We start from the raw sequence: 288358 nt of genomic DNA, 5'->3' as shown, positions 1-288358 counted from the left end.
ACCAACAGTGACAGCAGATGGCATAAATGTTAGGGAGAGCTAAATAGTGCAGAAGACAATTACTGAGAAAGGGAGTGACCACAATCATTTTGTGCACCTGTTCATACAAACAAGTGCAATTTTACAAGGCCAAATCCATAGTTATAGACTTAAAAACTCATTCCATGCCTACAGATGGGGACAGATCAGAGGATGACTGTGGAGCTGAAGTTTTCAACAACTGCAGTACATAAATGTTTCAGTGTTTGTGTCTGAATCCCATGAAGTGACTTCTGAAATACTATGCCTAGCTTTGGACAGGATCAGAGATGAGTTAATGGTGTGATCAAAGGCAGGAGGAGCATGGTTTGGAAAAATATCTCCGGGGTTGTAATCTATTTACTGGACTAATAAGAAGATTAAGGATAGATATGCTATGAAATCTCTGATTTCCCACGTGAAGAGTGGACACTTGATGTGTTTGGTCTGTTGGAGAAAGGCATATGTGTCAATGCCTGGAAGTGAGAAGTGGCCAAGGCAACTTTAAAAATTAAAAGCAAAACTAGACTACTGTATTGTGGTATGTAGTAGTATGTAGTGTATGTAATTGATAGCATTAAAAGAATATGTGAAATGCTGTTGTAGATTCTTGATTGCTGATAAATTGAAGTAGCACTGAGATTAATTTTTAGAAGTTACACAGTATTTCAAGCAAGATCTGATATGAGGTAGTGCTCTGATCTACATAACACAGATAATAATAATTAAAGATTACAGTTCTGGCTACCTGAAGCTTGTGTAACCAAATCTATTGAATGTTGTCCTATAACAAAAAAAAAAAAAAAAAAAAAAAAAAAAAAAAAAAAAAAAAAGACCAACCAAAAAGAAATTTCTCTAAATAGTAACTTGGATTGTGAACTGGACTGGCATCTATACATGTAAGGCAAAATCTAATAAACAACTTCTATCTCATGACACCTGAGAGATTCCAGATCCTCTCTGTATCCCAAAGATTGCATATAAGGTACAGTAGATCCCATCAGGGATAGGAACTGGAGGCCAAAAGCATTCTCACAGGCATCCCAGATGGCATTCAGTGAATATTTTTAGGCACCTAAATGCCTCTTAAAAGGTTAAACTTGAGGCCTTCCTCCCAGATATAGGGCTTTGGAGCAGAGGAAACAGAGAAGTAGAGTTGCTTGGGAGACATTGCATCTACTTCCTCCTCTTTTTGCATGTATGGTATGTATGCACCTGGTATGTAGTTGAGGCACACATTGTTAAGTCCTTTCCATTTCCTGTGAAAAACGAATGTATGGGATACATTTAGATCACTCAGGTTTGCTAACTACGATTCCCACTTTTTTTAACAGAGTAGATGTATTATACTGAGTTGAGAATTTCCACATTTCAAAGAATATTTCAGATGGCATATAAATAGTTAGTTAGTTATTTTAGCCTAGAAAACATTCCAAGGATTTTCCAGATTTGTATCTGTTTGTCTTTGTGTCTTCTGAAGATGGTTTTGTGTGATGTAAGAGAATACTTTTCATTTCAATTGCTTTCAGTACAGCACCTCTTATACCACATCTGTCAGTAGACATTCTTACTATTTTATGCATATATATTTATTCACGCTTATATTTAGTCTTATATAAGTCTGTGTGTGTGTACATACAATGTTTCCATGTTACATATTTTATATACATTTATAGAAACACAAACATACACACATACATATATGTAATCCACTGAAATAGATGATGAGTTTCTGACAATTCTTAAACCGGTGAAAATGTATTCCCTTTTATCTCCCCACATAGATTAACAATTTAAAAACAAATTTTCTACAAGAAATTTCCAGAAAAACAAATGGACTTCATGTTATAACCTGAACATAAAAGTAAATGTTGATGTTCTAAGGATGCCCTGATGCTGTGACATACCTGATCTCAGTCACAATGAGCATGGCAAAATAACATTTGTCTCTCTTACTGTAATATTAAATAAATGTTCTATAATGTGCATGGGATGAAGGTTACCTCTCTAAAAAGGTGAACAAGTACTCAGCAAATAAGGTTCCTAAATAAAACAAGGACATTGTGCAAAAGACCTTACTACTTTAGTTGAAGATTACTCCATGTAGTTGCAGGAAGGAGTGCATTATGTCTTCAAAATATTGGTTGTTTCAAACAAGTTGATGGGACAGAATGGAAATATATAATACAAATTAATTTCAGTCTTGATTTTATCTGCTCTAGTCACCTGTATACCTAAGATTTGAAGCACATAGCATTTTGAAGCGGGAAAGGAACCCATCTGTGTTTTCTTCCAAAATACAGTTATTAACTGGAGCTTGAAAATAGATTTCAAAAAGATCACCTGAGTATTACAGGATTTTCTTGAAGTTGGCAGCTTTCTTGTCCTGACATGAGACCTGTATTTTAGAAAGGTTTAGCACAGAACTTTCTTAGCACAATGCTTCCTTCAGCTGCCTGACAAAAAATATTCTTTTAGTGGACCAAGGCATTACACAGAGTTATGAGCCCACCTGTGGTAAGTTATCAGTGACTTCAGTGAGTTTACTCAAGTTCAAAGTCTGACCAGGGATTGACTACATTTGTTGCCTCAAGAGTTGTTGCCTCATATCTTCTAAAAGGGGATGCTTAGAAGATCTGAAGCTATGGAAAATGTGATTTTTATGTTTTCTGGTAAAAGGACAAAGATATACCAAGATCAGAGAAAATGCCTATCATAAAGGACAGTCTGAATGACTATTTTTTGGTTGTTCTTGAGTTACACAAGGGGCTAATATCTGAAAAGTCATCCTTGCACCAAGAAAGAAGATAATACCTATAAGCCATTTCACTTTTACTTCCCTGCATAGATATGATATACATAGAGTATCCAGGCCTTTCCTATACACATAAGGGGGGGAGGGAGGAAGGCAAAGGAATATACAGGGATGAGATTTGAAGGAAAGGACAAAAGAATTACAGAAAAATGCATTGACAACTTTGTGATTTAGTGTAAAAAAATTATGTTGCTTCTGTTCTAATTAAAACCACAACTTTTCAATGAGTATATATGCTCATATACGAGCATGTGCATGTTCTGAAAATGCTGGCAAAAACTGGCATATCACTCAATGAAAGCAACAAGTAGATCAGCTTCATATATCATCAGTCCATCCAGCATAAAAACTCATTGCTTAGAAACAAATCAGCTGACTTCACAGAGTTAAATAAAGTTTTTGTTAGTTCTAACTAGAAGGGATGAGTAGGCTAGATATGAGAGAAATCTAAGTGTGTCTAACTGTTTGACACCCTAGCCAACTGCAATGGTTTTAGACAACTGCTGCCAAGGACGTGTCACAGTCACAATGATCTTGAAGGGGACAAAGCAATGCACTTCAGAAGATACAATGGCCCATCCTTTCTGAAATTAGTTTTTACACCCACAACCACTGTGAAACAGCGATAGAAAAAAGAAGTAATGAGTACTTCCTGAAAGAAATTTAGGTTAAACATTACAAAGCAATTTTTTTACTGTGAGGATGGTGGGACACTGGAAGAGATTGTCCAGGGAGGTTGTGGATGTCCAAACCCTGCAAGTGTTCAAGGCCAGGTAGGATAAGACCTTGACAAACCTGCTCTAGGGGGAGGAATTTTTACCCATGGCAGGAGAGTTTGGAACTAAATTATCTTCAAGGTGTGTTCCAACACCTTAACATTCTGTGATTCTATGATCCTGATTTGGATTTTTTTTCTTGAAAGGACTCAAGCAGATACATTAGAATTTGTGGGATCTATGCTGTACCTACTTCCTATCATGTGCACACAGGGAAGTGGTTGGTTTGTGCTGTGGAGGCATCCTGAGGAAATTAACAGTGTTGTGAACAGGTGTGGAAGGTTCCTGCTGCCCACACCAGCATCAGACCTGCCAGTTATCTGCTGTGTCCAAAGATATTGACAGGGAATCAGCTGTTTGAGACTCTTTCACAGTGAGTTTTGCTCCTCCTCAGAGAAACACAAGTATGCTTGGTTAAGGAAAGCAATCAAGGCTGAGAACTTTTACTTACAGCAGTTTTCACTGAGCCATATTTAGAACAAGGGAGCTCCACCCTCATAGTGCTGACAACAACTATTTAATCTAATTGTTGAAGACATAAAGCAATTTCCTGCCTGAGTACTTAACTGACATTCAAATTACATTACCATGCATTCTTTCACTCATAGTATGAGGAAAACAAGAAGAAAAAGAAAATTTCGGTTTGTCTGTAGACATCAGATAAGCTGACCCCAAAATTTGAGGGGAACTCAGAATAGCTTACAGAGAGTAAACTTGAATATTGCTGCACTTACACTGCTGATTCTGGTTGAAATATTAGGGTTGGAATTAGGTCTGCCAAGAAGTAAAGGTTTGGAATGCTAAAACAAATCTTGAATTTGTATCTAGTTTGTTAAGTAGCTCAAGTTGAAGGCAAAGAGTTCTTTCTGAAACACAGTTTAAACATTTTCAAAGTGAGTTGTTTCCATTTTTCACTCTAGAATAATATTTTGTTTCAAAACTTAGCTAGCAGTGATATCTAAATAACATTGGAGTACTCAGATTTGATCTAAACATTTTGTTTAAGATCAAGCAAAACTTTGCTCAATTCATGATCCTTTTCCTTAAAATATCTGGTATTTTATTTTTCATCCTGCAGTCAGTTAGTTGCTTGCATGCCACTTGACAATTACAGAAGTATGAGCTCAGGAAATTGCCTTAACAAAATGCTGGAAGAAAACCTGGAGAGTTTTTGTAATAGTAGCACAAGGGGAGGCAAAGGCAGGAGGAGAGAACTGCAGGAAGTTCTATGCCGAATTCCTGATGTTACAATTTTACACAGGGATGATCCAATGCCTCTCAATAAAAAGAGTGATGATGCTTTCAAATAAGACCTTTTGCAAATCTGATCTAAGAAAAACACAAGTATCTGCAGACAGGATTTTTTAGCCTCATTTCTTCTGTGAGCACATTTATACTCACAAAGGAAAAAATAACCCAAATTTTACTTTTTAGGTGTCATATATTGTTAGTGTTATGTCACCATAAACTGAACTACTTAAATGTATATGAATTAGCTACAATGAAGCAAAAGAAAATAATTTTTATATAAAGCTTGAGCTCTTCAGATTACATATGTAGGTTTAAATGAACCTTTCACCTCAACTGCCTGTTCTTGATTGATCTCTTTTTAAAGCGGGCCAGTTTCTTAAGTTCAACTTCTTAACATGTTGCATGATGGTTACCAAAACATTAAACACACTATAAGACAACAGAAGTGCAAAATACCTCCTGTTTAACAAAATCAAGGACTTTCAAAAAAACAATTAGGTTATATATCCTGTGCCTTACATTCAAGGGAAATATAGGATATATTTTTTAGATTAAAATTTAATACATTGTATTTTAAAGGTTCACTTACTCTGTGACTGTAGTCTGTCATTTATGCCTATTTCATAATTGTGTTAATTTATTTTTAGAAAGAACACATTTAAAAGAGTGGTTTCTATTAACAAACATCACTGCTTTGCTATCTGGCCACATTTAAAGAAATGTGATGACACTGTTACTCTAAATATTGGTTGTGTTATGTGGGATTATTTTTCCTGTTATGAAACATTATTGATTGAAAATTTAAGTTCATCTTTGCTGCTTGAAAGAGTTAGGGACTGACAAAACTGGTGAGATAAGACCAGATGCTGGGCATTTTTTACTGCCCAGTTTCTCTGAACCTTTCAGATTTTGTCAATCTTCTTTCCTTTGAGCTTCCAGGATTAAAGACTGCACTAATTTCAAGAATTGCTTTTTGGATATGGCTGCTTCTTTGCTAAAACTGAGCTAAAGTCCCAGATTTGTTTCACTTATAAGCCCTGACTGTGTTTATTTGGTTGCCCTCATAGGATTTCATCTTCTTGCCCTCATGAATACCACAGTCTTATAGAAAATTACACTACCTACACTCACATTGAATCACACCATGTAAGAAAAATAGAAATATTAGAACTGCACGTGGAGCAAACTAACTCTCTAGTGCTGGAAAATGAGCCAGCCAGCCAGCCAGCCAAATCTACTTTCAAAGCAAATAACAGAAAAATGCCAATGGCTTCCTTGAGTGCTTTTTCTTGACAACCCTGGTCTTACTCCCACATGAGGTACAAAATGTGACCCTGAATCCAGGAGCTGTGTGGCAATTACAAAGATTGTTCTTCCGTCTGGAAAAGGCCTCTGCCTTCACCAAGGATCTGATATAGGCACAAGAAAATGATGAGGTAAAATTTGACATGAATAATAGACCTTCCTTTCATTGCAGACTGGTTAGCCCAGTGATAAGTTTATATGAGAATTTCGTTCACACCCGCTTTGTATTTACAACCTGTAGGATGGGATCTTGCTGTGCCAAGAACTTTGCGAAGCTGTGGGAAACAAATGCTGTCACAGGAGGGAGGGAAGGTTGCAATCCACTGTGTGCAGACATTTTCTGCTTATTGGTATATGTGCAAAATCTTCAGTTTTGCAAACTGCCTGGAGTCTCCTTCCCTCACTGGTGGGTGAGGAGAGCAGTGAAGGAGGTGAGCTCCCTCGTGATGGTGAGTGACATCCTCCATGTCAGAATACTGCTGGATTGTGTTTCTGGAGCAGACAGTGCTCACAGCTCTTCAGGTGACAAAGTAGGGATGCCAGGTCTGGGAAAGAAAAGGATTTGGGCAGGGACAAAACTTCACAGCATAAAAGGGCAGAGTTATGAAGGCCTTTGGAAAGGAGGAAACCTGCTGGGAAGGATGTTGATCTTGTTCTAATTTCCTGCATTATCAGTAAAGGGTGTATGATGCCATCAATAATATTTTTAATCCTCCTTGAGTTAAATTGAAGTTTTGCCCTTCTGATTGTGCAATTCACATTTGAAGTACTTACTGCTGTCTCAGGTAATTCCAAAAACAAAGCAGAGATCTGACCTAGAATAATCCATACTTTATGCAAAAAATTAGGAGATCTGCAAGGGATTGAAAAAGTTCACCAGGAAAGCAGAAGTGAAAAACATGTAAGAATGGAGCCATCAGATCCTTTTTTTTTTTTTGATGATGGGCTAAACCTATAATATAACAAGTTTATTTGAAAGAAAAAGCACATAAACACCCCCCAGTCCCCCACTAACAAAAACCAGCAAAATAAAAAATCCAAACCAAACCATATTTCAGATACATACTGAAGGTATATATATAAAATTTTGTTCCAGTGATATTGAAGTCTTCCTGTGGAGCAAAACAGAAGTGTCCTGCTGCTTCAGATAACCTGTGTTTGCTACATAGGAAAAGATGTATCTCTAAGGAAAATGGCACATTTCTGGGTGAAACATTGACATAACAGAAATCTACTCACATCCTTTATTCCAGGAAGATCGGATAAAAAACCCTGGCTGTCCCTGAGGGAACTGACTGTTACAAATCTGAGGTGAAGCCATCCCAATGAGTATTTGAAAGCATTTCATTGATAATCCATAGCATCTCTTTCTCTGTGTATAGATGGTATGTAACAGCTATTAATGGTGCATTATAGCACATGTTGTACTTAATTGTGGTATGTTATTGTTTTAGGCAATATTTCATTGTCAGAGGTACCTTAGTAAAGGTCTGAGCTGCTTTTCATGTCACTTCCTGACTTTATTCAAGGAATAAACTTTTCCTAAAATTATCAAAATGTTTACATAATACGTAAGAATCAGCACCTCTCCCAATTTATTTATCTATGTATATAGATGAAGATCTTTCTTTCAAACTGAAATCTGAACTACACAGTCCAAGACCTTGAGTTAGCAGAAACTGATGACCTTATATTTTCATAAAGAATAGTGTTATCAAAACAGGAAGAATCTGACAGAAAGAACACTGTGTCTTTTATATTTCTTAGCCTCTCAGTTCTCATTGAACTGATAAAGTGTTCCAGGAACTCCATCTCTCTGGGTGGGTATGAAAATACTGGCAAGATTTCTTTAAAGAACATTATAAGGTGCCTTAAGAGCAACAATTTGATTTTGTTTTAGAAAGAGGACAAGTGTGAGAAAAATTCCTGTGAGTATGAATTCTCTCCCTCTTTCTCTTCTTTCAAGAGATGATCGATAAAGGGTTGGGTTAAAAAAAAATCAAATATAATTGTGTTTGTTTATATGAGCTACAGTATTCTAAGAAAATGAGACTTTCTCGGAACTGGGGAAAATATTACCCCATAGGTGATGTCTATTCATTAATTACAACAAATACTAATAAATTAGATGGGGATGGTGAAGCTCAGATTCATTAAGGTGGAACAGCAGAGCAGATTACCCAATATACAGCATGCAGAAGCATTGCCTGATTCATTCAAAATCTGAACTAAAATAATTTCAGAGTTTTTTTCAGCAAAATTTTGTGAACACTCACACAGAAGAACTTGTCATTCACTGGTAAGAAAATATGTCAATGCCACATTTAGAAACAATCTGTGATATCTACTTATCATAAAAGACAGACAGTAAGTATATTCTATTCTCACTTATTTGAACTTTTTTGAAAAAAAATAACCTCATTACCTCCTAGTATAACCTCAATGCCTGTAAAATAAGAAGATTACTTTAAGAATAATACAATCATCAGACACAGTCAACAAATTTGTAGAATCACAAATGGAAAGTCCTTTTTAAGTAATTTGATATTTTTCAGTGTAAGGTTACATGTTTAGTGTGTGAATAGGAGTTGGTGGACATTCATTTTCTTGGTATTAATAAGGCTTTTGATGCTGTTCTTTACAGCATCCTTCTGGATAAGCTGCCCAGCAAACGGTACACAGTGTGCTGAGTCAAGGACCTGCCAAAAGGCAGAGTTCAAAAGTTCTGTTGTGTGTGACGCAGCACTTGTCTGCTGACCAGCCACCAGTGGTGTTCCCTAAGGTTCAGTTGTAGGGCAGTTTCCATTCAACGTGTCCATCAATGGTCAGGATGCAGGAGTTTAATGCAGCATTGGCAAATTTGCTGATGATGCCAAATTGGTAGGTACCTTTGACTCTCTTAAGGGACAAGAGCCTTAGAGAGGCATCTGAAATATGCCAGAGCACTGGGCAATTATTGTCAGTGGCATGGTCCAGAGGAGGACAGCAGAGCTGGTGGAAGGGCTGGAAGGCACATCCTGTGAGGAGCAGCTGAGGGCTCTGGGTTTGTGTGGTTGGGAGAGGAGGAGGCTCAGGAGTGACCTCATTGCTCTGTAGAGCTGCCTGAGGAGGGGACCTGGAGAGGGAATGCTGATCTGCTCCTGGGACCAGTGACTAGAACACATGAGAATGGTTCAAACCGTGGCAGAAGAGATTCTGACAGGATGTTGGGGAACATGTCTTTACCCATACAGTGGCTAAACCCTGGAACAGATTTCTTTAAGTGGTGGTCAATGCCTCAAGCCTGTGAGTGTTTAACAGGCACTTGGACAGCGTAAATATTAATGTGCTTTAACTTTTGTTTGGCCCTTAATTGGTCAGGCAGTTGGACTAGATCACTCTTGTAGGTCTCTTCTAACTGAAATTCTTGTGTTTTGTTCTATTCTACAAGAAAAAGGGGGGGGATGAGATTCTAAGAAATACTTGCTTAACACACTAATTCTTATCCTCATTTGATCCCATACTTTGACAACTCCTGAATTTCAGCCCAAAATACTTAGACTGTCTTGGAAAATTACCCTATTTCAACTGTACCATATGGTTTAGTGAAATCAATTTTCCCTGGCTTGCTTATATTTCATTCAGAGCCAGTCAAAAGAATTAAGTGGCTTTTCTGTTTCTGGCATGAAAAAGAAAATTCCAGTTAAAACTGAAGTAGAAAACAAGTATCTATAAATATTCTAAATCAGATAGTTCACATTTTGTCTATGTTGCGATTTTTAAAATATATGCTGATTTATATTATAAAAGCAATTATGAATTCATGCAGTTTTTTCATTAACAGAGTGCATAAAACAAATACTCAATCACCAAAACCTGCTGCACATTGAGGAGCAGATTAAAAGAAATTGAACCATATTTAGAATAAAATAAACAAGTATTTAAGTAACTATTAGTTATTCTGGTGCAGATCAAAGTAAGTTTTTCTGAAGTAGTCATTAATATATAACGCATATATACAATATATGGAAAATACATGGAAAATATGGTAAGAGCTTCCACTTTCTAAAATGAGTAATCCCTCAGCAGTGATTGAAGGAGAGACTCAGCAGTCTCTGTAAGATTCAGTTGTCTTAACTTGTGTCATGCATCCACAGCTCAAGAAGCAAAGGATTATTTACCTTATTATTTCATTCCTCTGCTCTGAGATACCTATTTAAATTGTGCTGTGGTCATAAGGCAATGTGCATAATAATAATAAAATTGTTACACAAGGTGAGTCCACTGGACTCTTAATGTGCACTGTGCAGGTGTAAGTCATTGCTCACCTCTGTCTTATCCCAAAGCACCACACTGACAGCACCACTGAATTGCAGTCTCACCCAAAGCCTTAGTCCAGATCATGCATGCCTTTTCCACACACAGAGAAATGCGTGATTCCTGTTCATATATATGTGCCTACACTCTCTTTGTCAAAAAGACAATGTTTATCTTGACAATGGACAAATCTTCCTGAGGAAATGAGTTGCTCCCGTAGGTCATCTGCTGTCATATTCACACTTTCTTTTCTAGACCACAAAGATTTCCCTCCCTATTTTCAAGGCATGTGTTTCTCTCTTCACATCTCCTCCTGAGGCTGCCTAGAGATCAGGCAAATACTGAAAAAATAGCTAGGAAATGTTGGCAAAAGCTGTAAGTTCACTAGTATTGGACAGTTTTAATTAAATGTTTATTTAAGGTGTTACTAGAGGAAATTACTGTATGTAAAGCATCTGTGGGGATAATTAGATTATAACATCTTGCCTTTAGTATTCTGATCTGATTATACATTTAACTTCCATGCCAAGATAACTGCAGACTTTATTTCTGCTATAGCTTTAGGGATTTTTTTTTTCTCCCCTGTAACCACTGCTACATGTACACAAGGTGTGGAAGGCTGTGGGCCTGAGGTGGTTATGATGGATCTTTGTACTGAAAGAATCTCAAACTGTAAAACCCAGATCTGTTTCTCCTCCAAAAGGTATGAGCAGGGAGAGTGGAAATTACCTTTCCTGTAATTATGAAATATTCATGAGGTGACAACCAATAAGTATGACAGCATTTTGCCTGGTATTTTCTCAGAGCATATCTTTGGAAAACTCAGTGGGGGCAATTTCAGATGCTGTGCTCCATGTGCTGACAGTTACCAAACTACAGCTAGGCAAGCAAAGATAGCAGTAACCACAGGTTTCTCAGTGCTGATGTTCACAGCCTGTTGTATTAATTTCAGGTGTCCTGTGTCCTGTTTTCCATATGTGACTCCAGATGGGTGCATTGAGAGGCCAGCCCATGTGCTTTCAGGAAGTTTAATGCAACCAAGTGAAAAGCAGATAGGAAACACAGAGCCCATCTCAATCTACTCCTACTGGTAAACTGATTTGCCTCTTGGAAATACTTGGACACCTTTTATTCCACTTTTTGTATTACTATTATGTATCTCATTATACAACAAACACACTCTCTTTTATTTTTGAACTTTAACTTTGAGCTGCATTCTTTGCCAGCAGGGCAGTCAGTGGTAATTGCTTTCAGTGTAATTACATTTTGATGGGATAATATTTCCTTTTATCAGTCTTGAATTTACCACTTTTTGATTTCTTTAAATACTTTATTGCCACCCATGTTATGAGACAGGAAGGATAGAGGTTTCTGCTCTGCTTTTTCTTTAACAATAAATTATTTTGTATTCTCTTGTCATGTCTCCTCTTACTCACAGCCTTTGACAAATAAACAATCCCAGCCTTTTAAATCTATTTCCCTAACCAGATTTCTCATATGCTTAAATATTTTCAGTGCCCTACTCTGACCCCTGTCTAATTCTGCAATATCCTTTGTGGGAGGGGATGCTGGGTGAAGTAGTTGAATACTAAATAAGACTATTATTCCATCTATGCAGGGAATACCGTAACACAAAGAGCAGAAGATGTTATGTTACAGAAATCTCATAAAAGGCGTAATGTCTCATAATAGCTTATGCAGGAATAATATAGGTCTTATGGTCTATTTATTAAAGAAATCTCCAATATGACTTTATTTTGTGCAGCGTCTGTATCTGGAAATGCTTTCTGGAATAAATATCAGAACAAAAGGTTTCTGTGGTAAATAATGGTAGCGAGATACAGCAGCTAAGAATAGACCTGAAAAGAGTATTTAGACCCACAAATATATATAATCCAAGAAAAATATTGTTGCCATTACAATTTGCTATGCAGCAGTCGGCTTTCACTATTATGCATTTGGTTTTGCAAATTATTATAAACTGTAACCACTACTGTTGATATTGTGCAAATTGTAATTGCTTTTGTGGACAGTATAACTAAAATTGTGCATGAAGCAAGGCTATCACAAGATGTAAGTGTGCTTGAAAAAGATGTATCACAAGATATGACTGCTCTTGCAAAATGTATAACCAAGATAGCACAGGCAGAGAACAAGATACCGTAAAAAGAAAATGCCAAGTTTAAAGTGGCATCAGAAGACGGCCCCAGACTGCCTCCCTGATAGACCCCCGAGGCAGAGTTGTGGTAAACGAGTCCTGAGAGATGTGCGAGGTCTTTTGGAGAAACAATGCAACTGCAACAGGATAAAGGACTGCTAACTAAAGAATTGGGCGTGCCTCTGACTGTTGCCAAGCACCCAGAGCTGTTACTTTTGCTTTATTGATCTATCCCTTATTATTCCTTATTAAACTCTTAAAATTTTGAGGTTTGGACTTCGTTTCTCACATTGCCATAGTTAGCTAAATTAGTCTATAATCTCAAAATATTTCAGCTGGGATGTGTGTTTGAAGCAAATTTCCTGTCTGGCCTTGTTTACTGCAGTTTGGTTCTCATAGCAGGGCACTGTCATCAAGCAGATGAGCACAAAGAGGAGTCAGTAATAGGTGTCCAGCCTAGAGGCTGAGCCCAGGCAATACAAAATAAAGCTCCTGCAATGGGCATAATGCAGGCTTCAGGTCTTCTGCACCCCATGCATTGCTCTGCACACACAGACCTTTTCATGTTCTACAGCATCAGCTGTCCAATGCATTTAAGTAGCTGAGCCAAAGGCCTAAAACATCTTACAATTATGGCCAAAGTTTCTTACATAGTTCTCCCAGCACTGCCTCTACTAACAGGTGAAGAAATGTGTTGCTGTTGAGACAGTCCCTATCAGGAAACTTTTCAGTGCTTAGTGTCTGTATGCTTAGGGAGAAAAGATACCTGGAATGTGGTTTAATCTGAGCTGCTTAGGAAAAAACTGGATTTCTGACAAAAAGTCTTTACAGTATACAAGCAGAATAATGGTAATGGCTTTGTGGAGCGCAAAAAGGAACCGAGACTTTTGGATACAGAGAGCACTGAACCTCCAAACACTGCCTGCAGGGAGAGCAAAGCCATATTATGACTGCATGTGCATCCTCAAGAAGTTGTCTTTGTATTCACCTCCAAAAACTGTGTCAGGCTCTCCCCCCACACCCACATGCAGACAGATCTGCCTATGCCCATATGACAGCTGTGGTTTATCCTCAAGGATATCCTTGAGAATCCTCAAGGATCCTCAATGCTGTCCAGACCCTTCCCGCAGCAGCATGCATTGATAGGAGGCAGTGACAAAAAATGGGGGCAAAAAATCAATGAAGTGGGATCATGCCTTTCGTGAACTTTTGCAAGTTCTTGTTACTTCATCAGACTTAGAAGCTGAAAGGAAATCCCACAGGAAATTAAGATTAGAGCAACAGAGAGGAGACAAAATCAAAGGTCAAGGGAACATACCTGGAATAATAGTAATGGAGACAATGTAGGAAAGGGATCAGCCCACTTGCCTACAAACCCCATTGATTAGCAGCACAGAAAAACTCCTTAGTGCTGTATCTTTTTCTACAGACACAGAGGGCAATGGAAATACAATCATCTGTTTGCAAAGCAGAAGCATCAGAGGATAAAGATAGGGCACATATGGGAACATCTGCTCTTCCTGAAAGATAAGCATGTAATAGAATGGGACCTAAGACAGAATCACAGGCATCAGTTTATCAGTTGTGCACTAGAGAAGAGCTAGAATTAAAGGCAGAAAAATGAAAATGAATGAAACGAAAATGAATGAAAAGAGAATGAAGTTGAAAATAACAATGAAATTGAGGGTGCTGTTTGTTTGAATTATTCAGAGGAAACATTTCTACTTCTTCCTTTCTTGTACCAAATATTAGAGCCAAATAGTTTTTAAAATTTCAGCAATTTGCATTACCAGTGGTGAAAACTGGGAACTATACTACATGTTTACAATGTGAGCAAATCTAATTGGATGAGATGAAAGAAAAACCTCATATGTAAATACAAATGTATTTAGGAAAAAAACCCCATAAAGTAGAAATAGACATAAACATATAGAATAAATGCATATTGGATAAACAGAAATAGTTATAGCATGTAAATGTATAGTTGGAGTGTGCCACAGACTAGTTCCAACCTGTTAGATTCCCTTGCCTCTATTGAGAAAAGGAGGGTCCCTGGTCAGTTCTTTTCTGTAAGTCTTCTACAGCTGCGTCCCTTGGAGGGTCTGCTCTGAGTCATTCTCTGTGGAGAATAAGTGTTGAATAGAGTAGAGAAAAAGCTGGAAAAGTAGGCAAGACTGTAAAAATAGGCAAGCAACTACATATCAAGGTAGAAATCTAGCTACCACAGGGGAAGTAGGTAGTTATACCAAGATGGCAGGAAAGAAAATATTTGTTTCTGTCACAGCAAACAGAGGCATATTCCAAAACAAAGCAGGCTGTTTGAGAGAATTATTAATATGGTCTAATTTTCATACTCAGCAAGTTCTTGAGGCACTCCTCCTCTGACTGTCCTTTATATGTCACAGCTATGTACATAAATCCCCACGCAAAACAGACACTGGTTTATTATATTTGAAAAGTTATTTTGACCCTCTGAATGAAAAGGCATAGGCTTGCACAAAGCAGTATTACTAGTGGGGGAGCCCTTTTTGTTTAGATTTGGGCTATTTTTTGTTTTGCACCAGTAAACATTGTGCAGCATCATTTGCTTTCTAAATCTCATAGCACTGGGCAGACGTCTCCCAGCTTAGATCTGATGGATGCATGCAAAAATGAGCACAAATCAACATGCACACAGACACAGAGAGACACACGTACTCTACACATAAACACAGCAGTTTGCAGGACTAGACCCAGACAATTGAGTGTAAGTGTTGATGCAAAGAGCAGCTGAAGGATGCTGTTTGCCATGCACAATCTGCTAGGTCTCACAAAATCCCAGTGTGATGTCAACTTCCATTAAGTGACATTTCTTGGTGACTTCCTTATTTGCATACATGTAAATAGGGCACTTGCTTTTAATGGTTCACTTGCACAATTGAGATATAAAAGACATTGGCAAAGGGTTTTCAAAATGTTTTTCTTGTTCTTATACTATTACTATTTTGAGATGATTCTGTACCAATTGACAGCTCTGGCTTCAAAATGACTGAAGTTTGGTTGTACTAAAATGACACTCACATCCTTATTTAATGAACTACAATATTTTTGCAATTTAAAATTTCCCTTTTGATCAGGAAAATGGTCTCAAAATTGCTCCCCTGATGATAATGTAAACACGAGAAATCTATACTGATGACATTAGAACACAGTTATCAGCGTCTTGTTCATCCCCAAAAGTAATCAAACCTTTTGCAGTGATCTATCCTCAAATATTCTTTCTTGGTCAGAAATTCTTATCTCTGTACAGAATATAATGAGAAGACTTCTTATATATATATATATTTGTCATTCAAAGACTTCACACAACCAAGTGGGATGAAATTAAACTTACATAATTGCATCCTCTAGGCTGGAGAAGTCTTTCAGTCATGATCTTGCTTAAGAGTAATCATCTGCCTGGGTTCTACTGCAGGCATGGTTTGACTGCTTTAATTGCATTCTCCCTTAAGAGAACTGGACACAGGCAGTTTGTAGGAATCATTGTTTATTTGGGCTTTTTCCCCCTAAAATTCTCTGAAAGTAAAAAGATATTAAAATGAAAAGATTTGCTCAGTCATGTGCACTCAGGCAGAACACAGTGTCTGCTGCATGGCACTGACTGGGGAGTCAGTCCAAGAGATGAGAAGCATCAGATTTCATAATGAAATTATAGGAAGGCTTGGGCTGGAAAGAACCTAGAACATCACCCAGTTCCAACCCCTCTGTCACGGGCAGGGAAACCTGCCACTAGACCACATTGCTCAGGGCCAAATCCAGCCAAGCCTTGAATACTTCCAGGGATGGGGCATCTGCAACTTCTCTGGTCAACCCGTTCCTGTGAGTCACCATCCTCACATTAAGTAATTTATTTCTATTTTCTAATCTACATCTCTCCTCTTTTAAAGTTTACCCTTGTCCTATTGCCTGCCCATGCCCTCATTTTAGGAGTTCCCTTTGAGTGCTGGCAGGCTGCTGAGGGCTCTCCAGAGCCTTCTCCTCTCCAGGGTGAACAATCCCACCTCTCTCATCCTGTAGTCACAAAAGTGGTGTTCCAGCTCTCTGATCATCTTCATGACCCTTCTTTGTACCACTCCAATATGCCTATGTCCTTCTCATGCTGCAGGCTCCAGATCTGGATATGTGGGATCTCACAACACTAAATTATTTACATTACTGGTTTCCAGGATTCATTTTTATATATCACTTTTTTAGATTTTACTTTGAAGAGATGGAGTAGGGTATAAAGAATTCCACATTTAAGCTGTCATTGTCATGTCGTCATGATTTTCATAAAAATTCAAAAACAACCTCTGAAATTGCTCAGAAACAGGCTATCATTATTCTCACATGGTTGTTGATTTTTTCTGCAGTGTTATTAAATTATATTTATATTCATGTGGTTGAACCAAAGGTGTTCCTGTTGAACTTTCTAATACATTAACACTTTGCCTTAATGATCTCAAAAAAGCAAAGCTTTCTATTAAGCCATGTGACAGTGTTAAAGATCGATAAAGTTCTACCCAGAAGAGTGAAAGCTTTCAAAAGTATTGAACCAATTATCTCTACTCCTTCCAACTACTAGGTGAGCAGCTAGTAGTATAATTTAAAGCCAAAAAAAACTAGTTTTCTCTCTGTCTCTTACCCCTTGCTCCACAATTTTAATTGCAAAGTGGTAAACAGTGTTACAAAATCCTGAAAATCCTGAAATGGTAGGCTTCAAATCTAAATCATATTATCTCCTATGTATTCTAAACATATATTCAGGATGTTGGTTTGATTACAGAGGTTTCTAGGAGTCTCCTTCAAGGTTTGGGACCTTTCCAATATACATGGATGCATTTCAGTCTGTGGTTTGCATTTGAGATGTGATTAGCTTTTCTTCATAAATGGCTCTATGAAATGTTTACATGTGGAGCACAAATTCCCCTATGCATGTTTTATGAGGGTTTCAGCATTAATGATTGAGTATAATGGGGAAAAAATCTTCTAATGTATTAACTTGAGATGAGCGAGTAGGGGAAACTCACCCAAATCCTTAGGAAGAACAGACTTGTTATAGAAATGATGACAAAAGGTAGAATTATTGTTTATACTTATTTGTTTATTGTTTATATTTATAAACTTTATTGTTTAGATGTGTTTATACTTACTTCTGTATAACCACGTCTCTGATTCACCTTGGTAGGAAATAAACTGAGGCCCATACTTCCCAATACATCTCCAAATCTGAATTTCAAATTTTCAAGAATAAGGATAAAAAAATTAAATATCTTAGATCTCCTATTATCCTGGTCTGTCTGGCCTAATAGCAGGCTTCAAGATGAGTTTGACAAGCTGTTCCCAGCTGTGCAGACACCTTATGGGGCTGCCTAGAAGATGCCATGTGATTTCCAGAATCAGTGGCACAGTGTCTGAAGCTGTGAGCATGGTCAGATTGACATGCAGCCCGTGACATTATTTTCACAGATACACTGGGCGACTGAATTCCCACAGAGGCACTTTCTTGCCTGTTTGTTATCTTTGCATCTGACAAAGATTGTGTCTGTTCTAAAACCAAATTGCTCTGGTTATCTCCCCATTTCTTTGTTTCCCTTTTGGCTCAGTAGGATATTTAATCCACTCAGACTCAGCACAACAGACGGAGAGAGGAGTCTGCTTTGATGTCTGAGGCATTTCATCTAAGTTGCCTCAAAATGCTTTAACAAGCATGATCTACATGTGTACCTAAAAGTCCAAAATACATTCCCTCTTATTTGGAATCCAAGCCACATAGTGATTTTGTCTCATCACTGTCCAGTGGATGGGCTACAGCTCTGAAAAAGCTGCCCAAGGAGCCAGACCTCTCAGGAGGATTTTGAGCACTCTGACTATGCTAGGCAGTTGGCTCAGATGAGCTAAGAGTGAAATATGAGACTAAAGTAGTATTCCTTGCATGTTCTTATTTCTGTATAGATCCATGTCATGCAAGTCTAAAATTCAGTTTTAGCACTGAGGTTTCAAAGTAATTAAGAGTGCACACATATGTGTAGTACAGCAAATTGAGTCTGTCCTTTTTGGTGAATCACATCATCTGGATTTACATAAAACTTGAAAAGAAATAAATGAGGGCTTGTCTAATGTTTCACACAAGATGAATTTCATTTCACTCACGTAAGTCCTAAATAGTAGGCTTTTATGGGATGGAGTGTGTCAAAGTGTGAAGCTGTAGTGCTGTCCTGTCTAGTGCAGGTGCTTCCTGCCCAACACTTGACACGCAGGAGCAGGGGACAGAGTCCTGTTCATAAGCATCCAGATCCTTCTCTAGGACTCCTGCTCAGGGCTTCAGCTGGAATGGGCAGTATGGCTTCCATCTGGCCTCAAAGATGCTCTGAAGGTGGTTTGTCTTGCCTTGCCCTAAGAGCTGACAGACTGAACACAAAATTGTTTGCTCTCCCTTTTAAAGTAGAAGTGACTGATATAAAACTTCACACGCTTGCATCTTTGTTTAGGATTTTGGGCAGTCTGCAGACAACTGCACCCTACAGTGGTTTATTCCAAAAGGGCTAGCTGTGTTACTGTCTGTGCTCTGGCCTTTTCTTGTTTTGCATTTTCTGACCAGAAGAGAACATTGAGCCCATAGGTTATATTATCATATACTGCATAATTCATACATTTCCTGACCTTAGAAAAGACTAAAGTAAAACCCAACCTACTTAACTTTTTGGGGTAGAGCTGTCCATACAATTGCTGGTCCTCAATATATTGCAGAGCTAAAGCCAAACTGAACTTAAATCTGAGTTGTGACACAGCAGAGTAGTGTGTATGTTCTCTTACCCATGTACTTAGTCTCTGAAAGAAGCAATTTTTACACAAACTTCACACAATCCTTCTCCCTTTCCATCTTTCTCTGCTTTTTCTACGTACATGTAGATCCACATAGAAATGAAAGAACACATTATGCATGCATAAAAATTCCTTAATTAAGCTGCAGTCTCATCTAGGGAGGTCACACAAAAAATTTAGTGTTGGAAACAACCACTCCAGAACTAAGTTATGAAAAGTCTTTGAGAGCTAAGGCAGTTGGAGTCTGCCCACAGCAGTCCCAAGAGCACTCTTCGAATGGCAGTATTAATTCCTGTTGTTACCAAGCACTGACAATGAAGGAAAAGAATGGAAATCAATGCCCTGCCTCTGAGAATGTAGCAGCAGTTGCAGGTGCTGCCTCAGTTAGCACTTACCCGTGCATGCAGGCTGTGGTGAATAGATGTCGTGAGGGCTCGCAGGGAGCAAAATCTCTTTATAAGCACAGAGCAGGGAAAAACACAGGTGAAAAACATGTCCCCTCTGGACAGATGATGAATCAGAGAAAGGAAATCTGTAAGAATGGGGATCTTTCCAGAGTTCTAGGTGTTTGGGCATGTGCTTGAGGGAGGGAATGGTCAGTTAATTCCTCACATAGCAAAGGCAGAATTATTGTGGTTTTGGAGGGGAGCCCTGCTCCACACCACTGTGGAGAACAAGCTGATGAGCTGCTTCCTGATTATCACACATTCCCGTTGTAGCCTTAGGATACATTTGCCCTGTGATTCAGGAGCAGCTTTGCAGCCCTCATAGACATACATGGGAAAATCTACCAGCTACTCTGAAGCTACATTTTGGGATTGTTTATTAACAAGACAAGGACCCTAATACGATGGTTGAATTTGTTTGGCACCTTCACAGGAAAAGCTGAAAAGGTCTGGAATGCAGGTAAATGAGGAATCCCATAGAAGCTGCTAATGAGCTTTATTTGGAGACAGGAAATCAGGAATGAGGATCAGCAGGAATCAGATGAGAAGGTTACATGGCATAGGACTTTGCGGTGAAATTTATTAAGAGATACAGTTTCAGCTGACAGAGACTTGCATTCACGTGAGATTGATCACATTTAGCCCAAAGAATCACACAGTTCAGCACAGTTTGTAGACTTTGATGGCTCTCCCTGCTCACACATGAGAGATTTCTTCCTGTGGTTTGGAATGCACCTTGTACATCCCCTCTGGGTTGACAGCCTCACCAAACACTGAAGTACAGAGACAGCACTGAACACTGAGTTTCTTTACTGACACCTTAATGTTTTCAGTGCAGTGAGTCCAGTGCAAAACTCATGATTTGTATGCAGTAGAAACATTGATTCAGAAATTATTGACAACAGCAATGAAAGATAATGAAGACTGGCCACAACTTATGCTAGTGGAAACATACATATACCCCAAATTACTACATGCATTTCCAACCTAATGCTAGGAAGAACAATATTAATAGAAGTGGAGACACAATGAATGGGATCCCAATATTCATCCTTCATTTGGAAATTATAATGGCATGTATTCTTACATTTACAAGGGAGAAAATATAAATACCATTGATTTGCTTGTGATTTTCTCTGAGAGACTAGTTATTTAAAGCTCTTGTCATAGAAATGAAAGCAAATATGTCTGTAAAGTTTTACTAAGGATATTGTTCACATCTTGCCTTCAACCTGAAATTGCATGAAAAAAACATCTTTTGCATAACACTTCCTTGGCCTCACTGAGCTAACTTGAGTAGATAATCTGAAAAAAATATCTCATTTTAATTAATTCCCACAGTTTTAACAAAAATATATCCAAGACACACAAAATGGTCTGGGTATATAATTCTAGGAAGCAGAGGTTTCATTCAAAAGCCCCAAATTAATGTTAAAATGTTATGCAAACAGAAGTCTGTCTTGTCATACCTTGCTTCAGATATTACTATACCTTAATACAGGTATTATTCTGGAGATGTTCTTACATGCCATGAGCTTTGGCTTCATCAATAGCTCATTTAAGAGGGAAATGAACCCTGAAAATGTACCAAGGGAAAAGAATGGGGCAGGATGCACATGGCAAGAAAATTTAGCTTTACTATGTGGCTCTGGGATTTGAGAGCTGTCTTTTCCCTTTTGGTGTCCTTACAACCCTAAAGAGGTTAGCAGAAACACAAAGAAGCTGTTTCATCCCTGTACTGTGGTCATTTTATGACACCAAGCTCCTGAAAATTCTCTGACCTGCAGAGAAACAAACCATAGATGTGGTAGGCTCTGGAAAGAGGAAGAACTGGAACATTTTTTAGCCTCCACTCTTTGCTACTTTTAGCATGATTTGCCAAGCTCATGTGCCTAAAGGGAATACTAAGGTGCCTTGGGCATGAAAAGAGGAAGCAAGAAAAATGACAGGTGAAGGACAGGGCTTACCAAAGTGGCATGGTACACATCTATCTACTATCTCTAAATAAAACACAGAGTTACATCTCAGAATAAAACGCTCCTCTCTCTAAATAAAACACAGAACTGTATCTCTCAGAATCATGGGACAGGAGTTTACAGTCAATGCACACATCCTAGTCATTGTAGCTTGCCTTAGTAAATCTGTATCTATATTCATGCTTTTCATCTGTAACTGTTTACACAGAAAGAGCAACCTGTATTGCAAAATACTCCTCCATTTATAAAAGTCCTAACAATTATTTTCCTCTCGTCTTTTAGTCCTTTATTTTGTAGGATCACTGTTTTTTAATCTAGAAATTCTAAGAACACTCAGCAGAAGCTTAATCTGCACTCACACTATATTGCTCCAAATTCATATGCTGGTAATTTAAAATCATTCTCTTTTATAGAAGATTGAAAATCTTCTATGACCTACACTGTATTTTCCCCATATTTCAGTCTGATCAGTTTTAGTGAGGATATAAAAATAGCTTTTTTTCATGCCTAACAGTAACTCAGATCACCAAAACAGGGAGGCTGGGATGTGCAAAGAATCCAAAAGAACTGTACATCCAGCTCCCAAGTGCTAAGAAGAAAAATGCATAGCTTCTCTCCCTTTCCATGAGATCACAGCTTCATATTCCAAACTGTCTGTGTGTGTTAAAAAATAGACCTGAAGAAACTCTCAAGAAGACATGTTGTATATGCTCCTGACCTAAAGCAGGATCAGCGCTGATTTTATCTAATCTTAAAACCTTATGGCTGGACAAAGACCATGTAATCTTTTCAAAGAGTTAATGCCACTCTGTCACCGTCCTCAGAGAGATAAATAGGAAGCTTTGCAGGACCATTTAGCAATTTTTAAGGTTTGTCATAGCTCTGCATTCACCCTATCTCTTTTGAAGCTAAAAAAACTCAATTTCTACCAAGTTCTCACATTTCATTTTTTTTTGAAAGATCTTAACATTTTTGTTTTGCTCTTATTGCCTCATTTTAATTAGTCCATAGCTGTGTGAAATTGAAGAGTTACTTCATGTGTTTTGTCTTCGGTCCACAAAAACTCTTTTTATGGTGTCTGCTTTGCTCACAACAGCTCAGCATTGCAGACTCACATTTGTCTTCCCATCCACCCAAGCACCTATATAATTTCTGCTATACTATCTAGCTATTCCATCTCTCTCCTGCATCTGTGAGGCTGCCTTGCACTCTTCTATACTCCAGCCTCTCTTTTTATAGAACTAATTTCTTCAAATTATCCAGGTTGGGTTTTTTTGAGGTTTTTTTTATCATCTTGTTTTTATTTTCGTCTTATTCCCACCCTGTATTTGGTAGCAGTGCCTCCTAGTTGCACATTGCAAGTTTGTTGATATGTTTTCTCTTCCAGCATGTCAATCATTAATTGCAAATCTGCAATCTAAGGCAAATTCTCTGTGGTACCTCGCACAATACAACCTGGTCTGGTAATAAAACATTGGTAACAGCTTTCTGTCTCTCAATACACAGCTTAGGCTCATCATAGAGAAATGTTATTGTTTACTTATTTGAATGAGTGGTAAGTTTGGAATTTAAAAAAGAAAAAGAACTAGGGAAATATGCAACGATAACTCAGACATTAAGATCCAAAGAAATCAAAACAAGAGACTGTTTTTTTTGTCTTGTCAGTACTTACAATAACTTATGTCTTCAAGGCCCCTCAATATTTGCCTCCTTCAAGTAGACAAAGTGACACTTCTTCATCCAAATGTTTTTAGACTATGAAAGTGAAAACTCACTTAGAATTTCCATAGCTCTCTAAGGAGTTGTTTTCTCTGTAATACAGGTGCAAATGCTAATGTTCATCATCTGCTATTGGCTACCACCAATTTAAAATATCTGCCAGGGGACACAGAAAACCCCCTGATCTGTCTCAAGTCTTTGACTTAGCAATGAGTGCAATATTCAGTTCCTGGTTTCCTGAGGCAGCAAATGAGCTTTGTCCCCACACAAGGGAAATAGAATGGGAATGTGAAGTTCAGTCTAGTTCCCAGGGCTCTAGGGCCCACAGTGGCCAGTCTTCACTTGTATATGGGCTCCTCAGTCATGTTTCCTTGAGTTTTGTTCTCCTTGCTGCTGATAATGTCATTATTTAGGTACATTTTTTCTATGAAGCTCTAAGTGGCAGTTTCAGACTCATAAAGCTAAGCCCAAAAGGTATAATTTAAGAAGTAACTGCATATTCTTGCTCCAGTTCAGTCAAGATGAGCCATGATTAATTTATTATTTTAACTTTCATTGTATTTGTGACTCTTTCAAGAAATGTACGTAAGTGCATGGGCTAAACACACACAGCTGGCATAATAGCACAGATGCAGGCTCATGCTGCACTTTTCTGTCAATTCTTTGTAGGTGCTGAACATGCAAATTATAGTCTCAGCAATCTTCTCCACAAGGGAGTCAGCAATGCTGCATTCAGAGACACAGAACCATAGCAAAGACCTGTTTCAAAAGGCTCCTTTCTGCCAGTTCACTCTCTGAATGTGGCTGTCAGTCAATGGGGCAACCTCTATTCATTTGTCTGGAGCCCCATTTTCATCCACTTTCAAATTATGTCCCTGGTGCATGTCCCATAGGGAAGGTGCAGGTATCTATTTAATTGCTCACATTTTTCTTCTGTGAAGAGAGGAAGAATGGGGTTAAAATACTTGTGAAACTGCCAGTATTTTTCCTATTTTCTGGCGGACAGCATCATTGTCATTGAGACATAACCACTAGATAAACCATTTCTGAAATATTGACATCAAATTAAAACTGAGGAAAGGCTCTGCTATGGAAATATTTTATTACTGCTCCCTGAAAACAGAAAACAGAAAGTTCTCTTTTGATGGTCTGTTATGTAATATTCTTTCAAAATCTTTGAAGTAGAATAAGTAGTTTTCATTTTTAAGTCTGCATACTCTCTAAAGAGTACACAGGAAGCACCATGCTACAAAAAAATCTGTGCATTTCCTAATAAAACTTTTCAGAAACTACACATTGGAGGCTCACACTGTCTCATGTCAGCCTGGCAGGAAATTAGAAAGAAATCTGCAATCATTCCAAACCATGCCAACATTCAAGATTGATTTCATTAGGTAATCCCCTGTGACTCTTGACTAACAATTTTGTCCCTCTTGTAATTTAGTCTGTCACCAGAGAGGTCTATCCTGCTGTGGTCAGCATTCTAGAAAAAACTGGAACACATCTCAACCACAGTCATTTCCACTGCATTGAATTTTTTTACTCCCAGGTATTTTACCTGTATTTTGTCCTAACACAAACATGGCAGATGCTACATGCTCTGTTTAGGCTCTTCTCCATTTTGTGCCCATCTTACCCACTTGAAAATACAAATGTGAAAGGACAGTTTCTTGCTTCTAGGCAAGAAAACTGTGCATTATAAGACAACCCAGAGTCTGGATAGTGAAATTTATTTTGGCTCTTCAAACTCGCCTCTCAGGCATCTTGAAGGATATAAAATGGCTCTGTGCTCTTCAGTCCTTCCAGTCTCTGGAGGCCACAGACTCTTCAATGAGCCACACCAACAGAAAAGAAAGGTGTTTACTGCCTGATTTGTGTGTTGTCCAGAAATGACCCTTCCATGGAAAGCTGAAACACAAAACAATCACAAATCTTTCCTGTCTGCTGCCAGGAAAGATGACTGCATAAGCTGCTTTTTTATGACAGGTTTTTGCACCACTGGCTGCTATTGTGTAGTGCAGAATTATGGAAGGGCAGCCAAGGATGTGCCCTTGCTTTTAAGAAAAGAGCCAACTAGTTAAAAAAAAAGAAAAAAAAAAAAAAAAGAAGCTGCTGTCACATATTGTATTTCAGTCCCATTCCACTGAACTGAATAGTTGCAACACTATTTGTATTGAAGACTTGATTACAAGTGATAGCATTGTCAAAAGCATGTCATTGCCACCTATAGACAGGAAAGAAAAGCCAGTCTTAGACTGAACAGGTTCTCAGAACTTTAAGATTATTTTGAGGAGATATTAGAGATCCCAGAGAGAAAAGAGATTCAAAGGGTCTAGCACACCATCCTGTACTGAAAATCATGTTTTGTCCCTTAGGTAAACAGGTCTGGGTCTTTCCAAGGAATATTTGCTGAAATATAATTTTTAAAAATAAAAACATTGTCCTTTCCACAACACCCTTTACACCACATCAGCCAGAACAGATTGCACGCCAATTTGGAAACGCGTTAGCTGTTCACATGTTTTAAAAATTACAGCAATAATTTGCAGACAAGCTAGCATCTGAAAGCTGAGGATAGAAAAATGCAGGGATATAGCTAGGACATACCTAATTTAACTTTATAAGAAATCATCTTTCAGATGGACAGAGGAGAAGTTGGAGATATTTTGGACCCAGCTGCTACAAAAAGTCTATTCCAATCCAGTCTTTCTGATCAGTCACAGCATTTAGCATTTCTATCCCTGCCTGCTTAGCACTTCAGGATTACCTGTATAACAAAGATAAATAACCTGGTCCTATCACTTCAATAAAGCATGGCCAACCCTATCTGAAATAGCTGCAAATATGGTTTGAAAATGCAGCACATCATCAAGAACATATCAAGAAATGCAAAATCAAGATTCTGAGGTTCCAAGCTGTGGTTTTTTATGCACTGCTCCTCAGAGGGCAAAACTCACTGTGCTCTCTTTCACCCTGTTCAAAAAGGATCAAGTTTGCAGAGGTGGCTGCTGATTTTAAAGCATGCCTATCTACATTTAAGCATCTCTTTGAAAGCAATCTGGTGACATTTAAGCTGGGAAGTCTCTCAGATTTGAAGTTGCAAGTGTGTAGCATGGCTGACAAAATGGCCGACAATTAAAAACCTTCTTTGGTTTACATGGATATCCATAGTTAATTTCATAACTTTTATCCCCTATGTAGAAATGTGGGTTTAACTTCCTCATACAACATAACTTTTGTCTGTTAGCTGAAGTCCCACTAAAAGATCTATAAGGCATGGCAGGTTCTTGGGGACATTTTCAAAATAGAGAAAGATGCCCTCTTTTTGACAGCATGACATAATTCACACTCTAATTTTATTTAGGTTTGAGAATCTCTTAAATAACCAACAGTGGGTAAAGTCTGTGAAACCAAGTTTGAAAGCAATGTAATTTTGTTTTCTTGCATTTCTGCCAATAAAAATCAATAAAACAAATCATTTAAAAAGTTTAACTGTTCTGTAGTGTTCACCAGATAGAAGTTACTTCTTTAATGTGCTTTTAATACAGACTCACTACAATCAGGGAGCACTCTGCAGCATAGAGGATGATGGCTTTGACCTTCATACATTTAATGTATAACATGCTCCTTAAGCCCTCTCATTTCACTCTCTACATGAAAACACATTATCATGAGGGTAAACCACTCACTTAGGCAAATTGCCTAAGTAATTCAAGTACTTCCAGACAGAAAACTGTCTGGGTCTGCTCTGTTGCTCATTGAAGTCAGGGTCCTTCAATGAGAAGAGAGAAGAGGGGGAGATCAGACAGAGCAAGAAGATTGTCTGAGAACTTATTTGATCTTTGGAGTGTTGTCTAGAAGACTTTATGAGACCCAGGTAATCTCCAAAGCTTTCAGAAGCACTGAGCTGAACAATTTAACAGGTCTTGAAAAAACAAATTCTTGCTGACTATGTAAATTTTTTTAACTTTTCATGTTGTAACAATTCACTTAGTACAGTATAAATGTAGGAAGGGAAAAGCCCCCCCAAATTACATTTCATGTCACCCACAATAAAGAGGTATTGTAAAGCATGTTTTTATAATAGGCATGTTTTGTAGTGCAACATATGATATATTATTTGGGGTCATTATAACTGAGATATAAAATATTAGATAGTGCACTGATTTCAAGAGGATTTGCCTCTTTACACACAAGGTGTTGTGGTTTTTGTTAAATTTATGTAGAGATTATGTATCCCAAGTGATAAAGTATAGGGAGGAACAGGACTCTCTAGCCAATACAAACATCTTGCACATGGAAGAGTGTTTCTTAAGAAGCAAGAAAACAAACAAGCAAACTCCTATTTGATTTATTAGGATATTTTGCATTGGAAGATGTTCTCATATGGAATTTTAGCCTTTGAACTGTCTGAATGATGGGAGTCTCTGCTCAAAGGTCCTGGACTGGGCTGTGAATTCTTGTACTTGATCTGAGCACCAGTCACACCTGAGCATGTGGGACCAATATTATTGGTTGTCTTGGACTACACAGAAGGGGTATCCCAGTTCTCTTAACTATGAACAAAGATCATTCTAAATCGTTTGGCCTGCATCTGCAGGACCAAGTTCTACAGACTATTAAATTCATGTGCATTTTGATGGGTTCAGCAGAAAATGCTTGGAGTACTGCTGGCTGGCCAGGCTCTCTGCCCAGAATGCCAACCATGTGTATATGTAGATGGTGTCTACCCACTGGCTTCACACAGCAGGGCTCTCTGAAATCCCAGCCTGGAGACTCCCACATTGATACACTCCTTGGGCAGTACATCACCTCACCTGCACTTAGCATATTGGTAGAGGCAAGCTGGGGAGTTTCAGAAGGACAAAAAGGTTTGCTGTGAATCTGCTTTTAATTAAATGGATTCATTTAAGTTGTGCTCCCCTAGCTGACTGCAGTCATGGAAATTCCAATGGAAAGTAAATAATATTTGCCAGCCTTTAGCTCAGGATACAAATGTCAAGGATTTTTAACTGACTTGTTAACAGCCAACTGCACATTTCACCATAAACTATATGCTTCTCAGACTTATGTGTCCCACAAGGGCTATCCCTTAACTGATAAGAGCACAGTGTGCATGCTGAGCTATTGCAGTACCTGTCTCGAAAATTAAAATAAGTTCACCAGCAGCAAGTATGGATTTTCCATTATAGCTTCTTAACACAGAGTCACAAATGGGTCAGATTGGAAGGGGCTGCAGTTGGCCATCTGCTCAAACCCCCCTTCTCAGGCAGGACCATCCCAGAGCACAGTGGCACAGTGTTGTGTCCATTCAATCCTTAAATATGTCCAGAGAGAAAGACTTCATAAACTCTCTGGACAATCTGTTCCAGCATTCATTCATTCACACAGTGAAGTTCTTCCTCATATTCAGCTGGAACTTCCTGTGCATCAGTTTTTGACCATTTCCTCTTGTCCTATTGCTCAGCACCACCAAGCAAAGCCTGGCTTCATCTTCTGACACCCTCCCTTCAGACACTCACAAACATCAATGAGGTCTCATCTCAGTCATCCCTCCTTGAGGTTGAACAGGCCCAGCTCCCTTTCCTTACAAGAGAAATGCTCCAGTCCCTTAATCACCTTCATTGTCCTCCACTGGACCCACTCCAGGAACTTAATTTCTCTCTTGCCTGAGGAGCCCAGAACTGGACACAGCACTCCAGATGTGCCTCATCTGGGCTGAGTAGAGGATATGATCAGAGCGTAAGTCAGCTGTGGATTGACTTCAATTATAAATTAAAAGGGACAGTAACCAAACTAGAATGAAGAAATAAAATGTAGAAGCACAGACATCCAAATTAATAAAATGAAGAAGTCCAGCAACTCAAATTAATAATAAGGAAGATCCAAAATTCTCTAAATATTAAGAGATCTGTTTAACATCTGTGAGACTTTACAAATAAAGATTGGGTCTTTCTGTATGCCTTGGCTGGATCTCATAAGGATTTGTGAAGCAGAGACCCTGTTGTTGCCATAATTTCCCAGAACTCAGTACCAAGAAGCAAGATATTAAGTAATTCACAGTAAAACAAGAAGAACTGGCAGAACTAAAAAATTGCCTGTGAGAAAAATTATGGCATGTGTGTTCCTCTGAACAAGTAACTTGCATCCATCCACAGCCACCATTTCAAGTGTCACAGGACTAGATTACTGTATTTGGAAATATGTATGTGTAGGACTCTGGTAGCTAGTAGCCACCATTAAAACCTGCATTTCCGTCTCAGTCATGAGCAAATTACAAGAACTGCTACAGCTATCCAGATTTGTATCAGATATTTTCCTCTTAGGTTGTATTCTTACCTGTGAAAAAGGAAACAAATGTTGCTGTCCCTTGAGCTGCTATTCATAGATTCAATTGTTTATTTATTTTTACTGGTAGGCCAAACTATCTTTGAAATCCTGAGCACTTCCTAAAGTTAGCAAATTATATTACTGGACAGTAATGTGTTACAGACAAATACAGTCTGACAATAAGCACATTTGAAGAGTCTCAAATTTGACTAGGATGCTTCAAAACACCTGTATTTAGAACATTGTGGCACTAGAAAGATTTTTATAGGTCCATTGTCAGTCTTTACAGTGAAGGTTGTATGAATTGTTGGCAGGATTTCCATGACAACATTTTACCTGTTATTGGTGAAGTTAGATTAATTTAGTGTAGAGGAAGGCAGAGAAAGGAAATAGGCCTTACATGTCTTCTGTCAGGAGCATAAACTTTTAAATTTGTACTTGTGATGCAGACTCTTTTAAACACACTGCTCCAAACTAACTTAATAAAGGTCAGCAGCAGTTTCAGAGTGGGGGTGGCCCCTGAAGCCATGAGTGGTAAAGCTCCTGTGGGGAAGAGTGGGAAGGACATGGGAACAAATCCTTTCAGGCAGCCCCAAGGGCAGTTTTGGGTAACAACTGAGTGACAGTGCCAAAAAAAAAAAAAAAAAAGCAGGAATAAAACAAGATACAAGTGAAGAAGAAAGAAGGAAAGTAAATGCCTAGAGAGGAACAATTTACTTCTCTGCAGATCCATTTCAAACCCTTTTTTTGGATGAAAAGTGTTACTGTGAACTCTTCACTTATTTATGGCACCAATTTAAACAACCTTAACAGAAGGTCAAGAGTACATCAGATTCCTGTGGGCCTTTTGTTTCCAGTCTGGTATCTCATTTCCCTCAAAGATCACTCACCTAAAGCCTACACAGCAACAAAGCTGAAAGGAGGAGGAGGCAAAAGGAGAAACAGAAAGATTGGTAAAGAATCGGGATTTGTTTTTGTGATCCTGCAAAAATTCACTCACTGTTTAACAGAGATCTCTGCTGTGGATTAAAATCTATAGGAGCAACAGGTCTTTTACAAACCATTCCCTATTGCATTTACTCTGCGTTTACTCTTTTTTTCACAACTGCACCAGTGCCTGGCTGGCCATTAATGAAGTAGAGTTGACCTCTGACATTAGCTCTATACTCTACTGGCTGCTTTTCCTTTATCCTCCCAGGGCAGGACTCATGATTTACAGTATGAGACAGCTATTGGCAAGTTTGTTTCAAGAGTTCACTACTCTACAAGGCAAACATTTAAAGCGATATTTTGAATAGTTTTTGACATGTTTTTGAAAAGATAAGAAAATAGTTGCTTACTGAGCACTCATGTCAGCAAAAGTAATTCAATCTGACATCTGTTTGAATAGCTCGAAGTAATTTTCTAATAGTACAAGTTATTTAAATGGAATAACAAAATAACTTACAATGTATCCAGGAAGAATTTATTTGAAAATGGCTTCTAAGTGTCCTGAGACTTGCACCTTAAATGGCTGCAGCTTTAAAAAGTAATTGTTCAGCAGCTGAAGTCTTTCTGACTCCAGACTTAAGATTGTCTACTTTTCAGCTCATGGTCTAGCTCACTCTGGCTTTGGTGGCATTGTTGTGCTCACTCTAAGGCATGTCCTGAACTGCTGCAGTAAATCAGGCCACAAAGAGGAACTCACTTCACTCTGCACTTGCTAAAGAAGAAGGCCTTTCACAATCTAACTTCTTTGCCATGCTTTTATTAAACGTTCATTGGCATTGGCAAAAATCTTCATATAAAAATATAGCAGTCATTTACAAAAGTGTCCCCCGAACTTTGTGTTTTAATATCACAAGCCTACTTTCAAATGTCTTATTATAGCTCGGTGACACTTTCAACAAGGATTATTCAATTCTAATGTGTAAAAGTGTATATAGCCATTTACATAAGATTTTCAAATTAACAGAGAAACAAGAATTTCTCTTACAGAAAACACAAACACAATTCTGAAAATAATGTTCCTGCTTGTCTCAGGTATAGATTTCATTTTGTATTTGATTTAAACACATTTACTCTGAAGTCTCCTTTAGCTGAATTTAAGTTTTCTAAGATGTCACATTAGCTGAACAAGTGTGTTACCTCCTAATATCAATAACCTTTTCTGAATATTGCCTAGCTCACTACAGCTTCTCAAACAACAGTGCAGCGGAACAATTTAAACATGCAGTTAAAACAAGGAAGATTTCATATTGCACAGTGTTTTCTTAGTGTTATAAGTCAATGAAACTTCTACTGTGTGGTTAATCACATAATACCTAGAACTATTTGCATGTTTCATGTGGCTGTAGTACACAATCGAGTGACACGAATCTCTTTCTCTTTTGACTTAGACATATTTACATAAAATACCTCTTTTAGCTGAAATCCTTCTTAATGTTTCTATTCTGAGTCATGAAAAAAGAACTTCAGGTTTTCAGATTTTTGAAAGGTTTTTTAATTCTATAGCTTTCTCCACCTTTCTTGTCTGATACAGAATTTCAGCTGGGGACTTTAGAAAATGTGCAATATTTTGCCCCATTGTAGCAATTTAGCCAGAGTTATTACCACAAATGTGTCCACAAAAAATTTGTTTACAGTAGACTATAAGAATGTGGTAACTGGGCACTGAAAATGCCCTGTGTTGATTAATTTCAATCTATTATTTGTTTTTGTTTTGTAACAGATATAAGCAGCATTGAAAACAGATGTCTGTTTTACTTCAGAATAGAAAGGGAAGACAACAGGTCTGCTAATACAATTCACCCAACAGATGTGGGACACTCATTTGTTTTCTCTAGCTACTACTAAGATCACCCTAAGATCAAACCTGAATGACAAGGCAACACAAAATATGCCTGTGGAAGAGCTGAAAGGTTAAAAGTTGCAAAACATACAAGATGCCTTAGGAGATTGCAGGGGATACCAACGCCTTCTCAGCACTGCTCACAGAAACAGCAAGGCTGTGTTCACTCAGGATGTGCAGCTGGAAGTCTGTGCATATGGAAAATTAGACTGGTACAAATCCTTTTGTGTATAAATATTACATATATAATTATATATATATATATATATATATATATGAGTGTATTTGTCAGTCAGAGAGGTGAGGGGTAACAACAGTGACAGCAGTGACAGCAGCAAAAACAGAGCTGGCTACAGAAATTTCTGGGGGCTGCACACTAGAATGAGCTGAGCAGGGGGTTCCCGGAGTCAGGAAAACATGAGCAAGAGCTGAGAGACACTCCAGGAACTGTCAGCTCTTGCAAGCTGCATTTCATTAAAGGCAATTTATTTCTATTTAAGCTTACTTCTTCTTGAAAAGTGTTGAAATTAAATGAACTGGTTTTGAGTTGAAATCACAGAACCAAAGAACCACAAAATGGTTTGGATTGAAAGGGGCCTAAAAGATCATCCAGCTCTAATTTCTGCCTCCATGGGCAGGAACATGTCCCAGTAGCTCAGTCTGCTCAGAGTCCCATCCAACCTGGCATTGAATTGCTCCAGGCATGGGGCATCCACGACTTCTCTAGGCAACCTGAGGCCAGGGCCTCAGTAAGGGCCTCACAGTAAAGGATTCCATTTTAGTTTATTTCTTACTTAGATTAAGAATTAGGTTTAAATTTCTTCTAATCTAAACCTACCTTCTTTCAGTTTAAGGCCATTCCCCCTAGTTCTATCACTACATGCCCTTGTCAAAGTCCCTCTCCAGCTTTCTTGCATTTCCCTTTATGTAATGGAAGGCTTCTCTAAGGTTACATCAGAGCCTTCTGTTTTCCAGGCTTTTTCCAATCCAAACTGTCTCAGTGTGCCCTCACAAGAGAATTGCTCCAGTCCTGTGATCATCATTGTGAGCCTCCTCTGAACTCACTTCAGCAGGTCCCCAGCCTTATGTTGGGGGATTTAGAGCTGGGCATAGCACTCCAGTGAGTTATCATAAGAGCAGAGTAGAAAAAGGGAAAAAAAAACCAAAACAACTAAAAAGTAAAATAAATAAATTGTCCTAACTGGCATATCATAGTCCTTGTAATTTGATAGTCAAGGTTTAATGATTTACATGTGTTCTGGTGATTGAGTAAGTAGGTTAATTCATGCAACAGGGCCATAATAGAGGTCATTGCAGCAGTTCTTCCACACACTGGTTGTTAGACTGATTAAAATGACAAGTTAACAAGTTCAGAAGGTCCTGCAGTAAAAAGTGTGACTTTACCTGAACTCTTCACTGCATTATTATAGCGAGAAAAAATGACAAGTGGGGGCTCCTGACCTAGCCACCAATATAAAGATGATGAGCTAAGCTGAAGGCACCATGACCCAGGGAATCAGTGGTTAAACTTGTCAGGTCCTAAACTGAAACAGTTTCTGCATAGTTTGTTTTTTGCTTCTGCTGTTGAACAAGGTCTATGTCTTGATAGGAGACCACATTTTCTCTGCACAGGGTCAGAGACAGAAACTGTGGGTGTGGCAAGAAGTGGGGGATCTTCATTGTGAGCTGCTCCTCCACGCCCTGCCTTCTCTGCTGCATCCTTGAGAGAGCATTTCTGACTGGGGACTGAAAATTTAATTTAGAAAAGCAATAGTCAGAGGCAAAATGGAACAGATGGGCCTGGACACCTGATTTGGGTTCTCATTTGCATTTTCTAGGACAAGAGTTTAGAGACAAGGGGAACACATCTGCCTCCTGCATAAGCAGAGAGCCAGATTTAGTACTGCCTGAGGATTCTGGCTGAAATGTAAGCTCCCACACAGATTTTGTTAATTTGGTCATGTTCATTTAAGGTAAAGAAAGAAGGAAAAAAGAAAGGGTTTATGTGAAACACAATTACTTTTGCTCCAAAGCCATATTGTACTCCTGCCCTGATCTTCCTTGGTTGAGAATAATAAAGTGTAGACAACATCTGTATTTTTCATTGTGTGTCCTACCTTTCTCAAGACTGGTGCTGACACAAACCACTTCATTGGCACTAAAACACAGACATATCTCCCAGAAAGTGTTTTACAGGGACTACCAGAATATAACACATTCATACAAATGTGAAAATCACATCTGCCTAAAGTCTTAGTGGGAGTCAGATATGTAGTTCTACTCCAGATACATAGGAGTTTGTCTGCCTTTAGGTCAACACCTTCCTAAAAGTAGCATAAGACTTTACTGATGAACACAAGTGCTGCTTAGAAAATGGTATGCCCAGAAAAGCAGCCTTCCCCTCCGTGGTGGGTTGTTGGACTTAGAAGATGGAGGAAGTAATATTATATGTTTTCTGAAATAATGAACAATTTTTTAAGTAATGTGGCAAGATTGATTCAGGGTGCTGATCTGTTGATCCTTCCAGGGTCAGTTTGCTTTCTAAATAAATCAATGTATTTTCTAAATGGAATGTATCCCTTTTTGCCAAGGTTTCCCACCCACAGGCAATTCATCAACTTTATTTGACAGATACTTTTTTCAAAGGAATGGTTTTTATTTCAAAATAACCAGGTAGTTATATCTCCCTCAAAATAGTGTAGTGTTTCCTGTTGGTTTCCCCATGAGATTTCTCAAGAAGATATTAGTCTAAAAAAATCAGTCTTCCTGGAGAGAGATGGAGAACTGGGACTGTCCTTTCATTTGGTATTACAAAATGATATGCAATAGCACTAAAATCAAGATCATTGAAGAGTTTGGGCAGACAGGCAGAGAGAGAGGAGGAACTGACCTTCCAGCAAAATCTACTGGGGTAACTGTGAAAATAATGTAGGATCTTTTCACCCGAATTTCACACACATGGCTTATTTTTTCCTCATTATTGATGTTCCCTCTATGCATCTACAGGTTTTTTTAATATAAAAAGTATTTACTTCTACATACCTTAACTTTGTGTATGTCTTTAACTTCATGTCCATGTACACAAAGTACATACATAAGACACAACCTGTATATATAGAGTCATCTGGATCATCTGATCCTCTCATTACTTAAGAGAAAATTCCTCTATTGGTGCCAAGTGGCATATATTACTTATTGTCTACCATTATCCAGATCCAAATATATTTTAAAATGAATGGTACAAATTAAGGTAATGGAAGCAAACTAATTTACTGCATTTTCTGAAAGGGAAGGTGAAGTTACATGAAACTTGCTGGTCAAATGCCATATATATTGACACATACAACATGCTACTTATGTATATGTTATATTCATGTATGATAAATCTTATAGGAGAAAATTGAGTTTTGCTATTTGGAAGACAGTAAGTATGATTTCAAAATTTATTTAAACACTGTAGGACTGCAGTAAATCTCAAACGATTTTAGTCCTTGCTTTTAATAAAAAAATTTAGGCCTTATAAAGTAAATAAATGAGAAGAATCACTGGCAAAAATATTTATTTTGTTGGAGTCAGTAGCAAAACTTCCAATTTCAGACTTTAGTAAATTATTTTATACAGCTATACAAAAGAAATTTAAATAACTTACATATCTCTTATAAAGTGTTCTGCTTCACAGAAAAATGTATATAGAAATTTCCAGTCACAGCTAATATATCTTGAAGCCAGATTAACTTCAGGTAGAAGCCATGCACATTTTTTATATCCAAATAAATGGAATTTCCGCTAAAACAGATAAAGAATTAGAATGGTGCCTTCAGAAAAATTCTTTTTTTTTTGTTTCTCTCAGACCAAGAAATACTGGCTGAAATTCCACTGCCTATTTTGGGCAGAAAATATTAAGGGTTTAATTCTGATTTTTAAAAATTTAAGTTGTATTAAGGTGTGTATTTACAATTACACCTGTATATGTAAACATATAGATTGAACCCATACACAAATTTTCACACCAAAAGAATTAACACTCACTAGTGATTTTCAAGTTGCCTTCCCTTGACTTCCTTTCTGTTTTCCTTCTCTTCCAGTCTGCTTTTGCACATAAGCTGGTGCACTATATATAGCTCAGAAATCGAGTGATGTCTTTAAAAACTCCTCTCCTCCCTCGTTTTGCTGCAAGCAGCTCCAAGGGAGCACTTGGTGCAGTCAAGGGCCCACGGGGGCTGTGAGGGCAGGTGGGGACCAAGGCTCAGGTGAGGGTGGGGGAAGGAGTCACGGAGCCATAGCGTGGTTTGGTTGGATGGCAGCACAAAGATCACATTGTTCCAGCCCCCTGCCATGGACAGGGACATGTCCCACTAGACCAGGTGACTCAGAGCCCCTGTCCAGACCAGTCTTGAACATTTCCAGTGATGGGAAGTCTCCAGCCTCTCTGGGCAATCTGTTCCAGTGCCTTTCCCCCCTCACAGTACAGAATTATTCCCAATATCTAATCCAAACATTCCTTCCTTCAGGTTAAAGCTGTTACCCCTTGCCATATCACTACACCCCATGTAAGAAGTCTCTCCTCAACCTTCTTGCAAGTCTTCCTTATGTACTGGAAGGTCACTCTAAGGTGTCCCCAGAGCCTTCTCTTCTCCAGGTGGAACAGCCCCAACTCTCTCAGCCTATCTTCATAGAAAAGGTGCTCCAGCTCTCTGATAAAGCCTCCTCTGGACTAGTTCCAACAGTTCTGTGTATTAGTTATGTTGGGGACCCCAGGGCTGGGTGCAGGGTTCCAGCTGGGGTCTCACAGAGCAGAGCAGAGGGGCAGAATCCCCTCCCTCCCCTGCTGCCCACACTGCTCTGGATGCAGCCCAGGACACGTTTGGTTTCTGGGCTGGGTTATATTGAGCTTTTCATCCACAAACAGCCTTAAGTTCTCTTCAGGGCTAGTCTTGGCCCATTCTCTCCCCAGCCTGGCTTGGGATTGGCCTGACCATGCAGGATCCTGCACTTGGCCTTGTTGAACTTCATGAGGGTTGCTCAGACCCAACTCTCAAGTCTGTCAAGGTCCCTCAGGATGGTATCCATGTGTGTAAACCACGCCACACATCAAACTTGCTGAGGGCACACTCAATCCCACTGTCTGTGTTTCTGACAAAGATATAAAGAAGTGATGGTTTCTGGCATGGTTTTCTCCCTTCCCACCTTAATAGTCTTCAGCATGAATATCTGGATATTGATGGGCCTTTATGCTACTAGTTTAGTTTCATCTGATACACAAATGGGGAGACATAATAATTTCTTCTTTTTTTCCCCCCAGAACTTTGCCAGGATAATTTCATTGGTGTGCCTAAATAAATGGACACAAGCCCCACTGACCCTTAGACTGCCAGGGACCATCCCTGGCCTGAATTTCATCACCTACCTGGCATCAGTGGAAGGTGAAAACCATGTATGGAAACCTTGTAGGAGGAGACCATCTCAGAGCCTGAGGGGTTCATTCTGCAGACCTCCCACACCACAGGTATTTGAATCTGTTCCACATGTATGAAGGAAAACAGAGGCACATCCCAGAAGCTGAGTCTAATAAAAAAGCAACTTTTCCATCTGCCCTAAATTATCTAATTCTCAGCTCTCCTGGTACAAGAACTGAAATTTTTCAACCTTCACCTTTCTGGAGGATATGTGAATTTCAGCCAGAAATTAATGAAATAGGTTTCAACTGTATCACTGAGGCTTGAGTCTCTTCATAGTGATCTGGTTCAATTTTATCTCTAGTCCCTATTAATATATTTTATCTGAATTCATTTTCCCCTTCCCATGTTTCCTCAGGTATTATTATGCCTTATTGCAGTTACATAAATCCACTGCTCTAATCCTATCTTCTTGGTTATTAGGTAATGTGGTATGCTGAAAAGTGGCTGGGTGGTGAAATTGCATTATTTGTTTCATTTAATATCCTGAAATAGATCTTAACATTTCAGCTGTTGTTGAATATAAAAGAAACATAAAAAGCCAAACAAAGTCAGCATGGAGACATTTTTATTCTTGCTATGATCACTCCAGTTTCCCACAGGCAATAAGGAGAACAGCAGAGGTGACACCCCTTTCCCCCCCACTGCAGTACAGAGAGTCAGCCATTAGAATGGTTGTGAATTATTGCCTTAAATTAGTTCCAAACAGTGCATGAGCCCACAACTGACATAGAAAACAAAACCCCAAATATCATGTCACACTTCTTTGCCTCTCAAAAGAACTATTTTTTTCAATGCTCTTCCATTAAAGGAGGGAACCTTTAGACTTGTAATTTCACTTTAAAAAGTATCCAGTTTAAATCCTTAAAGTTGCTCAAAACCTTTGCTCGTCAGTCCCAGCATGACAGTCCACGAGCCCTTCCATGGACGAGACAGGCCATCCTCCAGACTCAAGGAACATCCTGAGTGTGGAGGTGCCAGAGAAGACTCCACTGGTAGGAGTCCTCCTCAGACTGCAGTCCTGCACAGACCTCAAAACCTGTGTGTGCCTGAGCCCAGTGTGTGCTGATGGCTCAAAGTAGCACAGGGAACTTGTAAAAACTTGTAAAAAAAGCATCCTGAGAGATACAAATCATGGCACAGAGTAGGAGGTGCTGCCACTTTTATGCTCCCAGGGCCAGATTTGAACCATAGTAATTCCCTTTAAGGGCAGGATGTTTGGTCTTTCACAGGTATGTGGTGGCAGTTGCTCTGGATTCTGCTTGGTTCATATTTTAAAGTCAAACTTTATTGCAGTTCTCCAATCACCTGGGACAAAACAAAGAGCCCTTAGCATTTATTTTCCTTCTGCTTTCTGGGGTCTTACCAAGATGCACTGAACCACAGCATGTCTCGTGGCATAGTTGGAAAAATAAGTACAGCAGTAGAAATTTTCTGTTCCTCTACTAAAATCTGGAACTTTTTTTACGGAGCTAATAATGCCAATAACCCTGTTGTGGACTGCTAGGTATAATTACCTTGGCTAGTGTATCATATCTTTGGGATTTGTGTCCTCTACTGAGCTAAGGGGTCGTTCCTTAGTTTTGTATTTTTAGAAATTCAGACTCAGTGTGAAATAGATCAGTATTTATCAACCATTTTTATCAGTTCAAGGTACAGAAAGTGAAAATCACTTGACAAAATAGTTCAAAGCCAGGCTGCAATCTCCCTACAAATGGCAGAATACAGCAGATACTTGATCATCCATAAAGGATCATTACTGGTTTAATTTGTGTGAAATGAAAGAAGTTGTGAATACAATCTCTTAAACAGCACTCAGCTAAATGGATTATTTTTCCATTGGTAGCATTATTAGCATGTATCTTTACTTTACTCCAGGAGGAAATGGCAAAAATTATCACAATCATCTTCATTTTAATGCTGAAGAAACATGATGAGTGATGAATGATTCTTAATATCATAACTGTCTATACAAAAGGAGATGAAACTGTAACTGGAGAGCATTGTTCATTTTCATTTGTTCTGAGATACATCATTCTACCATGCTCTTTTCTCTTGCCTTCTTAATATCTTCACATCTGATATGTGAAACACAGAGAAACAAATCTTCAAATGTTTCCCTCACACAGATAGCTATTCCTTCAAATGTCTTGAAAAATCAAAGAAAATATTGTGGGCAATTTTAATAAAACAACTTATTAAGTGAAAATGAATCTAAATGTATTTTGTATTTCCTCTCCTGTATGGTATACGCAGGTGTGCAATTAACTGAAGAAGTGCACCATGCAAGTGTAAAGAGAAAAGTATCTTGTGGGTGGAATGCACATCTAACCATGCAATCACCTAGTATTGAAAAACTGCCACATTTTCTGAACACACAAGCCTCTTCCATCATTCAGCATTCAGCTGGAAAAGCTGCAGCTGCAGCTAAATTGCTCAGTAAAATCTCCATTCTCAGCACTGTGAGGGGCATACCTTCCCTATACCACACTATACCATGCTGTATAGCATCAGAGTGACTCCTGCTTCTTCTGATTTGGCTGTTGATACGACAGATGACAAAACAGAAGCTGAATAAAAATATCAAAGTGCTATCTATCCTATTTTATAATTCTTCTTTACTGATCTGTGGTAAAAGGATCAGTAGGATGGGCACGGCAAGGAGAGGCTGTGCAAGCAATGAATGTGATGGATGCCAGCTCTTGCTCTGCTCAATTTGCCCACTGTCTGTGGCTGCTCACCATACTCCTAGGGAGCTCTCTGACCCCTCAAGCATTGGCTTGTGGCAGTAGAAGTGAGTGTAGGCTCCTCAGATGCAATGTGAAATGGAATTTGTTCAGTTGTTCCTTTTCAAAAATAGAATGCCCATAGCAAACCTTGGGGAATAAATGACTTACTTCTTGAAGTCCATTTTCCCTGGGCTAATGGCCTGGACAATCATAGACAACAGCCACTTAGTATCTTTCACTAAAGCAACTCAGTCTGCTAAGATGCTCTATGTTTCCCTCTACCTCTTACAGTTTGAAGTGTTTCTCAGAAACAATTCTTCAAAGAGGAAAATCTTCTTTGTTTCAAGTAAAACCAATGGGTAGGGAACAAATATTTTTAGCAAAAATTCATAATGTGGAACACTTCTATCAGGTTCACTTCTTCAGTTACACTTTGTCAGCCTAAGAAAATAACAGTTGCTTTGAGTTTTATACGGTGTTAATATCTTGCAGACCTCCTCATCTTCTCATTTGTCTCCTCTGATATCACTTAAATCCTTCTTATAAATTTCCAGAAGATAATGCCTTAAATGAAATGTATTTACCTAGCTAAGATCTACCAGATGATGCATAGGAAGCAGTAGTTCCATCCAACATCCCACACATGACCTTCTACCAGTATATTGCAAGACGTGACTTGCCCTCTTCTCCCAGCAACATCAAAGCACTGACTCAGGTTGAGTTTGACATCAGCTGTAACTCATAATCCTTTTCTGTGGTATTGCAGCTTGCTACCTAATCTCTTCATTTCTCTTCCTCATCAAAATGATGAGGAACACTTTTTTCCTTTGGTTTGCATCTTTAATTTCAAACCATTGATTCAGTATATTAATAATTTTTGTCATTGATCTTTCACTATCATTAATCCTGGCTCAGTGTCATCCATGAATTCTAGGTACATTGTTTAATCCAAGCTACTAATGAAAACAGTGAAGGAAGCAAGCTCTGCAAAGAGGTATAAAGTTCCCTAAAGCAAGCTGGAAAATGGCTAATATTAATTTATCATCATTATTATTATTATTATTATTATTATTATTATTATTATTATGTCTTTGTGTTACAGAACAGCCAGCTGTGCCCAATGTGGTGATATCTTCTTTACTGTAGTCTACTTACTAAAAAGAACATCAGGCCCAACACTATGTAAAAGTCTTAATAAAGGCCATATATAAAACTTCTGCTATTCTTTATTTGCTTGCTAGTCACCTCCTCAAAGATCAGTCTGACGCGATATGCTCTTGACAAATCATTGTTGGAAGTATTTTATCTCATTGTTCTCCTCTAGGTGCTAGTGAATTGACTACACAACCACGTTTTAATATCTTTTATATGTTAAAGTGATTCTCAGGAGCCTATACTTCCCCAGGTCATACTGTTGTACTTAATAGTAGGTACTGCATTTGACTTTCTCTTGTCCTTAGAGATTTTATCTGTCCTTCACAAATTCTTGAAGTTGATAACTAATGGTTCAGAAACTCATTTGGCTTCACCTGAAGTTCTCTGGGTTGAATTTCAGAGGCCTTTTTAACTTGAGTTTTTTAAACTTGCCAGATTTTCTAGCCTTTCTTAGTCTGCCCTATATTTATCACTGCATTAAAATTACTTGCGCTGGATAAACACCACCAGGCACATCACTCTTCCACTGGTAAAATGAAAAAAGAATTAACTTCCCAACATCCAATTTAATACCCTGCATCTAACCTGGGTTGTTTCTCATCCCCTGATATTTATTTTTATTCCAGGGACAGTGTGCAGTTAACAGAAAAGTCTTTGGCACTCCTGTGTTTTCTCCAGCTGTTGTAGTTCCAGTTTCTTTGAATTGCCTCCTGTGCTACAGATTTGTTTTAAGTGATTGTTTGTAGAATATTTGTAGTTAGAATTTGATGTAATTGTTATTAATGAGTTGCAGTTTGTGAACTATATTCATCATTATTTAATTAATCATTTTCTTTGGTATTTTGTTTGGCCTTCTAGTAAAACATCTGCCTATCTCTAATGTTTTGGGAACAAGAAATCTTCAGAAAAAAATGGACTCTGGGACTTTTAATGGTTGTTGTGTTTATTCCCTTTATATGTCAACATGCACAAAACAACATGTCCCAGTGAGAAACTGTGCAGCATATTTTTTCAGAACAATGAGGGTTTTTGATTTTGTGAAGTTTTTTGTCTAGTATCTATTTGTTTGGTTGGTTTTAAGTGGAGACTGGAACAGAAAGCAAGATCCAGCTGAAAATTTTCCTGAATTTAGATGTGTATCTCCTACTGCATCAGTACAGAAGAAGACTGAGAGTAGTTTCTGCACCTTGAAGAGAGGTTCCGGGATGTTTCAGCTGCATATGTAGTTTACAGCGTTGGAGAAATGCAACAGTGAGCAACCTGTAAAACATCCTTCCTGGAGGCTGATAAGGGCAGGCAAATAAAAAAGTGGGAATAATTTGACCAGAAAGTTTGTGGGTCTCTATGCTTGAAAAAATTCTAATTGAACTAGAGGTGATTCTGATCTGCCTACTGTAGATGATTCTGCTTAAGTTATTATTTGGACCCTACAGTCTTCAGAAATCCTTCCCTATCTCTGTGTGTCAGTGGTCCTGTGATGTGGCACTTGAGGTTAAGCCTGGCCTTCTATTCATGTGACTGAGGCAGCAGCCCTTCATTTCAGAAATGAAGAGGCCAAAAGAGTTTCTAGAAACATAACCTTTTTCCACTCAGATATAGTTTCCCCAAATTTTTGCAAGTTCCAGATGAAGTCCACCATTTTGGGCTTCTGGTTCAGAGATGATTCTCTAATTTAATAATTATTATTCTGTGTTTTACTTTAGAATGGAGTAAGTAATGATTATCAATATGTTCTCATAACATAGTCAAAGGCATAGAGTTTGTCCTGGTTGCAATAAATTCACTTCACTGAGTACACAGCTCAGTATTTTAATTTGTTTTGTTGCCCTGTTATGAAATTCTCCTTTGACTGGTTATTTCAACAAAACAGCAATTACTGGAAAATTGCTTTTATCCCCAAACTCTTTCCTTTCAACATTAAAACATCTTTCCTTAATTTTCTGTTGTATAATACTTATCACAAAGTCCAACTAACTTTTCTTTCCTCTGTTCTTTTGGTCTAGGTCCACATCAAGCCATGTGGAGGAAATAATGAACCTATTGATCAATTAGTTGGGTCGATAGCTCTGTTTTGACATTCTACATTAAGCAGTAACTAATTGCCCAATCCCAAATGCTTTTAAAAACATATCTAGAAAATCAATAACACAGTAACTGCATTTTAAACAGAAGACTGTACACAGCTACATGCAAGGAAATGGGCAGTAATAACTGAAGCATGTCCCACATCTGTAGTATTTTCTGCTGTTTTCCTTTTTGTTTCTGTGTGTCTTTATTTACATTCTCTTCCTGATAGCCTCTTGGATTTGTGTACAGGAAATCAATAGCTCACCCAAAGTGTTAGTAAAAGGTGACCATAGACTAAGGGCTTTTTTGGCATCCACCAAGTCACAAACATCATTGTTGCTGAGTCACAGAACTGGAGATGTAACCAGGCAAGATAGCACTTGCTGACCAAACTGACTGTCTTTTCCTCTGTTCAAACTTCCTACTTTCTCTCATTCTTCATATTTTTCCACCCTCTGATCAGTAATTTTTCCTGCTTCATTTGATCTGTGTTATTGTGAGGTCCAACACACTGTTCTAGCTACCAGTTCTTTTGAATGTTTCCCTTCTAGTACATTCTTATCTTTAATTTTTTGTTATGCTCTTTTTAAAAAGTTATTTAATGTGTGTCCAGTCATTGAATGGCAACAGTAAAAAAATCAAGATTTTTAAAAATATTTTCATGAGCAATTTTAACATTTGAAACACAAAATATTTAAGGATCTATTACAGTAAATGCTCCTTTCTCTTCTAATCAACTCAGATTTTGTTATCGCTAGTTTAATATCAAAATGCTGGGAATATCTTAGGGCAGAAACAGCCAAAACAGATACACCCAGAAGTGATTTTGTAGGCACTAATACTCTCTCCAATGAATTAAAATCCCTCCTTTGAAATCCTGGCCTCTTCAAGGTTTATGAGAATTTTGCCATTGATGTGAATTATTCCAGGATATACTCCTTCCATCATCTCAGGCACGACATCTGGTGAGGGTTATTTTATAAGAGGTAGTTTAGCAAGAAGCCTGAGAACTAATCTCCCAACTGTGACTCCAAGCACACTTGACTCTTCATAGAGGTCTGTGATACCATATTTTTGGTGAGTGGCTGAGGTATGACATGCATTACCACAGATGGTATCATGCTATATTTTCCTCTTTCCCCGCACAGGACTCACCACAAGAGGTGGTTCCCATGGCTCTGTGTGTGTGTATGTGCATTTTCTTGTTTGTGATAGATACCTTCAATGAGTGAGCAATCCAAGGCAATTCCACATAATATGTATCATCTTCATTTAATGAGCAGATCAAGATGATTTAGTATGATGTACTGTAATAGAAGGCAAATGATCCTTTTCAAAATTTTACACATTAGACAAAATACGTCAGAGGTGGAAATCGTCTATGTAACAGATTTGGACTTGATTGAAGTAATTTAGGAATATTATACATTGGATTAGTTATTGAGCTGTTTGATCCATGAATATGTATTCATGAAGTGATTTAATTCAATAACTGGATTGTCAGGGAATGTGACCAGAAAGAGTGAGAATTGAAACACTCCCTAGCAGACACTTCAGACACAGCACAAGAGCTCTTCAATTTGGTGCTTTTATTACAACTCCCTGCTGTGCTCAACAAGTTTAGCTACAAATCCAAGTATATAAAGAAGAAGAAATTTCAGTTAGTTTTAAAAGAAGTCCCATAAAGAGAAAAGGGAGGCTAGCAGTACAATAAGATGACCCCAGACTTGAAAGAGCACTTGAAAATTTAGCCCCTAATCAAGCATTCAGCAAAGTGACACCTGTTGTAATTTTAAAAATCTTTTTTTAGAATTTCTCCCCCTGTTTAAAATTGAATATCTATTTTAAGATGGCTTCTTGGGCAGCTGTATTACCCTTGATCACAGCTTTCTGAAGGGAGGAATAAATTACCATGCCACATCACACTGGAGGGTAAAATGCAGTTGGGATTTTAGGACTGGGTCATGTGGCCCTTAACAGATTATTTAAGTGGAAGTAATTCCAATCATCTGCTCTAAAAAGAACAAGGCAGAGGTCTGAGATAAAGAACAAAGTCTGGAGATGCTATCCCAAATACAACTTTTCCAGGAAAATCAACGGTCATGAGAAATGATGGATAAAATGAAGAAATTATGAGTATTGTGCTGGTAATTTTGCTGAATTTGAGCTAAGCAATTTGAGAATTTGAGATAATGGAAATGGAATGCAGGAAACAGAAAAATATAAACATGCCACTAGTGTTTTGCAAACAGGCCATGGCAGATGAACCTCCAAAAACACTCTACTCATTCCCACAGGTGTATTTAATCACCAGGCAATCAAAATATCTTTGAATCCACAAAAATTCTCAGATGTAATTTTCAGAAACGATTTTCAAACCATATTTTACTAGACCTAGAGATATTTTCCATTTTTGTTTAGTCAGTTGCAACCTCAAGTATAGGTGAATAAACTTGTATAAACCTTTGATTTTTGCTGAACATTTCAGTATCTCTGATGTGTCTTTCACAATGTGATGAGTGTTCACAATGTGAAAAAGAATCCTTAGGAGAACCATATAGCAATATGTAGGGGTCTTCACCTGTAGTGTTGGAGGAAATCTCATTGACTGCAGCTGTCAGGCCAAGTGACCTCTGCTGATATTTGAGTGCTCTCTGAATGCGATGGGATGCTGAATGTTGGAACTGCACGGGGACTATTTCTCACAATTCCTTTTTCTCCTAGACAACACAGCGTACCCTTCTATGTGCATTGCCCATGTTATTTATCAGTTCTTTTGGAAAGAACAGAAGTGTCTTGAGCTAGAAACATGGATGTGGAAGGTGCTATATTCACTTTGATCAGATTTGTTTCTACTGTGTCTGTCATCCTTTCATTAATTACTTCAGCCTTCTCTGTCCTGCTGCCTCTTCAAGGCCCTTCATTGTTTTAAAGAAGGCTTGACCTATGTAGTTGGCATTGCCAGCATTAAATTATGGAATTTGTTTTTGCAGAATAAGATGGTACGCAGCATTGAACCTGGATCCCAGATAAAGAAGGATGTGCTGTTTATCACCCTTACTCCCAGTCTGAGAGAGAGATATGGCTATCTATTGGCTTGGAAGACAGGACATGAATTTTGAGATAGGCATCAGAAGAAACAGTTCAAGGGTCATCTTCCACTCAGAGGCTTGCCCATCTTCTATAATTAGCTAATGAAAATATTTTATTTTTTTCACTCCTAAGGCAAAATGGTAGAGGGAAAGCCTTTATACAAGCCAGATACACTATTAAAATTGTTAGGTAATGGATTGAATAAGAACATTTCACCTTCAATTTCAGGGATGTCAATATAGTAACTGTATTTCTAATTGACCATTCTACTTCGTAATTCATAAAGTTCCTTAAGTGCCCTAAATGTTTCTTTTTGTAATAGTCACCATTCCTATCATCCATTCCCCTCAGCTTAAGAATGTTCCTCTCAAACAAAGCTTGTCGTCAAAAGATTTCTTTACCATGAGAAGTGCATTTAAAATTACATCAGTGGGAGCTGTATAAATATACTGTGATATATTTCAGCTTGAAACCATCTGTAGTGGGAGATGTTTTACAGTAAATTGCTTTTTCTCCAGGGTTCCTCTGTGCATTTCAAGTCCACATTTTTCAGCAAGGCAAGTATACAAAATATGTCCTACAGAAATGTAATTATTTCCGAACAATGCCAGTCTCTTCAGCTAGTAGGACTAGTATAGTGGAGTCTCAAAATCTCCATTTAATACCATTGACACCAGTACCAAATCCTTTAAAAGTAATCAGATTTGTGTTTCTTTTAAAATGCACTTTTTTGCTGTCTTCCTCTCATGAATGCCATGAAAAGAGATTCTATGTTTTATAGTCTTCAAGGCCTGGAAAATAAAATTGTAATTCAAGATGATAATGGAGCAAATAGGTGATTCCAATAAACTTGGAACACATCTGATTAATAAAGACAACCAGATAACTTCCTCTCATGAAGCCAGGCATTCCTCAAAATTCTACCCTACGCAAACACAATGCATCAGTGCAGCATCTCTTTAATGAATGAGTCACAATTCACAATAAATCTGAGATCTGCCAGTAAAGGACCTTGGAAAGAATTTTCTTCCTTTTTTGCGTAGTCTGAAAGGCATCTATCCGTGGAGATGGGGGAAGAATGAAGATGCTGTAGATAAAGTTCATAATGGCTCAGAGTCTGGAGAAATTATAAATAACAGGAAATATATTACTGAAAGATACAACTGGGAAAGACGTCCACCACACAAAGACAAATGAAGGATTTGTATCCAACTGTTAAAAATGTGGATTTGTATTAATGACCAAAGCCTGTATACTGGGAAACTTAGAATATGTTTTAGATAACCTCACAGCAACCTCTTTTTTTCAAGATTTGGTATCTCTATAAAAAGGTTTATTTCACCTCTACCCAATAGTGATTGGGCATAATGAATGAATAACTGAATGGAATTTTAGGATAATTAGAGAAGGTCTGATCAGGGAATGATTAGTCCCTTCTAACTGTAAAAATCAATGATATTACACAAATGAAATACTCTGCATAAAAATTTTGATTGTTTCAAAACAGTATATTTACTTAAGAAAGTCTGCCACGGGACTCACAAAATAAATATAATTGCATCTTCTTGGAGCGTCCAGCTGTGAGGCAAACAAAATTACTGAAAGTAGATTGAAACATTCTCCTACAAAAGCAAAGAAAAACACCAAACTCAGGCCCATAGTGAGAGAGAGGTAATGAAGACTGTTTCACCAAAAAAGCTCAGTAAACATACTTTAAAAACCATGTTGACTGCAGAGATTATTTTATTCTACAGAAGCAAAACAACCAAAAATTAAGCCTTATTCTGCAAGCTTGAATCACTCGATTTGCTTTCAAATGCCATTTAACCTTTTAGTAAGTATTAAACATGTTCAAGTTTAGCATGAAGAAATCACAGTATTTCAACATTTTATAAGATTCTGCTCTCCCCCAGTTATCTTCAAATGAAAGACTGTAGCCAAATACTATAGAAAAAGCCACTGCTTTCCTGTAGTCAAATCAAATTGTGTTTTGTGACAACGGAAAATAAGCAAGTTGCCATTTATTTACTGCAGATCCTATTTGAAATTGATTGGCTAACTAAGTTATCACTTTTTTAAAATTCAAAGTAACACTTTGAATCATCTGTTTTGCCTTAATGGCAAAGCTGAAGCTTTTGAAGTAGCTGAGTAGAGCTGAAAAGATGTCATCCATTGCTTGCTAAGTGTTTTCAGACCTTTAATCACCAAGAGGCAATGCATTCAAGATGAGGGTCACCTACATGTCCCAAGTGCACTTTCCCAAAATTTCCCCTTTGTCTGCTGCAGGGCTAGAGGCAGCAGAGTCCATTCCTTCAGGCAGTGCAGGCAGCATCATTGCTTTATACAGAGCATACCATGTCTCTTCTTGACAAATCAGTACATTCCTACATGCACACCCTAAGGATCTGTTTCTGAGAGCTCCCAAAAAGTGACTGAGATAATTGTGAGGATGACAAAGCATTACACAAAAGTACAAAATACTTTTTTTCAATGTATTTTTCTAAGAGAGAGGTCTATCTTTTGCAAAAAATCTATAAACAAATTATTAAAAAAATCTAACAACAATAAAAACAGCCCAACAGAGCAGCCAAGCTGTCTGCCTGTAAAGAGGTTTGGGGAGAGAAAGGAGTTTGTTTTTGTCTTCTTCCATTAAAGTTCTTGGTTATGAGATGAAGATTCTTAATTTTATCCTTTCATCAAAGCATTGTCTTGCAGCAAGGCTATAGAAAAAGCAGACATTGTTGCTTGTAGTTAACCCGAAGTCAGGAAAATCATCATTGCAGCTTGGAGGATGGTAAATGGGTGGCAGTAATTTGCATTGGAATACAATTTTATAGTTCCTATCAACTGCTGGAGTGAAATAAGGTCTTTGATCTTGGTTCCTCTTCTAATTGAGATAGTTGACTAGGAAATCAGTCCTGTTGTGCTCCCTGAAAATCAGAGAAACCAGGGCTTAAAAAACATGCTCTTGATAATTCAGACAAAGATGTAACAGGCATACTACTCTACTGGACTTCACTGAACATGCAGATAACTTCTGGCAATAACAACTCCTGATTTGGGCTCCTAATTTGGTGCCTAACACCAGCTATAAGTAATCTTGACCTTACACCCTGAATCATGCATATTCTGTACCTAGTTTTGTTCAGGTATGTGTTCCCTATGTACTTCCTGAGACTCAATTAACTCTTGCCTTACTTTCAAAAGCCAAAAAATGTTGTTATATGCAAGTTCAGAAAATACAGAGAAAAGAGAGTTACAGGTAGATATGCTAAATTATTACAGGTACTAAATTACTGTTTAGTTTTTAATTAATTATTGCATTTCTTATTTTGCAAAGTCTGTTTCTGTTTAAATCACACTGTTGCTTCTTTTCTTACACCAAGCTCACTTAAATTAGAAATAGTTTGTTGCCATAGCAATGTTTTTCCCTTTGTAGTTCTGTTATTTCAGGTTCATTGCAAACTACACTGCATAGCATAAATTCAGACATGGAAAAATGTTTCAAATCATCTCCTCCATCCTTTGGACACCATGCAGCTGGTGTTTAAACTATGTATTAGAGTTCATCCTTCATTCAGGATGTTATCTAGTGTCATCAGAAGTGATATGAATTACAATAATTTTAATAAAGAGTTAAATAATACAGTTGAATATTTTTGTCACTACCCAAGCTGATTTTCAACTTTCCAGTTTTCCCTTTCAGCACAGACAGTCTGCCCTAAAGAACTCCTACCCCACTTCAGTGTGTCTATAGAGAACCAGTAGGCTAAAAATGAACATATAACTCTCCATCAGATTACAGGATTTCTGTGACTGCTCTCAGATATTATTCTTTGTTATCACCTCTGGTCTCCTTACTTGACTCACTTGCCACTGAGTGAAGATCTGGGCAAAACTTTTACATCTGGTTTAAATAAGTAGGTTTTTTCATGTTTGGAGTCAGGCAACTAGCATATAAATAACAAGGCCAGAACTGGCTTAAACTCCCATCATGGAGAACAAAAAGGTGGAAATCAAATGAACTAATATATAAACAATAACAGGTGAGAGTAGCAACGACTGTAGTTATATTGCTTGCAATCATTGTCCATTTTACAATTTATTGTGGGAGTTGTTTCTAATTGAATGCATTTTCTCCATTTTTTCCACTGTATTCCTACCCAAAGACACTTTGGGTGTTATGTAAATAACATAATGCTATCTACAGTGCAGTAAGAAGCTTGAAACATAGCACCACTGTCATCACAGGAGCTGAAATCCACTAGGAGCTTTCTCCTCAGGGGAACAGGAGAGTGCCTGATTTGTTTTTCAGTCCTCAGAAGCACAACTACCCTCTTCTTGATTCCACTTTCTGTTCAATAAGTACCTTTTGAAACACGATGTCACCAGCGAGGCTATTTCTACCAGAACAGGATGTCTGCATCTGAATCATAAATCACAAACAAAAACACAGTCTGAGGGCCTCACAGCATTTACCTCAGTTACTATTTTTCTCCCTTGGCCTCAGAAAGTGAGAAATCTCTAATAATAACCTTACAAACAACTTGGGCTTTAAGAATGTCAGGGAGCTTGGCTGGCATAACACTGAGAAGACATTGGCTTTGTGAGGAGTGTGCCTCTCAGCTCATCGAGGGCACTTAAATCTCCCTGTTCTTTCTGTCACACCGTGTTTTGAGCTGCTTTGTTTAAAATAGCAGTTTACTGTAGCTCTAAAATACCGTAATTCACATACATCGAAACACTCTTTTTCCTGTCACCATTGTCTCGATATTTAACACAAAATCTGTAGGTAGGAAAGGAATTACAGATGCCTGACACAGTGGGCTCATGGCTGCTGAGTATGAGGAGAAGGACACAGCTCCAGGACTTAACTCTTTGAAGCAATCAGAAGACGACACTGGATAATTTGTGAGAATCCACCTGGTGCAGTCAAAACACGGTCTTCTGCTTGTTTAGTGCTCCAATGTTAAAATACTGTCTCTTCTCCTTACAAAGAAGAAATCTTTGAATAAAATCTGCAAAACAAGTGCAGTGGCTGTGCTCTGGAAAAACATTACCATCGCAGCTGAGCAGCAGCCCCCAGTTCTGTGCCAACACTGAAATCAAAGGATTCCATGCTAGCACAAACATCAGGTACTGTAACTCCAGCTGAGACTTTGCAGGCAACAATTGTAAAGACCTCATTTTTCCTTGAATTTGGCTTTGAAGAAGAACTGAGACCCACACTTAAGTGTGGGTGCTTTGCAGGACCTTCATATCTTCCACTCATGGTTAACTGGTTACCTTGGAGGGTTCATCTTAACCTACTATTTTCTCCCGCCACCATCATGTCCACTACTTAAACATACCCATTTCTCCTAAAACTTAAGTCTAGAACTCCTGTTTTCCTGTGAAGATATTGAAAGATGATGACTTCATGTGAATAAAACAGGCAGTTTTGGAAATCCTTCAAATTCGAGCACATGCTTGAACTGCACCTGTCCTCCTTGTATGCAGGCTGCCTGACTGAAAGTCACAGGTCCTTGAAGAAGCTCATTTCCTAAGGGAAAAAAGGCATTACAAACCAAATATTCCCACTGACCACACACAAATATTTAATTCCTGCTTGAAGAGTGATTTGCAGAAAAAGATTAATTGTGCAGATTATTACCATCCTTTTAGTGAAAACATTGAATCACAAAAATCAATGGTGTATGTGTAATATACTCCCACTCCGTGTTGAGATAAATTTCTTTTGCAACACAAACTTATTTTCTCTCATGTTGGCTCATGGTGAAAGACCTTGATGGTTCAAGTTCTACCCTCATAAATATACATTCAATGCCTACAGAAATCATACACAAGCATGTAAGAATACAATTTCACTTACAGGTCAAAAATTGTGAAATTTAAAGTTCTTCTGAACTGTGGCAGGAGGAGAGACAAAATTGTTTTTTGTTTATCAGAACAAGGAATAAAGAAGAATTGCTTTGCAGGTAGTTGAAAAATGCAAAAACATCTGGTGTTCAAATATGGTGTATGTATAGGAAGACATGCAAGAGCAGGTATAAACTTGCATTGTACCAAGGAAACAAAAGTGGAAAAGTTGATAAAAGTTTACATTGTGAACCAGCCTCCTAAACATATATTGTGGCAGGAGAAAATTTTCATTTTTTCTAATGCAAAAAGACTTCTGTGGATCTCCTTTATTGATTTTTCTGACATCCAAGAGAATGAGGGCAAATTGCTACCCTTATGCTCTTAGGAACAGAACTTATGGAAAAGCAGCAAAAACTACAACTGAAAGAATTTTCAAATGCCACTAAGACACATGTGTGGCAAACTTCTACTGACTAGTGTGGGTATCCTTGACAAGTCCTGCTGAGCTACATGCTTTCCAGGCATCTTGGGGCACACAGCAACACCTAGGAGCATCTCATCCCTCACTGCATATGGAAAAAGGCTTTCTCTTGTGTTGCTCCCAGAGCCATACAAATGACAGCACCTTAAATACCTTGGAGGAACCTCAAAATCTGTGCTCATCTGAGCTACCTGGCTTCACCTTTGCTCAGTGGCTATTACTCCCTGGCAATAAGATATATGTTCCAAATAGTTTTGGGGACTCAGCTAGAGAAAAAAGGCCTATAACTTCCTTTCTCACTTTGATTCTCCAGTTCTCTGATATATTGATTGCTATCATTTGGCTGTCCTGCAGCACTGTCCAAGGATACTGTCCAGCTAGAAATTGTACTAATACACAACAAATTGATCTTCATCCTTCCACACACATCCATTCAAGGTCTGATTTAAGTCATAACACAATAGCTAGCAGGTGGATGTAATGAGTGGATGAGAAGAACAGAACATCCTGGCAAGACAACACAGATAAGCACAATAAACAGTGGTTACCCCACACCAATTGCTTGCTTAGTCCTGTCGTGTCTTTGATAGGGGTCACAATGGAGAGGAGTTTTAAGGAGGGGCCTGGCTGAAGGTAGCCTGGAGTGGGGTGGTCTTTCAAGGACCTTGCTCCATGCATGGAGTGCTTGGAGTAAAGCCTAGGGTGGTGTTTGCTAATGGGTATGCTAGTGCTCTGCTACTTGCTTGCTTAGTGTGATCTAGTGTTTACTTTTTTAACATCTAGAAAAATTCATATTTTTATCTTTAACAGTCTTTATCAAAGACTGTTTTTCTTTGGTTTCCTCTGCAGAGAGTACCTGTGTAGTGAAATGCACACAGACACATACATACACAAATGTGCAGATGTACACGCCCTTCAAACAGTAGCAAAGACAACACTGTGCAGAGTTAAAGCACAGAAGTCAACATCTGTCTCAGTGAAGTGCATGTAGTGCATGAAGTGCATGCTCCCTTGAAAACACATACTTAGCTAGCCACAAGCAGCTGTTGAAAAACAAGGATTTCCAAAAAGTCAAATTATTGTCACGCATGTTGCACATTTATTCAACTATCTAACCTTTCCAAGGTTCTTCAGCCTCACTAGAAACTTGCCCTTGGTGTTCTTCTTCACAGGACATACTTATTTCACTTCTAGTGGGAGATGACTGAGATTTTAAGTGCCTGCTTGTAGTCTGAACAAAAAAAAAAAAAATTGCCTGAGGTCTAATGATTTAATATTAAGCATTAGTTTCAAGATGAATGGTGGAAACTGGAGAAATCCCTCTTTGGCATTTATGTGGTTTAAAGATTAAGTGAACTGCATATTTCTGTTTAGTAAATCTGTGGTTGCTTTAATATGGCAGCTAAGGTGGTTGGAGGAGGAAGCGGTGTATTGAAAAACCATCAGCCTAAATATGTATCAAACCACAGAAAGTCCCCACAGACCACTTCCAAACTCTCCTCAAACCACTTTCATTTTTTCCTAGCCATGGAGGTCTTTTTTGGGTTGTTGTTTCTTTTTTTTTTTTTTTGTAAGTAGTCTAGCTTAAATGATAAATAATAAGTGATAATAATAGCCAGCTGGTTCCCATAGAAAAGAGACTGACTGACAGAGCAGCTGCCATCCTGTTTTCTCTCACTGCCCTTGTCAGAGTTTCAAAGTGCCTCTTTAATGTGGTCTATTAACAGCACTGTTATGATTACAAATGTTAAGCCCCAAATCCTCACAAGCCACTCTGCTGAGCAGAGATTTGAATGTGCTTTTTCAATGGAGTCATCAGCCAGTTTGCATCAGAGCCACAGGGAATGTTCCCATCAGAAGCTCATGATGTGACCTGTGAGGCATGCTTTCCTGCTTCTGACATGAACTTCCCAAAGTCTTAGCTGTCACAGCTGAGAGTGTTTTCAGACCTCCCTGCACCCCTGAATGAGGCATTGCCAGAAACCTCTGTGCTGTACAAAAAAAATCTGGTCCAAGTTTTGTAGAAAAGTTCTTCTGGAAGCAGGAAAAAGCCAGTATAGGTTGATGTAGCTTTCTCTGACATTGCATATGGGAATTGCTTTCTCAATAAAATGTTATCAACTTGAATGTGCAGGATTTGGGCACATAGTTTGCACTGGCTTTCCTGGAAATTCCGTGCTGAAAATCCATATATGGCTGAAAATACGGGAATTAATGATTTTGTTCGGGCTACTTCTCCATGACTGACATAAATAGAATCCTTACCATTAGCTGGGATGAGGTGCTAAAGTAGGAACTTCCATTTTCTGAGTACAAATTCATGTGATTTTCCCCATACCGTGTTCTTATAGATGTTGTTTATTTGGGTTTTCCCCCTGAGCTTTCTGACTTCTCCAAGAAAATCATCATTACACTTTTGGTCACTGCAGCCTTTCAAGATGAAGGATTCCATGGAAGCAAAGAGACCTAGGAGAAGAGGCACAGAAGATTTATGCAATCCCTAAAGCTGTCTCTGCTGGCACTGAGAGTTGGTGCAAGAGGCAAGTATGTATGTATGTAAAATTTCCTTATGGATACACAAGGAGTGGCAGCTTGGCTTCATTTCTGAATTCACTCCGTAAATGTAACTCACAAGTGGGACTGAAGTTCAGAAAGGGCTGCTTTGTGGAGGATTAGGATTTCCCCTGAGACTTCCACTAAGAAGAGTGCCAAGAGCCTTCCTTACGTAACAATAATAACTTACTGATACTTACCTCCCCAGAGCGTTGTGAGGCTTAATTAGTTAATGTTTGTAAAGTGCTTTGCAGATGCAAAGGGTGATGTGCACACTAAGTATTATTAACTGGCAGAAGACTACACGTGAGAAGTTCTTGCAGCCTATTAGAACTAAATTATTCAGCAAGTTTCCAAAATTATGAAAACAGGGACATAGAACTCTCCCTCAAAACCTCTAGAAGCCAACTTCCACTGCCTCCCTTTGTTTCACACCCCAGGACCATGGAATAAATACTGCCTTTGTTTCTTTATCACCACTCCCCAAGACAAGTCAGCAGGACAAGGTCTGTGAGAGCCCTAGTCCAAAGTCAGCTGAACAGAGGTCTCTGCCCCACTTTTGAAGAAAAAATTTTCATTTGTGTCATGGTTAGAGATTGAATTGTAGCCACACACCTTTCATGACCATCTTCTCCTGAGTGAGATGCATGGGACATCTGCTTCCAAGAGAGCCTGGAGCCTGATTGTCCTAGCAAGGCCAGAGTTTTCTGCCCCACAATTGCCACACAACTGGAATTGCCAAAATGGAGCAATGAACTGCAGTATGAATTACAGAGTGTTTGCTGTGCCTTCATACTAATACGTAGGTAGAATACTGTGCATATGACTGACAAGCTGAAAATCTTCACCCAACAAAGAAAACCAAATAAAGCAACAAAAGTGTCTCAGATATGCTTCTTCAGACACAATAGCGATAAGACATCATGTTATATATCACTGTTTAGCTGTTTAATTTCCAGCACAATGAGAATTGCTTGTACAATTCTTGTCTATGATTTTTTTTTTCTTTTTATTCCTGCATTTTCCACTTTTTCTTTCCTCCACATGCATACCAACTTTCCTCTTAAATTTTCAAACTGACTATGCTCAGTACGATCTGGTACTTTACACTAAAACACAGGTATATTTTCTGTCATCAGAAAAGTAAAGTTATATAAAGATAGTTCAGTATTTTTTCCCCATCTTGGAGTCATCACGAACAAAGTGTGTGTTGTTCAATACTCCTGTTCAGCTCACTCCTGAAGTTATACTCAGAGGTACTCAAACTTCCCTGGTTCTCACTTGTGCAGAAACACCCTAGTTGATTTAGGACTCTCTCCTTCCTCTGACCCTTGGTGGCTATGGACTAAAGACTAGGAAAGAGATGTCTTGATCTTACCACAGGATCTGCATTAGCAATACAGTCAGAGGTACTTACTAGAGAAAACAGCATGTGTGAGGTATTTACTAGGTGGATTTTCTTCCCCAAACAGCTGTACACACTTCTTTCAAAAACCTGTTTGTTTGAAAACCACAAGCTGAAAAGCTGCCACATTTCCTTTTATGCACAAAATTTTTTCTTTGTGGTTTTCTCCATTTCATCTCCCCACAGATCAACTGATGAAGGCTTAGCTTGTAACCAAAATGAATACAACCAACATAAACACATTTTCCATGATACACTAAGATCATCTGTTATTACCAGGCCTTGTCGTAACAAACCCTTTTATGTTGCATTTATTCAAGGTTTGTCTCTCCCAAACTGTGGGGAATACTTAATTTGTTTTCTAAGCCGTACTTTGTGTAACTAAATAATTAATCGCATTGATATTCTATCAATACATCTTTCTTTAATGGTTAAACATATGTTAATAATTCAAATATCTATGGGTGACCTCTTTGCACTCCTGTGATTTTCAAAAACCCCAGTGCTCTTTGAAGGCACTCTATCATTATCATGTACAGCACAAGTTAAAAGCCTTTTGTTCTTTCTTCTCTTTTTTTTCCCCTCTTTCACTAGTAGGTACCTTACTAAGAGGGATCCTTTGGACCATCAACAACCTGGGGTTGGTTTTAGGTCAAGCAGGAAAGTTCAAGTGTTTCAAACTGCTGATTCAGGTACAATAGTTGAGCACATAGTAAATATACTGAGTGGGCAGAAGAGTGTTACACTGCACAGTCCTTTTTGTACTCATCTGACAAAGCTTTTAAATTGTGATTAAATTCATCAGCAGAGTCTGAAAACCTCTGGATGTTTCCCTAATTCACAGGTTATGTAATTATAAGTTATTAGAGTCTAGTAGTCTAATGCTGTCAAATCTCAAAAGAACCTGACTGTTCTAAAATACAGCCTCTCCTAAAAAACTTTAACATGTGATGCCTACAGTGACAGCAGTGATGTTTCCAGGCAAACCAGAAATCTCTGTAAAGGGGCTCAGAAACAGCAAATACAGAAGTCTTCTCCTGTGTCCTGAAACGCATTTATGGGCAAATCTTTCTCTATATACCCTATATGGGAAAAAGGTGTCTTACTAACAAGTTTTCTACATTTTAAGGTGAAGAGTTAACTTCCCAAAAGTTACAGTAGAATCTTGTAGCAGAGACCATGAACTGCAAAAGATCATCTCTCATTCCTGTCTACTGTTTTAGTATGAAAATGCAGTTCCGTGATAAAGCTAAGCTGATACACAATAAGATTTTTTAATCACCCAGTGAATCTTCACATGTGCCTTTGGAGTGGTTTTCTCCCAAAGGGTATGTAAAAAATTTTGCTGATTCAGTGTACTGATTTTGGTCCAGATCAGCTGTCAGGGAGCAGAGCCTGGAGCTGTCTGGGTGTGGCTATGATATCCCACAGCATTTTACATTATTGCTAGGAGCTGGGGAAAGGGACTCTCTCTCACATCTGAGAACAAAGGCTGTTTCTTTCCCAGTGGAGCAAGCCTGGCAGAAGGAGTGGTGAGATGACATTGGTCAGAACCAGAGGGATCAGTTTGGGTGATATAGTTGCTGTTGGGTTGAGCTCTCCCCCTTTTTTTGCCTTTATTACTGATGCTGTTGTTACTGTTTGTTTTCTTATCTCATTGCAGTTTCCTGGAAATTGTTCTTCTCTCTGCCCCTGCCTTTTGCTTTTATGTCTGCAATTCTCCTCTCGGGCCACCTGCAGGTGGAAGTGGGGGAAGGGGAAGTCAGTGAGCAGAGTATGGCTTTGGAGCCCCAGCATGGTGGGAAAAGGCACCAAATTTGGGAATAGCATTTCTAAGCCACAACACTTGTGGCTTCTGATTCACACAGTTTGGAAAATAAAGCAGGTTTCTTACTTAAAAAAAGTTTGGAGACTAATTATGGGAATTATGGGAGTGTTTTCTTGGACAGCAGAATTGTGAATGGTATTCCTACCTTTTTCTCTCTTGTAAACTTGTGTGTAAAACAGATTCAGAGACTAGCTTAGAGTGGACGCAGCATGTGGAGTGGGTACTATAACTGACTTAGTTCTCTTGTGTGTGAGGAATTATAGTAAATAAATAAATAAAAGCTTACAGAGGTGAATGGCAAGTGTATTTTTAAGTAACACCTCTCATGGTCTTGAAATCAGCCCTATCAAACATACCATAAGAAAGCAGGTTTTTTCCCTCTGGAATCACCTCTTCTTAAAAGTATGGGGAGTGGAATAATCTATAATATGACATAAGAACCTTTTTTGTTAATTTCTTTTGCCTTCAGATCTGGAGAAAAAAAAAAATGCAACTGTTTATAAAGAGCTTATACAAATTTACCCCATCTTAGTTATTATGTAGTATCTACATATTGGTACACACTGTACTACCTTCAATTTAATGATAAAACTGAGAAATATAGGTAGTTCTTCCAAGTCCAAATTCCTGTTTAGGAAAGCTATAAAACCTGACATTTTACTGTTGTGTTGCAGTAAACTGGTTTTATAACCAAGCATTTTCCCCCAGAATCGCTGAGCCTTAAGCCATGCTTGAACACCAAGGGTCCTGTTGCAGGTCACAGCAAAAAAAAAACTTCACAGGCATTCCATCTGAAGGGGCTCTGACAAGTAGCACAATGGTTACCTGTGAGAACTTCCCCTGTGCAAACCAAGAAAAGGTTTCCAAATAGCAGCTCAGTGTCAGGATGACAATATTTGCTTGACAGAGAGCATCAATTCAGGACAAAAAAATACGCAAATGCAGGCAAAGCTCAAGTGCTTTCCTGGCATTTCCTCAAAGTGGGACACACCTGCAAGTGTGTGCTCAGTCAGCCCATCACTTCTTTGCAACAGAAATAATTCCAAGAGCTTAGTGTGGGCATGAATCTCAGCAGCATACACTGTGCCATGTGGTCAGATAACTGTGGAAATCCTCCTGGTTTTCAGTCCCAAGGGAAAGTCATATATCTCTGAATCCACACATGCTGGAAGGATGTATTCCAAAACAAAGAATAATTCAAAGTTCAGCTAAGAATGTTTGTTGTTTTATCTGTGCCTGTTCTTAATATTTATGCCTATCTCTATAGCAAAACAAAGCCATTCTTTTTTAAGGTAATTTTTCGCATTGTGGGAAATGTTATGCAAGGAAACAAAGCCATGTACAGCAGCCTTGGAAAAACAAGCCAGATCCCTTGGCCTAATGAAACTAGCTATCCAAAGTATTGTTGAGATTAGACAAGATTTATGTCTATGAGGACAGCAGGGGTCTTTTTTCAGGAGTAAGAGATAATGCTCACAACCCTTCAATGAACTTTCACATAGCACTGATCATGAATAGCATCTCTTTAAACTGCAATTTAAAGTTGTTTATGGCTTTGTAAAGCCCCTCAGAATAGCTGACCGCAGACTTGGAGTGATATCCCCACGGACAGAACAAACTCTATCCTTTTTGTTGTACATTACAGTCAACCCACTCCTTAAATACAATTTAATACAGGCATCAAACACAAGTAATTTACTATAATCTTCAAATATACAAATACATTCCCAGATGACTATCACCAACATCTGTCAACTTAAAACTAATTTAAAACCTTACTTCATAAAGTCACTAGGAGCTATATTTCTTAGCTAGCTGAGATCACAATCCTTTATATAGTTACTACATTATGGAAATAAGCATATTTTTCTCCTTTGTGTTTACTCTTTTTCATTGTCAAGAACCTGCATGTTTAGGAACATTGTTTTATTCCCTGATCACTACTTCTACGGGGACACTGTTGTCGCTCTGACTTGCTGATGAACCATCTGAGGCACTGAAATGTGAATCAGCCAGCTGGAAACTGCACAAGGTAGTGAAAGAGCCAAAATTTTAACTAAGCGTTTCCAGACCCCAAGGCCTTAGTTCTTTAGACACCCCAAACTCTTTGTGCAGGAATCTTGTTAGAAGAACCTGGCTGGATGAATCAACAAAGTTAAAATAGGAGCAATCTGATCCTTAACTTAATGTGGGAGTGGATTTTTGTTTGTTTGTGGGTTTGTTTGTTGTGGGTTTGTGGGTTGTTGTGGGTTTTTTCAGTTTCTGTGTGATCTCTTACTTGCCCAGTACTAACACACTGTGCCAGAGCTTGTGGTAGCAACCTTCCTCCAGAGGCTGAGGTGGCTTTCTGCCTTGGCTCAGAATGTTTTGGGCCCTAGCAGTGTCCCTTCCCCTCCTACTGTGGCTGCAGTGACAGAGGCCATCCAGAGCATCTTTGGTGCCTGCTCCTGACCTTGTGTAGGTGAATGGGAATTTTGCAAAATAAGAAGACTGAGAACCTCCATTCCTTGAAGTGCTGAGGAAACTCCCACTGCCTATCAAACAACCTACAGTGTTGGGTTCTGCAAAAGAAAACATCAATTAGCTCTGGCTTTGTCCTCTGACAACATAATAAATATTTGATAGTCATAAGCTGCCTAATGCCAGAAAAGTTTCTAGGGAGGAGACATGATCAAATCAGCTGTGTGCACACCTCATATCTTAGCAGTGGCATGGAGTCAGGAGCAACCACTTGGGCCTGTTTGAGAAATGAATTTGGCAGCTTTGGATTAGCTCATGGCCAACCCGCAGCTGAACTGAAAAAAATCAGTGCTGGGGTTGGCACCAATCTGAAATTTCTGTGTGATATATTCATCCCACATGCAAAAGGTCAGCCTTCCCCATTAGATTCCAGAACCTCAGCAGATTCTGGATGTTTATCCATTTTTAATTTTCTCTGTATAGAACTGAAGCAAGAACCGTGGTGTCTCTACTCCATTATGAAAAATAATATACGTAATGTAGAAAAACTTCCTCTCCTGGAAAGTAATAAAGAGTTAAAGACAAAACGAAGGAATTTTTAATGAATGCTGACAATAGCTAATACTTTCCATTGGAGCAGTTTACTAGAGATAATGCAATCACACAAACATTTTGTATTTTGGGGTACAGTGCTGGTATTTTCTGAGGTTACTGATGTTCTGATTTTAGTGACAGTAGATGAAAAGCTTAAGGAAATATTGCGTTGAATCATATGGAAGTAAACCTTGTGTTTCAAAGTGTTATTTCAGCATTTCAGTATGATAAAATATAACAATGCTGTTACTTCAAAGCATGTCTTTTCAGTGCAATTTCCACATAGGCTTTTCTAAAACCATTTATTCTGAAACTTCCTACTCCATAAAAGAGGAGAAAAACAGCTAAACAAATGCATTTGGACATGTTTTTATTAAAATAACTGTTGAAATAGTGCAGTCTTTGTCACAAGAAAATCCTTCCTCCGAAGAACTACAAAGCATTATATTTCATAACAAATAACACTCATCAGGGATTTTAGTTCTTGCCCTGCCCATGTTCTAGGAAATTTTTCTTCACAATGCATAGAAAAAGTAATTTCTTCCATGAAGACTCACTTTCCTGGTCAACATTCAAATAATCAGAGTGACTTATCAAAGAAAAATCTGCTTATTTTAGAGCACATGATACATTTGGGATTGTGGTGTCACTTTACAAGCCTGCTTTGTGCTTTACTGCTTTGGTCTGATAGAATGTTTCCATCTGAAACATAGTTCAAAGTTAGTTAAGCAGTTGTTCCAATAAATATATTTGCAAAATGTGGGGGTTTTTTTGAAATGCAAAGATGGTGGTCCTGTTAATATTTAAGAATAAGCAGTTATCAGACACTCCTAGCACAGCTGATTTTTATTAGTAGTACAAAATCTACTACACTGCCTGTTCGTCTTGCACAAGAAAAGGGAATACACTCCAGATATTTTTAAGACATTTTGGAAGCTCACAAGTCTTGGCCCTCCACAATTATACTCTTCCTGATCAGGATTACTCCAGCACCACAAAACAAACAGACCTCCAGTCAAGTATGACACATCACAGGGTTGGGTGGGACAGCGGAAATTTATTGCTACTGAGGATGTTGTTCAACTTGAGAAGCTAGAGATCTACAGAAGGGCTTCTTGAGGATGTCATATGTACCAGACCAGCAGTACAAATCCCAGATTACCTTTTTTTTTTTTTTTTTAAATGCACTTAAAAAGGACCAAGGTGGCACTGCAACAATTTTCAAAGTAGATCTAGCTCAAACCCAGTCTCATTTAGAAAGCGTCTGGAAGGTTTCTGCAAATTCATCTGGCTGGTAACAAAGGTTAAGGAGCTCTTGTGGCACTGAATGCTGCCTTTTATCTTGAATCTACCAGTTTGCACTACAGCACAGATGAGAATAAAGCAAAAGTCCTGGAAAAGAGAAAACTACTTTTCTTTTGCAAAAAATGTCCATCTTGCCGTGACAGTTGCTCTTTTTCTTTCTGACACCGAGCTTTGTTGATTTTACTGTAAACCTGGGACTTGCTGAGAAACAATTCTCATGGTTTTCTTGAAGCTCAGGATTCCTGCAGAGCCCAATGCAACAAAAGTTATGGTCCTACCTGCGGGGGGACAGTGTTTGGCTTTCTGCACAATAAAATGCAACATATTTGTTTAGCTTTTCAGACAGAGATATTAACTGGTATACTTGCACATGCTATATGTATTTCCAGTAATAAGGATGATTCCTGCTTATTGTACAGAGACCTTTCTTCATGACAGGTATACCAGTAGTTTGGTATATTTTCATTCATGCTGGCTTGCTCTTAGAGGGATATCCACAGTGAAAAGTAAGCACACAAGTAAATAATACTTTTGCTTGTTTATGCTTCCTATTAAAATCCTGGAGAGGGGGACTTCTTCACAGTCCTGCCTGGTGAATCTTAGGCTTGCTGAGACTTTTCTGCTACCAGGCTTGTCATCCAGTACTTGCTGAATGTCACAGATTGGATTTTCTGTTGGAGAAAGAAGCAGATGAGAATGGGAAATATCTGGGAGTCCTTGCAGAGGAATGATGAACCCTTCCTTTGTCCTTGCTGAAATGCATATGCAGTTCATGCCAGCTAAGGCCTATATAAATCATTTAAATAATGGAGATAGACTGACTTCTACCCACTGAAGATTCCAGTCTGTATCCTACTGGTACATTTTGGCATGGCCATAGCCTCATTACTTTTTTGTGCAAATGGAGGCACTTGAAAGAGAAAGACTGAGTTACAGATAGGTATATTCCAATCCATATAATGCAAAGATCCGACCCACAGTCATTAACAGTAAACTCTTGTGTCATCTGTGAGAAGTTCTTGCAAGCAAACGGTTTTGCCATTAGAGTCATTAGAGATAGGCCTTCTTCCTTTTTCTTTCTTTTCAGCAAATTCTCTGGAAAAGTCATGTTTTGAATGCCCAGACTTCTCAGCAGATTGAGGTGGAACTTGCAGAGGACTTCCAGCTGAAGAAATGATACAACAGTTTGTGAATACTTAAACTACCTCTTAGAGGGAAAAAAAAAAACCAAAAAAAAAAACCAACAACAAAAAAACCAACCAAACAACAACACCAAAAGATGCATTCTCAAATGCATTTTTAGGCATAGAAACAAAACACAAAGGAACTGTTCCACTTTCACCTGCCAGGACAGCCAAAGTTCTCTGTGAAGCCCAGGTCTGAACCCTTTTCTAACCTGTGTTCTTTTGCTTCCAACACAGCTCTGTTCACCTTTGATCAATTATTTTCCCTTTAGCATGGACAAAACCTTTCAGCCAAGGAGGAAGAAAACATACTGAGGATTTGTACAAAGACACCTATACACCCTGGGTGCTGGACATTGAACATCACACTACCCTTCTGACATAATAATACTGAGATGTATTATTAATTCTGATGAGTATTGCTAGAGCAATCGCACAACTTAAATGCGTCCAGGAACTCTCAAACAATAGTGTCATTTCATTAGCTCACTGAGCCAGTGGCACTGAAAGAGACCTTAAGCAGCTTCCCTCTTCATCTTCTGCCTACATCCCTGTTAATGACATGGTCCTGAAGAGCTGTCTGTTCCAAAGTTATGTTAGATAGAAAGTGCATTCTCACATTTTTCTAGCACCTTAGAGAGGGATACTCAACAATCAGGATACCTATTCCTTTGCTGTCCTAACCCTTAGAAAGTTTTGTCTCTGACTTTGTTCTTCTTATGGACTGAGGTTCTTTTCTCTTTCCTGAAAACTTTCATCAGTCTAGGGACTATTTTCTTTTAGTTTGTATGGGACAATTTTCACTGCAGCTGCTCCAGGATTCATTACTATGACATGGCACTGGGTTGATGCTGGCTAGATGCCAGGCACCCACCAAAGTCACTCACTTACTTCCCTCCAGGGCTGGACTGGTGATTAAAAAAAAGATAACTAAGATACGGGTTGAGATAAGGACCTGGAGAGATCACACATCAGAGGTCATCATGAGCAAAACAGGCTCAATATAGAGATACGAAGTGAATTTATTACTGACAAAATCAGAGCAGGACGAAGTAAATTAGAAGTAAAATTAGCTCTTAAAAACAGCTTCTCCCTTCTCCCCACTTCTTCCAGCTCTGCCTCCTACCCCAGCAGTGCAGAAAGACAGGGAATGGGGGTTATAGTCAGTTCATCACCTGAGGCTTCTCCTGCTGCTCAGGGAGAGGAGTCATTCCCCAGCTGCACCATGGGGTCCCCTCACAGTTGTCCATCAATTTCTCCAATGTGAGTCCATCTCATGAGCAACAGCTCTCAGTGACTGCTTCAATGTGAGTCCATCCTACAGGCAGCAGTCCTCCCAAACCTGCTGTAGCCTGGGTCACTCTTCCAGGGGTTGCAGTCCTCCAAGGACAGGCTGCTCCCAAGGTCTTCCATGGGCTCACAACCTTCTCTAGGCATTCACCTGCTCCAGCATGCAAGTGATCTCTGCATCCCTGTGATTCTCTGTGGCTGCAGGGGCACAGCTGCTTCACCCTGGGCTGTCTGCACCAGGGGCTGCAGGGGAATCTCAGATCCAGTGCCTGGAGCACTCCTGCCCCCACCTGCACTGACTTGGTGTCTCCAAGGTTGCTTCTCTCACATATTCTCACCCTGCTCTTTTAAGCCACAATTACATCTGCACAATAACTTTTTTTTTCTTTCTTATTCTATGTGTTATCACAGAGAAATTACCACCATGTCTAATTGTCCCAGCCTTGGTCAGCAGAACATCTGTCTTTGGAGCTACCAGGGACTGGCCCAGCTGGACTTGAAGAAAGCTTCCAGCAGCTTCTCACAAAAGCTCTGTAGTCACACTGCTACCAAAACCAGGCCATGCATACCCAGTACAAACATTTTGATGGATAAGACACCATCTTTGGAGATGTGATTTTGATATGTTGGTTACACATGCACTGGTTCTAGTCACATGGCTTTAGGCAGTTGTGAAGAGAAAGTACAGGAGTCTTGTTATAATATACAAAAGACCTGTTATGAAATACATTGTACTATTTCACTTTGGTGGAAAAATTAATTTGGAAAAATCTGCATTTAAAATTCGAGTATATAAGACCTGTATCCCACTCCACTCTAAGCACTGGTCTGTTGTTTCCTAAGAAGAAAATCATAAGTGCTACTTTGCTAAACCAGATTCTATGGTCAAGCTCAAAGAAGTGTTTGCACTCTTGTTCTAGGACAAAACCCAATATCCTGTAATTACTCTGATCATTGCAGGTTTGTGACATTATTGTTCAGCACCTCAATTAAAAAAACATAGGGCCCTACTCATCATATTCAGACATATTAACACCTCTGAAAACTCTTTAGGTCTTAAAAAGTCCAGGAACATGTAATTTCAATTATTAAAACTCAAATAATTTTAGTCCTTATTTACAAATTTCTAAAATGTTATTCAAGAAAAAAAAAAAACAAACTCAACTTAACCTGTTTTTCCAGAGAAAGATTCACAATGGTGGGCTACATTTTTATTTTATACCGAGTCATGGCATATTATTCTTAAATTTAGAGGACAACCACTCTGAATGACACCTGAAAGAGAGATCAATATATTTTAAACAGATTTTCTATACACAAGCAATAGCGAAATACTATTTATCCCTCCATAAAGATTTGGCTTCATTACACCTAATGCTAAAGACTGTCTCACTAGGCAATCTTACACTTTGTGTTCATTTCCAAAAATGTGTTTTGACTTCCTAGTAGTGTAGCAGGCACTAGAGAAAGATATGAACTGCATTTTTCCTGTGTTTATTATTTTCTCTTCCTACTGGAGCTTTCTTTTTGCCTCATTACATTTTTCCCATCGCAAGTTTTGGTCAGAGTCCAGGGGATTGCGGTCGGGTTCTGCAGGGATTTTTTTCCTGGTTCTTTCTCTCCATGCATATTTCATGTGCCCATTACTTTAGGTGCCATAAACACAAATTAAAACCAGCATCATTTCTGTCAGAAAGGGCCATATATCTCTACTCATTCATTATTTATATTGCTTCCTTAAGTGGTGTTCTTGCTTGTCTCTAATAGAGCATACAAATTATTTCACAGCCTTTGTTCGTTACCAAGGTTGGGCTGATCAGGAGCTCCACTGAACTTTAAAAGCAATGAGACTCATGTCTGCTGATAGATAAATCCATGAACAATGTTTGCTGCTGAACAACCTGTCCCAGGCAGCCACAGAAACCACATTAGCCTCACCTTTCACTGCGTGTCAGGGTAGAAATGATTTCTGCACTTTGGGCCCATTTGAGCATCGAGTATTTAACCTCTGCACCCAGAATGGACTTTGAACTCACATAGCACATAACCAACCTCCAAATTTGAGTAAATAAAGAGGTCTCCTGTGTCACTGTGTCTGGTCTGGTGAACTTCACCTTCTTTTCAGACACAAGTCCATTTAAAAATCCATTAGATTTCCCTCCCGTGCTGCTTCAATAAGGATATCTCCAGATTCTCTCTAATTTTTACAAAGCTTCCTATTTCATCCTGCATTTACCTTTGGTCCGATTTGACCCCCCATTTTCTTTTTTGATGCCCGTATTATAGTCCTTTTCACCACATTGCCTTACCAACCAATGTGCCTTGAGGGAACAGCTGCAGAGTTTCAGACCTTTCATTTTGTTATGCAAAAAATGGGTCTGTAAAGCTGAAGCTGAGGCCACTCCACTAATTTTGACTCCTGGTCATCTGAGGCCTGCAAAAATCATGGCACTAAAGTGCCTTGCATTTTCCTGGGCAAACGGGGGAAATTTGTTTCCTACAATCAATGCCTCTGCTTTTCACATTTTCAATCTGTTCCACACAAAGACGAAAACCACACATTCCCTTTAAAAGAAGAGAAATTAGCTTCTCTGAATGTCATGTGAATGAAGACTGAAGCACTGAGGAGAACATCTAATGCTATAAAATTCATAATAAATTGTGAGACTTGACCACATCACATTAATTCTACTTTATTTGAGTAGATCAGAGTGACCAGTAGGTCTGTGTTATCACGCACTGCAAGATCATCAGTGAGCCCACTCTAAAGAGGTTCTAGAGGACTCTCATCTGTTACCAGAGGTCAGATTCCCATTATACACAGCACAAGGCATTTGAAGAACATTTTATTCCCCCCTCAACACCTGTGGTGCTGTGGATGTCTTGTTGAAGGAGAGGAAACAGCTCAGGTCTAGTACACACAATCCTCATAATTTTGTGAATCCCAGAAGAACCAGAGCTTCATTTGTGAGCAATCTGTGGTTTCTGATGCTCTTACTGACAGCTAACCTTGCAATGAACCTGACTTTCAGGACCAGTTCTGCTGTCCACTTGGAGAGCTGAAGGACAGTCAATAAATATCTTGGCAATGGGTGTTTGCTGTAGGCTGTTGTGTTTCCTTACTTTCAATATGTCCCAGCTAGGAGTGAGGGAGGTACAGCATTTCCCTAATAGGAGTACAGCCTCCTGGGGAAGTAGGAAAGAGAAAGGAAGGGAAAGAACAAAAAAGGAAGGAGAAAGGAGAGGAAGGACTGCAAAAAATAGGCCCAATCCATGAAAGTCAGTGCTTTCCCAGGCAAAAATTAAATAACAAGTATGGCCTAAGACGTACCAACTCTTTTCCTTCTGCTGTCAATACTTACTTTCAAGGGACTCTTGATAACAAAGATAACTGTTCCTACAATATTTACAAACATTTTCACCAAGTTCCAGAAATTTCTTTCCTCCCTTTCTCTTTAGAGATTCCTTTAAGCAGCAATGAAAGTTCTAAAGCTTTTCTAAAGCAGAACTCTATCAGAGTAAAAGAATAGCATTTTAAATTAATTAAGAAAACTGTATTAGGCAGGTTATGAGCCCTGGGCTGTGCAGAGACATCACTCTGCGTGTCTCCTGCAGGCAGCAGCACAGCACGGGCAGCAGGGCTGCTGACAGGGCAGGAGAGCACTGCCACCAAGTGCAAACCCAGGTCCTCCGCATCCTCCTGACAGAAAAACAGTTTTTTGAACCCCCTATTCACACCCTCTCTTCAGTCCCTTGCCTTAATAAAACTATCACAAGTCCCACAGCTGGTCATACTGGGGTTTTTTTTGATTTTGCAAGCTGCAATTACTCCATCATTTCATAATTTTTACTCTGTGAACTATTATCTCAGCCTGTTCTTTCACATCTTCTTTTTAATCACCAGGTTTTTTTAAGTAACTCTGTATTGACAAAAACTGTTAATATCATTGACCTTTTTAAGAGTTGGTTATATTAACTGCATGATGGCAGGGCAGGGAGAAATCTGCAAAGAACAGAAATAAGAAATATCTCAGCTGCACTGAGAAGAGATGCCTTCAAGACTTAGAAGACAAGATCAGGTCCTTCCTACATGGGGAATACGGCTTCAAGACAACAAAATCAGGTTCTGGCTATGTGGGGATGCTGAGATGCTGAGGAAAGGTAAACTGAGCTAATTTAAGATGTAGATTTAAATCAGCAAACATATTATATTGCAAAAGGAATTAAAATAAATAGAATTAGGGCCTTTTTTTTTTTTTTTTAAGTCACCTGAGTGATATAATGCAATTTTACCAATACATTTAAAATAAAATTTTATTAACTTTCCTGCAGGTCCTGTCCAGGCACAGACTAGCCCCAGATCATAATGCATGTGTAAACATAAACATTGTTCTGCTCCACATCTGTGTCAGAGAGAGCAGCCTGGCTCCTGCTTCCATTGTCTGGATGCTAGGCAAATATGCAATGACTCTGTCTCTGGTTCAGCCACCTGCAGAATGGGGAGGCTATTTTTCTTTAGAGAGGGTAAATGATGAAGAAAATGTTTATGAAATACTCTTGTCTGTTCAGCACAAAAAGATATAAGAATAAACAGAAAAAACCCCATACTCTGTTGTCTAAATAGGGACAGACAGATGAGGATTTTTATCCTCCTTTCCTCATTATACAATTAATAACAGTATAAATGTTTGTGCTTAGCATTTAAATACTTATACGATCAGTGAAATTGAGCAAAATTTCCTATAAATGTAAACAGTGAAAAATTTGAGCATCAGACACTTATTTTCAGAATCAGGCAATATTTAGGAACTTCAGCTTGACTCTGCTCCATCACAGCCTTCAAAACCAGCCTGTGCCTTGTTCCATCCTCTGGATGCCAGCAAAATTGTTCACAATTGCCATGAACAATGCACTTAGTAAGGCTAATAAGCAGTTCCTTCCTGGCTCAGTTTCATATCACAGTTAAAGGTTAAGGAAATAAAAGAAAGGAAATGTTAAAGGCTGTTACTAAATATTGCATTTTATTCCCAGCTTCATAACAGTAGAGTGGACTCTACAGTGATGCCCTGTCATCTCTTTCTTAATGATTGGTTGTATTAAGCCATACTGCTACTTGCTTTTAATAACTATATTCCCACTAGCGTTCTTCACAATTTACATATCACACATCAATGAAAATAAAAGTTCTGAAAAAACTTTCTCTGCTTCTTCCTTCTATTTTCTTGCCCAACCTTGGGGAAAATTGAATGTAGGCTTGAAAAATAATGGAGAACACAGAGAGCTGCTGACAAATCCCCTGCTTATTGAGAAACAAGTGGTTACACACCAAAATAGGCAAGGCAGGAAGTTTTGCATAGTCTCACTCTGACATGGTCACATGTGACTCTGCCATGCACAAACTTTGCTGAGCACCTGTGCCTCACTCAGAGCCTGTAAACCACAGCACCAGCCTGCTGTGGACACCCTGCCACCATTAATCACAATCAATTCTTTCTTAGGTACCTCATGGGAAGAACTGAGGTCAGGCAGGGACAATGCTGCTGGGGCTGAGGAGGCATGGTGGAGAAAGTCGGTTTGGGTCTTTCCCAGGGATAGATTGGAAAGATAAAATAGCCTGAATGTTATTTTCAGAGAAAAACATGTGCACACAAGGCATATGTTTTCAGGTCAAGTCATCCAAAGGGTTTTCAAATCCAGCCAGGATCTTCAAGGTGGAAGCTGCAAATGAGAACAGGAAGAGATGGACAGTGACTGACCTTAAACCACTTTCATAACAAATTTTGGCTGAATTTTGGCACTAAGCCTTTCAGTACTGTGAAGTGAAGGAACCCAGCCAGGCCGACAAACTGAAGACACCCAACCAGGTGGCAAAGCACAACAACCTTGCAAAGGGAACGTAGGGGTAAAGGACCCCTCCCAAATGTGAGGTCAAGGCCGGGCAGTCCTCCCAGGACAATACTTCCAGATGCCAGCTTTTGGAGAGGAAAATACAATGAAGAACATTGTACAGCTGCAGGGAAATACCAGGCACTTCTTTTAGTACAAAATTAATGAAGTCAGGGAAAAGATCCTGATTAAATCTATTTTTTAATATATTCCAAGGCTGAAAAAAACAAAAAAAAAAAAAAAAGCAGTAGTAAAGAAAGATAAAGAGCAAGCCAGCTCATACAGGACATTTACATTAGGAGGGATAAGCCCTTGCAAATGTGCAGTAGGGATTAATTGCACTATGGCAGAGATGGACCAGATGACTTACTGTAACAGTGTGGAGGTAGCTAACAGCCAGAATAAGTCATCTTGAAAATGCGGCAAGGAAGCTTAGTGCCGCAAAGATTCACAGCAGAAACGGCACAGTTCTGCTGCATGATAATGAGGAAAAGCACAAAGGGGTGAATTAAGGACAGAGGGTTGGTTTTGCATTTTAATTTCATTATTTTTGTCAGGTTATATTATAACTTAAACATTCCTAAGAGGTATGGCAATTCTGTTTTACTGTGAAATTTGTATCTGTTTTATTTTTGCTTTTCTTTTTTTCCTAAGTAGGAGGGGGAAATATCTTATGACAGATTATTAAGTGGCTGATGCAGCTTGGCAAGAAGCCTTTTTACAGGGACAGATATTGAAAATAAGTCTGTTTAGTGTGTGCACTGCATGGTTACATCACAAATTCTTTTCTTCCAGATAATCACCTTTTAAACAAAACTTCCATCTTTATATAAGAATTATTTTCTTTACCCTAGAGACTAAAAAAGCTCTTGGGGAAATGTATATTTAGACATCTCAAAAAAGTGATTTATTTACCCTGTTTAATACATTAAATCTGGAGATTAGATGATTCACCTGACAGACATCAGGGTCTCCCCAGGAACTGTTTCGTTCTGATAAGCAAATGTGCATTTCATGCCTGCTTAGCAGGGAAAAATAACTGTATTTGCACAATATCTTGTAATGACTCTAAAGAGGTGTTTAAACATCACTAGCATTTTCAGCCCCCTACACAAAAAGCAAACAAACAAAACGACAGTCAATACTGTCCCTATACAGTGGGATATTCATCTATGCTGGGGCTTTGATTCAGGGCTGGTGAACATTTACATCTCTGAGACAACTGCTGTTATCAGACAGGCAGTCATTTTGTCTTCAGACTGAAGCAGGCAGTGGAGAGTCTACAAAGAAAATGTGCTTCTTAAAAATGTAATTGAGTCCTCTCTCACTTAGGGTATTCTAACTGAGAGCACATGCCTGCTACTCATGCAAAGGAAGGCAACACTTCTACTAAAAACAGAGTTGTTTATATAGGAAGAATGCTATTCCAGGCTGTCTTTTCAAGGTGGCTTGAAAAAATGATGTGAAGTGCAGTAACTAAAAAGAAAGGAAAAGTCAATGTCTTTGTATATTATGGCAAGCTAGATCAACCCTGCAGCAAGAGCTCATATTTTCCCAGATGGTTATGTTTCCCCAAAGACAAACTCAGAATTGATTTTTTTTCCAAGCCCTTTACAATTAAGGGAAAGGAAAAGGAAAAGGAAAAGGAAAAGGAAAAGGAAAAGGAAAAGGAAAAGGAAAAGGAAAAGGAAAAGGAAAAGGAAAAGGAAAAGGAAAAGGAAAAGGAAAAGGAAAAGGAAAAGGAAAAGGAAAAGGAAAAGGAAAAGGAAAAGGAAAAGGAAAAGGAAAAGGAAAAGGAAAAGGACAATACAAGAATTCAGACAAGGCACCTAGATTCTCTTTCTCTCTCATCATGTGCAAAGGGAGAGTATCAAGAACTGTTTCCCAGCTGATGACTGCTCATACCACTTAAGTTATCAAGACCTACTCTAGTCAGCAGCAAGGTGACTGCAAGTGGTTTGGGCATCTCCAGAAGAAAGATCAAGAGTTGCAGAGAATCTGAGTGGATTAATGTGGAGCCTGGTTTCAGAGAAATATGAGATATTTTGGTGAGCAGCAACAGGGTGGCAATTTGCATAAGAGACTGACGATAATATTGATACTGTCACTTTCTGGAAATGGCAAACCATTTTTAGAATTCTAAGTGAAAGCCATTCAATTTTTATTGAGCACGTTATGAGATACTCAGTGGAGAGGCTGGAAACTAAAAGCTACAGGACAATCAGATGAGTATAAAGAGACAGGATCAAACCCAAAAAGCTATGTAAAGATGCAAAGGATACATTGCTATCAGATTTTCAACTCAACAAGGCTTCTCCTTTGGGATTGCAGAAGGGAGAATTTCACACATTGGGTAAACAGAGGCAGTAGTATGGGAAAAGCCAGATTTTCAAACTATATTGAAACACAGTGGAAAGGGGATAAAATAGAAAGCTATGTTTCCCTTGGCTTTATGGCTACAATAGGCACAAGCTTTTCTCTGCAAGAGGTATTCTGAATTACTCTGCTCATACAGGCTTAAATGTCCTTCCACTTCAGCCCACCTTCTCTTGTCCTCTTCTTCCTCTGCCTCAATCTCAGTACAGACCACCAGCTTGTGACAGTGTGGATGTCCTCTTTGAAACTTCTCAGTGCTGGGGGTTCCAGTTTTGCCAACATAGTTATAATGGATGTCCAAACACCAAATGTGGAGAAGAAAAATCTCTACATTAAATTATGTTTTTAAGTCACGTAATCATAGTAATCATAGTAATCATGTAATCATTTTGCTCTTATAAAACATAATGTTTTCCATTCAAAGACCTCTGAGCTTCTAATTGATTATTTAATTAAGTCACAAAATGTTCCAGTGATCTAGCAAAGTATTGAAATGGGTGAGTAAACTAGTATAGATGAGTAAAGTCATTAGTCAAGATGACTAAGAGATGAGAAATGTACTAATAAAGGGTAATTGCTGTAAAAGAAAATGAGCTAGAAACAGGTTGTAAGAGCGATTTTTAGAGATTAGTTCTAAACACCTACACTCTTTCATATCCAGTGGAAGCTGTGATAGTTCAGAAGTGTCTAAAAACCAGACTAGGTCTGATTTACCTAGGTACACTGACATGGGCAGAATAGACACTTTTGAATCAAAAGTGCTTATGTGGCATAGGAACACAGTGCTGAATGTACCCCTGGAACAACAGGCTGAACTGAGTCCACTCACTCTCCTACATGGACAACCACAGAAAATGGGTTTAGCCTAGGACTTCCTGCAGACCACACACTACTCACCACCCATCTCCAATGTCAGTTGCCATTTTAGATGATACTGGCCCAGAAGTCTGTCCTGAGTGGATCTCACTGTTGCTTGCTTCCAGTGGTTGATATGTGATCCCCTTCCTGCACAGATACCTTTACTGAAACTGCATGACCAGGACAACCATGGCTCTATTCGGTAATGCTACATCCAGTTTCACTGCACTCTATGGCTCACCAGCATCTTCTCCAGAAGCAACAGGAGAGAGGAGCAGAGAGAGACGGTATCATTTATTTCCCCTGTTGAGTAGTGAGGGTACCAAAGGGCTGATGGATGTGGAGTAATGCTTAGGTAAGATTGACAACTATTTCCTCCTGCTTCATACACATAACCAGCACCCACCTGTTTTCCTCCCACCCAGAGATATTTTTGAAAGCTTCTTCTAGCAAATTTCTGCACCAAAATTAAACCCATATAGCAGTCAGCCTTATTGCCGTGTTCCCACGTCAGCTGTGTGTCATGACAACAGATGATAGAAATGCTGCTATTCAGGCTTCAGGGTACATGTTTCCTTTTTTTCCCCCCCTTCTTTTTCTTTTTTTTTTTTTTTCTTTTCTTTTTTTTTTTTTTTTTAATTTTAATAGCTTTAAAAAGAGCTCTGAACAAAAGTGCTTGCTCCATGATGCTGCACTGAGCTAAAGCACACAGGGCAGGTATACCTGCCCACGTGCCAACAGGCAAAAATAAGTAGAGTGGGTGAGGTTTCCTGTGGCACTGTGGGGGCTGAGGGAGAAACACTTTGAGAAGAAAAGGAGAGAGCAAGATAAGGGAAAATGGAGACGCAGAACCAGAAGTGCTTATCTTCCCTGCACCCCTCCCCTGTGGGCCTTCAGCAGTGGGGCAGCTCCATGCACCACACGTGGATTTCCCTGTACTGCCCCACGTCCTAAAACTGGTCAAACCTCCCAGCTTTGGGGTGCTCCTTGGCAGACCCCAAGGAAAGGGCACTGTTTATCTCACCCTGGTCTGCAGTGAAGGAAGAGAGTTTTGAATTTCCAGGCAGGAAAATCTTGATCTGCAAACATCATCTAAGTTATTCCATGGGAGTAAAGCACTAACAAATAAAAGCTTCCTTACATGAAGCGGTGAGATTCCCGTAAGACATAATTTCTCCCAAGTCAGACATGTAGATATTCCTTTCTACTCAAGTACTCAAAATTTGTATATATGGCCTTGGTTTTGGTTGTGAGTCTTTTGTTTGGCTTTGGTTTCATTTGGGTTTTTTGGATGTACTGCTAGATTCTCAAGGAAGAAAAAGGAATTAACCTATAAAAGCATGGTCCCAGTTACTTTAGGATCAGGCTATGCAAGGGCAGTCAGAAGCCTGAAGAGGAAGACTCTCCAGCTGGAACTGCTGCAGTTCACAGCTCATACTTCAGTAATCGTCACATTTGTTTCTGTTTCACAGCATCATAAAAGACAGCAAGCAACTCCTGAGCCAAGCAAGAATTTAAATATGTCTTTGAGGCCTTCCCCATTTAGAAAATCGCTTGTGTCTGTGTTTGATACTAAGGGCTGCTTCTGAATATAAATGCTTCCCTGAATCAGGGCTACACAAGTATCAGAAGCTTAGATCAAGGAGCTGATCTGTCCAAATCAGACATTAGAGGCATGATGAAATGCTGCAGATCTTCCCTTTAATGAAACTTAGTTTATGAAAACCCTTTAATAAAGCTGCAGTGAGTATATTTACATTCCCAAAAGAGAAGAGCTCTCTCTCAAAATGAAAAAAATTACCACAATTAATAATATACTGATATTCTTCATAATGCCAGTAGATTGCAAGTTTTTGTTGAGCTGTTCATCATTTTGAATTTCCATGCATCTCTTTATTCCACAATCACATCTATACCCACTGGGGCACTTTAGGGACTAAAATTCATTGCTGCATGTTAAAAATAGCAAATGAATCTCATTATTTCTCTTGTACCTCCCCAGTTTATTCAGCATACAAAAGACAAAATCAATAGCATCCTGCCTGAGGAATAGGGTTATTTTTGTATTTTTTTAATACTGCTGCAGATTTTTGGCTTTACTCTTGAAACTGTGATGCGCTGCACCAATACATTTTCACTCTATGAGTTTTCAGATTGCCTGCATTTTGCTGTGCTAATCCCGGATGTTTAATATCAAGGAAAATAGTATTTATATCCCATTCATCTCTTTCTCCAACATCTCCTGTGTATCTGCATGTTCATTTTCCACTGTCAAAAGTATGAATATTCAGAAATATTCAGAAATTTTCTTCTCAGTGGTGCAGATCCAAGTAAGCACTTACCCCTAAGCTTGTGTATAATTTAAGATAAAATTGGACTTGAGGAGCTGAGGTGCACCCTTGAGCTGAGAGCGGCATAATAGGATAAAGGAGGGTGGGGTGTCCCTATGTGCTCTACCTTTTGGGGAAGCTGGGACTTGTAGATCTGGGTAAAATTATGGAATTGTTCTGCTTCTTGTTTTAGAAAAACAAGATATTTCCTTTCCTTCCATCTTTCAGCACTTCCACAGTGACCCACTGTTTTCAAATAGTTGTAAGTGGAAGAAAATTATTCAGGAAACAGTATCTTTAACACCTAAGGATGCGTGTCATCCAGGTGACCTGTATATGTCTAATTTTTTTTTTCAGTTTATTCCCTTTTGTATCTACTGCTTTTTTTTCCACCCACTTTGTATATATTTTTTTAAGATGAAAGCAAAGGAAATTCAGTGTTTCAATCATGTTAAGACTTTTAAAATATAATCTCCCTCCCGATTTATTAATAGTTAGACTTCCTACCAATAGTGCTCTTTCCCTAACATACTGATAAAATGCTTTCTATTTGTTCTTATGTATCTGAGAGAGGCAATTCACTTTGCTCTGTCCTCTTTTCTCTGTAATCATCATCTGCATAATTACTCTACACACATGGATTCCAGTATTGCCCCAAACCATTCACTGGTTCAGGTTATTTGATTTTATTATTCTTGATCCTGAAACACAAGACTGGAGACTTTCCATTATATGACAAAATTCTTTCTAGTGTAAATTCTGGATATGTTTTACTATTCTCTTTAGTTTTAAGACAGTATACAGAACACAAAAAAATTACACTTTTTCCTTCTTTCACCATTTCTTCTGCGACTTTTCCCTGAAATGTGAACAGATTTTCCAGTAAAGCAAAGCAGATGTTTTGCAATAGTTTTCACAACTCTAAGTCCCTGACAAGCTATGTATTGTGATGTGTCCTGTGCAGCAACCATTGTGTGAATATCTTTACATATAACAAGTCACAATAAAATTAATATGAATATGTATCCCAGTAAGCTAATCTTTCTGTTCAGGAAAAAAATATGGGTTTTTTGTATTTACATATTTGTCCCCTTGGTAAACTGATTACAAGGAAACCATATACATATTTACAGTGATGTGACTTTGTGATAGAATTTGCAAATGTTTTAGTTTTATTTTTTTGACTTCTTCCTAATTTATGACTCAGGTAGCTACATGATGTGTCTAAACTCTGACTAAACGCTTACAAATTCGGAGAAAAATTGAGGTCTGATATGAACTTATATTAAATTTATCTTGAGTGCTCTTCAGATGCACTAACTGATTGCATCTCAACCAATGTACCCAAAGAAGAGTCATCCTTGAAAGACATCTTGACTTTTTTCCTTTAGAAAGTTCAATCATTATCAGTTTGCTTCTGTTTCTTTTTTTCTTTCACTGAGGCAATGTTTGTTCTCTCTAAAAAATGGAACCAAACAATGCTATTATGTGAGTCATCAGAAAAGAGCAGCAGCAGTCGTACATGGTTGTTGATGGTGATCAGTCTGAATTGCTTACTGCCCCCCTGCCAATCCCTTGGAAACTTTGGCATTTGGAGGATAACTGGGATTTACTTGTTTGGGTAACTTGGTGCCTAAGACAATAAGCAAAACCAGTTTCACCTGAGAACTAGATTTGCATTCTCAAAACATTGCAAGTCTTTTACACTGCAGACTTTCCTTAGCTGACTGCAAAACATCAAACGCTAGTAATGAAAAGTAGAAATGGCTGCCTTCTAAGTATAATACAGGATACATCTCTAGCTAGTCCAAAATACATCTAATTTTGTTAGATGTTAAGAGATGTCATGCTGCCACATCAAAATGTTTCTCATTGTCCTTAAATTGATCGTTCAATCCACTTGCCATCAAACGGTAAAAGTAGCCTTCCTGCTTTCATCTCACTATGAAAGGGAAAAAAGAGAAGATATGCGTGGCAGTAATTCTTACATCCCGTGGCGCTTTTTTCTAATGAAGAATAGCATACTATCAGAGCAGCAGTAGGCAAAGAGAACAAGAAAAGAAAATTCAGTCTCTTTGAGATTTTACTATGCAGAAAATCTCTTCTTGTTTCTCTGCAACCCTTCTAATATTGCCATCCGAGTTAGAATCTCACATCCTTGTGCAGCTGGATATCTGACAATAGCTCAGGCAAAAAGATTTTGAGGTACATATCAGCAACATGTAGATAAAAAATTACAAGGCCAAAACAATTCAGAATAATGCAAGGAAATTACTGAAATAAAAAAGGATTGAGAAATATGTTCTCCTTCTTGAATCAAATGTCAGTGTGAAAGAAATTCAGCAGACCTCCGCAGCTTACACTACACAAAAATTGTCATTCACAGACGTATTCAGCAGATTCTACTAGACAACAATAAAGATTTGTTTGTTCTGCGTTAAAACAGAGCGAAGGGGGAATCACAATACTGAAGCACCGCTTTCAGGCTCCCAAACGGAAACTAAGCGCAGCAGTGGGGGCGAATTAACGATGTGGAGCGCACCTAGCACGGAGGGACAGAGCGAGCGGCCGAGCCCGGCTGCGGGCGGGGCGGGCCCGGAGCGGGGCCGCGGGAGCGGCGGCGGAGCGCCCTCCAACGGCGAGCGGCGGCGCGGCGGGGCTGCGGCGGGGCTGCGGCGCTGCTGCTGCTGCTGCTCTGCTGCTGCTCTGCTGCTGCTGCTCTGCTGCTGCTGCTCTGCTGCTGCTGCTCTGCTGCTGCTGCCGGGGAACACTGCCCTGCCCCTCTCCGCCGCCGCCCCGCCGGCGGGAGACCCTCGCGGCTTCATCTCGCCCCAGCCTCCTCCGAGCCGTGCTTGTTTGTCCTCTCGTACAGGGAGCGAGGGTGGGAAAGTGCCACCGAACGGGAAGATTTTGCAGCTTGCTGTGGTCTCCCAGGGATTTTTGGCAGGTCCTCGTTTCCTCGGGGAGCCAAGAACATTTTGTCTCGGCATCTCACATAGCTCCCGCTTGTCTTCGCTGCCGTGCGGTCTCGAGGGGCAGCGCTGCCTGGAGACATCTCAGAGGGGCTGGCGGCTTCCACGGCGCTCGGGTCCCAACCCACGGGCAGTGCAGACATCAGTCCGGGGCACAAGGATACAGGCAGCGGGGATGGATGGGGGTGACTCCAGCTGTTGGAGACTTCGGCCCAGCTCAACCTCTAGGCCTTATGAAAAGGACCTTTGGGAAGCAAGAGACATACGTGGAAATTCCTCCACAGTAAGAGACAAAAGTTCCAGTGCGGAATTATCAAGCAGAGGGTAAAGGGCCCAGCCAGAAATTTTAGCAGAAATGTTTAACTCAGTCAAATCACTACATTCTGGTCAATAAAGAGAAGCTAAGTTACACTCATCCACTGAGTGGGTGGCACAGGCCACACAGGCCTCATCGATGCAGGCACCTACGGAAGCCAGGGATTGATCCATGCCCGGGGCTCAGGAATGCCGCACACCGCTTGTCAGCCTCTCTCTGCCCGCAGAGATGAGCCTTTCATCCATTCTGGTGATGCACCATTGTCATTGCTGGATATCCCCGAGCCTGCTGTGGCCCTTCTGCCACACACCAAGTCCCAAATGCACATCTCCTGGAGACACAGCAGACACCAAAAGCATCCTCAAAGGGTTCACCCACACCGAGAGGCGAGATGAGAGGAGGTGAGGTGTGAGACCAGATCTATATCTCACTGTATCAGCCAGATTCAGCGTTGTTATCTGCAGGGGCCAGCAAAGGGGAGGGGGAATAGAGATTGGTGCCATGCACACCCTCCCCTGCTCATCCACAACCCACAGCTCCCACTCTAGGAGGTCACACTCCTGTGGCCATCGCTGGTCTAGGAAAAGCAACTTTCACCCCATTTTGTGGGTAAAAATGGAAGAGCTTGGAGAACAAAGGCTATTATTAATTCCCATCTGTTGAAAGAAGGCTGCAGCTGTTTTGAGAGGTTTTCCTGCAAGCTATGCAGATCTGCTCAGAATTTTAATGGTTGTTTACCAACCAGAGCATGCCATTGAAAGAGCAAGATGTTTCCAAGCAAACATGGTGTGAACGTCATTTCGGCCTAGAAATAAATCTCTTCTTTCTTGCAAACATTTTTCTAGGTGAGAAAATATGGTTTTGTATTTGATTCTTTCACTATTCAGCTGTCATTTTGTTTTTTTTAACTCACCCTTTGCCATCTAAGAAGCATACAGGAAAGAGATACCTTGCAATACAGTTCTACATGCACAAAAAGCTTTGTTAACCCCAAACATTCTGTGTAGTCACTGTAGGTAACTCCACAAAACACCAGTGTGCAATTGGAGTAGTATGTTCTAATTAAACTGGTATCTGTCCAAAGAACCTAGCAAACCCCGAAGAAAAACACTGCATACAAAAGATTAAAAAAAGGAGAAAGGCTTTATTAGATTCTGGCAAATGAAAAGACGTGACAGGCTTTTTACCTTACATTTTCTGCCACGGTCATATCTTCAAGAGGATTATTATTGCTAAGAAATTAACATATTTTTAGCCAAACTCTCTAATGTCTGTTATTTATATCAGAAATTAAGTCCCTGCAACCATGCCAGTGTTTTATGGCTGTGTATAACTAAAAGGCTTGCTTCTGTGATATTAATGTGTGCCATTTCTCTGTGACATGCATCTTGTACAGAAAGAAGAAGCAGAAAGAAGCACAGAAATCCCTCAGATAGATACAAAAAACCCAAAGGTTTTTCACTGCAGTGCATTAGAAATCCAAGCTCTTTTTCTTTATTCCAGTAGTCTTTGAACTGCCTGACTTGCAGAAGGTATTTACAGCTGAAATGACAGTTCCTGAACACAGCCTAGTATTCCTAGTATCACTGCTGTAATTGGGGGATGGGCAAGATCCACTATCACCCACCATTTAGCCAAAAAAGTTATAACCATCCTGCATTTAAGAAACACTATGCCTGAGAAACTGAAAAGAGAGTTAAGTGACATAGTAAATGGTCACCAGGAAATGACCAGGAAATTAATAGAACACAGAGGCAGTGCTAAGGAGAGAGTTGGACAGCCTACTGCTATTCCATCAGGTCATGCAACTGAAAATATTAGTGAGAAAATTAAACTATTTATCTTTTACTAAGACAGAAGTGAAAAGCAATCTGTGCAGTCTGACCTTCTAATCGGAGTTAAGTCAACACATAAACAATAAAAATGGACTAATATTTCAAGGAATTTTGTTTTAATGACTGCGAGGTTCAAGTTACCAGGGGGTGTTTTCCTGTAATATGATAGAATCCCACTAAATGGTCATTATTTGACTTCTGGTAATGGAGACATCAAAGCTCTCTGTGTGTCCTGTGTTTCTGTTACAGGGGTCCAAAGGCTACTGAGTTTCATCCATATAGATTTGAATTTATTTTCTCTTAATAAATGCTAATCTCCAGTTTTGTATTATGCAAGTGCAGGTCTGCTCTGTGATAACTAATTCATGGCAACTAGCTTCTAAGTAAGTGAAAATGAACAGCTGTGAACTGATAAATATTAGGAATTATTAAATACACTTTTTTACAAATATAACACTTACCCATTCCTTACAAATAATTTTTCTGTTTTGAAGCACGGTTTCCAGCATAGCATAAACAATGACTGAAATAAGTGTTATAAAAGAAACACTAGCAGATGGAAAATCAAGGGAGTGATAAACACAATGAAGTAAATGGCATGACCTAAATTCACCAGAGATATCAACTGAGTATGCCAAGGTTAAGAGATTACCTCTCACTGCCCAGTTTTTCCCTATTAAGAGTGTTGATGCCCTTTGCCTTGGTTTGAATGACAGGTGTCATCTAAGGAAAACAGGAGCCTCCCTTGGAATGGAAAATATGACCCATTTTCCTCCAAATTGTTGCAATATCGAAATAAGGGACTTTCAGACAAAGATATGGGAAAAGGAGCACCAGTTCTTTCCAGTGTATGTGTGTATAGCAAACAAACAAACCATGACAGTGCCAGCCCCAGCATTCCAGAGAACATTCCAATCCAGTCCCTTCCCGCTCTCCAGCCCCAGCATTCCAGAGCTCATTCCCATCCAGTCCCTTCCCGCTCTCCAGCCCCAGCATTCCAGAGCCCATTCCCATCCAGTCCCTTCCCGCTCTCCAGCCCCAGCATTCCAGAGCCCATTCCCATCCAGTCCCTTCCCGCTCTCCAGCCCCAGCATTCCAGAGCCCATTCCCATCCAGTCCCTTCCCGCTCTCCAGCCCCAGCATTCCAGAGCCCATTCCCATCCAGTCCCTTCCCGCTCTCCAGCCCCAGCATTCCAGAGCCCATTCCCATCCAGTCCCTTCCCGCTCTCCAGCCCCAGCATTCCAGAGCCCATTCCCATCCAGTCCCTTCCCGCTCTCCTATCCCAGCATTCCAGAGCCCATTCCCATCCAGTCCCTTCCCGCTCTCCAGCCCCAGCATTCCAGAGCCCATTCCCATCCAGTCCCTTCCCGCTCTCCAGCCCCTCTCCCCTGTGCGGTCCCGGCCGCAGCCGGCAGGGGGCGCTGGTGGCTCCGGGGCGCTGCGGTGCTTCCCCCCGCCGGCAGGGGGCGCTGTGGCGCGGCGCCGCCCCTCACGCGGTAATGGCGGACGGGCTGTGCGCGATGGGCCCAGCGGGAACCTCGGGGCAGCGGCCGGAACATCAGGGCGGGCTCATCCCGGGCAGCAAGAGCCAGCAGAAACTGCAGCTGGAACCGCACACTGTCCCCGCAGGCAGGGGGTGCCAAACACCCAGGGCTGAGGCAGAGGAAGCACGGGGCTGGGCAGAGGCAACTCGGCTCCCAAACACAGCCGGGAAAGACCCTTGGAGGGGAAAGGGGCTGGGGGTCCCCGGGTTTTCCCTGAGGCACCCGAGCGGAGGGTGAAGGGTCCTTTTTGTAGTGAGGTAGTGTGTTAATGAGATCCCAGTGTAATGGCAGCCCTTAGGAGCAGAGCTGCACCCACGGTAGAAGGCAGCAGGAGACAGAACCCCGCAGCGGAACTGATTTCTGCCAAGAGTGGTGCTGAATTCTGCCCTTACTGGTGCTGAATTCTGCCCACAGCTGTGCTGAATTCTGCCCTCACTGGTGCTGAATTCTGCCCCACAGCGGCTGCAGCCTCTCTCCCACTCTGAAGCCAACAGTGTAGACAGCTCGGAGCTGTGCCCAATCCTTCCCCCAGCCCACATCCTGAGTATCTCTGCTGCTCCAAGAGAAACTCCTCGATAAGGGAAGTGCAGCCTGGTGCCCTTCTACCCTGAGCCCAGCAAGCTCCTTCGTTTCTCCTAAGCATGTTATGGATTCTTGGCAACAGATGGGACAAAATTCCATGAGAGAAAGAAACAGAAGGCAAATTATAAACCCCAACACCCTCCCATCTTTTAGGAATGTTAAATAAGAATTGGCAATATAATCCAGCCACACTGAATCTTTTTTAATGTATGCTGGCATCCATGGATATGATCTCGACAAATCTATGCCCTTTGATTTACTATGGCGTAATATCGAGAAGGCACATTACCTGAAAATAACCTGATTTAATATATCATTGATATTGCCTTCATTGGTGCCATGTGTCTATAGGTAGACAGATGAATCACAGAATCAAAGAGTTTGTGTTGGAATGGACCTCCAGAGATCACTAAGTCCAACACTTCCACAGTTAACACAGGTATTTTCAATTAGATCAGATTGGACAAACCCCTGACCAATCAGATCTTGAATGTTGCCAGGCATGGGGTAACTACTGGCTCTCTTGACAAGCTGTGCCACTTTTATCATTTTCATCATAAAAACTTCTTATATCTAATGTAAATTGACCCTCTTTCAGTTTAAAACTAACATCCCTTGTCCTATCACAACAGATTCTGGTAAAAGTTTTGTGCCCATATTACTTGTAGGCCTCTTTCAGTTATTGACAGGCTGCAACGAGTTCTCCCTGGAGCTGTCTCTTCCTCTGGCTGAAAAACCCGAGCTCGCTCAGTCTGTCTTCATAGAAGAGATGCTCCAGCCCTCAATCCTCTTGGTAGCTCTGCTATGGACCTGCTCCAACAGGTTAATGTCTTTCCTGTGCTGAGGAGCAGAGAGCTGGACAAGCTCTCAGGATGGGTCTCATCATAGTGGATCAGAAAAGCAGAATAACTCAACCTGCTGGCCACTCTTCTTTTGATGCCGCTCAAGATATACTTGGCTTTCTGGTCTGAAGGTGCACACTGTCAGGCCATGCCCAGCTTTTCACCCACCAACACGCCCATGTTCTTTTTTGCAGAGCTGCTCTCAAGGAGTTCTCCCAGTCTCTATTTATGTCTGGTGCTACCACAACCCAAGTGCAGCATCTTACACTTGGCCCTGACAAATCTCAAGGGATTCTCATGGGCTCACTTCTTGAGCTTGGCCAAGTCCCTCTGGATGACATCCTGTCCCCAGGAATGTCACTCTGCTTGATGTCATCTGTAAATTTGCTAAGAGTGCACTTGATCTTTTGTCTGTGTCATGCATGAAGACATTAAACAACACTATTACAAACCCCTGAGGGACCCCACTTATCACTGATCTCCATCCATTGAGCCACTGACCTCCAGATGCAGCCATCCAACCAATTCCTTCTTCACTGAATAGGCTACCCATCAAACCATATCTCTTTAATTTAGGGAGAAGGGTATTATGGAAAACCATAATGTCAAAGGCCGTACAGAAATCCAGATGGATGATATTCATGGCTTTTCCTTTGCCCACTATTGTAGTTACTTCATAATAGGTTTGCTCTCCCTTTCAGTTGCCCACAGCCAGCACTCTGCAGTACAGTGCAGTACTCTTAGATTTCTAGTTTCTATTCTAGTGGGAATAGGCAGGTAGCAGTGAGCCACTTATCCATGTCATCCCACTAAACGAGTTTCTCTCTTTCTTACACAAAACTTGTCCAGAAAGCAGGGCTGTATAGTTTTCTAAAATGTGTGAACCACAGAAACAGTAGAAAGTGTCCTTATTTCAAGATGTGAGAGCTCATTATCAGACTGTTGCAATGCCCTGAGAAATGCCTTCTCTCACACTGTTTCCATATCTGTCTTCTCCTTTCCTTCTACTTCAGAAAGTTAAGCATTCAGTGAATTCCTTCATCCTTATAATGTCTCAAAACCATGCCATCTAATCTGTGCATGCCACCCAAAACACAGCTCACCCACCTTGTCACTGCTGCCACTTGGGACAAAACAATGCACAGTGCTAGTCACAGTTGTAGCTTGGACATACAGCATAGATCATGACATGGAGAACCAGGGACTCCCAGTCAGACCTCCATCAGTTTCACATGGGGAGTGAAGATGTGACCTGAGGTGTAGGAGACTAGCATCCTTTGGGTCTAAGGAGAAATTCTCATGTGCGGTCAGGGAATTTTGAGCTCAAGGAGGATTGTGGGTCTTCACTGCTACAGCCAACACAAACAAAGGAACAGCCTCCCTACAAAATGAGCTATGCTAAAGTGTTGCCAGCAGGGAGTTCAGGGGTGGTTTCCATGAGGAGAGCTCAGGGACTGTCCTGTGCCCAACACGGATTATTCCAGTTGGTGCAAAAATGGCACCCTCACTGGCCAGAGGTGAGGAGTCCATCAGTCCAGCTGTTAGTGCCTCTGGAAAAATATATGTAAGAAAGGGTAAAAAGCATCTCATACTAATTTTGAGAGAGGAGAGTGAGAAATATGTGGCAGCAACAGTCCTGCATAATACACCGAGGTCAGTGCAGCAGGAGAGGGAAGGTGTGGTCCATATTGTGGAGCAGAGGCTACCCTGGATGAAAACAATTGAGAAGAAGATGTCAACTCATCACAACAAATATTTAGTCCTTGCCTGAACCACCAGAAAAGTACTGTTGGTGTTTAGATACGGGCAGGTGAAACATCTGTTCTCTTTGTTTGGAGAAGTCCTCGGGCATCTTCCCACTGTCTTTGAGAAATATCTTGCAAAAGTTGTTTGAAGAATCTTGGAAAGATTCTAATCTGGCTAAGCTTACAATGTCCTGTACTAGCCTCTAGATTCATTACTATTCAAAAACCATCTAGATTTCCTACTTTTTCCTATGTAGAGTAATTTCTCTCCTAGATAAACTTCCTACTTCTTTTGCCACAGCAGGAATCCAGGAACATATTATATTGAAAGAGTGTGGATTTTATGTTACATAGTGATGAAAAGCAAATGCTTCTTTTTTTCTACTGTTCATCTGAATAACATTAAGATAGACCACTTAAGTGGTCAGCACAGATTTGATTTTAGAGAAAATACTCCTTTTTTTACAAAAACACTATCAAGTGTCCTTAGTGGTAGCAGTTTATATCCGACTTTCTTAAAGAAACCCACACTGAAATTACTACAGTGATTATCTCAGCAAGAGTACAGCACTACCTAATCAGCATCAGGCAGTGTGACACAATTAGTTCAGACACTATCCTTCTGTTTCCAGTGTATTCTGCAAGCCCACGTCAGTGTTGCTGTAGAAATGCAGAAGTCTTGCTAATGCAAAAAATATTTACCTCATCCTGTTCTTATTTGGACACTTACTCATAATCTCAGTGATTTGTGCAAATGCTCATGAGGTAGACACATTGTATCATTGACCACATGAGTTGTGGTATATTAGATTCTCCTGAAGGTCCTCATGGACCAGATTACATCTCCCATGAAGTCTGCAGTCAGCAGTGGGCTGTTAGCTGGGGGAAGGACGACACTGCATTAGGAGAGTTGAACAGAACAATATTCTCTAGCAGCAGCCTCCCACAGTAGGGGGATTCATCCTAATTTACTTAATAGGACCAGAAATATTTGAGGTTGTTTGAACAAAACAAAATATTTCAAAGTCAATTGGGCTGACCTTATGTGAAATATTAATGTGTCATATCTGAGACAAATGGGAAACTTCCTGAAGCAATGTAATTTTTTAGAAACTACACTTCATATTGTAAAACCGTTTAAAAAATCCTGCCTAGCTTCTTTGGCCAAGAAGAGTCTGTCCTTTTCTTGCGTATGACTGTATTTCAAATGCTATAAACATCAACTTTTCTTGGACGATAACATCACGTTAAAGTTCTAATTAAAGCAAACAAGGGCTGAGAGTGCTTAGCGTAGGCCTTTTTATTCTAGACTAGCCAAGTCATCAATTTAAAACAGGAACAGGCCAAATAAATATGACAAAGTAAAAATGAAAAATTGTATTTTAGATACACTCTGCCATTTATTCAAAACAGACCAAGCAGAACACCTGGCTCCTTAATATAGAATAGTAGTTGGGTCAGCTCCATTAAGGGAAATTGATTTCAGCAGAGATGGTCTTGGAAAAAAAAGTAATTTCCAAAAAAAAGCCATATGGAATTACTTGTCATTCCCTGCGCTTCCTTTTCGAAACTGCTTCAGGGAAAAATTTTCAGGAGCATTCAAACATAGTTTTAAACATAGCTTCCTTGTGTCTGCTTCCCACAGAATTCTTCATGCTCTACTTCTGATTAAAGGATCTGTTCCCATCAGGTTATACAAACACCACATTTTATGATTTCCAGATTCCAGTTCTAGTTCCTTCAGCTACTGTTGGTCTCCATGCTATTCTTTATCTCCTGTAGAAGAAATTAGCACTTCACATGAATCACTTATTTAACATCCAAATTCAGATAAAAGAATTGCAGCAGAAAGAATGAAAAATTAAGATCTCAAAGTTATTTGGTTTTATTATTATTTACTTATTTGGTTTTAATAATTGAGTCTGGCTTAGTGAGACTTTCTTTTTTTTCTTCTCTTTTTTTTTTCTTCTCTTTTAAGAGACTTTCCCCATTCATTAAATTTCACACCAATGCTAAATTCAGTTTCAGTTACAGTGGCTGGTAAGGAGTCCAGCATTTTGTGAGGTCAAATGTTTTCTTGGTCACATAAGCAAGAGATTAATTTGGGTAGGAAACCAAAACTGCAAGTTGGGTGGTAAAACTTCTGCTTTGTCAGAAAACAAAATCCCCAGCTCAGTAAAACAGTATCAGACTGATCTCTGTCGTGACATTTCAAGAAATCTAAGTTCTTATCTTAGAATTGCTTGGATGTTAAATGAATCATTATTCTGTAAACACAAGAGAAGTGAAATCACTTTCTTCACCTTTTTTCTGCCTTGTCTTCATGTCTGTCTTGCTTCTGTATATCATATGTTCTTAGGAAGGACAAATCTAATTTCTTTTCTCAGAAAGTTTCAGAATGGTTAAGGTTGGAAGGAACCACTAGAGGTCCAACCATGATACTCAAACAGGGCTATCCACAGCAGCTTTCCAGGTTCATATCCAGAGAGCTTCTGAAGATCTCCAAGGAAGAAAATTCCATCACCTTTCTAGGAAACCTATGCCAGTGAGAAGTCAGAATATATACAAATTTTAGAAATGTTTTTTAAGTTTCTTAAATAAGCTTATGGAAAATTTATAGATTGCCTAGCACAAAGAGCAATCTCCTTGTCGGGTAGACAAATGATGGGTATCTAAAATAAAGAACAAGAAGAGCACTAGGGTTTGCAATCATGGCAGTGTTTGGGATCTAAAAACAAGAAACATCAGGATTATGCGTGTAATCATGTTGTCACACATGAAGATTTATAGTGTTATCTGCTTAACAATATTGGAGCCACTTCAGTTGCTCCTCAACAGCTGTTCAGTAGTAGGATGGAGGGTCCAGTGCATGCCTAATGAAGAAGAGCTTGAGAATCACTATTCTAACACTATGCAAGGAAACATACATTACTGATATGAGACAGTGCAAACTAAGTTTTACTGCTGTAAAAAATACAGATTGCTGTTGTCTCAGACATATCCATTCTAGCTTCACATCTGGCAGAAAATCAAGGTGGTTTATGACCAGGCAGAGGTCAGCAGGCAAATAACTGTTCTGTTGGAAGTCTAGGGGGTGGGCTTTGCTCCAAGCATCAGTGGAAAAGCCACTTCTTCTTTCTAAGCCTGCTTCCTTCACATAGTTGCCTTTTTTGGATTGCAGGTAACATGGGGCATCACAGTCTAGGTGGTACCTTTTAGTAATAGTTTTGGTTGCAGTCTTTCCTTTCTAATTCAAATAGGGGGTTTTGCAATAAATTATTCACAGAGAACAAAGCTTTTTCCAAGGACTGAGACTTTGGGTTTCGGAGAATTACAGAATGGGTGAGGGAAGTGGGTCAGTGGGTCATCTGGTCCAACCTCCCTACTCAAGCAGGGTCATATAAGATGTGGCACAAAATTGTGTCTACAGTTTTGGAAATTTAAATTCTTCAAATTTTCCAGTGAAGGAGACTCCCTAAACTCTCTGGACAATCTGTTCCAGTGTTCCATCACTCATGTGGTATTCTTCCTTGTATTCAGGTGGAACTTCCTGCATCAGTTTCTGCCCATTACCTCTTGTCCTATTGCTTGGCACCACAAAGAGGGTATCAAGAGGGAGGACCCTCTTGCTACCCTTGCTTCAGATACTCACAGACATTGATAAGGTCTTCTCAGTCATCTCTGCTCAAGGCTGAACAGGCCCAGCTCACTTAGACTTTCCCTGTAAGACAGTTGTTCCAGTCCCTTAATAATCTTTGTCCACTGGAGTCTCTCCAGGAGCTTCATTTCTCTCTTGTCCTGAGGAGCTCTGAACTGGACACATCACTCCAGTTGTGTCTCACCTGGGCTGAGCACAGGGCCAGGATCACTTGCCTTGCCCTGCTGGCAATGCTCTTCCTAATGCACCCCAAAACACCATTGGCTTTCTTGGCCACCAGGGCACACTGCTGGCTCATGGACAGCTTGTTGTCCACTAGGATCCCAAGTCCTTCTCCACAAAGCAGCTTTCTAGCAGATCAGCCTCAGCCTGTGCTTATTCCTCCCCAGTTCAGGACCCTGCATTTGCCTTTACCTCTCTGCTCATCTCTCCACCCTCATCTCTCCAAGGCCTTTCTGAAGGGCTGCACAGCACTCTGGGGTGTTGGCCACTGCTCCCAGCTTTGTGTCACCAGTGACCTGCTGAAGAGGCATCTGCCTCTTTGTCCAAGTCATCAATTAATAAGTTAAACAACACTGAGTCCAGTACTGACCCTTGTGGGGCATCACTAGAGACAGGCCTCCAGCCATACTCTGTGCCACTCATTACAGTCCTCTGGCTGTAATGTAATGTTCAGCTGGTTCTCAATCCATCTCATTGTCCAGTCATTTAACTCACACTTCATGAGTTTATCTATGAGCATGTTGTGAGAGACAGCATCTAAAGCATTGCTGAAGTCAAGGTAAATAATATCCACTGCTCTGTCTTTGGTGATACTAGTTGGTTTTTCATTATACAAGACAATCAGTTTGTTCTAGCATAATTTCTCTTTAGAGAATCCATGCTGGCTACTCCTGATCACTTTCTTGTGTTCAATGTTTTACCTCAACAAAAACAATCGATAGACAAATAAACATCCTTCAATCTCTGATTTTTTCATTGTGGGAAGAAAACCTGATATAAAATTAAAGATTTAGTTCATTTAGCTAGTGCAGGGTTAACTTGCTGTGGACAGCCCCTCTCCAGCTGTCAATAATATCTAAGTATGTATCTCTGTCTGTATCATTTTGTCTATGTATATACCACTGAACAGCTGCAAAGAACACAAGTGTCATGTTAAATGCCAGTCATTTAATCAATTTATATGCCCATAATGCCCATAAGTAGTATGATTAGAAGCATTATTGGAAACGGTGTAAAACCTTTGTTGTGCAGTGGTTTTTTGCTAAGCATAACAAAACTCCTGAAAACTAGTGTTGAAAGAACATTTGTGTGTTGATTTTTAGGGCCTTGGTTTTTGGAGGGATTTTGGGTTGTTGTGGATATTTTTGGTTTGGTTTGGCTTTTTTCCTCTTTATTAGCTTGATCCTAAGTTGCTGAATATGAAAGCAATGCAATAGATCACATAAAATTATGCCCTGTAAATACTTGGGAGGTAGGATATCTACTGGAGAAGGACATTGGCAAAAAGTGAAGTTCCCCATGAATGATGCATTCTGAACCAAAATGTGGCCTTCTGACACCATTTAGTAAGAAATTCTGTAATTCTGTCCAAACTGTTTCCAAGACAGTCATACTTACCACACTGTATGAAATAAACATGCCCCAAATGTATATTCAGTGCTTAAGACACTTTCACCTTTTGTTACACCACTATAAATCCACTGAACAATTCAATCAGAGAAGCTGCTTACTTACTCATATATCAGATTATCCATGTGCTACCCATTGTTAGCATATATATCCCATGAGTGTTTTGAAATGTACTGTTACAAAGTTAGAAGAAAAATTTCAGAAAATGAACCTTTCTCCTGCCACTATACATTTCATATATTATATTGCCTTTCAACTAAGTTGCCAGTGTACATATAAAAAAAAACCAACAAAAAAAACCAAAGCAGACAGTGAATATTTTATATTCTATCTATTTTGCAGTCATAGAAAAACTCTAGAAGGAAGAAAATGTTTTAAGAAAGAAACAACACTAGAGTTTACATTTTTATTTCAGAAAAATGTTGGCAACATACTCAGCAGAGTTCTCTGGAAATATTTAACTGTTGCCCATCTTTTTTGAGCATATGCACCAAAAAGAAAGACACCTTTTAAAATTTTGTTTTGGCTTATTGTTCTTTATTTGAAAAATGGCCTGATACAAAATGGATAATCATCAAAAGAACTGACAGCAGGTACCAATTCAGATAGGTAGGTTCTAATTAAGGAGGCATAATTTATATTTTTTATATTATTTATATTTATACTTTGTAGGATGTATTCATAGACAAGAAAAAACACAAAGGCACAGTTTTTATAGTGTTCAGGCAATTTGTTCATATTACTACTAATGTGATAACTTCCTCTCTCCTTCTCTAACTAGAGAAGTATTTCACATTAAATATGCTAGAATAAGAAATACCTTCTTTTAAGTTTGATTTACTGAGTCAAAATCTACTGTACTGATCAGAATACACAGTTTTCCATATAAATTTTGGGTGCAGGGGCTGAGTTTCAGCCTTTTAAATCAGTGCTGAGGAAGGAGATCATCAATGGTTTAACCTTAGCACCTTAATACGTGGCATACCAATGCTGAATTTTAATCCATACTAGGGGCTATATTCTATTTTTAGATACAGGCATTGGTCTCCAAACTGCTTTGGGTGTTGTGCTTGCATCCAAGGGCAGGGTTTGACTTTCAGACAATTTTTTTTGTTTTCATTTTAAGTGCAAATAAAATTAACTGTTTTTTCTGTGGTTTGAAGGAAAAAAAAATCTTACATCACCTTTATGCTAAAATTAGACATCTCATTTGAATAGTATAGGTAGAGAGTGAACTCTCATCATTAAGTAATCAGTAATTAATAAGTAATTGAATAACCAATTAAAGATTCAAATCTTCCTGTAAACCTACAAGCACCTTCTTACCTTTATTCAGGTAATTGTAATATAAGTGACCTTGTGCTTACATTTTGGTAAAGGTCTGGAACAAAGTTAAAATAGCAGCATGAGGCTTTGTGGAACCACTGACAGAGGTTTTAACTTTGTGCATTTTTAATAAGGGGACTAATCAACCATCCTGACAAGAACAAAACATATGAACTCCTGCTGGAAAGCTAGCAAATCGTGATTGAAAACATTGCTATGGTCGGAACTTCTAAAATGATGGCTTTCAAATGTTCATTTTCGCTAAATCCCAGCACTCTTTCATTGAAACTATCAGTAGAGCTTATTATATTCATTAAGTCCTTTCTTAGAATCAGAAATTCAGCCTTTGGCCTCATATGGCTTTGGTTCTACCAGATGTTCACATAAAAAAACTCAGGACTGATTCATTCAATTTTGTTTGTTTAGGACTCTTCCTCCTTCCTCTCATCTCACTTTTCAGCACAGCTATACTTTTTTCTCCTCAACCTTCCACAAACAATTCAACCTTAGGCAAAACCTATGTATACAGCTTTGCTTAAGGCTGGTAGAAGAAGGACAAAACTAGGAGTGAGTCATACCAGAAACATGTGGATGACTGGCAGGAGGTCTGTGAATAGGGTTATAGATCAAGCTTCCCTAGTGCTTTTCCACTGTAGATCTCATGGAAGTTCACAGATGTTAAAAACAATTATTCATGCTGAAGAACTTGACACACATTAAATGTACATTAGATGTCTTTCCCAAGACCTCATAGTAAGCTTTACAAAGAGTTGAAGTCAGGCCATATGATTTCCAGTGCCAGGCATTTTTCCCCATATGTCATAGCCCTTCAAAACAGTGTTGATTATTGGTTTTGAGCAGGATAAATTTTGCACATCAAGGAATGTGACATCCAAGTCTCCTGAAGTCAGATTCTGAAATCTATATAATGCTATGCTTAAATAAATAGCAACACTTGTGAATACTCTAGAGCAAGCAAATGTTGCCACTGACATCAGTGGAACAGTCTTCCCACTCTCTCTGCCTGGATCTGTTATGTTGCCCTTAAGAATTACATGCAGCAAAGGTCTGTGACAACACCCTGCAAAAAGTGCTCTTTGTGTATAGTTAAGAGAGACATAGTGAGGATGAGATAGTACAGAGCCCTTTACAGGTGTTCTACTTATTGACAGCACCAGCAGTTTACCCAGACATTGCATCCTGCAGATTGTCATTTTTGTGACCTTGTTCCCCTGGAAAAAAAAAAAAAAAAAAAAAAAAAAAAAAGCCTCTTTTCATGTTTTGTTTCTTAGAACCAGATCCAAACTCTCCACTGTGTTAAAGAAAAGGTTATAATAATAAAAGTCTTGCAGTGCTTTTCATCTTCATTAAAAGATACAGAGGGGTGTGTCAGCTGCAGGGCAGACATGGAAGATGCAAACACAACATAAGGTAGTTTTGTGTTTATATATACTTAAGTAGGTTTTCCTGAAGGGCTTGAAAAAGAAAGACAATTTATTGGTTAAAAACATTAACATAAAAAAAGATCAGTTTCCTGTACAGCTTTTCACACTTATCTAAAGCAGATATTTCTTTCCATAGCAACATCTTCTGAAATAAAAGTGAGAAGAACTCACTCCTTCCTGTTTTCAGCATTTGTAATATCTTGGCTGCTCTATAAACATCATTTATTAATGTCAGGAGAAGAAAAAGAGGAAAAGACATATTTTTGTCAGCCACTAAGGTAACAATAGTTAGGATCTGTCCTCCAAAGTGAGAGTACCGCATTTGTGTACATATAACTGATAAAAATCGGGCTAGTATCTATCCACATGGTCTATCTAAAGGTCTGTAAGTACAGAGGAGATATGGTTGGCACCATTTTACTACTCCAATAACTTTTACAAGTTAAAAATCTGAAATGCAAAGATACCCATTTCACTCTTACTTGCAGAAGTCAGCGGAAGTGCCTCAATATGCTGGAAGTGTCATGTTTTGCCATCTTCATGACACTTGACAAGCACTATTTTGCATCTTTCTCAGATGTTTTGATCTACCTTTTTTGTGTTCATCCTTGAGGAAAAATAAAAAGAGAAGCAGGTAAGATGAATGGTAAGGCCTGGATTAATTAGTTCTCCATGCAAAAATATGTCTCAGTAGTAGGAGAAGCTTCAGACAGAGAAGGTACAGGGGCAAATGGAAGTATTAACTCAGAAATCAGAGATCTAGTGGATCTTCATCCAATGCAAAAAAAAAAATTAAATACTGTAATATAAGAGTAACTGTTCTGTTCTACACAAGTGCTATTTTGGCTTCAGAAGTGCTGAGCAGAGGGCTCTTGTTCCCCTTGGTCAGCTGATGACACTCATGTTATTAAGAAAGAGTGTCAGGAAACGAATATAAGTGTTATTGTGAGAGGAAACCTGTTTCAACTCCCATGATTGCAGTTTAGCACAGCTGCACCCCAAGAGAACAATAGCAAGATTTATTTCTTTTATAACTCTCAATTTTACGAAGAATAAAGCAGTCCTGTTAAAGAAAGCTGTGAGCACAAGAACTATCTGGGAGGATGTTAACATAAAAGAGGGAGAGGAAGAGAGAGCTCAAGATCACAAGGGATGCACATGTACTGACAAAAGGGAAAATAAACATTTCTGTGTAATATTTAACTAGTTTCTTTTGAGTACTTAAAGAAGAATACCAATGACAAAAACTCCAATATTTAAAGATTTTTTAAAAATTACTAATAAGTAGGGTTTATTTTACATACTTTTTATAAACTCTAGTACCTGCATGCAAATCAGAAAAACAAAGCACCCAGGCAGACAGCCCACCCATGTCTGGGCATCTCACAGTCCATCTGCAGAAACAGGTCCCAAGGGGTGATTTTCTCATCTTCCAGTGGTCTGCCACTTCCGTCTTACATCTTATTTTTCTTTTTTGCTTTTACCATGGTACAAACAACTTGGATTTATAAGCATTGCTTATGTTGCACTGGCTGCATGCACATGAGGCAGGTCCATGTGCCTTGGTGCCTCATGTCACCCTAGAGGCACAGGCATACATTCAGATCCACAGTCGAGAATGTGGAAAGGGGGATAATAAATGCTGGAATGCATTCTGTGTCTTGCCAGTCACTACCTTGGAGAGGATCAGCAATTCTCTTTGTTTCTTCTGCCTTTTGTGGAAAACCTTCTGTGTAAAGGCTTTCCAGATAGAGGGACTTCCTATTACTGCAGGTGTCTTCCCACAACGAGCCTTCTTCCTGTTTGTGACTGCTGGTGCTGTGGGGTTGGTTGTGAAGGCCTGTTGTTCCCCACCACTGACCCGGCACTCAGAGCCAGCCACCCGTCAGCATTCTGTCTTTGCAGCCAGCCCGGACAGATTCCCATGCCTGGGGAGGAGATCAGCCAACAGGAAATCACATTCAATGCAGTGACCATGTGAAGTCTGCAAGAAACGTCCTACCCCCAGTTTGCTGTTTTGCAGCTGAGACAAGCAAGTCTGCTTCTCAGCTGAGAAAACAGAACAGCTATTCATGTGATTATGAAAAATAAAAATTGAGGAAACAGAAACAATAAAAGAAAAAGCCCAGCCACCAGTAAAAACACTAAGCAGAGAGCACATCCTACCAAGAGAGATCATCTCTGCATGTATTTTACTAATAACTAACTAAATCTGATATGCGTATACTTAAATGCAGTATACTGCTCCCATTGGTCTGCAAAGTTATTGTTTGGGTGTGGAAGAGACAGGAGAGAAATTATGTTATTTTGTGAGATACACATGAAAAGAACTGCTTAGATGCATTCCAAAATACTGCATTAGAAGTCAGAATTCATTCCAGTTACTTTCATTTGGTGAATCTTTTTTTCAAAAGGCCATTGTCTTCACCATAGACCCTGATCTATGTATTGCAGTGTTCTCTGATGGCAATTTTGGCCTGTCGCTTCAGAAATATCAGCATTCAAAAATAGGAGAAGTTATATATCTGGTTATAACAGACTGCTTGGTCAGGAAGTATTTTGTTTTCAGATCTGCTGAATCCCTCTGACAAATCCTTCAGTCCTCCTGTGTTTCTGTTTCCCTGTCTGTATTCAGGAAATCAGCTATTTTTAAATTGCTGTGAGAAGCCAAGATGTACTTTTTTGTGTACAAAACCACAAATACTGATTTTTGAAATGTGGTCAGCTATCTCTCTGCATTATTAGAGACAATATATTGAGATGTGAAAGACATAAATATCTATATGTTATTGTTTGGATACAAAGTCAGAAGTATCATAATCCAAAGTTATTTTTTATATGAGGCATCTGAACATAAATTCATATATCAAAAGGAAGGTAAATCATAGGAAAACATGTGGCAGCCATACCACACCTCCTAAGACTTCCTCCTATTTCTTCTTCTATTCTTATGTGTATATTGAAAATAGAATGAAGGAAAAGGAGAAGAAAAAAAAAAAAAAAGAGAATCTAATTAAAGAATTTTTTTAAACAACTAAAATTAAGAAAGCTTCCCACTGCTTTCAACATATTCAGCTTATGATTTTTAAGTTTAATCATTTTAAGAGAATTGTTTTGCCCTACGAGCCAAAAAAAAAATCACAGTTAAAAATTTCAGAACCAGTTTTATTTTCTTAAGCAAAGGAGTGAATAATTGTGCATTTATTACAAAAAAGTAATCTTACTGTTAAAGCAATTTTGATTTACTTTTACCTTATTTTCATTGTCAGCTTTTCCTTTTATATAGGCAGGTTTTATGCTACTACTTCATGTCATTACTTACAGACATTCAGCAACATGTTGAAGTTCATATTTCCAAATGCAGAAAAACATATCTCATAATTTAAATTTTTTATCTCTATTTGCCTGTCACCAATTTTCAGACAATTAAAAGAATTTGGATTTGTTTCTATCAAAAATCCATTCTTAGATGCTAGCCCTCTGATGTTTTAAATTATGCAGTAATAAGGCACTTGTCACAAAAGCAGGAAAATGTTAAAAATCTTTGGCAAAATGATAAGTGTCTGAACTTGCCACTAGCAATACCATCATAAAATAATACAGAATAAACTTATATGTATCATCATTCAAAGGGATAGTTAAGTTAAATTATGAAGGGGTCTGTCACCAGAATTTAGACCTTGTTGGTGCTAAAGAATCGTGTAGCAAACGCAGTATCCAGATTTTCTTGTTTGAAGCAGATGTTTTCTATTCCTTTGCATATAGGGTCACCAACAGATATGAAGAAATGTTTTAGACCATCTCTGATAGCAACACTTCAATGAACTAAGTATGCATTACTAACCCTTGATATTAAATGTTCACATCTGTTTTAAGATGTCATTGTGAGGATCACACCCTTACCCAGTGAAAAGAGTGGGCTCTGCTATCCCCATAAGAAAATGCTTCTTGTTTTCCTGGAACATGACTGTCCATCAGACTTAAAGTGGAAGCGAAGAGGGAGACAGAATTTTCCTCCACTACAGTCGAGCCACATGTAGCCAAGCAGATTCTCCCTTCAGTGTAGCTCTTATGAAGCAATCAAGGAGATACACCATCTCTTTCTCCCAAGGAACATGTCAGAGAGGATGTCAGGAAGGATACCTCCAGCTGCTTCTTAGTCAGAAAGATGACAGCTCTAGGTGGAAAAATCTGGAGGTTTTTTTCTACAAGGGAATGGTCTCCCTCATGAGAATGCCATTTCTTTAGCTACAAGGCATTCATAGCTTTTACTAAGTGAGAAACCTCCCGTAACTTATTCTGTGGGATTTGCAGAACCAAAACGAAACTCAGACCCAGAAAAGGGTCAAAAACTTCTTTAAAATACCAAAACTTTAGAGCAGAAAGCCAGAAGCTGATACAGAACTCTCTCCCACCAGCAGATGTCAGACCTCTGCTATTTCCAGAGTACCCAGAAGAACAACTTTTTTTCCCTCATCTCTTCTTTCCAATCTAGATATCTTTATGGCAGAAATCAAAAGATTCTCCAAAAGAAGAGGGAAGGAGCAGAGAAGATTTCTCACACTCTACACCTGCTGCAGCCAGAAAGCTATTTCTGCTTTCCAGTAGTTCCTAGTTTGCCCTCACTCCCCTTAGTTTTTAACTACCACCAGAACTTTAAATAGTTTGCTGATTTACAAATTTGGAATCTGGAATTGCCCTATCTTCTCCTTCTGTGATTGCTATTACCATGTCCAAGGCAGGATTGCTGGTAGTAACAATCATTACTTGACTGCCAGCAGCTAGCCTTTGGAGGGATCAATAAACATCAGGTAGGAATGATTACATCAGTTCTCTGCAGTCGGAGGGAAAAACAGACCTGGTACCATGTGAACCGTTGCCTTCTACCTGCTGGAAGAAATAATCTGCTAATTTTTTTTTTTTTTTCCAACAGAAAAGCTGCCTGATATTAAACTATTTGGTGTAATTTCTATATTAAGCATGCATGATCAGTTGTTTTATTAACTAGTTTAAAATTTTAGTGATAGACACCACTTACCCAGAACACAGAATATCAAAGAAATTAGGACAAAGACACTCAGCTTGCTATGGTGAAATTTTCAAAGTGAGGCATGCAGAGGACAGATATCCTACTTGCAGAGAAGTGCCAAATACTGTAGTGAAAGAAGCTGTAGTGGCAAAAGGATAAAGAAGTGATAGATGGATGATGATACAGATGAAGGAGGGAACTCACGATCCTTGCTAAGTAGAAAATCCCACAGGGCCAAACCAAGAGAAGCTAGTATTTCCCCAGGAGTAATCTGATCTCTCTGTTCAGCTGGCTCGCTGTGGGAATCAGCATGATATAAAAAACATGTCCCCTAAAATGCAGATTTTTCTGCTGATCCTACACAAGGAACACTGTGGTCAGGAGAGACATATTCTGACTTCATCTAGAGGGAACCTTTTAGGTACAATTTCCAGTCAGCTCAGCTGTGTTGTTCCACACATTGCAAATGACTCAGAGTCATGATAGCTTGAGCAAATAAAAAAGCAACTGTTGAGAAGAGAAATCAAAGGCACAGTGGAGTAATGAATGTCATGTTTCCAATTGTTTTTTATATAAATCATCAGAAGCTAAATCAATCAGCCTACAAAAAAGGGATGAAACTTTGTTCTCCATGTCTTGGATTACCTTTTGTTTGTGATTTGCTAAATTAGCTTATTTTGTTTTTCTTTGCCTTTAAAGTAATTTTCTATAAGCAGAAAGCAAAGAAAACATCTTGATTTTGAAAGATATTTTCATTTGAAAGCAAATGAGCTAGTGGCATTTTGCAGCAAGTTTTTTAATTATCTTTTCTTTTTAGGACCTTTCTCTAACTCAGCACTGATGCACTGCTTTCTTTCACAAAGGAACTTCTCTCTGTGGGTGGTTTTGAGATGACAATGGCCTAAGAAACCCTTTCTTCTAGGAATCATTTGACAAGAAATGTATAAGTAATATGTATAACATGTATGTAAGTATATTCTTTCTATGTACTAATTTGGAAACCATCCTTTTGAATTTGGGGTGCAAGAGAACAAAGAAAACATCAATAAAAATTTATTTCTCCAAAAGCAGGTCCAGCTTGTCCATCTGGCCTTCTAGAAACATCAAGGTGGTTAAAAAGAAAGCACAGCTTCCTCACATTCCTTCTTCCAACATGTACACAGCAATTTTTACTGCAACATCACTAGTAGGAATATAAAAACCAAGCATGTACAACAGTTACTGTCATATTTCTTCTAGAAAATTAGCCACACATTTAACACAGAAAATGAAACAGGAAGTTGTCATGTGTGTAGCACTGTAGAAATATCACTTGAAGTATTAGTTTGCAAATAACTTTTTCAAAAAGTCTAGAGATATATGGGTTGCCTTAGGGAATTTGGATCCAATTAAGCCCCATTAGTCAATACAAATTACAGGATAAATGGATAAGGATGTAGGATTCACTTTGATTTACAGTTTTCAGTGTAAAGTGCTTTATTGTCAACATTTCCATTCATGGCTGGAACAACTTAAATAATGATTTTTTGGCAGGAGAAAATAGTCAAACATATCAAAAACTATGGTGCATCTCGTTTGGGACAAAAACTACAGTAATTTTATTTGTATTCTGAGGAGAAGCGGCCACAGAACCCACTAAAAACTTCTCACCTCTAGGTTAATAAAAGGTAGAATAAGTGTTGCAGCCATAAGTTCAGAAGAGATATATTGCTGTTAAGCAGTTCAAGAAGTTTATTGCCTGTTTTGTGAAGGCTAGTTCATTCAGTATATGGTTGCAAACCTCATTGAAGCTCCAATTTCTAAATCAAATAGTTTTGCCTGGGAACAAGATCCTTAAAATGCATTTTTTTTCCTGAATGTCTGCTTTAGATTCAATTCCCATGCTTTTCCCTTCAAGCATCTGAAATCAGGCTGCAACCTGTCTTCCATATACCTAGCCCATAAACAAGAGGGATCATTCACAGGTTTCTGTGGCAGACACAAGGATCCCATTCTCCTTCTGCCATGTGAAGAAAACATCCACACAGCACTCAGAGGGCAATGAATGATAAACAGGAGGATAAAACTAAGTGCTTAAGAACACACAGCTTCCAGCAGAGATGGAGATGAGAACATAATTACCTTGTTTAATTCCCAGTCATAATCCTAGGTATTCATTTGTCGCTGTTTTAAGTGAGATATGCAGACAACTGTAACCTTATATCTATGATTTCTTCTCCAAGCTGCCCAGGAACAGAACGGAGTATTATATGAGGACTGTATTACTGCTGAACCTCCAAGGACCACAACATAGAGAATTAAGTTTATTGAACTATTTTTGATATAAACCTTTGCTTTCAGTACACAGAGCATTCTACACTTTTTACTTTTCAGTCAGGAATTTCCCCAGCTAACCTTTTGGATTAGTGCTACATGCTTAGAAAGTTTGTTGGAGAATATGAATACAAAAAAAATCCTCCTATAAGCTTTAGAACCAAAGGGAAGTAGAAAAACTGCATTTGCCTCAATGCTGTGCAAGTTATAGATTCATTTTTCCCAACTTCTGACTGAGAAGTTTAAAAAAGAAAAAGAAAACCAAAACAGCTTACAAGGGCAAAAGTCAACATTTAGCAGGGAGAAAGTTAAATAAATAGTGCCATGTCCGAGTAAATATTAGTTAAGTTTTATGAAAAAAACAAACCCTCCAACTTCCCCTGGAGCCCCATATTCCAGGCATGGGATGTTTCTCTGCTTCTCCTATCAATTTTCATGACAGCAAGGCAGAACAACTCCCAACCCTTTCAGCTTCCCACACTACCCAAGCTGACCCCAGGGGTGCTTCACCTGGCTCTCCCTCAGTCTCCCAGGGGACAGCTGCTACAGCACCTTCCTGGAGGACTCTTGGATTTGGCTTTCCTTTCCTATACACAGCCCTTTTATGGCAGCGCTGCCATAAAAGTCCACCTCCCAGGACAGCCTGATTAGCAGCAGCTCACCAGAAAAGTGGGACCACTCATTCAAGAGTTGAATCCTCCGGCTTGCTTGCAACTCTCCTAGCTGCAGGTACCAGGGTATTGTTTGTCTGGTGGATTTTGTTACTGCAGCCCTTCAAACTGGGCCTTTGACTTGAGACCACCAGAAAGCGATTATAAACAAACCAATGTGTCATATCAACTTACTATATACAATTCCTGAAAAAAGCCAGCTGTCCAAACCAATGAACTATATAAAAAGGGGTTTAGTCTGTTAACAAGTCCTTGAACTACCCATACAGCTGCTTTCAGTGTGCTGGAGCTTGTGGAAAGGTGACACAGCTCACACAACAGTGTGACATTGTTGATTTGTAATGAAGGATGTTGTAATGCTTCCTTGCACAGATAACAGCTCACTTGCATGGGCAAAACAATAGCTGTTTTACAGCATTGGCAAGCAAAGCTTTCCTTGGCCTAAAAAGTTATTCCAAAGTATTGCACTGGAGAAAACTGAGTAGTAAATAGCATGCATTAACTAGCAATTAAGTAAAATAATTAGTAAAATAAAAGCTGGACCAAATCTTCTCTTCAAACCAAAACTGAATCAAAATTATTCTTTTAGCTGATAAGAGACTTATGTGGCATCCCACAAGCTGCTACTTCTCATGTGCAGATCCAACTGTTCAGAGACAATCAGAAATTTATCAACTGTGTTTCCCCACCCTGAAGTTATCAATTGTTAAAACAACAACATTTTACAGAAATACTCAGTATTGACACCAGTTATCACAAAGAAAAGAAAGGAAAAGAATTTCCATTAACCTGTTGAACAAGTCAAGGATAGGGTAATTTAGTTTTTGCCTTACTTTAAAAAATTTTCACTGGATTGTTAATATCCCATTTTGATTACCACAAATTTTTTTTTCATGAGAGTTATTTTCAACATTTACTATTAAATTTGTAACATTTGCTGCCAAATAGAAAGTCTGGCTCCTGTAGACTGTCACCAAGTCTCTGTTGTTCAAGGTATCTGTTCTTTGGAGGAGTGAACTGGATTACAATTCATGGCTAGAAACACATAGATAAAGGAACATAAATATTTTACAAACTCTGTATTAATGTGACAACATGATTACTTTTATGTTAGATGCAGACACCTGTGGTTTTAATTTTTTTCTGCTTTATTTATAAAATTCTGCAAAGGTTTTTTTGTGACTGTATCTCATTGGATAAAATTAATATGTTAGTCTGTGCCTGTGAGCCATCCTAGTGAGTTAAAATGCTGCTTTCTGTGAATGCTCTTGAAGAACAGAGCCTGCAAAGAAATTTGATATCCATGAAAATTATGAAGTCAAAGAAATCTACTGCTCGGCATATCTTATGATACTTCTCAGTCACATTTTAAAACAGAGTAGTTGCACAGAATTAAGGTTTTTTTCATTGATTTGGTAAAACAGACTAAATAATCTCTGAAAAATGAGATGAAGAAAGTCACACAGATGCAATTAAAGGGGTGTCAGCTTCCCTTTGCAGTTATGATTTTTCTTTCTACTTTCTCGCGTATATGCAGTTGTAAGTATTAAAACCAGATGTGTTTGCTTTCCTAAGTAAATACATGCTCCACTACTGCATCTATTTATTAAAAACAGGCAGTTATGAATACATGATAAAGAGAGAAAAATGGAGGGACATGTGATAGAAAAGGTTGTATGACAAGAACTCATCTTTTTGTGCTGGTGAACATGGCAGGTAGATTGATAGCCAGATGCATGTGGGATCTCAAACCTCCAATTTTGTTTTATTGGCCAGATGCTCTTTTTATTGTCTCTCCTCACACCTATGCATGTCCAAACTCACCCCCACAAAAAAAAGAGGCTGTAGACATTTTTCAAGTTTTCTTGGTTGCCAAGGTCAATAGTCCTGAGTCAGAGCAAGGTTAATACTGGCATTTGAACCCAACAATAACCAACACTAATGATTCTTGGGTTTGGGGAGTAGTGTCAGAATCATAACCACAGCAAAAGATCAATGAGCATTTGACTACTGCTGTTCATTCCACAGTTTTCATAAAAGCCCAACAAAAACAAACTCGTAACAGGCATTGTCTGCCCTCAGGTAGACAAGCATATGCCATAGACAGATCAAGGCACTGTTTTTAGGAAAATTCAAAGGCTGCAGACTCTTGAGTTGCCTTTGTGAACATGGGGAGAGGGAACAGCTCCTGTTGGTCTCTGAAGAGGGAGTTAATCATCACACATATTCAAGCCACAGACATGTTTTTCCAAGCATTTGAGAGAATGTTTGGCTTTCATTTGCTGTGCAATAAACAAAATAGTTAAAAGGATAAATTTTGACTCACAGGATTTAGCTATCATCACACAAATTTTAACCTGTCCCTCAGTCTTGTAGTTTTTTCAATTGGATTTGCTAAGATGAGTGAATAATTTGCTTTAGTCAATGAGCTGACAAGCAAACATTGAAAAGCGATAGCGATTTGCCTAAATGCCAGATGGTAATCAATGCTGTAATTGCACAGGCAGTTTTAGATAGAATGGATCACTTTATTGACATGTACTGCACCTATGTACTGGTATCTTGCAAGGGGTTGGGTGCAAAAACCAATCTTTTCTTCAAAACTACTTTATGAGTCTCTCCTTCCTGGCATCAGAGGTAGTTTTTTCTGGAATCTCCTATTCCAAGGCCATATTAAAATAGTTGTGAAATGACGGACAGAGCCTTTTCATCCACTCACATTATACCACAGGCAACTACAATGTTGTCTATAAATAAGATTTTTCGCTTTATCATTTTTTCATCCAGTGTCATGCTCTAGCATATGCATGACTCCGAGACCAGACCAGCTAAGGGATGCGGCAAATGAAATAGGGACAGCAATGACTGAGATGCCAAAAAAAAAAGACTTTAATAATGGCAAAACAGCAAAGGACAAAAGCTGTGCGTGGTATGGGGTGACATCAGAAGACCCAGACAAAGGGGTGAACAGGACCTTATCTGAGGGACAGGGAACCAGTGGACAGTGGGAACTAAAAATATCACCATATATGGAACAAGTTGCCAACCAATCATAACTCATAACTCTGAACATTACTATATAAGGAACTGCTTCATTAATAAAACTGTACCCATAATCACATTCTTCTCACCCTAACCTAACCAGATGACTCTCAGCATCCTGCTTCCCAAGACGTTAAGTTGATGCCTTTGTTGTTGATGAAGGCTGGCTTACCATCCATCCCACCAAGGCTTATGCCGGAGATCAAGCACCCCTACTGCTGTCCCACTGACAATAAAAAATTTGTACTCACATCTGGTTATTTCTCTTACTCATCTGAAGAAGATCTAAGCCCTTCCAGATCCAGTGACTCCATTGACCCCTGGGAGAGGGGACAACAGCAATAAAGGAGAGGGACTGGGAGATGGTGTCTAAATTTACTTGTGCTCTGGCGCAGTACAAAAGAGAGGACACAAATCCTAGATGGGAGCCACTAACATATGGGGAACTATGGGAGGGAGTTGCCTTATTTCAACAACCTAGTATGGGCTACTTTCACCACTCACATTCTAACACTTCATGGTTTAAAATATATAATGACAATGCTGCTATGCCTAATGGAATACACCCTGTGGGAAGGAATATGGAAAAGGTATTAGATCAGTTGCTTCAGGACTATGCTAATGATTCAGCAAGGTCTCTTAAGGCACGTATGTATTTATCCGACCACAGTAGGTTTACATTGGAGCATCCAGATACTAAAGAAAGGAGTCAAGAAACTACAAATCGAAGACAATAAGGAATAGCTAAATGGAATGTTCAAAAGTTGGGATTTATTGGGTTGGTTGCTATCTATTGTTAAAGTGGGATTTTTAGTTCTTGTTGTGGTTGTTGTGTTGATATTATTGCCATGTTTGAGAAATTGTTTGCTGAAGGTTTTTAAGAAGTCTTTGAATTCAATGTTTATGGTTCAACAGAAAGAGGGACATGTAGGAGTTGGACTGGTAGGGACTAACAGTGAGTTGGCCTTGGCCAACAGTGAAGTGGCCATAAACCCTGGGAAACAAAGTACTAGACTATATTAAACATCCAGTTAGGTTATGGCAAGAAGAAAAGGATCATGGGAATTGTATATGTTCATATAAGGTTATGGTCTTAGCTCTTGTTGATGATTGGTTAGTTGTATGTTACATATAAGGTAATGCTTTGAGTTCTTGTTGTTCATTGATTCACTACCCTGGACCCTAGGTTATATATTGCTATGTTCTCCCCATTGTTGGGTCTTTTGGGGTTGCCCCATACAGTGTTTGGCTTATGTGCTTTTTATTGGCACTGCTGCTGTTTTTAAAGTTTCTTTTTTGGGCTTACTGGATCATTCCTGTCCCAATTTCATTTGCACATCCCCCAGCTGGTCTGATCTCGGAGTCGCATGGACACTGAAGTGTGATATCCAAATGCATTACAGCTGCAATGCCTCAACCTGCATCTGTGACTTTCCTATATTTAGGCACCAGTTAGTCAGAAGGAGAAACATTATTGAAGAGACTATTAAATACATGCAGCCAGAATTATAAGAAAGCAAAGACAGAGAAGTTAATGAAAAAATACATCTCCTCAATGTTTCAAACTATATATATATACTCTTTATGAAGGTGTGTAAAATAGAGGACACAAGATTCCATAGACCTATAAAAGCTGTGGGAGCCGTGATAATCTTTTTCAAAATAAAAATACTTTCAGTAAGTCCTGAAAAAAATATTTTCTTAGTGACTCTGGAGCAAAATGAAGCAATTCTCTGTTTGCAGTACATTGCAAATAACTGATGGGGTTTTCTTTGCTGTACAGAGTTGTTTCATTAATTGTTACTGAGGTGGTTCAATGCCTGTTAATTGATATCAAAGTAAGTTTTGGTCCCATGAGAAATCTTAATGTAACACGGTAGGGTTACAGGATATTGCTAAGGCCCAGGGCATCTTCCTCTATGCAATATAATCATCTTCAAACCACTGAATTTTCTTATATGCGCTATTATCAAGCATTTTAAATAGGGTTTATTTCTCAGTTAGTAGATCTGGCAGTGTACTATATTAACCAAAGTCTTTCAGCAGTGTTCCTTCTGCTCAATTAGAGACACTGAAATTTTTATTATCTGTCTTTGTTGCTGGTGTTGTTCAGGCATTAGCTGTGCACAGGTTTCAGTGTGCTTTTGTCCCCATTATAATGCTAAGTGCAGCAGATGCTGGGCATTGTTGTCCTGAATAAAGTACTAAAGAAGCCTGTCTATTTGGAAAAAAAAAAAAAAAAAAAAAAAAAAAAAAAAAAAAAAAAAAAAAGCTTAAGTAATATTTAACACTAAGGTTTTTAACTGTTACATTTACTTGTATTACACCTGTAATGTATAACAGAATTTATCATTGCTTCTCTTCTCCTGCAATTGCAATAAAACCTGCAGTTAAAAAATTGGAAGAGATTGTATAAACTCAGATTATCAAATTTCAAAATTAAAGACTTGCAACAATGATAAAAAATAGAATCAATAATTAATAAAAATTGCTTCTTTAAGTGTTCATGGTGCAATTTATAAATTTTGAAGAGAGAAGCTTATCTCACAGGACACAATGGATTATTCAGGCTATTTTTCAGCCAAGCCTAGGCTGAATTGTTAACTCTCACAACATGCAATCATGTAGTGATACTACATGAAATAATAGTGATACTACAGAGATAATTTGTAAGAACAGTTTTAAGCAAAGAGAAGATATTTTTCATACACTTAATCTAATTCCAAGATAAAATTGCATCAGCTGTGTAAACTGTATTCTCCCCAACAGATGACAATTCAGGGTCTTATCAAAGAGTTTGAGATCATAGATTTTCCTGCCAGCTCCTTAGCATCAAGAGCTAAGCACAACAGACCTTGAAGCAAGCAGTCGTGCAATCTCTTAGTTCAGCTCCTGGTTTTGAAACATAAACAAAAAACTGAAATAGAAGATTGTTCTGTTTTGAGAACAGCAACGTCTGTCTGCTAGAGTACTATAGAAACAAATTTAAAAGTTCAGACCTTGCCCCTTCTACGGGAAGTTTCCTGTGGCAAATCAGAATCAGTGGGATTATTCTCCCAAACCACAGCATCGTTCTTGGGTTCTCTCAGATGAAAATAAGTTAATTTGTTTAATGAGAATCCTCCAATCTCAAAGAAACAGAAAAAGAAACATAGAGCCAAACATCATGTGAACTTCAAATTTTACCTCTCTTCCCCATGGTAGTAAGCCAAATGAGAACAGAGCAAAGAAAGAAAGAATAAGTATAAAAATAGTTGTTCTAGGCCTAGAATATGACTCTGCTTCTCTCTTCTACCCATACTTCTCTACAATAAGGTCTCAAGAGCTCAGTACTTTTGGAAAGGTGTGCATGTGTCAGGGAACATTGTCTTCTCATATTACACAAGCATAAAGGAAGGAGAAGACACACCAATTCCCTCAGATAGGTCATTTTTGTGTCAGAATGCTGAAGCAGATTGCATGACAGTGAATACAAATTCTTCCTGAACCTGAGGAGTGTGGTATGAACTCATGAGATCCCCAGAGTGAGACTGTTCTCATGCATTCTGGGATCTCCAGAAAGATCCCAGTGTGAGAAATTACACTCATACTTAAAATTTCAAAGGTTTATTAAACCTTAACAAAGTACAACAAAGGACTGAGTAAGGAAAGACAAAACGGGACTGGGACCATATGATCATCTGCCACATGCTCACCCACAAAATGGCTGCTCCCCCTTTTATACCCCTGGGGTTGCATCAGCCAACCCTGGCATTCCCAAAGTCTGTCCCTCAACTCTCCTTCATCGTTCACTGGTGGAAATCACTTTCTTGCACCTTGGCTGGAGGGCAGGTGTTGCCACGCCATGCAACAAGCCTGCCCTCCTCCCAGGTGCCCTGACTGCCAAGGCTGTCCAATGACAACAATACAAGGGGGAGGGGAAAGAGGACCATGGGGACAACAGATCACAATAACATAACTATACATCAATAAAACTTCTCTTAACATACACATAATATTTATCTCTTAATTGCGAGAGCCAACCATCACATTACTCTTCTATAACACCGAGCTTTATAATACCGAGTTTGAGCTTTGCAAACTCTCCTCCAGTTCCTCTGTGCAGCCCCAGAGTGGTGGTGCCTGGCTTGCCCTCGCTGCTTTCTGCCTGCCCACAGAGCCTCAGCCCATTCTGCTCTCTGACCCATTCCAGCTGCATGCCTGGGGCCGTCTGGGACCATCTCTGGCCTTCGCATGGGGACCTTGCTATCTCTAAAGTTCCTATCCTGTCCCAGCCCTCAGGATATGCTTTTCCAAAACTTTTCTCTCTCCACTCATCCAGTTTGCTGGGCATGGGACCTGTCTATGGCCAGACAGCTTTTGGCTGCTGTGCTGTGCCCTGCACATCACATCCCTACAGCAGCTGTGTCCTCTCCCAGGAGGGATGGCATGGTACAGAGCACGCATTCAAGGTCTGCAGAGCAAGGCTGTGAAAACAAACTCACAGTGTGACTGCCATCTTTCAACCAAGGCAATCTCCTTTCTTTCTCTCTCTCTTTTTTTTTTTTTTTTTAACTAAGAGAAGAGCTAAAAGAAATATCTTAAAGGAAGGAACTTGATCAAGTGAACATCTACTCTCTGAAAAACAGGCTGGTAATTTCAAAAATTCCATTATTTTAATTCTCACCTCAAATATTAGGTTTTTGGTACTATCACTGCATAGTTTAGGTTGTAACAGGCCTTAAAGATCAGGTAGTTTCCAAAGCCATGCCATGGGCAGGATCACCTCCCACTAGATCAGGTTGCTCAAAGCCCCAGCCAATTGAAAATTCAAAGGAGGGGGAGTCCACAACCTCTCTCAGCATCCTCTTCCAGTGCCTCACCATCCTCACAGTAAAGAACTTCCTCCTAATATCCAGTCTAAATCTTCCTCTCTTTTAGTTTAATCCTCACATTAAAATCCATTAGGTCTTGAAAGATAGCTTAAGTATAGCAAGAACTAGTTTTTAAAACAGAATTTTAATTGTTCTGGCCAGGACCTAGACTTAGGGCAAACAGTTTATTATGTTTCTACTCAGAATGCATTTCACAGAATGTTGTACCTCCTGAAAACAGAGGCAACTTGAAGACAGAAATTATAGTGGCTTTTTGTTATAAAGCTACTAATGATCCCAGTCTCTGGTTTTAGTCATGTTGTCCTGGGGTGACTTTTTATGATGCTTGTATCCCAAATCATCTGTTCTGCTAGTGTTGAATATAGAGTTCTGCAGCTTTGAGCCTGGAGTGAAGGGGGAGAGAAGAGGTACAGAGTTTGTTATCAGAGACTCCACTTGCTCCCCCGCATCCTTCACATAGACTGTGTTGTCTGCTGTGGACAGCAGGAGGGAGCTCCCCTTTGGCCTTGGTTAGTTTTTGGCTAGCTGAGGCTGAGAAGGTCCCTGGACTGGTTTTTTTTCCACTTTTTCTTGGAATTGTTTGAAGCTGCTCTGGACTGAAAACCCACCAGGAGCTCACACTGTGGCCCACCAGGTCTGGCCTAGGCTGCACCATTTCCCAGTGCTGGAGGGACTGAGAACAGCCTGAGTGGGCTGGGCTGTGACCCACAGAGGGACTGAGAACAGCCTGAGTGAGCTGGGCTGTGACACACAGAAGGGTCTCTTCTGAATCTGTTACCTCTTCAGAGCAGTGAGTGGTTTTGCTGTTCAATATTGTTTTGTTTTGGGTTTTTTTGTTTGGTTTTTTTTTTTTTTGCTGGAGAGTTCTTTTCATGTTTAATGTGTTTTCCCCACTTCTCTCCAAGGAAATCTTTTCCTGAACCAGTTGGGGAAGAGGCTGCTTGAATCTGTTTCCTAGACAGACCCCATTCAGAGGTTTCCTCTCAGATTTGCCCTAAACCAGGACAAATATGAATCACTAAAACTCTGTGTATCATATTTGTACATCTTCTGTATTTCTCTGGTATTTTAGCAATTGCTGTAGGGAAAAAAAAATGGCAGACAAGAATTTCCATTGCATGTTTACATTACAAATATCCTAAAGTTCATTCTTTCTATAGTCCATTTTTAGGCTAATGAGCACATGAATGACATCTTTTCTAAATGTCTTGTGATATTAAAGAGACTTACTGTCATAGTTTCAATTATGATCCCAAACATCGAACACAGACTTCAAGTTTGCAATCCTCTTTCTGCTATTTGTATCTCCCAAGGTCTGTGGAATGGAAGAGGAATTATCCCTTTTTGCCTTGACATAAATAGCAAACAAAAATATGATTAACAGCCCTTTTAAAAAACTTTAAAATAAAAGCAATTTGTATTTCAAATATGTGGTAGATCTAACACTGGGGATAAGTTTATTTCTTGCAAGTTACTATTTCTCATTCTGCTTTAAACATGATTATTTTGCATTCTTTCCTTTCAAAATAAGCACAAGATTAAAACAGGAGTTTGAATTCTTGCATGGGGCTATTTTAGAGAATGTTGAGCTTTCTTATTATGTAAATAAATTAATAGTATTTTACAGTTACCCTGTCAAAATGTCTCTGTGCTCTACTTATGTTATTACAGAGATGAAAAGATGAAAAAGCTCTTGTCTGATTTTTTTCTTCTTTTTTCAATACTTAGAACTTGGTGAAATCATTTGAAGATAGTGAGGCTGAAACAGCATTTACTGGTTCCTGGAGTGCAGTGAAAGGAGTAACTGTATGCTCCATAAAAAATTGCATTAATGTAGTAATAAAGCTACATTCAACAACTTGAGAGTTGCCTGTGCAGACTCTCTTTAAGCCATATATGCTTATAAATATGACGCAATCCTTAGGTATAATTTTTTTTTCCTTAACGTCTGTGCCTTGTTCACTGCATGCATACTTAATGGGTGTATTCAGTATGATGTTTTGTACCTATTGTTCAGTGCAGAGTCTCCTACCTTATTAACTTCACACTATTCAAGTTATTCTGAAACCAAAATCCTCCTTTTCCTTGCAGGACTCTTAGAAACATGTTTGGGGTTTTTTTTTTGTTTTTAAATACAGTGATGTTCACCACTGTATTTTTATTTAACTAAGTCAAAGTAATAGAAGCCCTCTGTCCTGGCCTTCCTTTGTTTAGATTCCTACCTGTTAATGTTGGACTCACAACAATAGTTTAACGCATAATTAGCACACTGATTAAGTCTTGACAGGCATCGTGGGTTTTCACTGGCTTGTGTCTGTATCCCTTTCAACCTAAAAATACAAGAGGATTGTAGCTACCTATAACCTCGGACACAGCAAACAGAATATTTAATAGTACAGAAAAACTGTGGCACAGGACTTTCACAGGGATAAAACCGCCACAAAGGTTCATTGAAGATAAATACTGAAAACAGCAACATCTGCATACACTGAATAAATACGGTCAGCTAATGAAGGGAAACAAAACAAACTTCTTTAGCTGCAGCGTTTTAAATAATCTGTTTCTGCTAGGGGCAATTATGTAGTGGCTCGGTTCAATGGCTCCTCGTATCTCTCCTAGATCTGTCAACACTTCTAATGGCAGACTGAGGTTGCAAACCCTTTCCCTGGTTCGGTAGCACAGGTCCTATACCTTTTCCAGGCTGTGAGAAAAGAAATATATTAACATGGGAATTGTGTCAGTATAAAGAAACACACCGGATATTTTTGCTATCATATAATTCCTCTGGTGTCACTTCATTTATGGGCTAATTGCTGATTATTCAATAGAACAGAGAAAACTAAAACAAACTGGAGGAAGAAGGTTAAGTATTATTTAATAATTCCTACTAGCATTTCATGGTCAGTATTGTTGAAAGACACCTTCTTCACCACTCCATTAGGCCAAGGTTTGCCTCACCATTAAAGACTCCCATTCAAAAGGAGAGTTGCCAGGGAAACACAATATATATATGACCTTTAGTTGCCACTTATTGCTGCTTGGAAAATCTCCCATCCAGAAAAATGGCTTTCTCCTCCAGCACGTCCACACCACTGGTTCCACAGTAACTTTCTGCTGTTTATTTTGTTATAAAATATTTACTGGCATCCAGGTGTATGGTAAAAATAGTTAAATTTCAAATGCATAAACAGGAACTCTGTATAAAAATAAGACACAGATTCTCCTCGGAACAGTCTTGCAGCTTTGAAACATGCTACACTCTGCAGAATGCCATGTGGGCTGCTTTTTCACAGTTTTATAATTCCTAAGGGGATTATTTCAATAACTGGCGTGTGAGGGTGTATTTTACATATGTAATACTATCAGGCAAGGCACTCTTAAGTGCATTACCAGTCATCATAGCCTTTATTACAGCAATCAATATTTTACATTCATAAATTATGTGATACAAATGCCCATCCCATTTTACAAACCTTGATCTGGACAGTGCATTGACCTTCATTATGAAAGAAGATTTCAAGGACATAACAAAAAAAAAAAAAGAAAACATGCTGTACATGGTGTAGCCTTGAAGTCATAAGTGGTTTTTTGCAGGAAACAGTACAGTACTACTTTTCCCTGCATACCAGGAAATTTCTTTTTTCCAATCAAGACAATACCAAAATTTAATCAGTTAGAAATTAACCAAGTAATTAAATTTTAGAAACTCAGAGTTTCAGTGATCGCAGAAATGATACTGAATTTGTTTTACCTGAACTGTGTCATGTCCACCACTCCCTCTTGTTTTTATGCATTAAAAGTAACTACATTTAAGCTTCTGAAATGCCTATTCCATATCCTTACTTTGCTATATCATAACCTTTTCTCTTCCTCTTTTTGGAATAATTTAAATCCTCAGCACTTAGAGACGCATCAAACCTTTGAGCTGGGAATGAGAAAATGTCTTTTGAAATTTCCTGAGAGTTAATCAGTCTCCAGCAAACACATTTGGCTTAAATATCTCTTCCTGCAAACCCCAGAGCTCAATCAACACACAAGGCTTCCCACACATGGGATCTCAAGACACATTCTTTCCACCCTCAAATTGGAAAATACTTCTAAAATTTTGTTGTTCCATTTATGTTATTCCATTTGTATGAGGACCTGCTAAGGATGAACATAAATCCTTGTGATACAAACCACTGAATTTAACTGCGATGATGTTCTAGTTAGATCCTGGTTTCAAATACCTGAAAGGAGGCTGTAGCCAGGTGGAGGTCAGTCTCTTTTCATAAGTAACAAGTGACAGGATAAGAGGAAATTACCTTGAGTTGCACCAGAGGAGTTTTTACCCAGGATACAAGGAAAGATTTCTCCTCTGAGAGGATTATCTAGTATTGCAACAGTATGCCCAGGAAGATGCCTGAGTCACTATCCATGGAGCTATACAAAAGGTGTTCAGATGTGGCACTTAGGTCTAGTGGTGGACTTTGCACTGTTAGGTTAATGGTTGGACTCAAAGATCTTAAATGTCTTTCACCACTGAAACAATTCTGTGATTCTGTGTTTTTGCTCACTGCCTATGATGGACAAAAGGCAGCTGGGATTTAGTGATCTGCAATTCTAAGTCCAAGTGTGCTGATCACTCTAAGAAGGCTCTGGAGTCCAGGCAGGTGTTGGTCCTATGTGCAGAGTGGGCTTCCATCCAATGTTCAGCCCCACAGAGAGAGACCTGCCACCCACTGGCACCAGTGGCTCAGCTAGAGGCTCCTACCTGGCGGCTCCCTGGTCTTCCTAAGATTTCTATGCTGATGTTTTCTTTCTTGAATCCTTGATTGGTCAATGATCCCATCTCAACAACCCTGCTCACACCTCCATCATTACCTTGCACACCACTCTGGGGATGTTCCCAGCTGTGCCAGCAGCCAGGCCCCAAGCTGTGTCCCATCAGGGCCTCCAGCTATGGCATGGTGCGAAGCTCGTGCAAGGATTGTGGAAAGGGAGTTTCACAGGTGGCCAAGGCATTGCTCAGGGCCTATCTGCCTCTTCTGTTCACATCTACATACCAAAGGGTACTGTGTTTATTTTACTACATTTTTTTACATTGACAGAGGGACTTTGCCCATAGCCACCTTGCCCTGGTGGAAAAATCATGGAGGAGCATGGATCTTCTTAAGCACTAGTCTATGGGACTCTTATAATCACTAGTTGTAATTTCTTTCTGTCCCTCTTACCCCACCATAGAGCTCAGCTGTAAGGCAGAGGAAAATGTGCCCACCAACCTCTAGAATTTGTGAGGCAGACACAGTGAGGTGAATGATGTCAAGATGAAGTCTTCTTCTGTGTAACTGGCAGCATTTTATCCCCAGCCCAGGATGCTGTATATGAGAAGGAACACCAAGTGACTTGGTTTCCTTATAGAATTAGCTGGCCAGAGGCCCCTTGCATGAGTACATCAGACTTGATTCATCTCCCTGTTAGATTTTGGGGCCAGGCACATAACATAAAGGGATTTTTAGACGTAATACATCTCTGAATTCACCCGGATCTGAAAAATTATTCTTCTGAAATACTGTCTACTTATTTCTGAACACCTTGTCTTGGGACAAAGGAACAAGTACTTGACAAAACTGACAAATGAGCTACTGTACTTAGATGATTTGGGAAGTCTCCTTTCATTCTGGAACACAGTCAGGTGTACATTTCATAATAGCATCATTTTCAAGCGATACTGACTGATGGGATTCATGAGAGAGCTTTTGTCAACAGCGAGGGCAGACCCAAAAGAAGAGGACAACATCGTTGGCTTATCACTTAAGTTAAGGACTGACTTGACTAGATTGGATGCTTTAGAAGAGCAAAGCCAGAACAGAAGGATGATTGTTGCAGAGTTGAGAATTTTGCAACAATCTTCACAAGACAAAAACCCAAGGCATTTATTATTTTGAAACCAGTTAACCCCATTTAGAACTTTCCATTTGCCATTATAAAGTACTAAATTGTGTGGGATGATGATCAAGACCAAGTGTTAAGGCAGCCTGTTGACTGAAGGTTTGTGCAGGACGTCTCATTTCAGCCTGTCTTCATAACATGCACAACCAAACAATTTTAATCTGAGGGGTCAGCTGGACTATCATTGAGATTTTTGCAAATACAGCACCATTAGGCAAGTACTATGCAATGTATTAAAGATCATTTGTCTTCCTTATTCTGTGCTTCATGTCTTGTTTGCAGTGAAATCTTTTCATGTCCATTTGCTTTTCGGAACAAAATGAGCATGAATGCAATGCTATTAGCAAAGAGTAATTTATGCTACTGTAGTAATTTATTATCTTTGTATGTCTGGAGGGACAGTGAAAAGAAAAGGCCTATTACAGGTCATTTAAAGTTAATATCCCCTCTCCATGTTAACAGCACCACTTAATGTAGGGAAGAACTGTTGTGGAATTTTGTTAGTCAGATTCCTTTACTAGTTAGCATTCAGCCCAGTGAAAATTGACAGTAGTTATGTAATAATGAGGTGATGGTAGTATATATTCTTCCAATCTACCATGAAAAAAGCTGCATGAGAAATAACCCCATGCCAAAATGAAGGGCACAGTCTAAGCACAAACATCTTGTGTAAGAATGCTGCAAGGGCAACAAGAAGCAGCATCTGGTTGACATTTCACATCCACATAATTTGGATCAGTGAATCCTATGGTGTGTCATTTCCTTTCATGATAAATCCATATTGTGCACCAATGACTCTTTCTGGAACGCTTCAAAAGCTGTAGAAGAGTTCTAGTAAAAGCTGTACTGAGTGTACTAAGACTCCTGTATTTTCGTGGGGGGTTTTTTGTTTGGAGTTTTTTTGTTTTGTTTTAAAAAATGCAAAAATGTTACACCAACTAAGTTTTTCTAATAACAAGAAATAAGGAGATATCTTTCATAATTATGAAGTATTTTTTAGGGACTAGATAAATTCTTTAATGATACTGTTGAAAAGAGCCAAGACAGTGTATTCTTTATTAGGTGTCACAGCAGTTTGGAATTTTGTATTTAAAGCCCATCTTTCAAAGCCATCTAGAGTTAGTTTACTTAAGCAAAGAACATGTGAGCTCACACCTCAAATGACTTGCATCCTGATAGCCTTAGAAACATTGAAAAAAGAAAGATATCCTAAGATCAGTTTGATGCTGTGACTATTCTAGATCCTTAAAATTATTTAAGCAACAAAGTTTGTGAAGCTGTTCAACCTGAAGTAACATGACAGGTGTCATTAAATAAACTGTAAATGTATTTACGAAAGTTACATTGATGACTCCCAGTATTCACTTGCTCTTTTCAGACAGCTGCATAAATCTAATGATCTCATTTTATCTTGAGCCTTCCCTCAAAAAATTGCTGAAATCTTAAAATTGCTGCTACAAAAATATATGTAGTAAAAATAACTCCTCAGCTGCAGTCTGAGTTGAATTATAAAGGGATGACTTATTGAGGAATAATAATCTTGTGTCTTTCCTAGATTAAATATCCTATTAACTGTGTGGCAGGGAAAGACTCTCACCAGAAGGCTCTTCTGAGTGCTCTGCAAAGACCATCACTGTGGTTCATCCAGTCTTCCTAAGTTTAACAAACATTGCTGAATCTCAAAAAATTTTATGCAGTTATAATTCAGTCAATTAATATGCAAATGCTGCTCTAAGCCTATAGCACACTGAGTTTAATTTCACAGAAAACAAAATATTTTTTAAAATGCTACCACACTGCTGTCCTTCCAGGTAAGAACATTGCTGCAAATGCTAGGATGATGAATCCTTAATCATCACTAACCAATAATAGGGAAGCAGAAGATTGTAATTAATTCTTTATTATGCATTTTTATTATTAAGTATCGGTATTTGGGGCATGCATAATAACACTGCAACAATTATATCTATCACAGCATTACAACAGAAATTATCTGAAACCTTGTATTTTTGCATTTTGTGAACAGTGTTTACTGCTTCTGCAGTTGTACTTGAGATTCAAACCAAACTACCTGGTAAGTCAGGCTGATAAAGATACCCACCTCAAAAATGACCAGGCAAGATTTTGGCACAAACTGCTTTAAGTTCTATTACACCAGGGGATATCACCAGTGAAGACACAGTACTGAAGTTAGTGATGCAACTTACATTATTTCTGGAAAGGGAATAGAGTAATTAATTGTCTGGCAATTAGTTAGAACCAAGACAGCAAATAACACAGATGCAATTACTATTTATAGTCTTAATTGTTATTACTGGAGGAAGATCTAGGGATATGTTCTTTGCCTATACAGAATCAATCATGCTTGTAGCAAACACCATAATTTAAAACCAAAGCCACATTGAAATGCCAGTGCAGAGAATAAAAACAGTCAATTGTCTGGGACAGACCATGCTCAATGACTGATTTGTGACAGTCCAAGACACTGCCATTATTTGCTACCATTCTGCCCATTTCTTCAGGGTCAATGCCACAGTAACAGAATGTAGTGTGTGCTCAAGTGTTTGCTGTTCCTTTTTTTCAGCTAAACACTAGACTTCCCACCAAAACACATAAAGTGGGGCACCAACATCTGTCTGTCAACACCACTGCAGCAATGGCTACAGGTATTGGAGAAGGGATAAACAGTATGAGGCACTTCTCACTGCAGCAGTTCTTCCCATGAGCTGCCATCCCTGTGAGCACAAATGGACACTTTACCTTACAAAAAACAAGAAATTGGAAATGTTTGAGGTAACAACCTTTGCATTTGCAACAGTGTGTAAGATAAGGACAACATTTGTTTCACCTCTTGCACTATAATTACACTGGTAGAAGTCAGACCAACAGCTGCCAGAATGACATCTAACATCAAAGTGACATCCAATGCATAACTGCATTACAATCTAATGCATAAACATCTTATCCAGAGAGATAGCCGAAAACTTTTTTTCTGCACAGATTAAAAGTTGTAGGAGCCATGAGAAGAGCAAATATACAAACATACTCAGAAGGAAAAGACAATTTTGTACTAAGCCACAATTCTTTCTAAATGGATTAAGTATATTTCTAGTCTTGCCAGTAGTTTAAAAATAGCGTTCCAAGATTAATACAAATTCAAATTAAATCTAAGAAGACATGCACAATGGAGGTAACAAACATGTGACACCTTGCATTCTTTGAAATTTTAGTGAAATTTTTTATGAATAATTTTATTTATCGATTCTACTCCCACTGAAGTAGGAGTCCTTAAGGATGAAAATCTCTTTATGAAGATAAGTAGTATTAGACTGGACAATATGAGCATTCTGGACTGCTGTCATTGGACTGAAAAGTAATTCAAATTCTGTTAGGTTAATTCTTCCATTTGACATATTCCCGAATTGCTCTACTTTCAATGCAAAGGGCTCTTCAACATGGCAATAAATAAATTTTCTTATTTACACTATGTAGTTCACAGAACATAGGAAAGATAATTTTCACTACAGAGAAAAACTTATAAAGGAACAAAATTCTAAATGTTTCCAAGTTTTCCATGTTTTCCATCCCTACATATCTCTGCACATTTATTAATACAAATTTAAGCCTTTAAACAAAAAGACAGTAACATATAACAGGGATCAAAACCCCTTTCCCAATTTCAGAATCAGGATAGTATGGACAGGCATTACCAAACAATGCTGAATTTGAAAGAACAGACCCTGGTGCAAATCCATCTCCTGACTAAAATCACTGATAATATTAATTCTCATAAATTTTATTATTTTTTAATCCCTCTACAGAAGAGGACTTTCCCCTCCAAAATAGAGTTTTATCTGGGAGAACAAACATACAGAAAATCCTCATCAGTTAAAATGTTATTCTTCATGTTCTTAAAGTCCTTGCGCATGCAGAGGAAAATGAATGTGGCAACTGAGTCACATCAAGTAAAAGTAATTTTTGAAAAGTACTTTTCATTGCAAAACATGTCAATTCTGTAAATCACAGACTACAAACTCTCTTCATTTGTCTATTACATCTTATTTTAAGCAGAGGCAAGAGGCAATAAGAATTAGAAGATGATAAAAGATGAAAAAGTTTAAATCCCATACCTGGCAGCTTGACTTTAAACATGAAGAATATAAAACCACAGAATGATTATTCAGCCTGAAGAGACCTCAGGAAGTTACAGTCCAATTGCAATCAGGCACAAAAGGTTTAAACCAAAGTACACCATCCCCCTTAAAGCAGTTAACTGGGTATATAGTTAATGTGCCTCCAGTAAAGTGAACATTTTTTAACTATGTGTGTATTCAAGAAGAAAAACAGAGCAGATGTGTAGCTGAATATACATGGAGTGCACAAACCTGACCTCTTCCTGTAGACATGTACACTTAACAAGAAAACTTCCTCAAATTAAATCATGCCTGTTTTGTGGGTGAGTTTTTTACAAGAGTCTAGCTCTTCTAAGCACAGGCTACATTGGTCACTGTGCAAAATTCCTGAACTCTGAACAGACATTAGGAAGAATTTTCACTTGATACTGTGGCCAAACCACATAATCATAAGGAGCAAGAAACAAGTGCAACAAATCATACATCATGTTCTCATTTTTAATTCAGTAATGATTGAATGGTTTCATGTCAAGATCCACCCACACTCTGACCTTTCTTCTGGCTAGCTCTAGGTCAGAGATGGGGTTCAGCATGGACCAAAGGAGTCTCCTTCTCCTGGATTATCTAAGGTTAACTCCTGAATGGGGTCCAGGGAAAAGAGAGGCAGAACAAAGGAGTGGTGGAAATTTCAAATCTCGGGTCAGGGGATAGAAACCGAGCTACAGCCAATGGGGTGGCATTAGTGGGGAGGGGCTAAGGGAGGGTTGAACCAATTTCACAGAGTTTCAGAACAAACCATTTTTCTCAGTGCAGTATAAACCAAATTAGTGAAATACAACAGTTTCAGAGCAGGCACTACATTGCTTCAAACACAATCAAGTATCATTGAAATAATGTCAAAAAATAACCTCTTCACCTCAGTACACACACGCGCATATACACAGACATACACAAATTAATTTAGAAAATCTGTACACATGTATTTTTCAGGAAGCAACTCAAAGAACTGTACCACAAAAAATTAGTTTCTGTACTCTGACACACTAAAAATTATAATCCATTTTTCTAAGGATAGGGCTTAAGGACACAAAATGCCATGCAGTATCTTTAGTAGAAAACGAACCGGTAAATAAATTTATCTATTTAGGGTTTGAAGAATACACAGAACTCCTTAAATAAAACAAATGCAAATTTATCAGAAGTATTTACTGTCCTTGAGCTATGCAGGCCCCAGTTATTTATGTTAACTGAAGCTTATCCCCTTTGTAGAAAACAGCAAGGAAGTACATAACTGGAAATCCAGGATACTTTATTTTGTTACTGGCAGCAAAGCTGGTTCAAGAAAGGAGTATCCTTGCTGAATCTGAGTCTGAAAGTCCGTCATCTTGATTGGTTGCCTCATAATCACCCGTATTATCAGCTAATTCAACGTCTTGATCATCATTACTCTCTGCGCTGTAATCAACTTCTTCAAGGAAGCGAGGCTCATCTTCATCCAGAACGTATGTAGTGGGGCTATAACAAACAAGAAGCTCCATGAATCACATTAAAAGTATTATCTGGATTAACACATTCAGACCATGCACCCTTTCCTGACACACAGTAATCCAAAAATTACATCAGGAAGGGGCAGATTACCTGAAATGGGACTGGTTTTTTAGTTGCATGTAAAGCAACTGAGAGACAAACTTATGTTTGTAGTGCCTTAAACTAATTTGTACGTCACATACAACTCATCACCCAAATGTGCTATGACAAATCCACTACACTAATGGCCCATAAGAACTTAATGTAAATCCAGCAGTTTCAGAGGTTGCTGAAAAGAATCCAACTACCTAAGGACACAGCCATTGCTGCAAGGTATTAACAAACTGCTGCATTTTATTGAAACACACACTTTACTGAAACACACTGTAAGCTATTCATACATATCAGAAATGATGGAACAAGGGGTCATGGTTACACCTACAATTAAGTTCCCACACAAACCACTTAACTCCAATCAGATTCTCACACATTTGCATCCTGGTAACACTTAAAATTTGTCACACATTGCAGCTCTGAGTCAATGCACTTAGTGACCCGATGCTCTGCCCACAGAATGGTCTATGCCTATAACTAATGGCCTCAAAGAACAAGAGGATTAACACCTTTAGTGTTAACTGGAAAAAGGTTAAACAACATTCTGATCCTCACACCTCCCTAGAACAGAGGGAGGAATGAGGGAGGAGGCAGAAAAGTGTTTTCCAGACCCAATTTTACTCACTTTGGACGTAAAAAGCTATCTGCTTAAAAGCACTAAGTACTCCTAAATATTTCTTAAGTATTTCTACATTCATTTAAAGCCCTAAGAAGGTTTTGTAATGCATTTTACCTAATAATCAAATCATACAGAACTCATACAAAACAGTGATAATGTTCTTGTGAGAAACACCATACAGAACTTGTAGAAATATTTGTATATTAATTGGAATATATTTTCTCTGAAGATACACAAAATCTAGCTTGGCTGGGGCTTTAAAATTAAAAGGACTAATCATTGCATACCTCTGAAGACCTAAAGAGCTTAGTTGCACCACCTGAAATCTGAAATGCTATCTCTATTCATTATAGATAAATTTCACAGTATTCTTCTTCTACCTGTAACCTCAATGACATGCCACACTGTAACATTTTTACACTGTTGACAGTTAATTCAAATACTGAGAGAAAAACTGTTCCTAGCTTAGTGGAAAAATAAATATTTACATTCAACACTATCTGTATCATGATACAGGCTATAAAAGCCTATCTTCAAATAGCTATTCGAAACAGAAAGCCCCAAAAACAAAACACTTTAGAGATTGCTTAAGCTGTAAGGAAGAAAATAACCAGGATCTTTGCTAAGAAGTCTCTTTAATTTCACATATGGGGAACCCAACATACAATAAGGATACACACTTTGCATGAAGCACCTGTGGGAGAACCAGCAAAGGAATACAAATTCTTTGTGTTTTCTCCTGTGATGCTTCCTGCCCTAGAAAGTCACCACCTATCAACAATTCCTCTAAGGAAAAAATTGAGGAAATAAGAAGCTTAAATGTTTAACTTTTTTAAAGAAGCAAATGAAAGGGACTTTACCAGATGTATCACATTCTGACAAGTCTACAGATAATTTTCAATCTGTGCTTCTAAACACTTAACACAGGTACTGATTAATAAATCTTTGTATGCAAGGAATCCCCACTTCTGTTGGAAAACAGACTGTAACTCACAGGAAATGGAACCATTAAATCTGAATGCTGACCCAATATTATATAATAATTCTGTACACTGACAAAAAACTACAAGAAGCTACATCAAGGAGAAATATTCAACCAGTGACAATGGGATGTTTAAGGCATTATAGTAATCACTTTTAAAAATTCATCTTAGTGAGGTATAATATAGAATAGCAAAGTTCTCAAAAACTCTATCCACTTTTAAAAGTAAATGTCACTATTTGGATACTAAACTAACATAGCTGATCCTGTTAAGATGAAGCAGCAAACAAAGCCTACCTTGTGGACAAAAACCACAGAACTGAACACACAAGGAAACCACATAGTTCACCTCTTCAAAGTGTCATGCCACTTTGTATGATATGTCCTATATTATATCATCTTGAAAAACACACAAGTATATTTATTCAATATACTTTTTTTCAAGTTGCATAAATGTATCTACTCATGTATGTGCAAACTTGTAGGCATGCCCCTAACTTCTGAAAATTCAGGCTCTATGAACAGTCATAAAAAGCCAACCTGTTTGCTCTAACACATTTTAGACATTTGCTCTGGCACATGTACATCCAGAACTGAAGAATACATTTTGCATTTAGAAAGCAAAAATCAACATTATATGTTATTTTCTCTATTCAAGAGAAGTATCATTAGAATAAAGATTAGAAATGATCTTACTTAGAAAGCTACATAAACCTTTAAAATAAAAACTGTCTCTAAAATCTGTTTCATAATAGTCTTAACTTTCTACTGCCATCCAGAGCAACACACCACAACTTCTCTCAATTGTTTATTACTCAAAATACAGAATACTATAGTATTTATGAAGGTTATTTTTTCCACTTTCCTTTTCTTAGGTTTTCATTTTTCATAAATTTGTATCCAAACTGTGTCACATACCACTCGTACGTTTGCTTTCCCATGACATGTTGGGAAATGTAATTGTTTTTGTTGTAGCAAATGCTAGCCTTGAATATTTAACTTCTCAGTAATCTCTGTTCTAAGGGTTACCATGAATCTGAGAAGTGTAATTATTACTTCACTGTTTTACTGAGGCTGGATAGCAAATATAGAAATCAAATACCTGAAAAAATGTCTTACTGTTTAATCAAATTCTTTATTTGCCTCCCTGCTGCTCCCCACCCTCTGTGTATCTTGTAATGATATATTTTTAGCTCCTGTCATGCTGATTCTACTGGTTTTAATTTCCTAACTTTTCCCTTGGGGTCTTTCTAATTAACTTGCTCAATAATCCTTCTTCCTCTACTCCTACACCTCCTGTTTTTTCTTTTAAAAGGAAACTGTTATTTTTGTCAGGTTAACAAAGTTTGTTTATCTCACACCTACAGTATTGTAACATAAGGGATGCCACAATCTGTGTATTTTCTTTGAAGTTGTGGCTGTTAAGAGAGAATACTCTATTAAATTCTGAAGTTCTGCATATCTTACCTAAACAACATTTTATGGGTAGAAAGATGAATGGAAACAGGAATGCTACAGCTGTGTAAAATTATTCTGTCTTATACTTCCTATTGATGAACTCTTTACCCGATTTTTCTGTAGGTAGCTTCTCATTTGTCTGTAATGGCAAATTAAAAGCAGCAAATCATGTGAGCATAAAGAAAGTACTAGCAGTTCTTTCTTTGTAAAAGAACAGTGAGAATTGAAGTTTGGGCATATAAAACAAGAAACTGTGTGACTATGTTCTGACCCATGACTCTCTGAAGAGGAAGAGAAATCAGTTTTACAAACTTTGCTGGACAGAGGCTCTTTGTGTATTTCTACCACTCAAGTGAATAATAAATACACACCTTGGCTGACAAGATTTTTTTAATAATGCCTAAGGTATTCTGCAGAACTCTGCTTCTGAGCTTCTGGCAACAAAAGAACTGGACCACCTCTTAATTCCACATATGGCAATCTTGATCCCCTTTGGCATGGAATAAAAGAAGACAATATGCAAACTTAAATATTATAAGATGCTTCTATTGCTAATAGTGGAGGGTCTGTGAACAAAACTGCAGTTTCTCGTTTATCATAGAATCATAGAATGGCTTAGCTTGGAAGGGACTTTAACAACCATCTAGTTCCATCACCCCTGCTGTGGGCAGGGACATGAGATTGCTCAGAAATCCAGGTACAAATACACAACACATTTCAGTCTTAATGCCATATTTTAAATTAAGTTATTGGAATTCACACATTCAGTTTTTCCATCACAGATTCTCACATAGCTATACATATTGCTAGGTGAATATTGAGAGCAATGTACCTATTCTCACACTTCATGCTGTGTATTTTTCTGTTTTATGTTTTAGTGTTCTTAGATTTACATTTAATGACTTTTAGAAATAAAGCTGTCAGGACTTAAAAAAACTTACACAGATGTTAACAGATTCCTCCAATAAACTTCAACATTTTTTATGTCAATGTTCTGTATCGATTAAAAATATTAACTCTTACATGCAGAATCTGATTTTTTTCCCACTGTCCTTTTCTTTAGTGCAGAAGCACTTGGTGATCACCTTTCACCATCTGTAGCTGTGTAACACCCAAAAGGTTAGGGGAAACCATTTAAAAAAAAATTCTAGGTATAGATTCACTTTTAATAAACTGAATGAAGTTATTTAATCTTCTCTCTCCAATTTAAAATTTTATCTTCCAGTACAATTATTTTTGTGATTTTCATGACCTAGTCTTTGGGATAGAACTGAACCCACTGAGTTTTTTTTAAGTTCCAGAGTACTAGTTTGTTTCTTCACAAATCAGGATTATAAATATTTCCACATTGAGTCTTAATAATTGTAAGCTTATTATGAGTCTCATGTTCTCTTTTACCTGGGCTCATATATAGCCAACACTATGTTTATAGTCTTTTATCAGTGTTTTCTGAAAATCCAGGCTAAAACAATCCCTGTGCCACTCACTCCCAGAAATGAAATATAAATCAAGACAGAGACAGTTTTCCCCTGCCCCCAGCATGGTTGTATTTCACATGCAATTAATTTTCATGCATAATTCTCTAGAGATAGTGGGATCAATGAAGTATTTTAGCTGGTAAAGGAAGTTCGAATCATGTGCATCTATTCATATACCAGGATTTGCTTTATTTCATAACACTAAAACAAGTTATGTGTTTCCATTTGTTCCTTTTCTCATCTAGCACACTCAAGTTTGCTGTCAATCAGAAAGCAAGCATGACGTCTCATCTGATACTAAAGTGTTTTTGATGTATCTTTAGCTTTCTTTTTCTGCAGGCACTAAGGGTAGCGACTTGTTATGATATGACATTACTCAATTCTATAGGTGCTCTTGTAAAGAAAACACACCATAAGTAAGATTAACAAAGAGAAATCCAGCACGTAACTTTTTCCAAAAGAATAACAACTAGCTACCTCTGAACTAGGATGCTAACTTTCTCCCAAGACACAACAGAAGATTGAGATCTCATGCCTGAGGCAACCAGCAATATAAAGTTACATGGAAATCTGGGGCTGTCTTTCAATGCCACCCTCACGGATTAACTGCTCACAACCACATCCTGATTCAAAATTCTGTAACTGAAGTTTAAAATTTCAAAGAGACATATTTATGCTGAAGATTTAGTTCTAATAAAAGTGACAGCGATGAAAAATATTATAGTCTCATTAACATATAAGTGTAGCAGCAAATAAAAAAACCAGCCTGATAAATAGGTTTAACATGTAGACACAATTTCCAAATTAAATGTGCTATACATGAGGAACTCAAAAAGCACATGTGCTGGCTGAAAGGCTATTGTTTAGAAGCCGTGCACAATAGCTGTCAAGTGAAACCAGCCTGTATTTATGGAAGAATTACTATTTACAAGATCAATAAAGCATATGTCATGTCTAGGAAGAGTATTCTTCAACTCAGTATTCCTGCAAAACCATGTGCCACTTACCTTCCCTGCCAGCAGGAGGAACAAAAGGCAGAGATCACAAAAGGTTGAGATCAGAACAATCTACTGGAAATAGCAGTAAGTATGAAAGTGAAGAGTAACAGCAACAATATTAATAACAAAAGATAAAAGAAAAGAAATTATCCACAGAGAAAGCCCTCAACATGTTTTCTCCACTGGGAGGGACCCTTATTCCCTGAAGAGAGTCCCTTCCCCCTGCACCTGGCAATGATGTGAGGTGGTACAGAATAACATCCTTCCTAGCTACTGCAAAAATTAATCTTGTTCTGGATGGAACCAGGGTGGCATATATGACAGAAATGCCAAGGGAACAGGATCTTGGCTGCTTAATCTGCCATTTTTAGAATCCTCTATTCTAATTACCTATGCTAGCACTCAAATTTGAAGTGCCCAAAACATCAGCATTCAGCACCTTTTGAGAAAAGACTTGAATGGCTGAGCTTGGAAGAGACCCTCAGGAGGCATTTTGTCCAACACCCCTGCTCTAGTGGGCCACCTAGAGCGGTTTGTTAAGGACCACATCGAGACAGCTTTCAAATATTCCCTGGGGTGAGACTATCCTCCATGGGTAGCTTGTTCCACTGTTTGAACATCTTCACAATAAATATATATACATAGCCATGTGCTGTGGCTCAGTGCCCCCATCAAGACTCTCCCAAACCAGGTATTGCTCTCTTACTCCACTCCTTTCCCTTTCTCCTTCCCACTGCCCCTCCCCTCAGGAATGCAGTTAAGAATTGGAGGAACAAAGGTAAAAATCCAAATTGAGACAACAACAATTCACTAGAAGCAGCAATGAGAGAAGAAAGGCATTGTAAAGGCAACAACATTAATAACAAAAGGTAAAACAAAACGGAATGATTTGCATAGAAAGTGCAACAATACCACACTCTTCACCTGCTGGTTTTTCTCTCACCTGCCTGAACAGAAATGAGGGAGTCTCTTACTCCAGTCCCTGACAAGTGATGTGAGATGATATCAAATAACATTAGGGTCTGGACAAGCCCTTTTCTGTTTGAGGTTAGAAATTAACCCTCTCCTGGCCAAAAACAGGGCACCTTTCTATGTATATAATGGTTACTGCAATTTCCTCTATAGTTAGTGCTCTTAGCCTGTCAGCAGATACCTCTGGAAAAAGGCTGGCTCTACCTTCTTTACAACCTCCCACCCTTCCTTCAGGTGTTTGTATACATTGAAAATATGCCTCCTGAGCCTCATCTACTCCAGACTAACAGACCTTGCTCTCCCAGCATTCCTCCCTGTGGAAGGCACATCCATCTTGGGAGCTCCTCACTGCACTATCTCCAGTATGTCCATTACACTTTCATAGTGAACAGCACAATCCTCCAGTGCTGAGGAGAGAGGAAGGATCACATGTTGACTATTCATGAACACCTCCTCTTCAAGCAGCTGGAAATACTTTCCAGGATTAGTCATTTGATCACCTTATCAGGGATCATAGCAAGACTGACCAGCCTGTAATTCCCTGGATCCTCCTCCTTGATCTTCCTGAAGACAGGCAGGACATCTGATTTTCTTCAGTTTGCAAAAGCACCTGTCCCAGTCACTATAATCTTTCAAAAATTATTGAGTGGCCTCATAATGGCATCAGTGAGCTCCCTTAGTACTTGTGGGTACTGCACCTCTGGACTTGGGTAAGCCTGCTTAAGTATTCTCCAACCTGTTCCTCTCCCACCATAGGTACGCCATCCTTGCTCCAATCCTTCCACAGTGTCTGGGTCCTTAGCACACCAAGAACCAATCTTTCTAGTGAACACTAAGATGAAGAAGGCAGCCAGCACCTCAGCCTGTGTCCTGTCACCAGGGCTACTGCCCCACACACCTGTGGGCCCATATTTCCCCAAAAATTTCTTTTACTACATATACACTTACGGAAGTTCTTCTTTGGTCACCCCACTTGCTGACACTGTATTTTCCAGGAATCACTAATTCAGCTTTAAATAAGCACAAAGTGCTGACTGTAAAAATTCAGTAATTACAAACATCCTGATGCTCAACTAGAGAGCAAATGATACTGGGGGGATCCAACCACCACTGGAGCTAGCAGATCACAGCTACAATTTTAACCACTTTTAACCACTTTCCTAAGACATCTTCCTGTTGTTACTCCTACTGCTCTTATCACCTTTCAGCTTATGCTTCACTTTTCATTATCTGTAAATGGTAAGCATAAACAAGCTTCAGTTTCTCTCGATGCTCAATATTCCAGTAACACTGCTGGGTCTGAATGAGGGAAATAAACATTGTTTCACTGTCATAGGGTGTCACAGATGCCCTCCCATAGCTCTGCTAGGTTTTCATGGTCTACAGAGAAATTGCTTATTACTTACATCCAATATTAGTCAAGTACTTCCTTATTTCAGCTGTCCAAAAGCAATAATAAATTTCATTTTTCCCCCAAATTTCCATTCTATTGCCTTAGCTAAATTGGAGCTACAGCCAACATTAGTAGAAATATTATACCATGTAAATCATATTCCTTTCCAATGAATATATTTTCAAGTCTGGAACTCAGCTTTATTAGTTTGTCAACCACATTTTCAGAAAAACATGCTTGTGCATTTGAAATTACTTATTTGTTGTCCATCCTTAGTTACTGAAGTATCCACACGTACATGTGGATACTTCAGTGATGAATTACATTAATGGATGGATGCAATGTATGCACACATTTGCAAGCCTATCTACTACAGCTTTAAGAACTGGCAGCTTAGTAACCTCGTTACTGAGCATATAAATTCATTTTGTGAACCAAACTATTTCATATGCTTTAAATTCTTCAAGTCTTGTTATGTATCTTCACCAGAGGAGAAACAAGAAAAGAAAGTTTGAAGAAATATGTATAGTTCTTAATGGTTTAGCTTACAAACTTTAAGTCTTTTTAGACACATTTTGATTACTACAGCAAGTTAAAAAAAAAAAAAAAAAAAAAAAGAAAAAACCACTTTGAAAGAGACAATCGAAACATAAGACCTACTTGAATTGTATGGCCTGTAATAACTCCCCAATGAAATTAAAATTGCTAGTGTTTATCCCAGCAACAAAAGTGACATATCGTCTAACTCGTTCTGTATTGTTTTCTTTCAAAGTTTGAAGCAACTGAATTAACAGAATAGGTCTCCAACATATTCAGATTATTGTTACAGCAACAGATCACAACATATCAGTGTTATTTTTGATGAGTGGAAGAATACCTTTTAAAGAATCATTACACCATTTGAGAAACTATAACTTCTTTTTCCCAAAAGAAAAGGTGAATACAATAAAAGTGTACTACCTTGTCACTTTACAGCTTGACTCAATCAGCTCATTTTCAATATCCAACAGACTAGAAGACAGACTGTATTCCAAAGGTGAGGACATTCCTTTTAAACGCAGCAAGCCAACACAGAACTTTGCTCCCATCTCCTCCAGTTCTCTTGTACCTATCTGCAACCCCTAATTTGAAAATAAGATTTAAAAATACAAAATAGGTACATGCAGATGGATCCACGCATACTGCAGAATAACTCTCTAGGTTAATATTTTCTGATTTTATTTAATACATTCTCTTGCTTTAAAGATAAAACAAATCAGAATTGTAGAATTAACACGTAGAGTATCAAAAAAGACTCAGGAATACCTACATGATTCCTCCAAGGCTGAACATGCACATCCACATTTTTTGGAGCTTCCTAGTTTAAACTTCTAGCACCCCAATATTAACAAATTTTTTCCTAGTAGCATTGGAAGAGAGACAATGTCTATATTTCTAAGTATAAATTATTTTTAAAAACTTCAGACAAGATTTATAAAATTAATTCAAATTACAAGATTCTTAAACATAAAACCAACAATCTGAATTTAATAAGGAGAGAATTAATATCATAGCTGTGATCAAGTTCATTGCTATGTTTTGACACATAGATAAGGCAGCAGTTATCCCATGAGACAGATGGCTCTTCCCTGCCTGTAAGTTAGAGGCTACATGTGTTAATTCTGAAAGCATTTATTCACATATTTAGTAATTAAAACTAACAAATTATTAAAAGCCATAGCTCTTTTCTAACTTGAATTACATAGCCAGGCATTTTCCTCTGCAAGAACTATTTAGAAGGCAGAACTTATGTAATTCTCTCCAAGTTTACATATCTGGCAAATCCTCCCATCAGGTAATTCTGCGCTTTTAATTTAGCCAGAAGTGCAATGTATAGGAACATAACCTCTGACCTCAACTAATTTATGAAAAGAGAGTAACCTAGACTGAGTCTCAGCAGTTACATAATTGGCTAGTACTAACTGTATATACACTAGCAAATTCAGTGCACAACTCAACTCAATTTTTTCCATTTGCAATTTTTGTATCTTTGGAGAATTTAAAAGGATTTTACTTTAGATCTTCTAAACACCTTAACACAGAGATCAGTTAAAAATAAACTTTGACAAAACAAACAGGGAAACAGAAGAGCCAGGAATTGGTGGTAAGCTAAGTCATGAAGTATGAAAGAAGCAAAATAGAACGAAGTAGGAATTTTTCCACCAACAGCTAGGAAAAAAAATCCACACAAGCTTTGTATGCGTTGCCAACACTGACACTGCATTTTAAAACGCAAGGTTTAAAAGAAAGCATGTTGAACCAGAAATGGTATAGCCCACACATTCTCCATGCGCTGTTTTGAACATACGTAATAGAATAAAAGTTTAATTTTCTTCCGAGGTTTTTTTTTTTTTTGCCTTGGTAGCACTCATAAGCGAAGTGCCATTTAGTAACAAGGAAGATAAAGCTATATCCATGATTCTGAACAGTGCCATCCTCCAGTCAAAAAGTACTGAAACCTGTTAGCAGTGAACAAGAGTTGAATATTTCAGTATTATTCTTAATAGTAATACTACTTACCTCTTTTATAATGCTTTTGTGCTGTAGGTGTCAAAGCACTTATTAATAAAGGAAGAATTATCCTCACTGTACTGTTGGAGAAATGGAGGCAGAGAGGGTTGAAGCGATTTGCACAGTGTCTCACAGCATGTCACTGACCCCGCTGGGAACAGAAATCAGTTCTCCTCACTCAGTGCAGTACCTTATCCACAGAGGCCAATTGTTTGGCTTTGTTTTGTATTTGTTTGCACATCATTAACTTTCGAAGACCCCAATCATACCTGGGGCTCCACTATGCTAATCACAGGAAGACACAGTCCCTGCCCCAAAGAGATTAAAATAACATTAAGGTCAAGAGGCAACAAGTATGTAGAAGAGGAAGGAGAAAGGTAACAGTAATCTCACTGTTACACAGATTACTAATGTGCACAACTTGATGGTTCAGAAACTTTTCCAGTTATCGTCTGCATTTGTTGCTGAAGAATTTATCGTTAGTTGGCATGTTCCTTACAGACAGTCTATGACTAACAGAAGTGTCTCTAAGTTGAAACAGGACAAAGTACAGCATGAAGGAAAGTGCAAAGACAATTGTTATAAAGATAAATAGCGTGCGCATGTTCCGTGGCTGCTATTTTTAGCACAGCAGAAAGAGGATGTAACTAAAGAGAAATCTAAATGGATCAGATTGGAGGTGGATGACTGGGAAACACCTGAAGGGTAAATTTTGAACTTACTACACTGAAGAGTCTACACAATTGTGGTAAAAGCGTCATGCCAAATCTTGATTTTTTTCTTTCATTTCTTTTAATCATAAGGGAGAATGTAATATCATACAAATGCCAAATTTCTTAATTGACTCTTCCATCAGCCAAACCTTTTCACTTCCATGAAAAATGATCCAAAGTCCGGTTCAGGAGATCATCATCATCATCATCATCATCATCATCATCATCAGTTGCCCTTTACTAAGGGACCTGAGGTCAAGTTCATTTTCACTGAAGCTTTGATTACACTCCTTTTCTCTATCTTCTAATGATCTTCAACTGTTGTTCTAGTACTTTTAACTGAGGCCTAATCAAGTTATTTACATGCTACAGGCATTGCTTTTAAGCTCAAGCCATCTCAACATAGCTTTTTTTTTAACTAAATTTCTCTTTCTCTACATCTTATACAACTGTCTTTCTTCTAGACAGTAACATTTCAGACAGAAGGTTGAAGTTTTCCTTACCAAGCATGTCATGAAGGTACCTTCATATCAATAAAATATCTCTGTGATTAAATTTGCTACTTCAAAGCAAAGATACAAAACAAAGGCACAGCAGACTGTGACCTCAAGTGGAGAAGAATATTCCTATAATATTCTTACTTAATAAAAGGAAAACAGCCCTATAAAGATTCAGAGAAGTCAACTGGACAGTAAAATATCATGTAGATCTTCTGGTTTCTTATTCAGCAGAGGTTACAAGGACAATCATTTCTGAGCACTCAAATTCCAGAGACTGAAAAATCATGGTTACTGAGGAATTTGTTAACCAAATCTTTATTTCATGAAGTCTTCTCTTTATGTGCATCATAGGATTGCCAGATAACAAGATCTTTTCAAATAACGTAAAAGTCAGGAAATACTTCCAAATATATTAATCTCCAATCAGGAAAGACATTTATTTCTCTTTTCAGGTGGCACAAATCATTGAAGATGTAGTTCTTTTGTCTGGCATCTTAATTATGCTCCATAGTAGATCCTGGAGAATCCTTTCACCTGAAAGTTTGTTCTTCCATATCTTGAATGATGACTGACCTATATTTGCAGCATTTATTGTTAACACACTACAAAGACTCCATGTGACCAGCTCAAAAAAAACAATTGCTTCCAGAGACAGCTCTATCACCAGACATACATCCTAAATTGAGGTAAGAAAAGCTAACTTCAGCTCAACAGCCTCCTGGCTGGAAATAAGTCTAGATTCCTCACTGTCCAACTAAAATAAAGTAGAATAAAAAGAAAAATTATGTTCAGCTTTAGCAAAGACTCAGGATTCCTTCCACAAAGAACCAAGTTGTTAAGTAATCCTCTTCATGCTTTGAACAAAATTCAGCAAGAATGCCAAATCAGAATAAGACTAGCAAAGTGTTTCAGATCTTTATGTTTTCACACCTGAGATCTGAACTCTCATGTCCTTTAGGATGGGAAGTAGGAGAGAAGGAATTTCCATAGTTCAACTTCTCTCTGTTTTGAAATAGCATGTTATGGCACACATAATCTAATTTATACCACAAGTTTATTGACAGAGTTACTGTCCCTACTCCTTCCACAAAATAAATCTCCAAAAGAAACCAAACAACACAACAAAAGCCCCCCAAAACCCCTGAACTTAAGTATTTTCATCTCCTCCATCTTCTCACTGGAGAAATGCAGCTCTTTGCTTAAGTCCATTCACCTTGCCTTTTTAGATATATTTTCTTAGTAAGTCTGAGCATTATCATAGTGAAGAAAAAACTAAGAATCTTCCTGTATGTTCAGAGGATGATTAAGAACTCACAATTTCTACATAAAATGAATGGCAGAAGAGTAATTTAGTCTCTGTTGGTTAGTTTATATGGCACAAAAGAATGCTCTTCCCTTGAGTAAATGATTCTTCCACAAAATTCAGCCATTTTTTTCTTTCACTACTGAAGAGTAGCTTTGGAGGTTTAAGCATCTTGGAAGTTTGTCCACAAAGCATCTTCAGGTCACTTTTCTCAAGAACTTCCTTGTAGCAACACAGCTAAAGCCATGAGGGTCAATGTTTAAGAATATTTTCAAAATTTCAAAATAGGCAACTTGGATAAGTTATCTTTTTTTAAAGCTCTATAATACTGTCATCTCAGGAATACGCTGATAAGAACAGGAATGCATCTGTTGTTAGTTGACAAAATTAATTACTTACAGGCTTACTTACATTCTGGACAATATATCTGTCTTCCTACTGTCCAGGGACATAAGCACAGATGTTGGAGCATACATTAATATACTAAATATATCTTGTTTAAACTCTTTTTATTTTTGTTTCTATCCCACCCAGCCTTCTGATCCTCTCTCTGTCAACACCTCATTTGAGGCTTGAGATCATTTTCTTGATTAGCATTCCTAAACTCAGCTTTCAAGCAGAAGAAATCCACTTCTTCCATGACTACTGTCTAGTAGTGAAACACTACCAAACAGGGTCACCTTTTATTTGCAGCACTGTTAACACTTCTCAAGAAGAAAAAATGAAAACAAATTTTAAGTCAAGGGGCTACATAAATTTGTGAGTTCAGAGATGATGTGTAATTTTTAGTGCTGGTAACACAATATGAAAGTGTGTATATGGGAAGACTCTATACGGGACAATGCTAAATACCTGTTGAAGAACCATGATCACCATGGTGAAGTCTGAAAATGCCACATGTTATGGAAATTTTTATTATAGGATTGGAATTCACTACTACCCAATTCTAATAATCTGTTGGATGGAACAGTTCTGGGTTTTTTTAACTACATGCATACATATGTGTTACAAGCAATGCTTAACATTAATCTTGTTAAAACAGCCCATAAGCATAACTGTTATGCAACCTACAAAGTTGAAAATTGCACCATTTCAGCCTAGCATTAGCATACCCAGATCTCAAAAGGTTTCAGAAGCTTAAAGCAAGCAAGCATTGAGCAAGCAGGGTTATAGAGTAAGATAAGAAGGGAAGAAATTAAGTTTGTCCACAAAGGGAAGAAATTAAAAAGTAAGAAATATTTAACTGCTGTATCCTCTTACTTTATACTTGCCCTGGTCACATCCACATAAAGTGCTTTCCATTGTGTAGCTCCTTTGTACTCCTATCTCTCTCCAGACAACAACTCGTGCTGTAGATTCCTTGGACTTTTCCACTACAAAGCTGCAGCTGTCCATGCAGAACGCGGGGGCAGTCTGGCTCAGGATCTTGGGGAGTACCTACAGGACAGCAATTTGAAAAATACAGTGGTTCTTTCACTTCTCATATTGAAGGAGGTGAAAAGGGACCATGTAATCACAAACCATTACCAGAAAATCTGGTGCAGTTTGAATTTTAAAAAAAAAAAAAGAAGAACAGGAAATTCTCCATCTTGAGTTTTCAAAATTCAGTGTGTTCAAGTGACAGTATCTTCAGGCCTTTTCCTATTTTTAAAAGTCATTTTCTTCAGGTTCAGTCACTAAAATTCTTAGTCATGTAAATAAGGGTCACGAAACAAGAATTCTTCAGCTGATCACCATCCCTCCTAACTCACCAAGCTGTTTGCTCAAATTAGTATACCACACACTCCACATAAGTATTTAACTGTAGACTGTTTCAGAAATCCCACTTAGAGACCTAACAAAAACAGTCTTTTATTAACACAGAAAATTTATTTGTATTCAGCAAAGTACTACTAGGTGCATTATCTCACTTCAAGCATGTGAATCCAAGTTGAGTATAACTGTTTACATGACAGCTTCAGTGAAAAGGTCATGCAAATATATGTATTTGACTAATGCTAAATGACTGTTCTTTCCAGTTTTTATTTTTGTTAGTTAAGATTAAACACATGACTGCTTCAAATAAATTTCTTATTTAAGTAGTAATACATAACCCATTAGTGTAAGCTTGCCCAAACATTTCAATCCACCTTTTTGAGCTTTTTCCAGCAGCCTTTATTGACTACAGTTTTATGAGTATTATGATAGTGCAGGCTGAAGTAAAAAAACCCCACCTAAATATTTTAGAGCAGCAGATGTGATTGGCACCCAGATAAAAACCCAGGAAATCACACAAAATCAAGAAGACACAGATTTTTATTTTTTTTCTTTTGTGAGGGAGATTTAAAGAGGAAAAAAAAAATCAGAAAGCATCTGTACTCATTTATGCTCAAGGATGCATAACAAGTGTTTTAACATGCAATTCACATGCTTTTGAAGCTTAACTCTGAATCTTTTCAAAAAAACATGGGGCCTGGATGCCTACAGATTTGCAGTTCCCATGAGGCAGCAGTGGAGGGAGACACACAGAAGAAACAGGTAACTACAAGAAAAAAGTAATTCTCTAAATTTTTGACATTTTTGAAAGCTTGTACAATGCAGAAGATTTGGTCTTGCAAGTTTATTATATATACCTAATTAGGGGCACATGCCTTAACTACACATCTTTATGTAAAAGAATAAATAAAAAGGAATCTTGCCATATACAAAATAAGTATCTTTCAGAACAATTCAGATTCTTTTTTGTCTTGTTCTTAGAATACCGCTTGCCATACTTCAATGACTTGGTTTTAATCTGGTAATTATAAATGCACAGAAGCATATTTTCCATCTATTTTCTATGAAAACAACATTGAACACACAAAAAATACTAGTGTAAAGAAACAAACATCAAAAAGCACTATGTATGTTTAAAGCTCAAAGTACACTTCATGAAGTGTACTTTGAAGTGCACTCACAAACTAAAAAGAGATTATTTTAAATAAGTCTGCTTATGCTATAGTCATTATTTGTGTATGACAGGATGAGGATACTATTTGACAAGTATGCTCCAAACCCATGCCAAATAAAAGGTGCAAATATCAAACTTACCCTGTAACCAGGGTCTTCTGTCAGGCCACAAGAGGCAGCATTAACACTTGTATGCCACATTGTCTCTTTGATGCTGCAGCCATACATAAATACATTCTTTTTACGAGAATGACCATGATAATCACAGTAGACCTATAATAAACCATTTGGCAAAATAAACCCAAGGCATATGGAATTAGAATTTCATGAAAGTAATAGAAAGACAGGTTTTTTATTTCAACTGTTGAATATTCCAAAGAATTAAGCAACACAATCCCTTATACAATTACTCGTGTGTTAAGACAAAAAGTGTGTGATTCATCTAAGGAAGGTTAACCTTCTAGCCTAGTAATGTAACAGATTTACATCTACAGGTTTACAGAAGACCAGTTCTCCAAGTCAAATTTAAGTGTGACATGGTTTACAAGACCATATCAAAATGTTTAATTTATGGACTAGCTACATACACAAAGTTAAAAAGATGCAGAATCGCTTACACACACATACTTACCAAAGGCAAACGATTTATAGCAGCCAGATATTGCAGCAACCCTTTAGCATGGTAAATAGTGGGATGCAGGTCTGGATTTGGATTTTGCCACTGTCTGTTTAAATCTTCTCCACTTAAAGAGCAACGGTGGCTATTGTGGGGGGGTGGAAAAACGCATGATGTAGTCTGTATTATCATACTTTTATATAAGCCTCCCCCCCACCTCAAGTTTTCCTTATCACAACTGTTTCTTTGGAAGGAGTCTGGCAAAAAACAAACTTGAATTTTCTAACATGCCAAATAATATAAGTGTTTGGGGTGTTTTAACCTATGCTACAGAAAAACTAAAAATAAATTAGAAGCAGCCTCCTATGTGAGCTTTAATAATCCTTATTTGCTGCTGAAACTGAAGGCTTGCAATTCTATCTAAAATCTAATTCAAAATCAGTAATTTCAAATGTATTGTATCTTTACAATTTTGGTGTCTTCTGTAATTTAAAGATTAATGTCAACTAGAAATCTAATACTTGAAATGTGAAGTTGTTAGGAGACAAGGAGCTGTGAGAAAAACAAGGACAAAAAACCCAAACAACCCAGCAAACAAAAAGATCTTCTCTGTATTCAGTCAGCTATCAGCAAGAACTTTTAAACTTGCAGGATTTCATGATCATGCTGTCATCTTCATTTGCCTAGTACATTTGCCTTTAGACTGTGTCTCCTGGGACAGCTTTCTTAATTGTCCCTGTATCCTGCATTATTTAACTACACATGTTCTAATATGCACATTATTTTACATATACAAAGACAAGGTTCTACTGAAATCTGTAAGTAGTTTTAATTTTATTATGTTGCTCACAACACCTTTTAAAATTGTACCTATAACAGATGAAGAGAAACTGTAGATTCACAACAGCAATATTTCATATGAATTCCCTGCAACCGAGTAAATGCAGACTGCTCAATGTTTACTCATAGCAGTTTCAAACAATTCTGGAATATCCCTTACATTTATTAAGAAAAGTATAGCAATTAAAGTAACTACTATTAATAATCAATCAAACCAGGATACTCTGACTCGTTCTCTTGCACACCTATTAACTTCCCACCTTAAAAAAAAAAATTAAAAAAATTTTAAAAGGCTTTCTCAAATAAAAGGCACTTTTTTTTTTTTTTTTTGTTTTTATGTAGACCATAAATTCACAGCTTTTCCTAAATGCAGGAAAACACTCTTACACAAATCCAAGACAAACAATTAAAGTGTCATGTCAAATCACATAGGAATGATTATCATCCATGAACAACTGAAAATATTTTTGTAAAACTGAAATTTGTGAAGGAATGTAATTGCCTTTTAAGAAGCCAAAAATCCTAGCAATATTGCAAGTGTCTGTTGCCTTTTATCACATTAAGTATTGCATTTGTATCTTTGCAGGATTAGTTTAGATTATTCATTTTTAAATATTGATGCAAAGAATTAGAGTAGGTAGAATTAGGTTAAATGTTTTTGAGTAAATATATGCTTACTTTCCATTGATGACACCATCTGGATTGAGCATGGGAATAATTTTGAAAATATAAGATTCCCGTAAACATTGTGCATTTGGACTATTGCTCATAAGGTATTCCAGTGTTCCCTTCATAACCCAGCTTGCATTAGTCTCTCCAGGATGTACACGAGCAGACAGGAATATATAAGGACGATTCCCTAAAAGAAATACCCACAGAAATTGCCAAACATGATTGGAAAAAGAGCCAATAGCCAGCTGCATTTATTACAATGCAAAACCATTTTAAAGTCGAGTATTACTGAGTATAGGTACTATTGATAGAGCTTGTCACAGTATTTTTAAAAGGACTGCTAATTATAGAAGTAACACAATGAAGCTTTAAATTTGATCAGACAACTACACAACTAAGTTGAGCTGACAGTTATGACTTTCACTACGTTTTTCCTAATAGCCAAGAAAAATACTGAGGTGGACAAACAAATCGGGAAATGGCAAAAAGCTTCAAAACACAGTAGCTAGATGTTAGCTTTATGAAAGATCATTTTGACAAGCAAATAACCTCAGTGTTTTAAGAAAAAAGTTACTTGTGAAGTATTCTTTTCCAAGAAATCCTGTCTGCAAAGTGCAATGTACAAAGCAGCAAAAATTTTAAAATACCTGAATATATACTCTTACATTTTAAGATATAAACATCTTTGTTTGACTACCACAAGTAAGTATTATTATATACAAAGCAAATCCTGACTACTGATAACTCTTAGTTTCACAAAATTCATTAACCTTATTTTACATTGCTATTTTTACACTGCAGAGTGGTTAAGACTAATTTTTTTCTACAAATATCTGGTCTTACATTATTTTCAGTTGATGAGAAAGAAGAGTTATACTTACTGAACTGACAGATATGTTCATAGTAACTGGACTCTGGCATAGCTGTAATAGTGACTAATGGACAGCTGTTGCCAGCCAGGGTCTCACAGAGAACATCTTGCCGAAAATATATCTGTTGAGGGTTGTGCATAGATTCCAGCTTCTTAAGATGCATCTTCATCCCAAAAATAATGAAAAATACTTCAAATGTTTGCAGTAATATATGATAGCATATTTCAAGGGTACTATTTAAGAGATCTTTCTTTTAGATGTTCTAAACTATGTTTAAGTTTCCAGGATAATTTTCATCATGAAATACCATTCTCTACATCTCTGACTGATTGAATACATCTCTTTACAGAGTCTGGTTTTCCAACTGCTTTGAGAAAGAAGAAGGAAAAGAGAGTAAATTATTGTACACAGATGGTACTATAAGGGTACATGGAAGCTAAGAATCTCTGCTTCATTAAGGTTATCTAATCAGGGACCTTTTCACTGCAAAAAATAGTAGTAAGTAAAGGAAGAATCAACAGACAGGAACAGAGACCTGAGATGTAATGGAAACCATAGCAAAGACCAAAGCCACCAGTCTCTCACTGAACAGGCCATTTAGAATCAACAAAGATTGGAGAGAGTCACCTGATAAACAAGAGGAACAGGATAATTCTGGCCATTCAAGAGAGGGGTGTGGTACCATACAAAACTCAAGCACCTGATTCCTACAGTGTGCCCCTTAGCCATCTCTCTGCACAGCCTTACTCTAGTCTGGGCATCCAAGTGCTGTGTGGACTAGTGCAACTAAAAGGACAGGTGTAAGTCAACAGGGTCAACAACTGGAAGGCACAAGGGTCTCAGCATCAATAGCTGGACAAGCCAGTCTCTTGGGAGCATCTCTGTGGGTACCACAGGCTGGGTCCCAAGTCCCAGCTATTGTTGGAATCAAAGCAGACTCCAGCAGGTGGAGTTGAGGGCATTGTAGGCACTCTTGTGTCAGTGGTGTCAGCAAAGAAGCAAGGGCATGTCCCACTGCCAGTGACCACAGTGGGTAAAGATGCTGGTGTCCAACCACTGAGACAAGGACACTGTCTCTGTCTGGTGGCACAATAAGGGTTGAGTTTCTCAGTGACAACACCTGAAGCATGGACATATGTTACAAGACCATATGCCTGATAACAGCTGCTAGGGATGGGGGCAAACATATGTATCTTCCCCGCAACTGGTGCGTGTGGGGGCACACATGAAACCTGCTAGTAAACTTCAGGTGACCTACCCAGTGAGTATGGGCCCCAGGCCAAGGGAGGGTATGTAGTGGGCAGACAGTCCATGCTGGCACATGGGCAGAGCCATAAGTGCAGAGTGCCTCTGAAATGAGTGTGCAAATGCACACATCTGTTTGCTAGCGAGTATCAGGCTGGACTAGACTGCAAACTGGAGGTCTGCAAAGCAGGTAAAAGAGACGTGGGATGGTCCATGCCAGTGGTCCACAAACGTGCTTGTGATTCTAGAGAATAGGCTGGCTTGTACTTTCACTAGTGAACAGCAATCCATACTAACAGCAGAGGAGGATGGGGTGTCTGTAACTGTTACCAAAGCCACAGCAGTGTTACACAGGGGTCTGGCTTGCCTGTGTCAGTCCATGTAGCCAGCCCTGCCTGGGGGGAGTGGGCATTCACAAATGCATATGCATATGTGTGCCTAAGTCTCTTCCTCTCCCTGGGATACATTCTCAGACTTGCTAGTGAATATATAAGCAAACAGGAAAGCAGCAGCCATGTCCATCAGCCTGGGACAGAGACCCCCAGGTCCCTTGTCTGGCCTCTAGCAGCTGGGCAGGAAGAACTCCAGGACCAGGAGCCTCTGGAAGCAGCGGTTGCTTATAACATCTCTTAACAGGTACTTCTTTCAAAAGCCAGCATAGTTTAGTGAAAAGCTGCATTTAAAGCTGATGCACACCGGCCACTGAATCCTCTGCTTTGCCTTGATTGCTGTGGCAGAGGCAAACAAGAGACATTCTAACCAAATTAATTTTGCTTAGTGTTAAAAGTTTCAGAAGGCTTCTTTAGATAATTCATAAACCTAAAAAGATCTCAATTATCATAGTTACAGCAGATCTAGTTATCAAAAAGTATATGCAGAACAGCAGGATACAAGCCATTTAACTCAAACAGAAACAACTACATCAAATTAGCACTGCTTTCAGACAATTATCACAGAATCACAGAATGCATAAGTTGAAAAGGACAAGAGTGGGCCATCTGGTCCGACCTCCCTGTTTCAAGCAAGGCCATCTTGTAGCACATTGCAGAGGATTGTGTTCAGACAATGCCTGAACTCCCCAAGGATGGAGATTCTCCAGCCTCTCCATTCAATCAGTCCCTGTGCTCAGTCACCTGCACAGTAAAGAAGTTCCTCCTCAAGTTCAGGTGGAACTTTCTGTGCATCAGTCTGTGCCCACTGTCACTTGTCCCAATTCTTGGTACCACGAAGCAGAGCCTGGATCCATCCTCTTGACATTCCCCCTTCAGATACTTCCAGACATTGATGAGGTATGCCCTCAGTCATCCATATGAGTCTTTCCTCATATGACAGATGCTCCAATCACATAATCAATTATCTTTATGATACACAGGAAACCCATTTAGCCTGTAAGTATCAATTTTATTTTTCCCAGGACTGTTCATTAGAAGAACCTACACATTTTGTCAATCTAAACACTAATATTATGAAAATTCTCCCTTGCGAGGAGCATTCTGAACTTCAAAAAAGGAAACAAAATTAATTCAGTCATGAATGCTATATATTATACCTATATTATAAATATTCATCTATGTAACAGATTATAAGCTTCTCACCTTTAAAGTTGTGTATGTATATGGATAATGGTAAGCAAAGTAGCACACATCATCCTTATGTCGGAAAGTCACTGTGAATGTAATTGTGTAATAGGATTTTCCTTTCTGGCCCCCAGCAGCAATTGAACTTCTTGAAAAGTGATTCCTAAATAAAAAAATGAAGGTAATACACATTCTAGACTATTTTTTTAATACTATTGATTATTTCTGAAAACACATTCCAAGAGTCAAAAGGATTTTTAGTGACTGTATTTCTCTTTGATGCACATACAGATTAAACACAGGTTCCCACCTGCTTTAAAGATGGTTTGTTCTAACAATGATACACATATTCATTCACATTGATAAAAGGTGAGCAAACAAAAACAGGCAAGAAAATAAAACTTATAAAAAATAAGCAAACATCTACCAACCAAGAAGGATTATATATCAATGTGCTGCCCCATCTCATCCTGTGTTTTAGAACTCCACTAAAATAAATCCACCCAGATCACAGAAGGGTCATCACAGGGATCATAAGGTCAGTATTACTGGAAGCTGCTAATAGGATTTCAAGTAAGCATGCATATATAAGCTCCCTTAAAAGCTTCCCAGAAACAGTGTCCATTTTCTAAGAAAAGTATCAAATACAAACAGCTTAAATATTAGTAGTATGCTTACAAATTGAGACACTGTATATTTCTATCACACATATTATTCTTTGCAGCAATTCCATAGTAACCCCTCTTCACAACAAATACAGAAACAAGTACTTCTTCTCAAAAATGGTATCTCATGCTAATCTTCAGTGCAAGATTTGCTGTACGTTTGGTTTGTGTGTGTACTTACTTGTAGTAACAAATATCTGTCCCAACACGAGTCCAACATGGTCGAGAATGCAGTGCTTCCTGAACAGAATACATGAGGGGCTGCATACCTGAAAGAAGAAATGAATCTCACTTTAGTGCTTACCATTAAACAGAAACATATTAGCAGTAATGCATCATATCAACACTTACATAAAAGTCTACAAATTACCTCTACTTATTTACTCACTATTGGAGTGCATTTTCATGAATGTCTACGTATTGTACTGTGTGCTTTTTAAACCAGGTGATAAAAGATTGCTGATTTTCAGAAAATAACAACTAAAGAGACAATTAATACCTAGGGTTTAAATGAAAGTTGAGGTTTGCATGAATGGTAGACTACAAGCAGTCTTCAGCTCCACTCCATTCAACTCACACTGCAAATTGATACTATCATCTATCAATGTAACCAACTGAAAAAATGATGCTTCAGGACAATTTTTTTAACAAGTAACTCTTTAAAGTCTATTTCTTTTATATAGTATGCTTAAGTTGAATACCTAATATGAAGTTAGAGGAGAAAATAATACATACTAATTGAAAATAATTCATTCATAGATAATTAGCCAACCACACTAACCGATTCGGTCAGTGTATTGAAAACATCAAAAGAAAGTACAAAGTAAGTATGCACAGTATAGGAAAAAAAAAAATCCAAGCTGATTGATGAAGACTAGTAAGTAACTTAAAAGCATCCTATTACTGGTCAAACTACCTGGCATTCTGTGACTTTATCACTGTGGATGAAAGTATATGACAAAGGAGAATACAATATTATTCAGTTACAAGAGTTTGAAGCTGGAGGTAGGAGGAGAAATTTATTCCTTCCTAAAGGAGAAATTTCAGAATATACAGCAGAAAAAAAACCAGCTTTAAGTTGAGTGACACACACACTACATACACACTCCTGGACAAAAGGAAGAAAGGTATTTTCACTCAGCCATTTGTAAGCTTTTGAATGAGGCACACACTGCAAACATTACTTACTAGAGACAGCAATGGTTACTTATGAACCTCAGCATTTCAAAGTAGACTGATTTTTCCTTACCATCAGTAAGACAAAACTATTTTGGAATGTCTCCACTTACATTCACATCTGCCCCTATGCAGAAATGGATTAATGATGACAACTGTCATTCTTCTTGATCTATGTGAATCAACAGGTTTTGCTATTGTTCTCCCCTGCCCAATGGTCCTAAGACAATTGTAGTTGCAGTTACCAGTAAACTTCTGCTTTGGCCTCACAAGGAAAGTTCATTTTAAAAACTGACCACCCTTAGTTTAAGATGCATTTCTTATTTTCAACTACAGCTGTCAAAATATTTCCTAGCAATACTAATAAAATAATGAATTTTAAGTGAATACCTCTAATCCTGTGGAGGAGGAAAGGAAATAGCTAAGTTGACTAATATAGGTACCTTTTACATATTTCTTCTCAAAGTATGGGAAACATATCTTACCGTAGTTGAACTGACTGTTTGACTTTTCACAGTTGATGATGTTAAACCGGTAACCAACGCCAGTTTTCATTCCACTGACTTCAAAGTAAAACCACTGATGATAATGATTGCTATTTATATCTGAGTTCAGAATTAGATCATACTCATTTCTGAAAATTAACAAAAGCATATTAATGATCATAAGAAGCAGAAATAAAAGGCCTAAACCATGAAAAGTAGACTTAAAATATCTTACTTTCTGATCTGAATAACTTTGCGCAGGTTTCCAGATTCAAATTTGGAATTAAACTTCAAAACATCTGCCTCCTCTGGTACAGAACAACTATGAGCAGAAAAAGGGACCAAAATGAATAAAACAAACTCAGCTAAACCAAATAGCTTTCTTTTAGTCCTCACTTGGCAATTCAGAAATTATATTGATCCTTCCTCCAAATACAGCCTGAATAGTAAAAACAATGTTATGTCAGATGAAACTTTATATGAAATCTGCTACAAATATTATGAGACATATCACAGAGAAACTAGAACTGGCTTAGAGTATTACTTGAAAATTGTATACAGAAAGGTAAAAACTTACCTCAAATTATCAAGGTCATACACAACTCTATCTATAATGTCATTTTGATAAATCAGCCTTTCAATATCTTGGGAGATTTTTGTCCTAAAAAAGAAAAAGCAGAGTTCTCATTTAAATTGTTATTTACCATTTCCAATCACAAAAGACGAATTGCCTCATACAGGAAAACTAACAATGTTGACATGAAGACAGGGGTACAGCTCAGACAGACCTCAGTTCCACCCCCACTTATGTGCACAAACTCAAGGTGTACTTAAGTTTAAACACCTGCATTCACAGCTAACTGAATCCAGTATTTGCATTTGAGTTTTCATGCACACAACTCACTGGGTTTTATCTGAAGGAAAAAAAAATGCAGTTTTATGCTTTATAATAGAAGCAGAAATTACTCAAACATTACTTATGTTAATGCTTTAATCCATGACAACACTTGATAACATTAGTAACTTACATGAATCCTACCATAAGCAAAATAAAAGAGTTTTAGAGAGTAGGTCGTACAGTGAGTGTGTTAGTGAACTAGCTTTTCACCTCTGGAGATCTACGTTCATTTATGACTACGTAACAAATAAGAAAGAATTTGGTGATGTCAGCCAAATGTCAGGTGTGTGCTTATCCAGATCATAAAACCATTGCACAACTGGCAGTATCTAGGTCCTGGCTTGCAAAAGTAAGAATGTGTTGGAGTTCAAGTATGAAATATAGTGGCAGAGCTGTGTGGAAAAGCTTGCACAGCACCTGCAATAAGAAGAAAAGGAGGCAGATTAACAATGAAGAATACAGAAACAGAATGCTAATGTATATTCAAGGCTGGAAATTCTCAATTAAAATAAATACTGTTAACAAAAGAGAAACAGAAGGCAAGTGCCCAACGATAGCACATTTTATTAAATTGATATTAACTGAAAAAGAAGTCACAAGTTCAAGGTACTGACAACATTGTGACAAGGCTGACTCGCCACAATCCATCTGAATAGGTTCAGCTGAAAACAGAATTATAGATTTTTGACCCTACACTTGATCTTAGATAACTCATTCCATCTTGGCATGCCTCAGCTCTAAAATGCCATAACACTTCCTAATATCACAGGAGTGTTGCCAAGACAAAATCCATCAATAAAAATCCATAAGAAGTATTTTATAAATAATAATGGCATATAAATACCATCATAATAACTACTATAGATCAAAACAAAGAAGAAATAGTACTCAAGACACTCAAAAGAAGGAAAAGTAGTAGTAGATATTTTTATGTTCCAAAAAATGAAGATAAGTTATTTAAAGAAAATTAAAGGAATAAAGTATAGAACCAACACTGTTGATGAAAGCTCTGTGCTTAGAGATTACTCTTTTGTGGATCCTGATGATTAGAAAACACTAAAGTGTACTGAAAAAATCCCCAACCCAACCAAATTTTTAAGGAACAGAAGAAAGTAGAAATTTAATCCCAAATTTATAGGGTATTCTACTATATCATAATTTTCTTCCTGAAAAGATACAGCAGTATAAAATGCTTCAGCTATTATCAATTTCATTTATCCAAACAATAACACATTGCAAGATATTTGGTGATAATTACATGCTACTAAATTTAAAAAAGAAAGAAAAAGCACTTCAAAGCACAAATTCAGTAACATTTAATCTACTGGCACACTGCAAGACTAAAAAAAAAAAAAAATCTCAAACCCTACATTGTTCTAATTAAAGTAAGGAGAATATCCATGAAGTCACACCTTAGACACTACACAATATTTTCTCAAATTACATGGATGGATTAAAGCAACCATTTATTTTCTAAATAAGACTTACCCAATGAGCAGTAACTAAGTGCTTACACTACAGACAACATAAATCACACTGAATGTCAGGAGTTTGCACACAGTTTTGTAAAACACTTTAAAAGCTTTTCCATGTTCCCTACCAAACTAGTTTTTACAATCCGCTATAAATTATGAAATTATAAAAAGATTACACCTTTTTTTAATGAGTTCCAGAAGTTTGTTATGTTGCAGAAGACTGAGTCATTTGTAGAAAACCAAATTCTTAAAACAATGTTCCTTAAAAATGTGATGCAGGATTTTTGATTCAAGTTTAGCCACATTACCTGGTATTTCATTCTATTTCACACAAGACCTCAGAAAGTTACTTTCAACAAAAAAACACAACAAAAATAAAACATTTTCAAGTTTAAATATACCCTAAAATTATCTTCATGGTCTAGAAATCAGCCTTATGTATAATTGTATGAGGTTTATTTTCCCAGTTCTTTATATCCAACAATGAGCCCTGGAATGATAAACTGCATCTGACTTCACTCAATTTTATTCAGGAAAATTCAGAATTATTAATTATTATAAAAACATACATAAGGATTTGCAGGATTTACTTAAATGCAGTTCTTAGGTAATTCCTGACTCAATACTACCTCCCTTCTAAATCAGATTAATCTATCTAATAAATAGCCTGTTAGGGAAGATTCTCCTTCAGCACTGAACAATACATTCAATATGTCATTAGTGTTTCATCACCTGTCATTTCACTACAAAGATCACTTTCCATGACTTGCATGAAACAGCTGAAAGAATTTCATTCAACCACCTAAAGACACTTAATCTCTTAATCATTTTAATACCTAAATATAAGCACAAAGAAACTCATTAAGCTGGTTATAGTTATGAGTATAAAGGTGAAGGCATTCAATCTGATAATTAGGTAAGTGGCAAGGTCTCATAACTACTACTACATGTTCTCCTAGTCTACTCACATGTCTTTACAGTAACTCACTATGTGTATTAGCCAGGTCTTCATACCACTTCTGCAAATTATTCTGAAGAATCTCATCACTCTTCATCATCTTCTATTATCTCTCAGTGAAGAGATACAAGGGTGTGGTGATGCGTTTTTGTTGCATATCACTCTGCAGGACCTAACACAACTTGCATCCCCTGCATTTGTTACCTCCAAACTCATTTATACTGTGAACACTAAAGTCAAAAACTTTAGTGTATTAATTTTTTAACTCTTCTGACTATATTTGCCTGAAAGACAGATTTTTAGTCCAGCAGAGAAAAGAGGTGAAGCATCTTTTAACTATTAACTGTCCTATCTTTGCTAAGACCTGAAAGGCGGATTCAGGTGAGAATGCTTTTGTTTGGATGATGGTGGGGGTCTGTAGGTTGTTTTTTTATTTTGCAAACTACAAAATTTACCTGGGAAGTGGTGGGAGGACAGTAAGGAAGAATATAAAATGAACTTTGTACCTAGGAATTGAACTCCAGAATTAGCAATTACATAATCAGACTGTGTTCTTCTTTATGAATCTGCACTATTCACCTACCTTCAAACTACTTTTCACAGGAAGCCGTTTTAGATGCCAAAGTAAACAGTGCAATGCTGCTTGTTAGTCACAGCATAGATAGGTGGGACCTCTGGAGACCATCAGGTTAATCTCATCCTAAACACTGTTTCTCAAAGGAATGAAATCAACAACAAAAAAAAAGGATATGGTAACTCACCTCTGCACCCCATATGGCCTTTCCAGAATAGGTTCCTTAAATGGGGGTGGAATATGGCCAAAATAATCTGGATAGGCCACTTCTGAGTAACCTGGAATAGACTTTGTGTTCTTCACTATTTCAAGATAAAGATCACAGTCATGAACTGGTGATACATCAGAAACTTGAAGCATGACATGTTCTCCCGATGAACTAGATCTGGAATCCCCCTCCTCCTCTGAATCCACTCCAGTGCAGCAGAGTTTTCCCAGCTGGACAGATGGTCCTTCAAAGAGACTACCTCCAGAGGGTGAAACATGATCACAGGATTTACTACAAGCAAGCGTGGTAGGGCTAGCTTTGCTTTCCTTCTTTACTACACACCCTGTACCAAAATATTGATCACTTTTTGCACTGTTTTGGAGACTGATTCTGTCCAAGCCTTTCACAATTTCTTGGCTTAGACACTGGCTTGATGGAAGCATGTTTTTTTGATCATTTTGCTGATGTAAACTACTGTCTTTCATGGTATCTTTCTTTGGCAGACCCAGAAACACTGGCCTTCTATTGTATCCCTCTGTCAATAAAGGACTGCACACCTTTAAAGCAACTCCTTTTGCTGACGGATTTGCTCCAGCAGAGTTCTCTACACTGGCTGTCGGAACAAAAATAGGTCCACCCATATTTGCATCAGGTCCAAAAGGCTTTGGTTCCTTGGAAACTAAGTCCAATTCCTTAAAAAACAAAGGTGAAAAAATAATTTTAAAAATTATTAATACAAAAAAGTAAACAGTTCCCAAGTTTAATGTATATTAGAAACATTTCTCTTTCCTTGTTTTAAATGCAATTTAAATGCAGCTGTTATAAAGCATCAGAGTAATGAAGTTTCATCTTTTGCAAGACCTTTAAGCAATAACAAGGAATTAATTAATAACAAAGTAAAAAGTCTATGTTATTGCCCATGATATTTTAACTACCTATTTTAAGTAGGTGGACAGCATTTAAGAAGATGCCTAATACAATGAAGCACTCTCAGAAATTTCACATCCTTCTTCGGTATTTTACTTTCTGCTGAATGCAGTACTCAGACATCAGAAAACAGTATTCTTTACATCTACCCACAGTACCCCCTTCTCCATAAGACTGAAGCAACCATAACAGCTAACTAAATAAACTAGGATAAAGTACTCCCGTATGTAGGCCCAGATCTGCAGACCCATGATTCTTGTCTACAGGAATTATCCATCAAAAAAAGAACACAGAAGTATATTCCAGAGTCAACCTGACATGGCCAAAAATGTCATGGGAATCACAGACTTTACCTGAAAGTTTTCTGAAAGTTCTGGGAAAAACTGCTCATACATTTTCAGTTCTTCCATGGATCTTCCCAATTCCTGTCTAGGTTTCAGTTTATTAATATCAGTCTCAATATCATCATTCTGAAAGATGACCAGAACAAATTAATCTTACATCCAAAATTATACATCCAAAAATACAATATTAATCTGAACCATTTGCCTTTACTCCTGACACATCATCTTTTTATCTAAAAGATAAAACAATATTTCAAAACTAGCAGAACTGCAGCTTTCACCACAAAGATTTAGACTGTTTAGCATTATCAGTACACCTAAGCCTCCATTTCAACAACAATATTACAAACATCTCAATTTTCTTGCTTTCATCCAAATGTATTATACACAGATATGAACTTTTACATTAAATCTGTGCATCTTCCCAGTACTGCAACTTGGAATCTGAAGGCTTCATATGATTGCAGTGACAATGCAACACTGCTTCCATTGAAGATATCCCCTCCATCAGGGCTCATGAGATCCTTGATTAAAATATTTCTTTCCAGTTCACAAACAATTCTATTAACTCCTAAATACATGTAACATAAAAATATAAAATTAGGTAGTTCTGACCGAATATCCATCCATCCGCCTGGCAGCAGGAGAACAGAATACTTCCTCTAAGTGGTAGAACAGTGAGAGGTATGATATCTACCTCTACAGCTGGCTGAACTTCAGCTACATTGCTGAAACACTAATCTAGTCAATCCCAGTCCAGAATGCTGGAAAAGGTTAGAGCAGCTCCTACATATGGACCAGTTTATGTGAGAAAAGCAGGCTGAGAGAAGCACAAGTTGGGAAGAGAACACTGCTAAAGGAGCCCGTGGTTCTCTTTCACTGCACTTCAGATACATCAAGTGTGAAGGAAACAAATTTTGATAAAAATCCTGAAGCAAGCTGAACAATAATTGTTGATAATTTCAAGGAGCATCCACCTTCTCTAAGTCTCTGAAGCTTTTTTAATTTTAGAAATTGCCCTGAAAAATTCTGAAACTGCTTCCAACACTTAAAATGCCAGATTCAAGCAACTTAAATAAAAAATTGCTATACCTGACTTTTACCTATTAATTTTATCTCTACCAACCTTAAAATGTTGGTCCTTGTCATCATCTAATTCAGTTTCAGTTTCAGCTTCTGTTTCGGTTTCTATTTCAGCATCATCGTTATCATCACTTTCATCTACTACATCATCCACTACAACACAAAAAGGTCTCTAAGTCAGATAATACATTTAATTAAATTATACATGCTTGAATAAGATTTTCTATGTTCTGGGTTTATTTTTTTTTTCCACTTACTCCTTGAAAAAAAATGTGGAAGCCAACCAGTAAACAGGTGCTGGGGGTGTTTTGTTAAGTTCTCTCACACTGTTTTCCATGCAGGAAACTTGCTGATTGTCACTAAAATGCTCATTCAGATTTTCTAGTGTACTCAGAACAACTACATGTACTGCTTTTACAATAGTGACTATACAAGATTATACTTCTAATAAATCCAGACCTCTACCCACTCCCCAGCATTCCACATGTCTTAAAGCACTATGTATCCTATTTCCTTAGGTTTTTCACTTCTTTTTATAACAGATAACAAATCTATTAAAAACATTGTACCACTAGTTCACTTAACCAGGACATTATACAGTACCAATCTACTGTATTAAGCAGAGATTTAATTTCTGTGGGTTTTGAAACACACTTCTAAATTAATTTCCTACTTTGAAGACAAAACTTAAACAATGTTTGAACTACTGGGGTCTGACTCATATGAACCTCAGAAGGATAGTCTATTTCTTTCAGACTATGATCACATTTCATTTCAGAAGATATCATGAATAAAAGATACTCATAAGCTGACTTTGACCCTTCATTTTAGAGTAACTTTCTGACAGCAACTTCATTAGCTGCTTACCAGGTCTGAAGCTGCTTCACCTTATCAGAATATGTATTAATTATCTGAAAATAGTGAAAGGTGTTCACAATGGGATGAATTGATCTTCTACAAAGAACCATATGAATGTTTTACAGTACAGTGTTTTCTAAGAGGCCGCAACACTGCAAGAAAGCAGCTCTACTTTCTCATCATGTAAATGATGGAACAACCACAATAACATAAAAAAGCCAGTGCTTCAAATGGCACACATTGATCTAAATTCATCGCATCCTAACTTCTCAAAGTAACAGAAAGAAAGGAAAGGATACATACTCCTGCAAGACAAGATGTACACTACAACACGTTTCACACAGGAGAATATATACTCTGCATGAGTTGGAAGGAGAGACCATTTACATTTGAATACAGCCTATTCTTTACACTTCAGAGTTTGATGAACATCACCTTTTAGTCCTTGTTTCCCTTTTATTTTATAATCACTTGTGTCTGGACAAAATTTCAATCACTTTAAACTTAGCATTAGAAATTGGTGCTCCACACCAACAGTCACAGATGCTTTGCTTGTTGAGAAGTGTCTCAGAGTCCTTTTAGCACACAACATAAATAAGTGCAATTGATTCCACCTTCCATAAAGCAAAATTAGACATTACTGAAAGACAAGGTACTATAAAATCATCATACCATCAGGAGGCAAACTGTACAGCTGAGCCACAGGACCACTGGCAGGAATAACTGGGAGTTGGAAATGGAAAGCACTCTTAATAGTTGGTAAAGGAAGACGATTTTTGGGAAAACATTTTCTCATTATTAGGCTGGATGTATTGACGAGAGGATCAAGAGTTCTTACTGCAAGGCACTCCTGTTAACAGGAAAATAAAGAAAATTATTTCTCAAATAAACTGCATTTATATACTATTTACAAAAAAAATTGGTTCACATCTTCTTTGAAGGACAGAAAAACTTCTACAAACTCAAATTCATCTTTTTTAAAAATCCAAACTTAAAATTAGGAAGGCATTTTCACCTCTTCTTCTTTAAAACTAAGTTCAACTGCTCCTCCCAGAGATAGCCACAGTAAAATAACAGCAAATACAAATTTAATCCTATACTCTTTCAATGTTTCAGTGTGGTACAGAATATAATCCTTACTTCCATAGTCAGGAAAGACCATGAATGTAATAAAAAAAATAAGACAAACTTGAGGCCATAGCCAAAGAGGCAAAAATAACAAGCTTAAAAACCCTATCAGGATAAACTTACCTGTGAAGTGTTGTAAAGAATTTTCATCCCATTGGCATCAAGAAACGCTTTTCTTCCCAGTTTGATGTTTGTAACACTTTTAATGCACTGCAACACTCCTTTACGTATCAGCATGTATCTGTGTCGACCATCGTGATGGTGCCAATCAACATAAAGTGTTAAAAGCACCTGCACATATCCTCTGTCTACTGCTCTCCTGGCATTTGTTTCTTTGCAAAAAAAGTTAGGAAAGAAAATTAAAATAGCCCAGTGATTTCAAAATTACTTTCAAATTTCACTTGCAATGTTTAAAGTATTCTTTTTATGCAAGTGACTGAATTGTTTCAGTTTTAGTAGTATTTTAATCACCCTTAGCAGAGTTTTACATCAACCTAAACAGAAATGACGGAATAACTGAGACCAGTAACCTAAACTTCATTCTTAGAACAATTAATGTAATTTTCATGGTTTACTAGAAGAACAGCATGCATTACACTTAAAGGCAATTGTCAGATGCTGTCACCCAGTAAATGATAAAGCAAAAGTATTTCTACAAAGTACATCTATTACTATCCACACACACCGTCTACATTCAAGATTTGAAACACACTTTCTTTTTTCACTTGCAATCCACACAATTTTAGAACCATTACTCAAATTTCATAAGCTGGAAATACTTCTACCCTAAATACTGGGTAATCAGAACGACAGCAGGAATATCATAGTAGATTAATGTCATTACAAAAATATTTAATTATATAAAGAGTATGAAATCACAAGTTAAAACCACTAAGGAGAAGACAACCCTAAATAAATGAACGAGACCTCTGGTTTTAAAGACACACTTTCTGAATACTCCATTTTCCTCCCCAATATTGAAGTTTAACTGCCAATTTACAGAATAGCATATGGACAACAATTTTGAAATATTTTGTTCCCTAAACTTCCCAAAGAGAAATTGCAAAATTCATAAATAGACAAACCTGTAAGACCAAGGTATCACACTGAATAAACACAAATAAACTCAGCACCCTCTGATAGGCAGAACAGAAATTTTCCACTATTTGTGTTGAAATGGTTTTCTGCAAATCTCATCACATCTCAATTCGTATTCAACTCTACTAAAACTACTACGAATGCTGTCACTTTAGCACAACTCTTTGGAGAAGCTGAATTTTTAATTCCTTGCTAGTTACAATGCTGGTTCAAAATCTGCCAAGATGACACTTGTAAGGATCAATTGCTGCTGGCTGAGACAGTCCATGTCTGGAAACACACCATTGGTTTTGTTACCTTTAATTCCACTTCATGAGCATCACTGACAGATTTGTCAGCAGGACCCAAATCCTAATTACTCAGGAAGGTACTGAAGAATACCTATTTTCCCTACCCATCCAACAGGTATTTTCAGATCCATGTGTAAAAAAGAGGCACAGGAGTTAAGCTATAGACATCTATTACTGAATGGTTGAGGTGCGTGAATGGCAAAAGTTATTTGTCCACCTTGGATCCAGATCAGTCCTGCAGAAGCAGTGCAGCCCCTCTGCTGCCTAACTGATGAAACAGTAACCAAGTATTAAACATACATGCATATACAACATAAATAAAGCACCAGAAACTGCATATGAGACTTATTTCTAGGTTTTCTAGCCTTATTTTTGTTTTGGCCACCGATTTAATTAGTTTTACTGTGTCAATATACACACACACACCCATTATAACTCAAGTAGACATTTTCTTGTAGTCAAACACTTACTTGATTTTAGCAATGCAGCAAGTGTGTCTAAAGCAACCCTGTCAACATAACAAGAAAAGTCAAAACAGCAACCAACCAGTAAGCTTCATCTACAATACTGTAAAACTATACAAAATATTTACTGCTTACAGTCTTATAAAGAGTCTAACTTCATGTTTTCCTGGTTGCACTGTAGCACAGACTTCACTTTTATATTTTACTTTACCAGAAGATCACATATCTTTGCTATATCTGAAGTCTGCTGACAGAACTTAAAAATACCAATGCAATGTCTATACAAACTTCCAGCTTTTGCAAAATCACTGTGACAATGTAATGTTTATGACCAAAACTCACTGGCTGTGATACTCTGAAATTTGTGTCTTTGTTAGCAGCAGAACAAGTACTTCCACAAAGTAAATTTTTAGAAAACTATATGTCAATACTGGCAGTATATGAATATACTGAGAAGGAATGACCATCAGTCTGTACTACAACACATGATGGTCAGCATAAGATTTTTCTTGTACCCAAAGGTCTTCTCTCAATTCAACTGCGCAACTACAAAACATATATACTTATTTTTCTCCTCTTTCTGAAGACAGACTTGGTGTATCTGATCTTAGACCATAAAAATGGATATCATGATTAGTCACATCATAGAATGGTATATTCATACCTGGAATTTTAGCTTAAAGGAACAGGAAGTGCTTTTTGAACACTACTCCTGTCACCACAAATACCAGATTTTGATCACACAATGCTATTTCTTTTGTAATGAAGTTAGAATATGCACAATATGAGATTAATACTTTGTTAATCAGATTATTTTAGTTTTCCACTGGTATATAATATACTTTCTTGAAGTCCATATTTTCATTATATAAAGTATTATCTTCAGTTTCATCCATTTAGCCACTTTTTAACCCTACATTCACCCAAAAAAACTAACCCAAATCAAAAAAACCTCAACAAACAAAAAAATCCCAAAACCTACAGCCACCATCAGAGTGAGAATCTAAAGTCACCACTCCAGCCTACATAGTGGATTTCAATTTTTTTAACACACAACAGCCCGTTAGACAGAAGCTAGGGCTTACTCTTCTGTGTTTCATGCTCTTGCTCTGAACACCTATTTGCTTTGCAGAAAAATGGAAAGAAAATTCTATTACCAAATAAAAGGCACAGTGACACACTAAAAGCACAAAGCAGATCACAGAATATGCTGAATTGGAAGAGGCACACAAGGATCATCAGGTCCAGCTCCTGGCTCTGCACAGCACCACCCCCAAGAGTCACACCCTGTGCCTGAGAGCACTGTATGAATGCTCTTGAACTCAGTCAGGCTTGGTGTTATAGAAACAAACTGAAAAATAATGGCATTGTCTTGATCTGCTTGTTATGATTTGGGGTTAACCACTGTACAGTTGTTATTTCCATGCAGGAATATAGGAAATTAAAAAAAAAAAAAAAAAAAAAAAATTCCCAGACTAGACATTCAAATATTTCGTGTTACTTTACTGGGGAAAATTAAAATCTTTCATACTTGTGGTACTCCTTCCTATCTCCCTTCCCTTTAAATGTTAAATGCATTTGATTTCTCCAATATTGCTTTAAATTGAAAAAACATACAAGGTTTTACCATATAGTATATTAAAGAAATCTTACTTACTTCATAAGGCTAGTGTTCTTTTTACTAAAAGGACCAATGATCTTAAACAGCAGTTCTACTACTCCATTCTTTCCCAGAGATACTGCATTTACAGCTGGAAGTTAAAAGCAATCCATTTTAATATAATGTAGACAAAAGAAAAATATCAATATACTCAAATTCACACAAGCTAGTTTTGAAGTACAAAGAATTCCAGACATTTTTGTCCCTTAAGACCTACAGTGACAAGCAGACACTGCTCTGCCCATAATTAGCATGATGATCCTGATAGAACTTGTAAAAGAAGAAAACTTAATTATTACTTTTAAATAAAACCACATACTACTTCCAATACAGGCTTCTGCTTTCTTTTTTACAAAGATACAACACAAAAGGAATTTTCTTTAGAAAAATTCACACTTTATTGAAACAGTATGTTTTCTAAAATTTCAGTTTCTATGACTTGTTGCTACCCTTCAATATTTGGACAAACAGGTATATTCACCACGATTTGAAATCCAAGAGTCTATTACAAAATTTTAAAATGCTAATATAGTATAGTTTTCCTGAACTACAATTTATGAATATGTATTCTCAGGACACAAAAAAAAAAAAAAAAAAAAAAAAAAAAAAAAAAAAAAAAAAAAAAAAAAGTAATCTATTTGAAAGGAGGCAAATTAAAACAAATTATGCAAAGACCGATGTTAGAGAAATATTTGCTTAAAGAGTATATTTGAAATCCAACAGCCAACCAAAAATACAAACTGCTGACACAGGCAAGAAATTCCATTCCTGACTGAATTTAGCAATATATTCTCCTAACAAACTAGGAAGAGACAACCAAGAATTTACTTCAACATAATAAATGTTATTATCACTGCAGAATTTAGCATGCGAACCCATGTGGCAATTTCATCATCATTAGGAGCAACATCACACCAGAATCTAAGTGAAGTTAGGACTTATTCTCATAGTAACTGCACACAAACTTGAAGAAGTACTACTCATCAGAATATTACAAACTACTATTTATTTTCATAAAGAGTGAGGAACACAGAAAAATAGAACTGATCTAAGAAGTCAAATTAGAGACTCAGTCTCATTTTCAGGATGAAGTGTTTTCACATAAGCAGTGTAACTAATGTAACTATCTCTATCAGACTTCTCATTTTAGAAGCATTTTACTTCATTGTCATGCAGCTCAACAGAAATAAAGCTTCCATGTTTTGAAAACACTAGGACTTTATTCATTATAGCTGCTTATGTGAATGACCTGAAAACATAATCTTACAGATTACCAAATCAGTTCTCTGGGGGAAACACATGGCCATGTTTTCAATTTCTAGCACTTAAATAAGAAGATTAACAACCATTTCAAGGTCAAATTAAATAAATTAAGAGCATCTAACTGACACTAGAGATATAGAAAGAACCACATTGTTTACATCAACTTCCTACTGCCTGCCCAAAGAACTAGGCTCTTGTGGAAGATTATTAGTCCCATAGTGAAGAGTGGAGCTCTTGAACAAAAGCTAAGAAAAAGGCTGAATTAAGAAATAATTACATTAAATTGATTTTTTTTCTGTGTTAACCAAGTTTTAAATTGGTAATAAAAAAACAAAAAAGCATGAGAAATAAAAAACATGAGAATGAATAATAAAGAGAAGAATTATTTAAGTTTTAGTTAGCATATCTGGTTTAGAGCTTTAAATATCAGCTATTATGCAAATTAGATGGCTCAAAATTCCATGCATCCAATAGCACTGATCAAAAATTAATTTTTCTAGAATTTAAGCATTTTGAGAACATATAGAGAAAATTCTCAGGAAAAGAGTAGTTTAAATAACTGACACTAAACAAGCACTCTGAGCTAATATTTTAACCTTATCTAGATATAAAGCTTTATCCACATAGGAAAGAAAATAATTTTCTGCAGTACTTACAGTTGGTTGAATAAACTCTTAATACTTGAAGACATGGCAATACTAGCCTCTGGTTCTGTAAATTATGCTTCACTAAATTCAACGATGTGTTTAGGACACCACTTATTCTTGCTTTCACGCCAATCTTCTTGTCTGACATCAAAGAAACACAAGACTAATCACATTAACTTTGAAATTGGTAAAAAAATAGAAGTTAAATGTCTGAATTCTTCGACTGATGTGAACTCTGCTTGTCGACTTTTCATTATTCTCTCCTCTCCTCTAATTAACTCCCTTTTTTTCTTCTCTACCAATTCTGAGTATGTGGATGTTTACACAATAACAGAAAAAAAATTCTAAGTTTCAACTATAAAACTGTAATTATTAAGCCATAATATCACCTTTTTGACCAATTTTTGCAAGAAGAGTATGAAGAAGAACCATTAGCTCTTCATTTGGTGGAGAGTCTTTGCTGGCAGTCAAAAGCAGCTGTAACAAGATCTGTGTCCCTCCTTTGGTGACTACGACACTTGCTCTCCGACCACCACCTAAAAATTATAAATTAGCTGATACATCTACAGCCAAAGAACAATTAAACATCTAAGATACAGTTATCAAGAAGTCAGTCTTTAAAACAGCAGTATTTTCTTTATACGTGACTGCACTATGCATGAACATGACCGACTTATACTTACTGCAACATAAACTATTGTGTAGGATGATTAAAAAGGTAACTTCAGTCTTTGTTTTAATTCTGCACATGCTTCAGCAAACAATAACACACAAAAACCAAAACAAATGATCATTTACGAAAAACCCAACAACAATAAAAAGTAACTAGTGAAAACAAACAAAAAATATCTGAAAAAGAAAGCATAAGTATAATCATATATTATTCCTTAATGAAAACTTACCAACAGAGACTACCTCAATGAGAATATTCAATATATTTATAATAGTTTGAAGATCTCTTGTATTCTGCAATAAAAAAGAGAGATCTGCATTTAATATAGCAGTCTAACACAATGGTTTGGATACTTAAAGCTAGGAGGCCACCGCAAAATCAAGTAGAACCTCGGATGTGCCATGTAGCAACCATCCCACTATGCAGCCCAAATTAACCACAAAACCAATTAAAACACATTTTGTAGTATGGGATATCCATTAGAACTGATAGGTGACAAGAAATTCCTTGAATATTTAGATATAAGGGAGAGAAATTCACAAGTAGGTTACTTTAAGATAGTATCGATTCACAACAGAAGAACACAAGTTTTGAAGACTCCATAGGATAACAATATAGTTCATAACACAAATATATTAATATATATATACATTTCATAATGATAAAATGCAAATGCTATTAACCTATAATCACAAAAATTAAAAAGATTTTACCTCTAGGGTTGACAGGATAACATCTATTCCAGTAGAGCCCTTAGACGTAATCTCTCTTCTGGTTTTTTCTGTCAGAGAAAAAGAAGAATACTGGCTTACAGAAAAAAATATGTTATCATCTACAGATTGACAAGAAAATTTACACTGAAAATTATAACAATTACTTAAGAATGCATATATGTATATAGAGCTAAGTAAAAGACTTAAGCAATTTTAAAACTAATTTTTGTTTTTAATTGTTCAAAAACCTTGTGATGGCCCAGAAAAAAGTAAAGAAAAATATCAGTAAGAAAGCTGCCTTCCAGATACTTCTACTTTCATTTATATACACAGACAGACATATATACATATGAAGTGAATTATTACTTAAATTACAGCTATTTGACAACACAAAATGGACTCAGCACTACCAATACTATACTAGATACATTAAACATGGTCTTAAACAGATGTTTTTAACAATCAGTGACAAAAGCAGATCAATAACCAAGTTTGCTAAACAGAACCACACAAAAAAACACAAAAAGCAAGGGTCAAAAGGGAAACTACTAAAACCACATAGCTTAGATAATTACCTTGACTCTGGACCATATGAAGGATCTTTGAGGTAACATATCTGGCATTGTCTGATTCTCCTGATAGAGAGCCCACATTGATCTTCTCCAGCTGTGACAGCAGGGATAAAGTCCGAGAATTGGCAGGAACACTACAAAAAAGATATGATTTTTCCATCTAAATCAGAGAAAAAAATCTCCTAACAACAGAAACTCGATGCTAGAGTAATGGCTGTAGCTAATTCACTTCCATATTCTTATCTGGGTTGGAGAACAGTCTTAATTCTCAATTCTGGCAAATTAACAGATTTTGCAAAGCCTACACTGCAGCAGACTAATTGATGCAATAGCATTTCCAAGGATAATCAGGTTGAACAAGGAAATCAGTTGCAGCAAATAAGTGCAGCTATAGGTATAAATGTCATTCATCTATGCCATCTAGAGTGACTTATCTTTAATAATTTCTGTTAAGTGACAGGATACCGTATCAAACCTGCTATTCAAGGAAAAACTGGCTACAAACAGTCCAAAAGAGTGTGTGTCTTATGGGATGGCATTTCAGAAAAGGAAGAAAAGAATGTCATTCGTGAAGTGAGCAAACTAGCACACACCCGCTGAAGAAAAAAACTTATGAAGGCTTCCAGAATTATCATTCAAGTTTGGATTCATTTTGAATCCAAGGGTATTTTGGCCTGCTGTCAAGGGTTTATGCTGGTTGTAGGCGAGGCACCCTCCAAAGCCACTCACTCTCTCACTGCCCTCTGCAGCCAGACAGAGGAGAAAAATTTTAACAAATGCTTCATGGGTTGAGATAAGGACTTGGAGAGATCACTCACTAAATAGATTCAGGGGCAAAACAGGCTCAACCTAGAGATATGAAGTGAATTCGTTACTGACAAAATCAGAGTTGGATAATGAGAAGTAAAATAACCCCTTAAAAACAGCTTCCTGCCACCCTTCCCTCCTTCCAGCTCTGCCTCCTACCCCAGCAGTGCAGGGAGACAGGGAATGGGGGTTATGGTCAGTTCATCACCTGAGGCTTCTCCTGCTGCTCAGGGAGAGGAGTCATTCCCCAGCTGCACCATGGGGTCCCTCCCACGGGAGACAGTTCTCCATCAATTTCTCCAATGTGAGTCCATCTCATGAGCAAAGCTCTCAGTGACTGCTGCAATGTGAGTCCATCCTACAGGCAGCAGTCCTCCCAAAACTTCTATAGCCTGGGTCCCTCTTTTACAGGATACAAATCCTGCAAGGACAGGCTCCTCCAGCATGGGGCCTCTCTTGGGCTCACAGACTCCTTTGTGCATCCACCTGTTCCAGTGGGGGCTGTTTGGGCTGCAGGTGATCTCAGTATCCCCATGGACCTCCGTGGCTGCAGGGGCACAGCTGCCTCACCCTGGGCTGTCTGCGCCAGGGGCTGCAGGGGAATCTCAGCTCCAGTGCCTGGAGCACCTTCTGCCCCTTCTCCATTGACCTTGGTGCCTACAGAATTGTTCCTCTCACATGTTCTCACCTGCCCTTCTCTGGCCACAATTACATCTGCACAGTCGCCTTTTCTTCTCTCATCTCATGTCTGTTATCAGAGGAGCCTTGTCACCATTTCTGACCAGCCCAGCCTCGGCCAGTGGCGTGTTCATCTTTGGAGCCACCAGAGACTGGCTCTGCCAGCTGGGAGATTTCCAGCAGCTTCTCACAGAAACCACCCCTGCAGCCACCACCCGCTATCAAAACCAGCAAACCCAATACTCCTGCCAACAAAACATTGCCTTGAAAATGTATTTTAGTGTAAGACACCACTTCAAACATTTGTATAGACAAATAGATTACAAAGAAATAATTGCTCTAAGTGTTTATTCTAAACAGAGTCTGTATAGAAACTGTTTTATTTGTCCTATGCTTTTAGATCATAAAAATTACTCAGAATAGTTTTGAGATTCATATTCCTACATGTCCGTAATTTTTAAACATAGTTAATATTTTAACTGTAGTCATCAATTAACTACAGGAAACTATGACTTCTATGCATTGACTACCTTGACTTTTCATTCATAACATTAGAGTCCTACAACAATTTATTTTATACACACACTGCTGTATCTACAATAAAACTAAAGTCTGCAATAGTATCTTTATGAGTACAGTCAGTTTTGTTTAAAACAATGAGGAATTACTACTCCTTGATTTATATTTTACACCTGTGTAAAGGGTTCACGCTTAACCCTACTAAAATGTTAAAATCAGGGGAAAAGTTAGCTGAGGACAAAAGTTATATTGCCAAGAAAGCAAATTGATGTAAGAGCTGCACAGGAAACTGATCCACTACTCTCACTTTTCCACACTGACACCTAAATGAGAAGTGTAGCCAAAAATCAATTTCAGATTACAGATGATACTTACAAGCTGATAATAACAGGAATAAGAAATTGTTATATTAATTATAGCTCTTAAATACAACTAATTTTATTTTGTGAAGAAAGCCTATCACCTTCTCAGGTATTTACTAGAGTTTGATTTAATTTTTTAAAAATTTAATTATTTTTAAAAAAAAATTAATTATTAAAATTTAATTTTAAAAAATCACTTTTAATCTAAATTAAATCTGTCTTGGATGCTGAAACATTAATTTCCTTGTGCAAGTAAAGCATAATCACTCCAATCCTCTCTCATCATCTATTACCAGGCTGAATAGCATAAAGCCATTATTGTTTGTATAATCTTTGTTTCACTTATTTCTGCTTCTCCATTTACCCACTGAACTTGAAATGCTCTAAAATTGGCCCAGTATTGTAAAGAAATCCACAAGCTCTCTTGATCCAGTACACAAACTGACCAACAGCTCCACAACCAGAAAGAGTCCAGCCAGCCCAGATATAAGCTGATGTGTAAGCAAACCACTGCTTCAACTCATGCATGTGCATATCACTTCCACTGTGGTATACCATTGGTCCCACAATGAAATTGATGCAGTTGAAGCTGAAAATAGCCCAAGAAAGCAAAGCTGATGCTCAGGAGGAATAAGACTGAGACTATGACTAATAGCAGTAGCAGTAGTATAATAGCAATAATAATAACAGCAAGAACAATAATTTTTTTTAAGTTTTTGCAAAGATAAAATTCATTTATAGGCATTAAATGTCAGAGTAAACCTGATTCTTGACTGGTGCAGCCTGGAAAATTCAAGCAACACTGACACTCAGAAGCTATTTACCGTGTATAGGAAGCTGTCATTTAACATAATTCCTCGTAGTTAATAAAAGCTTTAAAAGGTTTAGGTAGGGTAAATGACTCTCAGTACTGAGTATGACAACATAAATTCTAGGATTTAGAATTATAATCTCCTCCTGTGGACAGAGTTTCTATCAACAGCAATAACTGCTGATCACAGCAGAGGTATTTTTACAATGGTTTTAGGCTGTTCATCTTGTAAAAAGTCTTTCAACATAAATACCACTATCTACGTTTCATGTCTTCAGTATACACAATAAAGCATCCTTAAAAATTAACACCAGCCAATGCTGAAATAGAAATAAAGTCCTGATTTCCTCTTAGTTGTGGTTGAGTTTTCTTCTTAAAACAAGAATTACACTCTTATTTACCGATATTCTAAACTAATCTACACATTGGTTATAAAACTATGTGAGTTTTCAATGCCTGCACAGTATATCAAAAAGACCACAGAAGAGGAATTACAGCAGCCATCCAGACATATAGGAGCAGCCAGTAATATTGCTGTGTCCACCCATTTACCCCAGAACAAAATTTAAGTACAAGTTATAATGAGATTCTATCATATTTGTAATGTAAACACATATGTTTTGACCAATGAACCATTCAGCATCCAAATCTAGAAGACAGTTCTCCAAAGCAGAAAGGCACCATAGAATTCTGTATTTTCAATCCCACAACACGAAGCAATCAGAATAAACTCTGTCCTGTCAGAGGTATGTTTTCTCTCAAGCTGCCAATATTGCAGAATCTCAAATGAATGCCCTGAAGACTGTGGCCAAACTTTCATGGTGACCAGACACAGACACAGCAGAAGCCAAAGGCTCAGGAGGAAGAGCCAAGACTTTCCCATGCTTGGACTGTGAAGGCATAAAAGCTCAGGGATTCCTTTGGTGGTGGTCGCCCCTAGGAGGCTTCAGCTCAAGACACTTCTGTGTTACTGCACCGTGAGTAATTTGGTTTGCAGGAGACATTGGAGACTTTGCTAAAGGAAATGTGCGTCAAACTGGTACAAACGCAGTGAAGACCAGTCTCAAGAATTCTGACTGGAGTAGCCAACATAAATTTGAGTCATCACCCATCTAACTATGGTTTCTAGTAGTCAAAAGCCATTGTCAGAAGGAATGGGATGACTCAGACTGACCTCACACACCAAAACGCAGCTGTCCAGATCTCCAGCTGCAGTGAGTGCCTGAGCTTGTCACTGATGCTGGAGGGCAGCAAAGACAATACAAGACTAGTTTTCCTACAAAGTGAAGGACCCTTCTGGCTATTAGGAGTGACATTTTTCACCCTATACATTCTAAAGCCTACTCATAAGAGCACTCTGTCACTAAGGGTTACATAGAGTCTTTACTATCTTTAGTTACTAAAAGACACAACTAAAGAGCTGCAGAAGAAACTTCGTAACACCATAAGAACTATTCTCCTCAGATCTGGATGACACCAGGGCTTCTCGTCGTGACATACATATGCCAAAACAGTTCCTGATGATCTGCAAAAAATGATTCAATAACCAAAGGCAATTCATTCTTTGTATCCCAGCATTTGAAGGGCTTTCTTCCTGAAGCTTACTATTGTCATTTCAGGCACTTTGTACTATAAATGCAACTGCCCTTTATCTGTTCCAGTGACATATCTCTCTAAGCACAGTATCTTGCACATTTTCCCACCAATATTCTTAACCATTTTTGGCATTTCACAAGAGTATTTTGAAATAATTTGGTCTCCTCCAGTAGTTTTGCAGATCTTTTGAGCTTCAAGTTGTCTGTAATTTTAACAACTTTCTTCTCTTACAAATCATTAGTAAAAAAAACAGAATATTTCCTACCATTAGCTATAACCAGAAAGAGAGAGCATATCCAGTAGTAAATTGTGCACCATTTCCTTCTGACGGCTATCAAATACCACTGATCTAGTATCTAGTCAGTATTCCACTCTGTCCAAAGATAACCAATAATTATTATTCTCTGATAGATTTACACTTTCTTTTTCCTGATCCAGTACAGTTCACATCTCCACAGGCAGGAAGCCCTTTCTTCATCCCACATTCAAAAGCTACAGTTTGCCCCTTGCACCACCACTTTGCCTGCAATGAAGGAAGCACCCCTTTCCTTATGTCAACAGTTACCAAAACTTAAACACGACTCTAGCTAGCCAGAGAGCTTTGTGAATTTCCTCCTTCACTGGCCAGGAAAACCACAAGTGGATTGTGGACACTTCTGAAGGCCTAGGCACATTTTGCTAGGTCTTTTTCTCAAGTTCTAAGTATTTTTCTCAGGCCATGAAACTTTCTCAGCCTCTAGCCAGGATTTTTCCCAGGCTAGAGACTCCTTCTTTACTGTAAACACAAAAGAAAGAATCATAACAGAGATAAACACTGCAAGGTGCCTGAGAAAGCCAGGGACAAAAGGTGTCTCCTTCTCTGACCAATGATCTGTCTGTATTTAATTTTGCACTAATTGCCTTATTTAAGGCAATGGCTTCCTTCAATAAATTGCTCTTTCTTTCTCTTTTCTGTACCAAGTAAGAGAGTGTCTTGTTGGTGTTTTTTCACCATTCTGTAATCTTTCTCACTCCAACAGTGGATAACCAGGAAGCATGCCCAGACAGTGAAGAGCAGAGGACTTGGGGGCTTCACACTCGAAAGGGAAACACCTCAACAAGAAAACACCTTCACAAAGAGAGATTCCTCACTACAGGAACACTTCTTGCACTCCCAAATGATTTAAGCATTTAGATTCTGACCATGAAAAAGTGCTAGATTCACAATCCTCCATTACTCACTGTACACAACTTTCACTATGCAAATGCTAAAACACATCATTGTAGCTTTCTACATGCCTACCCACAACGAGAAACATAAATCTAAGTCGTGGCTTTTCGTAAAAATTAAATTATCTTAGAATGGTTTTTTCTTTTTGCAAGAAGCCTTAGAAAACATAATAATCAAATAAAGGATGTCATCAGTTTCTCAACAGTACCTACTTCCTCTGAAACTGCTGTTTGCAGTCACCAAGCACACAGACGTATAAGGGAGTTCCTTCTTCCCCCACAGTAAACAGATCTGCATTTTGGCACGTTACCATGAGCCTTTAAAACCTATTTTAAAACAGGTACGTTTCTCGTGAGTTTGTTCAGATTTTATTCCAACACAAATAATTTCAAACTATTGGGTATTTTTCTCAACCACTTCCACAGTTACCAAGTAATCATTAGAGAGCTGATACTTCTGATTAGTTCATAGCTGTCTCTGTACACACAGAGTCACCATAAGTTATTCACAATTTAGGGAACAACTGCTTTGAATTCCAGGAATGGAAACTTCCATTTTGTCTCTAAGTAGAGAAAAATAAATGGCACTGAAGTAGCAACTCTGTAAACATCCAATATTCTTTGTGATAGTATATTTTATGCATTATAATTCATAGTATTTTCAAGAATACTCATTGATGATAGAGAGCTTGCTTGGCTTATCACAATGCCTAAGGGGCTAGTCTACCAGAAGAACAAAACATAAGAGGTTTTTTACCATTTCTTTTATCTACCTCTCATAAAAACAGGAAAAACCAGTCTGATATCAACCCTAACCTTGCTCCACCCAAAGTTAACAAAAGGATGATTCTACATACAAGAATTTAAACTCAAATTTTAAATAGATTTCAAGATACAAACATAATTCATAGTAGAGCATGTTCTTCATGAAAATTCACCTCCTCACACAGAAAATAACTGGTATTTCAGAAAATTAAGACTGGAGCCAAAATTCCCAATTTTGCTGACTTTACTTTTTTTTAAAATCTGATAAAATGGTTTGATTTAACAAGGTTTAATCTGTGGTGCCTGAAGAAAAAATTAAGATTGAAAGTCTTTAAATAGTTTCCTGAAGCATTCCAGAGATAATCTCACAGATTTCTCAAATGCTAGCTATGATAAGTTCACATGAAGATAGCAAACATAGCTTTTCAACCTCTTCTGTATCCCGATCTGAGTTGTCTTAGCTATGTGTTGCACTGCAATATTGTTGCAGGATGACACATATCTCATGACAACTTCATGGCTTCTTAGACAGTATTATAAACTTCTTTAATCCTTCAGTAGAAATAACTTGCCAATATCTGCATAAAATTATGAAATTCATTAAATTTTCAAATAAATTTATTATGTATTTTATATTTGAACATGTCTAACACTAACTGAAAACCTAGATTTAAAAAGTTACTTATTAAATGTGAAGATACTTTGTGTTAATCAATACGGACTCCCTCAGTGTTCCAGGACACCCATTTGCACATCCCGACTAGAGACCCACAATATATATTTTATTTATCTTCTTACTAAGAAAATAAAGATATTCCTACTAAGAAGATGAAGATATTCATACTAAGATAAAGCCGGTTTTGTCACAAATCTCAAATAGCTTGATGTGACTATGGTTTTAAATTTACCTTTTTTCAGATGATATTTTTGCTTTGTTCATATCGGAAATATGACTCTTCAAATCACCATCTCTGACAACCTGTAAGATATTAAACAACTACATATTATTGACATCTTTTGTTCTTTAGAGAAGAAATGCTGCCACCATACTCATGTCCCTTCACAAATTAAGTTCATTCACACTGACTGCATTTCTCCACAATGTCATAAGCTTTCTCCTGTCACACTATTTGATCCAGCTTTAAAAATAAATTATCATATTTTAAGTATGGAGTATGACTCTGCATTATAATTCAGGCCTACCAAAGTTCAGAAAGTCTGATCACAATAAAACAGAAACGTGTATCAGTCATTTACTAGACATTATTTTCCTGTCAATGACAGAATTTTAGCTGAAGCCAGTAAATACATTTTCTAAACTTACTTGACAATACTATGAGATGACATAACCTACTGATTTCTGACTTCTATTTTATGTATCTACAGAATAACTAAGGCTAGAGGCACAGTGAGAAACATGGAGTATTTGGTGTTCTTATTTAAGCAAGACCTCAACACATTCCTTGGACAGAAACCACATCATGCCAAGGACTCAATTTTCCTATCCATCTAAGGACATAGTGTCCTCAGGGCACACTGCTTCCTCAAATGGTGCCTCCAAGCAATTAAGGTTGCAGTCTACAGGGCCATTAACTGAGCACCAGTACTTCCATCTGAGATCTACTACGAATGACAGACAAACACTCTCACTGTGAAAAAAACTTGTCCTCAAAGAGGACAGTGGTTAATTTATAGGCAGAAGACAGAGAAAAGGGGGAAAAGAATGTTCAAAGGTATGGGTGCTAAGAATGACTAAGATAAAGCACATCTTCTCTTGATAAATGCAGGCAAGAAATTCAGCCAACTACACACACACAGCTGCCCCCTCCTCCCATCCCCTTTTCTCCAAAGAAAAGTGTAAAAGCTCTCAAAAATCCTTATTGCTCAGCACATAAAAATAATTATTGTTTATTACTGGTAAAAAGGCTAAAAGCCTAAAGCAGATGAAGTATGAAACAGGCTTATTTCCAGACTCACCTCAAAGCAGAATCTTTTCCCAGCAGCCAGGATGAAAATGCTTCTGCTTTTCACCAGAATTCCAGCTTGACTCAAGTTATGAGGTGTCCTAGCTTTGTCCAAGTACCCTTCAGGTGTAAACTATCTTGAAATCCTTTAAACAAAAGAAATAGTTACAAGAGAAGAACTGTATCCACCACATCACTGACAATTTTATGAATTACAAAGTCTAGATTATTCCAAACAAGTTGCAAGTCTTACTGGACTCAAGTAACCACCAGCTGTTTTGCTTGCAGCAAAAGTAGGACCCGCTGTCATGCAGATGATGAACAGTCTGCCAGTGCCAATAGTGTCTATATATTATTGTGTGCTGAACTGCTCTACAAGTGGAGCCAGCTACTGAGCTGAACCATCTTGAACTGCAAGGTCTGAGTTTGTTTGTCTAAATTCACCACAAAGTATTTCAATAAGCACTAAAGTGCTTACTGATGCTCCAGGTCAAGGGGAAAAATCAAGTAAAAAGGAAAAAGCACAAGAACAAAACCAAAAAAGACACAACAAAACTAAAAACTGATGAGAAGGAGCAGGAAAAATGCACACAGTAGCAATCCAGAGAATTGTGATGGAACACCTTTGCATACTAAAGTAAAAAAAAACACCAAAAAAACCACCAAAACTACCCACAAAAAAAAAAAATACCAAACAAATAAACAAAACAAACAAAAAAACAAACCAAAACAAAACAAAAAAAAAAAAAAAAACCACAAGAAAAAACTATAACATTTGACTAGGTAATGCAAAAAAACAACTTCCAAATTAATTTAAAACTTTTAACAACATCCTTATTTTGAATAAACACTCGATAGAAAACTAAAGACACAAGGTGAATGTATTTACACATATTTTAATGCCACTTGCCTTTCAGTGATTGCAGAGCAGACAAAATATTATATACATATATATATAAATATATACTATATATAAATATACCATATATATATATTATATATATAAATATATACTATATATAAAATATTAGCATCAGTTCTGCTTGTAATGGATGAACGAGTAAATGAAAGCACTGCAAGTTGGAGGGAAGCAGAAGAGAGCAAGAAGTGCTGGCTAAGTAAAACTCCAAGCCAATAAATGCTGGATTCTCTGCAATCTCCCTTTGCCTTTTCACCTTCCCTGTGAAATGCTCTCTCATTCATCCTCCCATCTAGACAGGGGAAACAGGCAGACTTCACAAGATCAGAACGCTGCACTGTAAGAATTGCTGCAATAATGCTATCAACAGTACAATAAATTAAATGGTCTGCATGAAGGTACATATAATTTTGATATTTTCCTCTCTCGGCAGAAAAGCACATATTTGCCTCACTCCTAGGTGAATTCTTTGTCACTGAACCACTGAGTCACCTTCTCTGCTGATCCAGCTTTACAATACCCTGAAAACGTGACACTCACTGACAAAGTTAATGCAAAAGCAAAGATGATACCCCCTCCAATATTTATCTTTCATATAAAGTTTTGGCGTAAGCCAAAATCTGAGAAAACCATGGAATCCATGGAACTCCTAGACCTTGGATAAATACTCTAACCACAAAACTATGCTACCAAATGTCAAGAACAACCACAAAGCAATCTGCTTTTGCTCAAAACAATGACTAAAGAAATGAACTTGCACTGTTTCGTTCAGACCTCATATTCAGACTATTAGGCATTACTGGGAGTGGCTACTGAGGACTTGTAAGAACTTCGTCCTCCTGAATACTAGGTTTACACACACACACATATATATATATGTATGTATGCATGTACAAGAAGAACACCAAGATGCTCAGCCCCTCCAAGGCAGAAATCATTCTGGCCAGACGTTGTAACGGGATTCAGAGGTGATTTTACTGACATAAGTTCTGGGGTCCCAACATAAGAAGAATGTAGACTTACTGGAGTCCAGAAGGGGGCAATAAAAATGACTGGAGCGATGGAACAATTCTCTTATATAAAAAAGACTGAAAGAGTTGGGACTTTTCACCCTGAAGATGAGAAGGCTCTGGGAAGACCTTAGGGGAGCCTTCCAGCACCTAGAGAGAGCCTACCAGAAAGCTGAATAGGGACTTTTCACATGGGACTGCAGTCACAGGACAAGAGGCAACACAATTGCTTTAAGCTGAAAGAAGAAAGGTTCAGGTTAAATGCTAGGAAGAAAAAACACATAATCACCATTACAACAGTTTTGTGCTGAGCATTTCTGTTGTCATTTTAATAAAATTATAGTTGAAAGAAATTCTCATAAATTAAACACACAATAATGTTGCATCCAAGGCTCAAAACTTTATTTTAACCAATAGCACCTCTACTTTCATGTTAGGTTTTTCTTTCTCACTGAAACTGGCAGAAATCCGACCTCTGAAAACCATGGAGAGTTTTCATGCTAAAATTCTGCTACTAAAACTTTCTCTTGGGGATAACAAGGATAATCTCTCTCTGTTACTGAAGGTGAACAGCTTTATCAATTTACATACACAGAATTCGCACGTTCAATTAACCAAAATATTTTTAACACAGAGCATACCTGCCTTGGAAGCATAAATGTAATATTAAAAAAATTTCAATTACTTTTACATTTTCTTTACTGAAAAAGCTCTTGTCCCTCAAGAAACCAGCAAGACCAAACTACCACACACCAGAAAACCAACCAAATAATAATAATAAAAAAAACTCCCAAAAACTCCCAACAACAACAACAACAAAAACAGACTACTTCACAGGGCCAGAGATGTCTGAATTTTTTCCATGACTAATACAATGATTTTCCTGCAAAGTACTTTGTAATTATATTCCAAAAAAACAGTTCTCTCCAAGCGAAACCATAAAAATTAAAACCAAGTATGGATATAGAAAGTTTATCAATACTATTGAATCTGTTCTATTTGCACTATATTCTCTTAAGTTTTTGTCTTCCAGAAATTTATTTTCTTAACAAATATTATATAGAAAGGCATATTTTTTGAGTATATTCAATATATATTAAAACATGGTATCTTATTATCATAAATAGGGGAGTTGCTAAAACCACCTATCAAATTATACTTATCAAGAGAAAAACCAAAATTTAACTTTTTTATGTCTATCTACCACAATAGTTCTGCAAAACCTGTAAGATTGTTCATCTACACATATATATATATTTCTGTGTTTTACTTTGTATCCAAAGCTTGGTGCAATCCTACATATTTTCAAAGCCAAAGTTCCAACACCACTTTTGATTATCAAGGAGCTATTGATTCGAAAGGTGAAAAAAAAGTAACTCTGAACAAGTCTGCAGCAACTAAGTTATTATTTTAATGTGTACTTACTTATCAGATAGCGCAAGCAAGTAGCTGAACAAAATCTTTGGCAAATGCTACAGTACAAAAAAAGGCAAATTAGTACTCAAAAAAAATAAAGAAGTACAAAATCTTAGGTGACAGAATAGTGTCAAAATGCAACGCATTAAAAATTACATATAAAAACCATAGGTATGAACTGAGAAAACACATAATTATTTTGAAAGTCACAAATGCTAGGCAGATGAAAACCTATCTTGAAACCATGAAGGTGGTTGCATTCCAGGGTATGCTTCCAAATGCACTTCTGCCTCTCACAGGAGTACATGTGAGCTCCCCCAGTTCAGTGCAGATTAAATCACAAGCAAATGCACCTTTCATAGTATCTCATTTCATGCATCCCAAAGTCTCAGAAGCTATTCATGGGTCAAAATATTATTTTTCAAAGTACTTATAAGTCTGTTTAAACAAAACCATATAAAAAGACTTCTGCATTCTTTGTGCTTTAGACAATCTTAATTCCAAAATACCACTTGAGGCTTACATTTTTAAACATTGAAGTAAATTGTTTGCAAGAACAGACTACCTAACTGAATTTACACTTGTACATTTACATTTGCTCTGTGTTAGAAATTCAGAATAATCAGCAACACATGGCAGCAAGTGTTGTGATTTCTGTACCAACAGCAACCTACCCAAAAACCTTTTAGAGAGCAGATAAACACCATGATAACCAACATTCCAAATATGGCAACAGCACACAAATAGCACACCATACAGAAGTGAGCAGTATGTTACCTAATATTACACAAAATAATTATTCATCAGGAGAGCAAACAGCAGTAAGAAAAGGCCACTGCTAATAATACAGTGGTGCAGTCTCCTCCATCTCATCCTCTAGCACCATAAGGAGGACTGCCCATTTGCAAAAGTCTCAGCAAATATACCTTTAGTAGCTCCTTTGTCTACTTAATCCTTTACTCTTTCATACCTAACATATTATTTTCCAGTTCAGGGTCTCAAATGACAGCTTATATATTTTTGAAAAAATAGTTGGTCATGGGTTGTTTTTTGGGGGTTTTTTCAAGAGTGCAGTTCCATTTTAATGCCATACAAACTAGCAAAATTAATACATGTGAACAATTTCCTCAACAAAACATAACCCCTAATGTTAGGTAAAAAAATCTCACAAGCTATTTGGAGATCCTAGAGTTATTTGTACAAACTGCTTTATATTTCAAAAGCTCAATCCACAGAACAATCCATAAAAGCTTTTGTTACCTATAAGCCATTCTAAAAATCTGAGGAAATCCTTGAATCTTCACAATTTAAGTTTCAAGATGACAAACACTACATGGTACTCAATCACAATCCAGTAAACAGAACCATAAAGAATGATAACTAATGTGGTAGTGAGAATCTGTTTCCTGAAACTGACTATTCCTAGCCCAATTCCTGAACCTTTACAAGCACTGGTAAACAAAAACAGAGACTTCCTCCTCCATGCCAAATCTTACACTGTGTTTCATATGAATTAAAGTCCTAGTCAGTAGCCCAGAGAGAGTCAATTATCAGGACCAGCTGTTTTTTTAAATTGAATTTTAAAACAGGATGGAATGGCATTTAGTACACACTGAACAGCTGACTCTTCCTAAGATCTTAATATATAGCAGTACAAAACGTTTTAGTGCCATCAAAATATTATAATATACCTAAAAGTACCTTAGAAATATTTCTTCCATGAGAGAAGGTTTGTTCAAGACAGTAGAAAGACTAGAGATACTTTTCTACAAATGTAATTCATGTATTTAATATGGAAATAACGGAAAATAATCCCTTATCTAATGACTACCAAACTCTTCTAAGCAGAAAAAAAATATTAAGCTTTTGATTGAAGAATGTCTAATTCATAAATGTAAAACAAAATTAAATAGCTAACAACCTTCACTAGTCAAAGAAAAAATACTTCTGAAAATCAGTTAGTGCCTTTCCTTATGCCATTTGCAATAAATATTTATAGTAGGGAGTAAAAAAGTCAGCTGATTAGCTTACCTGTTGCTGCATTATAGCAAAGTGACAACTTTTTTGATGTGACTAGATAAACTGCAGCATATAATCAGACATTCAAAATGACACATAAAACTTCACAGATGACTGAAGCACTTAAGTTCTTACAGCAGGCTGCCAACTATGTAATGCAGCCATTACCACCAGTTCACATGACTGGGAAAACAAAGTCTCATAAAAGTAGCCAAAAAAGCTAAGCAAGCAAGCAAGAAAAGCATTTGCTGGGAAAGGAGCAGAATAAAACACCAGTACTTTATTTCTTGCCTGGAAAGAAGCTCCTAGAAAGTTACTGGCATTGCAAGCATAGGGTTACTTCAAGATATGACAAACTTGCTGTCATCAGGATCACATAGTATCACATTCAAAGCTTAAGTGATCTAAGCTGACAGAAATACTGCAAAAGTCAGCTACTTCTTGCCCAGCTGGCATAACCCTTTTGTCAGGTAGAAGGTGAATGGCACAGGGAGGGAGAAGGAAGCAATAAAAATAGCCAGAAGGAAAAGGACAACCACATTAGAAACTAAGTATTTTCCTACACCAAGAACTGAACAGGAACTGGAAACCTAGGAACTTTGGTCAACTCTTGAAAAAGCTTAGTGGCAAATGTCAGAGGTACTTTCTAGCACCTAAACGAGTGATTGCTCCTTTGGGTTACTGTGTCTTATGGTTTTGGTCAGTCTGTAGAAAAATCAACGCAAAGGTCTAAACTTCCTAGCTCATTGAGTAAAGCAAACCCTCAATCCTGGTTTTAGTCAGAAAAAAAAAGAAGTTAAAAAAATATAAAAATAAAAAATTGTAAAATCCATGGCTCCATGCTGCAGATTTATCTACTCAAATATACTTTAAACCCTTCAACCTCACTGGTGTGCAGAAACACAGTCATAACAACCCATAATGCTCTCAGCAACTGTTCTCACTTTCAGAATCTTGATTTGTACCATATAGCTTATGAAGTATACTTGGAACAATTAAAAGAATATTACCTACCTCCAATGTGCAAACCCCTGGACACCCTGTTACTCAGAAATTTTAAGTTTTATAAAGGATGCAATGAAAGTTTTTATGGGCCTTGCAATACACTAAATGTTTTAGGGTGACATTTTCAGGGCTGTTGCCTCTGCAGCTGTTGCAAAAGAAAGGAAGGATGTTTGGGTGCTCCCTCCTCTCCGCTACTTCCAGTCTTTCTACGGTTACTGCATTTCCAAATGGAAACCATGCTGAATCATCCACGTATCCAGGACACACACTGGATAGTTCATAATCTTCTTGATGCTTAGCACAGGATATTGGGCAGTTAAGCTGTGGATAGTGGCAGGGCCTGAAAACATACCCAGAGATACACTGCTGTTACAAATCTCTCCTAAGCACTCACACAAACAGCTGCCTTGTTCAGCACTCTCACACTCACTCCGAGATACCAGACTTCCCCTCCAAAAGGGGTTCTTTAAGGGGTTTCAACACTTCAGTTACTCCAGAGCCAGGGTGACTTGATTAGTACTCAGTGCTTCTGGACATCAGCAATTTGTATCACGGGAGCAATCTCCTAAGAGCAAGCAGCTCAGAGATACTGGAATTCAAGGAGATGTTTCAAATAACATATCAAGAGCCAAAAAACAGGTGATCCCCAACTGTGTCTAGCAAAGTATTGCCATGAATTTTAAAGACTGCAAAGTTTCTAATCATGAGACACACTGCTGACAAGCTGTTAAGTGAAAAGCTGAATGTCTTTCCTAAACTAAAACCTAAACATAAGATGAAATAGCAAACTCCTTTTGTAAGCTAAAAAGGACTTCAGAGCCCTTCTCCTTTTTCTCTTTATATGCAGCTTCTTACATGTAATTTCAGGGAACTTGTTCCCAGCAGCAGTAAGATAACTAATATAAATCTTCTGCCAAGAAAACTGAATGTTTTTCAAGCTCAAAAACTCCAATTTGGCAAATAATCTGTGAACTCCCTGAACATGAAAACTAAAACATGAGCACTGCCACCTCCAACACCTGAGCTGAAAGTTAAGCCTGAGAATCAGGTATCACTCCACACAAACATATATCAGATGTCACTTCACACATCACAATTACTCCTTGGTTTGAGATAATTTCCACCCTTTTTGAAAAAAACAAAGACAGATTTTTTTTAAATGAAACTTTTTTAAAAATAACTTCATTTATACTAGCATTAAAAAACAATCACTATAGTGAACTGAAACATCAGAAACTATATGTTAAAATTATCTTGACATTAAATAGAAAAGTCTCCAGGAAAGGAGATTATCTTGTCACTCCCCAGCCCAAGGCATAAAAAGATATTCCAACATAGACTTGCTCTCACAACACACAGCATGAGCTGTAATTTCCAGAAAAACTCATTGGTCATAAGTATAATTTAAAAAAACCAAAAGGTGGGGCTATCCCATCAGCAACATTCAGCCACTCAGTGTTACACAAAATACACACTGAAAGCTACCTGCAAAACAGAGAAGCCTTTTCATGAAATATAATCTATAAAGGTAGGGCAGACACATATTTCACTAAAGGAACATCATTCATGGGAATACAATCATTGGAGAGCTAATTTTCTAATGCTGGAAAAACTAATACACAAAGATCAACATTCATACCACAAGGCTATAAAGAAGTTTTTTCATGGTGTTTTTACACCATGCATGTACAAAGGAATTAACTTTCTGCCTATACATACTATAGAAAGCTTACTGATCTAAACAAACATAACAGTTCGTCCAGCTGAGGATTTCTAAATATCTCACACAAACCTCAGTGCCTGAAAGCAGTTTACACTGGAGAAAAGCACCACCCCACCCTGATGTGCAACCTAATTCTCAAACCTATCAGCATTTGAACTGACACCTACAAAGAAATACTTAGCGCGCTAGATTTCCACCACTACAAGAAAAGACAGGAAAAAGAAAAAAAAAAATGGAAAAAGCAAACCCCAAGTGTTAGCAAACTCCTACCCAGGAGCGTTAAGTCGAACTGGCGCCGGGCAGGCCAAGTCGCAGGGCACATGATGCCAATGTTATCCCGACCGCCGCAGCGCCCCGCCGGTGCCCACGCCGGGTGACCCCGCGGCGGGGCAGAGCCGCAGCGCCCGGGGCGGGCAGCGCCAGGGCTCGGCGCAGCCCCGGCTGCCGCAGGGCCGCCCGGCACAGTGGGGAGCGCTCCGGGCCGGCTGCGCCGCACCGAGCGCGGGGACGCCACCGTCCCGCGCCCGGCTGAGCGGGGCTCCGAGCCACCGGCGGCTCCACCCCGCGCCGCACCGCGGGCACACCCCACCGGAAACCGGGCACCGCTCTTACCGTAGGGCCCGAGACCATCTCCGCGGGCGAGAGCGCGCAGGGCGCGGCTCCCGCAGAGAGCCGCCGTGCCCGAGCTCACCCGCACACACCCACCTGCGCCCGCAGGGACGCGCCCGGTAGCCCCGGAAAGCCCGGCCCGGCGGAGCCCCGCCCCGCCCCGCCCCAGTCCCGATCCTGGCCGCGGCCGCGGCCCTGTCTCGCTGCGGCCCGCTCCGCCCTGCCCGAGGCGATGCCCGCCCGCCCGGCCGCACCTTGGCTGCCGGCGGGCAGCACCCCACTCACCCCGCGGCAGTCAGGCGGGGGCGCCGGGCGGCGGGGCGGCTCCGCGCTGCGCCCCCGCTGTGCTCATGCGGCGGCAGGACCTGCCCGCACCGCAGCGCGTCACCGGCCCCGCCGCGCTCCGCCCGCGCGCAAGCGCCGCCGCCGCGGGCAGCGCGGTGCCCGGCCCGGCCCGGCCGCACGGGGCCTGTCGATCCTCCGGGCTGCGCGCCCCCCGCGCCAGCCACCCGCACCCGAGCAGCCTCTACTTCCCTACCAGTATCTAATGGGGGGACGGGGGAGATACAGACGATGGAAACAGGCTTTTCTCCCTGGTTCGCGAGCAGTAGGACAAGAGGCAGTGGGCACAAACTGATGCACTGGAAGCTCCATCTGAAAACGAGGAAGAACTTCTTTGCTGTGCGGGTGACCAAGCACTGCCACAGATTGTCTAGAGAGGTTGTGAAATCTCCCCCACTGGAGATGTTCAAAAACTGTCTGGACACGATCCTGTGCGGTGCGCTCTAGGATGACTGCTCGAGCAGGGAGGCTGGACCACATAACCCGCTGTCCTCCCTTTCAACCTGACCGATTCTGTGATTCTGCAATACCTTCGTGGGGTGCTTCCCCCTGGCCCAATCTTTACACACAGTTTGTTGTGGCAGGTAAGTACCTGAACCCAAAGAATCCTACTGCCCAGTGGGTTCTGTGGTACTGAGGTACCACAGAAGCAAGATAATTCATAGTAATTCATTAGTCAAACATTTTGTATGCCTCCTCACACACCCCTCACCCCTTTCCCCTGAGAATTTTTGCAAAAGAAAGGTAATACCTCATACACTTCACAAACCATTTTATGGCAAATTAACCTTAATGTGCCTTGCACCTGGTTTTGAACCATGCATGAGTATTGCTGATGACTTCTAGAAGTGGGTAATTTTATCTCACTCTCTGACACTTGTTAAACTGGTACAGCCAGGTATTTCCATTTTCATTAAGTTCTTCAAATGAAGAAACTACTAAGAATCTGCAGCCAAATCTTTATTCCGAGTTTACAAATCTGACATGGGTATGGGAAAAGCAGCCCTTAAGTAAAAGGCTGTCAAACTGAAATCAAGTTCAAATCCTACTTACTCTATTAATAAAGGCACAACCCTTAACAGATTGCAGAATTATTAATATGCAAAGTTAATTTCCAAATAACATTGTGTACCCACAGGGTTACCCATTCTAATTCATGTTCAGTAAAAAGCAGATTTCAGATCCTTTAAATTTACACTTTCATTCACCTTCCCTTTCAAAGTACAGATACCTGGCCACAGCACTTGTAACTCCTCTCCTACACACATCATTCAATCTACTCACAAAGACAAGACCTAAGATAGCCAAGACTTCTCCACTGTCTAGGACATAGCTGTGCATTTTGTGTGACAATTTGCAACTCTTCCATAGGGCTGATTCACGTGAAGGATGGTTTACAGTCACTGTGTGTTAGTCCTTTAACTCAGATTACAGTGTTAGAAAGGTAAACTCTGCTTATCATCCATGCAATGGTACGCAGATGATCTGCACAGCAAGCATACACATCCAGAGCTTACGGACACAGAACAATGCTACTTTACTGGGGAGTCAGCAGAAATCACACAAGTGAGGAGCAGAAACTAATTTTGTCGAGGAATGACAGATGGGAGATCCTGGTCCTCCTACCTCCTATTTATAAATGAATGCTTATATGCATTTTAAGTCTTCATCCCATCATATTAAAAAAAAAGGATAGTCAGATATCCATCTATTTATTCAGTTATTCCTATAGTCTTTTTCCAGCAAATAATTCAACATTCATTATGTTCCTAGAACCAGAACCCATGGGCTATGATCAAAACATATGTTTATTGGGAAGGAGCTTCCTCCCTCTCTTAGAAGTTTCTCCAGGTATCTAGCATGGATGAGAAGAGCATGAGAAGAATGCAGAACTTTGCCAGTGCAGTGGCAAAGTGGTAGGAATAGTCTCATTTGTTGAGTAACACTAGTCACATTGGGAAATGGGTGAGAACACTTAAAACAGTATTCAGTACAGCTACAAGTTGACTGTGAATTCTATTAATGGAATTATTTTAAATGCATAGTTCTGTCTAAAGCAAAGCAGAAGACATGGAATAAATTCAAGTGTGACTCAGGCAAAGATGAAAATAGCATTGGGCAGGCTCTGGCAAGTAAAGGACAAATAAAGGAGGTGTAGATAAAAATCTCTCAAATATTTTGAAGTTGAATCAGAGTCAGTTTATTTAAGTTAGGTATGAAAATAATGTTTTAAAACAGCTCTGTATGTGTCCTGGCACATGACAAAAATAAATCGGTTAAAAATATGGGAATTTTTTACTGAAAAAAGAAGACTCAGCAGTAGCTCCAAATAATTTAAGATTGACAAAAAGTGTGACTTCATTTAAGAAAAACTGAATGTTAGCAATGGGCCTAATTAAAACACTTGTATCAGTTAATGAAATGTCTTAACTTTTTTCACTCAATGTAAATAAAAAATGCAGAACTTAATTCAATATAATTATCGAATTCATCTTGATTATTTCACCCAAAAGACCATTCTAAGTTGAACTCCTATTTTTACTAACTAAACATTTGTTTATGGAAAGTTAAAGGTCACTGAATGATTGAACTTAGAATTCTTTCTTTTGGCAGGTAAACTGGTTCCAAGTTTAGGATTTATTCTATGGAGAACTTTACCTGTACCTTTAGAAAACCTAACTCTAGTGTACAAATGGAGTAGCAGACATTTGCTGATCTTATTTACATAAAAATTCTCATCAGCAGGAATATACCCTAGCTTTATTTATTTTCAAACACAATATTGTGTGCAAAAATGAATTGTTTATCCGTTGATTTTTTTATGATGAGTTAATACAATGATTCATTATTCTTTTGGTTTCCCAAAAATGTTAACACTTTAAGTAGAATCTTTAACAAGCATACAAAATTATTCCAAACAATTTACATTTAATTTAACCACAGCAAATATAAACTTGAAAATAAGGTAATGGCAAATTACGGAGCCATCAAGTAAAAGCTTGAAGGGGAGTCAGGCATGCATCTCTGAAAATTGCAGCAACAGTAATACAGTCTTGTGGAGCAGAATGGGTTCCACCAAAATTAAATCTCTAAGTTTGACCAAGTGAGCCACCTAGCAGATGAGAGAAAGGCTGTGGATATTGTCTACCTGGACTTCAGTAAAGCCTTTGGTACTCTCACCCACAGCTTCTTCCTGGAGAAACTGGCTCCTCATGGCTAAGACTAGTTTGCTGGTTAAAAACTGGGTAGATGGCTGAGCTGACGGTGTTGGTGAATGGAGTTACCCGGCTGACAATCAGTCACTACTGCAGTTTGCTAGGGCTCACTGCTGGGACTGGTCCTAATTAATATCTCTATCAATTATTTGGATGAGGTGATCAAGTACCACCTCACCTTGCAGACGACACCAAGTTGGGTGGGAGAGTTAATCAGCTGGAAGGCCCTGCAGAGGGATCTGGACAGGCTGAATCAATGAGCTGGGGCCAGTGGTATGCAGGTCAATAAGGTCAGGTGCTGACTCCCACCCCTGGGTGACAAGAACCCCATTCCCTGCTACAGGCTTGGGGCAGGGAGACTGAAAAGCTGCTCAGACAAAAGAGACCAAGGGGTCAACAGCAGATCCTGACCTGGGACATTGAGCATTGTGGAGTGCATCCAGAGAAGGAGCTGCGATGAAGGGCCTGGAGCACAAATCTTACGAGGACCAGCTGAGAGAGCTGGAGGTGTTTAGCCTGGAGAAAAAGGAGAGAATGACATTCAGGAGTGATCTTATCCCTCTCTTACAGCTACCTGAGAGTGTAGCAGGCAAGGGTCGACCTCTTCTCCCAGGAAACTGAAAACTGGAGAAGAACATATAGCCTCAATATGTGCTAGCACAGGTTCAGGTTGGACATGAGAAAGAATTTTGTCACTGAAAGGCTGGCTAAGCATTGGAACAAACTAACCAGGGATGTGGTGGTGTCACCATACCAGGAAGTCTTCAATAAACGACTACACATGCAACTTAGGGCTATGGTTCAGTTGGCATTGTGGTGTTTAATCAAAGGTTGGACTTACAGGTCTTTTCCAACTTTAATAACTTTTTGATTTTAGGAAATTCAGTCTTAGGAATATACCTTTTTAATGGGACAATCCATGAACTTAGAGAAGGTAGCAAATATATACCAATCTACACACAGTGTGGAAGGGCAAGGACATCAGAGGTGTCATAAGCTATAACAAGAAGCTTGTAACTCTACATAAATCATGTTGTGTTCATTTAATATTGTTGACAAGGCAATACAGGTAACAAACTGAGTCACAGATTACTGATATTTACAGAGTCACAAGTTTTCAGCCAAAGATAGGCTTCTCAGTCCTGCATCTTTACAGGCTACTAAAAAAGTATTTACTACTTAGTGAGCTGCACAGCACGACATGTACAGGATCAGACCATACAGCTAAAATAATCACAAAAAAAATTTTAAAAGACAATGGTTAGCCCCTCTGGAAGCAGGAAAGGGTTGTAAAGCATTAAAACAAACTGCCCAAGAAAGTGGTGGAGCCATCCTTTCTTGAAGTGTTAAAAAAGTGTGTGGATATGAGATTTCAGGACATGGTGTAATGGTCAGTGGTGATGCTGATGGACTTGAAGGACTTTTCCAACCTTAAAAATTTTCTGATTCTATCATAAAAGCAAGGAGAATAAGAAAAAGCTCTTCAAAATAACTTAGTGGGTAGCAATATATAAGCATATCTAGATCCTATCCTGTTCTCCGTAATTATCAACTGGATAATAATTGTTTCATATTAAAACTTAACCTCTACTAGTTAAATCTGCCTTGCCTGTTGCTGTACTCCTGTTGCTGAACAGATCCAGTCAATTCCAGATAACGAACACTTCCCGATAATGAAGCAAACAGCTCTCCCTCACTCCTAAAAACAATCACTCCTCCATTTGGAAGCCAATGCTTGCCTACATGCACATTGGAGAATTTGTTTTTGACTCTTTATCTCTAATGTACTTCACCAACATTGCCTCTCCTCTTTTTCACCTTTGAAATCATCTTCAGTGCTCTGTTATGCATGTATTTCAGTGCATAAAAAACATTTTAGTTCAAATCTGTGCTTCATTCAGCTACTTTAGCTTCTATAATACTACAAATGCAACAACACATCAATATTCTTCACAGAGAATTCAGAATGTAGAGATTTGGTGGATATTTTCATCTAAATTTTTGGGGACTGAGGGTGGGAAGGAGTGGGCACTGTTTTTCAGAGCAGGAAGAGGACAAGTTTCTAAAGTGATGCACTGTTTCACAGGTTCATACAAAGTTAGCCACTTTTTTCCATATGCCTACTGACAATCACATTTAATTTTTACATGCAGAATATTAACATAATCCCCTCTCCATGACCCAACCAAAACTAAGAGTGAATCTCGTCTGTTTCAGTCTAACAAGAACCTCCATATACACAGTATAAAAAAACAATTAAAACATCTATGTCTCTAATTTTCAGCCTACCTGAAGGTCACCTTCTTTCTATTTATGAGGGTGTTTTCAGACTTTGAGATCTCTCACTTTCCCTTTTCTCCCCACACCACTTCCTTCCATTATGAAGGCCATCCAAAGCAATGGTAAGTTGCTGAAAAATCAGCAGTACTTTAAACAAGGCAAAAGGTAAAGAATAACCTTCAGAAAGAAATATGAGATACCTCCTTCTTGGATCAAGGCTATGAAGATATCCTGCAGCAGATGACCATTTCTGCAATGGACCTTTTGAGGGAGAGGACAAATACCTGCTATTTAGAAAATTATAAACAATTTTAATTTTGTACAAACAAGTCAATAAGTAATTCTACACACTTCAAATTCTTTAGAGCAAACAAAACAGACTTATCTCTTAAATTTGATTTTCATTTCAAACAGTACTGGGAAGACTGAAGATGCCTTTTTGCTTATGCCAGTAATGTAAATTTCTTTTACAGGATATTTTTTAAAGCCAAATAGTAGAAGACAAGTTTGTTCACTTCTCCTCTTAAGTATCCCTAAAAAATTCATAATGCTCTAGTGTGAGTTTCTGCAGTGTAAAAATAGATGCCCTGTATTGCAAACTCATACAAAATACATCAGTACTTTCAAAATTAATGTAACATCATTTTGGAAAGACAAAAATAGCAGTAAGTCAAATGACTACACCCTAAACTGTCACATGGTTAGATGAAGTTTTCTTAAACAAAGCAGCCTATTTAAGTCAAGATATGATCACATGTTCTAACTGTATTACAGGAACAAAGGTACTCCATAATTAATACTGAAGCAAGTTCCTCATGATCCTTGATCTATTCCCACTTCACCAAGACAGAAGCACAAAGCATGTGTTGGACATAACCAGCAAGTATTATATGAAGGTTGCTTTTTTCTTTTGTCTTGCTTAACACTGAGGACTACATTGTGGTCTAAGTATTGGACTACAGAACTAGGGATACTGTTGTAATGAACTCCAAGGCATTTTAAATACTAGCGATTTTTGTAAACTATCCCCACAAAAAAAAAAAAAAAAAAAGTGTAATTTAAAAATAAATTTAAAATTATTTTATTTCTCTGGATTTTCCCACGTCCATATCACATGTACCAGAAGTTAGATCAGTCCTTCACAGCATTTTGTCTAGGCACTTCATTGTATCATTTCAGGTTAAAGTTCTCAAAGCAAAGCATTTGACCGTAGAGATTATTGCAGTGAACATGTACTGCCTTTTTTAACTGCTATGGTCACTTCACACCCACATAACCAACCTGCAGTTCATTTCTGATGCTTCATATTTTTGCCAAGGGAAGTGATAATTGCTTACATTTATTTTGGATTAATCCATTACCTCATTACTTCACAACAGTCATCTTGTAATTACAACCATAAAGTCTGTGAAGAACCACAAACAGGTATTTGCTTGTGGAATACTCTGTGGCAAACTTCAAATCTTTCCAGAAAAGTGATTTTTGTTAAAATATTGTGGTTTTAAAAAAAAGAATTCCATAGTGGAATTATTATATGGACTACAGCCCTTCTGTCCTGAAACTAAGTAAAAATTCCCCTGAAAATTAGAAAAGAAGAGAGCACTGGTCAAGCTATCACTGTCTTCTGTATTAAACTCAGCTAGGTTTCATATACAAATGTTTTATAGTCAACATCAGGTTCAATAATAACAATCTGTTCTTTCTACCATAACATTAGGATCATTACAAGGTGCCTGCTATATTGCTGTATATTGCCCCTGGAATTCTGTATAAATACACTGCAGCTGTGAGCCATCAGACATTTCAACAGGCATTAAACTAGATAACTTATTTTTTTCAGATAAGGTCGGTTGCTGTCATTGGTTTAACAAGATCTCTCACTTAAACTTCTCCTCTTGCTTCCCACCAAGCACAGATGCTCTGTACTTTGCATGTTGAATAGAAAGGATGATGGCTAAACTTAGTGCTTTTGTTTTAATCTCTGACTTGTTTCCCAAAACTTTGGCGACAAAATGTACTTAAAGATATCCTCCACCAGATCAGTAAAACACATTGTTAGCCACTGTCTTTTACACTGCTGATCTTGGCCTGAAACTGCAAACATTCAATCATAATAAAACCCTTGCTCCCCAAGACATCACCTCACGTCACCCGGCTTCCTTCTTAACAATCAGCACATCTCCGCAGACCCTGTAGAGAACACAGAGTTACGTAACTTTTAGCACGTGACGTTCATTAAAACGAAGTGCAAAAGGTAAGGGGAGAAACATCTGATAGAGGGGGAAAATACCATTCTGTTTCGAGCCTGCTTTCGGTTCAGCCGCCGCCCGCTCAGCCCACGGCGCCAGCGCCGCACCGGCACCGCGGCCCGGGCGGGCAGCGGCGGCACCGGCCTGCGGGCCGGGCCGGGCTGCGACCCCGCTGGCAGCGGCTCAGAGTCACACAATGGGGCAGGCTAGAGAGGCACGAAGTCATTTGGTCAAACCTGTCTGATCAAGCAGAATCATCCGGGAGCGCGTGGCACAGGCTTGTCTCTAGACAACTCTGGAGTACCTCCCGTGAGGGAGACTCCACCTCTCTGGGCAATCTGTTCCAGTGCATGGTCACCTGCAGGGTAAAAAAGTTCTCCCTCGTGTTCAGGTGGAATTTCCTGTTCATCAGTTTGTGCCCATTGCCTTTTGTCCTACTACTCGGCACCACCGAGAAAAACCTGGCTCCATCCTGGCACACGCCGTTGAGATACGCATACAGCGTGCGCACAGAGCTGGGACACGCTGCGTTCCCGCTGCGCGGCAGCGCCCCGCGGCTCCGGCGCCGTCCCCCGGCCCCCCCCAGCCGTGCCCCCCGCGCACGGGCCCTGCCTCATGGCGCCCGACCCCGCACCGCGCTGGGCGGGGCCGCCGCAGCCCCGCCCCGCGCTCCTCGCGGGCGCAGCGGGTGCCGAGCGCTGCCGAGCGCTGCCGCCCCGGCCGCTCTCGCCCCGCCCCGCCTCGCCGTTCACAGTCAGCGGCGGCCGCGCAGGGCAGGCCGCGGGCGCGGTGCGGCGACGGGGCCTCCTGTGTGCGGCTACGCCGGGGCGCTGAGGCCGGGCCCGCGGGCTGGCGGCGGCGGCAGCGGCGGCAGCGGCAGAGCGTGTACGCGTGTGTGGCGGCCAAGCCAGGAGCGGCGGGCGGACCGCGGCGTGGGACGTGGCTGGTGAGGCCCTGAGAGAGTGCGAGGCGAGGGGCGCAGACAGAGCCCGCAGGGGCACCGGGTGAGGGACGGAGGAAGGGGGACCCCTTGGCGGCGGTAGCGCTGCCCCGCAGCGGGGCGGGGGCGCGCTGGCCCCTCCTCTGCGGCGGGGCGGCGGAGCCGTGCGGGGCCGGCGGCAGCGCCCGGCGGCCCCGACAGCGCTGCGCGGGGCCCGCTGAGCTGCGCCGCGGCCGCGGCTCTGGCGGCGCCGAAGTCGGGGTGGCCTGGGGGCGGGGGAGAGCCCGAGGGGCCTGATTGTCCTGGGATGAAAGGGAGAATTTTATTTATTTCAGTTAATTTCCTCATCCCAGCCGCTGAGCCTGACAGTGCTTGCGGTCGCATGAGACACCCTGACGGCCCCCGGCGGGAAGTGAGCCTGGCTGGAACGAGGGGACCCCCGGGCTGCTGTTCAAAAGTCTTTTGATCCTCCCCTTTTGCTTTTGGTAATTCCCGATGCCCGGGAGGTCTCCTGCCACTGGGGCCTTTGTTTGAAGCTTCCGTGGCGGCTGTGGTTAAGCAGCTTGCCGAGCTCGCAGCTGTCTCTTGCGAGAACTCCGTCGGCGTGAGGGGAGTCCAGCATTGCTGATGCCGCTCAGGCAGGCTGACCGGGAAAGCGGGCAAGTCCTCAGGGGTGCCGTGCCGGCAGGTTGCGAAACAACAAAACCAGTTCGAAATAACTGGTCGGTGGAGTTTAAAAGTTATATTCCAGTCTGAACTTGCTTAACTTCAATGCTGCAAACTGGATACTGCTTTCTCCTGAAGAAATCGGAGGAAATAAGCCTTTTTTTAGTTTTACAGTGCCCTCTTTTTAATTCGTGTTGCAGAGTAGTAAGAGGACGTATAGTCTAATAGTATAAAAGAAAAAAAAATTGATGTCTGCATCTGTTGTTATGCTTGTGAGTTTATTTCTAATTTGACAGTAAAAACTTTAGTATGGGTCTCTACAGCTGATGTTTTGGCGTCCTTAGTATTTGAGGTTTCATAGCTTACAAGCTACTTGTAAAGAAATAATGCATAAGAAAAGCTTTTTCTTAAGGAGTTTTTATTAATAATTCTATGTAATGATACTAATGATTCTATGTAATGATACTAATGATTCTGTGTAACAACAGATGTTTAAATAAAATGCAAGTTCATTTCCAGTTCTCACCTGATTCTTGAAAAGAGAAAAATGTTCCCATGAAGCACTTTCTCTTGTGCAACTATATTGTGTCTCTGACAGGAATTTAAAGGTGCAGCATCATGGTTATGAAAGCAACAGTAGAAGATGATGATTCAGGATGGGAGCTTGGTATGCCTGACAAGATGGAGAAGAGTAATACCAGCTGGATAGATATAACCCAGGATTTTGAAGAAGCTTGTAGAGGTGAGTTGTAGTCCTTTCATTCTCAGAAAACTTGGAATCCTTTGGAGGCCTATGCATAGTTCTTTAACATCTTTTGGGCAATAGTTTGACCCAGGTTCAAGCTTCAGATGAATGAGCAACATTGATTCTATGTTAACTCTGGGGTTGGAATTATCATGAACCACCTCGCTTTGCTTCCTCTTCCAGATTACATAAATACCTCTTTAATTAAAGTTTTTTCATTTTATGCTTTTTCACACCTGCTTTTTTTCCTTTGCAAGGATTTCTTCCTGTTTCTTCTGCCAAGTGAAAATGTCATTCCCACGTGCAGAGTCAACACTCTGTTTCTTGTATATTTTTGGATCTCCAGGGTCCAGTAATTAATTTAATTCATCAGTGCATAATTTTTAATTTTTGTAACAAGTCTGAGGTTTTGAGCTGATTCAATGCATCTCAGTAATGGGGAGGCAGTTGCTTCCATTCAAACAGTGCCTCTATTACTGTTAGGTGCTACTGCTATTTATAGTTTTTTCAGCTGATTTTCTGATGACATTAGGGAAAAATAAATACAAAAACTGCATCTTCCACATAGAATGTTGCATAATGATAAACATAATGTCTGTGTAGTATTTCTCTGTATTACTCTAAATTACTTATAAATAATTATTTCTGTACATTACGTGCGTGTGTACCCATCAAGTATATCTTAAGACTCCTTTAAAAGTTATGAGGAAGTAGTCTCAGTAGACTCCCCTGGAAAAGACTAAGGCACCTGAAGAAAGGAGAGAGGGAGCAGCTATATTCAGGCAATTCAGATGAAACAAGCTGTTCAGATGCTTCTGTTTCACAGAATGATTTGGACTGGAAGGGACCTTGAAGACCATCTCATTCCAAGTCCCCTGCCATGGACAGGGACACCTTTCACCCAAACTATGTTGCTCAAAGCCCCATCCAGCCTTGCCTTGAACAGTGCCAGGGATGGGGGATCCACAGGTTCTCTGGGCAGTCTGTTCCAGTAACTCACCACCCTCACAGTAAAGAATTTTTTCCCAGTATCTAATATAAAACTCTCTTTTAGTTTAAGAGCATTTTCCCTTGTCCTGTCAGTACATGTCCTTGTAAAAAGTCCCTCTCCAGCTCTATTCTAGCCTTCCTTTATGAACTGGAAGGATGCTACATGGTCTCCATAAACCCTTTTCTTCTCCAGGATGAACAGTCTCAACTCTTTCAGCCTGTCTTCATAGGAAAGGAGCTTTAGCCTTACATTCACTTCTGTTAGCCTCATCTGAACTTGCCCTAACAAACTGATGTCCTTCCTCTGCTAGGGACTGATGGATGCACAGTAGGGTCTCACCAGAGCAGAGAGGCAGAATCCTCTCACTTGACCTGCTGCCCATGCTGCTTCAGATACAGCCCAGGATATCAGTTATCAGAATATCAGCTGGGAGTGCACTGTTTACTTACTTCTTTCACTACTAGAATAACAGAGGGATGAGGGCACACTGTGAACCACTGGGTTTTTTTAGTCTTTCAGCCTTGAAAGTGCTTTGCAAGTAAAAGCAGTAGTATCATGGCTTGACCTGGGCCAGATGCCAGGCCCTCTCCAAAGCTGCTCGCTCCCCTCCCTCTGCAGCCAGACAGAGGAGAGAAAATTTAATGAAGGTTCATGGGTTGAGATAAGAGAAAAATCACTCACCAAACACTCATGGGTGAAACAGGCTCAACCTAGAGATATGAAGTGAATTCATTACTGACAAAATCAGAGCTGAATAGTGAGAAGTAAAATAACCCCTTAAAAACAGCTTCCTGCCACCCTTCCCTCCTTCCAGCTCTGCCTCCTACCCCAGCAGTGCAGGGAGACAGGGAATGGGGGTTATGGTCAGTTCATCACCTGAGGCTTCTCCTGCTGCTCAGGGAGAGGAGTCATTCCCCAGCTGCACCATGGGGTCCCTCCCACGGGAGACAGTTGTCCGTCAGTTTCTCCAATGTGAGTCCATCTCATGAGCAACAGCTCTCAGTGACTGCTGCAATGTGAGTCCATCCTACAGGCAGCAGTCCTCCCAAAACTTCTGTAGCCTGGGTCACTCTTCCAGGGGGTGCAGTCCTCCAAGGACAGGCTGCTCCAGCACAGGAGCAGAGTTCGTCTCTTCCCAGGTCTCCACAGCCCTTCCTCAGGCATCCACCTGCTCTGATGTGGGTCTCCTCCATGGGCTGCAGGTGGATCTCTGCATCCCCATGTACCTCCATGGGCCACAGGGACATGACTGCCTCACCATGGTCTGCACCACGGGCTGCAAAGGAATCTCAGCTCTGGCAGCTGCAGCATCTCCTTCCCGTAGGAGAACAGATTATTGGGACATAGGGAATGGGGATGTGGTGCAATTGTATAAGACAAATGAACAGCATTAAAGGAGAAGCACAGAATGCTGATGTGTATTGATGAACCACAAAAGAGTAAAAGGGCACACTGATGTTATGCATATGAGAGAAAAGGTATGAAGAGCTAAGAGCACAGAGGTGATGTTGTGGGAGTTAGGAGGTTGTGCTGTGAGAGGGAGGAGTCTGTAATTGAGTGGTACTGCTTGTGGAATTACAACAGAGAAAAGGCAGAAGGCTTTAATGAATGACTGATGTTCGCTACCATCTTGGTGTCAGCCTTTTGAGCCTACTGTCAATCGGGGAAGATTTTAGATAACAAGGGACTGACCTGTGTGACCAGTGTCGAGTTGGTGCCCCATTTTGAGGGCAAATGATGACAAATAATGCTCTCTGTGAGGAACGGGTCCTCCTTCTGCACTGACCTTGATGTCCACAGAGCTCTTCTCCCATGTTCTCACTCAGCTCTTCTCCATCTGCAATTAAAACTGCAATTGGTTTTGGTTGTTTTTCTTTCTTCTTAAATCTGTTACCACAGAGGTATTATTGTTTCTAATTGACCAAGCCGCACATTCATTTCTGGAGCCACCAGGAATTGGCTCTGCTGGACGTGGAAGAAGCTTCTGGCAGCTCCTCACAAAATCCGTCCCTGTAGCCATTCTTGCCCCACCCCCAGCTACAAAGCCCAGGCCATGCAAGCCCAATGCAGGTAGAAATGCCTGATCTGCTTCCCACAACTTGGTCTCTCTTGACATAAGGCTGTTTGGTGCATAACAAGACTACCCTGGAAAAGTTGTATTAGTAGGATGATTGTAATTGGTTGTTTTGTCCTGTTCCTTTGTAGAACTGAAGTTAGGAGAACTGCTTCATGACAAGCTGTAAGTATGTGTGTGGGCTTCTGGCATTTAGATAAGATTACTCTAAACATGTTAATTTTACTCAATAACTAAGCTTTTTCAGACTTTTACTTTAAATAAAAGTATTCGAAGTATATAGAATATCATACATTATTAGCAATGTGTATGTGCTGCACTTCTATGAATGCTGAACATACTACATTTTTCAATGTGATTGAAATTTTATATCAAAAGTTCATAGCACATACTATGATCTGTGGTGATTGCATTACTGCACTGTTTTATGGGACATTTTTTTATTAAAAAAGCCAGGAAGACGTTTAAACTTAGTTGCCTCAAATGTCATTATCAAATATTTGATAAACAATCCAATGCAACTTAATGCAACTTAAATAACATGCTAAAGCAGAAAGTAAAAACTCTACACATTGAAAGTATATTTCAAAGAGAAGCATGTGGTAAAGACTTGCTAAATTTATTAAAGAGTGACAAATTTAAATAATTCCAATATTTTGAAGATCCAATTCCTATTCTTAGTGAAGGGTTCACTTGAGTAAAGATAAAAGTTATGTTTGAAACTAATAGCACAGAAAACAGAAGCACACTATTAAATGAAAACCTGTTCAGAAGTGTGTGCAAGCATGTCACCAGCTAGTTACTTGGTAGAATCAAAGCATATTTTCTGGTGTAATTTTATACATAAGAGCATTTCAGAGCAAATACAGCAAATGCACTTTTCAGAATTTAAATGTGCCACATGCAATAAACTTTTTGTATTATAAAGACTGTTACAGGAGTTCTGATGAATGTCATGATAAAGTGAAGCACATATCTCTTCATATGTAGGCAAGTCTTCTTTTGGTGTGGCTCTTTTGCAAGCTTTTACTCTCTGATTGCAAGTGGCGTATTGTCACTTGCTGAGGGGTTTTTTGTATCAGTTTTCTTAACATGGCAATTTTAAACAAAGCTGGTAAATTCAGTATATATATTAGTCTATGTTGTGTATATTGTCATTAGTGTGTGGGGGGACATTTCTTTTGTGTGTGGTGTAATAAAGAACAGCTTGTTCAGTTAATATCAGTTCATGATGCTATATGATGTTCAAGAAGATGCTGTGAAGTTTATAGAAACAAGTGTGCAAAGGTATAGTAGTGGGATTTAACTCAGGAATGTTCTTCACCTTAGAGAAAGGCTAATAATTTTTTTTTTACCTTTAGCCATCTTTTTTCCTATAAACTTGTTGAGAGATCCTTAACTTCCTGAAGAGCATGATCTCTGAAGATCAGTACTAATGTTCACATGCCTTATTGTCTGTGGTCAGAATACAGTGTACTTGGTTTGTCATCCTATTTTTTTTTCGTTAGTTTATTTTGTATAAAATATTACATTCAGCAAAATTTTTCATTTGTGTTCTTAGTTTTGGTCTTTTTGAAGCCATGTCTGCCATTGAAATGATGGATCCCAAGATGGATGCTGGTATGATTGGAAACCAAGTTAACAGAAAGGTTCTTAACTTTGAGCAAGCTATTAAGGTTTGTGTGATTTTTGTGGGTTTGTCTACACTGTCTGTAGAAATACGCATTTTTGTCAAATTACAGTTAAGCACAGTACAGCATAATTAATGTTTTCAATCTTCTCTTGAGATTTGTTTTTCTTTTTTTCTTTTGGATAATTACAGAAAAAGTAGCTTGGATGTTTACCTTTCTTGTTACCTGCATTATCACAATGATAACTCTTCCAGTGAAAAGTACTGTGAAATTGTTGGGTGTTGATACCTCAAGTAAATGTATTTCCAGCATTGTTTTGCAAGTCACTCTGTGCTTCCCCAAAATGTGTTTTATATTAAGATGTATTGGTTAGCTTCTATTTAACCTGAATGGAAATCAGCTTCCTTCTGGAAATTAAAACTTCTATCATTCTTTGAGTTTATCAGCATTGAACAGAAGCCGGATAATTTACCCACATTGATAGTAATGATTAACTTCTGATTTATGATCAAGGTAAATTGGAGGACAGAGGTTAAAAGACTTGCTGTTATTTCATAAAAAGTAATGCACTCATAGGTAAGAAGTGTTTTTTTATGGTGAAAGTTTGGAATGGAGTCAGAGATCTCCGTAAAACACTGGCTAAGTCATGTAGAATGTATGGAGGGTTGCAAACATTGGGCAAATTAAATGATCAGAGTTTCAGCCTTTTTGATGTTACCATTCAGGCAGTTAAACACTGCAACTATTTCCAGTTTAAAAACCAATCTTCAAAGAATTGGTCCTGCATATTATTCCTTGTTCAATCTTTATTGTGATTATACTGTTTTGTGGTTTTAGTGTTAACTGGCTTTTAACTTTTCTTGACTAGTAATAAATAAAAATTGTTACTCTAGCTCTCTCTTTGAGTAGTTTTATGTTTGGTCAGTGTTAACTGATGGGAATGCAGTTTTTTTAAGAATTTGAAACATGTTGTGAAACTGGCCAGTAAAGCTAGTGGTATACAATTACTCTGAAGTCTTAAACAAATTTTAATTTCCTTTTTGGCTTTGGTACAAATAAGTTGTATTTTGCCGGTATGCTTCCATAGTATTTAAGTACATGAGTATATTAAGTATTTGAGTATTTCTATAGTATTTATTGGTTGGGTTTTTTTGTTCGTTTGTTTTCTAAGGATGGCACCATTAAAATAAAGGATCTCACTTCACCTGAGCTGGTAGGAATAATGGACACATGTTTTTGCTGTTTGGTAAGCATTTTTCTGTTCTTTAGGTTAGATGGTTTTGCTTTCAAAATCCTTTAATCTATCTTAAAAAAATAAAAGAGCCCAGGAGAACTCAAAAAAAGATTGACCAAGCAGAAAATACATACATGTATTTTAATTTTCCATTTTGTTATTTGCATTGTGTATTATGAAAGGCTTAGGTTTTTTATTTTTAATTTTTTTTACTGTAGGAAATATGGAAGATAGCTGGTAGCACCTTGAAACCTTTAAAAGGTTTTATACTTTCTGGTTTTAGAAATGTATGTTATCTGATTGCCTGCTGTGTATTGATGTTTGCTTGTGTTCGAAGCTGGGTGTGCAGTAACAGGTAGCACTCTGTTGCTCCTTTCTGTACAGCCAGAATTGACTAAGCTTACAGAAGCATTTTGAAGAAAATAAATCCATTAAAAAAAATAAGTTGAATATCAGTTACTTATTAATTACAATTGTTTCTGTGTATATGCTTTAATTTCATCAGTAAACGATACTCATTATTTTTAGTTACTCTTTAAAATTACATCAATAATATTATTTTTTAAACACTTCCAATCAGTTTAGTCAGAAAGACATGTAAAGATCCTAGTATATCTGATACAGTGTAACATAATGTTTTCTGCTCCTGGTCCCCCGAAAGGACATTGGTAATATTAAAAAACACAGTTCTACTTTTTTTTTTTTTGCTATTTCAAGATAGAAATTTAAGTTGCCGAATCTTTCCTGGTAGCTTAAAGAAAAATGAAACTGGTAGAGAGAGGGAAATTGTGACAAGAAGCTCTGTGTTGTAAAAGAGAGAGAACATGAAGAACATTAGTGACTTGTTGCATAGTTATTTGCATTTTCCATTCACTGTTTATGCAGAGAAATTTTATAAATGTGAAGGTCTCTTTAACATAATGTCATGTTTAAATGGCAAGGGTTAGACCTGAACTGTATAGAAGAGACTTCTAGGCTTGAAACACCTTCACTTGCCCTTTTCTGTATTTGGAAGGTTGCCTTGATAAGGAATCTTTGAAGCACAGTAAAATGGAGAAATAATGGATCTATAAACATGAGGACTTGGCTGTCATCAGTAAAATATTTAATTTCCTTTTCTCCAGATAACATGGTTAGAAGGACATTCCTTGGCACAGACAGTATTCACTTGCCTTTATATTCATAATCCGGACTTCATAGAAGATCCTGCTATGAAGGCTTTTGCTCTTGGAATCCTAAAAATCTGTGATATTGCCAGAGAAAAGGTTAACAAAGCTGCTGTTTTTGAGGAGGTATGTGTTTTCCATCTCCTGTGGGGTTAAATATGCCACATTATTTCATAATGCAAGTAGAACAATATATTAGTGACGTTTGTAAGTGTTTGATTCAAGGATATTGTAGGAATAGCAATCCTAAAAGTATTAATCTGTATACCTTGAAAATGCTGTTTTTCCCAGTGAAGGTACTTTCCTTAAATACTGGAGCCCCATAAGTGTTTTACTCAAGAAGCAGTGCAAGTCTCATAGTTAACCATTTGAAATCTCTTTCAGCTGGGATTTTCTTCCAGTTTAATTTTTTAAATTTTTCTATGTTAGATAGTCATGATTGTCTTTTGTCTAAAATGTCCATCTGGCAATGGGATCAGAGTCCTGTTTTCTGTTCTCAGAGCAATCTCTGTTTCCTCTGAACTTGGACAAGTCACTCTTGCTGACTATATCTAAAATGGATCAAATAAGACTTTGCATCTATAGTTCTTGTAACATTTGGTAGGGGGTCACTTGTTGAAAATATGAAGGACATATTGGTATTAAGGATTTATGCAGAAAATAATTACTTCAAAGTGGATTTGGGTGGGAAAGTCATTCAGTGTATTCATTCTGAATGTATTCAGCTGTGTAGAATAAATCTGGACTTTCATACTTGATGAAATTAAACAAAAGCTCTCCCCAACCACAGCCCCAACCACTCTTCCAAAAGAGAAAAACCAGCAAAAATGACCCAAAACATAATTAGAAAACAACTCCCAAAAACCTCAATCAAAAAGAAAACCTCAAACCCCAATTTGAAAATATAGCTGCAGTTTTTATATTTCACTACGTTATTACTTCCTTGATTTTTTTCTTTTTAGGAAGATTTTCAGTCAATGACTTACGGATTTAAAATGGCCAATAGTGTGACAGATCTTAGAGTTACAGGTACAGTTTGTGTATTCTTTGTATCTGTCCAGCAGCCTCTTTTTCTTTTGAGCATGTGATTACTTTCAGATACACCTGATTAATTGCTAGTTCTCAGCTGTTAAGTTTATTTGTCTTGTGGAAATTGCTGACTTGGTCAAAAGAAAGATCGCATTATCTTTGCTTGAAAAAAAGGTTCAGTTGTCTTGTTACGTGCCTGAGAAACAGAAGAAGTGCTTTTAGATATGCCAACAAAGGAGCTAGGCATAAGCTCATCATGGTACAGGTACAGACCACTGCAAAGTGCATTGCTTGAGTTATGCTTTTTTACCTCACAATTTGCTGTCCTTTAAACATGCTGCTTTAGAAACAAAAGCAATCTAGTAGTTCTACTACTATGAATACATATGTCGTTAGGTACATACATAAGTATATATGTTAGTCTTTTGATTCTTTTATATGTACTTGTATGATTATTTTATATGTATTTGAGCTTTCCATTTATTTACTATTGAAAAGTTTGGGCACACTTTAGCTTTGCATCAGTTGGTCTATATTCTGATTTTTGATTTTCCAAGCCATCCTCACCATTCCTCACAAGATTAGCTTTTGTCTAGTCTTTTGCTAATGAATATGTAAAGCACTTTTAAGTTTGATTTCCCTCTCAAAAGTTCTTTTCCTCTGAGTGGTGTAGGTGTACCTAGGAATGCTTCTCAGCTTTTAATTGTGCTGTGATTTTTTTCCAGGTATGCTGAAAGATGTAGAAGATGACCTGCAAAGACGAGTGAAGGTATTTTTCTAATGACCTTTGTCTTGTTAATTATATTTCTGTGTGCTTAACATAGGTTTGGGGAAGGGAGGTGGATTATGAGGAAGGAAGGAGATTCATTATGGTGTGGTTGTTGAAGAACTGCCATAATGGTTTCTGTAACATGCTTTTAGTTTGCCTTCTAGCTGAATCTTCAGATTTTATTTGTAAACTCTTTAGTAGTTGCCTCACTAGAGTAGTAGCTGGAATCATGATGTAGAAGATAGCCCTGGGCTGGGACACAGAACGTAGGTATTTAACTTTCAGGTTTATGCAGAGCTACTATGTAATGTTAAAGAAGTTACTTAATTTTCCTTCACCATAGCTTTTACATCTACACAATGTAAAGTGTTCATGCACTTTCCTTGCTTATTTGCAGAATTTATTGAGATAGATCGTATTACTATAGGACAGTAGTTCAAGTACCTAGTATATATATTAAGATTTTTCTAATTAGAAAGATGATTTTTGGGTTATTTAACAGGTGGATATTTTAGAAAATGCAAAGGGATTTTATTAGTATCTTCCTTTTGCAACTTTTAGTAAATTATTTGACATTTCTATACCTTGCAGAGCACTCGAAGTCGACAAGGAGAAGAGAGAGATCCGGAAGTTGAACTTGAAGTAATTGTTTGCTTTTTTTCCTGGATTTCACGGATGTAAATGGGACATTTAAATATGGTGTAACAACAACATGCATATAAGAAGCAGCCAGGAAATGTTACCTCCCCAGGAGCATGGGGGAAGAGCTGGCAAACAGCAGGACATGCCATCAGGGCAAACAAAGGCATTTTGTGCAGCAGTTTGTGCAGGGAGGGCAGGAAACCTCGGAAGTTCTGGGCACCACGATGCAAGAAAGCCATTAAGGTATTAGAGAGTGTCCAAAGATGGGCCTTGAAGATGATGGAGGGCCTTGAGGGGAAGATGTATGAGGAGCAGCTGAGGTCACTTGGTCTCTTCAGCCTGGAGGAAACTGAGGACAGACCTCTTTGCAGTTATAACTTCCTCATGAGGGGAAGAGGAGGGGAAGGCACTGATCTCTTCTTTGTGGTGACCAGTGACAGAACCTGGAGAGAATGGCCTGAAGTTGTGTGAGGAGAGATTTAAATTGGATATTAGAAAAAGAGTTTTTACCCAGAGAATGGTTGGGCACTGGAACTTGCTCCACAGGGTTGGTCATCATAGCGCCAAAACTCTGAGTCCAGGAAAATTTGGACAACACTCAAATACATGGTATGACCCTGCACCTGTGTGCAGGGCCAAAAGTTGGGCTGGATGATCCTTCTGGGTCCCTTCCAACACAGGATTTTCTGTGATTGTATGATCTAATACCTATTGCTTAGTAATTAGCAGTATACTTTTATTACAGCATCAACAATGTTTAGCTGTCTTCAGCAGAGTCAAGTTTACCCGTGTCTTACTGACTGTCCTAATAGCATTTACAAAAAAAGAGGTATGTTCGTTTGGCATTTCTGTATTTGCAATGGGACCCTGTGAAATACTTATTTTTCATTCTTTAAGATCAGGCAATTACTGTCTAGATTCAGAAGATTTGAATTAATGTGGATGGAGGTGAAGTGTTGAATAAAGCCTTACAGTGGCGAATACTCCGTTTTTGTTCAAAGTGGGAAACACAGGGAAGGCTAGTAGCTGACATTATTATGGCCTTGCAGAAAGACAGAATACTTATTACAAAACATTTAAAAACATTTATGCTCACACATGTGAGCAAAACTTACTGTATGAGTTCAGTCCACTCCTGCAGTTACCTCATACTGGGCAGTGTTTTGTCCATATCAGAAAAACTTCGCTTTTCCTTCCATGTGATACTGAATTTATACCTAGCATTTCATACAATTTGCCTGTTTTTTGAATGTAAGATTTCCTAATTGCTGAGAGGGGAAGGAATGTTTTAAGGCAAAGGGATAGAACTGCATGTTTCTCCAAGCAGACTGTCATGTATTGTGTACAAGACTTTCAGTTGTAGTTATTATAAAGTCTTATGCAGCAAATACACAGCATTGAATTTATGTACAGATACATAAAATACAAAGAATGCTACTGTACTACCATACTAAACTGTTGGGTTGTTTATTTCAGAACTAGTTGTGTAAGAATATCAGAATCTCAATGCCTCTCTGTTTTTTAAAAAACTAACATTAATTAAATAGTCAAAATGTATTGGTTTGTAATGTTAATAATTATTTCCTGTCTTTCAGACAAGTGCAGTTGCAGAAGCACAGAAACTTATGACTCAGGCAGCTGACTTGCTCTCTGCCATACACAATTCACTGCATCATGGTATGCAGGCACAAAATGATACCACTAAAGGAGGTATGTATCAAATTACACTGGTTGTAACTTTCCTGGGTGTGATTCCTTCAGAAATGTAAATACCTTTGAGTATTTTAAAAGAAGTTCTAATCACTATTAACTTTAAACTAAAATACCTGTTATGCAAGTCATTACAGATTTGCATTGTTTGATTTTGATTTTAATTTTATTTTGCCAGGTGGTAGTTTTCTTGAAAGCAATAATGTCATTTCAGAGTCAGAGATAATGTGAACTTTTGATTAGGTACATTTCACCTAGAGTCAGTGTATATGCCATTTTAAAATAGGAAACAGTACTTCACTGTTTGTACCAGTATGCATTGAGGTTTCTTAATAACTCATAATTGTCTTAATTGGGTTGTTGGAGTCTCAGGAAGTTGACTGTCACTTAAAGAATTCATTTTGGCTAACAGAATGATTTGTATGTTGAAGGGTGTTCTGAACACACAACTTATATGCAGCTTTTCGCTGTCTCTCTTGCCTCCTCCATCTTTAGATCATCCTATTATGATGGGGTTTGAGCCACTCGTTAATCAGAGATTGCTGCCACCAACTTTCCCCCGATATGCAAAAATTATTAAAAGGGAAGAAATGGTCAATTATTTTTCCAAACTAATAGACCGAATAAAAACTGTATGTGAAGTAGTCAACTTAACTAACTTGCACTGTATACTGGTAAGCACAAATATTTCTTATTTATTGCCAAAAATAAGATCTGAAAATGTGATGAAAATTCTATTGTGTGCATGCTCTTGCTCATTGGAAAGAAAACTGAGCACTATGTGTGTATTTGATGGTTTTGACTGTTAGTTACGATTTCAAAGTTTATTATATCCTTCCTAGTAGTTACTATTTTTCTTCTTTTGACAAAGACCTTTTCTCCTCTAAAACCTCTCACTTTTCCTATAATTCATTAAATAATTATGCATCTTAGTGGCAAAGCCAAGCAAATTTCTGTGGTTGAAGAGCTGTGTCTACCAGAACATAATTCTTTGCTATATGCCTGATTTTTTTCAAATTAATTAAGCAGTATTCTGCACATGTGCCTATAACAACAAGGGAACAATAAATAGGTGTTTAAGCATGCAGTTAGGCATGAAGTTAAGCACCTGCTTATATTCTTTCCTGAATAACAGATGTTACTAGTAGTTACTGCCTGCATTTATTAGAAAACACTTAAATGCTTGAAATATTTTTTGGTATCCATGCATTCACTGACTAATAAAAGAGATACAGTTACATTAAACCTTTTGTCTTTCTATTCCCTGTTAATTAATGTAAGGAATGTTTACATAAAGCATTTGGTACCAGTTAAACTTTACCTGGGTTTGTGTCATTTTTTAAAAAATCAATTCTCAGTTTTGTTCAATACCTGGTGCAGTTGCATCATGATCTTAGCAATCTCATAGTATGCTTTTTCTCTTCTATCATCTTTCTAGTTGCTGCATTTGAAAATTCATAAGCCTTTTTGTTAATTAATGAGTAATTGCAGAAAATCTTCATAATGTATTCTGTTCAGTTCAAGCTATTCATGGTCTGTTTTGTACAAGTTATTTAAGCTGTGCTGTTTGTGTATGCTTTTAAACAAAACACAGGTGCATTTACAGAGTTGTATATATTTGTTTAGGAAAGATGAACGTGTGTGTATATAAAAATCATTGAGTGTATATTTATAAATATATAAATTAGCATATTAACCTGGTGTCTTTTGTTCCTTTCCTTCATATACATTAGGACTTCTTCTGTGAGTTTAGTGAGCAATCACCCTGTGTTCTTTCAAGATCCCTGTTACAGGCAAGTTTCAATTATTTCTATTAATAAAATACTTCTGTATTCATTATAAATTCCTGTTATTGTTTTACGTATTTCAGTTATTTGCATATAAGTTAATAATTTTAAGTGGTAAAAAATATTCTCATGATATTTAAGTATTATGGAAGAAATGCTTTGCTGTAAGAATGATGAGCATTGAAACAGGTTGCCCGGAGAAGTTGTGGATGCTCCCCCAAGTATTCAAGGCCAGGAAGGTGTCCCTGCCCATAGCAGGGGGTTTGGAACTAGATGATCTTTAAGGTCTGTTCTATTGCAAACCGTTCTGTGATTCTATGTTTGAAGGCTTATGTTCTGATCTAATTTTTAGAATAATTTAAAAAATAATTTTAGTACATGCTAATTAAAACAGAAGGAATTTAATTTTTTTTTTTCTCCACCATAAAGCTGTGCCTGTACACACATTTTTATACTGTTCTTCATGTGCTGTGCCATTTTTGGGCTGGTATTTGTATTCATCTCCCTGTTTGGACAGAACTTCATGTATAGACTGCTTCTATTGCTACAACAGTGAAACTGATGGTTGATGCAGAACACGCTATTTCTTCTCACTGCTTCTCTTACTTTGAAAGTGCGTCATACGTTGCCTAATTTTGAAAGAATAATTCCTTCTAGGAGTTTTTGATTTTATTAGAGTGCCCCTAGATGCCAGAACTTCTTTACATTAGATCCCTATTAAAACACATGTAGAGCCAATGGGCTGTAACTATGAGCAAGTAAAATGTGTTCTCACCTTCCACTACATCTGTTTGTAATCCCAGTGGTTACCTGACAGCAGAGTTTTTTCTTCAGCTTCTGAAGAACCATGTAACAAAGAGACACAGCACTCATGGAGGGAAGTTAAATGAGCACTAGATGTGACTGATGTAAGCAGCAGCATCCAGAGGGATTGAAAAATGTCAGCAGAAGTCTAGAGTTATACCCTTATCTGCCTCCAGAGAAGGCACATAGTTTACACTAATCTTCAGAAATGTCTCATTTATCATCTTCAAAGTCCAAGAAATTAAACTATTTTGCATATACTCTATTATACAAGTAATAGAGCTGTATTTGGTGTCCTGGGAATACCACAGAAGTGTCAGATCTCAATATTTCTGAGTCTTTAACCTTGGACATAGTTGAACCATTTTAATTCTTAAAGTAATCTTACAAGTTTCTTGTATATAAAAGGTATTGCCAGAGCTTTCTATTATTTCTAATGCTATCTACAGCAGTACTTTTAACTTAAAATGTGTTTCTAAAAATACATCTTTACTTCTAGACAACTTTCCTGGTAGATAACAAGAAGGTGTTTGGCACTCACCTCATGCAAGACATGGTAAAAGATGCCTTAAGGTCTTTCGTCAGTCCTCCAGTACTTTCTCCAAAGTAAGTAGATCTTGAGTGTACTTGTATGTGTTCATATGTGTGATGAAAAAATCTTACAAGAGCAGTGACAAATGTACAAAAAACATACATTTTGTACTTAGTGCTTATGTATGAAGTTGCTGTTGCTGCACTCATGTTTCTTGTTTTATGCTACATGGATGGGTGCCATTTATAAAAAATATGTATTTACATGGATATTTCCTTTTTAGGTGTTGTCTTTATAACAACCACCAGGCAAAAGACTACATTGATTCCTTTGTGACACATTGTGTTCGGGTAAGGGTTCATTCCAATTACAGTATGTATGTGTGTGAGAGAACTTGGCAGATTTGCTTACACTTGAAAATGAGACCAGTTATTTAGCACACCTGACCTACCTGAAGGTAAAATAGAAGAAGTTGGCCATCTTAAATTGGTAATGCCTTTTAAAAAGCCAGTGTAATTATTGCTGGTTTTCTCCTGTTTCCAGATTTTTATTTAGCATTTCACTTTATAAGAATTCTGCATCTACTACCTCTTTACAGAGTAGTTTCATGTCACAAATGCATAGCACTAATAAAAATAAAATTATTTTTACATTCTATCCAGTTTCAGTTTTTAAAAAATGGTTTTAAAAGATTCTGTTGTTGAATGTGGCACAATGAAAATCTTAAGAAAATCAGAATTACTTAGGTTGGAAAACACCTCCAAGCTCATTGAATCCAAACCAACACTGCCAAGTCCATCACTAAACCACACCCTTAAGTACCATGACTACACATCTTTTAAATATTTCCAGAGATGGCAATTCAAACCTTGTTCCTGAGAAGCTGGTTCCAATGCTTGACAAACTTCTTTGTGAAGAAATTCTTCTTAATATTCAGTATAAACCTCCCCTGGCACAACTTGAGGCCATTCCTCTTGTCCTGTCACTTGACAGAAGAGATGAGCCCCACCTGGCTGAATCCTCCTTTCAGGTAGCTGTAGAGAGTGATAGGGTCTCCCCCAAGCGTCCTTTTTGTCCAGGCTAAATCACCCCAGCTCCCTCAGCAGCTTCTCACAGAGCTTGTGCTCCAGACCCTTCTCCAACTCCATTGTCCTTCTCTAGACAAGCTCCAGCCCCTCAATGTCTGTCTGTTGTGAGAGGTCCAGAAATGAACATGAGATTTGAGGCAAGGCCTCACCAGTGCTGGATACAGAGGGACAATCACTGCTCTGGTCCTGCTGTTTCTGATACAGGCCAGGATGCCATTGGCCACCTTAACCACCTGGGCACATGGATTTGGGCATAAGAAATACCTCTTCACCCAATACCCAAGCATTTTGCTCTAGTGACCTTCCTAAAGGAGGCTGATTCAATCTCACATCAACATGTGTACAGAGAAATTGGCTCCTACATCACTCCAGTTTGCTTTCCTGCTAGCTTGCATTTTGTAGGGAGTATTAAAGAACCTACCTCCTAATATAGATGCATAAAGCAGGTGCCTAAATAGACATCATAGTAATTCTGTAGTTTCAAAGTTGCATTGATAATTTAAAATTGCACTTTGCTTCTTTCAGCCATTCTGTAGTCTGATTCAAATCCATGGACACAACAGAGCTCGGCAGAGAGATAAACTGGGTCACATCCTTGAGGAATTTGCCACACTACAGGATGAGGTAATGTCCTAGGCAGCAGGCCAGCAAAGTTTCTTTCCAGGTATATTACTGCCAGAGTGAAGCATGGTACTAAATTCTAAATGAATGATACAAAATCCTTAAGGTAAGAGTCCTAAAATTTAGCACAAGAAATTGTTAGGATGCATCCAGAAACTTCATGATAGATGTTGAACAAAAACATACTATATTTTTTAAGATTAACTTTGTCCAGTAAGTAGGCTTTAGGAAAACCTGTTGTGATGAAATTTAATGGTAACTGCACAGCTTTTAGTCTCTATCCTGCTTGTGATTATCAAGAGGTAACCAGGGCAGATAAACAAAGCATGCTTACAAGTCGCCTTTGAAAATTCAGCCTTACACCTACATAAGATGTAAATGCAAAATTAAATAGTGATTAAAAAGAAAGTAAAAAAATAACTTTAAAATATGTGCTCCAACTGATTTTGGACATCTCTCAAGAAGGGCGAGAGATGAGAAGAAAAAACAGATTTTTTTCTTGCTAGAAATATGACTATTCACCAGTGAGAGCCATATAATAATAAAATATTTCCTGAGCCATATAATAATAAAATACTTCCCAAGATGTATGTGGCAAGGAGAACAGTTGAGGAACTTGGAGTTGGAAAGAGATTTTGTGTTCTCCAGCTTTTTTTCACGATGGTTTGTTGCAGTATTCTAGCCAAGGCACTGTTCTTTTCCTTTTGTAGCAGGTTATATGGATTGTTCTGTTTAGGATTACTGGTGATGGTCCAACCGTGAACTGTCTTCCATACAGCTTGCTTCTTAAGACAGAATTTGTCTTAGCAATATTTTAGATACCTCTGATTGAACACAGTGTGTTTCTTGCATATAAAGCTTATAATTTTTTTTTTTCAATGCAGCTAGGTTTTTTAAAAAAAAGTAAGTACTTACAACAATATAGAGCAATGATCAGCAGCATGCAATGGGTTCTGAGTTTATGCTCATGTAACTGCTAATGATCTATATACAAATACATTTAAAAATTACAAATTTTACCTAATGTTCTTGCTATATTGCTATAAAGAATATTTTTGTTCTGTGCAGCAGAATTTACTTAGGTATCTTTCCAGTTTTTGGACAGTTTTAGACCTATTTCCATCTTGTAATCTGGAGCATAAATTTACTGACCAAATTTGTTAAGATCTGGTTGATTTTATTTCTTGCTTAGGATGCTGTTTCAGTCAAATATTTTTCTTTCTCTTGTTTTTGTTTTCTTTTTTTTGTTGTTGTTTTTTTGTTTTTTCTGACAGGCAGAGAAAGTAGATGCGGCACTTCATAGCATGTTACTGAAGCAGGAACCACAAAGGCAACATTTGGCTTGCTTGGGCACCTGGGTCCTATATCATAACCTTCGTATTATGATACAGTATCTTCTCAGTGGCTTCGAGTTAGAACTTTACAGTATGCATGAGTATTACTACATCTATTGGTAAGAAGATACTTTATTGGCAGCTCTTTGAGGAAGGGTGCTCCCAGAGAGCTGTAATTACACATATTTGAAGAAGGTACTTCAAATATGATTTATGATCTCAAGCTTGATCAACACTGTGTTTGGTTTACCTATTTATAATATTACAAGTGGAGAAAAAAATCTGTTGGTGTCTAGTTTTTCAGACTTACTAAATCGTGTACTTTCTTTCCCTGTAATTCCCCCTCTGTTTAGCTTTTTGGCACATGGTCTTCTATTGACAATGAATGAAAAGTGTGCTGATTTTGGTGAACAAGAGCATGCAGGAGAAAAGCAATTTCCTGTATTCTTTTCTGCCTTCGTAGTATCAGGATCAATAGTCTTATTGATCTCGGGTACTCTGGAAAAGTTCTGCAAATTTTTAAGTCATGACTATTATCGGAAAGTTTGACTAGCTAAAATTAACTTATCTGGGGTATATTTGAAGAGACATCTTTCTCCTGTAGTGAAAATGATCACATTATTTAGAGACAGAATACTTTTATTTTTCTACTTCCATTCACATTATTTTTTGTAGTTAATTCTTTTGCCAAAAGATTTTTAAAATTTTTTTTTAAACTACCAAGACATTCCTATGTAAGCCATAAGCCTTCTTACTGAAAGACTAAAACAGTTCAAGTGACATAAAATTCAATGCCTTGCTTTTCTATGTTGTTTCAATAGCGGATTAAGTGAGAAAATTAATATTCCAGAAATTACCAGAAGATGGCAATATTCTTCAAGTAGTAACTTAATACCAACTTTTTGTATGAGACAGTATTTTTTTACCTGCCTATATTTCCCTCTACCATTTTAATAAAGCCACTCTCAGTTGGAATTGTCACGTCAACTGCTTTCTTCCTTAAATGAAGAAAAAAAAGAAGCAGTTTCTGAGAGGTAATGTGCAAATGAAACTCAAATTTCTCAGTAATTTTTTTTTCTGATTACAAATTCTTATAGCTATTACTACATTTTTATTATGCTCCGAATCTGTAAGTTTTTTTCTATTCTCTCTGTCCCCTATTCTTAATGATTTGATGTCAAGTAAGATATTTATTGGACTTACGTCCGCTTTCTAAAAAATGTTCTTAAAGTTCTCTTTAACTCTGAAAGAACTGCTTATGGATGTTGTGTCTCTGTGGGTTTCGCCGCTTTATGTAAAAATTCACAGCTTTTTAATGCTTAAAAAAGCCAGTAGTTACCTTGTTTCTCAGAATATCAAGTCATAACAAAAGTAGAAAAGGTATTAACGTAGTATCTCTAAAAAAACCCATTTAATTTGGTGGGGGAAGAGTTCTAGAAAAATTTGATCTTACAGGAGTTTTGAAATAAAAAGCTTTGACTCCACTCAGTAAATGTGTAAGAAGCTTGCATACCTTGAGGTGTTTGTATTTGAATGTGAACCAGAACACAAACTGATGTGTTGATTCCAGCCATGCGAAACAAGGAGTTTCCATGCCCATCCCATTGTCCTTGGCTAGGACACGTCCTTCAGCTGTTGGAGCACGTGTCCTGGCGCTGGCGCAGCACCAGCGCGCTGCGTGCAGCCGGTGACGCTCCGCCGTGTGCGCAGGTATCTCTCCGAGTTCCTCTACGCCTGGCTGATGTCAACGCTGAGCCGCGCCGACAGCTCCCAGATGGCAGAGGAGAGGATCATGGAGGAGCAACAGAAAGGCCGCAGTAGTAAGAAAACAAAGAAAAAGAAGAAAGGTACCTAGGTGTAGAGTGCTAACTCAAGACGTATTTTTTTCCCTTTTGTGCAGCCATCTAGAATTAAGATTCAAAATTTAAATCAGCTAACACTGATATGGGTAGGAAAAATATCCTAATGTTTATGAAGGCTGAATGTAAAACTTACTAAGAATTTCCTACTTATTTAGTTTGTTTTGTACTTTCAAATAGATCTTCCAGAAAAACACAAACTCATATATATTCACACTTTCATCAGTTGCGTTATGGGCTTTCTCAAAATTATGCTTTTAGTGACTAGATTCAAACACTAGACTTTCAGCATATTTATGTAATTCCAGTTTGGCTTCAGAAGTTCTTAAAGCATGTTTCCTAATTTTCCAGTGGTGAGTTTACCTTTCTTTTCCTTGCCACCAGTTTCAAGGGGAACAAATAATTTTATATGAACAGCTCAGGATCATATCAAGTAAATTCCCTTGTCTAGAAGTTCAGAAAATTGCTTATGTACTTGAGGTGCCAGCTGCTGAACAGCTTGGCACTAATTCAACACTGGAAACTGAAGGGAAACTTAAAAGAATGCTGTCAGGATTATTAGGATAAAATGTCAAAAAGATGCCTGAACTAGACAAGGCCTCTTGTGCACAGACTATAAGTTTGAGGCTGTTGTTAACTGTTTTATAGTGTCATGGAAATACCATGGACCAATTTATTCCATGAGAGTATTTGAGAGCAGAATCATATTATGAGAGCAGAATTATGTTAATGTGATTGTTAAGTGTATCTTGAGGTATTTTATGTAACCAGGAGCCAGGTGAGCAGAAATGCATGTCTAGGCTTTATGTATACTTCAGTTATTTTAAAATATAATCGAGAATTATGTGACTTAATAGAAATTTGGGAGAACTCCTTTGATCTGAAATGAATACATGTGCTTACCTTGAATTAAAACAATGGTTTTTTATGTACAATTTGCAGTTCGTCCTCTCAGCAGAGAGATCACCATGAGTCAAGCATACCAAAATATGTGCGCTGGGATGTACAAGGTAACTCATTTGTGTTCTATTTGTTTCAGGGTTTTTTTGTAATAGGGATTCTGCATACATTGCATGCCTTCTTTCCTTGTAGTGGCACTGAAAATTAGGTTCAAGTTTATAATTTTCTGTAGTAAATTCTCTACAGTTTTTTCTGTCCTTCCAGTTATAGCTAAATCCTATTTTTTATCTTCCTTACAGCCAAATATTACACAAAACTAATGCTTTTTACTATATTTATCATTTTCTTTTAGACAATGATTGCCTTTGATATGGATGGCAAAGTAAGAAAACCTAAATTTGAACTGGATAGTGAACAAGTTCGATATGAGCACAGATTTGCTCCATTCAACAGTGTTATAACACCACCTCCAGTGCACTACCTGCAATTCAAAGTGAGTAATCTTCAATCATGGTGCTGCCCATGCTTTTATAGAAGTCATTTACTCACCTGTTTTAAATATCATTGTCATAGTAAAAAGTTCACATTGAAGTAGTGTCAGAATGGCAAGGACTTTTAGCTTAAGTTCTGTGCAAGAAAGATATATTGCATTGAAGTCTTTATAAACTTAGATGCTTAGATGTATAGAAATTGGTCTGTTATGGCAGTTTAAGATGCTTCTGTTGATTTGCATGAAATAAAATTTCTTGGAAGTCTATTAACAGACTTCTTGGCTATGGTTAATTATAGCAGCATTTTTTTATTAGTGCAGCAAGCAAATAGAAAAATAAAAAAGTTAATTTTGAGTGTTGTTCAGAAGGGACCCAGTGGAGGCTTCTGTTGTCCACACTCCTCCTTGAAGTAGCAGTATAAATCACATTGCCTGTGTCTTTGTGTAGCCAAATCTGAAAAAAATCAAGGTTGGAGATTTTCCAGCCTCTTTGGTAAACCTGATCCAGCTACTTTTTTCAGGTCTTTACATCATAGGATAACTGACTGAGGGTGCACTATTTTTTTCCGAATGTGCAATCTAAATTTCCAAGCCTGTGGCCTCTCATGTTACTTTGTTTGCCATTATGAACAAGGAGTCTTTATCTTCTGACACCTTTCTGTCTTTCAAGTAGTTGTAGGCTGCTATTAAAATTACCCATTTGCATTCTTCCTACCAAACTGAAAAAGTCCAGGTCCACCGACCTCTCCTTCTGGCGTACATGCTGTAGGCCCCCAACCATCTGCACATCTCACCATCTTCATTGAACTGCATGGATCCAGCCCTGGATGCAGTATTTCAGACAACAGAACACAAACACTGAGTTCAGGGTGATAACCTTCCATGATATGCTGACCATACTTCTGTTTGGATACTCCCATAAGGGGCTTGTCTGAGTTGTAGTAAGAGCACCTTGTTGGCTTATATTCAGCTAGGACTTTGCAGTACACTTGGCTGCTCAGCTGGCTGGTTATTAGTCTCACTTGTAGGGCTAGTCTGAACTGAAAAAGTGCTATTTTCTATTCCAGTTACTCTCTCCAGGTTAATGTTCGGAGCTGTTGTAGTGGAAATAAAGAAATTATCATGATTTCCTCCTTGTCATTAAAGGAGTTTTTTTTAAATCCCTAATCAAGAACAAAAAAAAAAAAAAAATTGGAAGAATTAAATTTATATAAGATGAAGTTTTATGCAGTCTCAGCATCTGACTTGCTGTAGCTTTGAGTAAACAATATACTTTTTTTTTTTCTCCTATTTTTTTCCTGTAATTTCATACCCTGTTGCTAGCCACTATTAAAGCAAATGTATGGCAACTTATGCAAGAGAGAGACTGTTCTATAAAGCTTGTGAGAGTTTCATTATATTTTGTGGCACTGTACTTGTTGAGCACTGTGTTGTTGCTTGGGTTTTGCCATTTTAAATAAATGTTTTCTTTACTAAATGTTAACTTTTGATTTTTAAAATAGTATTTATTTGATATAACTCTTCTCTTGAATACAATAACGTGATAAAAATAATCATCTGGCAATTTTAAGTTTCAATTTTATGTATTTTAACACGTGTTTATGTATTTCTGTAACACACTAGGAAATGTCTGATTTAAATAAGTATAGCCCACCTCCTCAGTCATCAGATCTCTACATGGCAGCTAGCAAGCACTACCAGCAAGCCAAAATGATTCTTGAGAATATTCCAAATCCAGACAATGAGGTAAGACTGAAATACTAGGAAAAGGAGTATTTGCTCAAAATAGAATGTTTGTTTTTAGCTGGATCTCCTTGGCATCCAAAATGGACTTCATAAAATGCTGAGCAAAGCTGAGTGCTTTGATTAAGGAGTAGACAACGGAGAGTGGTTGCATCTTACACAGCAGTCTGTTTCAGTACATCAGCTAGCTTTTAGTACAGTTGTGCTCACTATTAAAAAAAACCTCTCTGCAGAGGACATGAGATGCCAGATAGCAGCTTGTTTCCTTGCATGTTGCCTTCTAGCCCCTTTCTAAAAGCACAGCACACTATCACTAGACAGTGATAACATACCTGCCACACTTAGTTGGCTTCTAGTAACTCAGGTGGACTCCTGGGAGGTGGGGAAAATCGGTTTGAATATCATTAGAATGGAAAGAGTCTAGCACTTGCTCCCTGGAGCAATTTTCTCAGAACTGAGCTGTAAAAACGGGTGGGAATTTCTCCCTCTTTGTCCATAGCCTAAAACCTTAAGTGTCCGTGACTGTATTTTGGAGCAAGAAGGGTGCTTTTTCTGTCACCTCTAAGCAGGTTAAGAATAGTTACAGAATTAGATCCTCCTGCGAATTTAGGAATCACTTTCTCCTCTCTGGATCCTGGTGGTACTCACAAGATAGTTAAGAGGTAGTTTGGAGCACGTCCAGAGCATTTCCATGCAAAAAAGCACCAGTTTCATACTTGAGTTCTTCTTACCATTGTGTTGCTATGTTAAACATTAGACACCTGGAATTTATCTGTACCTTTATTTGCATGTGTGCCACAGAACTTGCCATAGTTCCCATGTTGTTTTTGTTCAAGAATTGTTAAAGCTGTGGCTTCTATGGTTCTGTTGAATTTTTTAAAAAGTGACTATTAAAATAGTCTTCATTAAACTTCTTTAATAATGACACTTCTTAAAAATAAACTTTTTCTATAATTCATTAAATTTAATTAATTCAGCTGTTGTACTTAAAAGTAAATCCAAAAACAGTCTGATCTCTGTTAAACTGATCCTGTAAGAGAGCTGCTGTACTGCTAATAGTATGTAAACATTACAGTATTATCTTCTAAATAATGGTGAGATCAGATGCTTTGACTTGAAGACTTCTTTCTGTTTTGTGTTTAGGTCAATCGAATCCTAAAAGTTGCAAAACCCAATATTGTGGTCATGAAGCTGCTGGCTGGAGGCCATAAGAAGGACTCTAAGGTAAGGAAATGCCAGCTCAATTGAATTTAGAATGTATTAATACATGAAGGTTGGATTCAGTGATCTGGAGATTGCCCAACATCAGTCGTCCCATTTTATTCTATGTAAAGCCACCACAGATCTCTTGAAAGCCAAATGAACACATTCTAAGAACAGGGAAAGTAACTTAATTTATTTTTACCCTGGAAATATTTTATTGTAGTTACCTAAATAAGGAAAATTCTAACCTATAAATGTTTTGAGGAAAAAAAATTGGGAAATGCATGTGGGACAACATAGACTAATAAGGGTATTCTTCAATAGCAGAAACAAGCAAGTGTAACAGCAGCTTGTGTGAACAAAGCCATGAGAGTGCTGGTTGCCACAAGGGCCTTTTTTTTTTCAATCGTTTGCTGTTTAATTTTTTTTTTTTCTGTCTGCAGGTTGTTCTCATTATAAGTATTAAATGCACTAGTACTGCTGTCTAATGTTTTAAATCTTTTCTTTATAGGTTCCTCCAGAATTTGACTTCTCTCCTCATAAATACTTTCCAGTTGTGAAGCTTGTTTGAAGGACAAGAGATTTTTGTTAGGATACCTGAAGAGTATCTGTGTAGCAGATACCAGCTATAGGAGAGAGAGTAGTGTTGCACTCGGACTGTGAGGGACATCCAGCATCAAAGTACTGTTATGTGGAATATCTATAGTCTGCTGCCTTTATGTGATTTGAATAACAACTGCTGTTTTAAAGTGGTTTGTATAAAGTTTACTGGATTTCATGCGTGAAGCTGATTTTAACTATTATTAAAGAACATTGTATCTTAGTTGATATTATTACAGATTTTTATCATAAATAATTGTTACTGCTGCATTCTTAGAAAGTGGTGGGTTGGAAATTGAATAAAAATCATGCAGCAGAGTCTCATGTCTCATGTGCACAGCAGAGCTACTGCAATTCTGCATTTAACAGTCACTTGGAGAGATTTTGAGTTTTTATATTTTTGCTTAATTATATCAGAATTGCTCACTTTGCAAGTAGAGAAATGCTGGAGTTTTTTTCTCACCACATCCTCTAAGCTAAAACAATCTCTACAGAGACCGAGAGCAGATGAAAATTAATCATTTAGCTATTGAGTGAGTGATTCCTAGTTGGAATTTGTCTTTGTTCTCAAAGTGATGGAGAATCTGCATAGCAGACATTGCAGCAGGCACTAGCAATAGCACTGGACATTGAGGACTCTATTTTACTAATTCTGCAACTCTGTTGCAATCCTGATGTTTGCTCCTGCAAATGAGGAATTGCTACACTTGCATGATCTTTATTCTCCATTTTTGACTGCAATGGGGCCACTGGTTCCTACTGTGTTCCGTAATAATTTACAGGTATAAATATCCAAAATAGGAGATTCCCCAAACCTATCCTATTCCTTTGTGGAATAATTCTGCCTTTTAAGCTTTCAGATGTGAAATAATAGAGGTAAGCCGTTGTGTTGTAGCAAGGAAAAGTGTTCAAAAAGCAGACCTGGCCCTGGCCAAGTCATACATAGGCCATATAAGCAAATCCTTTGTTGGACAGGAAAATTCTTCATTTTGGTGTACAGTGACTTCTACCATAGTCCACCATGGAGCTTGTTACTCCATATTGACCATACAAGACATTTCTTGGTGTTAATCCTATCATCTGATTTTATTGTGGATTAATACCATTTCAGCTTCATCCCCTGAGCAGCAGCACTGCCGAGGTAGAACTTGAAAACAATGAGTAACCTCTGAAGTGAGACACCCACTTGTCTTCCAGCAATTTGCAGCTTCCTGAAATAAGCAGAAATACTGTCCTGAAAACATGTTTTTTCCAAATTCTCTGCTAAGGAGATGGCACATCACATTAACATGTTTGCTCATCATCATGATTAATATACTTGAATGCTTCCACATAGCGGCCAAAGGAATAAAAAGCCTGGAATATGTAGATGTAAAATGGCACTGAGCATTCACCTGGCTTCTTGTAAAAGCCACAAAATCTTTCCCATCTTTAAGATCCTTAACTACATTACAGTAGCTCAAGGACAGCCTTTTGTTATTTCTCCAAAGCAAGCAGCAAGTAAAAGAGAACGCAAATTACATGTGACTTGTGGAACCAAGAAAATAGCAATAAGAATATTTCCCCTTTTCATTACAATTATAACTGGATAAATTGTACAGAATAACATCAATACACTAGAGACAATTACTTTCAAATGCTTACCTAACATGGATCAGGTTTAGTTGTAAAGAAAGCCAAATCAAAGTGCTAATATAGCACCAAGAGGATTAGAGAAAAGTAGTAATGCCTCACACAATTAAAACTTCAGTGAGAGACAACACTATGTACACCACAGTTCCAAATTAATTTCTTGTTCAACTAAAGGTCCTTTAATTCTAAAATTCGGTATGGTAGGCATACAGGCCTCTTGCCTACTAAAAATCTACCACCCGAGTTAGATTGAAGCACTTGAAGTTATTGTGAATAAAACTGTAGTCCTTCATGCTTTTAAACATTGCTTTTATGCAGGTTTTCAGACCTTTGCCCTCAGAGGATTGCAAGTGTGCTTTGTACAGAGGTGTCCATATATATGGAGGACAACATCCAGTTGGCTAGGAGAAGCCCAAAAATGAAGAGAAGCATAGCCAAAACAGTTTTAAAATAACTCTCTGATGATATATTAATTACCTTTAAATGTTTGATGCTTTGGAGTTTTTAACTTGATGCTGGTAAAGCTATTCATTCAACTTGAATATAGTGTTTCATTGTCTATTTTTTACTGTTAGAATATATGCTTTTTAACAATCAATATTAAATTCCTGATCAACTTAAATCTCAGTTGCATAATTCTTTACAGATTAAGTCCTAGGAAAATGCTCAGAAGATGGGTAAATATTTTTATCCGAATTATGGGTAAACACTTTGATGTTTAAGTTGATGATATTGTCATTATTTGCAAAAAAAAAATTCCAGTAACTTGAGTTCCCCAATACTTGTCAGAACAGATGCTCATTCCTCTTCTCTCCTGCTTACAAGCATTTGTTTTTCCTGCTGTGTTGATTGTATTAGCCCAGACCAGTTTGGTCCTACTAAAGTGCTGAAAAACTGAACTGTTTCTTTGTTTAGGCTTTATAGTTATAATTTGCCTTCAACTCTGACCTTCACTTGATGACAACTCATACTCTTTTCAGACATGAAAGAGCCAGCCTTCCACTTGCATATTTAGATACCTTAAGATACAGCAGCTATAAACTAATACACTGAAGAACAACACACCAGAAAAGGAGTTCAAAGTGAAATGCTTTAACAGAAAGCAAAGATAAATTTGTGTTTTCATAAATCGAATGCTGGTTGGCAAGTTAGTCACAGCTCTGCTGCTCTGCTGTCTTGACAGAAGTTGGTTCATACTTACCAAGAATATTCTAAACATAGGTGTTGATTCTGGGAGCAGACACAAATATATTTTTTTTTTTCAAACCAGCTGGCTATACATGGTGGTTGGACTGCAGTTAAGGGTGCCTTAGTGGCGAGTAGAGGGTATTTCTAGCTTACTGCAAGTAAACTAGTTTTTCGTTTACTTTTAACAAGTTACAGAAAAGGACTGCAGAACATTAACAAAATTATACATTGTGATTAACACAGGACTTCATAACAACTAAAGCTTCACTTGTGGGAGACACTGCCCTGTCTTCTAAATACATAGTCTGGTTACCTCCATCAGAAGTCCAGCAGAGAAGATGAGCCACGTTGAACAGCTGAGATTGCTGTTGTACAAGGCAAGCATTTGCATTCCTATCTGTCAGAGAAGATAGTGACTGGGTGGAGTGAATGGTAGTTGTAGTACACCATCTCAGAGAGCTTCTGTCATGAAAAGTTTATGGGTTTGAATTTTTACACTTAACTTGTGCACAGTAATGATAACCAAATTGTAGTACTGACCTTGTGGAATCAACAAAGCTTTCAGAAAAATCTTCTAATTTCTTAACAAGACTAATCTCTTAACAAGAGGCTGCTATCATCAGAATCTTATTTGAATTTTTTTTTAACTTTGAAGCTAAGAAACACCTCAAGAGTTTAATCTAGGAATTTAATTTAGAGACCCAGGTCCATATATCATTCTACATAGTGTCTGAGGACTACAGTTGTGCCTTCTCAATCTGTGTTGCAGTAAAAAGGTGCCAGAAGAAGCACAAGGGTAGTGTGCAGCATGGATTTTTTCATCCTTCCTGTTTTGTTACAGTAACACAGCTCCTTCTTAAATTCTTAAAACTAAGCTGGGGATTTCTCTACTGTGCATTGCTCAGGGGAGAGATTCCTCCTTGGCAGAGGACTGCTCAACATCTACCATCAATCCACACCTATGCATACTATAGTATGTCTATACGAAGTAGCCAATTCAAAGTTACTACCTTTAAGTGCTACCTGATTGCAATTTTATAATTTATAGGAAGGATAAAGTCATTGCAGAGGCCAAACTGCTTTGAAACAAAATACCAGAGATTTAAGTCTTTCCCCCATTGCAACAGTACTAAAACTTCACAAAATACTACTTTGTTTGGGCCCCTAGTCAAGTCTTTAGAAGATAATCAAAATCTTCTAAGATCACTTTGCTGAGATTGTTTCTGCATTTGGATGAAGACGTGACTCAGTTGCATCATGAACTTCCTTTGTTCACAACTTCTCTTGTCCTTCATGGTCAGGTAAGTGGTTCTTCAGATCTTCAGGGTTTTGAACTAATGAGGGGAAAAAGATAAAAAGATATAGAAATCTCTTTAAGAGGCAGCAGTTCTTCATAGAGAAAGTTCTATCTAGGAAACAATAGAAGAAGTTTTGTAAGAACTGTTAAATACTGTGTAGTACAGTAAAGTTACAGATGCCACACCCCCCACTAAAAAGTAGGTTCAGTGGTGCTATACAGAAAATAGGTCACACTGTAAACATGAGGGAAAGCTAAAACAAATTAGGTAGGTAAAGCTTGCTACAGCATACCATACAAAATATGATCTTAACATTTTCAGCACATGATATTTAGGTTAAAACTGGTTTTTCTTTTTTACCATTTTCAATCCCTGCAAGTGCTGCTTGCTTGTCTGTTTCTGATTCAGCTTCATTCACATCTAAGTTGTAATCAACATCCTTATCCTGGTTCACTGCTTCATGTTCCTGTTTGTCTGGAAGAAGATTAAAATAAAGTACTTTTATGCTATACCATAAGGTCATCTGCACACAAAAAGAGTGATTGTAAACATCTTCCACAGAATTACTTTGCTACTGAATGAATTGCTGTTCTGAGTAAGTTTTTATGCTATTTCTCCTTTGAAGTGTTAATTTTCAGAGCAACTTTGGCTGTAAATCCTGTCAAAAGAACTAGATAGACGATAGTCTTCTGGGATTTGGAAAGCATAGCAAAATCAGCTAGCACTCTTATGAACATAAAGAGCATCACACAATTTCAGAATACATTATAGGTCAGCCTGAGGGAGAGGAAACCTGAAGCCATTGCTGAAAATCCCTTCTTGTTTTATCTTGTCCAGCAAGCAGAATGCTGTAACTATAGCATAAAGTGTTTTATGATGTGCTAAGTTGTCACAAAAATACTTTTCTCCTAGAAGATATTTTCTTTTTTCTTCACCCAGTCATTAACTCCTGTTAAGCAACATTCATTGACTATCGTAAGATTTTTTCAGATAGAGGACTCAGGCATAAATGGAAACACTTCTGATTGCCAAACTACTATCATCATTTTTCAAATAATCAAGCACAAAAAAAGGTAACAGCAGAGAGGTGTAAGTAAACCTCATTTAAGATGGACCACAGCCTCTGTTCTAAGTGTTCTTAAGACAAGCCTTCCAGTTAGTAAGTGGCTAAGAAAGAGGCTTGAAAATTTTAAGCCATGTTCAGACCACTGTATCAAATAGATTTTTATCATTATAGACCTAAAGGTCTGAAAATTTCAGAAGTAGGTCTTCTTGAAAGAGGATCCCCATAGACTACTGAAGAAGTCTTTTGACCTTAAGGTCCTTTGGCTATGAGGAACTTGTGCAGTAAGGTTGAACAATAAAGCCTGAAGTGTAACCCCCTAGCCTTTTTAGCTGACAGAAATGCAGACCTTTGAAACTGAGCTTTCATGGGCTGCATGGCAGAGGTTTTTCCTTGCACTAATCATTGGATGATTTTTTTAAATCTAACTTTTCTGCTATTTATTTCTGTTAAAGCAGTTTAGGTAACTTGTAATTGCACCTCTTTAGGGTGTATCCTTCAAGTCAGAGGAATGTCTAGACATCAGGTTTAGACACAGCTTCTCGGTTCTGTTGAGATGTGAAATTCAGGGTCACTTGATAGATGTCAGAAACTGGCACCTTTAAAATATCTGATCCACGTTTTTGGTGACTCACAACACTAAACTTCAGATACCTGGAGTCTGAGTAACCAGTTTTACTCATGGTAGCTTATTTTGAAGTAAGAATAGCTAGTATTCATACACTGACATTGTCAAAAATACTAACTGCAAAATACCATGCATAAGCAACTCTCTACTCGTCAGTGCTTTGGATGATTAACATCTCAGCATTTTCAGATGCATCATTCTTTTTTAAAGCTCCAGTACCAAAAAGTTTTGGGGTGAATTTTCTTCAACACATTTCAGCGCCAATGGAGAGACAGTAGGACTGTTACAGTGACACAGAGGAACTCAGCTTGGCAGCTCCGTGTTGCACAATCAGAAGCCTTTATCTTAACTCATGCACTGCAGGATATTGCTCAGGACTGACCCTTCCACATCACACTGAATTTTATGTACACTTGTACTAGGTCTGGCCAGCTTCCACCACTGTTGTGGAAATCGTGCCCTAGTTCACACTTTCATTTCGTTATTGTTTTTAACAATACATGACAGGCTACATACCAGTCTTTCCAGGGGGCAAGTCATCTTGCTTATCATCGTAATTTAGGAGCTCTTCCCTCTCAATTTCCTCACTGGCAGCCTGTTCTGCTGCTGGCTCTAATGTATCTTGCCCAGCTACGTGTTTCTCATCCTCAGGTGGATTTGGTTCCTCTGACTCAGGCAGCATCTCCTTGTGACCTGCAGTAGCCTTAAGTGATGCTTGAGGTTTTTCCAACTGACTAGAAAGCTGCTCCTCTTCTGCCTTAGGCTCCTGTTTTCTGATGTCGGTTAGGCTGTCTATTCTTTCTGAAAACAACAAAAATTATTCTGAGTGAAAAAAACCTATAATAAATAATGCTTTATATTTCTCACTAAATTCTTCATTTTCCTCTGAAAGAGTATCTTCCAATCACATAAGTTCAAGAGATAAGAGGAAGACAACTCATGTTTTTCCTGCTAGGAACAGCTAAAGAAGGGAACTTCATTTACTGTCAACAGATTCATGCTTCTACGTCCTTAAAATTTTGGTATATGCGTTAATAAATTGGGCAAGTGAAACAAAGCAGTTTAAATTAAAATTGTGGTGTCCTATGTAAGCATCAGGTTTCTGTGTGTTACTACCAATAATAAAATTGATTTGCTGTTCAAAAGCAGCTCAGGACAAAGCATCACAGAGGCAAATTTGCAAGTATCCAAGTCTGTTGCTACTTTTAAACATGAAGCGTAAAGTGCAGGACTACTATAATTTTTAGTTGACATTAACATAGATAATTTTTCTCGTGCATCTGCATTTTAATTTTAAAAACCCATTACATCTGCACAATTAACCTGTAAATAGACACAGTAAGAATTTAATTTCTATCACACACACTACTATGCAAAACAAGGATGCATCCACTCAAATTAATAGTTTCTGAAGTTTAGTGCCAAAAGGAACCATTAGGCTAGCTACCTAAACCCATGTGTATAATTTCTCTTACTTGCATTTGGCTCAATGACAACATATGGGAAGTACAGAGGTGTGTTTGCTCTAAGCCTAACTTTCAGCTATTCCACACAGAGGAAGGGTCCCAGGCTGAGTATGCCAAACTTACTAAGAAAGCAAATTTTAAGTATGCTTAAAAATTATTTCTTCCAAAAGGTGGGTATTTTCTCCATATTAAATGAGGAACATGACTCCAGAATTTTAAATATATTTACTTTCCTTTATGTGCAACATACCTACTAAAACAAAACTGAACCAACAGAAATCCTAGCAAGTTTTCATCAGCTGGAAACCTCATTGATGTTCAGACTGTTGGTGTCACTTTTTTCATCTTAGTCTGGTGTACAAAAATGTTTCTAAATGTTCAGTTGAATTATAACTGTTCTAACCAGTTGTTAGTGAGACAAGGATTTCCATCTCACCTTGAGCCTGCATCAGGTCTATCTTTCTTACTGTAGGTACAGCTTTAGGAACATCTTCACTGGTTTTCTTCTGTTTCAAGTCAGCCTGCTTGAACCCTGTTTGCTTCAATGCTGACAGTTGAGTATCGACCTATAAAGTGAACGCACATAGATAAGCACTGGTCTGTATAACTGCACCTGGATTTTGAAAAGGAAGTAAAATTTAGATAAGAAATCTACATTAGAAAAAATCCTAACACACTGCAAAATATTTGGACAAAATATTTGGAATTTTTATTGGTGACAGAAGTACTGTACAATTCTGAATATGCAGTAATGTTTCTATGTAACAGCATAGCATATCAGGAGAATTTTAACATACCTTATTTAACTGCAGCTAATGACAAAATTACTGTCCTTCATTATTCTCAGAGTGTTACAGAACAGTAAAACCACACATTTATCCACTGTTGTTCTGCTACTGTGTCAGGGTCAGCAGAGCAAATAAACACATGCCATTTACTATTAAGAATCTACAGGGCAGGAAAACCAAGTTTGGTCCTCATTAGACTTCAGCTGAGTAATGCTTGTGTAGAACTGGTCTGTAACTATATCAAATGCAGGATTAAGAAAAGAAAAGTGTAAATTAACCAACTAGAAAAAAAAATACCTGTTTAACATGATGAAGCTTGCTTAGACTGTATTAAATTTTCATGCTAGACTGCTATAATCATTTGATCCACTTAGGTGTTAAGCCTAAGATGTACACCATCTTGAAGATCTTCCAACTGGGCAATTAAAATTCTATGTATGACTTTTACTTACACTGGCATTGGCTCCCTCACATGGCCATGGTCTCCCTGTATGTCAGTGTTGACATGTTTGCCACTTGAGGCCCCCTTCCATCCCCTCCCCATCTCTGGATCTAGTGGCTGGCAGTCCCATGCTTGGTGTTGTCTCTGTTAGTGAATTCCCTCATCTACAGCATGGAGAACAGACAGCTCAGGAATGTCATGTCACCACCTCTCCATAAATTATTCCTTGACTATACGAATTAAGTATTTGGGGGTGTAGGTTTGGACCTCCTGAGAGACACAGGACTCAACTTATGATTCACTATTAGTTACAGATGAAAATGAAAGATGGTCAGTGAACTGAAGGATTTACCCAGGGGCTTTCACACAGGTGAAATTAAGAACATCTGTTCTCTTGGAGGGGAATTTGGAGCTGCCATAGAGAATGGTGATACTCCAGCTACAGGCATGTTTCTGGAGTTAAGTGAAGGTAGAAGAGGTTTGAAAAGATGAGGTGGCTATGCTTCCCCTAACATAGCCCTATGGCTCATATGGTACCCCTTGCAGCACCCAGGTTCTTCTCCTCATGGACATGGCTCAAGCAGTCAAGACCGTGCTTGCCCTGGTATACAGAGTTACTCTTTCCCCACTGTCATCTCAGAAACATTAAATGAGGGTGCAAAGCCAGGGCCACTGGGGGGAAAGCAGAGCTGAGCTGTTTGCAGATGAATTTATGAGAACGGTCAACGAGAAAGACTTGAGAGGAAAAAGAAAACAAAAAGATAAGGTGAGATATGGGATTATGGGCCTGGCAGCCCTGCATCACTGGCTTCAGTGGGACCAAGAAGCTACATCTGATGTCTCCAAACAAATGTTGCTTATTTCCACGGTCACTGGAAACCAGAATGCTCTCCCAATTATCATCAGCTCGCTGCATTACCATCACGGCTCTCCAGAACCACCTCAAAGGAGTTAGTTGTATCAAGGTGGAAGTCAGCTTCTCCTCCCAGGTAACAAAGAAACACGACCATTGGAAATGGCCCCAAGCTGCCATTTCAAACCAGAAAAGGTTTAGATTGGACATTATAAAAATTTTCTTCGCTTAAAGAGAGGTCAGGCTTCTCCTGAAAGTTTTCAAAAGTTGTGCCATAAAAATTTGGCACTTGAAGACGTGGCTGAGAGGTGAACACAGCAATGCTGGATTAATGGTTGAACTTAGAAAAGACCTTTAAAATCCTTCTCTGACCTTAATGATGTTATGATTCTATAACTGGCAGAGAGCTATGTCAATTCAGTTCATTCAGTTCATTGAACATGAAATACACACAGGAGTCCATTTTGTTCTAAATCATTTTGGTGAAAAAAACCCAGACTGTTACAAAATCCCCATTTGTTCAATGGGGATTTTTTGTTGCACTTCCACTTTTGTTTCCCTTGCAAAAAGAAAATAAAGCCAAGTATATAGAGAAAGAAAAAGCATGCACACATTTAGACATACAAACCTCTTCGTGTCTGGTAGCTTATAAATGAATAGCCAATCTTATGGTATAGGAAGCCTCACAGTTGTTGACAGAATTGTTTTCTGTTACCACTTGTCATTGGTACTGTCAAGACTAGCTTCCCATTTATCTAAGGAGGGCAGTGAAACACTATGTTGTCAAATATTCATTCAGTCATTTGGAAAAAAGACTGCAGAAAAAAGTAGCTAAGTCACCAAGAAGCCAGAGTTGTAGCATGAATACTTGGCTGTTTTGAAAAGCATTAATTTCCCATCAAAGCCAGGCAGAACAAGACCTTTTTTTGTCAACACCTTGAAGTTTAGTATCAGCAACTAACTTAGCATTAACTCTTACTAATGCTTGGTAAGCAAATATTACTATATAATATTTGGTTATTGCAGTAAAGATATTCAGAAGAATTCCATCTTCAATCAGTAAAATGTATTTAAATATGGTTCTGTTTTATAAATAATTCAGCTCCTCGAGATCACTCTCTACAGTAGAAATCATCAGAAACTGAACATAAGATAATTTTTCACTTTTTGTTTGGCATGAATTCTTCTGCAAAAATACAGAGTCTGGACTTAATAGCAAGAAGTTATCTCTCAATTACACATGCAGAATTCTTCACTTATCTTAAATTTCTAGCCAAGTAATTCTTAATGTAAAATAGAGTCAAAGGATATATGCTGACTTTTTTTAGGTTGAAATAGTTGGATAAAAAGATAGCAATTGAACATGTTGTATTTTCTTCAGCCAAGTAGTATATATCATTCCTCAAATTACAGAGCTCTAAGTAAAGCTGTTTACAAAATCACAGAATCACAAAGTTGGAAGAGACCTTCAAGACCATCGAGTCCCACCCATGCCCTAACACCTCAACTAAACCATGACACCGAGTTCTACATCCAATCTTTTTTTAAACACATCCAGGGATGGTGACTCCACCACCTCCCTGGGAAGACCATTCCAGTAGTTGATCACTCTTTCCACAAAAAACTTTTTCCTAATTATTAGCCAACCAACACTCCATTTTCTTTCTGTTTTAAGACAGACTTTTCTATTACATAAGCACAGACATTTTAAAAATAGGAATTATTCCAACTTAGAACACTGGACAAAAACATACATAGACTTTGTCAGGGTCATCTTGCACTAACTATAGCTAAGTATGCTTTTATAAAATCAAAAGGCTGAAATTCCTGGGCAAGCAAACAACTTAGAAAGTTACTGCTTGGCCAAAGAAACACTGCCACAGATACTAGAGAACACAAACAGACAGAAATTATTCAGGCAGTAGCTGTATTATCAGTGAGCTCATCTGAGACCATCTCATTTGCATATAAAAAGGATAAGAGATAACCTTTCCAGCCTTACAGATAATCTGCTTTAAGTAAAGTTGCCTCCAACTAGGCACTTTGATGCAGGAGACTGAAACTGCCCTGCAGAGGAGCTTCAGTCAAACTCCTCAGGTTCCTTCTAAGATGATTTATCTTCCAAACTAGAAATGATAAAAAAACCCCAAAAATGCAACAAACAAGCACATACAAACAAATAAACAAAGAAAAGGAATCTAGTGCAAGTAATTGTAATTAAAATCTGTTGCAAAGTCACACTAAAAATTAAGTTGAGCACCTCTACATTAGAGTCTTCCCTAGGTCAACTTTCTTAAATAAGACACATTTGACAAACTAACGTATCATCTCCAAATGATGAGGGTTCTATTCACTTAAAATTATATGTTGATAATTTACTTTTTATCTACTTATTTGATACTGTTGATAAAAACTATTGGCAAGAGCTGTAACTTTTATTTTAAGGCATAATTGGATAGCACTTCCTCTTTCTAATTCAAGTTACTTCATTCAAGTTGCAGCTCTTACATAGTTACATTCCCAAGATAAAAGGTCACACACTTCAGTATTCTGTCTCCCCCACTTTACACAAAGGACTGGACACAGATGGAACCATTACCTGGGAATCTCTGGGCAGATGTTTTAGCTATTTATCAAGCTTAACCAATCAAATCCTATATTTGGCCAAATTCTGTCTCAATGAAGAAGCATCAACAAATTACATGCCAAAACAATCTCAGGCATGAGATTGTCAGGATTTCTCAGGATTTTCTGCCACCCTCTGCACCCCAGGAGAAAAAGCCAGCTGACATGCAGCCGACCTACTTGCCAAGCCTGCCCTACCCTAGTAAGCCTTCAATAGGTCCGCAATGAATTTGTGGCTCTTTGGCTCAGAATATCCAACATCAAACAGGTGAGACATTTGATTTTCCCTTTATTCCTACAGTAAAATGCTGTTGACATAAAGGACTTCTGTGAAAAGTCATAGCTGATGAAACCTTGTACTACAATATTTAGTGTTTGCTGCTTCTCTGAAGTGATTCAAAATTTATCCTCATCCTTAACACACAAAGCAACTAAGTTCTTTAATGAAGTCAAAACATACTGCTAACTAAAGTTCTGTCATGCAAACATTCCTTAATGGATCTCATACCTCTTCCAGCATCACCTCTCAAATTCTGTCCATCTTAGAAACACACTGATTTGGAGTCTCCTACAGGAGGTTTCCTTGCTCTGTCTTTGAAATCACCCCATTTCCCATAGATCAGAAACATACAATAAATACTGAAGTAGTGAGAAATTTAAGGAGAGATGGGGTAATGCTAATAGGAGGTAGCAGAAAGGTGAAGAAACACTTAAGAATTACAAAGAAATTATTTTCAAGAAATTATGCAAACCATACCTGGCTATCTTCTGTCAAGTCTTTGTTTTCTTTGATTTGTGGTATATCACTACTCTTTTTTGTAAGCTCATCTATCCTTTCTTCACATTGTTCTTTTAATTCTTTCATCTGGTTGATGCATTGTGACCTGAAAAAAACACGAACAAGATAATTAACTCTCATTTAGACTCTTGTAAAATGTACTTCTGTAAAATTATCTAATTTTTTTTTCATATATCTATTTTTTCATTACTTTTTATTATTTCCTTAATTCTACTACCTGGACTTATGTTTGAGAAGTCACTAGGAAACAATGAGGCCTTGACTTACCCTAAGGACAAATTCATAGTGGAGGCATGCATTCTTTCTTTTATTGGAAGAAATTAATTTAAACTATTTTTGTTTGACTAGGTCATCAAGCTACAAGGTTTTTTTCTTTGTGTCTTTGCTAACCAGTCAAGTCCAATAAGGTAAAATCTATTTTGATCCTTGAAGCATTTCTACTATGATTACAGAAATTAATATTTTAATTTTAAAAAGAGGAAGCAGAAAAGTACCAGCTGAAACAGAAAACAGATGTAATCTACTGTTAGCAAACTGAACTCAATATTTCAGCAAAATGCAGTGCTGCAAGACGTAACAAAACATATGTTACAGAAATTGAGTTCATTAGTAGCTACTGTAAGTTCCAAAAGGAATATATCCTAAAGATGCAAGCACCTATCTTTCACATATTTTACTGTTACACAGCACCATTAGTAACTTAATCCTTGTGACAACAGTCTTTTATCTGCAACTGTGCAGCCTGTCTTTCCCTCCTTTCCTAATTCCTAGGTCAGGTCTGCTGTTTGCAGCAGTGTTTTTCCTAAAGCTGCCAGGGCAGTGTTCTCCCCTTTTAAGGATGTGCTGGGGATCCTGTGCAAACCCAGGAGTTTTGTCAATCTCAGCTTCTCAGGGCAGGTGGCTGCAGTCAAGGCAAGACCCATCTGTGCTGTTCATAAGTTGTTCCACAGCTTTTGGTTTATATCAGAGGAAGAACAAGACCTAGCAAATAACAAACCAAGCTAAGCATTACCCCTGACACAGGTGATAAACCTCCAAGTTTTCCTAAGGCAGACTAACTACATCTGTCTTGTATCACTTCCCTGCAGTGTATTTCAATCCAGTGCCTCACAGGTGTACCTCTCATGTGGTGCATGACTGTCCAGCAGATGGATATATTTGTGCTATATACAGATATATTTGTTCCTGCTGATCTCAGGCTTAAAAGGAAGAAAGACACTGGCAAACAGATTCACTGATTAGCACAGAACTATCAACAGAGGTCCATGAGTCTCAGATCTGTCATTTAACTGAACAGCAACCAGACAGTTTTTGGTACCATGGTACACAAAAAACACAGAGGGGGAAAAGACCTCTTAACAGACACTTAAGCAGCACAGCTTATTGAAAGGCAGGCTCAAACTAAAGTTCCCAACTTCATTCTACTTTTCTGTTAGAAATCTTAAATTACAGCTCCACTAATATAATCCATCTAGGTCATCTTCACTACATGAGTAATAATCCAAAAAAAGGTCACAACCAGCTGATAATCAGTAAGTATCACAGAGGCACTAACATTAATCCTTAATTCTAAGGTCGAGGAAAACCAAGGAAAAGTAAAAAGACCTATCACTACAACAATTACATTCTTGATGGAATATCATGAGAATGTGCAAAGAGCAAGTTCTATTGCTTTTTTATATCTATCCATAAGGGGGAATATAGTACAGGTTGTAGTTAGAGGAAACAAAAATATTATTGAGCAGAAAGAACTGAGGAGAAATTCTTAGAAATACCAGAAAAGTGTATTTAGTGTAAGGATACTGGGTAAGTACTTTTGTTCATTTTCCATGCTTTAAAATTCAGTGGGAAACCACAAGAAAAAGCCATGACTAGGTATGTCATGTAAAGCAGAATACATGAGTCTGATGGTACCAGGAATTCCCAAAACTTCTGTCAGCTCAATAAGGTACAGCTTCTCATCAGGTGTTCCCCTATCTTAATTCAAACTTCTTCACAGTTTAGCCTCTTAATGTTTCAATTTCCCCCCACAATTCTTAAGTGATAATATTGATACTTTTATCCTCCTGCAACAGAAGGAACATCAATAAGTGTCTGGGCACAGATACGAAAAACATGCTCTTTTCCAAGATCAACTGTGAGCAACCATAAGCAACTTTAAAAGAAGTGTCAGATGTTATTTTCTCCTTAAAACCATGTATTTACAAACAGAGCTACAGCTAACACAAGAGTACCCTGGTTTATAACCAAATCACCTATAATTTGGGAAATCATCTTTCCTAAAGAACATACTTACAGGTCATATGAGAACTTCCTCTGAAGGTTAGTCTGGTTCTTCTGAAACCAGTAAACATCCAGCTGTAGCTTTCCATATTCTGTCTGTAACTCTTTCAAGTGTTCTGGTCAAAGCAGGATTAAAATACACATTAAAATACACATATACATACATATTCTACAACACAAATGCCAAGAAACAAATCTACAATAAGAATGCTAAATTAATTCATCTGTCATGCAAACTACATTTCATACTTATGCATAGATAATTGTTAAATTTATTCAACAAGGGTACACAGGATCTGGTAAGAATAACCTTTCAGCATAATATATCAGCAAAAGCAGTATAGTGCATATTTTTATATACTTTTCCTCTTAAGGATTACACAGAACAGATTTGCAAACCCTGCAAAGTTGCAGTCCGAAAAATCTTTAAGTCTATGAAATCATAATCAGAACATAATATGAAACAACATTAATATTTATCAGTCATATGCAGACAAGCTTGCAATGCTTCCCTGAACAATATGCAATTTATAGCCATGTTCCTTAGCTACAGAGGCATCTGTGGTTTAGAGCTTTCTTCCTGATAGAAACCTTTTTGAGAGCAGCAGAAGACAATATCACTTCTTTGTAGGATTAATTCCCAAGAACCTCCAGAGGAATACATTGCTAACAATTTTGAAGCACTCTCATGAATAGAAATTAATTAGACTGACTTTTCCTATTTAGTATAGGATTTGAGAATTCCTCTGGTGCTAAAAATGCATGACTCCACATCTCAGGGAAGAATGCAAGCACATGTTTCCAGCTAAAATTAAGAAAAATAGCATTAACTTCATTCTATTCCCTATTGCATCATAAGAGTCAGGAGTACTACACCAAGCACTACATGGACAAATCCTCCTACTATTGAGGCAGATTAGTCTGATACTTAACTGGAGCTATGCAGAAGAAGTATCTAAGTCATGGCAGCTCCTGTACCACTCCCATGACTTGAAGAAAGGCAGCATTCTCAAAAGACCACAGAAAAATGCAAGTCTTAAAAACAGAGAGCCTAAAAGTCAGTTTGAGACAGATTCACAGGAGTACTACAACATACCGCGTAGACTCTGAATCAATTGATCATTTACTGTGATGTTACTCATCAGCACTGCCTGGAAGAAGCAGAACAAAAACCAATGTTTTAATTGTGAAGGACCTGTATTACCATTATAAACAGCATCTATTAAAGCACTTGTAATAATACTTTTTGTGTGTCACACTTGTAACAGTGTCACAGTAGAACAAAACCTTCTAGCTGCTTAGAGATCTCCTATCATAGACAACATTCATTTTAACCTAGATTTTCCAGTAAGGGGGAGTAGGGGAAGGTATCACTGCACAAATGAAAAGAGGAAGAATTTAAAGTAATTTAAAGATGCTAAAATTGCTTGTAACTTTATTTTAATTTAATCTCATGATTGGAGTAACAGTCAGACTAACTGTATTTATCTCTTGAAGTGAAGAATACAGTATCACAGCTCACTGTAAATTACCTTCTCATTCAGGAATCAATACACCTGCATTCAGGCATGCAAAGATGAGCTATGAAATATTAATCATTCAGCATTAAGCAACTCCAAAAAAAGCAAGTGAAGCCCTTGCACCATATTCCTTTTCTATCTATCTTCTGGATTGCTTTCATGTTGGAGTGGCCTTCTTCCACTCCCTCATTTTGTTCCCCTTCTCATTCTGAAGAGGTAGTCAACATAGGAACGTGTTTTGTCTATTCTTTCATCAATCTCCATCTACTATTCCTATACACACATACAAAACACCGGAAAACAGAATCAAGTCACAGCTAAGTGAAATTATTCCTGCGAGCCGGATGTCAGGATAACTCAGGTTCATATTCAATATTTATCAAGTCTGATGCAGAAGAGTTCTTAAGAATAAAAAAAAAGAGATCCACTGACTCTTAAGAAATAATCCAGTCCAGATTTAGGAAGGTATTTCTCAGGCTCCATTGTCAGTTCCCCTATTATCCTTGTCTTGGCAAACTTCAAGGCTCTTCAAAGGTCCCAGTAAATCTGCCCCTCTGTTTCCCAAGGCTTCTGCTCTAGTATTCATTGTGTATATGTCCACACCCGAAAAGAACTAACAGCATCCACTCTGTCAGCCCAAGTCACCCTGGAACACTGACAGCACTGTTGGTACCTCTCCTCCCAAAGGCTGATTAGGTAAAGTGCAGCACTCAATAAATCTGAGTGGGCTAGCACACAGCAGAGTAGTAGATTTGCCTTTGAATGACCTTTTAAAGAGTCCTGCTTCACAGAGGTGGCCATTCAGCTGTTGCTAAGTATTTCTACACCATTCTATATGTACAGCTGTTCTGTGAACACCACCATGAAAACTCAAGAAAAAACTCCTTTATTAAAAAGCAAAAAAAACCCTCAAAAAACAGTAATGACTTACATGTACGACTGTTTAATATCACTCCCTTTCCTTTTTCATAGGTCAGATAAATAAAAAATGAATTTTTTTTCACCGGTTTATTGGGGAAAGGAAGTTACTGTTTCAGTGGAAATTCCAAGTTTTGCTAATGTGTGGACAATGTAGTCAGGCTGTTCCAGGATTACCACCTTCAGGATAATAGAGCATTGGCCATTACCAGAAACTGTCAGTGGACTAGAAGAATCAGTATGACAGAGCAATTTTATAATTCTATAGACTTACAGCTTTTGTGGGGCTTTGTTGGCTTTAGCTCTTTTTTATGGGGGATAGGAGGTGGGGGAAGATTAGGAGGGAATGGGGGGCAGGGAAGGTTCCTTAAAATGAAACTCCTAAATGCCAGGATCACTTATGTGACAGTAAAATAGTGTTATATATTTGGTACATATATACTTTTCATGTTAAAAAAAGTCTCTTTGAAACACAACAGGGAAGTAAAGAAGTCTGCCTTGGTCTTTCTGGATTACATATAAAATTTTCTTTTGGCAAAGCCACACCTATCTCCTAGAATGTGTGGACAAAAGTCGAGGCAAAAACCTGTTAAAACCTAGTTAGCTGTTCAACTTGAGCAGGAACTACTGTTTAATAATTTACAGCACAGTACTGCAACTACCAGCTTCCAGTCTGACTAAGTCAATAATATCAGGCCTTGCATTCTTCCTCCTATCATTCAAGTGTTAACTAATTTGCACCTTGTGGCTATAAACTAAGCAAACATTACTTATTTCCGGGGTTTTGTGCAGGTCAAGAATGAAAACTGCTGGGAAGCTCTCAGCAGACACACGCCAATACTCAGTTCTAGAAAGACACTCATATTTTAAACTTCATTCAGCCCACAAAACAATAGCTATAATCCCCAGGAGCAAAAAAATCCAGCTTTTGGAAAATCACCCTATCACCATATCAAAATCTGATATTCTGTGACACAGTAACTCTGTAATATAGAGCCACCTTATTGTATCTGTAAATATGTTTGCACAGAAATCCTTATCAAAGAGGAAAAAAACAGTCTTTTGATTGAAGAAAATGCTGTGGACAGCAGGGATTCTGACACCAAAACTCGAAAATCACACTTCCACCAGCAGTGTAGGAGACAAATTGCTCCAGCTGTACAGCAAATTTTTTAATTTAACAGCTGCCAAAGACTTGTTTATTATTCACCACAGAATATGCCTACATAATTCTTATTCCACTTAAGAAACTCAAAGCTAAAATTATTGTTTTAAAATAATAAAACATAATGCAGAAATAGGCATGAGAAGCTTTGAGATAAATTATTTGAAATCTTTATTTTGAGCACATACTTTGAACTGTGTAAATGCACTTGATCTGAGTAACACTAAACAGTATTCTCCATACACGTTACTACAGTTACTCCTGAAGCATTTTCTACTGTCAAGAATCAAGCTAACCCAAGCATACTGAACTGACATATGCGCTTTTTAACACTGACTCTAAGCAGTGTATGCAAAATAAGATAATATAATAATGAGATATTGGAACAGAAAAAAGAAAGCAAACAAGTTTGATAAGCATAAAGACTAAAACTTAAGAAAAAAGGGACTTTGCATTCACAAATACAGCACAATGGAAAGATAAGCCACAGGATCAGTAACTCAGCTGGTAAGAACAAAACCAACTGCAAATAAAGCAAGACAGGAAAGCAAGATTTATACATGCAGAAATAGCCATTTATAATTAATCAGGGAAAAGCAGAGCAGTTATTTCATTATTAAATCAAATTGATTTAAGTCTTTCCACCAAAGAAAAAGAGTGGCTCTGTCTTGCATGCTCCAAGGACTCCCCACCACTACTCTGGCATTAGCATGAGAATGAATAAGGCTGGCAACAACTGATGCTTTAGTTACTGCTCAGTAGTACATTTAGGCAAGGATTTTTCCCATCTCCCATGCTCTGCCAGCCAGCAGGTGCACAAGAAACCAGGAGGAAGCTCTGTCAGGTGTCTCAAACTGGCCAAAGGGACATTCCATACCATAGAACATTGGGACATAAAGTAGAGGAGTTGGCCAGGAGGCATCTATAGCTGCTGATGGACAAGTTGGGCATCATACAACAGGTGCTGAGCAAATGGATTGTGTATGTCTTGTTTTTCTACGGTTTTATTCCTCTCAGTTATCAAACTTTCTTATCTTAACACAGTTTTCTTCAAAAATCTAGAGGGAGATGTGGGGAGTAAGTAAGTAGCTGCATGGTATTTAGCTGCCAGCTACTGTTAAAACACGACAATTAGCCACAAAAAGGCTTGTTCCAGGACAAGAGACTAACCAAATGTCAAGGTGTGACTAAAGGGTTTGCCAATTTTAAATATTTAATTTTCTTTAGAGATAGGATTTAGGAGTAAAGACAACACAGGCTCAAAATTTAAAAAGAAAGTACAAGAAGAAATTTATTAATAACACAAGAAAAAAATTATTCAGAATAAGATTCCTAGATTATTCCCTCCTCCCTTCACTCCACATTTCTTACCAACCACATAGAGAAAACACCTCAGTCAGTTATCCACTCAAATAATCATTTCAGTTCATCTGAGAGAGAAAAGTTCCTTTTTCTGCTTTAGACTTAGGGGGTGTGTTCACCTTCACAGTCTGCATTAGCTGGGGACCTACAGAACCATGAATTTTCCTCTCATTTCCACAGTCCTTCCAGAGCTGTATTATGGGTTACGATGCATACATGGGGTACTACTTTTAAAGGCAGGCTGCTGAAAAACAAAATCCTCTTCATCATCTTCCCTATCAAATGTCTCTGTTCATATTCCAGTCCCAAAACAGAGAGCTCAATTTCCTGAGGCAAGGAAAGTCTTCAACTCAAGCACCCATCCTCCCCAAGTATATCTCACAGTTTAAAGGAATTTTAGTGAAGTCACAATCCCCTCATAGCCCCACAAAAAAAGGTTTTCAGCTACTTATCAGTTGCATCTTTTCAATCTCTTCCAATCAGGAACTTTATCTTCATTCCACCGACTTCTATGAACTCCATGCTTTATTCCTTCTTATTAAGGGGGTTCAGGAGGTCGAGCATCTTATCCAGGCATTAAGAAGTTAAAATTTTATCCAGATTATTAAGAAGAAAGCATGTGGCCGGTGCCGGGGGGTCCATGTGGCCGGTGCCGGGGGGTCCATGTGGCCGGTGCCGGGGGGTCCATGTGGCCGGTGCTGGGGGGTCCATGTGGCCGGTGCCGGGGGGTCCATGTGGCCGGTGCCGGGGGGTCCATGTGGTCAGTGCCAGGGGGTCCATGTGGCCGGTGCCGGGGGGTCCATGTGGCCGGTGCCGGGGGGTCCATGTGGTCAGTGCCAGGGGGTCCATGTGGCCAGTGCCGGGGGGTCCATGTGGCCGGTGCCCGGGGGTCCATGTGGCCGGTGCCAGGGGGTCCATGTGGCCAGTGCCGGGGGGTCCATGTGGCCAGTGCCGGGGGGTCCATGTGGCCGGTGCCGGGGGGTCCATGTGGCCGGTGCCGGGGGGTCCATATGCCCCGCCGAGCCGAGCCGGGGCCGGGCTAAGGGCTCCCCGTGGAGCCGGGGCCGGGCAGGGGTGCCGAGCCGGGCCCCAGACCGAGCCTGGAGCTGGGCAGGGGCCCCAGCTGGAGATCCACACTCCTCCAAAGGCTGGAAGCCAAAACACCCACCAGGACTTCATCCGCTGTGATTTGTGAAAGCGAAATAACTTTTCTTTGGTTTCCCGAGCTGTTCATCACCAAGTCAGCTCTCTGACTGGTGCCAGCAAGTCACAGGGGAAGCTCCCAGAGAAGGGAGAGTCTCTCCCACTCCCCAACCTCATGGTGCTTGCCCTGAGGGGAATCCACCCCTCCCCCCGAGCATGCGAAACCAACATGAAACCAACACACTAAATTACATATTAGGGTGGTGGTGGGGGGGGGAAGATCATAAATAAGATTTTTAAGGAAACATTTCTCTTTAAAGTTAATAATTGTGTTGCACACTCACGAATTAGACTTCAGTGGAGCCACGACAATTGAAGTAAGCCTTACAACAAATTTCAAGCTCAAAATGAAGGAGATAAGTGTTCATTTAAATATATTTGTCAATAAACGGGAATCCATTCAGAAATTGCACTTTTCCACAATAAACATAAAAAACCCCACCCAATCAACAAAAGAACCCCAAGCAAAAAATAACCAACCAACCAAATGAATAACCATACACTCAACAAAACCCAACCCCAAAATAACACCTCTCTTTCTGTACTGGTTGTGCCAAAGATCTGACACTCAATCTTGTTTCACAGCCTGTGATAAAAGCAATTCAGACTCTGTTTTGTCACAGAGGACACAAAGACATGCACACCATAACGCGTTTAAGTTCTGCCTTCAAAACCACCAAAATTGCAAAATTTCTTGAAACTTCAGCACAAGAGGGTGGTATGAAAATTACTTTTACAGGTACTGGGCAACAGCAAATAGATTGGAGAAAAAAAAGCCCTGTGAAACTACAGGACTTTCACTTTACTGTTATGTTTAACTAAAACATAAATAGTAGGCAAAGTAAGCAAAACCAAATCATATGACATGAGAATATTAGTATAAAATTTCCACAGGTATATCTAATGCACCTTCTGACTTTTTGTCCATTCATTTAGCTGTAAAAAGGTAGCAACATTCCAACAGCCAACTTTAAACTGCATATACTCTAAATTCCTTCTCTCTAATTCAGCTATCCTCAGCCACCCTTTTTTATCTTCCCACATGGGAAGATATATCTTGAATAGAGGTGATCTTCTAGACTTCTGTTGTACCAGTTATGAGGTTACATAATAATTTCTCTTGCTAATTTTGTAATATTGTAATATGGCAAATATGGGACATGAGGTAGTGCTTCCTTACCTCAAAGCTTTTCGAAAACTAGAAGATGCAACACTTGTTTGGGTTGAAAATAAATAAATTTAAAAAAAAAAATAGAACACACACAGCCTTTAGTAAAAAGGGAGTGGAGTTGACTCCTTGCATACCAATAGGTACTTTGTGTCAGAAGACTGTGCTGGGAATTAAAATTTTCCCAGAGGGAGGGGACTAGAGAGCAGCTGCGTATAGTGTTAAATGATATTGAGTAACAGGACAATGACACAGAATGTACAAATCTTGGCCCTCCTTAAAACAAGATTTGGGTTGGAGAAGATTTATGCAAATCTTAAGAAAATTATCAATTGCAAAATCATACTCATTCAGTAAAGAGGTATTGAACATACTGTTGCCCTGTTAAGCTCTTCAAAGAGACCTCTGTGGCTCTGTACATCCCAGAAGCTCTAAATCCTGAATAACAACCACAGAGAATACTGTTCTTTACAAAATTGTTTATGAATTAGAAACAGCTCTTATTGTTATCAAGTGTTGTTATTGTTATCAAGTGTTACTGTAAGAGTACTTGATCTCATTATTCTACTTCTGTATGGATTTCCAGAAGCCATTTCCTAAATCTACCCAAATCCTTAAAAATTCAAGCAGGTTTTTTAAAAGTAGACTGTGACAGTAGTGTTTTATACATACTCAGACCTAAGAAAATAATTACAACAGCAGTTTTCCACAACTACACTGACCCAGTGAAAGCCCATACAGTATAACAGGCTCAGACTACCTACCTTCTATGCTCTCAGTCCTTCAAGCAGCATAGAGAGAGTTCTGGTACACAAGAAGGCAGATTTAACTCCAAGCAATTACTGCAGTGCTAGTGACAAAGACTTTAGCTGGGCAAATACCTTAGTGGTCTTTTGGTTTAGTATGAAAGTAAATCAGTAATTTAATTATTTTGTATTTTATCAGCAGAGTAATAAGACACAGTGAGCAGAGATGAACTGCAATTATGATGGGTCTCAAATGTTACTTGTGAGTTGCTTTTGGTACAGATTGTATAAGTATGCCTCTTACGTGAGTTTTTTTTTCTGCAGCCAAAAGAACCATAATTTCTTCCTGAAAAAGCGGAAGGTTTGAGATGGACCAATCATTCCTATACAACTCCAGAAACACTGTAATTTTTCTTTAAGAAAAGCAAGAAGAACAAAGCAAAATCTCATTTATGACTTGAAAATAGTTATAGAGTTTGTAAAATGCATGTAAAACAAGTTGAGATTCTCAGGATTTAGATTTGCATTCATTCCTCCTGACTAGGTAAATACTAGCTACTAATCTGCACAGAGTAAATAAAGTTCAATTCATGGACCAAGCTTCCCATAAACAGAAAGGGTGAATTCATTCACCTCCCAGGAATCCCAGATTCCACTGCAATCCCTTTAGCCAAAAAACAAGGATATGGGTATGTATACAAAATATGAACATACAAAACATATTTATGCATGGATATAGATACACACGAACAAAAAAAAAAAAGAACACTCAGAAACTGTCTTTTCTTATATTTCATTTCCCTTTGTAGAATAACCTCTGATCCTAGACAGCTTCTTCCAACAAGGTCATTAGTGAGAAGCTTTCCCTCTCTTCCCTGCCACCGTATCAGAGGCATTCATGAATTGCAGTGGATGAATCCATGCAAATTTGGCTGATATCTTCTATGACAAACGCACAACTTTCCAGCAAAACAGCTCTCCCTACTCTTAAATCAGAGTTGGAAAACAAACAGCATCCCTGCAGGATATTTGTTTGTGTGTCGCAAGAAAAGCAGATTTTGAATTTGGTGCAAAATGGTGCACAGGCACATACATGCTCGCACTACCACTTCAGGCTCCTGAGTGAGACACATGCTCTTCTTGTCACAAAATGCAGAAAACAGGAAATTAGTCCAATGCACCGCTTTCCTAGGGTATCACTTCCTGGGGTTTCAAAGCAAGCTTCATAGACTATTCCATGACTGAACAACTGTATTTTAGGGTGATAGAGGGAAAAGCACTTAGGAGAAAGTGCTGGCCCCAAAATCCAACTTTCCCAGCATCCCACTTCCACCTCTAACACTGAAATGCCAAATGAATTCCAGCAGCCATAAAGCAGAGTATTTTCCAAGCTGTAGCTTCTTCTGTCTGAGGAACACTTGGAGACAGAACAAACACCTTGGTACTGAGTGGTGGGTTAGGTGTTTGTCCGAGGTCATCCAGTTCCTTTTGAACCTACACAGACCCACTGTAACTGGGTACTATGGATGCTAAACACTTGCAGCTCCACCACCTACTGCATGAAGAGCACTACTCAGGACTGCTCAGTCTGAACTACAGCTTGATGATGGCATTTGAAGCACATCTATGAATGCAGGACAACCCTGCCTTGCCTCCCCCAGTCACAAATATTTTCTGTGCCATTTAGAATCCTGGAGAGGATTGTGATGGCTCTCCTCCGCTGACTCTTGGGCAACCTGTAAATCACACTCCAGATTCCCATAGAAAATCTACTGCACGGCTTTGGTGACCTTTGCTCTCCTCTCTGTGCCTTTCACAGCACTCCAAAACTCCACTAATGACCTCCCCACATTAAACAATTAACCCAGTGTATTTCTAAGCTGCTTTGTAACTTTTCCTTTCTCATCCACCCTTTCAATACTACTGTTTTACCACATGGCTGCATAATAGCTCTACAAGCCATTGCAACTCCAGGTGTCTCCCTCACCTTTATCATCACCTTCTTCAGAAGTAAACTCTATCATCGACTTCTTCAGAAGAAAACTCCAAGGTACTTCAGAAGACTTTCTTTCTCAGAAGCCACGTTGACTCTTCCCCATTTCACCCCATGTCCAACAGCAGTTCTAGTTCTCTAAAATACTTTTCACTACTTCTGGCATAGATGCCACATTTTATGAACAGTTCTTATATGTCCTCTAGACTCAAAAACACCACAAGGAAAATGGTAGGTGTGGTGCCACCTACCATTCATCTGATGTCAGAAATTTGAAGCAAAAAGGTGGCACATCATGCTTGGCAGAAGCAACATTTCATTCACTAAACTTCCTCAAAACTCCTGGATGAGGTCCTGTCACCATCTCTCAACACCTGCCCATCTTGACAGCCTGTGCTGTAAACTCTCTGGCCAGCCCTTGTAGTTTCAGTGTCTTTTAATAACTCTGGCAATACCTACTTATGGAAAGAAAGCATAATACTCTATTACATTTGCCTTTTTCTTACCTTCAAATTTTTTTTTCCACTCATGCATGTGTTTTCACAGTCCCTGTAGGACTGAAGCAGAATGCAAGAAAATGCCACAGCATTCAGAAGCAAAACCCAATAATAGGAGGCAGAAGTGACAAGATTGATTGCTCACTTGACTCCTGTCTGAATATTCTGAGATAACTTTTTAAAAAATGCATACATTGAAAAAACAAATAGACAAACTATACCTCATCTTTTTTAAAGTATATGCAAAGACTGAACACAAAGAAAGAAATTATTAAGGAAACATGCTTATCTCAAAAGACGTAAAAATAATTGGTGTATTATTTCCTTGAAGACTTGGGGTAAAGACTGTTTCAAAATAAATTAATTATATATGACATTGATGCGCACATTCTACCTTCCATTTTTACTCAATTTTTGCTTGTCTTTGTTCTTTAAAGATTAATCTGGTGATACTTTGCTCAGGCCGCACATTTTGAGGAGCAAACCATTCCCTCACAGTGAACCTACTCAGCAGGTTCACTCAGTGAATCTTCAGTGACCAGAAGGGTACCTACTATCATCACAAGATGTGTCAGTTCAACATAATATAATATAATATAATAATAATAATGTGCCTGCTGAACATAATAGTACTGGAAAGCTGATCTTACAAACTTCAGTCAAGAGACTCTACAGGAGAAGCAATTGAATACTCTCAACTAAATATTTCTGCTAACAGGGAGAAAAGGGCTATTACTGACTAACAACTGCAATGAAAGCAGTATAAGCAAAACAAGGAAAATACACAGTTAACTAGTTTGCAAGATACTACACAGCAGGAATCATACACACATCTATTAAGTAGTTTTGTTCACATTCCTCATGAAGGATTACCATCCCCCTGACAAAGCTGAACAATCAGGAGTACTTCCATAAAAATCTTACCTTCTCATGTTTTCCCAATACTATTGAATTTTGGAGGCAGAAAGCCAAGATGCCACAAAATTTGTCATGCATTTAGAAACAAACGTCAACTATTTATGCTTACAAATATATTTGGGACTATATCCCTTAGTGCATCTTCCTCTTTTTCTTAATTTTTAAAACATCAGTATACAGGAAAGAAAGCAAAGGGACAATACAAGTATGATAACAATTTATAGAGAAGATAAGAGTTTTATTCAGAACTACTGTTCTGAAGACTTGCAGCTTCTAGTATTTCAAAGTTATACAACAAATGCTAAAGGTCCATTCAAGGTCCATTTTCTCAATATCATACAGTCATAAAATGTTTTGCCACATTGGCATTGACTGTAAGCTGCAACATGTGAGCATCACCTTCTCTTACAGAATGTGTCCTGGTGAACAACAGTCTCATTGAAAACTGTGGCTAGGAGAAGCCTTACCTTCTCTTCCTGATGTGCTCTGTTGGCATTTTCCATCTGAAAGCTGTGCAAGGACTGGATTTTGTCGATCTGCTGTCGCTGCTTCTCAAGCTCCCCTTGGAATTCATTCTTTTTTTGCTCCACAGCGCCTCTCTCTGCTGCTGCCCTGCGGACTTTGCCTTCCAGATCCATGATTCGAACCTGAGGAAGAGCAAACAGAAATGTTTCCCCCTTGCCATGATCTTGCCCAATATATTCAAGGAATAGCAAATTTCACATCTCTAACAATGCTGATATCATGAAACTCCTGTGTCAGCCAGACATACTAGTCATAAATACAGACAAACACCTCCCCAGTTCAATGTAAATTAACAGAAGTTAGTGTTTTGTAGAGACTGTCAAAATTTCAGTTAAAGATGAGAAAAATTAAAAGCTCAGTACTTGAGATTAAAAATTCCCAAAACACAAACATAAAAAAGGATTAGAAGAACAAGGTCAAACAATTTTTTTAATTTAGCCGACACAATTCTGACAGCCCTACACTTCTCAGTGTTGACCCCAAACAAATTCAGTGTGAAAACTCAGCTCTCAAATCAATCTGGTTTCCTGGAAGAGCTAGAAAAGAGGAAGGACAACACTCCCCAACTTTTACATGAACAATTCATGTATGGCTATTATACAAAGACATATATGAAAAAATTCATTCATAAACAGAAAATCATCATTCTTCTTGACTGCTCAAAAAGCAACTACAGGGAGAGGAGAGGGAGAGGCTATGATATATGATATAATGTAATTTGTGTAAAGTTGTAAATTAATGTAGAATAAGCAATGTTTGTATGAATAAAATAATAAAAAACTTGAAAACCAAAAGCTGCGAAGGGAGGAATAGGGATGGCTTAATTGTAACACTGTAACTGCCAACAAAAGCTGAAGAACTAGGCTTTGCAAGACAACAGACGTAGCCGCGGTGGAGATGGCTTTGTCCAGGGAACACCCAAACGATAAGAGCCCGATAAGTACCCACGACTAAGATAACCAGAGCCATGGGGAAAAAATACATCTGAATGCCCGTTTCCAGTAAACCAAAATCTGCAAGTTACATCTCAATTCCATCTCCCTGCAAACCTGAACTTGCCTTCATCAAAATTCATCGTCTCCCGGAATATAGTTCTGTCCAACCCAACGCAGTGAAAGAAAACCACATGAATATGCGGAACAACGAAAGAAGACAAACACCTCCGCTCCAGGTAAAAAAAAAACTGTATAAAAACTAGGCTGACCAAGGAAGTTTTGTGAACACTGGAGGGTCTGATACAACAGAGATCAGATCATAGTGTGTTCACCTGGCGCCGACCCCGGGCTCGGCGCTGTCCCTTTCTTTGATTGTGGCTATCGAGGACCGTATTTCGGTCCCAAATAAATATCGCTTATTTTAATCATATTTAATTCGGCTTGATCTCGTTTTTATCTATAACAACTGGGACAGTAACTCTGCTCACATGCCACTTCACAGTGGTATGGGGCTCTGTTTTGGATTCGTAGTGAATACAGGTTGATAAGATAAAATATGTTTTCTTATTGCAGAGCAGGGCTTGCAAAAGCCAATGACTTTTCTGCTTTGCGTGCTGGCACAATGGCGAGGAAGTTGGGGGTGCTTGGGAGGGGACAAAAAACAGACGATGGCATTTGTCACGTCTTTAATGTGAAACAGCACAAGACAGCTGAATGTTTTGTGAGAGCAGAAGTAACAAGTTATCAAACATGCAGATGTGTTCGAGTTTTGGGTTCCTCTCATGTACGAATAGGCATTCCCCTCATCCCCCCAATCTCCCACTACTGAGAAGCAACGACTGTAAAATCTGTGAAAGTTCCTACAACAAGCTGAAGTTCCTGACTTGCCATATGAAGGAGAACCATCCTCCTTGTGAACTATATTTATTACTTGCATAAATACAAAGTGACACGCAGAGCAAAAGGAACGTTACCTGCAGGTCCATGCTTCGAGAACTTGCAATCCAGTAATTGAAACCCAATACAATTATGCATGCCACAAGTGCAGCCATGAGGAGTGGTGGAGACTTCATCCCGTGACAGCTGTTTCCTAGTCCTACCGTGTCAACGAAAGAACAAACTGGAAGAACCCCAGCAAGTAAGTAAACCTGCAATATAAAAAGGGCATATTATACTGCATCCTCCATCACAGCTATTTTGTATGCACAAAAAACTTTCTTTGCAATAGTGCAACAGCTATCAGCTGACACAATTACATCCAGCAAGGAAAGTAAATGCATTAGTGTTGACCTGTCTAGATATTTCCATCTGAAAGGCAAAGAGAGGTCATCACACTCTTATTAGCTTGTGCATAGAGCTTCACATGGTCTTGAGGGGGATGTCTTGAATACTCCTAACAATATAATGAAAATCTGCAACAAACCAAACCAGCCATCCTTTCATCATACATCTACCTGAAAATCTACACAGATGACATTGGGCTAGATGACAGATTGCTTTTTACCTAATTTACTCAGAAAACTAATTTAGTCATGATGTTTGAGAAGTAATTTACACTTTGTCCTGGTTTGAAAAAGACAGGTATGTGTGCTAGGGAAACACAGGGCTTTCCCTTGGAATGGAACTAGTAAATCCCTCCCTCTGAATTAGTACAATTTTGAAATTAAGCTGCTCTCAGGCAAAGATATGGGGATAGGAATAACAGTGCTTTACTAGTATATCTAACAAGACAAACAAAAAAACAACAACTATGAAATTAATAACAAACAGAGCAGTAACCCAATTCCAGTCCCTCTTGGCCACAGGCACCCTTCCCCGTGCTGCAGCTACCAGTGGTGGGCAGGGGCAGATCCCACACAGCTAGAGTGGCACCGGGGGTGATGGCAGCAGTATCTCAGGTGGGAAAGGGAAGGAGGAGAGACTTCGGTCACAGCGTCAGTCCTGATGCTCTGACAGGATGCTTGGAGATAGCAGGCTGAAGTGAGAAGGCATCCAAGCAGGGCAGCAGTGCAGAGTCCAGCAACAGAAGAGGCAGCTCCCAGCATAGGGATGGCAGTGAGAGTAGCAGCAGCAACCTTTCTCCTCCGGCTCTTGGACTCCAACAGCGACAGAGCAACTGCCTCCCAGCCTCCTTTACCTGCTTCTAATCTTCTAACCCCACCCTTCCCCCCCACCACCCTCCAAAAGAAAACTCCCAAAAAAGCAGGGGGGCTCTCCCTCAATGCATTAATATAAATATGAGCAGACGCTCCATTGATTGCAATGTTACATTGCAGTAAGTTTTCTCCATTTTCATCCTCAGTTGCTTTGTCTGCTCATACAGAAAACAAATAATGAATTAGCAGTGCCAGAGATACCCCTGGTTGTTACTGAGACTTGAGTTACAGACCATCTTAAAAGATAGGCAGGGGCAAAGAGTACTTGCAATTCTCTTTGAAATAGGCTAAGCTGATGTTGTGATGTGGTAAAATCTGGTACTACTAAGCCAAATGGTACCTAGCTTTATGAATCCTCAAACTCCACTGGGAATCTTGGCTGCAGTTTATAGAATATTTCTCCCTTGTAAATTGAAATTAAGTTTTTTTCTTTCTGCACTCCTGCAGGCAAAAGACGGCAAAAATAAACTCAGAAAACCAAGTAGACAGCAAATATATATGCATCACAAGACACTACTTAAATCTAAAATGGGTAAATTTACTAGTAACCCATTGTACAAGTACTCAAGATACATACTCTTAAACAAAGCAACCTCTTCCCTACTGTTGCAATGCACAGGTGGCAATGTTTTAAAAGTTAATAAATAATACCAACTTTCAAAGGACTTACACATGAACACACACTGTAAACACAGGGAAAGAATGTGATGCCAGCACTTCACAGGTACCAGAAATGTGGATTTTGCAGTACATCCAGCACATAAGTCGTTCAACAGCTCACCTATACCTCAGTGTCCACTTGCATTCTATGCAAAATTCCCTCTTAGCAGTCAAGATAGATTACATCTTCTCTTTTCTTAGCAGGCAGTGCACAATACTGACAGATTCACAAAGGTTTCAAATCTGTGTTTACTTGAAAAGCTTTCTAATTTGTGTTTGAGGGTGGAACAGAGAATATAAGACTAAAATGTAGCTTCCTGAATATGTTGCCTCTTTGTAAACACACATACACCACAAAACAATCCAAAACAGTGTGCAAAAAATGTCTAACACCTGAGACTGGAGTTTCTTGACTAAAGGAAACTCCAGCTAAGGGACACATGCAGCACAGCTCCAGTGGACATTCACAGGGACACATACAGTTAGGGTCAACACTAAGAACCAGAGGCATGGAAATGAACCATACCTTTTTTTTTTTCTAGTAAAGCAAAAAATTAAGATGCAGTACATTAAAACAAATACAGAGACATGCACAAATTTCCAGTAGAAAGCTATGAATTCCAGAAAAACATACATCTTGCACAGACTATTTTCCTACTGTGACATCCTAGAAGAAGAAGCTGAGAAGTACAGAGCCACCATGTCTTACACACGATCCCTGAAAATCAAGACCCCAGATTTTTAGAGCAGCAAAAATGAGAGCACAAGGGGCATGATTAGCACTTCCATCTCAGCAAAGAACAGGAGAATTTATTTACTTTTGTGTACCAGAATAAAATATTGTATTTCAAAAAAGGTCTGTCAGAACCCATCATGAAGTCATCTGTATCCTATTCTTAGCTGTAAGAGTAGGTACACTGGACACATAGAAAAACTACCAACATGGCACTGCAAGATGCAGTGTTTCATTTCAGCTGTAACTTCAATAAAATAACCCATGTTTTCCTCATAGCTGTCATAAATAGAGAAAACTATTCACATTATCAGTGGTAACAGCCTGCACTGTAATTTATCTACTAGATAAATATATGGGACCAACTGTTTAACTCAAATTTTCAGAGGTAAAGCAGCTATATTGTTCAAAGAAAGAATGGTCAGTTCACCATGCAGTTTAAAGCACAGGCACCAAACCATGTTAGAAAATGCCAACGCACCTAGATAGCAGACAAATCTGGCAGGATCAGCACCTTTTCTGCTATTTTTAGCTGTTAAAAACAAACAGGCAAATAAGCACCGATTTCACTAAAGCATATTTTACTTCAACACATTGCTCTTTCTAGAAAAGCCAGTGTTGTTCACCTTTAAATAATTTATATTAATTAAGAATATATTTTTCTACTGAAAAGGAGGAAAAGCAAAAGGAAGAGGAAAGGCATGAAAGACAGAAGGATCTTCCATTTGCATACTGCAAATCCAAAACTTTATCTCAGTTGCAATATTGATATTCCCTCTCTCATCAGCTTAAAAAATAAAAACCATTTAACTTTCTGCTGTGGATAAACACACACATATTTTGGAGGAGAGAGAAGCAAATCAGCTCAATAAGAACATTTACATGAAAATCTGTTTGCACATGTTGTTTTCCAGGAAACATCTGGTCTGGCATAGTTATTTGAGTTGAATTTAAAATAAGGTTCTGATTTTATGGGTAAGAAAGTAATTTTACTGAAGATTAAATTCAACAATGTCCATGGCAATTGTAAAAATAAACACACTTATAAAATTCCCGACTTCTGAACATCAGATTTCATTCTTCTGTTTTGCCAACCTAGTGGTGCTTAATTGAGAAGATGTTTTAGACTCTGACATACTCAAGCAAATTAACATACCTTTAGTTCCCACAGTGAGCAATTCTTTCTTTTATTGTACTTAGCTGAAGTAGGTGATCTAGTATCCAGCAATTCCACTATAGATAAGCAACAACGTCACCAACCAAGCCTCAACACCAACACACTAGGGATAAAGACAAAACAAAATGGTGCATTTCAGACTCCCAGAAGGAAAGCCAGGTCTCTCTGCTCACAGGGTTCAGCTCTTCCATAAGACTGCGAAGCAGAAACCAGAAAAGATGAAAAATTCAATAGACACAGAGCAGAAGAGCAAAAATGTTCCTTGCCTGTTAACCACCTCCTCTACCACCCACCCACTGCATGGTACAAAACCAGCATAAGCCACAGGAGCATCTAAGGACCAACCACGACTGAAGCAGCCACTGAAAAGTGAAGGCACAGCTTCTTGGAGGTCCGAGTACTTGCAACTCTGAGTAAGGACAAAGTCTTACTAAAACCCCTGTCAAAAGCAGAGCCACAAACAGAAACAAGAGATTAAAACCAAAAAACAAAAAACAAAACACAAACAAACAAAAAAAAGCCCCAACAAGGACCTAAGGCTAACACACAGCACAGAGGTCACACAGTCCCATCCCAACCAGACTGGATCAGAATGTGGAAACCTCCTCCCACCAAAGGAGCCCCTCAGACAGAGGGTGGTGCTATCCTCACCTAGTGCAGATTCTTTTCCAGCCTCCCACTGAGCTTCTGAAAGAAATCACCTTTTTTTCAGATATTGTGATGAAATTCCTACTCTGATTGCTTGAATTAAAGCATACTGGACTAACCAAGCAAGATAATCAAAACTTCTTCCATTGAGAAGTTAGTTAGTTATACCCAGATACAACTAAATCAGACTAAAGGGTACTAGAACTTGAGTTTTATTTTTTAAAAAACAATTAAATGAAATTGGAAAATTAAGTAATTCTTTAAAAAGTGAATCAGAGAGCAAACATTTGTGTGCCTGGTCTTCAAAAATAAAAAGATTACCGGACTGGGTGAAAATGGAGTGCAAAAAAAAAAAAAAAAGAGTCAAACCCTTTCAGTTTTCACTTTAAAATGGTTAATGCACAGTAGTGGTTATCTTTGAAAGAGAGATCCGGTTGGTTCTTACAGCAGGATCTTACAAGTACCACTATTCACAGCCCCTTGGTGAGAGCCAGCTATAGCCAGCAGCAACCTTTATGCTTTCAAAGTTGCACAGACTGTACATGGGGGTCAAGGAACTGTACACCATCACAAAACAGAGTATGCAGATTCATATACTCTGCAGCAACACTGTCTGAAGGTGGGTTTTCTTTTTCAATTTGCAAGTTAAAAGAGGTCAAACAAACATTTTTCCAACGGAGACTTAAAGTTTGTGCACTGAACTCAAGTCTGCTGATCATGAATTTTCTATATGCCTTTCACAGGAATTTACAAACTGCAGGAAGAAAAGAAAAAACACCCTAAAACTTTGGATGAATGTCACAGAGTGACTATTTACCCAAATTATCAAGTTACACTTCTTACAGGAAGGGAAGGGCATTTTCACCACAACACATTCAGCAACTTCACTCTCATCCTGCTCAGGAACCATTTAACTCAAGACAGTCAGTCCAGGTCCCAGGTCTTCCTTTTCTAATGCATTTCAAAACAGAAGTAACAGATCAGAAAAACATGAAAAAACTAAAAATACACTATCTGTCCAAAGAGAGGGTCACTGTTACCATTTGTTCACTAATCACTTTTCAGCTCAAGTCTCTCTTCTTTCAAATGACTACTTTACAAGAAGCCAACAATAAAGCACCCTCAATTCCCTTTATCTGATTAAAAAGAATTCCCAAACAGGTATGCGGCAAAACAGAAGCTAGAGGTTTAAGGTCAGTACCTATCTCAACGACAGAAGTTGGCTAACCAAAATTAACTTCATAAAATGTTCTGGAATACCTGGACATGTTGCCTAGGTGCACTTTTAGATAATAGTATTACCACTGAAAACACTGTGTACGAAAACAAAATTAAATAAGCAAACTTATACACCTGGACTTTCCCCAGAGTTAGTCAGACTGCTCACTTATTTTTACGAATATATTTTGTTGCTGGTATTTTTCGCATATAACATGAACTACCTTGTTAAGATCACAATTAATCTTATCTTAAATGAAGATTGTGAAACAGAGTACAGTAAGTTTAGATATGTGATGAGAAACTCAGTAAATTGCTACCATTTCCCCACCACTGCAAAACCACACGTATGGTTTGACTGTAAAACACGCTGACCTTCTACCAGGAGAAAAAAAAAATTCAGCATTATGAACAGTTCTTTAAAAGCAAAGTGCTATTAAGATGTAAGATGAAAGGTCACTCAAAAAAAGTAAACTCAAGAGCAATATTTTCTAAAAATCTGATCAGCTACTCCTATCCTCATGCTGACAAGGGAATCCAACAAAGTAAAACTAGGCAAATCTCCCGAATGCAAGCGATAAACAGTGTCTACTCTGTACTCAACAGCCGCACCAAAATTTCTAAAGAGTCGGGGTTAACACTTTTCCAAGCAGAGGTGGGAAGGCCTCTGGAGGCATAAACTTTTGCAATGCCATGGCTCCCCTGAGCGGCGGCAAGGCCTCGGCAGCTCTGCCCGTGGGGAGGGAAAGCAGGGAGCAGGATGCCGCAGGGCTGGCTCGGGAGGAGGAGGAGGAGGAGGAGGAGGATGGTGAACAGCCTCAGGCCAGCGCCCGGGCTGCGACAAACCACGGAGGGGCACCTGGCCCGACCCTTCCCGGGAAGGTAGCCGGGAGGTATCTCACACCTGCACTGATTTCTAACACTGTTATTTCTAACTCCGCTGAGAATATCCAGAGATGTTTCCGGCTCAAGAGCCTTAAGAGGAAAGGCCGGCTGAAGAAACGCGAAAAAGCTACCAGCGTCCGGCAGGCGCGCCAGCTGAGCCCTGGCGATACCTCTGTGAGCACGCCGGCGGCGACCGCGAAGTGCCCGTGTGGGGCCGCCCCTCACGGCCGGGACCGCCCGAGCCGAGCCGAGCCGAACCGAGCCGAGCTGAGCCGAGCCAAACTGAGCTGAGCCGAGCCGAGCCCGGCGGGGCGCAGCCGAGCCCGGCGGGGCGCAGCCGGCACAGCTGCAGCCCGGCCACCCTCACGTCCCACCACCCACACGGCCCGCCCGGCGGCCTCACCTCGCCGCGCCGCCGGCTGCTCCCGCTGCGCCCGTCGCCCGCGGCAAAGGAGAGCGGCGGCAGCAGGGCAGGACGGGGCGGGGCGGGGCGAGGGGAAGCTCCCGCTCCGCCTCACACAACCCCGCCCCACACGACCCCTCCCCACACGACCCCACCCCACTCGGCCCCTTCCCGCTCGGCCCCTCTCCGTCCCGCCGGCGCCTCCGGCCGAGGAGCGCCCTGGGCTGGGCAGAGGCGTGCCGTGGCGCCCGCCCGCCCGCCAGGAAAACGCGGGGCAGCAGCTGCGGCAGCACCTACCGCCCCGCCTGCGCCGCTCCGCAGCCTCCGCCCCGCAGCCCTGCCTTCAGCACCGCTTCTGCTGAGCTCCACATTTCCTGCCTTGGCCACAGGAGTTTCAGCGTCTGGAAAGCGGCACGTAGGCGAAGCTGAGTCCGAAATCAGACTCAGGAAGCCTGTTTCAATGCCTATTTTTGACAATCAAATGGATGACGCTGGTATTTTCTTCATTTTAAAAGAAGGAAAATTAGTCAGTCTGTTTATTCCATGGTTGTCATTAACTCAGCTCTACACTTTCCGCTGTCTAGATGGAATCATGGAATTGTTTGGAAGGAACCTTAAAGACGATCTAGTTCCAGGGCAGGGACATCTTCCACTAAGCCCGGCTGCAGGAATCCATATTCTAAACGGCCTGGAAGCTGTGGGCATCCACCGCTTATCTGGGCATCCACAGCTCCTCCGGGCAGCCTGTTCAGTGCCTCACCACTCTCACAGTAAATAATTTCTTTCATAATTTTATAGCTTGTAAGATTTCCTTTCTAAATTTCTCCTCTTTCAGTTTGAAGCAACTCCTCTTTGTCGCTTCAGTACAGTTTGTAATGAAGAGTCCCTCTCCAGCTTCCCTGTAGGCCTCCTTCAAATACTGAAAGGCTGCTATGATGTCCACACAATCTTCTCTTTTCCAGGCTGAACAGACCCAAATTTCTCAGCCCAACCTACATGTTGTTTCTGCATTTTAGCTTTTGCAAGTGGAAGTTTAAAAAGCTGAATGAAAGCAGAATAGAAAAACTGGTGAAGCAGCAATTGTAGGCTCTGAAAAAAGCAATGTAATTTCTTTACATATATATATGTAAGTTTCTAACTGAACAAAGACCACAAACTCCACAAAAGTGACCTTCTGCATGTCAGAACATAATGCCAAATATGAGGCTTTCTTCCCATCTTCGAAGACTATTTAAAAGGTGATCAGTGTAACATCTGCACCTTAACCTTTTCATGGGAGAGAAGATATATTTATTATTGTATATTTTTTAAAAAACAACTCATGAAATAGCTTTGTCTAGACCAAAACCCAAAAATTTTCTTACAAATACACAATGGATCATATCTCACTAATTAGGGATTTAATTGATTTCCAAGTAGAATCTGCAATATTGATAAAAAGGTATCATTATTTTAAAAAAATAATGTATTTTAACAAGGAACTATCAAAACCACAAGGGCACATCTACATATGTTACACTGTAGAAAAATTAAGGATCTTAACATGATCTCTTAGGACCAGTGCTAGAAGCAATGTATGACTGTGCCTGAAAAGATTAGAAGTAAAGCAATTTGCAGAAGACTTCCGGAGATGCATCTCCTGAATAATTTGTAACTGAAAGAGAATGGGAGACTCTCAAAATTTTGTGGAAAAAAAAAAGATTACCTTCTACTATTTTTTATTTAATAACACGCTTCTTGGTTTTTTGTTTCTTGTTTTTGAGGGTTTTTTTTTGCTAAATGGTAAGTTAATTCTAGATGGTAAATCCAATTCTTGTTACTCTTTCACTGAAAAAGCATATCTAATTAGAAAATCAAGTACCTCTTCTTTTTTTCCCTCAAAAATACTGACATCTTTCTGCTAGAATATGATTGATGAAACAGTTCACATAACCACAGAATCGTAGGAGCTCTGGAGATGATCCAGCTCAACCCAAACTCTGCACAAGGCAGGGTCACCTAGAGCAGGTTAAAAATGAGCTCATCCAGGTGGATTCTGAATGTCTCCAGAGAAGGAGAATCCATGACAGGCCCTGGGCAGCCTGTTCCAGTCTTCTGTCACACTCAATGTAAAAGAAGTTGTTCCTCATGCTGAGGTGGAACCTCCTGTGTTTTAGTTTAGGGCCATTGTTTCTCCTTCTGTCTCTGGGCACCACTGAAGGGTCTGGCACCATCCTCTTGGTACCCACCTTTGAGATATTTATATGTGGCATTGGGATCCCCTCTGTTTTCTCTAAACAGGCTCAGCTCCTGTAGTTTCTCCTCAGAAGAGAAATGATCCAACTCCTGATCATGCTTGTGGCCTTCCACTGGATCCTCTTTAGTAACTCCTTTTACTGAGGAGCCCAGAACCAGACAAAGCACTCCAGAGATGGCCTCACTAGGGATGTGTAGAGGAGCAGGATCACACATCTTGACCTGCTGGCCACACTCTCCCCTGGAGATGAACTCCAGACTCTCCTGGCCACGAGGGCACTGCCAGCTCATGGACAGCCTGTGATCCACCGAGAGTCCCAGGTCCATTCCACAGAGCTGCTGTGCAGGAGCAGCCCCTGACCTGTGCTGGCTCTTGGGGCTGCTCCTGCCCAGGTGCAGAACTGGCACCAGCTCCTGTTGAACTCATTTTCTCTCGCCCAGCTCTCCAGATTATCAAGGTCCCACAGAATGGCAGCAGAACTTTCAGGTGGATCAGCCACTCCCTCAGTTTACACTGGCTAAGGACCAGGCACCCAGGGACACCATTCACTCAATTTCCACTGCTGTAACTGAGTAGAGGAGGTGGAAATAAAGGACTCACAAGTTGATATAAAAATCAGGAGAAAACACTTTAAGAGCATAAACAGGCTTAAACTTAAAAATATAAAGGGGAAAAAAACTGCTGCTCATGAGTATCCTTGTCAACAAATTCCACAGGGTCAAAGATTTCTGTAGGATTTCTGTAGGATTTTACAGCACTGAGAAATTGATCTCTGGATTCTATGTCGGGTAATTGATCACCTATGTTTTTGCTGCTCACCACTTGGTCCCCACTGCCACAAAGCAGCACCAGCAGTATTCAGCCCCTCTCTTCATTTGGGGAGCCAAAAAAGAAGCCACTGCTGCCACCTCTGTGCTTGTGCTTATAGCACAGCTGGCTAAAACCAGCTAAGCAGGCACAGTTTGCTGTGAACCATGCTGAGAGGGTGCCAGTCGCATGGCCCCAGCCATGACGCTGGCCAAACAGTGCTGGATGCATTGAAATTGGCCACAGTGACTACCTTGCCACCCCTGCTAAAAAGAATAGGGTGCACATTCTTCCTTCTTAAATATGTCATCACAGAGGTATTACCAGATTCTCTAATTGAGCCAGCAACACGTCTAACTTTAGAGCTGTCAGAGACTGGCTCTGCTGGATGCAGTTTCTCTCAGAAGCTGGTTCTGTGCCTTTCTCCATCCCCACCAAAAAAAGGGCTGTCTTAAACCAGCATGAGTGCCATCAGCTGAGGGTACTTACTAGCTAAGAGTATCTTCTATTCCCTTCCCAAGTTGAACAAAACTGGTTCCAGTATTGATCCCAGAGAATGCCACTGGCTGTTAGCCTCCAGGTAGACCTGCTCTGCTGATCACGACCCCCTGAGCTCTGCCATTCACCCAGTCCTTGATCCATCTCACTGTCCATTCCTCTAACCCACATTTCCTGAGCTTACTGAGAGGATGTTATGGGAGACAGTGTCAGAAGCCTTGCTGAAGCCAAGGCAGACAACAACCACTGTTCTCCCCTCACTGACCCATCCTGCCGTGCCACTACTGAAGCTTCTTAGATCAGTCAAGCATGAGTTCCCCTTGGTGAATCCATGATGACTACGCCCAATGACCTTGTTGTCCTCTACATGCCCAGGCATGACCTCCAGAATGAGCTGTTCTGTTCCCTTTTCAGGTATGGAGGTGAGGCTGACAGGACATATCTTGCCAGGTCCTCCTTATTGTCCTTTTTGAAGATGGCAGCAATGTTGACTTTCCTCCAGTCCTTGGGCACCTCTCCTGTTGTCCATGATTTTGCACAGATAATGGGGGTAGAATTAGCAGGTAGCATCTGACAGCTCCTGTGGAACATCCCCTATGGATGCATCCCATCAGAGCCCATGGATTTATGGGTGTTGTCTCTCTAGCTGATCTCTATGCCCAGGGGGAAGTCTTCCTTTCTGCAGCCTTCTTCTCTTGCTTCTGAGGTCTGGGACTCCTGAGGGCTGGCCTCACCAAGAAAGACTGAGGCAAAGAAGCTATTCAGTAATTCTGCCTTCTCTTTCTTCCATCACCAGGACACCCATCTGATTCAGCACTGGCCCCTCATTTTCCCTAATCTTCCTTTTGCTGCTGATGTACTTGTAAAAGTCCTTTCAGTTGCCCTTGCCAGACTCAATTCCAAGTGGGCCATGGTTTTCCTCATCTCATCCCTGCATACTCTGATGATGTTCCTATAATCCTCCCACAGCGCTCTTTTTTCACATCCCAGAAATTGATTTCTAGAAACTCTGCTCATCCTTGGAGATCTGCTGTCCACTTTGCCTGATTTCCTGCTCATAGGGCTATGCTGGTCTTGAGCTTGGAAGAAGTGATGTTTGAATGTTGACCAGATTCTTGGACCTCCTTATCTTCTGTCTTAGAGCCTTATCCCATGGGATTCTTATAAGTAGGTTTTGAAGAGGCCAAAGTTGGCTCTCAGCAAATTCCAGATTCTAGCCCTGCTTATTGCTTTCCTTTCTTCACATGGTATCTTGAATTCCACCAGCTCATGGTCACTGCAGCCAAGGCTGCCTCCAACCTTCATGTGTTCTACCAGTTCCTCCAGGTTTGTTAGCAGAAGATACAGTAATGCACCTTTCCTCATTGGTTCCTCCATCACTTGCACCACAAAGTTATCAACTTTTATCTGCAGGAGTTTCCTGGACTGCATGTGCTGGGTTGTGTTGTATAGCCAACAAATATTAGGATAATTGAAATCCCCTGGAGAACCAGGGTTCTGTGATCATGAGGCTGCTTCCAGCTATCCATAGAAAGTCTCCCAAACATCCTCCTGCTGATCCGGTGGTCTGTAGTAAACACCCATAGCAGTGTCATCCATTTTAGATTGTCCCTTAAATCTTACCCTTAAGTTCTCAAATCATTTGTCTGTCCCTGAGTGGAGCTCAATGCATTCCAGTTTCTCTCTCACACAAAGAACAACTCCACCAATTCATCTCGCTAACCTCTCCTTTCAAAAAAGTACACAGGCATCCAAGACAACATTCCAGCCACAGGACCTGTTCCACTATATCTCTGTAAATGCAATGAGATAACAGTAGTGTTTGAGGATCCTACCTTTGAATTATCATGAAAGAACAACCGTGGAGATTTTTTATTACTTTGTTTTTTTTCAAATTTCACTAAGTCAGAGCTAAACACTGAAACCAAAGAGGGCTGAGATGCTGAAGACAACAGCTGAAAGATGCATGATGTCTTCTGCGTCTTGTCTTCTGCTTTTAAGTGGACATCTTAATGTGGACATCTTAAATCCATGTTCTGTGCATCATAGGTACTGAGCATATTACAGGATCGGAAAGATCACATTTGCAACAATTTTCTCAATAGCAGAGAAAACATAGTATGTGTGATTTTTCTTCTTCTGCACATGTGTGCATATATATTTTTAGTAAATGTATGGTGACTTCTATGCATATTCGGGGTCTGATCTATCATCAAAAAAAATCTTACAGGCCACCCACATACTGAATGTCAAACTATGGCCTACATTTTTCAGGATGTACACCTTAGTGATGTCATTTAGCATTGAAAATATATATGCAAAATATCTTGAAGTAAAATGAGTGCAGGCAGAAACACTGAATAAAAACAAACTCTTTCACAAACTAATGAATATAGGTAAGCTTTGAAATGCATTTATGAAGTAAGAAAATTCTGATATGTGTATTGCAAAAATTGACTTCACTATTCACTAGGTCAAGCAGCATGCCTAGAATTTGCCTAGTGCAATTTTAATGCTCTTACTCTTTAGAACTTGATTTATGTACTGTGCTTTGTTTTGAGATGTAATTTCATTGCTAATTAGAAGTGGGAGTAAGTTTTTGCTGATATATGAAACAATATTAGGTAGTATTTTCTACTCCAATTTTAAAGGAAAACCTTCTGGGAGTTTTATTTTGATTCCAATGATCTGTGCATTTGCAAATATAGAAAGTTCCTACTTAGGTAATCACTTTGTCATGTTGCATCAGAAGACGTCATTCACAACCAAAACGAGAATAAGTAGTAATCAGGGAACAATTTGCATCTACACGGATACATAAAGGAACTGTCAAATGGAACCTTACTGCAGTCCTGCATTACTGAAGCAGACAGTGATAAGGGGTTTTCTTTCATTTTTTTGTGCTCTCTCTGAGCAATTCTGAATGTTGCCACTGGGTTTAACTTCTGCAAATGGCAACATTTTTCTGGCTACTTCAGGTCTGAAGAAGTTTCCTCAAAGTGTCAGTCCTCTTGCATTATTGCACTGCCTCATTCAGAGAAAATGCCCAATGTGCTCTGATACAGGTGTGAAGATCTTCATGGAAAATCCAGACCTGCTGTAGGAATCACAGTAAGGCAGGGTAGTGTTGCTAGGACAAATCAACATCTACTGTAAGGGCAGTAAAATGCCTTAGAAAAGAACATGTTGACTTGGAGAGATGGATCTTTACCAGATGAACTGTCAGCTTCACTGATTGATTTCTTTTTCTTCATGTGTCTTTGGTATTTGGCCCATCTTGTCCTATTCTGGGAAATAGGTTTTTCATCCATGAGATGCCTCTAAATGTTGTATTAGGAGGTTTATTGGTCAATCTTCCATACTGGTTGGTACCATTTACTTGGGAAAAGAATTACCTGCAGGCAATGGCTGTATTCACTCTTGATGGTTCACCTTGGATGCCTATGGAGTCAGAATTAAGTCATTCTTTTCTCTTAGAAATGATAAATAAAAGACTAGGATTCTTATTTTCAACCTCTTTTGGCTTCCATATCTGTAAGCCAGTAAGAGGAATGGAGCACACTATTTTCTCTGGTTGTTAGATTGATGAACAGCTTTCTGTGATATCAGTTGCATGTGCAATGAAGGATGCTGGATTTGCAAGCATTTGCTACAGCCTTGTGCATATGTGCACAGTGCCATGCACAGGTTACAGGCTAAACCTGGTTTTACTAGAACATGGGCTGACATTTGTAAAACTTAGGACTATGACTGGAATAAGGTGAAGGATATAGCCTGACCTCTGCTATGCAATTACAGAGCAAATCAGTCTTCTCTATTCTTCAGTGAGTCAGAACAATAATGCTGTTTTCACCTAATGAGGGCACTGAGAGGCTTAACTTATTAGGGATAGCACAAGGCTAACCCTATACATAAAATAGAGTTTAAAAGGTTGAAAAAATTCTCCCTGGGTCTTGAATGTTTACCCAGGAAACAGTGGTATTTTCTAGAACAACTGTCAGTGATAAAAAACTGCAATTCTTCAGTGAAGGGCAGTGTTAACTGAAATAGCAACTAAATGCAGTTTTGACTAACTTGCCATACTTAGCTAAGGGTGTGTATGTGGGCAGGAGGTGGGTGTGGGGGTGTGTTTAAGTCTGTGTGACAAAGGACAGTGAGGGCAGGGGTAGAAAGGAGCACAGCTTAAAAACCGTAACAGCGCTCAAACTTAGGAGTACTTTAACTGAACTTATACCTTAAACTTAGTAATTTAACAAAGGAACATTTAAATTAAATGATACTTTAAACTTAATTTATAACATAACCTTAACAATTTAACAGAGGAACAGCTCTTAGCAGCTCTTAACCTAATTTATAACTTTGAAGTTATTTTAAGCAACTTAGCAAAAGAACAACACTTAGCAGCATTTAAGCAAGGTTAAGTCACAAGTCACAAGGTTAAGTCATAAAGTCACAAGCTTACTTACAGGCTAACTTACAAGGTACTTAAATATCTAAGAAAGCAGCATTTCTCTCAGATTTACTATAGCATATGTGCACATGCATATAATACAGACACAAAGGGTCAATACAAGCAAGGTACCTGTGAAAAATTCCCCTTGGAGGTCAGTGAAAAACTCACTTTGGATGCTTTTGCATTTTCTGACAGGTGAAAGCTCAGGCCTTGAGGAGTGGGGGCATCAGCTCAACTCTCACTGCTGTTTGGCGATCCTCCAAGTATAGCAAACTTGAAAGTTCACTGGCTCAGAGAGGTGTCCCTCTCAGAGGGAGACTGCTGGTCATAGCCCACTGGGATCCAGGGTTTATATGGTTCAAGACAGTGGGCTTTAGTCATAATGTTTCATCCTGGCCACAGTTTGGATTGGCTCTTTCTTTGAATGTGTGAGAAGAGGAATGTTGTGCCATTGAGACAAGAATAATACTTTCCAAGGCAGTTCATAAAGAAAACAGGAGCTTCTTAGACAACAGTTCGTGGGAGCAGACCATGTTTCTGATAAGCTCAGGAAGAGCTGAGCCCAGGTGCTGTTGCCAAGGCTTAGGCCTAACAAGCAGACTGGAAGTAGGGAGGAAGAGGAATGCACCACCACAGGTGTCTATAAAGCACAGGCTGATTTATTCCTCTACATGAATTCTGCACTACCTTGCACACGATACATGTGCTACATATGCAGGTAGACAGCAAAAAGGAAAACAATTATAAAGGTTACATGGGAATTGCTATAAGTACTTGGGAAATGCAGGTGAAACTGAGAAGTATTCAGCAAGGCAGTCTACCTATATATTTAGTAGTAGTAAGATAAAGGAAAACGTACATTCTGTTGAAATTACAGAGGCTCAAAGCGTAAGTTTCATACAGTGATATTTATGTGAAAGTAATGCTGTGTTTTCTAGGACTGATGCCTGAGAGATACAAGTGTCTGCATGTGAAATAGATTTGTCACCTTATGGCTCCCAACATTGAGCTTATTTGCAACCTTACCTGTGATTTAGCACCAAGACAAAGCAAAGTATTTCCACTAGGGCTGCTAGCTAACTGTTGGCTCTTGGGCTGAGACTGCTGCCAGGATTAACTCCCTGGCTACCTGTGTCAAATCACCATTCCAAGATGGTGTGTACAGGATGCCACTGATATTGAACAAATGGTGTTTCTACACTTCCAACATAGCAGCAGGAATAAGTATGCATCACCTTTGAAATACATCACATCAACAGCATTTTCACCTTTTGCACCCCAAAAATACATGTACCACAGAAAATCCTGAAGTTTTTAGATTAGATACAACCTCTGTGACAGTCTTTTGCTTCTGCAAACCTGCAAGTATTACTGTACAACAGGCCCATTAAAAATAAATTTTGCAGCACTGTTATCTGGCAGAAATCATTAGCAAAAAAAATACAGTGTATGGAGATAACCACCAGATGGTAGCAAACACATAGTATAGATGTCAGTAGATTTTCTCAATTATATTAGATTTCTTGAAAGAGAGAACACTCATGTACATGTTTAAACATGTGAGCTCAACAAGCTGATCTATAAAAATACTAACAAAATGTTGAGCAACCACTCAAAATTTTCTACATCAAAACCCACTCTCATTGAGTTATATCCTTCATGGTTACTTTGCTACTGTTAGCAGAACACATCCTTCATGTTCCTTCGGACAAACAGGTAAAACAAAATTAAGATGATTGCAAAATTCAGCACAATGATTGACAGTAGTCTTCACACAACTGGTTGCTGAATTGTCAAATTTTATCCTCAATTTAATGTAAAGAAGACTCCAGTATATACTAAACCACCTGACAGCTTCTACATAAAGATTGTAGAAGTGGATAATGCACAGTGAAAAAAACCTTTTCAGGATCTTCAAACACGAGTCTATGCTAAGACCAGGTGTTCACCAAAGGAGCAGTGGGGCCCTGGGCTGTAGACCATTCTAGACAATCATAAAAATTTACCCTTTCTCATAGAAAAATAAATACTGACCCCCTAATCAAAAATGGTAGTTTCATTACATTTGTGCTGATGCTGATTGACACAGCTGCAGGGACTGCATGATATATCTGTGGTCACAATCTCCCTAGACATTAAAACAACAAAACATTTAGGGAACATGGCTTTCCAAAGCTGAGCATGTGTAATGGAGAGTGCATCAGGCCTTTTGCGAACTTCCTTTGCCCTTTGTTTCTGGATGAAGTGTCAAACTTACACCTGCAAGGGTTATCACCACCAGCTGTGAACAGACAAACACACAAGGAAACTAAAGCAAAAAACCCAAACCAACAAACAAAAACCAAAACAAACAAGGAAACACCAACTCAACCCAAAACAGAGCACTCCGATCTGTGTCATCATGATCACAAAATTAGTACTATTTCTGATTCAAGAATTGAGATATTGACAGCAAAGAGGGTGATAGCTTTCGGAGAGTCACAATGTCACTGCCATCTCTGCACAAAGGATATTACTGCTACTTTGTTTTCCGGATACCTAGGGGCTCTAAAAAAATTTGTATCAGAACCATGAGATATTATTTTGGATCCTTTGCTTTTAAAACATGTGAAAGCAACTGTTTGGGTTTCTATATACATGGATAAATTGTTGCAAATTGACTGTCTCCAAGTTCTTTTTTGTTTCATGCTTTTCTGGATCTCTTTTTTGTATCTCCTTTCTTGATGCTCTAGAGGCAACCAGCAGAGCTGCTGGGCAAGTATGCATCCACCATGACAAGATCCCACCAAAGCCTCTACATTAAATAATGTTCTGTCTGGATTGCTTTGTTGTTTTCTGATAGCTGGAAAGATGTGGATTTTATTATAGATCATCCCTTGCTCCTGCTTTTACCATCTTCCTTGTGATGATAGAAATTAACACGTATCTGCACCTGTCCTCTTCACCAGTGGCTGCAGTTTTCCTTGAGAAGAGTATTGTATTTAGTATTATGTTCCATCATGTCTCTAAAAGATTAAATTATTTCATGGCAACTAATGATACGGACAGTGGCAGCAGTGGATAGTGTAATGCTAGCAGTGCTAATCCCATTATTGAATTTGTATTGGAAACAGACAGCAAAAGATTATTTGGAACTGCAGTGAAAAATTTATCACCTATGGCACAGTGATGTAATCCTGCTGCTGTATCTTGGAAGAGGAATCCGTGCAACATTTGACACATAACTGTATACAGGGTCTGTTACCTTTTGCCTGTTTATGTCATGCCAAGGTTAATTCCTGAAGCAAGTTCACAGTCCTCAGCACAGCCATGGGCTGCCTTAGGTCCAGCAATAAACAAGCACCTTTCATGAGCTGGCAGCTCTGCAGCACAGAAAAGTGCAGCTGGCCCAAAATAGACTAGAGCTGCATCAGATCTGCATGTCACCCACTGCACTACCCTGAATAGCTCTTTGTGGATACCACTTTTAGAAGTTCAGTCAGACTTGGCTCTGAGACAACATTTTAGAGACTTGAAGGGTCTAAAAATAATGTGTTTCAACTAAGACTGTGACAACCTGAAGGAGCATAGCTCAGTACAGACTGTTTCTTTTGCTGCCTGAGGAGCAGTAAGCGGGAACTAATTGCCTTCATTGTTTCTCTACCCTAATTTTGTGAATTCAATTTTTAAGACCCTGGTATCAGCTGCATGTACAAGCAATTACAATCTTGAGAACCATTTCCCAAGTTGTTGCTGACAACAGAGTTTTGCCTGTTCCAGTATACTCCAGGACAAAGGAAGAGCACAAACAGGTTCTCACTTCCCCCCCTCCCCCAGTGGCTGCTCAGCAGTACTCCAAGCTTGTGGTGTTACTGCTGAGTGTGATCTGTGTGCTACTCATGCTGCTAATGTTGCATTGCCATCACAGAAAGAAGGAAATTTTCACAATCTTCCCTTATAACAAAACCACCTTGTCAGGAAAAAGAAATCTCCCAAACTTTAAAGAAAAGAGGGATTTCCCAGGCAGACCTGTAACATTTTTCTGTCTACTTTCTGAGAGATTGCCAGTTGATGTTGGAAGGAAAATCCAGACTGTCTTGAGATGTTTTGACTGAAATTTAGTCATTCTGCTCTAGATAAACCCCATGAGCAATTTGAAGCATGGCCTGGCAGTTGTGCCTTCTCACATCTCAGTGTATCTGCTGTGGTTTATGCCACGTCTCCAGCTCTTGACTTTTGCTTCATGCTTTTTTCAACCAGCAATACCCTCTGAGTCTATTCTCTGCAGTGCCTTGGGAAACCACAGTCAAGGTCTTGCACCTGCATTACGCAGAATTTACAACTGCAAATTCTGACAGTCATTTAGATGTAGTTCTGCTCATGCTACTTCAGCAATGCACAGGGACTTCTCAATCAAGAATGCAAGAGAAGGAAAATTTATATTAGCTTTGGAACAATGGATTATTTCCAAGGCACAAATGAAGAGACTAAAGCCAATAGCTCTTGAATGTTATTTCTGGCCATGTAACTTCATCTGTGTGACCTTGGGAGGGCAGTATCTATGTTTGAGCTTCCAAACATGTATTTGAACACATACTTGTTCCTTACAATGTCTCTAATACTTATATGCTGGTAGTTGTCCAGTGTGTATATGTGCACCAAACATGCAACACAACAGAAACATCAAGCTACATCATAGAAACCCCAAATGTACAAGCACAGGAATATTGACTTGCACAATGGGAAAATAATAAACAACAACAACAAAACTATATTGCCTTGTAAAAGTTTTCGAAACTTTCTCTTACTCTGCCCGTTTCATGATCACAGCTTGAGTCACCAAGTTTTCAAGAGCTTGGGCACAGCCAGTGAACCCCCCACTCAGCATGTATGAATGTATGGGAACACTGTCAGGCACTGCCACAGCCAAGCCTTACCTTAGAACCAGGCACACAAACTAACCAACAGTAGAAATTTGTTATACATTAGGATAAATTGTTGAATACTGTAACTTGATAGACATTGTAGCAAATCTGTACTATGCAAATAATTATCACATAAAAAGCACAGAATCACAGAATCTTTTAAGTTGGAAAGGGCCTCTGGGATCATCACACCCAACCTTTGACCGACAAGCGCCTTGTCAACACGACCATGGCCCAAAGTGCCATGTCCTGTACATCTCCAGGGATGGTGACTCCATGACCTCCCTGAGCAGGTCCATTTCAATGTTTAACAGTCTCATTCATGAAATAAATTCCTCCTGATGTCCAGCCTGAGCCTCTCCTGTGCAGCTTGAGGCTATTTCCTCATGTCCTGTCACTTGCTGCTTGGGAGAAGAGGCCAATCCCCACCTGGCTACACCCTTCTTACTGATGGTTGTAAAAAGTCATAAAGTCACCCCTGAGCCTTCTTTTTTTCGGCTAAACAACCACATCTCCCTCACCTGCTCTTCATCAGACTTGTGCTCCAGACTCTTCACCGGCTTCATTGCTCTGTTCTGTGCAGAGTGAAACTCCAACTGCATAACATTGCTGCTGCACCTTACTCTTAAAACATAATGATAAAGAAAGATATCAGGGAGGATTATAAAGTCTTGGTGGGGATGAATCACTTCTTTCCAACTGTAATGTAAGAAATACCCCTTTGGTTCTTTGTGTTTTATAAATAACTCACAAAAGAACCTGGTCTTCTGTTGACTCTGTGGTAATTGCACAGTGAAGCTGCTTCAGACGAGAGAATAAAGAACCCACTAAAACTCAGCCATTTCTAGTAACTCAAGCTGTTACAGCACTGATCACAGAGCAAATAAAACTGGTGCATCTGCATTGTTGGATCAGAGATGGTGGCAGCCATAAAAGGACAGAAATTCTCCCCCCCCTCCTTTTTTACAGATTCTATATGTTTTACGAGAATCCTCACTGAAGTGAAAGTCTGAAATGTCAGAGAGTTAAAGAAAACCTGACTAGAGGTATTTGGGGGAGGAGAGGGAACAGAGGGGAGAGGTTTGAGATATAATTTTAAATCATCTTGCTCCATAGCAGAATTCAGACTCAAATTAGACAGCAAGGTTTCCCCCTGCAGTGAACAGGCAGAATGCATCCAGCCAGCTCCAGCACCCTGTGTTGAATAAAGCACTTCAGAATTAAACATTCAACATCAACATCAATATCACAACCATCACTGAAAGTTAAAATCTCACATCTGTTAACAAAGATAGCTGCAGGTGAGGAGTAATAGTTCCAATTGTTCTTCAATAAGCATAGTAGATACTGAAAATTTGAAAAAATAAACTTTAAATCTCCTACAAAACTTTTTGTTACTCAGTTTCAGCAAAGATGTTAAAATAATTTGTGTTAAATTCTTTACTATGAAAACATTAATATGAAACACAGGTTAGAGTGCATTCCTAATTTTTATTTCTTTTCCCTCCAGGAGGTTCTCCAAAGGCTCTTGAACAACATTTGATTGAGCTGGTCTGTGATTTTTAAACATAATTTTAAAAGACAGCTTAATCTGATCTCCTGGAAGTTACATAATCTCTGTTTTACACTATGAAGTCTTTCCTACAAATTACAGACTATGATCAAGTATGAAAGTTCTACCACTGAAACACAAGCACTGGTATAAGCACTTGCTCAAAGATCTACACAAGCTTTAATTTGTGTTACATATATCACTCCAGCAGTATGAACCCATCTAAAGAGATGCAAGATTCATGTTTTGAGTGTGGATTTATGTATGGAAGGAATCAGAGGTCTTTTGCTTTATGATTCACTAGATCACTTTGCAAGGGAAGGACCCCCCAGTGTTACACCAATATCAGGGAGAGACACAAGTCTGCAGAAGCTAAGGCACAGCCTTGCCTTTGGGCAGCAATAAAACACCTCCTTCTTTAAAACAATAATTTCTACAGTAAATGAATATAATTATCTTGCAGCTAGAAGTCTTTTTTACCTTTTCTTTATTTTTTTATTTTTTTTTTTAAGGAAGCTCCTTTTCATGTCTGAGGAGCACACGTCTGGGAAATCTAGCTGTGTGTCCTTTCAAACTATAATTCTAAAACAGCAGCAGCTATTATCAGAAAATAGCCAGAATATTCACTGAACAGTTATCTTTCCTAGTCAGAAGAAATCCATTTCACACTTCATGGTCCTAATCCAAAAGTTCAGTGAAGCCAGAAGCTTTCAACAACTTTGAGGAGTTTTAGATCTGATCATTAAAAACAAACAAACAAAAAAATCCCAAAAGAATTATGAAACAGCTTCACCATCTAGCTGCCAGACTCTGTGTGGGGATACAATTAAAGCTGAGTGAAGTAGAAACCAGATGGGGTTTTCACTTGACTTTGTACCACACCAATTACACATCTGAGAGAATGCTTTACAGCTTTAGAGTAATTCTCTGGAGAAACTCCTACACAGCTCTCTCCCAGTGGGATTTCAGCTGAGAGAACAGGCAGTGATGGCAGCTAAGGCAGCTTAGCATCCTTTTCTCAGGCATCTCCATGAACACCATCCTGTGCAGCAGGAACAAGCTTGCTGAAATAACTGTTTTTATCACTGAACAGTCATATATGTCTCCAAGAAACAATTTGTCTGCATGGTGTAGAGAAATAAAGAGCACAGTTACCAGGAAGATCCCAGCAATGGATCAACCTCCCAGTAGCCTGAAGCTGTTTCTGGATACCTAGCAAGAAAAAAGACTCTACTGAGGCAACACCTCTGTACAAATTGGTTAGCCGTGGCAACCAGGACAACCAAAGGTGTTGCTAAACTTGGAGACATACTGTGGAACAGGCAGAGATCTTTTTTGTAATCAGGACTAGGGGAATTCTGTCATAAAACAGGAGAGTTTGATGAGTTATAGGAGAATTGAAGAGAAAGGAAGAATACAACTGAGACATGTATTCCTAAGAAATAGTAAAGGACTGTTCCTGATAGCTATAGCAGATTCATAAAAACAGCTTGTTAATACATTTCAGAGCAGGTGTACTGTGTCATGATTTTAAGAGGAGAAAATTGTATATGTTAATCCAGATCTCATCAAAATCCAAGATAAGTTTCCCACTGAATTCAACATCAGGAGCAACTAACGAGCTTGTATGAATCCACTATGCACATATGTCTGAAAGTGCTCCTAAGTGCCTGTAGGGCTTGTATATGGTTTTAATACTTATCATGATTTTGTGGAAAACATCTTGTTTTGTATAAATTAATGTATTGGATTTTTTGCCTACTTCTGCTTCGACAAATGTATTTTTTTTATATCTCAGATATTCATGCTTCTATCTTACAAATTGTTTCAGAGACTAATGTCTAAATTCTTATATCCACAAGCTGGCTCATGGAATTCATACTTTTCCTTCTTTGAATTTTGTTCTGTGGTTGTTGAATAATTCCATTTATACTACTCTGAAATATCCACAAATAATTACTAGTACAGACTGCTCACCATCAGAATTGTATAATGTAGACATGGATGAAATCTTGAATGTTGACTGGAGTTTTTCCATTTTGCACATTTCTTTCCCCTCTCTCCCCCTGAAATACTTGTCTTGGATCAAACTGGCAATAACACATAAGGAAGTATAAGTTTTTGCAATGGCTTGCAGACCAACTTCTTTGTGTCCTCCAGCAACAGGTACTTTTCACTTTGATCTAGAGAATTGTTTGACATCTTCAGATATGGAACTGTGTGGGATGCTCATTCCTGTTCTTATTGATTCAGCATTTTGCTTTTCAGCATCTACTTGTGAACAATTGCTAATAATAGGCTCATGAGAAAGCAAGCTGTGCTTCTTACATGCTGTAGCATTCCAGTTCTTAGACCCTACTGCTAACTGCATAGTACAGAAGAGAGACGTGTGCTTGCTCAGAAAACAAGGGTACCTTGATGCTGATTTTTGTTATTTGTGAGGGATGACAACCATTCTTGAAAAGCATATTGGAAAATCTTCACACTGATGATGCAGGACTGTAAAAATATATTAATTGGATTACTCTGAATTTTCTGTTGTTGCTTAAATTTTTTGAAGACTAGAAGCTTTGATAAAAGTTGAAGTTCAGTAGCAACTGATCATCATGAAAACAAATCATCCTTGGAAAAAAAACCTTAAAATCTAAACAGAATATAAAAATCAACCAGAGGCTGGGTATGAAAATAAAAGCATGAGCACAGAAGAGACAAAGAACCATGTTCCCAAACAGTCCACAATAATGACAAGTACATTTTCTTTGAACTTATACATAACATGTGTATCTTAAAATGTTTCTAATAGACTGCAGATGTCAACTGCTCCATGAAAAAAAATCTCAAATTTTCTGCATTATGTCTTGATTCACAGAATTGTCAAAAAATAGTTTAAAAAAGTATTTTGTCTGGAATGCTGTGTTATGGTACACGTATAAAACAGATCACAAAGAAGAAAAAAGTGAACTTAAGGAAGATGCAACAGTGTGTATGTATCTGCTGAGTTTACGTCCAGAACCTAGTATCAGCCAAATTCCATTCTATCTCTTAGTAGGAAGTTGTGAAAATGAGGAAGAATGGTGAAAAAACCCAATGCTTAAAAAGCTAAAGCTGATCACAAAGCTGATCCTCTGCTTTCCTTCCATCCTGGTACTGGTTTGGCAATATGGATTTCTGCAATCATTTGCCAGATGTCAGGAACAGACACAAAGCAAAAAACAGAGTGCAAGAAAAAAAACCAGCAGAGCTGAGGAATGCTTTCCACCTTTGTAGCCAGAAGTACTCTGGTATCTGGGAAACCCAATAGGAAACTTGGAACATGGAAATGAGGAAAGTGGTGATTTGCCTTTTGAAATGTATGGACTAGAAACTTTCTGCCACCCAGTGTCAGTCCCATGAACTAGCCCTTGGAATTCAGTCTGTGTGGGCTGCCACCCTGTCTCTAGACAGGCAGGGTCTGGACCTCTGGGCTCTGGTGTGAGGAGCTTGGGGTGCACAGATCCAGCTAAGGCATGCACAGGCTGAGGCATAGCCCATTGAAAGGGAGCATAAAACGTGAGGGTGAAGACCCTGCTAAAATCGTGTGGTTCATCTTCCTTTGCTGTACCTCTCTTCAAGAAAAATGCCAGACACTGCTTGCAAATGTTGCTATTCAAACGCTGTTCAAGCCCAGAAGCATGCAGAATTGCACTAAGTATGTACATTTTCCTCACCATGTTGAAGCAGGACATCTCTTAGGTGTTAAAAGTGACAGTAACATGCACAGTAGCACAAACTGCTCACTATCTGGCAGATCATTTCACAGACTAGAACCTGTATTGGTCATGAGATAAAGTAATTTCAAAGTATTCTTTTATTTTAAAATTTAAGTACTCTTTTGAGGATTATTCTGGAATGAAGACAGAGGGGCACACTCTGCCACATCAGACAACTACGGAATTCTTCATAAGAAGAAACTGCAAAATCTTAGCATCATAAAAAATTTGTGTCATGAACAGCCAGGCAGCCAGTGTTAAGCACAACAGTGGTATAAGTGAAGATTTTTTCCTACTAGTGAAGATGCTTATTTAAATAAACAGTGGTACTAATAATTGCAATTACAAAAAAAACCCCGAATAAACAAAAAAACTAACCCCTCAACAAAACAAACAGAAGCAACATACAACATACAGAAATTAAGTGAAAAAAAGTTAAGTTTCTTCTGCATTAAAAAGTCAGTCCCTGAATCCTTCTTATTTTGTAGCTCCTATTCATTTTTTCACATCACCTGATGTCCACTTGACTTGCATATTGAGCTACTTAATTTTTTCCTAAACAAATTTCTCTTCCTGAGCCATCCAAAAAGAGCTATAAAACTTGGTCAAACAGGGATACCAACCTGGTTAAACAAGAAAGTGTTTTTTTACAGATTCTGTAAGAACTTCCAGCAGAAAGTCTTTCCAGGCTCTGCTGAAGGATTTTTTTCTCTCTCTAGCACAATGAATATGTAATTGCATGAAGGACTTCTTACATTTTCTTAGAATTCTTTACTTCATCTTCTATTGTTCAGAATCTTCACCTAACAGCAGAAGGAACCTTTAGAGGTGCAAAGACTATATGTAAGAGAAAACCCCAAACGTGTCATGGACATAGTACACTACAGAATGTAAGTGCTATGACATAGTACTGAAGTGGAATGGTGAAGAACCCCCTTTACTCTCATCCTGGAAACACCTAGCCAGTTTCAAAAACCGTTTACATCAGCAGCTATTTTGATTAAAATAATTATTCTGCATTGAAACATATGATAATGATTTTTGGTATGTGAAAGCCTTTAAAACACATTCATCTTGTCTACTAGAATTTTTACCCTGAGAATAGTAAGTAATGAATTTTCATAGAGGGCTATGCATTAACAGCACACATTCCCAGTATGCATTAGTATCTTATACACATAGTTAACTCATTTTTTGCCATATATTCCTATGCCACTTCAATGGTGTTAATATCTGGAAATATTGAATATTTTGAAATACTGAGTCAGGTGACAATAGCATTGTGTCTACTTTGTAATCCCAGCACACAAACCTGTTCTCTCCCCCAGTGTTTTTTTATTACTTTAAAAAATCATTCAAGATAGGAATATTTCATAGTTACAACAGGCTATATTTATTATTATAATTGAGGACTCTACATACATTGCTGCACAAAATTATCATGATTCAATCAACAAAACTATACAGTTTGTATGCAACTGCAAATAGCACTTTAGCAGAAGTTTAACACATTGTGCATTAGTTGCCTTAGTAAGGTGACAACTTAAGATGATTACTTCATGGGAGTACAAAAGTGCAAACTTTCATTCAAGGCATACACAAACACACAAAAAGGATTACTATACATGCCACAGGTCTGTAACAAACTTCAAACCAGTTCCTTCCACCCTAAAGTTAAATGAGTAAGTACCAGCACTCTTAGCAACCAACAGTGTTACCACATTCGAAGTCTTATCTCTAGCAAGAAGAGAAATTCAATCTGAAGAAATGCCCTTAGCTTGGAATTTTAGAGTTTTAGATACTGCAAATATGTCATATGAATTCCACAATTTTGTTTGGCAAGAGTGAAAGAGTCACACCACTATAGAAGCACTTCACCAGTGTATTACCACTAATTCCTGAATCACTATTTAAAGTAACGGTGTACAACGGTTGACTGTTGAAGGAATGGTGTCTTTACGTCAAAAGGTGATATACAACCAAAATTCAAGTATTTACTATTAGACTGTAACGCTGACCTTCTGTTCCTGTGTACTACATAAAGCAGATGAAGCATAATTTTTTTTTTTTTCATTTTTATTCTGCCCTTTGCCCTGGGAAAAGGTGCAGAGGGAAGAAGCAAAATGTAGCTGCAATTCTACATCTACAGCAGTTGGTGACGACCTCTGGATTTTCAACATACAGCATTAATGCTCTCAGATCACTCCCATCTCAACATCTGCAGGACTCCTGTTATCCTCTATTTTTTATTTGCAACATTTTCACCAGCTGCCTCCCCTGCTTCTTGCTCAAGCAGACATGCGACTTTCTTTTCTGCACAACTGAGCTGCACAATGCCATCTCTGGACAACCGGGAGATAAAAGGGTGGAACAGTTCCTCTCTCATACCAGGTTTTGGGAAGGTCTGGAGGGACACTTGCACTTCTGTCTCAGCACCAGTGAAGAACTGCTGAAGACTGTATAAGCTTGAAAGACACTTGTTTGCAAAACCAAAATTCTGGTTACTTCCGATGAAGTAAATTCCAAGGAAAAAATGGCCTCTTATGGCATTTTAATTACTGCCTTAATTTAAAAGGTTGATTGAAAAGTAATAAGAAAAACAAAGGACTTTTTCTAATTAACAATGCTTTATATCCTGTTATCAAGTTAAATCCAAGGCAGGAGTTAAACAAAGGGGACCATAAATTTTGGTGAAAAAATTCTCCTACCTAGGGAGTTATGAAAAAGAGATCAAAGTCTAAGAAAATTAGTAGCATGCATGATTACCAAAAAAAAAAAAAAAGTAATGAGAAATTTGTCTCTCAATAAGTTTTCACAGATTTTGGTGCAAACACAGCACATTCTGTGAATATGGGAAATTACAATGTGGAAGCAGTTTTACTACCACTGCAAATTAACTGGGGCAAGATAAAAAACTGAAATGTGAGAAACAAGGCATGTGTATAACTTTTCAGCCCTCCCGTGCCCAGACACTTCACTCTTTGAAAATGACTGGGTACAGTAAGGACTTGCCTTCAACAAAGAAAGGAAAAGAATTAAAATCAGGCTATCCCTCTTCAAAGCAGTTCTACAAGAGGCACTACCGTAGCCTACCACTATATTAATACATAATTAATATATAATATATTAATTAATTTTTATTTCCCTGAATTTAGGGGAAAATAAACCACCAGAAAATGCACTTGTAAAAGATAAAAGCAATGGAAAACTACAAAGTAAGCAAGGACTGTGAGTTTGTTTATATAAATCTTTATAAATATACAGAAATGGTTGCAAATTTTTTTCATCATTTTGTTTGTTTTCCCCAAATCAAAGCAGAACACAATGTATTCTTTCAAATGGTTTTGAATGGGGAAATATGAGTAGGATTGACAAAGAAAATGACAGAGGAAAAGAACAGTGAAATTTTATTTCCTTGGCAAGTGGAATTACAGAGATGTTACTGCAGTACTTAATGTTCTTACCTTTTAAATCCCAGCTTATCACAAATTACATCATAAGTACATGAGTGGTGGAATTTAACACACAGCTTATATTTTCAAATATTTAAGTTTATTTTTCTTAATAGTATCCCCACTTTACGCAGCCCACAAACCTGAAGAAAATGCATATGCTTCTGAAAGTCGTAATACTAAGTGTTTTGGGCTGCTCAAAGTCAAAGTAGTCCTGAGATTTCAGATGTTAAAGCTTTCTCCACAGCCACACGTTCCTTTGATGTTTGGATTATTGAAGACAAACTCACTGGACAGTTTGTCTTCCACATAGTCCATTTCAGTTCCTAGAAGCGTCAGCTGTGCCTTCTTTTCAATAAACACTCTAACCCCTTGGAAAGAACAGAAAACCAGAAATTACATACAACCTTGAAATTCTCTTTTGACTAGTAATAAGAAAAGAGGAAGCTAAGTAAGTATAAAGACTACCAGTTGGCCTAATGGGGGGCACTTTCATCACTGTTTTCATTCTACCTATAGAAGCCTGGCACAAGTCTGGAACTGTTACTTATGTGTGCACATGAGCATCTTTTCTTTTGACAGGAGACAAAAAAAAGATGCAGAGAGAAATAAGCTGTAGAACATGAAAAGAAACCTCAGCTTGAGTACACAACTGCCATGCATTACAGACAGTAACCCATTTCATTCCCTTCTTAAAGTCTGTGAATCCAGCAAGAGGCACTTTGACAACATGGATTTCTTCTCTCAAAACAACCAGGTTTCATCCCCCCATCACAGAAGCTTGTGCTGCCACACCAGAAACTTACCATCTTGAACTACTTCTTCATCAGAATCTCCTTTTGATTTTGTATATTCTAATGTGTAAGAAAGTCCATTGCATCCCCTTGTACGAACACCTACTTTCACACCTACCTGAAGACAAAGAAACAACAAAAAATGCCACCACATGCATGATTTACTTTTTAAAACCTATTCAGAACATCAAGTTAAAACATATGCAGAACAATGAAATTCTGTCATACATTTTTCTCCACTGTCTAAATGCAAAAGTGAATTACTGTAACAGGTAAGAGGTAACGTTTTCTTTTTTCTTTTATAAATTTGACTGCCAGGGTAAAAAACCAATCTGATGCTTGCAGGAGTGGATCATGACCTACAGTATGCTCAATTTTGGATATAATTAACCACTGGATATCCTGTAGGAGCTAGGTCTCAAAAAGACAGTCAAATTTCAAAACCAGATATTTTTGCGACTTCAAATTACAGTTTACTCAGATGCTAATTCAGGTACTATGACAAGATTATAGACAGTAACATAATTATGAAGCTCTGAGGCCAAAACAAGGGCAGTTACTAGATTATCACAGACTTTTATAATGACACCATCAGAAAACTTACTTTAAACCAAAGTTCTGAAAAACATTCTTTGATTTTTTTCATTACCTCTATTGCCAGTCTCACCTAAAAGGCAAACCCCTCCCTAAATCAGGTGTATGTATATGTGTACTGTTTTAAGTGGCCTTAAAAGCCAAGTTAGTCAACTTTTGTAACATTCACAGTATTCAACATGGCTGACAAAAAGAGCATTCATGTAAGGAAAAAATTGAGAAGTTTTAACAAAGCAAAAAACTATCTGTGTGTAAGAATATTTAAGAGTATCTGTATCACCTTCTACACACCAGTCCTTCACAACTGAAGAGGTAAATTTTATTGCCTCTATCCATATGATGCGATAAAAATGTATCAAAATGTAACACTTCTCATCAAACAGCCTCTCATAACAAATTGGATCTGATGCTTTCAGACTAAACACTTTTCTCTACAGAAACTGCTACAAATAATGGGCTGGAAAATACAAACACCATTTACAGCCAGGAAATGACTGCTCATATAAATTGTAGGCCCAGGGCTTCCTTAGGGTGGTTTAAAATAATAGAACAAATAAGTCTACTTAGTTGCAGACAGGCAGGAGCAAAATAAACAATGGCCTCAGTTAATAAAAGAAATGTTCTTCTTGAAACAATACTTACTGTAAGAAAAAGCTAATGCTTGGTTTTTGCAATGGTTATAAAAGAAGCTTCTGTGTGTCTTTCCCTCAAGACGAAAAGATGACACTCATTATTTGGTAAAACACTGGTTTCTTAAAAAAGCCACATTGTCTGGCAAGTTTCCTAAGAATTATATGTTCTCCAATGCATATGAATGCATTGAATGCAATGCAATGAAATATAATTTTAATATTGCATACTTCACAATGAGAATTCCTACAAGAACTTAAACAATAATAGCTGAAGAGCTCTCTCCCTATCATAAGTTACTGCTATGCCATACTAAAGGGTCTCATTAAAATGTAGCTCAAACATATCTGAAGGCTGCTTTATTAATCTCAACAGTAACTGTACAGTGAAATGTCATTACAGTCAAGTGTTCTAGCATTTCATTTTATAACACAACAAAGCTGGATATACAAATAAGCTTATGCATTCCCCACCAAAAAAAAAAAAAAAAAAAAAAAAAAAAAAGATGTCAACACCTCTAACAAACACTTCTAACAGTGTTCAGTTCAAACTTCTCAGTTAGCCAGAAATGCTTTGCAACCATGAGCAGAGCTAATACCTTAGCATACCCTACAGAGTGACCCTGTCTACACTTACATGGTCAGGTTTATCTTTCAGAAGCTCTTTTATCTTCTGGACAGCAGAAGGGGTCTGAAAGACAAAAGCATACACATAAATTTAATTTTTTTTGTTTGTTTATTTGCAGCAAGTGCTTGCACGTATTAAAGTTGATACCTGTAGGATACACACTGCTGTAAAACAGATGTCTGCTTAACCTAATTGACACAGAGCACACCACTTCTTGTCTCCTCACCAGCACTGCCAGCAAAGAATTCAATTCTTAATCCTTAACAGTGGGGGTTTTGGCTGTTAGAATATCAGAATGCCTTGGGGTGGAAGAGAACCTTTAAGATAATCCAGTCTCAACACTCCTGCCATAGGCAGGGACAGTAGGCCAGGTTGTTCAAGGCCTTATCCAAACTGGCCTTGAACACATCCAGAACTTCCCTGGGCGACCCATTCCAGTGTCACACCTTCCTCACAGTAAAAAATTCTTCCTAGTACCTAAATCTCCCCCTTCTCTTTTCACTACAGTTCCTGATGAAGAGTCCCTCTGCAGCTTCTCTATAGGACCCCTACAGATACAGGAAGGCTGTTATGAGGTGTCCAAACAACCTTTTCTTCAAGCTGGACAGCCCAAACCTTCTCAACCTGTTGCCATAAGGGAGGTGGCTGCAGTCCTCTTACCAACTTCGTGGTCTCCTGTGGACTTGCTCCACGTCATTCTTATGTTGGGTACCCCAGTGCTGGGTGCAGGGTTCCAGCTGGGGTTTCACAGAGCAGAGCAGAGGGGCAGAATCCCCTCCCTCCCCTGCTGCCCACGCTGCTCTGGATGCAGCCCAGGACACGTTTGCTTTCTGGGCTGGGAGTGCCCATGGCTGGGTCATGTTCTCTCATTAGCCATCAGACCCAAGTCCTTCTTGATACAGCTACTCTCAATCCATTCTCCACCAAACCTGCTGGTGTGCCTAGGACTGCCCCGACTCAGGTGCAGGATCTTTCACTTCACTTTGCTGAACTTCATGAAGTTTGTATCAGCCGATCTCTCAAGCCTGTCAAGACCCATGTTGTTTCTTTGTGATTTTCTCCCCCAAAAATCACTACTATAATTAAATCAAGTAGCTCTGTTCTTGTAAAAATTTCCTCACATATCCATTACAGACAAAAACCAGTTAGATATAGAGGGCTTATGGTCTACTTCTCTCTCCCTGTTAACCTTAAGGGAACTTGTGATTTAACAGCAGATAAAATTCACCATTCATGCAGATCTGGTTGATGCAGAAATGCAAGAACACAACGGAAATATCAGAATTTCCATTACTTCCCCACAAGTTTGTAAGATACCAAGAAAAGCCTTAGTAATGCGAAGTTCTTACTGTGAGCTGAATTCAACACACAAAGCAAGTAGACTTTCAGTAGAAATTCCTTTCCAATACCGCTACCACTCTTGCTTAGAGACCCACAACTGAGCAGCAATTACCTGCTCTGACAAACGACTGAACTGTGCACACTGATCTGCCCCTGCTCCTGCGGGGCACTGACTGTACTTTTCTCTGCAGCGATCTCTCTCAGAATCAGAGGTTGCAAAAGGCCTCTGAGATCACCGAGTCCAACCTACGACCAAACATCATGTTTTCAGGTTTGGCTACTCCAGCACGGCCGCTATTATTAAGAATGCATGCACTTTAATATTAACAACAGGACGCAAAACCTTCTTCGAAAGAACCTACGCGTCAGCCTCGGTAGGTAACGCACTACCTCTTCAGGAAATATTTTAATGGCATATTGTTTTTCGGGGTTTCTGTGCGCCAAGGCCGCGCTCGCAGGGGCCGCTCCGGCGCCGCCCCGGAGCTCCGCAGAGCTCCCGCGGGGCCCCCGCTCAGCGGCACCGGCGAGCAGCACGAAGGAGGCGCGGCCTCTCACCGCGGCAGGGGAAGAAGAGCCCCCCGCAGCCCGCCCACCGCGGCCGCCCCGCCGGGGTCACCGCGGCCGGCCGATGGCGCTGCCCGGCCCGTCCCTGTGCCCGCCCCGCCGTGCCAGGGGCCGCAGGGGCCCGTGGCGCAGCTCCCGCTCCCGAGGAGCCGCGGTGCCCGGGTCCCGCCCGCTCCCGCCCGCGACACTGACCAGCGTGAGGGCGGCGCGGGTCGCCTGGATCCTGCGCTTGCTGACGGCGCGCACCGTGGCGCGCACCACGGACGAGGCCATGGCCCGGCGCCCTCGGCCAGGGGCAGCGCCGCCCGCACGCCGTGACGCCACCGCGCACGGGCCGCGGGCGGGGCCGGGCGGGCGGCTCCGCCCCGGCACCGGGCCCGGCCCGCTCCGGCCCCGCTCAGCCCCGGCTGAGGGCGGGCGGGGTTCCGCAGGCAGCGGGGCTGCGCGCCCTGATAAGCGGAGAGACGGCGGGACGCCCTGCCCTTCAGCTGCCCCCGCGGAGAAACAGCCGCGCAGGCGTCACGTGGAAAGGGGAGGGGCTGCTGAAAGCCCTAATGATTGATTAGTCTGTCAGCGCCCTTGAGGGTTCAAGTTAACAGGTTACGGAGTAACAATGTTTATTAATTTGGAATGTTACGGCTAAAAGATCACCCAGTCCCAACCCTTTGCCCTGGGTAGGGACACCTCCCACTAGACTAGGTTGGTCGAGGCCTTATCCAGAACTTCCCAGGGTAACCCAATCCAGGGGCCCACCTCCCTCACAGTAACAAATTTCTGCCATCTAAATCTCCCCCTTGTCTAATCACTACAGCTCCTGATGAAGAGTCTCCAGCTTCCCTGTAGGCCCCCTGCAGATACGGGAAGGTTGACATGAGGTCTCTCAACAACTTTCTCCAAGCTGTTCAGCCCCAACCTTCTGATCCTGTCTTCATAAGGAGGTGACTGGAGTCCTCTTATCAACGTAGTGCAGAGCAGGCTACACCCTCAAACAGCTCCACATCCTTCCTAAGCTGGAGGCCCCAGGGCTGAGTGCAGTGTTCCAAGTGGTGTCTCATAAGAGGCAAGCAGAGGGTCAGAATCCCCTCCCTGCTGTTTTAGATACACCCTTGAATTCTTACATGTTAAGGATTGCTGGTGATAGTAGCTGACTGGAAATATATTTAGAGCAATATATTAATTCAATGTACTAAAAAGCTCTAATCCCTAACAAAAGTGAGCTCAAGACAATCATTAACGACTTATAGAACCTGTTCTTACCCCATAGTTGTACGTATAGGGACAGAGATGTTGAGCCTGTTAACTGATTCCAGAAGTTACAATGGAGTCTTTCCTAACTTCTCACTCTTCTGAATTGACTTTTGTACTATTTTCTTATGTCTAGATGGAGCTTGAGTGGCTGTAGTTACATAGCTTACGTAGTGGTGGTTGTACACGGGGGTATCTCAGAATATATAAAGTGTCAGCCTGAGGGGAGTGATGCCACCACAACTGCTCATTGAAAGGACAGCTTTCTTTATGTCCCTTGGTTTTCAGCTGCTGTGCAGCTTATCAGCCAGAAAGGACCACGAAGTTCAAGCCTCTGCAAGAGCCTGGCTCCGACATACTCCATCCACCTTTGGCATGTATAGGGAGTGGGAAGTCAGGTGTGCTGGCCACATTCCATGCAGGGAGTAGCAATCCTGTTTCCCTCTACAATTTTCATACCGTTATCTTTTTACCCCCAAGCAATTTCCCACACCAGGGAACAATAGAGGGCCTTGAGTACATAGTCTCCCACCTACAAAATACAGGCACAGAATGTGAATATTGACTGTCACACTGGCATTTTGAAATAACAATGCATATGGCTATTTAATAGGAAGCTTTGGCTCAGCAGGCAAAAACCATGTGCAGGTGTTCAGTTTGGACAAATCCCTGAGCAAAGTGCACAGGACCTGGAACCAGTGACTGCTATGATCCATCACAGACAACACATTGTGTCTGCCCTCCTTCTCCAGGATCCTCCCCTTTCCTCCAGATTCACGCCGATCTGGGCCGAGTGAGAGGATGGCCATGCAGTGGTGAGGGCCCAGCTGTTCTTCTTGATCCCTGCCTGGTGCAGATGCAGCGTGGGAGGAGAATGTGAAAGCTGCTGAATGTTGGAGCTGCCATTCCCCAACTCCAGGTGACTGCAGGAACTTGACTTGCAAGAAACCCCAATAACTTGGTACAGGGAGACTCATGCCATTACTTTAAGTTGAATGGTGGCTATATGCCAGGTGAACAAATACTCATTTTTCACTTCCACATTCCAGCATCCAGTACTTGAAATCCCTGTTTGTGAAGTCCAAGCACCACATGCTTGGAACTCATTACCTCACCTGCTTCCCTGATTCTGGGCATACTAGTTCTGAAGAGCTTGGTAGCAACATGTGTTATGTGTTTTACACATACATAATTATGCCACTGCTCTTTACTGAGGCACAGTACTACTACCTCAAATATAAAGAGAGCAGGTGTATAAAGGAAGTTGCATTTTCTTCAGCTGCAAAAAGTACATGCTCTTGTACCTTGAGCATGCATCTAAACTACATTACTCCTACTCAGGAGTACCATGCCTACCATGCAGGCACAAAGAGCTTTGCTCTCCAATGCTTCCAATCACCACTCCTTAGTCCCCTGTCTGCTGAATCATGGAAGACTGAGCATGGGCTAAAAAAATAGCCTTCTCTCAGAAAAGATAAATGCAAAAATAAATTTTAAAATATAACTAGCTCAAGTGAGGAACAACAAATATTGCTAAGTTATCAGTATGGAAAAAAGCCAACAACTTTCCATGCTAGTAAACTTCAGTTCTAAGCAGCTATTTCAAGCTTTGGAAACTTACTCTAAGATAGATAATTTTTATGTGGCTTCTGCAGTTCTCACAAAAATGTCATGATGTTTAGAAAAGAAATTGCTATGTAATAAATAAACTTAAGTCAATGTCATTTAACTAAGCAATTTAACTTCTAGATCACATATATCCATTTTCCCTAATGTAATTGTTCTGGTGAGGTTTGTTTCATAGCTCTATTTAGAACTGTTTCCCCATCTGTTAAAATTTTACTTATCTGTTTAAGATAGTTTTTTGAGGTTTGCAATGCAGTTAACTTTCTCAGCACTGATAAGCTACTAATCACAGCATAAAACATATTCCAACTTTGGAAACTTATACATCCAAAGCATGTGAAATTCCTGTGAAATATGATGACAACACTTTTTTTCCAATAAAAAAGGCAGCATAAATAAACAACTGCATGACCTTACATATGATTAAGAAGGACAGGGTATGCACCTGATTTCAGAAAAGGTTTATACATTTCATTCCCACCAGCAAAATTGGACGTAAGTCTGAACAGAAAGCTAAATAAAGCACAAAGATAATAAGCTTGAAAATGTGTTTAGGAAAGAACACAAAAGAAATTATTTGTGAAAGTAACACATCTAAAAGTTCATAGACCACTGGCTTCAGATGAGTGAAAACCAAAACAAGACCTAGAATGCTAGTTCCCTAAGAACCCTTTGGCAATTCTAGCTTTCAACTTCTATAAAAATAGATTGATAGGGCAAAAAACTGAACATCATTGTTCTAAATCCAGATAATTATGGCAAGTTATCATTAATTCTACATTCATGTCAGGAATATTGAAAACTACAACCTCAAAAAATACAGAAACTTAAGTCTGATTTTAACTTTTTTTTTTTTTAAATTTATTTCAGATTCATAAATTAACAGTGGTTTCAATTTCAACACATAACTAATTATTTTCTGAACAAGGTATGATGGTACATTACCACCTCTGGAAGGACTTCAAGTAAAGCTCAAGTTCATACTACTAATGAATGTAAATTCTTGACTGGTACAAGGATTCTCTTCACATTCTATGAAAACGGACATGTATTTTTCCCCAGTTGCCAAATATAATACCTCTATTTCTTAAAGCATTTTTGTCTGTATCCCCAAAGCCTTGAAAAAGATTCTTAGCAGCAACAAAACAGGACTGACCTGTTACCTAGTCTTTCTTTCTTTCTTCTTGAACACGAGCACAGCAGCAAATGAACTCCCATAAAATCACAGAACAGAAAACAACCCCACAAAATCTTAGTGGCACTGCTTGTCCAGAGATTGTTTTACATATGATGACTAGTGTCTATGTTTTTAGTTCTCTGGAGAAATAATAAAAAAAAAGTAGCAGTCTACAAACATCTCAAACACTTACACGAAGATTCAGTAAACAATCAACATTAATAAATATCATTTGCTCCTTCAAAAAATTCATTTTTGAAGAAAATATAATTTATTTGGCTAGCACATAGTTTTAGTGCAGTTTAAAATGGTCAGGTGGAACAATAAAACCCTGAAAACAGTTTATTTTTAGTACCTGCCCTTTTCTAAATGCATTACCTAGTAAACAAATACAAAACATCATGGCTTTCTATTAAAAAGCTCAAACAATCTATTAAAGAGCAGGGGTTGTATGAAAATCCACAGTTGTTTGTACTAGCAATCTAAACAAAAACACCCATATTTTCATTGAATTTGAGCTGAAGGTTGTCTATGCTGCTGTCCTGTGAATTCAGATGCTTTAGCCAAAGACATTTCTTTTAAGTGAATTATGGATCTGTGTTGCAATTCATCAGTGCTTAGTATCCCTCATGATTCTTGCTGGGTCCTCTTCTGTGAGGCTTTTCCCTGAGTCATGTATTTATTGGAAAGGCTGCCTAAATTGGGAGAAAGAAAGCATCATGCTTTAAAGGTGTTATTTATTTAAAAAAAAAAAAAAAAGAAAAATAAACAAAAAGACATAAACCAACTGAAACAAAAAGACATGAGAAACTACTGTCAAGTCGAACTAGAATGAAACAATATATACAGATCAACTTTAAGATCATTACCTGCTGAAGGACAGTAAGAAATAAAAAAAGCCAAAACTGAAAACCAGCATCTTCTTGAACTAAACACCTAATGACAAACTACTTTGTGTTACAAAATTCCCAAACATGGATTTTAAAAAGCTTTCCATTGAAGACAAAAAAATTCCAATGTGTCTTCCCAACAAAACTGATAATTTAATTTGAGCTACTTAATTGCAGTCAAGTCTCTACAAAATTCAGAAAACTAATTAGGTCCCCCTCCAAATGCAGAGAGATTAGTGTGTTATAAACCCATGCTACTGAAAGGTTTGTAGGGTTGGTCTAGAAATTCTAATTAAAACAAAAGTAACAGTTCTTAAAATCTTCACTGTACTTGCTAGTTAAGTGTGTGAAATTACTGTAAGGAAGCTGCATTGTTAATCACACATTTAAACCAAAACATGTCTGCTTCAGAAAGAGTACATAAAGGCCCTTCATCATACGATCTCACTTCTATTTCTAAATGCAATTTTAGCTTGATTGTATTTTGGCAGCTCAGACCAAGGATGTGGTTTGATAATCCTAAATTAGTTTATCATGTGTAATTCTAGACAATTACTGCAAGAAACCCTCACGAGAAAGCACTCCATGTTTTTTCCCCTGAAGAATCAGAGTATCTGATGTAAGCTGTAACAGGAGAGATTGATACAACACCACACCCTGCTGCAAAATAGATCTACCAGAGTCACTGATACAAAGGCACAGAATTTTTATGCCCAAGTTTTACTTCCAAAACCAAACTCAAAATGTATACACTTTTCCAGATAAAAAATTAGGTGGCTTGAGCCTGTTGTTCAAGCTGCCATGGTGTTCAGCAAATTAACCAGATTTCCTACAAAGACTGATGAAGAATCATACAATTACAGAACAATTTGGATTAAAGGTTATTTAGTCCAACCCTTCTGCTGTGGGCAGAGACATTTTTAACTAGATCAAGTTGCTCAGAGCCTCATCCAACCTGACCTTGAATGTTTTCAGGGATGAGGCATCCACCACTTCTTTGGGCAACCCGTGCTGTGTTACACCATCCTTGTTGCAAAAAATTTCTTCTTCTAATGTAAATTGATCCTCTTTCAGTTTTAAACCATTACCCCTTAGATCGCAATTGTCCCTGCTAAAAACTTTGTTCCCATCATTCTCAATGACCCCTTTTTAGAACTGAAAGGCCACAGTAGTCTTCCTCAAAGCATTCTTTTCTCTAGGCTGAACAATCCCAACCCTTTCAGACTCTGCATAGGAGAGGTGCTTTATCTCTCTAATCATCTTAGTGTGCCTCCTCTGGACTCCCTCCAGCAGTTCCACATCCTTCCTGTGCTGGGACCCTAGAGTTGGATGCAGGGTTCCAAGTAAGGTCTCACCAGAGCAGAGCAGAGGGGCAGAATCCCTCCTTGGCCCTGCTGGCCAGGCTTTTACACATTGAATTGAAGATATACAAACCTGACTGGGGACTCAAAAATACTTTTCCTTTTTGTTTCTTTTTTTCTTCATGCACGAGCACTCCCTATTAAAAACATACATCAATCATACATCAATGAACCAACAAAACAGAAGTATTTCATTTCACAACATAACAGGTTTTACTTGAAAGCTTAGGTAAAGCTTTTCTAGATTACTTCAAATGGACTTTAAAACATATAAAAAGTAAAAGATGAAACAAAAGTGATGCTTGGTGTTTACCTGATTTAGTCTACCAGCATGTTTGACAGCAGTGGACAAAGAAGGGGATCCACACAAAACTTCCTGTTTTGAGCCATCTGAAAAAATAATAAGTTGTTCCTAATTGGAAACTAGTTTCCAGTTATCATAAGGCAGAAAAATACCAAAATATTTTCTATATAGAATCAGAAACTGTAGAATGCAGCACACTGTTATTTTCCTCAATTTTATGACATGGAAAACTCACATAATATGGTGTTAAGCTAGGAACCTATATTAAATTAAGCTTTGTATCCTCCTCCAGAATCAGCAGGAGACAGGGAACTTAGAATGAATGAAGATAAGGTGCTAAGTGAAGCGTCCATAGCATTACAAAATGCAACAATGCAAAGAGTGAAGTCTGAGCTCTTTGATCAATTTATTTATATTACTTTATTCAACTAGAGAGAACACCTCAGGCACTAAGCAAGCAATAAAAGACAAAGCTCAGCTTACAGCAATTCTTTCAAATCAAAACATATTAATTACCAAAAATACAGATAATAGATAAAAACACCTATTGTAGAACTTATTATTTTAGCCAAATATACTGGACAGCCTAAGTATATGATGAATGCTAAATATGATTGACTAAGAAATAGTCAGACATATTCCCCTCCACCTTAGCAGACTCATCATTCACAGCAAACAGAATGGCTAGAAGAGAAGTTTAGTGAGAAAAGGTCAAAGTCAAACAAACTCAGAAGTTAAATTTAGACATGACATACACCTTCCAAAGGTCAGAAGCTGAATGAAGCATGGCTTCAATTTTTAATCAACTTTTCTGTCCATCCAGTACTTCTAGTGGTCCATAAAAGTAAGAATACTTTTAAATATATTCACAATTCTGAATATAGTTGCACTGTTTTCCTCCCTCTTCCAGTATTTTAACACAGTCTTATGCCCCCTTCCACTAAATGCATCTGATTATGAAGAGTTTCCTGATTTAAGGCAGACAGGATATTTTTGTGAGTAGTGAAAAGCTGGTTTGAATAGTATGTTTGTATAAAAGACTCCAATCTATAAAAGGTTAAGCCATGAGGAATTTGTAAAACAAATGTTTTCCAGCCTGAATTTAAATGCACCCAGGTCTACCTATAGGGAAATAGTGATACTTTGTTCCTTAGGAAGCTAATTACAGGATCTTAAGTCTTAGTTTTACCTTAGAAAGATATTCCTTTATAACACAAATGATGAGCAATCCATCTGATTTCAAAGATGACTTAGATAATTACATACTTCTGCTTAGCAGTATTTCATTCAGGTCTGTCAGTCAGAATCTATAAGATGAACTTCTGTATCCTTCCAACTGCTCGGTTGTCAGAAACATTATTTTATTTTATTCACAAAGTTCAATCTGAGCAAACCTGTACACTTTTCATATTGACTTCAGGATCTTGCAGAATCATTCGGTTTAGGTAACATGAAGAGCTATAATACTAGCTTTTGTTGCAATTATGATGAAGTGGAAGAGAAGCTGTAATTTGAAATGTTGGCAAGCTCACTGGAAGCATTTTCAACATATTTGATACTCACACCCTTTTTATTACAGGATACAGCACATCTCCGAAAGGAAGGTGAGGATGAAGGGAAAATGGTTAAATGTGACTACATTAAAAAAAACCCACATTTACATGACACAAAAACCTTGTCTGTTAGTCAGTCATGTTAAAAAATGCAAAAATAACCTGTAAGTGCTATTTAAACTACTCAGCCTGATTAGTTTCATACCTGCAACTCCTTTATACTGTGGGCATTCCTTTTTAATATGACCTTCTCTTCTACAGATAAAACAACGTTTTTCTCTTATGTCTCTGTCTTCCGGGTGCTTCCATTTCTCTGATGATTGCCTGGGAGTCTTCTCTCTCGCAGTTTCCACTACCACCCTTGCTAGTTTCCTCTTCTGAGGTGTACATAGGTGTGACTTTCCCTCCTTGATTAAGATCTCCTTTTCTGTTGGCTTATTCTGCATTTCTTTGTCATCTTTGCTTCTTTTCTCCTTAATTTCTCCAAACCTTTGTGCACCTTCATAATCACGATGCCGTCTTAGTCTGCAGGAGTAGAAAAGTGCAGCAGAATTCAGAGGCCTTGCATTCACACACAGAGTCAATAAAAAAATTAAACACACAACACGTGTGCTGTCCTTAGACAAAACAATTCCTTGATAGGATAAATAAAGTGAATTGCATACTTTTTCTTTGACTCTCCCACCAACCAGTGCTCCACTGATGGTGTGCATATTTAACAATTTAACTTTACAATTAGATGATAATACAGTCCTAAATCCTAATAATTGTAACTTAAAAAATATAAGAACAACTGAAAATCTGTGCTCAATTTGCAAACAATGGAAGAGAAGAAACACCAAGCAAAATGCTAACAAATAAAAAAAAAATAGGGCTATAGTTCTGGGGCTTTTTCTATTTATACAATTCAACCAGAACTCAGTTCTTTCCTTCTGAAACTGAGCATATTCACTCTAAAAGTATCTTCTGTTTAGAGAAGCTTCTAACATTCTATGTAACTTAAAAGGTCTAGTAGTGAAGAAACACTATCACTGTCAGACTTGTTTCATCTATCAACTTTCTACATGACTAGAGATGGGGACAGGAGTGAAACCTCCAGATCTGAAGATGATACCAGGCTCCTCTGGCAAGCTGGATGCATTGCTAATAGCTAGAAACTTGGAAAATACTTCACAAAACTGAATGAAGGGCAAAAGACTGAGCTTCAAGGGGAGCTCAAATCCTCCTGAAAACTATGCTAAGGCACGTGGAAAACAGAGAGGCAACTGGTGACAGCCAACATACCTTCACTAAGAGCAAATCATGCCTGAAAAATCTGGTAGCTTTCTATAAAAATGGGTTACAGAAATGGTGGGTAAGGAAAGAGTGACTGACATCATGTACCTGGACTTCTGCAAAGCATTTGACATTGTCTTACACAACATCCTTGTCTCTAAAATGGAAAGACATGGATTTGATAGGTGGACCACTCAGTGGGTAAGGAATTTGCTGCATAGTTGCACTTCAAGCATTTAGGTCAATGTCTTGATGTCTGTATGAACACCACTGATGAGTGCAGTTCCTCAGGGGGTCTGTATTGGGACCAATATTATTTAACATCTTTGTTAGGGACATAGGCAAATGGATTAAGTGCACACTCAGCAAGTTATTGGATGACTAAGATCAGCTTTAAACAGATAGAGGAAAGTACTGCTTTACATATCAGTCAGAACACTTATGGAATTGGTTGCCACAGAAAACTGCTAAGGAAACCAGCAGAGTCAGGTTCAGGAAAAAAAACCCCAAAACGACAAGGACAAAATCATAAACAAGTCCAGTCCACAAATGAGCATTACCAGAGCAGAGCAGGTACATGCTCTAGCATGCTCAGCATCTGCAGATGCTGAGGGAATGCATGAGAAGAGACTACAGAAAATAACTAGTTTGCCCTACAAAGACAGCACTCTCTTTTGCAATAAATGGCTGAACAGAGGAGTCGAATGGAACAGTGGTTTTACCCCACAGGGGTTCTTAGATGCACAGTCCTTTTTACCTTTCCTCTAATGTTGTATAGAACATAGCTGAGTATGTGCAATGAACTGGTGTTTCACTTCAGAATGTAAGATTAAAAAAATCCATAGATGTAAGACAACAGTGTGGACATTGAGGAGACTTTCATACTATCTTCAGTATTTTTAAATTTTAAATTATCATCAGCTACTGTGCTTGCAATTGCTAAAGATGACAAAATTTATAAATTAACAGAATCAACTATGTAGGTTCACAAATCTCTAATGGGCAGTGGAACAGCCACTTCATCCAACATGATGTTAGCAGCTTTTTTTTACTTAGTTACAGGAAAGTGCAAATTATTTTTAATGGCATCTTTTAACATAAATAGATTCTAAACAATGGTTAAGATTTTTCCATCCACCTTACAAGTAAGGTTTTCCATATTTCACTATTTTTTAGACATAAAGGCTTTAAAGAGCTTTGTCTGAACTAAAATCAAAATTAAAGGATGAGTTTTAAGTTTAGACATTTCATAAGAGGAAGAGCAGTAAACCCATTTAGCCATTCATTTGTTGCCAGAAAGGAGTCACTAACTATTGGATATGGCTACTCAGGGACAGGAAGCATTCCCTTGGATATAAAACATGACATTGTTCTCATACATGTGTGCTTATGAAAAATAATGCTGTGACATTCTTGCCTTGCTTTTGATAGGAATAGCATGATTCTGTGAATTTGACAAAATCTTGTCTTGTTAGGAGCAGCAAAATTTTGGTAGTAGAAGCTATTATATAAATAAAAATGTAATATGTATCCATGAGTGCTTTTCACAGCACAGTTATTCAGCTCTGCTGAATATTTAGATTCCCTTTGCCTACTCCTTTCCTGTCTAACCAAATGGAGAGTCAGCACTGACACTTTAACAGTTCTGCAGCAACACTATCTACCACTGCCAAGACGTACTGATACATTTTAA

At 38.7% G+C, this 288358-nt stretch overlaps 5 protein-coding genes and 1 long non-coding RNA gene across 20 annotated transcripts in view; 1 reads left to right on the top strand and 5 right to left on the bottom strand.

Annotated features, from left to right (window-relative positions):
- Nucleotides 1-122521: 122521 nt before the first annotated feature.
- On the bottom strand, nt 122522-186474 carry AGTPBP1 (ATP/GTP binding carboxypeptidase 1). Of its 10 annotated transcripts, none has more exons than XM_079330936.1 (27): nt 186341-186474; nt 171807-171939; nt 170738-170808; nt 163086-163216; nt 162511-162578; nt 162027-162090; nt 161514-161660; nt 161134-161265; nt 159212-159305; nt 157561-157598; nt 155826-156034; nt 155247-155424; nt 153760-153869; nt 152643-152759; nt 151342-152054; nt 147827-147910; nt 147485-147571; nt 147250-147398; nt 145770-145857; nt 144942-145086; nt 142111-142264; nt 141236-141416; nt 139733-139862; nt 139243-139374; nt 137434-137610; nt 132068-132228; nt 122522-123081 (listed from the first exon to the last, which is right to left on the bottom strand). In XM_079330936.1, exons 3-27 carry the CDS (start codon nt 170767-170769, stop codon nt 122904-122906), a joined length of 3699 nt encoding a protein of 1232 aa, XP_079187062.1. In that variant the 5' UTR covers nt 170770-170808; nt 171807-171939; nt 186341-186474; the 3' UTR covers nt 122522-122903. The 10 variants fall into 10 exon arrangements, with proteins under 10 accessions (XP_079187062.1, XP_079187061.1, XP_079187063.1 ...); XM_079330935.1 differs by lacking the exon at nt 186341-186474 and adding an exon at nt 180780-180939; XM_079330937.1 differs by lacking the exon at nt 186341-186474 and adding an exon at nt 180498-180643 and having other exon boundaries at nt 170738-170826.
- Nucleotides 186475-189404: 2930 nt separating this feature from the next.
- On the top strand, nt 189405-218158 carry NAA35 (N-alpha-acetyltransferase 35, NatC auxiliary subunit). Of its 3 annotated transcripts, none has more exons than XM_079331092.1 (23): nt 189405-189526; nt 190785-190928; nt 194128-194161; nt 195558-195672; nt 196799-196873; nt 197986-198153; nt 198990-199056; nt 199782-199825; nt 200417-200467; nt 201213-201296; nt 202063-202177; nt 202673-202851; nt 203911-203970; nt 205268-205374; nt 205584-205650; nt 206914-207012; nt 208284-208462; nt 210054-210190; nt 211145-211212; nt 211455-211595; nt 213216-213338; nt 214479-214559; nt 215050-218158. In XM_079331092.1, exons 2-23 carry the CDS (start codon nt 190805-190807, stop codon nt 215107-215109), a joined length of 2178 nt encoding a protein of 725 aa, XP_079187218.1. In that variant the 5' UTR covers nt 189405-189526; nt 190785-190804; the 3' UTR covers nt 215110-218158. The 3 variants fall into 3 exon arrangements, with proteins under 3 accessions (XP_079187218.1, XP_079187220.1, XP_079187219.1); XM_079331094.1 differs by lacking the exon at nt 189405-189526 and adding an exon at nt 189668-190228; XM_079331093.1 differs by lacking the exon at nt 189405-189526 and adding an exon at nt 189671-190005.
- On the bottom strand, nt 216624-251091 carry GOLM1 (golgi membrane protein 1). 4 transcript variants are annotated; one of them, XM_079331095.1, is made up of 12 exons: nt 249371-249417; nt 248531-248566; nt 248225-248318; nt 244128-244301; nt 242161-242340; nt 231300-231354; nt 230217-230319; nt 227879-228005; nt 222850-222979; nt 221464-221748; nt 219617-219730; nt 216624-219292 (listed from the first exon to the last, which is right to left on the bottom strand). In XM_079331095.1, exons 1-12 carry the CDS (start codon nt 249400-249402, stop codon nt 219231-219233), a joined length of 1392 nt encoding a protein of 463 aa, XP_079187221.1. In that variant the 5' UTR covers nt 249403-249417; the 3' UTR covers nt 216624-219230. The 4 variants fall into 4 exon arrangements, with proteins under 4 accessions (XP_079187221.1, XP_079187224.1, XP_079187223.1 ...); XM_079331098.1 differs by lacking the exons at nt 248225-248318; nt 248531-248566; nt 249371-249417 and adding an exon at nt 251012-251091; XM_079331097.1 differs by lacking the exons at nt 248225-248318; nt 248531-248566; nt 249371-249417 and adding an exon at nt 251034-251051.
- Nucleotides 251092-256392: 5301 nt separating this feature from the next.
- Nucleotides 256393-261381, bottom strand: LOC306814729. The gene is made up of 3 exons (XR_013777230.1): nt 260054-261381; nt 257786-258015; nt 256393-257671 (listed from the first exon to the last, which is right to left on the bottom strand). It is a non-coding gene; the product is annotated as an uncharacterized lncRNA (long non-coding RNA).
- An 11232-nt stretch (nt 261382-272613) lies between these two features.
- Nucleotides 272614-277692, bottom strand: ISCA1 (iron-sulfur cluster assembly 1). The gene is made up of 4 exons (XM_079330977.1): nt 277427-277692; nt 275339-275392; nt 273491-273596; nt 272614-273055 (listed from the first exon to the last, which is right to left on the bottom strand). The coding sequence occupies exons 1-4, from the start codon at nt 277505-277507 to the stop codon at nt 272907-272909; spliced, it is 390 nt and encodes a 129-aa protein (XP_079187103.1). The 5' UTR covers nt 277508-277692; the 3' UTR covers nt 272614-272906.
- A 4184-nt stretch (nt 277693-281876) lies between these two features.
- Nucleotides 281877-288358, bottom strand: part of TUT7 (terminal uridylyl transferase 7) — a gene marked incomplete at its 5' end in the record, with an annotated part of 26516 nt that continues 20034 nt past the window's right edge. Inside the window, 4 exons of the mRNA XM_079331140.1 lie at nt 281877-281977; nt 283607-283670; nt 283847-283923; nt 285596-285915. Coding sequence (XP_079187266.1) covers nt 281910-281977; nt 283607-283670; nt 283847-283923; nt 285596-285915 — 529 coding nt within the window. The 3' untranslated portion in view covers nt 281877-281909. The remainder of the gene's footprint in view (nt 281978-283606; nt 283671-283846; nt 283924-285595; nt 285916-288358) is intronic.

This window comes from Erithacus rubecula (genome assembly GCF_903797595.1).
Source record: "Erithacus rubecula genome assembly, contig: SUPER_Z_unloc_2, whole genome shotgun sequence".
NCBI lineage: Eukaryota > Metazoa > Chordata > Aves > Passeriformes > Muscicapidae > Erithacus > Erithacus rubecula.
This window is presented reverse-complemented; position numbering and strand designations above follow the sequence as displayed.

Excerpts from the sequence above, each read along its gene's own strand:
- NAA35 (XM_079331092.1), top strand. The coding sequence starts at position 190,805 with ATGGTTATGAAAGCAACAGTAGAAGATGATGATTCAGGATGGGAGCTT. Across the intron at positions 210,191-211,144 it reads AACAAAGAAAAAGAAGAAAG|TTCGTCCTCTCAGCAGAGAG; the intron begins GTACCTAGGTGT and ends TACAATTTGCAG. Across the intron at positions 213,339-214,478 it reads TTCCAAATCCAGACAATGAG|GTCAATCGAATCCTAAAAGT; the intron begins GTAAGACTGAAA and ends TTTTGTGTTTAG.
- ISCA1 (XM_079330977.1), bottom strand. The coding sequence starts at position 277,507 with ATGGCCTCGTCCGTGGTGCGCGCCACGGTGCGCGCCGTCAGCAAGCGC. Across the intron at positions 275,393-277,426 it reads CCCGCGCCGCCCTCACGCTG|ACCCCTTCTGCTGTCCAGAA; the intron begins GTCAGTGTCGCG and ends TTTGTCTTTCAG. Across the intron at positions 273,597-275,338 it reads TGAAAGATAAACCTGACCAT|GTAGGTGTGAAAGTAGGTGT; the intron begins GTAAGTGTAGAC and ends CTTTGTCTTCAG.
- GOLM1 (XM_079331095.1), bottom strand. The coding sequence starts at position 249,402 with ATGTGTTGTGGTGAAAATGCCCTTCCCTTCCT. Across the intron at positions 248,319-248,530 it reads TGGAAAAGAATCTGCACTAG|GGGTTTTAGTAAGACTTTGT; the intron begins GTGAGGATAGCA and ends TGCTTTTGACAG. Across the intron at positions 242,341-244,127 it reads CTCGAAGCATGGACCTGCAG|GTTCGAATCATGGATCTGGA; the intron begins GTAACGTTCCTT and ends GCTCTTCCTCAG.
- AGTPBP1 (XM_079330936.1), bottom strand. The coding sequence starts at position 170,769 with ATGAACAAAGCAAAAATATCATCTGAAAAAAG. Across the intron at positions 155,425-155,825 it reads TTCTTTACAACACTTCACAG|GAGTGCCTTGCAGTAAGAAC; the intron begins GTAAGTTTATCC and ends TCCTGTTAACAG. Across the intron at positions 145,858-147,249 it reads AAACAGTCAGTTCAACTACG|GTATGCAGCCCCTCATGTAT; the intron begins GTAAGATATGTT and ends TTCTTCTTTCAG.